This window comes from Schistocerca piceifrons, chromosome 4 (genome assembly GCF_021461385.2).
Source record: "Schistocerca piceifrons isolate TAMUIC-IGC-003096 chromosome 4, iqSchPice1.1, whole genome shotgun sequence".
Taxonomy (NCBI): Eukaryota; Metazoa; Arthropoda; class Insecta; order Orthoptera; family Acrididae; genus Schistocerca; species Schistocerca piceifrons.
Genome location: NC_060141.1, coordinates 123,612,193 through 123,827,723, shown reverse-complemented (window position 1 = coordinate 123,827,723; position 215,531 = coordinate 123,612,193). Strand labels below are relative to the sequence as shown.

The following is a 215,531-nucleotide window of genomic DNA, read 5'->3' as shown; positions in this document are numbered from 1 at the left end:
AGGTGCTCGGTGGCTGTTGGACAGTGTTATCCTTCCCACAGGCGAGCAACGATTCTTTCTGGAGCCAGCGAGTTTGCGACCACCTTGCACATTTCGTCCTCCGAGTCTCTTACAAAGAATGACTTTGGCCCCCAAATCTTTGTTTCGCCTGTCTATACCTGACGTACTTTCAACTTCTGAACCAGGGTTCACACTAATTTTGAACCCAATCGGAGAACCTGATATTGTCGTGGATTATAATCACCAGAGTATTCCTATTCCTGTATTGAGGCCTATATTTATGCAAAATGTTTCATGGAATTGCTCTGATTATGACGATTCGTCAACAATGCTGCTGTTGCAGTAGAGATAATGTCTCCATTGCCATCATTTCAATAGTCACTACGGAAATAATAGCCATAGCTCTATACCACAGAAACATACGCCGCTATAAGAAGTTGATGGTGCTGAAGAAACGAAAAAGACTCTCCCTCAGCTTTCCACGCTGTGAAAAAATTAATATCACTACTTTTATTTCCCAACTTTTTCCTCAAATATACTTGTTAATGCTTGCATATGACACGAACGCTGGATAAAGATTCCGTGTATCATTACACACTTATTCCAAATATTTGCCATTAATTTACTTCAAATAGTCGTGTAAGTGTCGCTAGTTTCCCTGATTTCCTTTGAGGATCAAAGTTAATATGGAAAGAGGAGAATAAATTACAGATCGGTAGAAGATGTAACAGACTGATTGATTAATTGACTAGTGGAGAGGAGGGGGTGTGGGACTAAACGACGAGGTCATCAATACCGGAAAATGTAACAGACAGAGATTCATCATTCACCTATTGTAACTGGGCAACAGCGTCCTATAACGAATTAATACTCGTATCTCTAATTTCCTTGTTGGTTTCTCCATTACCAGCTGTCCTCGAATGTGTCAGTCCCTTACAATCTCCCAATGCCCTCAAAGACCGTGTGACTGTCTCGTAAAAGGCATCAGCATACGCGCCGAGTATTCTATTCTACTGTCTTGCGCGCGATATAAATGTAAGGAGCATGTGCTTTGAAGGTTAGCAAACACTCGGTGAGCTGGGCTGTTAGCAGGGCACACTTCATTTAGTGACGTCCGTTTATTTGCTCGTGATGCAGCAGGTTGTGAAGAATGAAACATGAATTACTTGCTTACTATCAGTTTTCACACTGCTCACGAAAATTTCTTGCAGAAATTGCAGAAATTTGCGGAGAATATTTAGCAGTACTGAAACAAATCTACCAAATTCAGATACAGCGTTCCTAACTTCCAAAATATTACGGTGAAAATAAAAGAATAACAATAATTATTACGAGTTTATTTATTATAAAACAGTAAAACTATAAGTCATATGCATTTCACCCTGTGCTTGGGTATTAAGTCTCTCTACCAGTTCAAAACGTTTGTCATCTCCTACTGACAACGCTAATCTATGACATCACACAGTGGAAAACACAAGACACTGTGGTGAAATAACGTACTGATCAGTAGATTTGATATCTGAATTTAGTATACTTTCATGGTAATCATTAACGGATACCTTCTTATCACAATAATGCTTTAAACCTATCGCCCTCTGAATTACGCTGATTCAGCCTCCTGTACATACTTTTCAGCTCTTAGGCCAATAAATTTCACTATTGGTTTTTCTCTAAACACATCTTTCGTTAACTCTAGGTTCTTTTTACTTACAACTGGAATATTGTATTTTTCGCTTTATGGGAAACATGAAAGATTAAGCAACGTCTGTATCTCAGTCTTAATATCCTCATAAACATGATAAATTAAACTACAAACCTTTGAAAGGTTGGTTTAATTATTGATGTAGTAGCACCATATATACGCTTCCATTATATTGCGTGTCTTATGTCTACCGTTGTTTGTACATTCTGCATGGTTTTAACAAGCACACTGTTATTAGTGACTATGAACAACTTCTTCTCAGAATCGTTATTTACATTTACGTATTTCTGTGCGTTTATCTCAGTGTATGATTCCATCCGACAAACTGGTCTAAACGTTCAAATTATATGTATTTCTTGAATAATAATTTATGATGAAAACAAATGATTTAGATTTTTCTGAGCAATAAGGTACATTTTTTTGTTACACGTAGTAGGCATTTATTTCTTGTTACAAGTGTACGGTTGTGCTATTTTTTCAGGACATATGGGCAAATCAGAATTAAGATCGTGAATACTCTCAGGATCTTCAAGATCTACTTGTAAAATGTAGCCTTTTTGTTGGTCCCGCTGTGGATTGTTTGTTGTTACTAATGAATGGATGTGCCCAGCAGGTTCAACATGAAGCACCTTCAGAAAACACAACTAAAAGATCTTCCAATTCGTCACAATACAAACAATTTCTTAGCAGATATGAGCTACATCGCTTACGCTAGCCGCTGTGACTAACCATACTGGCTATTTATAGTAGCGTATCACTTACAGAGTCTATGGTAGATGCTCCCGCGATGACTCAGCGGTCTAGACTTACCATTGGCTCTTTATGGTGGGCCCAGGACATGGATGGCGTTAAGTCTGGAGTGCACTACGTGCTCAGGGATTGTGCATTCGTAAGTACAGAGCCGTGAAGTCTCGATGGCTGCTGCTGGGTAGGCGGCATTACTTAAAGTTGTCTGAGAGAGGAATAATAGGGAAACGTGGCAGTTGCACTTGACTCTTGGATGCGAGACAGTGCCGATCACCTCCTCGGTTGTGTTGCTGGCATACAGGACGGGCCGCATGTGATAGTACATTAGCTTCATTACGGCATCCCTCTTTCCCGTGGAGGAGATGGCAGAACCATCTCTCTGTAAGGTCAGTGGCTGTGATGTAGTTGATAGCTGAGGTTACCACATACTCTTCACTCACAGGGAAGAGATACCAGCACCAGTCAGAGAAGAAGTGTCCACTTGGGGAGAGGCGTCCCAGCGAGATGTCAGATTCAGGGATGGGCGCCAGCAGCGGCAGAGACCCAGAAGAAGAAGTGGGACCCGAAGATAGAGAGTTCTGTCTGTGTGGTCTTGGAGAACAAGAAACATGCAGGATTGTGGTAGAGAAGAGGTGACCAGGCAGCCAAAGGCGGACTGACTACACACGGCCAGCGAATGCGGTGAAATTTCCAAGATCAAAGGAATTCTGAGGAAGCCCAGCAGGCACCCTGTCCACTGTGCCCAGACGAGAAAAGCGGAAGTCCTCTGAGGCCACAGGAGACAACCAGGCTGGGGTGGCACATGGCATTGTCCTGCAGCAGGCGCGATATGTACTGTGAAGTTACGTGTCAGTGAAGAAAGGAAGAGCATGAAGCGAGCATGACCCACACTCTGAAAGGAAACAGAGGATGTGGGAGAGTGACAGCGATAGGAAGAAAAAAAGGCGTAGCCAACGGTAATTCGTCAGCGAGGGACAAGCCATGCCGCATGTAGTCGGAAGAGAGCGCAGGAACGCTACCATCAGACGGAGAGTCGAGAATGGTCGAGTGCTGAGGACAAAGGAAGCAAAGACGTCGGTCCAGTGAGGGGGTCATGGTGTGGACTGGTCGTATGGAGGTCGGTGGTGGGGTGCTAGTGGACCTGGAGCCTGTAGCGTGGGACCTGGTGTCGCTGGTGCTACTGACATTGGAGCTGGTGTCACTGGAGCTAGTGATGTTGCAGCTGGTGGTGCTACAGCCAGTGGTGCTGGAGCTGGTAGGGCGTTGGATCCTGAGGAGTCAGTGGAGGGTATGTAGCTGCTGGAGGTGGTGGGGACAGCAAAGACAAAGAATCAATCATGGAACACAGTGGTCGCAGGGAAGGTGGTCTCCGAATCTACGGCTGCATCAAACTATGAGGAGATGGAGGCTGCATCATCATGCTTGGGTTGGGGCCCTGTCAAGAAAAGTCGGCTGGCATCGAAGAAGCTTGGAGGTGCACTGTAAGAGCCACACGTGACGCAGGGGCTGTGCAGACATGTTGGTTACTTGTAGTCCCTCTGTCGCTCTAAATTTTACTTGAAGCGATTGAGTAATGCATTGGGGCAACTTTTGTATTTGGTGGCCCCAAACTGCAAAAGCTGAGTTAGTAACAGGTGCAACGTTGGATGAGTCTGGAGGATTGGCGACCGCAACCACACGTGAGCCCTTATTTATTCACTTCACAAAAAAAGCAGAAGACTTAAAAAGTGTCTAGGTTCCATGTAGTTTAAACAGTTACCAATGAGTCACAAGTTAAAGGAATACACTCTGAATTTTCACTGTTAATAGCACAGGCATATAAGATTTCAAAACCCCCTTACAGAAGATGGTAATTTTCACCGTACATAAGGCAGAAAAAATTAAAAAAGAAAATAATTTGATGTGTAATCACTGTACTTTTTGTAGCAAGAATCGTGCACACAAATATCATACTGACCTTGATAGCAAGAAAGAAGTAATTTGCAACCCACACAAAGCATTGTCTCCCACAGAAAATGCGTTAATAAAGAATTTGAAAGCATGAGGTATGCTATGACTATTAGCAACTCAAGAACCAGACAGTCAGTTAAAATAAACAGTATGCGCAAATCCCTAGAACGGTTGTTGTTGTTGTTGTGGTCTTCAGTCTAGAGACTGGTTTGATGCAGCTCTTCATGGTACTCTATCCTGTACAAGCTTCTTCATCTCCCAGTACCTACTGCAACCTACATCCTTTCGAATCTACTTAGTGTATTCATCTCCCGGTCTCCGTCTACGACTTTTATCCTCCACGCTGCCCTCCAGTACTAAATAGGTGATCCTTTGATGCCTCTGAACATGTCCTACCAACCTATCCCTTCTTCTAGTCAAGATGTGCCACAATTTTCTCTTCTCCCTAATTCTCTTCAATACTTCGTCATTAGTTATGTGATCTACCCATCTAATCTTCATCATTCTTCTGTAGCACCACATTTCGAAAGCTTCTATTCTCTTCTTGTCCAATGTATTTATCGTTCACGTTTCACTTCCATACATGGCCACACTCCATACAAATACTTTCAGAAACGACATCCTGACACTTAAATCTATACTCAATGTTAAGAAATTTCTACTAGAACGGTTAGTGCATTGAAAAGATCACATACACAATGTCAAATAATCTTCTGTAATCACCAAAAAGAACTGCTTGTAGTCTGTTTGTGGGGAGGAAACGCTGCTTGAGAACAAGGTCAGGAGAGATGAAATCTCTGAAGCAATAATCCTCTTCTCCTATGGATGAGATGGGATGCAAACAGTGTAGAGAAATGAGAGTTTCTAGCAGATTAAAATTGTTTGCCGGACCGAGACACGAACTCGGGACCTTCGACTTTTGCAGGCCAGTTCTTTATCAACTTTTTTTCGGTTGATCTCAGTTTGTTCTATGTTGTTCGTTGTATTTGTTCGGGGTGGATGTCCCACGACACCCTTTCAGGTGCCTCGTTGATCCGTTCGCTCAGTTTTATATTTCAGAAGGTAGCTAACCCTCTGACCGAACACACTGAGCTACCGTGCCGGCCCGACTGAGCTATCCAAACACAACTCCCGACCCGTACTCACAGCCATACTTCTGGCAGCGCCTCTTCTCCTATCTTCGAAACTTCACAGAATCTCTCCCGCGAATCTTGCAAGATTAGCACTCCTGGAAGAAACGATATTGCGGAGACATGGCTTAATCATAGCCTGGAGGATGTTTCCAGAATATTAGCGCACATACTGCTGCAGAGTATCTCACAATTGAATAAATGGCATGTACTGCATACACGTTGGTATTGACCTTCGGTGATAGTTTCACCTGTGGGTAAACTTTCAAAATTCTCAATTGGAGGTAAATGAACTCATAAAACAAACTCATTACTTATGTAGTTGTTTGGAGATATACCCTACTGATTAATTAGATTACACTCTCTTTCCTTTTGAAAATTTTTTCTTTTTAAAATGTGATCTATCCTTTTCAAGAGAAAACGAGTCTAGAAATTGAAATCTTATGTCACACTATATCTTTTGGACGATCACGGCAATTCTTTTCTATCAAAATGATTAATACTTCATGTTCGATGGTGTCAGTGAAACTTATCTAGGATCTATTTTCACTTCCTTATCGTAATCTATCATCATATCTTTACATATGTTTGTGATAAAAATGTGGATCATAATTACTCAAGTTGTGAATTACGATGGGTACTTTAAAGCTAAGTCTGTAGTTGAAGATGTAACTAGCATTTGCAGCTCCTCTATATGCCCCATAAAATGAAAGTTAATTTCACTCTTCATGGCAAACATCACAAAGCTTTGCTGCCTGAAATTCTAGTTCGTCTTCGCATGTTACGTCCATGTTTTTGTTTTAGTGTAAGAGTTCATTCACAGTCTTAGCAATTAAGTATAACCGTTCTGTGACCCATTTCATACAGTCATTATCTATTTAAATTTAAAATCTGAATATTCATGATTGTAGCTATAACGCAAGTAATGTTTACATACACTCTTTTACTAATTGTGTCTAAAGTTGATGAACTTTAAATATACAAATAATATTTTAATATTTGAAATATTCATTCTAGGCGGTTTACTGTTAACTGTTTTGGACTGTCAACAGTCAGTTAGGTGTTCAGCTAAATTCCTTTTGAATGAAAGTAACAAAAACAGCACTCACGTAGTACGACAGACTGTTGATGGGCAGTGATGCTACCATCGGAAGGTTTGTTATCTAAGAGAAATGGTAGATGTCTGTATCAGCAGTCTGCAGCATTACGAGATTTACATGTTTTTTTCGCGGTACATAATGGAACAACCATAAAGACTATTGTTCGTTCTCTTCTCAACACCCACTCCTCTTCCTCCTCCTCCACCTCCTCTTCTGTTCCTCGATTTCCTCGACAGCCGGGCACTCTTAATCGGAAAGCTGGATACCATGCACGTTAGTACAAAAACATTAGCCGGCCGGTGTGTCCGTGCGGTTCTAAGCGCTTCAGTTTGGAACCGCGTGACCGCTACGGTCGCAGGTTCGAATCTTGCCTCGGGTATGGATGTGTGTGATGTCCTTAGGTTAGTCAGGTTTAAGTAGTTCTAAGTTCTAGGGGACTGATGACCTCAGAAGTTAAGTCGCATAGTACTCAGAGCCATTTGAACCATTTTGAACAAAAACATTTATTTTGTTTTTCGGAAGTTTGCACATGCTTCAACTCAGTAGGAACCTTTTTTAGGGCTGTCTGTCACCTTTATGGAACACCGCTCAAACTAATTTGTGACTGCAATAAATTTAGGTACGTTGGAATGATGAACATTTGTTTTGCTTCACCTTACTTGAGCAGGAGGGTTTTGCAAACAAGTAAAATACATATTTTAAGCAATTTACCAATTTCTCGCAATTCTTTCTCAAAAATCGAGGAGCAGCCATTCGAGAAGTTTCTAGGTTCCTTGTACTATATCCGATCATCTATCAGACTTGTATATATTCGAGTGTTAAAAGCGTAATCGTCAGAAACCCACTCGATACTCACTCATTTTTCTGTTTTAGCAGCTTTTACAATCTATCTGTTCCAAACAATATCCCCACGAGCTTACCACGTATTAACAGATGTATCTCCATTACTTAAATTTAGCTTACAGTGAACTGAATTTTGCAGGAAAACAATGTACAAGATGAATAATGTTTCCTTAACCTATCACCACGGTTCAATGTAATAAATAAATTCATATCTATGACACCGTTTAAAGTGTTCAGGTTCTGTAAGGCAGTTTTCCTTCAGAAGCTGTGTTGTTTTCAAATTTTCTCTTAAAAAGGTGTTTAGATGAATCTGTGTGTGAACTTCCTTGCAAATTACACTCAGTACCATAACAGTCTTCCATTAGGGAGCGAACATTAATTTCTCTTTTAGTTTCACTACGTAAAACCTATGAACAGGGCTTGAAATTGTTGGTCTTATTTTATATTCTAATAATATGCGCTAACATGTACACCGTTATTACTAGACTCATGCACAGAGAGAAATACTACGTCCACAGTGTTAGTTCTTACAACTATTGTCGAACCTGACTGTGCCCATGATCTGTACTCTACCCCCGTAAATCATACATTATCTGCTAATGGCAAGAAGCTTTAGTTAGTCATCATAGATAACTGTCAACCATGTAGATAGATATACTATGGAGCTCTTCAAATAAACAAGCAGCGCTTCTCCATATTTCGTGTTGGTGCGCCTTATACGCATAAAGATAAGCTTTCCTCTCTCCCCACAATGCTGATACACTTTCAACGCGTTTTGCGCTTCCGCTTGCATCTTCTTTCATCTGCTCCAAATTGTGCAAAATGGAAACAGAAGAATCCCTGTTGTCTTGAATTACAATGAGTAACTGATAGACAAACTACGAAATACATTAGTAGTATTGTTATGTGATTCACAGTAGACATACAATACATAGCGTAATTAGAAATCTCTCAATGACGCATGCACACAGTACGGAGAATTATGCGAGCAACAACATCAGTGACTTGCTACTACTAGTGCCTGCTTGATTTTTATGTCTATCTTGCTGCATTCTCAGCACGTCATGACTTGTTCGACCCCTATCTTGCACATGCAAGGAATTGTTGAGGCAGTAGCAAAGGGCGTAGTATTTCACCAAGTCGACTTAACTACACGTATGAGAAGCGTTTGCTTCGTCAGCTCACCTTCGCGTTTAGTCAGTACGACCTCGGACAAGGCGACGCTAGTTGATGTCTGCATTCAAAAAATTGCTGACGCAATCTTAAAACGTGTCATAACTTACCGAGTCAGCCTTAATGCACGTTTGAGAAGCATTTTGCTCGTCACCTGTGAGCTGTGTAACTTCATCATACTTTGTGCTGTGTTGATGATTTAGAGCATACAGTTTACTTCAGCTGTTTTCACAGCTTGTCTTTAAACAGGGTGAAGGTATTGTCCTCCCGGCAAATATGCCATTGCCTGAACGTTGCTTGCAACAAACATCTGCTTCAAACATCTAAAAACGTCGAATGGTGACAGTTTGAACCGGCAGTGGATCATGGTTTCAGGTAGGCCTAAGATAGAAAACAGAGAAAGATACATATGAGCCACTCAATAATGTCAACTATATTTTTTTAATGGCGACCATGAAGCAATATCTTTCCCCCTACCTACCCAAAGGTGTTTGGTGAGGTGTTTTCGTAATTACCTTTGCGAACTTAAGTACTCACCTGCAAATACTGGTAGGACAGTCGATGAGAAACGTAGTTATTGCATGTAAAACATGGTAAGTGATGTGCTTTATTAATATTAATTGAGATTTCCACGATAATCCGAGAGATGGCAGCTCGACCTCTAATTTAAGATTCTCGCTAATGATATATGAAGGGCTTATTTCAGTAGTGATATAAGTCCATTTTTGTTCATTCTGAGATACAGAGTCCTAAAGTTAAAAGAGCACTGAAAAATCTGCAGTTGAGATATCAGAAATATTCAAGTATATTCTAACTTTAGGACTCTGTATCTCAGAATGAACAAAAATGGACTTGTACCACTATTGAAATAAGCCCTTCATATGCATGTAAACAGTCGTACTTGCCAGAAACATGGATCCAGCGCTATAATTGGAGTCATGAGCGATGGCGGTCGAGTTTAGGCTCGTTATACACGTCTACGTCACGCGTTCTCCGACAGCCAATGAGCGTTCACTAGCGTTCGTTGTAGTCCGCTGAGAATGTTGTATGCAAAGCGATTGTAGCGAATTATTTAGTGAATTTTTATTCCATTTGTTGCGAGTTATCATGGCTGATGGTGGTGGTGAGCCGTAAATTCTACGCAAGCAAGCCAGAGACATAATTTGCGGGATAAACGCTTTCACCAGCCGCAAAGCGCGTGTTTACGCGGAACGCAACTGTCGCTTGGAACCGGCAACGATGCAGTCCTTGTCTCCACCGGCGTGAACCACCATCGTTCGTGGGTCGCTCTATAGTAACTAACATGGCTTTAGTGACAGGAAAATGATTTTCAGAGAGGACTTATATCAGTCTGAGGATGATAAGGATAACTACGACTCAGATAAAGATTCTGAATACGTTACAGAACGGAAATACGCTTCAGTAGTCATTATAATCAGACAAACAATGTTAAGTTGATGTGACAGAAATGTTAAGGGCCATCCCTAATAACGTTTAAGGTGTTTCCTAACACTAATTGTACTGTCTGCTGAATCTTAATTTTTGAGGTTGTTATACTATATGTCAAAAATTGTTAATGCAAATCTTAATAACAACAAAAACTGAAGCAATTCCTACATTCAAAATTTGTGTGTTTGAGATGTTTCGCAATAGTGTTTCGTCAATTCATCATAAGTAGATGCATAAGTGCACTCAATTCGCTAGTAAAAGCTGTTCAGTACCTATTGGCAAAATTTTAAGAATGAAATTTTGAGAGAAATTTACCATTTTAAAAATATGTCGTTACTGTACACATATTTGAAAATAATGACTTATCTGCATAAATAGCTTGTACTTAAAATATCCCCCCATGAACCATGGACCTTGCCGTTGGTGGGGAGGCTTGCGTGCCTCAGCGATACAGATGGCCGTACCGTAGGTGCAACCACAACGGAGGGGTATCTGTTGAGAGGCCAGACAAACGTGTGGTTCCTGAAGAGGGGCAGCAGCCTTTTCAGTAGTTGCAGGGGCAACAGTCTGGATGATTGACTGATCTGATCTTGTAACATTAACCAAAACGGTCTTGCTGTGCTGGTACTGCGAACGGCTGAAAGCAAGGGGAAACTACAGCAGTAATTTTTCCCGAGGACATGCAGCTTTACTGTATGATTAAATGATGATGGCGTCCTCTTGGGTAAAATATTCCGGAGGTAAAATAGTCCCCCATTCGGATCTCCGGGCGGGGACTACTCAAGAGGACGTCCTTATCAGGAGAAAGAAAACTGGCGTTCTACGGATCGGAGCGTGGAATGTCAGATCCCTTAATCGGGCAGGTAGGTTAGAAAATTTAAAAAGGGAAATGCATAGGTTAAAGTTCGATATAGTGGGAATTAGTGAGAATTAGTGAAGTTCGGTGGCAGGAGGAAGAAGACTTTTGGTCAGGTGATTACAGGGTTATAAATACAAAAGCAAATAGGGGTAATGCAGGAGTAGGTTTAAAAATGAATAAAAAAATAGGAGTGCGGGTAAGCTACTACAAACAGCATAGTGAACGCATTATTGTGGCCAAGATAGACACAAAGCCCATGCCTACTACAGTAGTACAAGTTTATATGCCAACGAGCTCTGCAGATGATGAAGAAATTGATGAAATGTATGACGCGATAAAAGAAATTATTCAGGTAGTGAAGGGAGACGAAAATTTAATAGTCATGGGTGACTGGAATTCGTCAGTACAAAAAGGGAGAGAAGGAAACATAGTAGGTGAATATGGATTGGGGGGAAGAAATGAAAGAGGAAGCCGCCTTGTAGAATTTTGCACTGAGCATACCTGGAAGAATCCTGGAGATACTAAAAGGTATCAGATAGATTATATAATGGTAAGACAGAGATTTAGGAAGCAGGTTTTAAATTGTAAGGCATTTCCAGGGGCGGATATGGATTCTGACCACAATCTATTGGTTATGAACTGCAGATTGAAACTGAAGAAACTGCAAAAAGGTGGGAATTTAAGGAGATGGGACCTGGATAAACTGAAAGAACCAGAGGTTGTAGAGAGTTTCAGGGAGAGCATAAGGGAACAATTGACAGGAATGGGGGAAAGAAATACAGTAGAAGAAGAATGGGTAGCTCTGAGGGATGAAGTAGTGAAGCAGCAGAGGATCAAGCAGGTAAAAAGACGAGGGCTAATAGAAATCCTTGGGTGACAGAAGAAATATTGAATTTAATTGATAAAAAGAGAAAATATAAAAATGCAGTAAATGAAGCAGGCAAAAAGGAATACAAGCGTCTCAAAAATGAAATCGACAGGAAGTGCAAAATGGCTAAGCAGGGATGCCTAGAGGACAAATGTAAGGATGTAGAGGCTTGTCACACTAGGGGTAAGATAGATACTGCCTACAGGAAAATTAAAGACACCTTTGGAGAGAAGAGAACCACTTGTATGAATATCAAGAGCTCAGATGGAAACCCAGTTCTAAGCAAAGAGGGAAAGCAGAAAGGTGGAAGGAGTTATAGAGGGTCTATACAAGGGCGATGTACTTGAGGACAATATTATGGAAATGGAAGAGGATGTAGATGAAGACGAAATGGGAGATAAGATACTGCGTGAAGAGTTTGACAGAGCACTGAAAGACCTGAGTCGAAACAAGGCCCAGGGAATAGACAACATTCCATTAGAACTACTGATGGCCTTGAGAGAGCCAGTCATGAGAAAACTCTACCATCTGGTGAACAAGATGTATGAGGCAGGCGAAATACCCTCAGACTTCAAGAAGAATATAATAATTCCAATCCCAAAGAAAGCAGGTGTTGACAGATGTGAAAATTACCGAACTATCAGTTTAATAAGTCACAGCTGCAAAATACTAACGCGAATTCTTTACAGACGAATGGAAAAACTGGTAGATGCCGACCTCGGGGAAGATCAGTTTGGATTCCGTAGAAATGTTGTAACACGTGAGGCAATACTAACCTTACGACATATCTTAGAAGAAAGATTAAAAAAAGGCAAACCTACGTTACCAGCATTTGTAGACTTAGAGAAAGCTTTTGACAATGTTAACTGGAATACCCTCTTTCAAATTATGAAGGTGGCAGGGGTAAAATACAGGGAGCGAAAGGCTATTTACAATTTGTACAGAAACCAGATGGCAGTTATAAGAGTTGAGGGGCATGAAAGGGAAGCAGTGATTGGGAAAGGAGTGAGACAGGGTTGTAGCCCGTCCCCGATGTTATTAAATCTGTATATTGAGCAAGCAGTAGAGGAAACACATGAAAAATTCGGAGTAGGTATTAAAATTCATGGAGAAGAAGTAAAAACTTTGAGGTTCGCCGATGACATTGTAATTCTGTCAGAGACAGCAAAGGACTTGGAAGAACAGTTGAACGGAATGAACAGTGTCTTGAAAGGAGGATATAAGATGAACATCAACAAAGCAAAACAAGGATAATGGAATGTAGTCAAATTAAATCGGGTGATGCTGAGGGAATTAGATTGGGAAATGAGACACTTAAAGTAGTAAAGGAGTTTTGCTATTTAGGGAGTAAAATAACTGATGATGGTCGAAGTAGAGAGGATATAAAATGTAGACTGGCAATGGCAAGGAAATCGTTTCTGAAGAAGAGAAATTTGTTAACATCGAGTATAGATTTAAGTGTCAGGAAGTCGTTTCTGAAAGTATTTGTATGGAGTGTAGCCATGTAAGGAAGTGAAACATGGACGATAACTAGTTCGGACAAGAAGAGAATAGAAGCTTTCGAAATGTGTTGCTACAGAAGAATGCTGAAGATAAGGTGTGTAGATCACGTAACTAATGAGGAGGTATTGAATAGGATTGGGGAGAAGAGAAGTTTGTGGCACAACTTGACTAGAAGAAGGGATCGGTTGGTAGGACATGTTTTGAGGCATCAAGGGATCACAAATTTAGCATTAGAGGGCAGCGTGGAGGGTAAAAATCGTAGAGGGAGACCAAGAGATGAATACACTAAGCAGATTCAGTAGGATGTAGGTTGCAGTAGGTACTGGGAGATGAAGAAGCTTGCACAGGATAGAGTAGCATGGAGAGCTGCATCAAACCAGTCTCAGGACTAAGACCACAACAACAACACTTAAAATATCTTTTACGTAATTTCTCAAAACAAATAACTTGCCTCTTACCATAGTTTACAGCCAATGTGCTGAATGATGAAAATATTCAGTTTAGGTGGTGCACTGCATTTATGATCTGTCCAGTTTTGAAGATTATGGGTGATGAAATGTTTTTGTGTATGAGATGTGGAAATAACAATGTTAGACTTGATGTGTACCGTTAACTACAAAATACACCAGTAGTGCCAACAAAGCCAGCTACCTGTGTTTTCTACTGTTTTATAACAATAACAGAGACAGTTTAGACTTTAAAATGAAATAGTGAAACCTGATTTGAAGACCAACTGAGGCTTGGTGCAATTGGGGTACAAATATCGAAGTACAGTCTATGCTAAGTGTAGTTTAGTCCAGTAATTTACAGCACAACGGGGTACAACGGGAGTAGGATCCGTTCTGAACAGAAAGATAGGGGTGAGCTACTGAGAAAAGTTCAGTAAAAAGGTTGTTCTTATCAGAATCGACAGCAAACCAAAACCGACAACAGTATTTCGGGTATACATGCCGACGTCGCAAGCTGAAGATGAAGAGACAGAGAAAGTGTATGAGGGTACTGAAGGGGTGATATAGCACTTAAAGAGAGACGAAAATCTTGTAGTCATGGGGGACTGGTACGCAGCTGTAAAGGTTCAAAATGGTTCAAATAGCTCTAAGCACTATGGGACTTAATATCTGAGGCCATCAGTCCCCTAGACTTAAAACTACTTAAACCCAACTAACCTAAGGACATCACACGCATCCATGCCTGAGGCAGGAGTCGAACCTGCGACCGTAGTAGCATCGCGGTTCCTGACTGAAGCGCCTAGAACCCCTCGGCCACTGCAGCCGGTGCTGTAAGGTAGAGTGTAGAGGAAAAGGTTACGAGAATGTGCACTTGGTAGAAGGAACGAGATAAGAGAAAGACCAATTGAGTTCAACAGTAAATACCACATACTAAGAGAAAATACTCTGTTCAAGAATAACAAGAGGGAAAGATATATTTTGGAAAACCCGGGAGATAAGGAAAGATTTCAGTTAGATTACATCATGGCAGAGATTTCCAAATGAGATATTGGATTGCAAGGGGCGCCGAGGGCTATATATGGACCCAGATCACAATTTAATAGTGGTGTAGAATAGGCTGAAGTCCAAGAGACTACTCAGGAAGAATCGGAAGTACTAAGAAATGAAGGGCCAATTTTAACGTCCTCTGAGTTTATAGATACTGTGGTAATGAATAGCTGAGCAGGTAGTTCAGATGAAGACGGACCGACATTTCTAAAAATGGCAATCAGGGAAGTTGGAAAGGAAACTGTAAGTGCAAGGAAGGCAACTACGAAGAATCTATGGATAACAGATGAAATACTTCAGCTCTTCGATGAAAGAAGGAAATACAAAAATGTTCAGGAAAATTCAGCAATACAAAAATACAAGTCACTTAGGAACGAAATGAATAGGAAGTGCAGGAAAGTTAACGTAAAATACCTGGATGACAAACGTGAAAAAATAGAAAAATAGATTATTGTCGGAAACAAGCTTTCGGTGAAATTAAAAGCAAGCACATAACACTAAGATGGCAATGGTAATTCCTCTGTTAAATGAAGAAGAGAGAGAAGATTGGTGGAAAGAAGAAACTAAAGACCTCTATGACTGAGAAGACTTGTCTGATGACGTGACAGAAGAAGAAACAGGAGTCGACAGAGAAGAGATAGGGGATCAAGTATTAGAACGAGAATTTAAAAGAGCTTTGGAGGACTTAAGATCAAATATGGCAGTAGGGATTGATAACATTCCATTAGAATTTTTAAAATGAGGGGAAGTGGCAACAAAGCAACTACTCACTTTCGTGTTTAGAATGTATGAGACTGGCGATTTACAATCAGACTTTCTGAAAAACATCATCGACACCATTTCGAAGACATCTTGATCTGACCAGTGCGAGAACTATCACACAGTCAGCTTAACAGTTCATGCATCCAAGTTGCTGAGAAGAATAATATACGGAGCAATAGAAAAGAAAATTGAGAATGTGTTAGATAATGATTAGTTTGGCTTTAGAAAAGGTACTGGCACCAGAGAGGCAGTTCTGATTTTCCGGTTGATAAAAGAAGCAAGTCTGAATAAAAATCTCGACACGTTCATTGGATCTGTTGACCTGTAAAAAGCGTTTGAGTATGTAAAATTGTGCGTTCGCAATGTAAAATGTTGCAAGATGTTCGAAAATCTGAGAGAAATATGGGTAAGCTTTAGAGGAAGCCGGATAATATAAAATATGTGCCAGAACTGAGACGAAACAATAAGACAAGAGCTTGGATTAAAAAGGGATGCAGTCTTTCACCCCTACTGCTCAATCGGTACTTCAAAGAAGCAACGAGGAAATAAAAGAAACGCTTAAGATTGAGATTAAAATTCAGGATGAAAGGATATGAATGATAAGATTTACCGATGTCTTTGCTGTCCTCAACTAAGGTGAAGAAGACTTGAATGGAATGTGGATTGATAGTAAATCGAAGAAAAATGTAGGTAATGAGCAGTAGCAGAACTGAGAATGGAGAGAAAATTAACATCAGAATTTGGTGTTACAAAGTAGATGAAGTTAAGGGATTTTGATATCTAGGCAGTAAAATAACCTATGGCGGATGGAGGACATAAAATGTGGATTAACACTGGAAAAAAGGGCATTCGTGGACAAGAGAAGTCTGCTAATCTCAAACATAGATCTTCATTTGAGGAATAAAATTCTTAGAATCTACATTAGCCTTTGACATGTGGTAGTACACAAGAATGTTGAAAATTAGGTGGACTGTTAAGATAAGGAATGAGGGGGCTCTCCGCAGAATCTGTGAGGAAAAGAAAAACTGACAGGAGGAAGAGACAGGTTGATTAGACATCTGTTAAAACGTCAGGGATTGAATTACGTGGTACTGGAGGGAGGTGTAAGGGTAAAAACTGTGTAGGAAGGTTTGAATAGATCCAGGAAATAACTGAGGATGTAGGGGCTATGTTATGTTATGTTATAGTAACCGGGGGCCTAGAAACGACGGAGAGACTCCATCCCCGCTGCAACAGCAGTGGTCCGCAACCCCATGACGACTACCGCAGTCCACTTCACCCCTCCGCCGCCCCACACCGAACCCAGGGGTATTGTGCGGTTCGGCCCCCAGTGGACCCCCACAGGGAACGTCTCACACCAGACGAGTGTAACCCTTATGTTTGCGTGGTAGAGTAATGGTGGTGTACGCGTATGTGGAGAACTTGTTTGAGCAGCAATAGCCGACATAGTGTAGCTGAGGCGGAATAAGGGGAACCAGCCCACATTTGCCGAGGCAGATGGAAAACCGCCTAAAAGCCACCCACAGACTGGTCGGCTCACCGGACCTCGACACAAATCTGCCGGGCGGATTCGTGCAGGGGACCGGCGCTCCTTCCCGCCCGGAAAGCCGTGCGTTAGACCTCATGGCCAATCGGGTGGGCGGATGTAGGGGTTCTCTGAGGTGAAAAGATTGACACAGAAGAAGAATTCGTGGCGCGCCGCATCAGACCAGTCAGAAGATTGATGACTCAGAAAAAATGTGGCGATGAAGTGAGCCATATGTTTTTTACTGTCGTAGAACAATAACACAGCCTATTTAGTTGTAGAAATAATATAGTGGTAGTTACTTTGAAAGTCTACTGTCACTTGCACCAGCGTGGGAGCAAAGATGGAATTACAGTTCTGTTTGGTCTCTAAATGGAGGACACGGAGATCAAGATAACCGTTTCCAGAGTATGGGTATACATTGGCTGTTTCATTTTCTGTGGCCAGAAGAATATTTAGAACAAGATGGCTGCTCTCGGGTTCGACTGCTTGGCTGTTTCATTTTTTACGGAACTAAAATATTGGGTTATTATTGGGAGAGCTGAATTTGTGTGTGTGTGTGTGTGTGTGTGTGTGTGTGTGTGTATGTGTGTGCATGCGCGCACACGCACGAATAACTATAATGGAAAAATGCTCATGTCGGAGAATAAAAAAGAGGACAAAAGTAGGGGACCAGCTGCCTCACCCCTCATTCTGCCTTCCTCACCAAAAATTTTGGCTTGCAAACGTATTTGCGCTCTTTAATACAGAACATTCTAAATCCTTTTATGCACTCAGTCTTTGTAGTTAAGCCTTTGTACTCAGCATCCCCCTCACACTGCCACCCTCTACGGGTGTCCCTATCCCACTGTCTCCCCTTTCTCCCTTTGATTTACAACATATCCCACTACCACTAACTCCTCTCTCATTTACCATGTCTCCCTTTGTCTTTCTTTTCCACTGCTGTTGTCTCCAAAGTGCAGAAATATTTTTCTCCTACATCCACATGTTTAAAATTTCGATCCAAACTGCACCCTACTCTATACCTACGTGTTAAAGTCCCCTGGTCTGTGAGGTCATAGAGACCTCAAGCCTATATGTGGTCTCCACTCATCTATATTTTTCATTACCACTGTCTCCTCTATCTATTGCTCTCACTGCGTCTGTCTCCTTCCATCCCTCTTTGTCTTTTACTGCCACTGACTCTCACTGACCATCAAAACCTCTCTCTTTAGCTCCCAACGCTATTTTCTTCGTTCATCTCTCTTTCTTAGCCACTTTCTGCCTCCGACCATCACATTCTCCTCTTTTTCTCCCACTGCCACAGCCTCTTCTATCTTCCACCGTCACTGTCTCTCTGCTACTCTCTTTGAGCACAAAAAAATATGAATGTGTTCGCATGCCCAAAATTTTTGATGCGTAAGACGGAATGAGGACTGAGGCAGGAAGATATTCTTCTTTTTTGTGCTCCGACATGAGCATTTTACCGCTCCTATCCATCTTTTCCCTGTTACAGCAGGTTGTTCTGCATATTGTATAAAACAAATTTTATAGGTCTGTAAAGTTTGCTTCTGATTCTTTTTCTGGATACTTTGTTCACAGAACGCAATTCATGAAAAACGTCCTGTTTGTGATGTGTATCGTAAAAGCGGAAAAATGTTATTAGAAATATTTTACTGTATTTGCAGTGTTTCCAGTTGAACATTATTTTTGGCAGTAATTTGAAGTCACTTTGGGAATATTTGTATTGGTGTGAAGTTCCCATTATACAGTGACAGCACGTTAAAGTGTTTTGTTGGAGAAAAATACTGACTAAAAACATAGTTTAAGGACCTCATAACCCTTGCGATGGCCCTAGAATCCTTGCCGCGTGTTGCTGAAACTAAAGTTACACCTTATACCTGATTGAACGTGCATATTTTACGCGCGTAAGTACGACAACTTTGAACATGTCGATCTCGGTAACGGATAATGATATCCAAAAAAGTTTCAAGGTACCCGAGAACACCATCTTAGGAATATATGACAAAAATTTCGACGATTTGCCATGGACAGAAATAACAGCTGCGGGCCTATGGGGTATCGTCTCAGTTGAGCGACTGGATTCGTGATTTCCTGTCAGGAAGGTCGCAGTTCGTAGTAACAGACGGCAAATGATCGAGTAAAACTGAAGTGATATCAGGTGTTCCCAGGGAAGCGTCCTGAGACCTCTGCTGTTCCTGATCTATATAAATGACCTGGGTGATAATCTGAGCAGTTCTCTTAGGTTGTTCGCAGATGATGTTGTAATTTACCGTCTAGTACGGTCATCCGAAGACCAGTATCAGTTGCAAAGCGATTTAGAAAAGATTGCTGTACGGTGTGGCAGGTGGCAGTTGACGCTAAATAACGAAAAGTGTGAGGTGATCCACATGAGTTCAAAAAGAAATCAGTTGGAATTCGATTACTCGATAAATAGTACAATTCTCAAGGCTGTCAGTTCAACTAAGTACATGGGTGTTAAAATTACGAACAACTTCAGTTGAAAAGACCACATAGATAATATTGTGGGAAAGGCGAGCCAAAGGTTGCGTTTCATTGGCAGGACACTTACAAGATGCAACAAGTCCACTAAAGAGACAGCTTACACTACACTTGTTCGTCCTCTGTTAGAATATTGCTGCGCGGTGTGGGATCCTTACCAGGTGGGATTGACGGAGGACATCGAAAGGGTGCAAAAAAGGGCAACTCGTTTTGTATTATCACGTAGTAGGGGAGAGAGTGTGGCAGATATGATACGCGAATTGGGATGTCATTACAGCAAAGACGTTTTTCGTCGCGGCGAGATCTATTTACGAAATTTCAGTCACCAACTTTCTCTTCCGAATGCGAAAATATTTTGTTGAGCCCAACCTACATAGGTAGGAATGATCATCAGAATAAGAGAAATCAGAACTCGAACAGAAAGGTTTAGGTGTTCGTTTTTCCCGCGCGCTGTTCGGGAGTGGAATGGTAGAGAGATAGTATGACTGTGGTTCGACGAACCCTCTGCCGAGCACTTAAATGTGAATTGCAGAGTAGTCATGTAGATGTAGATGTAGATGTAGATCCCCCACTTCTTGTTTTGGTAGCCAAATACGATTTTTCCAGTGTATCCTGGTAACATATAAGGATTTTCGAAAACGGAAAAATGCCTTTTATAGCTGAATGCCAAAAGAATGTACAGTTAAAATTTGAGCCATTTACTATGGCTATTAATATAATTAATTGCAGTCGACAGTCCGAAAACGTTTTTCCCACTTTTCAGCGTAACCTCTGGATCTCGACAATGGGCAATGATATCGTAAAAGATTTCGACATTCTCAGAAAATATCTTCTTAAGAGCATATCATAAACTTTTCGCCGATCCGCCATGACTAAAAATTATGGAAGCGACCATCCCCACAACTGGTACTTTCGTAACCAAAATTCGTGGTCTGTCGGAGTTTCATGAGGAATCGACCATGAGTGAAAGGGGCTTTCATAAGTCGCTTAAGGTCCACTCTATACCAAATCTAATGTAAATGAAGCATCCGATTTTCTCAATTTTCCTGGGCTGGGGGAAGTGTGTAACGTTTATATTTTGGAGTCGAGGGGCATGAAAGGGAAGCAGTGGTTGGGAAAGGAGTGAGACAGCGTTGTTGCCTCTCCCCGATGTTATTCAATTTGTATATTGAGCAAGCAGTAAAGGAAACAAACGAAAAATTCGGAGTAGGTATTAAAATTCATGGAGAAGAGATAAAAACTTTGAGGTTCGCCGATGACATTGTAATTCTGTCAGAGACAGCAAAGGACTTGGAAGAGCAGTTGAACGGAATGGACAGTGTCTTGAAAGGAGGATATAAGATGAACATCAACAAAAGCAAAACGAGGATAATGGAATGTAGTCAAATTAAATCGGGTGATGCTGAGGGAATTAGATTAGGAAATGAGACACTTAAAGTAGTAAAGGAGTTTTGCTATTTAGGGAGTAAAATAAGTGATGATGGTCGAAGTAGAGAGGATATAAAATGTAGACTGGCAATGGCAAGGAAATCGTTTCTGAAGAAGAGAAATTTGTTAACATCGAGTACAGATTTCAGTGTCAGGAAGTCGTTTCTGAAAGTATTTGTATGGAGTGTAGCCATGTATGGAAGTGAAACATGGACGATAGTTTGGACAAGAAGAGAATAGAAGCTTTCGAAATGTGGTGCTACAGAAGAATGCTGAAGATAAGGTGGGTAGATCACGTAACTAATGAGGAGGTATTGAATAGGATTGGGGAGAAGTTTGTGGCACAACTGGACTAGAAGAAGGGATCGGTTGGTAGGACATGTTTTGAGGCATCAAGGGATCACAAATTTATCATTGGAGGGCAGCGTGGAGGGAAAAAATCGTAGAGGGAGACCAAGAGATGAATACACCAAGCAGATTCAGAAGGATGTAGGTTGCAGTAGGTACTGGGAGATGAAGAAGCTTGCACAGGATAGAGTAGCATGGAGAGCTGCATCAAACCAGTCTCAGGACTGAAGACCACAACAACAACAACAACTGTAGGACAGCTACAGATCGCCCGTCCTTCTTAAGTATAGAAATGGTTGCTGGTCCAAGGGCTACGCAAAACGTTTAACTCTTTACCTCATGAAATACAGCGTTTTCGCGGGCGGCATTTTGGAACATATTGGTAGTGTGCACTCTCGTGTACGGATATATACGCTATATGCTATGTACTTTAGTAGACATATACACTATGAAAGGCATAAATCTGAGCCCCTCACGCATAATTTATGTGGAAATGAGCTTTCTGCCGCTATTTTCGTTAAAATAATTTTGCTCATACTAAGATTTGTTACATAATTTTTCCAAAGGACTCTCAAACTACGATGAGTTAATTACATTACTCAGTATTTTAGTGACTATTAACAGTACTCCAAAAAAGATTTCATTTACACAATATTTCCCATAGAACATTTTTTTTTACTTTTTAGTCATTTACGAAATATTAGAAGTGTCCATACTGTGTCAGACGTCATACGAATATCAGATTTAAGTAACAGTGTTGTCTCGTTGCAGCTGATGAACGCATCCGTGTCTTACTTCGCGGTGCTGAGAGAGATCAACGCCAAGTGAACGACGGCACCTTCTACCAACGTCGACTTATGGCGCTGTGTAGCACTGGACATTTATTGCACGGTTCACCATTAACATGTATTTAATGTATCAAGTCAAAAAATTACAAGTCGTTATTTCTGTTTGATTCTTGCACGAATTAATTTGAATGTGACTTTTAAATAAACCTCATTCTATATTCTCGCACAAAGTAATTTGAATAAAACTTTTAAATAAATCTCCTTCTATGACATAATTGTTTACCACTACGGATTTCCAGAACGACGGATAGGAAAAGACTGGTACCAAAACGACAGTTGAGTCACTGTTGCCCGCGTGGACGACACTTCGGCACTAAAGACGCTTTGTAACAGGTGATGAAGGCATACAACAGTTTCGTAGGGGCAGATAACAATCAAGAAGTGCATTGTTATACATTTCTCGTATAACTGCGACGCAACTTCTCAGCTAAGACCAAAGTAGAATATTCTTACACACACGATCTGCACCAGATATAATGAATTTCTTAAAACTCTATTAAATGTGGTCCGAAGAATGCCGGAGTTCCTATTTTTCTTTTAACCAGGCATTGCTAATATGACACGAAATATTATAGATTAGCAGAATTGACAGTGGAATTAAATAATTTAAGTGAAAAATAAAAATGAATATTCTGAGTAATTTGATTTTAGACGTTCTATTGGTGTGACTCATAATATCACTGTGCTCAGATTTAAACAATCAACACGGCGTGCCATCAGTCCAGAGTAACAAATTGGTGTGATCCCGCAGCAATAGAACTTTGGTCGTATCTCGTGATGTTTCTAGAAACTTGCAGGCTCAAGCATCTACCGACAGAATATTGTTAAAAATAATTTGCAGATAACGCATATGCTCCTGATGCTTCAGTGCAGTCCTGCTATCGTACATAGAGGCAACCGTAGACGTAACATCGGTCATGTTGGCAAATAATGTTCCACATCCACCGGCTGTGGCAGGCCATGCAGACAGGACCAGAGTCCACCGTATCCAAATGTGTTTGTATACCTCTCCCTGACGCTCTTTGGCAGTTACCGGTCTCCTCTTACGCCCTGATTCACAGACAGACATCTCTAGCCCAAGGTGTAGGCCATGACTACAAATCAGTCGTAATAGTTGTTTCGTTGACTAGTACACTGGAGGTGCGTGGCGCAGGGTATCCTGTAACACTTCCTGCCATTTCTTTTCCTGATCCATTTGCAAATAGAGCGAGGGAAATTCGACTATCTATATGACTCCATTGTTTGTTTATTTCTTGTGATCTACAGTCCTGAGACTGGTTTGATACAGCTCTCCATGCTACTCTATCCTGTGCACGCTTCTTCATCTCCCAGTACCTACTGCAACCTACAACCTTCTGAATCTGTTTAGTGTATTCATCTCTTGGTCTCCCTCTACAATTTTTACTCTCCACGCTGCCCTCCAATACTAAATTTTTGATCACTTGATGCCTCAGAATATGCCCCACCAACCGATTCCTTCTCCTAGTCAGGTTGTGCCACAAATTTCTCTTCTCCCGAATTCTATTCAATCCCTCCTCACTAGTTATGTGATCTACCCATCTAATCTTCAGTATTCTTCTGTAGCACCACATTTCGAAAGCTTCTATTCTCTTCTTGTCCAAACTACTTATCGTCCACCTTTCACTTCCGTACATGGCTACACTCCATACCAATACTTTCAGAAACGACTTTCTGGCACTTAAATCTATACTCGATGTTAACAAATTTCTCTTCTTCAGAGACGCATTCCTTGCCATTGACATTCTACATTTTATATCCTCTCTACTTCGACCATCATCAGTCATTTTGCTCACCAAATAGCAAAACTCATTACTACTTTAAGCGTCTCATTTCCTAATCTAATTCCCGTAGCAACACCCGATTTAATTCGACTACATTCCATTATTCTCATTTTGCTTCTGTTGATGTTCATCTTATATCCTCCTTTCAAGAGACTGTCCATTGCGTTCAGCTGCTCTTCCAGGTCCTTTGCAGTCTCTGACAGAATTACAATGTCATCGACGAACCTCAAATGGTTCAAATGGCTCTGAGCACTATGGGACTTAACATCTATGGTCATCAGTCCCCTAGAACTTCGAACTACTTAAACCTAACTAACCTAAGGACATCACACAACACCCAGTCATCACGAGGCAGAGAAAATCCCTGACCCCACCGGGAATCGAACCCGGGAACCCGGGCGCGGGAAGCGAGAACGCTACCGCACGACCACGAGCTGCGGACGGCGAACCTCAAAGTTTTTATTTCTTCTTCTCCAAGGATTTTAATTCCTACTCCAATTTTTTCTTTTGTTTCCTTTACTGCTTGCTCAATATACAGATTGAACAACATCGGGGAGAGGCTACAACCCTGTCTTACTCCCTTCCCAACCACTGCTTCCCTTTCATGTCCCTCGACTCTTACAACTGCCATCTGGTTTCTGTACAAATTGTAAATAGCCTTTCCCTCCCTGCATTTTACGCCTGCCACCTTCAGAATTAGAAAGAGAGTATTCCAGTCAACATTGTCAAAAGTCTACTAATGCTAGAAACGTAGGTTTGCCTTTCCTTAATCTATTTTCTAAGATAAGCCGTAGGGTCAATATTGCCTCACGTGCTCCAACATTTCTACGGAATCCAAATTGATCTTCTCCGAGGTCGGCTTCTACCAGTTTAACCATTCGTCTGTAGAGAATTCGTGATAGTATTTTGCAGCCGTGGTTTATTAAGCTGACAGTTCGGTTATTTTCACATCTGTCAACGCCTGCTTTCTTTGCGATTGGAATTATTATATTCTTCTTGAAATCTGAGGGTATTTCGCCTGTCTCATAAATCTTGCTCACTAGATGGTAGAGTTTTGTTAGGCCTGGCTCTCCCAAGCCTGTCAGTAGTTCAAATGGAATGTTGTGATCTCCCGGGGCCTTGTTTCGACTCAGGTCTTGCAGTGCTCTGTCAAACTCTTCACGCACTATTATGTCTCCTATTTCATCCTCATCTACATTCTCTTCCGTTTCTATAATATTGTCCTCAAGAACATCGCCCTTGTATAATCCCTGTATGTACTCCTTCCACCTTTCTGCTTTCCCTTCTTTGCTTAGAACTGGGTTTCGATGTGAGCTCTTGATATTCATGCAAGTGGTTCTCTTTTCTCCAAAGGTCTCTTTAATTTTCTTGTAAGCAGTATCTATCTTATCCCTAGTGATATGCGCCTCTACATCTTACATTTGTCCACTAGCCATCCTTGCTTAGTCATTTTGCACTTCCTGTCGATCTCATTTTTGAGACGTTTGTATTCCTTTTTGCCTGCTTCATTTACTGCATTTTTATATTTTCTCCGTTCATCAATTAAATTCTATATTTCTTCTCTTACTCAAGGATTTCTACTATCCCTCTTCTGTTTACCTAGTTGATCCGCTGCTACCTTCACTATTTCATCTCTCAAAGCAACCCATTCTTCTTGTACTATATTTCTTTCCCCCATTCTTGTCAATCGTTCCCTAATGCTCTCCCTGAAGCTCTCTACAACCTCTGGTTCTTTCAGTTTATCCAGGACCCATCTCGTCAAATTCCCACCTTTTTTCAGTTTCTTCAGTTTTAATCTACAGTTCATAACCAACAGATTGTGGTCAGACTCCACATCTGCCTCTGGAAATGTCTTACAGTTAAAAACCTCGTTCCTTAATCTCTGTCTTACCATTATATACTCTATCTGAGACCTTCCAGTATCTCCAGGCTTCTTCCACGTATAAAACCTTCTTTTATGATTCTTGAACCAAGTGCTATGATTCAGTTATGCTCTGTGCAAAATTCTATCAGGCCTCTTCCCGTTTCATTACTTAATCCCTTTCCATATTCACCTACTACGCTTCCTTCTTCCTTTTCCTACGGTCGAGTTCCAGTCATCCATGACAATTAAATTTTCGTCTCCCTACACTATCTGAATAATTTCTTTTATCTCATAATACATTTCATCAATCTCTTCGTCATCTGCGGAGGTAGTTGGCATATAAACTTGTACTACTGTAGGCGTGGGTTTCTTATCTATCTTGGCCACAATAATACATTCACTATGCTGTTGGTAGTAGCTTACCCGCATTCCTATTTTCCTATTCATTATTAAACCTACTCCTACGTTACCCCTATTTGATTTTGTGTTTATAACCCTGTATTCACCTGACCAGAAGTCTTGTTCCTCCTGCCACCGAACTTCACTAATTCCCACTATATTTAACTTTAACCTATCCATTTCCCTTTTTAAATTTTCTAACCTACCTGCACGATTAAGGGATCTGACATTCCACGCTCAAATCCGTAGAACGTCAGTTTTCTTTCTCCTGATAACAACGTCCTCCTGAGTAGTCCCCTCCTGGAGATCCGAATGGGGGACTATTTTACCTCCGGAATATTTTACCCAAGAGGATGCCACCATCATTCAACTATACAGTAAAGATGCATACCCTCGGAAAAAATTACGGCTGTAGTTTCCCCTTGCTTTCAGCCGTTCGCAGTACCAGCACAGCAAGGCCGTTTTGGTTAGTGTTACAAGACTAGATCAATCAATAATCCAGACTCGAATGTTCAGATAACTTACGGGTTTGCTGCCGGGTGACGTCGTCGGATACCGCCGATATTTCGACAGGAGCACACCCTGCCATTCTCAAGGCACAAATGCAAGGAAGAAAAAATGTGCAAGCAAATTTAATACCTCGGTTCATAGAGGAGAAACAAAGAAGATACTACACACAGAACAAGTGTCAACACAACCAGAGATAACCAACATCAGAAATATCGATGGTTACTATTAATCAACAGGTGAGGTAGCACTAATTTTGTCCCTCTGTTTTTTGAGGAGAGACAGAGCCGGATTCCAAGCAGCATTTAAACAAAATCCACCCTCTCTGTTAATAAGGTTGCTTGGTAGTCTGATTTCAACGGCTTCCTTAATAACACTATCCCAATAGTTTGACGTGCAAGCCAGAATCTCCGTGTTGTTGTATTCCATAGGATGACCGGTGTCAAGGCAATGTTCTGCAATAGCGGATTTGCTCGGCTGTTGTAAGCGTGTGTGACGCTTATGTTCAATACACCGGTCTTCCACAGTCCTGATTGTCTGACCAATATATGACATGCCACAACTGCAAGGAATACGATAGACCCCAGCCTTACGCAAACCAAGATCATCTTTTACGGACGCCAACAGGGCCTTAATCTTGCAAGGTGGTCGAAAAACACATTTCACATCATATTTCCGTAAAATACGGCCAATCCTGTTGGAAATGCTTCCCGCTTAAGGCAAAAAGGCCGTAGACCTAGGTACCACTTCGTTGCTATCGTCACTCACCCGTTGCACAGAAGGCTGATGGCACAACGCACGTTTGATCTGCCTCCCACTATAACCATTCTGACGAAAGGTGACTTCGAGATGTGCTAGCTGAGCTGCCAAAGTTTCAGGGGTTGGGATAACGTGGGCCCTGTGAACCAAGGTGCGAAGTACTCCTTCACGCTGAGCTGGATGGTGACAACTATCAGCTCACAGATACAAGTCAGTGTGGGTGGGGTTCCTATAAACAGAATGTTCCAACGTACCATCAGTCTTCCTTTTGACCTACACATCAAAGAAGGGAAGGCATCCATTCTTTTCCCCCTCTATAGTGAACTGAATATTCGGGTGGATTGAATTCAGATGTTCCAAAAACCGGTTTAAATTCTCACTACCATGAGGCCACACAACAAAAGTATCATCTACATATCTGAAAAAACACGCAGGTTTCAAGGTCGCTGACTCCAATGCACGTTCCTCAAAGTCCTCCATAAACAAATTGACTACAATAGGTGACAACGGGCTTCCCATTGCAACTTCATCAGTCTGTTCGTAGTACTGACCATTGAATAAAAAGTAAGTGGAAGTCAGCACATGTCGAAACAAATTTGTTAATTCAACACCAAACTTAACCTCAATTAGCTGCAACGAATCAGAGAGAGAGGAACGCGAGTGAAAAGAGAAACCACATCAAAACTGACTAAAATATCAGTCATTCAAACGCAATCCCTGCAATCGAAGTAAGAAATCTGCAGAGTTCTTAATGTTGTGTTTACACCTACCTACTAGTGGGCTCAACAAACTAGCAGATGTTTAGCTACACGATATGTCGGAGCACCCATATTAGAAACAATAGGCCTCAACGGGACAGCCTCTTTATGGACCTTAGGCAGGCCATATAATCTAGGTGGTACAGCACAGTAAGAATTAAGACTCTTGATAGTCTCCTGTGACAAAGAACTTTTCTTCAGAAGGCTATTTGTCTTTTTCTCAACACTGTTAGTAGGGTCAGCACCGATTTTGCGATACGCCGAATCAGAAAGTAGACACTGCATCTTTTGAATGTAATCGTGCTTGTTCAACCAAACGGTGGCGTTTCCCTTGTCCGCAGGTAAAATAACAATATCAGGATCCATTCTAAGTGAACGTAAAGCAGCCGCCTCAGCTGCTGTAATGTTACACTTGGGTGGACGGGCCCCAGTCAACACACGACAAGCTTCTCTCCCTCCTAATCTCTTCCGCAGCCTCGGAAGGTAGTTTATAAACAGCCTGTTCGATAGAACTAATAAAAGCAACGACTGGCAAACTCTTAGGCGTCGGTGCGAAGTTCAAACCTTTCCCCAGCACAGACAAAGCTGCGTCGTCAAACGTTTGAACTTCGCACCGACGCCTAAGAGTTTTCACCATCCAGCTCAGCGTGAAGGAGTACTTCGCACCTTGGTTCACAGGGCCCACGTTATCTCAAACCCTGAAACTTTGGCAGCTCAGCTAGCACATCTCGAAGTCACCTTTCGTCAGAATGGTTATAGTGAGAGGCAGATCAAACGTGCGTTGTGCCATCAGCCTTCTGTGCAACGGGTGAGTGACGATAGCAACGAAATGGCACCTAAGTCTACGGCCGTTTTGCCTTATGCAGGAAGCATTTCCATCAGGATTGGCCGTATTTTACGGAAATATGATGTGAAATGTGTTTTTCGACCACCTTGCAAGATTAAGGCCCTGTTGGCGTCCGTAAAAGATGATCTTGGTTTGCGTAAGGCTGGGGTCTATCGTATTCCTTGCAGTTGTGGCATGTCATATATTGGTCAGACAATCAGGACTGTGGAAGACCGGTGTATTGAACATAAGCGTCACACACGCTTACAACAGCCGAGCAAATCCGCTATTGCAGAACATTGCCTTGACACCGGTCATCCTATGGAATACAACAACACGGAGATTCTGGCTTGCACGTCAAACTATTGGGATAGTGTTATTAAGGAAGCCGTTGAAATCAGACTACCAAGCAACCTTATTAACAGAGAGGGTGGATTTTGTTTAAATGCTGCTTGGAATCCGGCTCTGTCTCTCCTCAAAAAACAGAGGGACAAAATTAGTGCTACCTCACCTGTTGATTAATAGTAACCATCGATATTTCTGATGTTGGTTATCTTTGGTTGTGTTGACACTTGTTCTGTGTGTAGTATCTTCTTTGTTTCTCCTCTATGAACTGAGGTATTAAATTTGCTTGCACATTTTTTCTTCCTTGCATTTGTGCCTTGAGAATGGCAGGGTGTGCTCCTGTCGAAATGTCGGCGGTATCCGACGACGTCACCCGGCAGCAAACCCGTAAGTTATCTGAACATCGGTTCGCCGGGAAAAGGTAAGGTCTGAAAGCATCCAGACTGTTGCCCCTGCAACTACTGAAAAGGCTGCAGCCCCTCTCCAGGAACCACGCGTTTGTCTTGCCTCTCAAGATATACCCCTCTGTTGTGGTTGCACCTACGGTACGGCTATATCTATCGCTGAGGCACACAAGCCTCCCCACCAACGGCAAGGTCCATGGTTCATGCGGCATATGCCCTAATTTCGCTTATCTTATTTTCGTGGTCATCACGCGCAATGTACGTTGGCGGGAGTAGAATCATCCGGCAGCCAGCTTCAAATGCCGGATCTCTACATTTTATCAGTACTGCTTCCCGAAAAGAAAGTCGTCTTCCTTGCAGGGATTCCCATTTGAATTCCCGAAACATCTGTGTAACATTTACGAATTATTCGAACCTACCGGCAACAAATCTAGCATCCAACCTCTGAATTACTTCGATGTACTCCTTAAATCCAACCTGGAACGCATCCCAATCATTATAGCAGTACTCAAGAGTATGTCCCACCAGCGTCCTTTATGCGGTCACCTTTACAAGTGAACCACTCTTTCGTTTCTCCCACCAAAGTCGACCATTCGCCTTCTGTGCCGCAATTCTCACATGTTTGATTAATTTCGTACTGCTTTGCAACGTTACGTCCAGGTATTTGGACGAACTGACAGTGTCAAGCAGGACACTAGTAATACTGTATCCGAACATTAGAGGTCTGCTCTTCCTACTCACCCTCATTAACTTTCGTTTTTCTTTATTTAGAGCGATCTGCCATTAATAAATTTTGTCTGTCGTCTTGTATCTCCCAACAGTCACTCAACTTCGACACCTTACCACGGCATCATCAGCTAATAACAGCAGACTGCTGTCCACCCTGTCCACCAAATAGTTTATGTACGTATAGACTAGAACAGCGCTCCTATCACACTTCCCTGGGGCACTTCTGACGATAACCTTGCCTCTGAAGAAGACTCGTCGTCTAGGACAACATGCTAGGTTCTATGACTTAAGGAATCATCGAGCCACTGTCCGCCCCGGTAGCTGAGTGGTCAGCGTGACAGACTGTCAATCCTAAGGGCCCGGGTTCGATTCCCGGCTGGGTCGGAAATTTTCTCCGCTCAGGGACTGGGTGTTGTGTTGTCCTAATCATCATCATTTCATCCCCATCGACACGCAGGTCGCCGAAGTGGCGTCAAATCGAAAGACCTGCACCAGGCGAACGGCCTACCCGACGGGAGGCCCTAGCCACACGACATTTCCATTTATCGAGCCACTCAGATATCTGTGAACTTATTCCGTATGTTCGTACCTTCGTTAATAGCCTGCAATGGGCACTGTGTCTAATGCTTTCCGCAAATCTTTAAGTATGGAATCTGACAGTTGCCCTTCATCCATTGTTCGGAGTATATCGTGTGAGGAAATGGCAAGCTGAGTTTCGCACGAAAGATGCTTTCTAAAACCGCGCTGATTCATGGACATGAACTCACTCTTAAGGAAGTTCATTATATTCGAGCTGAGAATAAGCTCAAGAATTCTCTAACAAACAGAAGTTACGAATATCAGTATGTCATTTTGCGGGTCCGTTCTTTTACCCTTCTTATATACAGGAGACACCTGTGCATTTTTCCAGTCGCTTGGGACTTTGTGTTGGGCGAAAGATTCGCGATGAATGCAGTCTAGGTAACGGTCCAGTGCCGTAGAGTACTCTTTGTAAAATCGAACTGGGATTCCATCCAGATATGGTGACTTATTTGCTTTCAAATCTTTCAGTTGTTTCTCTATTCCAGGGAAGCTTATTACTATGTCGCCCATGCGGGAGTTTGTCGGATTGTCAAATGACGGTATGTTTGTACGATTCTCTTTTGTGAACGATTTCCTGAACGTGAAATTTAAAACTTCAGCTTTCGCGTTGAGCGACACTTGGGAAGTATCAAGTAGCTCCCGCAAGATAGCAATGAGGAAATGCTAGTATTAAGTATATATTAACGTACTAAATACAAGTAGCGATTGTCAGCGCTGTCCCAACAAGTCTACATGTACAATCTGTACTGAGAAAATGCTTGACATATTATATCCTCTTTAACAACTCAAATGCGTCCGAAGCTCTTGGTTCAGTGGCGGCTAGGACGGTTGCTCAGCGTGTTCGGTTAGAGGGCTGACTCAGCGAAGCATTCAAGAGGGCTGACTCAGTGAAGCATTCAACGGTGAATTTAAAGGTGTGTCATGTGAATTCCGCCCATACAAATTATGAGAGCAAAGACGAACAAAATGAAGGAAAAAGGTGAACAAATGACTAAGGTTGCTGCCTGTAGATCCTGCGTCCTTGGTTCTATTCTCGGCCGGCTTGGAAATCTTCTATGGCCGGCGGCTGGATGTTCGTCTTGTCCTCATTACTTAATCTCATCATCTCGTCGCAAAAGTCGGCGAAGCAGCGTCAGATTAAAAGGCTTGCCCTAGGCGGCCGAACTACACCGTAAGGTTTCTCCATGCCAACAATGTCTTACGATTATTTCGTTTCCACCCCATCGACAGTACCACAGGTCGAAACAATGAGTTTTTACGTACTTTGAGTCGCCAATTTTCTTCACAGCGTGATATTAAATTTTAAGAAAATATTATACGGCCATATTGATTAAGAAATGACAACGGCAAAAATGAATAAAATATATATTTTTCCAGATACTGATACCGAATAATTCTTGTTATACAGGTTATTCCGTTATTATTCCCTGGACTTTGAGATATATAAACGGGAAAATGCTAGAACACTAGAACAAAGTTAGTTAGGCAGGAGACATGACTCTCATACCACCTGGGTCCATCTCCAGCCTTGATAAGAGATGCAGAGAGTCTACATGCTTGTTAACGGGTGCTATACTAGGCCGTAGCCACTCATCGATGACTGGATACCGGAGACCTGCCAAATGGCGGGATGTTGTTACGTTTCACCGGCTGTTCCAAAGAGTTCCGGATGTGTCTATGGGATGAAGATCACTTGATTTATTGGGACTGTAGAGGTAGGATACTGTACCTGAAAGATAATCAAACACATAACGGCTCTTGACACCTTGAAAGACGAGAGTGAAAATGTAATAAAAAGGGCAATGCTTGGTCGCCAAGAATACTGAAATAAACATCCTGATTCATGGTCACGGTAACGTGAACTCCAAAAAAAAAATTACTGTCTGAACGACACCCTCAACGTACTGAGGATTTCGTGAAATGGGCTTTTGCGAGGTACCCGACTCCAAATGTTTACGTCCTAGTTTTGGTTCACTGACTAGATTCGCTAAAAGCAGTCGCTGAAACCCTGTAGGATTCAAAACAGATTTAAACTGACTAACTGTGTCACACCTCTCTGGTGCACCGTTGTGAATCATCCTGAATTCCTTTTGGAGACGTTGGACAGTTCGCACTGATTCACCGAAAATCGGTGAACTTCATTCGCTGTCTATTCACGGGTACGTTCAAACACGAAAGCTCTCTTTGGCCGTTCTGTCACGTCTCCAAGTGGGCACAGCTTACTGCACTGATTTCGTACAGCTAACCGGCACAGGCATGCCCTTTCACAGCCGTGATTTACGTCAGCCGTGAAACAACACATGATCGGGTGTCACCGATTCTACAACACATAGCATAACAAAGCGAACAGCGTGCTCTTTAAAAATGGTGACTTTGGCCGGCTAGTGATTTCACAACGAAGGATCCGTATTGGATTTTCCATAGCTAGGCGTAGGAACAGTTGACGTAACAACGTGCTATACGATAATAAATTAAAAATATTGCCGTGTCAGAGCAACACATTTACAAGCCAAAACCACCAAAACAGAGCACGTCACGATACAATGTAATCGGAACTAAACTACTTAAGACAATAAATAGGGGCTCTCTTCCTGATATTATGAAACAGTTATAAAACTAGGATACAAAATGCTATGATAAAGTGAGCTTCCTAGTGAGTACTAATCCTTATCATTAACGTTGAAATATCATATTTAGATGTCAACCAAATATGTGATTACCTAAGCGATAGGCAGCCCACACTATGCATGCCAATGACCTTGGAGCTACGACATTGCCACTATCCTAAAATTACTAAGGCAAGCGATCCAGTTCATATGTAATACCAGGCAAGTTCTCCTGTTCATTTATGATATGGCGGTGAATAAAGTTGTTTATCATAAAATGAATTTCACTCACAATGAAGACAGTTTTGAAAGGTGAAATAAAATAAAATGTTAGGAACTATCGTATGCAAAACACAGCTGTAATGGTGTATTTTATTACAGACTATCGATTTCGGTCAAGAAACTATCATACGGTACACTGTACCAAGCAAGAACAGAAACGCAGATAACGAAGAATGTGACATAAAATTATACAGCTGTTTCGTGAAACAACAATAAATACATCACAACTTACATCACTGTAACAAAGTGCTTACATAATCATCTCAGTTCTGCATCTGCGGAATTATAATGTCAGTTGTCAAGTGTACAATGATACATCATTAATATTAGCTGTATATGTATAACATTATAACCGTAAATTGTGTGATAAACTCGTGGACTGAACACAGTAGGTCAAAGATTATTCAACGAGACACTTAAGGCAAAGCAAAGATGCACCGACTAGAAACGTCGGTTATCAACACTTCACCGACGTTAACACAATACGCAATAAAAAAACTCAAGATGCATCCTTATGAAACATCATTAATACTTAAATTACAAATTACTCAAAATCCGCTATTATGTTACAACATTAATAATTCGATTTAAACCATTTGCATGTTATGGTTACTATGGGACATTAGTAACCAACACTGAAAGTAAAATGGGTGCTAATCATTAGCATTACTTCGTCAAATGAAACCTAATTTTTTTTTGTCCACTTCCATTGGTTACTTAAAGCTTTTGAAAGTAGAGGTCACTATAAAATAAGGTGTAGCTTAGGCAAAGACAAGGCAATTCATTTTACACTAATGAGAAATATATGCTGTATCCATGTCAACTTATGTGGTAATATAATACTCTCGTACTATAAAGAGTCCTTAATTCGGAGTGGAAGACTTCCGGCATAAGAAGTCACTCCCATTCTGACAACGGGCTTTTCAAAGAGGGCGGAGGAGCGGACAGAGGTTGAGGGCATTCTGTTGTCCATGATGTGGGAAGCTGCCCCTGAAGGAGGAAGAACCAACAATGATCAACGGCATCAGGAAGCAGAGGGCGATGGAAACCACTGCATTAAAGACACATAGGACACAGGACATGTGACTTGTAATAGAAGAAGTGTCATGGTGATTTCTCCATTGGAAAAAGATTCCGGAATAGACGCCCATTTGGATCTCTGGAAGGCGATTGCCAAGGATGAGGTGACAATGAGAAAAACACTGAGTAACCAAAGAAAGGATAAGGTTATACGAGTCGTGGTGTGGAATGCCAGAAGCTTGAATATCGTAGGAAAGTTTGAAAATTTGAAGAGGGAAAAGCAAATGCTCAATCTGGATGTAGTAGTTGTCAGTGAATTGACACAAGACAAGGATTTCTGGTCAGACGAGTATAGGGTAACACCAACAGCAGCAGAAAATGATATAACAGGTGTAGGATTCGTTATGAATAGGAAGGTAGGGCAGAGGGTGTGTTACTGTGAACAGTTCAGTGACCGGGTTGTTCTAATCAGAATCGACAGCAGACCAACACGGACAACGATAGTTCAGGTATACAAGCAGACGTCGCTAGCTGAAAATGAAGAGACAGAGAAAGTATATGAGGAGGTTGAAAGGGTGATACGTAAAGGGAGATGAAAATCTGATTGTCATGGGGGACAGGAATGCAGTTGTAGGGGAAGGAGTGGAAGAAAATGTTACAGGAGAATATGGTCTTGGGACGAGGAATGAGAGAGGAGAAAGAGTAACTGAGTTCTGTAACAAATTTCAGCTAGTAATAGCAAATACTCTGTTCAAGAATCACAAGAGGAGGCCGGGTGATACGGGAAGATTTCGGTTAGATTACATCACAGACAGAGATTCCGAAACCAGATACTGGATTGTATGGCTTACCCAGGAGCAGATAAAGACTGAGATCACAATGAAATGGTGACAAAGAGTGGGCTGGAGTGGAAGAGATCAGTCACGAAGAATCAATACACAAAGAACTGGGATACGGAAGTACTAAGGAATTACGAGATACGCTTGAAGTTCTCTAAGGCTGTAGATACTGTAATAAGGAATAGCTCATTGGGCAGTACAGCTGAAGAAGAATGCGCATCTCTGAAAAGCGCTGTCACCGAAGTTGGAAAGAAAAACATAGATACAAAGAAGGTAACTACGAAGAAACCATGGGCAACAGAAGAAATACTTCAGAAGATCGATGAAAAAAGAATGTGCGAAAATTTTCAGGGAAATTCGGAAACACGGAAGTAAAAGTCGCTGAGGATGAAATAAATAGGAAGACGAAATGGCTGCTTGGAAAATCTGAAGAAAGTGAAAAAGAAATGACAGTCGGAAGGACTGACTCTCCATATAGGAAAGTCAAAACAATCTTCGGTGGAAATAAAAGCAAGAATGGTAACATTAAGAGCGCAAAGGGAATTCTACTGTTAAATACAGAGAAGAGGCTAGATAGGTGGAAAGAGTACTTTGAAGACCTCTATGAGGGGGAGGATTTGGCTGATGTGATAGAAGAAGAATCAGGAGTCGATTTAGAAGAGATAGGAAACCCAGATTAGAATTAAAATTTAAAAGAGCTTTGAAGGACTTAAGATCAAATAAGAGGTAGATTACATTCCATCAAAATTTGTAAAATCCTTGGGGGAAGTGGCAACAAAACAACAATTGATGTTGGTGTGTAGAATGCATGAGTCGGATGATTAATTATCTGACTTTTGGAACAGTATCATCCACACATTTCCGAAGACTGCAGGACCTGAGGAGTGCGAGAATTATCGCGGAATCAGCTTAACAGCTCTGCATCCAAATTGCTTGCAGGAATAATATCCAGGCAAATGGAAAAGAAAGTTGAGGATGTGTCAGATGATTATTAGTTTGGCTTTAGGAAAGATAAAGACAACAGTGAGGCAATTCTGACGTTGCGGTTGGTAATAGAAGCAAGACTAAAGAAAAATTAAGACCCTTCCATAGGATTTGTCGGCCTAGAAAAGCATTAGACAACGTAAAATGGCGCAAGGTGTTCGAAATTTTGAGAGAAGTAGGGGTAAGCTACGCGGAAAGGCGGGTATTATACAGTATGTACAAGAGCCAAGAGGGAAGAACAAGACCGAAATGCTCGGATTGAGAAGGGTGTAAGATAGGAACGCAGTCTTACGTCCGTACTATTCAGTCTGTACATCGAAGAAGCAATGATGGAAATAAAAGAAAGGTTCAGGAGTGGAATTATAATTCAAGGTGAAATGGTATCAATGATACGATTCACTGCCGATATTGCTATCCCGAGTGAAAGTGAAAAAGAATTACACCATCTCCCTTAAGTAATGAACAGTCTAATGAGTACAGAATATGTATTGAGAGTAAATCGAAGAAAGACGAAAGTAATGAGAAGTAGCAGAAATGAGTATGCGAGAAGCTTAACATCAGGATTGATGGTCACGAAGATGAAGTTAAGGAATTCTGCTACCTAAGCAGGAAAATAACCAACGACGGACAGAGCAAGGAGGACATCAAAAGCAGACTAGCACTGGGAAAAAAGGCATTCCTAACCAAGAGAAGTCTACTAACATCAAGCTTAGGTCTTAATGTGAAGAAGCAATTTCTGACAATGTACGTTTGGAGCACAGCATTGTATGATATTGTATGACAGTGAAACGTGGGCGTCGGAAAACCAGAAGAGAAGAGAATCGAAGCATTGAAGATGTGGTGCTACAGGCAAATGTTGAAACGTAGTTGGACTGATAAAATATGGAATGAGGAGGTTCTGCACAGATTCTGAGAGGAAAGGGACACGTGAAAAACATTGACAAGGAGAAAGGACAGGAATAGGACATCTGTTAAGACATCAGGGAACGACTTCCGTGGTACTAGAGGGAGCTGTAGAGGGCAAAAACTGTAGAGGAGGACAGAGTGGAATACCTCCTGCAAATAACTGACGATCTAGAAGGTTGATTAATCCAAAAAACAAAAAAAAAAGAAAAAGACAGTCTGCCAATACACTGACCTATTATTTTATATGCACACATTTATGAAACTGAGATAACTTTTTGTAATACAGCTTATGGTAATGATTGTTACAGTTGACAACTGTTGAAATTTATTTTCTTTTTGATTTACGATTGTTAATGTATACGGATGTTGTTTCACCTTTTTGTCATTTTAACACTACAGAGAAATACAGAGTGATCCCACTCCTAATAAACAGTTTTTTATCGTATTTACGTTGTCAGCAGTCATTTTATTGTAAAATATAAACTTTCAGGGCAAGAAATGACAATTAATAAAATCTTCCGTGATATTATGCCGTGGTCGAATGGATTTCACATTTAAAAACAACGTTTCGTCCCCTTCTGCAGAGGACATTTTCAAGGCGGATCGTAGCTTCTTTGAATGACCGATTCACATTGGGCTCGCCAGGGTGTGAATAGAACATTCGAGGAAGCTACGAACCCGCTTGAAAACGTCGTTCACAGAGGGTGACACAACGTTGTGTTTAAGTGTGAAACCCGTTCGACATAATAGCCCAAAACATTTTACTAATTGTCGCTTTCTTGTTGTCTACTGGCTTTGTGATGAAAAGTTATGTATTTATTGTTAAGTAGTAAATAATTCAGGTGGTATACCATAATTATATGCCAGTTGTAGGTAACCAGTTATGATAAGTAACTGCGTTTCAAGAATCGTGAGATCTTGTGCGCAACAGGTGCCATGACTATTTCTTTCTTTTACAGTCATAGCAGTTTTATCCAGATTGACATGCTATTATCTGGTAACCACAATGATGTAATAGTAACCAATTAGGTGCTCTTAAACGAGTTTTTTATGATATATGATTCATAACCATTCATGTTTCTCTGTTAAAAGGTAACAGAACATGTTAAGCATTGGCATATAACAGAACTTTATAAATCAAGACAGTACGTAGACTAGAACTGTTGAGAAAATATTATTGTGACATTTATACTCTCTAGCTGTATTGTTGAAAGTGATGATTGTGAATACCCTGTATACATTTGGTACGGTTGCACTTTACCTTGTAATTATAAGTTAGTCGTATGTTAAACAGACAAGACTGTCACATCCAATGATGTTAACCACTTATAATGACTATTAAACAATGTATCATGTCTCGATATGTAGCCAAAAGAAAACCTCTTAAATTTAACTTGACGATGTGATCTGTATGACTAGCACCCGTTTTACTTTCAGTGTTCTTTAGACTGAAGTGTGTCAACCTGGATTTCTACTACAGTTACATAGTACCCATAACATGCAAATGGTTTACAATTGAATTATTGATGTTGTAACATAGCAGATGCATTTTGAGAAATTTGTAATTGAAGTGTTAATGTCGTTTCATAAGGATACACCTTGAATTTGTTATTATGTGTTATATTAATGCCAGTGAGGTCTTGATAATCAATGTTTCTAGTCAGTACATTTTTGCTATGTCTTAAATGTTTCACTGGATAATCTTTGACCTACTCTTTTCAGTCCAGGAGTTTATCACACGATTAATGCTATGAGGATAAATGGACATTATGTTACACGTATACAGCTAGTGGTAATGATGGGAACATTGTACACCTGATAACTGGTACTATAAGATGTGTATTTTTATGTCACACAGTTTGTTATATGTGTTTCAGTTCTTCTTTGGTACAGTGGACCTGATGGTGGTCTGATCCTAGACCGAAATTGATCGTCTGCAATAAAATATACTGTTACACCTGTGAAATGCCTAATATTATTCTTAATATTCATTAAAGCTGTCAACACCATACCCATGAAATATCAAAAATAAAATGTGTGTGTAGTTCAGAGGTTTCCAACCCACAGCTCGTTGGCTGCATGCAGTCCAAAGCTAGTTTCATTTCACCCCAAGCAATGAGCATCTATTAAACGATGGGCAAAAAAATTCAAACATTCCGTTTCTGTGAAGTTGTGATAAACTGAATATTTGTACTTTGAAACTCCAGTCACATGATGTCATTCTGTCTTTGGTCAATCCCGTTCCTTTTTTTCCAGTAGTGGTTGTTAGTTTGAAGTAAATTACGTGCTGACCAAGAACCCCTTCTTTCAATGCGGGCCAGATAAGCTATAAAGTTGGATACCCCTGTTCTAACCGTGAAATTAGAGATACTGAAAAATGTCCAAACGGGTTTCGTACAATGGTAAATAAGATGACGGCAACAGAAACTAAATAGTTTTGTTGTTTTCAGATTAAAGGCTGCGTAAAACTTGTTTCATACGACTCTACCATAGCATAAAAATTTGATAGTACTGTGTGGGATAGACAAATAACGAAAAATAGCTCTGAAATTAAGGTATAAAGTGTTGAAACATACGTGGGTGAAAGAAAAACAAATTAACTGTGTCTTACACTAGGCATAAATTTTCTTCAACTTTTTGCACTGATAGCAATCTTAAGAAATGATTATTACGTCTGAAATAAAATACTTGCTACACTGTTGCAGGTCAAAATATCATATACATTTACAGAGTTGAAATTATAAAGGAGACATTCACAATCAACATGCCCTAGCTATATCAAAATCAGTCCTGTACTCTTAGGTTTTTTTTGTTACTATATTGTGTGATGACGGACTCCATTTTTTGACCGTGTAAGCGCTTCATATTTACGGGGCATTTGCCTGTTATGCTGAATGTCAGTTTTAATCTTGTTGGACGTGCAGAGGCATTTAATTGCTCGTGACCTGCTGTAACTGTACGCTTAATATGGTAACTTTGTCATTACACTCATCACTGTAACAATGAAGGTAGGTAACTTTCATCACTTAACCAAAACAATAATATTGCCTACAATACTATTAAATAAAATAGTATACAGACTTACCAAAAGGTCGCAGTATCCAGTGTATCAGCGAATGCCTAAGACAAGAAAACTCGGTGCTGAATTTAAGGCTTAATATGCTGTCTGGGCATTGCACCAGAACCTAGGCGCCACTGCCTACCTGTCAGTCAGTGACCAGCGAGTTATCAAAATCTGGGACAATTTGCCACATGGTAGACGAGGCAAATGCAGTATGTGTAAATGATGGCCGACCAGCCACGCTACTCATCGGATCAGTGAGTCATCGAGTCGATGACTGCTACAGTGTTGATTTCCTGAGTGTAGCCTCCACTGCTCCACTGTCATCCTGACAGGACCACCCGCCCAGTATTCCAGCTGCAGCACTGGTGAACCGAAGGTCGAACTGTAACCCTCCTAGCCACTGAGTAGCTGGTTGTCCACCCGTGCCAGGAGCCGCTGGCCAGATGCAGTTCCCGGGTTCACACCCGGATGACTCCATTGCCTCACATGAGTTCACCTGCAACTGAACCTGGCCCTGTCACCTTGCAACTCAGCTGAACCAGCTTTGACGGCTGTCACCAGTGTTGGGATGTAAATAACGTCCTCTGGCGACAACGAACTGTTTCACTTCATACTTATCCACCGACCGCCACCAGGAAGCAACCACACCAGTTACCCAAACAACAGATTTTACCTTGAACAAAGAAGACCATCAGCAGTCACAAGAAGTACAGATCAGCATCGTTCAGTCACACATTCGTATCAGTATTTATTTCCAGCTTCCTCAAGTAAACTCTATAGCTCTACATCAACGGGAATAAAGTGAACAACACTTTCAGTACAGGTAACTGATGTGATTACTTCATACAGAGTGAAGAAATGAAACAGTTGCATTATATTACAAAATCTGCTTTGGCGCAGAATAAATTATTAGCTGATGCATGATGGTGTCTTAAACGTAGAAAAACTGTTACCAAATAACACAGAACAAGAAATTTATCCATTGTCAGAGAAACAGGTACACTAAAGCTGTAATTATAAACAAGTATAAGAGCATCGATATCTATTTTCCATACAGCCAGTTTATCTGAGGGGTTTGGAAAATAAAGGTGTAAGATGGACCAATCTATTTCAGCAGAGACACTGTTGCAGTATTACATGCATGGTTGAGAATATTACAAATGTCAACTGTCATCCACTGTCTGCATACGAAAGATACCAGTCATGAGACGCATCACAAATTCGTTGTTCCAGGGCTTCAAGCAGATCAGTGCATTGTTCTGCACAGCGAAGCTTCTGGTGCCTAGCAAAGGAACACTAAGTTAGAGCAATGTACATGTGTTAATTCGCAACTCTACTATTCACACAAATGATTTAATATTGTTGTTGATTTACAATAAATAATTCGTGTTTGAACCCTTCAGCCTTTGAAAGACTGAAACATTTGCGTTTGCAAAACAATTATCCATGTACAAGTTTAAACAGATGTATTCACATATTACTTGGTTTCTGTTTTTCATAGAAGAATATAAGATTTATAATGTAGACAAAGATGCTATTTGCTATTGGAGATTTACTTTATGACGCTGGCAGAAATAATATCCAAAAAGGAAACTGACATAGAGCCACTACTTTGTTTGCAGTATTTCCGCAAGTAACAAAATTTTGTTTAGATGTTGCTAATACCAAGCTGCAGGAATTTCATTCGAACTAGATGGGAACAATCGTAAAATGAAGCTACTCAGAACTGAGAAAAAATTATTACACTACAGGCCATTAAAATTGCTACACCAAGAAGAAATGCAGATGATAAGAGGGTATTCATTGCACAAATATATTAATCTAGAACTGACATGTGATTATATTTTCACGCAATTTGGGTGCATAGATCCTGAGAAATCAGTACCCAGAACGACCACCTCTGGCCGTAATAAAGGCCATGATACGCCTGGGCATTGAGTCAAACAGAGCTTGGATGGCGTGTACACGTACAGCTGTCCATGCAGCTTCAACACGATACCACAGTTCATCAAAAGTAGTGACTGTTGTTGTCTTGCAAACGTCACCATCTGTTGACTCAGGGGTCGAGACGTGGCTGCACGATCCGTTACAGCCATGCTGACAAGATGCCTGTCATCTCGACTGCTAGTGATACGAGGCCGTTGGGATCCAGCACGGCGTTCCGTATTACCCTCCTGAACCCACCGATTCAAAAAAATGGTTCAAATGGCTCTGAGCACTATGGGACTCAACTGCTGAGGTCGTAAGTCCCCTAGAACTTAGAACTACTTAAACCTAACTAACCTAAGGACAACACACACATCCATGCCCGAGGCAGGATTCGAACCTGCGACCGTAGCGGTCGCGCGGTTCCAGACTGTAGCGCCAGAACCGCTCGGCCACCAGCTGCCGGCCCCAACGATTCCATATTCTGTTAACAGTCATTCGATCTCGACCAACGCGAGCAGCAGTGTCACGATATGATAAACCGCAATCGCGACAGTCTACAATCCGACCGTTATCAAAGTCGGAAACGTGATGGCACGCATTTCTCCTCCTTAAACGGGGCATCACAACAACGTTTCACCAGGCAACGCCGGTCAACTGCTGTTTGTGTATGAGAAATCGGTTGGAAACTTTCCTCATGTCAGCACGTTGTAGGTGTCGCCACCGGCGCCAACCTTGTGTGAATGCTCTGAAAAGCTAATCATTTGCATATCATAGCATCTTCTTCCTGTCGGTTAAATTTCGCGTTTGTTGCACGTCATCTTGGTAGTGTAGCAATTTTAATGGCCAGTAGTGTACATTCTACAAACTACAAATTATCATAGCATCCTGCTCTCAGTATGGCATGGATAGTGCTCTAAACAATCAATTATGACTATGGCCTGTGCTGGTGAACTTAGTATTTCTTTGCCCCAGTATCTCAAAAGTTACCTCAGCTGATATCCCTAAGGACAATTCTCGAGTGAGAGGAATATTTCTTTATAATACTGAAAGGGTAGAGAACTTGAAAGACGGCAGGTCCTCTGGGCCCACTTTTCTTCATTTTCTCGGTCGAACTGATAAACACGTTCTTTATCGTCAATGGGATAATTAGAGAGGGTTGACAGTGATTGTTGTTGTGTCTAGACAAGACAGCCTAGACACAATGAGAGGAAGCCGAAAGGCACACGCTAAGCCAAAGCGGGGTGCGTGAGGTCTGAAACAGGATACGTAATGAATGCTATAAAGAAAAGTACGTAGCTTCTGGAATACTTAACCTTAATCCATCCTTTTGGTACATCTGGAGATTGTGGCGATACAAGTGAGACTCTTTAGATACATGCAATGTTACTAATGGCGCCTTGCAAGGTCGTAGCCATTGACTTAGCTGAAGGCTATTCTATCGGCTCGGCTAATCAGCAATTCTTCGTCCATGTAGTCGCTAGCAAAGTCGTATGTACAACTGGGGCGAGTGCTAGTCCGTATCTCGATACCTGCCTTGTGGTGGCGCTCGGTCTGGGATCCCTGACAGTGGCGACACGCGGGTCCGACATGTACTAATGGACCGCGGCCGATTTAAAACTACCACCTAGCAAGTGTGGTGTCTGGCGGTGACACCACAACTGTAATGGTGGATTCAACTGCAGCTAGATGCTCGCAGCTACTTGAGGTGGAGGAAACGAGCGCTTGCTTTAGTCTGACAGCGACGGCCGCTGCTGATAAGGCTTAATGATGTGGAAAGCAGCCGGGCCGGCGCTTTTGCACGTCACAAGCCGCCGCAGAGGACGCGGCCACAGCCACGGGGGTCGCTGGCCTCAGGGAGCGAAGAGCCAGGAGCCAGGAGCAGGGTGCCTCTGCGTATCGTCCGTATAGCCATAAAAAGAGAAAAAAAAACGTTCTCACAACTTCTTTCGCAGAGTTGTGTAGGAATTTAAAAACAGCAGTTTTTCCAGGATGAGGCAAAGCGCAGTCCACTGTTTTGGCTGGGGGCCTCATAGTGTTTCCTGCTTCCGCTAAGATCAGTATCACCTTGACGAATGAAAACATTTCACGCAAGCACTGCTAGTGGCCAGGCGCTGGGTGTTCGAGAGTGCTGTGGCATTTTTTCCGCGTCACGTAATCATACCGGACTCTTTGGTCTTCAGCGAACGCAGAATGACAGTGTGTTGAGTGTCCCGCGGCTTGTGACTACAGAAATTGTCACAGTGGACGCCTGTCGACGTATTGGGATTGTAGGAATAGTTTATTCTGTCTCATGCAGGGAGGCTGCATCGTATACGAAGTGATGCGAAATTTGTGCAGCAGCCTTACCCAGGTTTTGAATTCGGCGTTTTTGGTTTTCTTGGGGAAAATTCCACCTTACCTCGGGGATAGTGTGAAGAGCAGGAGATTCGGTGCAACTGTGGACGAGTGTCGATGAGATTCGGCCACGTCTCACGAGGAGATTCAGTTTTTTGGGCGTGGAGTCTGAGCAAAAAGGTGCATCCGAACAAGAGGAGGTGAAAAAGGTCCACCGTCCGACTCGACACCGAGAAGTTTTCTATGCATGTACGTTGAGCATTTCGCAGCACCAACACTAGGTATCTTCAGAATGAATTCTCTTACTCTAATATGAGCCCAAAGCAGCAGCAGCTGTTGTCCATTTCAAGTGCACTGAAGCAGCTCGTTTCAGGGTTCAGTACACAATCACTATTAGTAGTATTAATCAGATTTCGATCAAATTATCCAGTTAGAGTCACAAATAAAGTCGAGTCATTAACCTAGGTTCAACCCCGTCATCTGCCAATCAGATCCCTTCACTTTATGAATACAAGATAGCGTTTAATCAGTGTATTATGTTGATCCATATTCCATTTAACTCGTAACTTTATATGAATAAAGTTGTTGTGATATTTAATTATATCTGTAGTTCAAGTTCACAATATTCTGTCAGCAACTGTAGCTATTTTATTTATTTATGTGGGGGATAGTAGGAGTAGTCTTCCAATAAGAAATACAATGTGTCGTCTTCAGTTTCACTATACAGGATCATATTTTACAGTCATTTGTTTCAAAAACCGTTGCATTTAACTTTTAGAGTTGTGTCAGTGAAGTGATGGCTTTGTGTCTTATAGTTATTGAGTGACAGAAATTCATTAGAGGTATCCACATGCTTGCCCACCTTTTCTAGAGACACATTTCTAACTCATGAAAGTAATTTTTAAGCAAGCGTAGTCTACCACAGCTCTATGGGAGGGGGGGCGGGGACAATGTGTATTTCAGCCTTAGGTCACAAAAACCGTATGATTGCTTGGTAAGCCATCATCAAATGATAGGTTACGTAATAAATCTTCAGAGTGAAACTGAATAGGTCAGAAAACGCGCTCACAATACAAGGAGGACTTACGAAACAGTCTAGGACAGACAAAGACTGCATACCTCGCTACTAGTACCGAATATCGGTCTTTGTCTGGGAAAAAAAATTCTGTATATATACGTCAGCATGATAGTATTATATGGAAGTGGACCACGTACTGTGGAAATACTGCAAAAGCAAGATAAGAAATAATATTCTCTGCAGAATCCCCGAGGAACAGAATACACGGAAAGAACTGGCTAGAAGAACAGACGAATGATAAGGACATGTGTTACGACACCACGAAACCAATGGTAGAGAGTGAGAGCCACAGAGGACAAGAACTGTGGGGAGTGACAGAGACTAGAATACATTAAGAAATAAGTGAGAATGTAGAGCGCAAGTGCAGTTCTGGGATAAAGGTGTTGTACAGGGGTGGTGGTTGTCAGGAGATTGACGACCCAAACAACTGTGGGCCACAGTACCGGTTCCTCTTCATACATAAATGAAATTTACCGATCTGTCTTGCTGGGAAAGGTCGGTATAGGGAATCTTTCTGCCGTGATACATTGCTGCATCTAAATGTGCGGACACTATAAGATGTCCCCTACATAAGGCTACATGTGGAGGGCATCGCTGGATAAGCTGCGGGAGTAAATACTAGCAGTGCACCCTCGGTATTTCCTTAGTTGTTTCAGCAGAGGCCTGCTTATCTCTTATCTTCTACAGTTCTCTCGTTCCCCATGGGATTCTTCTCCGTTGGTCGCGGCTTATAGCATGCTGTTTAATCAGCGAAATTCTATGTTGTTTTGGGATTGCTGATACGATGCCACTACGATGTTTGAAGTCTTTAATGACCTCTGGGAAAATCATATTATTTATTGCTCTAAGTTAAATAAAGAAAACTATCTCAACATAACAAAGTCAGTGGTATGCGAGAGCCAGTCTAAACTCATAAATCACTGTAGCAGACACTGACCATAATAGAACAGTTCACGGGTGTACTGCCGGTCCAAAGTGTCCAACGGGCACAGTATGGCGATATGTCTGAACCGGCAGTACACCCGTGGACTGTTCGAGCAAGAAATACGACAGGAGAAGCTGAAGAATCACAACTGATCAGAGTATTTGGAGCACAAAAATATTAAGTAATAGTTCACCCTATTTACTTCCATGACTCTTAACTTCGAACTAATGATTCCTGAGACAAAATTATGCTTCAAATCTTTCTTAAATGAAAATATCCACTCATAATTGATAAGTGTTCTTGTCTTGCAAGCTAATTGGTAAGTCTTCCAAGGCTAGTCGAAGACTGTCAAGTATTTCTCGCCTGCTTGTACAGAGTGAACTTCCGGGATAGTGCGGTCATCTCCCTGTATGTTTTATAGTGATCAAAATTTTTGTGAAGTTTTGTTGCTGAATTTTTAATTCATTAGATTACAACGTGTTTTAAAAGACGCCTGAATATGGTCATTACTGACTCAAACTATTAGTCTAGGGACAAATCAACTTTGCGATCATAGATGGAAATAAAAAAGAAATATTCAGATTTTTGATATAAGAAATTGCAGTTACATAGACATCAGCTTGGGCAAAGGTTTCGTCATTGTTGGACAGAATTCAATCCGTCAGAAACAAATTATTAATAATCGACACCAAATCATATACAGGAATTCATTCGATCTGTCGGCAGTCAAGCAACATAGCCGTATATCAGAACTTTCCCACACTCCAGGTTCGTGTGACTTGACAATCCGTCGTTTGTCGAACTGATAATGTGTCATTGTACCGGCACTGTAAATATAAATACAGATTGAGACCTCGTGCTTTTACAAAAATAAGCCATCAAAAAATTGCTTACTCCTTCCAGCACTGTTTAGATGGTTTCGAAATACAGTATGAGTAGTCATATTTATGTAAATAAATACTCTTTCTGTCCTAGCACATTTATGAACACAATACAAAACCATTCACTGAATATCAAAACGTAATGATGCTACCGTTCTACATATACACAGGTACTATTTCAAAGAAGATGAAAAGATGTTACATAATGAACTGCACATAAATGCTATTTGTATAACAATTATTTGTGTAAACATCAGATGTCACTATATGCTATAAAATGGTTGCACTAGCAAATACTTGTTTCTTTAGAAAAAAAATAACCTTTCGAAATTCCAGAACAAACTGTAGCTGTTAGACTATGTTCATTTAACATATTTTCAGAAGATTTTTCTTTGTGTAATATTATTTCTAATTGTTCTAGTAGATCACGGTTTATACCATGATTTTCTTTGTGGGCTACAGTTAGCCAGTTGTGGATGTCACTTAGACTGTGTCAATTAAGATACATTTGATTACCTAATTCAGATATGTCGAAGTGGCTGAGTCTGAAAACATGAGTGTATTTTTCCAAATGTACATGGAAAGTTCTTCCCATTTTTCTTTTGTAAAATACAGGGCAACTCTTCTACCATAAATAATACATTGTATTGTGCTCCGTTACTGGCGTGTTTATTGTATGAGGCAAGTGGTGTCAATGTTTGTTGTTTGAGGAGAAAGATTTTTTTTTTAGTATTGAAACTGAATATGTTTGCAATTTTTTGTGATACTGTGCCTGTATAGGTAATGTTTGTCATGTCAGTTGTTTTTCCTGCAATTTTTTATTCCTGATGTTGGCCTGTATTTTTTGGATAGTTTGTCAAATGATTATACTGAATAATCGTTGTTTCTTGTCATACTGATATAGATTTTTATGGAAAATCATGAGTCCTATTTAACATGAGTAAAAATGGGGCATACTTGCATGTGTTTGGATGATGTGTGGGTTGTGATGTCAGTGTAGGTTGGTTTCCTGTAAATGTAAAAGTATATTCTTGCTATTAATTAGCAATTGTGAGTTCAATGACATTCATGGACTGGCTTGCTTCATGTTCTATTATGTTATTTTATTGGAGTGAACTGCATGCTGAATGAAGATCACCAAGGTAAGTTTTTGTGTCATTAAATAGAAACAATGTATCATCCACACACCATCCAAAAGAAATAATCTGCAAGCTTATTTTTTCCTTCAAAAATTTATTTTCTATGTAGTTGATGAATATATCAGATTGGACGCTTGATATTTTGTTATCCACAGCCTAGCCTTCTTTCTACTAATAGGGTCTAACATTAAATGAGAAATAGTTGTGGGACAGAACTAGTTCAAATAGCCTGCCCAACTCTGAAATCTCTTGTGCGGTGTTTTTGTGTTTGATAAGGCTTTTTATAATAATGTCAATTGTCTCTTTTATGGGTGCATTTGTGAAAATGTTGACAATGTCAGAGGAGGCAAATCTAAATCCTATAGGGATTTTTATATTTTTAATGAGAGAATGTTGTTAATTCATGTGTTTTTTAATGGAATATGTGGTTTCAAAAGTGTAAAATTCCCGAAGGGTGTTATTCAATAGCTGGGAATGTTTGTATACAGTTGCATTCTTGGAGTTAATAAGTGGGATAACTGGAAAGTTCCTTTTGTCGATTTTTTTGTTGTGATCTGAGTTTCATAGGGGAGGGGGGGGGGGTGCAGGGGAGTTTACTAATGTGCCACATTTTATTTATTTATCAGATAGGATGAAGTTACATAGCTTAATCATGTTCTTTATTTTTTCCTAGAATATAGTAGTTGGATCATTGTTCAGTTCAGTAATGCTGTTTTTTGAGAAAGAAAATAAGTCTTAAGCAATTTAATCTTTTTGTAAAGAACATCAGTGAAGTTGTTTTTATGTCATATGCATTGTCAAACCTGTTTGCACACCCACAAATAACCATCGTTAAACCCAAAGCAGGAGCGCTTATGTATAAGCTGCTTCAAACACAAATAAAGTTGTTTTCACTGCTCTGTTGTTGTTTCACAGTTGTGAGCCCATACCAATTCCTTCATTATTGCGTAAGTGAATATAGTGATAAATTGTGTTGTCATATGTCCAAGTGAGCAGCAATATATAAAATACACAGCGAACTAAGTCAGAAAAAATTTACCCTCTCTGAAAGGAAATGTCCCAGATTACGAGCTAGCAGCACAATCCCACAATGAGGTATTTGTCTACGAAATAATGAGCAATCAAATAAGCTGTTCGCTGGGATCAGATGCAACTGCGCTGCTTAAGGCTTTGACTGGGTCATGGGGGGGGGGGGGGGGGGGGAGGGAGATAACATCTGTCTGTGGCAGCAGAGTGACATAATGAAAGTTTATTTCAATAGTATTTTATTAAAAGTGCTTTTGGCATCAACTATGTTTACCTTATCATTGTTTAATTACAATCTTACCACTCAGGTCCTCCTGGGGTGTGGGGTTATCCACAGCTGGTTGGCCTCTCTCTGGCTGACAAGCCCTTCCGCAGCCGTGGTCCCGTGGTCACGGGCCGTGTTTACTGCCGCAGTTCCCTCCGTTGGCTCTGCACAGCGGCACGGTGAGTAAGTGGGATGGATTTGATGGTCTGTAGACCACTTTTGCGGGGTTTAGCTGTCAGTTCAATATGGCGATCTGCATAAAATACACTCCTGGAAATTGAAATAAGAACACCGTGAATTCATTGTCCCAGGAAGGGGAAACTTTATTGACACATTCCTGGGGTCAGATACATCACATGATCACACTGACAGAACCACAGGCACATAGACACAGGCAACAGAGCATGCACAATGTCGGCACTAGTACAGTGTATATCCACCTTTCGCAGCAATGCAGGCTGCTATTCTCCCATGGAGACGATGGTAGAGATGCTGGATGTAGTCCTGTGGAACGGCTTGCCATGCCATTTCCACCTGGCGCCTCAGTTGGACCAGCGTTCGTGCTGGACGTGCAGACCGCGTGAGACGACGCTTCATCCAGCCCCAAACATGCTCAATGGGGGACAGATCCGGAGATTTTGCTGGCCAGGATAGTTGACTTACACCTTCTAGAGCACGTTGGGTGGCACGGGATACATGCGGACGTGCATTGTCCTGTTGGAACAGCAAGTTCCCTTGCCGGTCTAGGAATGGTAGAACGATGAGTTCGATGACGGTTTGGATGTACCGTGCACTATTCAGTGTCCCCTCGACGATCACCAGTGGTGTACGGCCAGTGTAGGAGATCGCTCCCCACACCTTGATGCCGGGTGTTGGCCCTGTGTGCCTCGGTCGTATGCAGTCCTGATTGTGGCGCTCACCTGCACGGCGCCAAACACGCATACGACCATCATTGGCACCAAGGCAGAAGCGACTCTCATCGCTGAAGACGACACGTCTCCATTCGTCCCTCCATTCACGCCTGTCGCAACACCACTGGAGGCGGGCTGCACGATGTTGGGGCGTGAGCGGAAGACGGCCTAACGGTGTGCGGGACCGTAGCCCAGCTTCATGGAGACGGTTGCGAATGGTCCTCGCCGATACCCGGGAGCAACAGTGTCCCTAATTTGCTGGGAAGTGGCGGTGCGGTCCCCTACGGCACTGCGTAGGATCCTACGGTCTTGGCGTGCATCCGTGCGTCGCTGCGGTCCGGCCCCAGGTCGACGGGCACGTGCACCTCCCGCCAACCACTGGCGACAACATCGATGTACTGTGGAGACCTCACGCCCCACGTGTTGAGCAATTCGGCGGTACGTCCACCCGGCCTCCCGCATGCCCACTATACGCCCTCGCTCAAAGTCCGTCAACTGCACATACGGTTCACGTCCACGCTGTCGCGGCATGCTACCAGTGTTAAAGACTGCGATGGAGCTCCGTATGCCACGGCAAACTGGCTGACACTGACGGCGGCGGTGCACAAATGCTGCGCAGCTGGCGCCATTCGACGGCCAACACCGCGGTTCCTGGTGTGTCCGCTGTGCCGTGCGTGTGATCATTGCTTGTACAGCCCTCTCGCAGTGTCCGGAGCAAGTATGGTGGGTCTGACACACCGGTGTCAATGCGTTCTTTTTTCCATTTCCAGGAGTGTAGTTTTATCGCTGAAAGTCTCGTCTGCTGAAAACAGTGGCAGACAGCGCTCCCACACTGGCATCATCAGTAATCTGGTGGGTAAATATAGTAAGAGCCAATCATAATGCTCCATTCATTCACAAGACATCCCTTGTGCTGGGACATAGGAGCCTCTACAGACCGTTTCGAACACGATGGGGGCAAAGTATCTACAGAAAGTTCTGAGAAAGACAAGTTGAAGCAGACCACCCATCTCTGGTGGGGATGCTGTCACTCTTCCGCCACTGTGGCATTAGGACATCTCCAGCTGTAGTACATGGAAATCACATCATACTGAATTCCAGCATTACCGATAGAGGGTGTCACGAACTTGTAAGTCATTTTCAGCCAGATGTCTGGATACTTTTGATCACATAGAGTACATTCGACGTGTGCTTCTTGACTGTATTCCTTGCACGATTGGAATAAAAACAAAGGCGATCGATTTAATTATGACTTACAAGATTCGCATCTTTCCAAACAGTAGAGAATGATAAGCAAGAGTAATCCAACCACGTCAAACTGATTTTCTTTTTATAAATAGACAATATGGCCTTGAATGTCCTGTTATCAGATCCTTCTTCGCCACTGCAGAGCCGCCAATTTCCAGGTAGAGGAGGGGAGGAGGAGATTGGAGGGGCGAGGGGGGGTGGGATCGATTTCCTGAAAAATTCTTTAAATAAATTATATTCCATACACCGCCTTGAATCTCATAAAGTGTTTAAATAAACAATATTCCACACATTGTCTAAATTGTTTAAACAATGTTCCATACACTGCAATCGATTTCCCGACAAATTCTTTAACTAACTAAGTAAATTATATTGCTTACACCGCCATAAATAACTAAATAATATTCTATACATTGTCTAAATTGTTTAAACAATATTCCATGCACTTCAATCGAATTCCTTCCAAATGACCAATCAGCTGATAGTTTTTCCCGCCAATTTCTGTGAGGAAGGATGGGAGAGTAGGGGGTGTACCAGAGGGGGAGAGGTTAATTAATTGATCAAAGTAGTCAATCAAACTGATAAGAGTGAGAGGGGCTATTCCAGTAACTCATAATTGAAATTGTACCTGTCGCAGCGAGAGGGAGGGGGTCGATTGGTGGTTTCCTGAGGGGGCAGGGGATAGGGAGGGGGTGGGGGAACAACAGTTTAAGAACCTGCGTCATTCGCGCCAATAGCGACCGTTCCCTCCAATTTCGAGAAGGCCTTTATTACGTCAGCTAGCCTCAGCTTAAGTTGACCAATCATGCCTCTGCTATTCAGTTGAGGGCACTGAACTTGCAGTTTGACCGGCTAGACTACTGGCCATGCGGCGCCAGACAGTCGTACACAGCAGGGCACAGTCCACAAGTATTCTCAGAATCAAGAGGTCAATGCAGTCATTCGGTGCCAGGAATCTTCGTTCCGGACGAGCCGGAACGGTAAACACATAAACTGCAGCGACTCTCAGATGTCTCGCAGGTCGTTTCGCCCTGTATACAATAGGCGAAACTCGATCGACGTCAGTCGTTCCGCCAGGCGCTTAAGCCTAATGTATGACCCTCTCAGTGTTCGCAGAAGTGCAGCCCCCAACCGGAAACGCAGTTTGCCGCGTCCTCAAATGCTCGCCTCGCACAGGCCATCCAGGGAAGTAAAACAACATGTTTAGGAATCAAGTGAAAAGTATTGTTTTGAGCTCTCAGTACAAATTCATTAAAATAACCTTATTCAGTCTGTTACTACCGTGCAATGACATAGAACATTAATAAAATTGATGAAAATGAGAGGAGACATGCGAAAGAGGGCATGGAACCTCTCAATCTTTCGTTGTCACTGAAAGTAAAATATTCTGTGTTCTTGGGCCACGTCATACTTCTCCTATACGATCGACTTTTCGGTTCCTCTCCTAGAATCCTTTTTTTCCCCTCGTGCTGTTGGTAACGGCGTTCCGCTAACATACAGGATCTTCCTTTCATGATGCATCCTGTCATCTGCACCCTTGCAGCTTATTTTTATCGGCAAAGTGTTAGATTAGCATTAATTTGTCTGTACTTACAAATTTGTTGATTTTATTCAGTGCAATGCTACCTACTTTACACCATATTTTACTTCAGAAGCGGAACCAAGTGGGATCAATCAGGTCGGTGTTTTATGTTGCAAAATTACTTTCGCTATTTGGATTTTGTCCTCCTTTCTGACTTCCTCGGACACATACGAAGCACTGATGGTGTACTTTCACTCTTCAGCAAATGCAAATATTATTTCGCAACGATCTACCTAATTTAAATGCACATCTACATTTTGCGTAGCTTTGTGACTTAATACCGTCCACCGATTTTAATGGCTTTGAATGTGTATTATCAGTATTAGCTGTATAGCTGCGCTCATTACTTTAATTAACTTTAGAAACTTTGTCTCATGCTCTGTAGTAGGGGCTACATCGGATACAACACTCCTACTCTCTCGGCCAACTTCCAAGAGAACATTTTACTAACAGCATTTATATTTTCATGTACATCGATTTCAAAATTTTTCAGCATAAGACAGAAAGTAGAACTGTCAGTTTCTTGCCTGAGGGCTTGCGTACGTGGCTAGTATTGTGGGCAGACCGACGACAGAAAACTCTTCACCCAGAAGACGCGCTTACCTGCTCTCATTAAGGAAACACGCTTCGTGGGTACACGAATAGAACCAGAAAACCCCAAGAAGTTGAATAAGGCAATACAGAAAGACTTCCCACTAACCGAAAGATCGACTTTCAGAAAAGTAGGCAGAAACGACTGAAAGAGAACAGACCATTCTCTCCGTCCTTCCAATCACCATTTGCAGGCTACAATCTGCAGAGCTGTGTTAACAATCGTATCATTATGTGAAATACTGATTACGATAAGTCCTCATTTCGTTTTAATGCACCTCTCCATAATGATAATGGTGTGTATTTTACTGAATTGCAGTTTCTTAAAAGCTACGTTAAAGCAATGTTACAAGCAATGGTTACATCAAGACATTTTATCACTAATAAAATCCTAGGCAACTGTTGTACGTTGAAGTTAAGGTGCCCACAAGCTGTATTTGGTGGAGTAGGGGGGAGGGGAGGAAGAGAGAGAGGAGTGAGACAGTAACGGATCTCCCCCACTATACCTCCCCCTCCACCCCCAAAAAGTAGCCACTTCATTCGGGCCTTTAATTCTCTTTTTACAATTCATGCTGAGACTCGTGTAAATTCGTTTCAGCTACTTATACTACAGTAATACAAATTATCTTCACTATTAATTGATAAGAAAGCTCTTTTACAGATTAACACCTTCCGATCCAGTTCTGTGAAATTGCAAGCGCTTATTTACGCTGAAACATTTGTTAAGGAACTCTACTTTCCTCTTTCAATAGCGGCTGTAATTTAGCTCTGAAGATGGGATGTGCGGAGTTTCTAATTAGCCACACAGCACTTAAAACATTTAAAAATCTCTCTTAGAGATCTCTGTTGGTCGAATTTTCCGACAAAGCGAATTTAAAGCAACGACGAAGGCCTAGTTCAAACAATTTATTTGCACCACGGACACATTTCCAGTGACAGATTTCGTGCTTATTGGAGTCAATGTTTCATATCTTTTTCGACGGTGGGAAGTGGAGATTCGTCTCGCGCAATAATTCATGCATTGGTAGCGGGGCGCAGAAGAGAGAGAATATCAGAGCTGACTGGATTCTTGCCAGACTCGTCTCAGACGTTCTTAAGACGACGCTGCTGTTAGAACGCTGTGCTGGATCATGGAGAAGATTCAGAGAGTCGGTGAGTAACAGCAGAGTACGGCTGTTGCATTCTAGTACACCAGTAATTGCTTGATCTAATTATTTTGCATATTTTCTTTAGGTTTTTCTTAATGTAGAGCAACTGATTTTCTATCGGTAACTAAAGACTAAAGAGAAATTCAAAAAGAGGTTGGTTGTAAGCCACTAAATTTTGTGGGTCAGAAAATTGTCGCTTTGGGTTTCAATGACAACGTAAAATATATTTCAAAGCCTTTAGACTTGTTAATTATAATAAGATAAACGTAATTCTGCTCAAGTTTTTTGAACGTTGCTGACAATTTCTGAGAAGTGCGGTATTATTTAACAATTAGATGTGATGTAGCAATGCTTTCCATAATTGAATCCTGTGCGCTACCTAAGCCAATATTTTGTTTGGACTGTAATAGCAGATTATGGAGAGCATATACGTTATTTTTGTGTTTCTGATTTAACATTACATGTAACATACAATTCCATCAACACAGAAAAAAGAAATACCAAACTTTGTGTTCACTGTAGGTTTCTACAGTAGTAACATAGAGAAATCGTTGCGTACTGATCAGATAAACAAATTGTAAGAAAACGATACTGACGGCCTTCGAGGAGTTGTAGAGGCTGTCTTGAAGAAGAAATTGTGGACAGGGTATCATCTCTGGATACGTCATCCGACGACACTACATGGCGTAGAAATTGTGGGATTCCAGCACCTGCTGCTAGGCTTTTCATCGGCAGCAAACATAAATTATGGCGCTGAACAATCTGAATCTCAGTTCCTCGCATTGGGCTTTATAGCTTTCAAGGCGTTAGATGGTATTACAACAGTGTAAACAGACCGACTAGCGTAGGACGTCAGCGCACAAGCTCTTGTACACTGCCAGAGGGGTAGCCTAGCGCCAGGCGTTGACCCCTCAAACTTCGACGCTATGTGGCGATCCTGGATTATGTTTCTGTACGTAAGTTTCCATCCTCAGGTGTTCCTCTACATACTTTCTGTTACCCCTAGAAGACTTTCGGTATCAAATCGTTACACCTTGCACATTCTTCCGAAAAGCATTCGATGTTTCTCAACATAGGTACGGTGAGAAGTGTTACATTTGGCTGCATGTTCCATAGTATCTGTTCGTTAAACAAATAAAGAAACTGATTTACTGGGCTGCAAACTGTACTCTGATAGATCTATCTAACATTTGTCCTACATTCTTCTAATTTTCTGCTAGTAGTTGAACATAAGTTGTGGACATGATGCTCTTTTATCTGTTGTCACTGTATGTTTATTTCCGTCACTACTCCTTCATTCGCTTTTACTACTTCTTCCGCAGGGAAATAACACAATGACTATGACTGCAGCGCTGTCCTACTTGCTGTTTAACATAAGCTTGTGTTTTTACACTTCCCACGTTAATATTGTAAGCAATTGATTCTTCTGTTGCTTCTTAGTAGTGTAACTTCACAACAATTGTGGAATTTGCACTACGTGATCCGGCGGCAAACCCGTGAAGACTATTTACAACACATTCACCGGGAAAGCGTGAAGAGTCATACTCTCACAATCCGGAAGTTGTTCTACATTATCAATTTAGTTCGCTAACCGATTTTTCGGCTAACAAACCATCATCAGACTTTAACAGACTATTGCGGTCAAAGATGGTACAACGCTTGAGAACAGCTCTGAAAGAGACGGTACACATCGAGAGTGTAGTAAAAATACTCAGTAAATATTTGTGACCGTGAAGTTGTCACATTACTGAAAATTTTTAATGTTAAACTTTAAATATAAAGGGAATAAACGAAGAAAACAAACACTACATGCAGGAAAAGCACTCTTGAGTGTAATATTTTGCTAACGTTGTCCTTCTTCTATCCACCCCATCTTCAAGGTACTTTCCTTGTACCTACATTCTTGTGTTCAACTTCTGTGATTGTCTTTTAAAAGGTCTACTCTTTTCAACTGAGCTGTCATCTGTCGTAAACATTATTGCAATATCTACAGCATTAGAGAATGTCAAAGGCATCTCATTCGGTGTTACACTTATACCCACAGTCATTCCTCTGGTCGACTGTATTAAACTGCAGTCTACTCTCCAGCATTACCAAATTATAATTTAAGGCGGCACCTGTTCCTCGGTACCCTTAGAAACCAACATCTGAATCTCTCTCGGAGAATACTTTTATTCAGCTGTAAGTTTTCCGAATCTCCAGTCGTTTTCCAAATTACCTTCTCCTCTAGTGATTTCTGAACAGTGTATTCACAATTACTAGCTGAAATTTATTGTAGAACTCGGCTATCCTTTCTCCCCTCTCAGTGCTACTGCGGAGTCCATACTCTACTGTAACTCTGCCTTTTATTTCTTCCTCTACTGCAGCTTTCAGATTTCCAGTTTCCCTTTGAGTAATAGCTAATCATCTCCCTATGCACGCTGCATTAGCCGTTCAATATCCTCATATACTTTCTCAATGTTTTCATCTTCTGCTTGTGACGTCGGTTTGTGTACATGAAATATTGCTGCTGGTGTTGATTTGCTGCCGCCTCAGATCAGAACAATTCTTTTGCTGAACCGCTGAATGTAGCTCACTCACTTCCTACCTCTCCATCCATAACTAATTCTACTTCCACTATATCATCTTTTATTGCTTTTGGTATTACCCTATATTTGTCTGACCAGAAGTGCTTGTCATCTTTCAATTTCACTTCACTGTCTCTCGCTACATCTAGGCTCAGACATTACATTTCCCTTTTCCGGTTTTTTAGCTTCCTTTAGAGTCTCAGACTTTCAACATTCCACTCTCCGATTCGTAGAATATTACAATTTCACTGGTTGTTCAATCTTTACATCAACATCTACGTATATACTCTTCAACGCACAGTAAGGTGTGTCGCGGAGCATACCCTGTATCAGTAGTAGTCATTTAATTTCCTGTTCCACTTGCAAATAGAGCTTGGGAAAACCCACTATCTGTATGCCTCCGCTTGAGCCCCAATACTAGTATCTAGCCTTTGTGATCCTTACGGGAAATGTACACTGGCGGCAGTAGAATCTTTCTGCAGTCAGCTCCAAATGCCGGTTCTCTAAATTTCTCAATAGCGTTCCTCGAAACGAGCGTCGCCTTACCTCCAGGGGTCCTCGAAGCCCCTCGCGTAATACTTCCGTATTGTTCGAAACTACCGGTAATAAGTCTAGCAGCTCACTCTGAATTGCTTCGATATCTTCCTTCCCAGACATTGAAGTAGTAGTCAAAATTAGGTCGTTTTAGCGTCGTATATGTGGTTGAAATTGGATCGCTATTATTTTTAAGACTGGTGTACATTCGTAATTAGTGTCTGTTCTGCTGAAAGGCGTTCGTAAATATGTGACGTTGCATCTCTGATAATAACATAATTCTGACTGACAACAAAAAGAAACAGAAATTATTAAGTCTTCATACAAATCATAAATGACTGCTAGTTTTAAAATACTCTCTAACAAATCCTAACAACTGTTCTGTAATGCTCCTGAACGCAACAGACAACTTACCTGGTCTTGCCGGTGCTAGTGCGTGATCAGCAACATGCTAAAAATATTTCAAAAGCAATATTGCGATCCATGCAGAGTGCAACGCATGGGCATAATAATTGCAACAACTACTGCCATGTTTATAGGGAAATTGAATGATCAGAAGGGGTTTGGTCAACTAGCCTTAAAAGGTGTAAAAAATGAACGGAATTAATAAAGACTTCATTTACTATAGTCGCAAAAAAGTTTATTTAAACACTAACAAACTTTCCACAGATTTTAATTACTCCGCAATGTCTACACTCAATAAATACATCTCTTGCCACAACAAAGATACGAATATTATTCTTAGTGTATGCAGACACAAACCTGACAAAATCCCTCGAGTACGCAAGCAAGCAACAACTACGTTCAACAAAAAGGCAAATTGCAAAAAATCCTCAGTTAATAAGCAAGTCTCCTCAGGCGCTACTAGCACAATCACGGCAAGCTGGGACCTCACATGTCGAGCGGCTTCTCTCCACCAGAGGCCGCGTCCGACCACTTTCGACTCCTCTCAACAACTGTTCACTCGCTACTACTCGCTATAATAATGCCTCAGACTCAGAGTTTGTGCACGCACATCACAGCGGAGTCATTGCTCAACTTCGCAAAGAAGTAGGTCTATTAACGTCTAACTTTCACGGTTTTCTTTACAGATCACCCACACCTTCCCAAAATTCTACCAAAAAATGTAAAAACCAATCGCCTTCCGTACCACTTTCCTCAAATGCTCGTTCCACTTCAAACATCACGCCCACATATTTAAACAACGTTACTGTGTCAAGCAGGACACAAGAAACGCTGTATCCGAACATTGCTTTTCCTGTGCATCTGCATTAACTTACATTCAGAGCTAGCTGCCATTCATCATACCAACCACAAATCTTGTCTAAGTCTTCTTGTATCCTCGAACAGTCCCTCAAATACGACATCGTCTTGTACATCAAAGGAACATCAGCAAGCAACCACAGATTGCCGCCCACTGTACACCACTGGCCATTAAAATTGCTACACCACGAAGATGACGTCTTACAGACGCGAAATTTAACCGACAGGAAGACGATGCTGTGATATGCAAATGATTAGCTTTTCAGAGGATTCACACAAGGCTGACGCCGGTGGCGACACCTACAACGTGCTTACATGAGGAAAGCGTCCAACCGATTTCTGATACACAAACAGCAGTTGACCGCCATTGCTTGGTGAAACGTTGTTATGATGCCTCGTGTAAGGAGTAGAAATGCGTACAGTCACGTTTCCGACTTTGATAAAGGTCGGATTGTAGCCTATCGCGAACGCGCTTTTTCCTATCGCGACATTGCTGCTCGCGTTGGTCGAGATCCAATGACTGTTAGCAGAATATGGAATCGGTGGGTTCAGGAGGGTAATACAGAAGGCCGTGCTGGATCCCAACGGCCCAGTATCACTAGCAGTCGACATGACAGGCATCTTATCCGCATGGCTGTAACGGATCGTGCAGACACGTCTCGATCCCTGAGTCAGCAGATAGGGACGTTTGCAAGACAACAACCATCTGCACGAATAGTTCGCCGACGTTTGCAGCAGCATGGACTATCAGCTCGGAGACCATAGCTGCGGTTACCCTTGACGCTGCATCACAGACAGGAGGGCCTGCGATGGTGTTCTCAACCTGGGTACACGAATGGCAAAACGTCATTTTTTCGGATGAATCTAGGTTCTGTTTACAGCATCATGAAGGTCGCATTCGTGTTTGGCGACATCACGATGAACGCACATTGGAAGCGTGTATTCGTCATCGCCATACTGCCGTATCACCGGGTGTGATGGTACGGGGTGCCATTGGTTACACGTCTCGATCACCTCTTGTTCGCATTGACGGTACTTTGAACAGTGGACGTTACATTTGAGATGTGTTACGACCCGTGGCTCTACCCTTCATTCACTCCTTGCGAAACCATACATTTGAACAGGATAATTCACGACCGTATGTTGCAGGTCCTGTACAGGCCTTTCTGGATACAGAAAATGTTCGATTGCTACCCTGGCCAGCGCGTGCTCCAGATCTATCACCAATTGAAAACGTCTGGTTAATGGTGGCCGAGCAACTGGCTCATCACAATACGCCAGTCAGTACTCTTGATGAACTGTGGTACCGTGTTGAAACTGCATGGGCAGCTGTACCTGTACAGGCCATCCAAGTTCTGTTTGACTCAATGCCCAGGCGTATCAAGGCCGTTATTACGGCCTGAGGTGGTTGTTCTGGGTACTGATTTCTCAGGATCTATGCACCCATATTGCGTAAAAATGTAATCACATGTCAGTTCTAGTATAATATATTTGTCTAAAGAATACCCGTTTATCATCTGCATTTCTTCTGGGTGTAGCAATTTTAATGGCCGTTAGTGTAGGGAAGCACTGGTTGGGAAGGGAGTGAGACAGGGTTGTAGCCTCTCCCCGATGTTATTCAATCTGTATATTGAGCAAGCAGTAAAGGAAACAAAAGAAAAATTCGGAGTAGGTATTAAAATTCATGGAGAAGAAGCACAAACTGTGAGGTTCACCGATGACATTGCAATTCTGTCAGAGACAGCAAAGGACTTGGAAGAGCAGTTGAATGGAATGGACAGTGTCTTAAAAGGAGGATATAAGATGAACATCAACAAAAGCAAAACAAGGATAATGGAATGTAGTCAAATTAAATCGGGTGATGCTGAGGGAATTAGATTAGGAAATGAGACACTTAAAGTAGTAAAGGAATTTTGCTATTTAGGGAGTAAAATAACTGATGATGGTAGAAGTAGAGAGGATATAAAATGTAGACTGGCAATGGCAAGGAAATCGTTTTTGAAGAAGAGAAATTTGTTAACATCGAGTATAGATTTAAGTGTCAGGAAGTCGTTTCTGAAAATATTTGTATGGAGTGTAGCCATGTATGGAAGTGGAACATGGACGATAACTAGTTTGGACAAGAAGAGAATAGAAGCTTTCGAAATGTGATGCTACAGAAGAATGTTGAAGATTAGGTGGGTAGATCACATAACTAATGAGGAGGTATTGAACAGCATTAGGGAGAAGAGAAGTTTGTGGCACAACTTGACTAGATGAAGGGATCGGTTGGTAGGACATGTTTTGAGGCATCAAGGGATCACAAATTTAGCATTGGAGGGCAGCGTGGAGGGTAAAAATCGTAGAGGGAGACCAAGAGATGAATACACTAAGCAGATTCAGAAAGATGTAGGTTGCAGTAGGTACTGGGAGATGAAGAAGCTTGCACAGGATAGAGTAGCATGGAGAGCTGCATCAAACCAGTCTCAGGACTGAAGACCACAACAACAACACAGTGTATTTCAGAGATTTCTACTTCGGATTTCAGCCAAATCTCGTTCCAGAGGGTAGTAAATTCGTGATATTTGCTACGAGCGCTTCGAAAATTTGCTGATAAAATTGTGGCAGTCGAAGTATCATTATTCTGAATGTTTTGTGCTTTCGCTACCTTCTATCAACTGGCGAGTATTCAAAACAGAATCGCAGGGTACTGCCTAACCTAAAAAAACACCCTTGTGCACTCCACAAGTACTTCTTAGTGTAGTGCAGCCCTGACCTATCAGTGGGAGTCCGAAATTCCCCACGCGACAAATTGCAGCCAAGACGGTCACAGAGTCGATGAAGCCTGGGGCTGAGACGCTCCACTGGGCTCAAAACCAAAGGAGCCCGAGCAACGGTGCGACAATGGTCACAACCGCGAGGCCTGCTTGCAGCGCTCACGCGAGGTCAGCAGCCTTCACTTCCTCCACTAGCCGCTTGAAGGAACTGAGGATGACTTCAGAACCCATGCTATGGGCGTCGTTGGTGCCGACGTGACCCACAACTTGCAAACGAAAGCACCCTGCACACTCGATAGCTGCAGGCAAGGCTGCCTCCACATCTCGGATGAGGCACCCCCGGCGGGACAAAACGACACCTGAGGTTTCCCAGGCGACGCGCCTGCGTGGCACCGACCGCTACATCCAGATGCAGCTGCCTGAAGACGGCCTACCGTAGCCAAAAGAGCATTCCGCTGTCCACGAACTGCGCCCAGCATCTCCTGTGTCCGCGCACAGCATTCACACATCCTGGCCATACTAGCAAGATTAACTGAAGAAGTAAACTATCGAAGCAGACATAAACCTAGTGATGCAAGTGACTGCCCTCCTGACCTATCACCAATGGATGCTGATGCCTTCCTGACCTGGTCAGAAGAAATGAAAACTGCGCTAGAGATTGTCTGAATTCACACTTACACTTAAAAACGCGATATCAAACCTCCTAAACAGAGAAACACCCACGAAACTTACGAAATATACTACTAGTAAAACACAGGGAAAGCTAAATACCTAACTTTCCGGTCCGGAGAGGTGATTAGGTATCAACAGAGAGGCTGGCTGACTTCCCTCAAAACAAAGCAAGTGAGTCCTGCACACTGAATTTACAATTTACAGTGACAGTCACAAAACGCGAGATTAAACATTTTGAAATAATAATAATAACAAGAAGAAGAAGAAGAAGAAGAAATAGAAGAAGAAATATACTGTTAGGGAAACAAAGGTGACAGCCGAAGACCTTTTTCTTATGATGAACCACCTCTTCTCATTGCCTTCCCAGGGCCAATGAAGAAATCATCGTAACCCTTTTTACTGTTAAAGGCCTCATATCCAGTGGATACACATTATGTGTCTTTAATGCAGTGGTTTCCATTGTCTTCTGCATTCACATGTAGTTCAGAATTGTTCATTATTCTGCACTATGTGATCAAAAGTATCCGGACACCCAACTGAAAATAAGTTCGTGGCACCCTCCATCGGTAATGCTGGAATTCACTATGGTGTTGGCCCACCCTTAGCCTTGACGACAGCTTCCGCTATCGCAGGCATAAGTTCAATCAGGTGCTGGAAGGTTTCTTGGGGAATGGCAGTTCATCCTTCGCGGAGTGCTGCACTGAGGGGAGATATCGATGTCGCTCGGTGAGACCTGGCCCGAAGTCGGCGTTCCTAAACATACCAAAGGCATTCTGTAGGATTCAGGTCAGAACTCTGTGCAGGCCAGTCCATTACAGGGATGTTATTGTCGTGTAACCACTCTACCACAGGCCGTGCATTCTGAACAGGTGCTCGATCGTGTTGAAAGATGCAATCGACATCCCCGAAATTCTCTTCAACAGTGGGAAGCAAGAAGTTGCTTAAAACATCAATGTAGGCCTGTGCTGTGATAGTGCCACGCAAAACAGCAAGGGGCGCAAGCCCCCTCCATGAAAAACACACGCACTTGTGACAGTAGAATCTCTAACTAGTAAGCGAAATGCCCTAGGTCTCGGATCCGATCCCAACCAATGCTTAAAATTTAATTAAGTTTGCAGCAATGACGGCGATTGGCTTGCGGTTCTACCAATGGTCTTGTCAATGAGAATAGAGGTTGGGGCACTCTCTTGCACATAGGGTTTGAAATAGTCCCTAAAAGGACACTACGTGATAAAAAGTATCCTGACACCATCAAAAACATATTAGGAGCATTGTGCTGCCACCTACTGCCAGGTACTCCATATGAGCGACCTTAGTAGTCATTAGACCTCGTGAGAGAGCAAAATGGGGCACTCCGCGGAAGTCACGGACTTTGAACGCGGTCAGGTGATTGGGTGTCACTTGTGTATAGGTCTGTACGCGAGATTTTCGCACTCCTAAACATCTGTTGTTCCACTGTTTCCGATGTGATAGTGAAGTGGAAACGTGAAGGGACACGTACAGCACAAAAGCGTACAGACCGATCTCGTCCGTTGACCAACAGAGACCGCCGACAGCTGAAGAGGGTCGTAATATGGAATAGGCAGACACCTATCCCGACCGTCACACAGGAATTCCAAACTGCATCAAGATCCACTGCAAGTACTATGACAGTTAAGCGGGAGGTGAGAAAACTTGGATTTCATGGTCGAGGGCTGCTCATAAGCCACACATCACGCCAGTAAATGCCAAACGACGCCTCGCTTGGTGTAAGGAGCCTAAACATTGGACGATTGAACAGTGGAGAAACGTTGTATGAAGTGACGAATGATGGTACACAATGTAACGATCCGATGGCAGGTTGTGTGTATGGCGAATGCCCGGTGAACGTCATCTGCCAGCGTGTTTAGTGCCAACACTAAATGGTTCAAATGGCTCTAAGCACTATGGGACTTTTCCAGACTGAAGCGCCTAGAACCGCTCGGACACAGCGGCCGGCGGTGGTGTTATGGTTTGTTTCTGTGCTACACTGAGGGAAGAAATCGCAACACCAAAAACTAATTGATATAGAGTAATGAAATTTCTGGAATAGATTTTTGTAGGTATCTTATGTTAGCGATTAACACTGCAAGATCACAGGTGAATTTAAGAGTGAGATAAGCCATTGCAATTGTGAAATGCAATTAATAACCGGTGTAACCACGAGAACGTTGAATGGTAGCATATAAACGAGTATTGTGCAGTACAGACGCGCGTTGTCAGTTTGTGAGATGGAGTTCCATATGAGTTGCACTATATTGCTCAATACTGGGACAGTTAATGCTGTCTGCTCATGACGCTGAAGTTGCCGTTAAATGATGTCCCATATGTGCTCGATTGGAGACATATACGGTAATCTGCCCTCCACCCTGCTCTCCAATTGGCTCTTGATGCACACCATTAAAGTCGTAAATGGGAGTGTTTTGTGGCCAGCGGAATGGACACTACAGGGCGTCTGGCTCGGAGCTATCCTTTAAATAACAGGTGTGTAACAGTTAGTTGTGTCACTGTGGTGCAAACTGCTGCTCAGATTGCTGCCGCAGATGCAGTACGATGCGCCAGAGCCATACTCCGGTCAAGATGATCTTCTCTCTTGGTAGGGCCACTTGGCGTCCAGAACATGGTTTCGTGGGACCGTACATTCTCGTGACCACCGCTGCCAGAAATCATATACAGTGGCTAGATTCCTGCAAAGTCTTTCTGCATTGTCACAGAAGGAACATATAGCTTCTCGTTGCGCTATTACCTGACCCCGTTCAAACTCAGTGATGGGTTGAGAATAACGTTTTTGTCGCCCTAAAGACATTCTTGACTAATGTCAACTCACCACGTCCAACCGCAAAGGTACTTAACGTTCACGACCGTTACTGCCTACTTTTTTTTAAAATTCTTTCAAAATGCTCCGTTACAATATCTGTAATAATACATGCATGCATTGTGTGTGTGTGTGTTTGTGTGTGTGTATTTGTGTGAGCGCGCGCGAGCGCGCGTATGTGTGTAGTGTGCTGTAATGTTTGCTTTCTATGATGGTGATCATGAGAGAACGAAGAGGGTGAAACCCGGTTCCGGCACATTGTCTACTCCTTATGAATAGCACCAACGGGACCACCAAACCTAACCAGGACACCGGCGCAAAATCTGGTGATCAGAAGTCTTACGTCACCACCTCTCCTCCCCTTGCCGGCCAAATACTGGCAGTGAAAATGTTTTGCACCCCAATGATTCTAACCGGCTTACCCCTGGGGCGAGCGCCACCGCACAAGCGTGAGTTAGTGACCTTGGTCACAGAGGCATGTATTTAAAGCAAAGCTGATTTGCATCCTGATATTGGTGCTACTAGCGATACTATTATGAGACTGGAGCGAAATTTCGATAGACGTAATCTCTTAGATCCAGAAACGCACCTACAAACTTCCGTTTATGACGCTCAGGTTCTTCTTGGTCACGCGGTCTTTTTTCCGTCAGTGTATATTCCACTGTTCCTCCCTCTCCATTTGTTATATTCGATTTTTCCCCCCTTTCTTGAGATTATCTTGTTTTGCAAGGCTCCGATACTGCTGTTTGTAGCATATTAGCGTTATTCAGTCTCGGTTTGATAACTTTCTTCTGTATCCACGTCATCTGGTGGTGAGTTTTTCCGTAGTTTATCTCTAAAATGGGCGTCTGTAATATATATAACACACTCGTTTTCTCTCTCTCTCTTTACTTCCGAACAACCTCGGAAGGCCCAACTGAACCGACTCACCGCCGTGTCATCCTCGTCCAATAGGCCACATTGGATGCGGATATGGAGGGGCATGTGATCAGCACACCACTCTCCCGACCTTTATCAGTTTTCGTGACCGAAGCTGCTACTTTTGGGTCCGGTAGCTCCTTAATTGTTCTCACAAGGGTTGAGTGCACTCCGCTTGGCCACAACACTCAGCAGATCCGCACGTCACCGATCCAAGTGCTAACCAAGTGCGACAGCGCTGAACTTAGGTGGTCTGACGGGAACTGGTGTTACCACTGCGGCAGGGCCGCTGGCTAACATACTTTTCTGGGGAGGAGATTTTATGCATGTTGTTGTCGTTGTTGTTGTTGTTGTTGTTGTGGTCTTCAGTCCTGAGACTGGTTTGATGCAGCTCTCCGTGCTACTCTATCCTGTGCAAGCTTCTTCATCTCCTAGTACCTACTGCAGCCTACATCCTTCTGAATCTGCTTAGTGTATTCATCTCTTGGTCTCCCTCTACGATTTTTACTCTCCACGCTGCCCTCCACTACGAAATTGGTGATCCGTTGATGCCTCAGAACATGTCCCACCAACCGATCCCTCCTTCTAGTCAAGTTGTGACACAAACTCCTCTTCTCCCCAATTCTATTCAACACCTCCTCATTAGTTATGTAATCTACCCATCTATTCTTCAGCATTCTTCTGTAGCACCACATTTCGAAAGCTTCTATTCTATTCTTGTGCAAACTATTTATCGTCCATGTTCCACTTCCATTTATGGCGACACTCCATACAAATACTTTCAGAAACGACTTCCTGACACTTAAATCTATACTAGATCTTAAAAAATTTCTCTTCTTCAGAAATACTTTCCTTGCCATTGCCACTATACATTTTATATCCTCTCTACTTCGACCATCATCAGTTATTTTGCTCCCCAAATAGCAAAACTCCTTTACTACCGCACTTTTTTTCGTCTGTTTTCCCATTTCGCTAACAACGAAGTACTAAAAATCCCCTTTAAGGATATTATCACTCTTCATTAGCGAGTATATTCGGAAACTGTTTATTTCCTTCCATTAACTCATTAGGACGCCACTGATGTGATAGTAACACTTTTGGTTTGCAGTAAGCCAAACTGTTTGAAAATTATTTTACTGTTTGACGCGCTCGACAGGCATACGAAAGACACTGCCCAACGCATCTGTACAAAGCTTCATTTTCACTGTCGTTTCCATTTAGCGCCGTATCGGACCCTACTTTCCGAATAGCCCTCGTAGCTTCAACTTATTCGTGGATTTTCACCAGTAAATATTTCGGCCCACTGTTCATAACTTCAGTTCTCTTCTCTCCCTTCCTTTTATATAGCCACAGTCCCTGTATGCTTTAAATAACAGATTGTTCAACATATTCATTAAAAAACTTCTATGCATCGCTGTTATACCACGGTGTAAGAATAACGTTCGTCGCGACCGCTACGGTCGCAGGTTCGAATCCTGCCTCGGGTATGGATGTGTGTGACGTCCTTAGGTTAGTTAGGTTTATATAGTTCCAAGTTCTACGGGACTGATGACCTCAGACGTTAAATCCCATAGTGCCCAGAGCCATTTGAACCAGTTTTTGAACAACGTTCGTCACTCTACTGTGTCTTCCAGATACGACTTCACTTTACCTGGGCTGGGCGGTTTTTTAGGTTAGATGGCCTTGGGCAAGTACAGAAAGGGCAACAGCCTCAACGGGTGCGGGGCAAAGTCAGGACATGCGGGGACCATGCAGCAATCGGTATTGTAATTGTCAACTGTTGAAGCTGCGTTGGTAAAGTACCGGAACTTCAAGCGCTGATAGAAAGCACCGAAGCTGAAATCGTTATAGGTACAGAAAGCTGGCTTAAGCCAGAGATAAATTCTGCCGAAATTTTTACAAAGGTACAGACGGTGTTTAGAAAGGATAGATTGCATGCAACCGGTGGTGGAGTGTTCGTCGCTGTTAGGAGTAGTTTATCCTGTAGTGACGTAGAAGTGGATAGTTCCTGTGAATTATTATGGGTGGAGGTTACACTAAACAACCGAACTAGGTTAATAATTGGCTCCTTTTACCGACCTCCCGACTCAGCAGCATTAGTGGCAGAACAACTGAGAGAAAATTTGGAATACATTTCACATAAATTTTCCCAGCATGTTATAGTCTTAGGTGGAGATTTCAATTTACCAGATATAGACTGGGACACTCAGATGTTTAGGACGGGTGGTAGGGACAGAGCATCGAGTGACATTATACTGAGTGCACTATCCGAAAATTACCTCGAGCAATTAAACAGAGAACCGACTCGTGGAGATAACATCTTGGACGTACTGATAACAAACAGACCCGAACTTTTCGACTCTGTATGTACAGAACAGGGAATCAGTGATCATAAGGCCGTTGCAGCATCCCTGAATATGGAAGTTAATAGGAATATAAAAAAAGGGAGGAAGGTTTATCTGTTTAGCAAGAGTAATAGAAGGCAGATTTCAGACTACCTAACAGATCAAAACGAAAATTTCTGTTCCGACACTGACAATGTTGAGTGTTTATGGAAAAAGTTCAAGGCAATCGTAAAATGCGTTTTAGACAGGTACGTGCCGAGTAAAACTGTGAGGGACGGGAAAAACCCACCGTGGTACAACAACAATGTTAGGAAACTACTGCGAAAGCAAAGAGAGCTCCACTCCAAGTTTAAACGCAGCCAAAACCTCTCAGACAAACTGAAGCTAAACGATGTCAAAGTTAGCGTAAGGATGGCTATGCGTGAAGCGTTCATTGAATTCGAAAGTAAAATTCTATGTACCGACTTGACAGAAAATCCTAGGAAGTTCTGGTCTTACGTTAAATCAGTAAGTGGCTCGAAACAGCATATCCAGACGCTACGGGATGATGATGGCATTGAAACAGAGGATGACACGCGTAAAGCTGAAATACTAAACACCTTTTTCCAAAGCTGTTTCACAGAGGAAGACCGCACTGCAGTTCCTTCTCTAAATCCTCGCACAAACGAAAAAATGGCTGACATCGAAATAAGTGTCCAAGGAATAGAAAAGCAACTGGAATCACTCAATAGAGGAAAGTCCACTGGACCTGACGGGATACCAATTCGATTCTACACAGAGTACGCGAAAGAACTTGCCCCCCTTCTAACAGCCGTGTACCGCAAGTCTCTAGAGGAATGGAGAGTTCCAAATGATTGGAAAAGAGCACAGATAGTCCCAGTCTTCAAGAAGGGTCGTCGAGCAGATGCGCAAAACTATAGCCCTATATCTATGACGTCGATCTCTTGTAGAATTTTAGAACATGTTTTTTGCTCGCGTATCATGTCATTTCTGGAAACCCAGAATCTACTATGTAGGAATCAACATGGATTCCGGAAACAGCGATCGTGTGAGACCCAACTCGCCTTATTTGTTCATGAGACCCAGAAAATATTAGATACAGGCTCCCAGGTAGATGCTATTTTTCTTGACTTCCGGAAGGCGTTCGATACAGTTCCGCACTGTCGCCTGATAAACCAAGTAAGAGCCTACGGAATATCAGACCAGCTGTGTGGCTGGATTGAAGAGTTTTTAGCAAACAGAACACAGCATGTTGTTATCAATGGAGAGACGTCTACAGACGTTAGAGTAACCTCTGGCGTGCCACAGGGGAGTGTTATGGGACCATTGCTTTTCACAATATATATAAATGACTTAGTAGATAGTGTCGGAAGTTCCATGCGGCTTTTCGCGGATGATGCTGTAGTATACAGAGAAGTTGCAGCATTAGAAAATTGTAGCGAAATGCAGGAAGATCTGCAGCGGATAGGCACTTGGTGCAGGGAGTGGCAACTGACCCTTAACATAGACAAATGTAATGTATTGCGAATACATAGAAAGAAGGATCCTTTATTGTATGATTATATGATAGCGGAACAAACACTGGTAGCAGTTACTTCTGTAAAATATCTGGGAGTATGCGTGCGGAACGATTTGAAGTGGAATGATCATATAAAATTAATTGTTGGTAAGGCGGGTACCAGGTTGAGATTCATTGGGAGAGTGCTTAGAAAATGTAGTCCATCAACAAAGGAGGTGGCTTACAAAACACTCGTTCGATCTATACTTGAGTATTGCTCATCAGTGTGGGATCCGTACCAGATCGGTCTGACGGAGGAGATAGAGAAGATCCAAAGAAGAGCGGCGCGTTTCGTCACAGGGTTATTTGGTAACCGTGATAGCGTTACGGAGATGTTTAATAAACTCAAGTGGCAGACTCTGCAAGAGAGGCGCTCTGCATCGCGGTGTAGCTTGCTCGCCAGGTTTCGAGAGGGTGCGTTTCTGGATGAGGTATCGAATATATTGCTTCCCCCTACTTATACCTCCCGAGGAGATCACGAATGTAAAATTAGAGAGATTAGAGCGCGCACGGAGGCTTTCAGACAGTCGTTCTTCCCGCGAACCATACGCGACTGGAACAGGAAAGGGAGGTAATGACAGTGGCACGTAAAGTGCCCTCCGCCACACACCGTTGGGTGGCTTGCGGAGTATCAATGTAGATGTAGATGTACTCAGTATAGTTAAAGTACTTCTTTTGACTCTATTTTTCACAAGTCATAATCCAAATATGACTACACAACACTTCTTTTACTGAATTTTGTACCAGTTCACATCAGCTTACCTCAATTCCAGTCACCCACTGCCAACTATCATTGCTCACTTCACTTAAAAGCACGGCTTTCATTTATTCCTAACTGGACATAGCACGAGAGTTGATTTACGAGTACAATGTCTTACATCATGCGCATTTTACATAAAAGAACAATTCATATATGTGTGAAAAGAAATAGCCCAACAAACAAAAGTAATATACGCCAGAAAGAAAATAAACAGAGACAGACAATAACATTCAAACAGAACAGAGAAGTACGTAACAAAAATATCCGTTTCACAACAAATCACCGTATATGCCATCAATTCATTTATAACTCATGATTGGTTTGGGCATTTCCATACACATTACGAAAGGTGAACGTCTAGATTAGTTTATTAAATAAATACCCGGTTCAGCATTTGTTTACAACGCTCGCATTTTCATATTTCTTTTAATAATCCTCCAGACACGTCTTCGGCCTGGAATCTCATTGACAGGAGTGAACGATGCCTCGGACAGGGAGTCAATGATGCCTCGGACAGCGGTGGGATAGGATCCTGAATATCGACCATCACGCAGTCCGACAGCCAGGAGTGACGGTCTGGGGTGCCGTTTTATTTCATGGCTGGACTCCTTTGGCTGTTACCTGTGTCACTCTTACACCAAAAGCGGTACGTCGGCGATGTTCTAAGTTCCGTTTTGTTTCCCTTCAGGGCAAGACATCCTGAGGTTGCATTTCATAATCATAATTACCCGCATATTGTACGTGTTAATGCTTCGGGATTTTCATATGAGACATATCACATGATGCACCTAATGTGACATATGGTTTACCCTGTTTCATGTGTTTTGTAACTGAATCATTTAGTAACTTGTTGCATCAACTCTTCCGTTGATGTTCACTAATTAGTATGGTCTTTATATTAAAGTGTACAATTCATTTATACAGTGGTCAGTGCTTGGATGATAAGTACAGTATTAGATTATTGGCTAAATGTGCAACAACAGAAGGGGTAGAAGGACATTCGCAATAAATGTATACGCTAGGTGTTTCTAAAATAACTTTACAGTGTTTGGGGGCACGTTCCATACACCACATCAATAAAAAAGGTCGTGTAAAAGAATGTGCGAAAATCCTTCTTTTGAAGTTATTAGTGAAAGTTGACAACCCAACACATCACTGATCTATACGCCCTTTTGACTCACTGTATCCTAGATGGCGTTGTGTTGCCAAGGAGACTAGTGTACAGTTGTCATTCGTCTGGCTCCAAAGTGTCCATTGCGTACGTGTATTACAGGTAGTGAGCTAACTGAAAACATGGCAGGATACTCATTTCGTAAGCTGTCAGGAATGATTTTCATCTCCAGTCGCGTGAATGTTAATGTACACGAGGCTACACACTTGAATAAAGGCGTTTCGACACCGAACACAGCCGAGTCATCCACCGTTTGCTGTTACGTATCGTCGCGTTGCCGTGACAGAATCCGTAGCACCACAGACTTCTGACCAAGGAAGACCACGGGTTACTCGTACGCCTCACCAGGAAGAACACGTTCTACGGGCTGTCAAAGAAGAGCCAGGTATTTGCGCAAGACAAGTGGCCCTGGCATGCGGTACTTTTCGAGTTCAACATGGAGGTTACTTCACGGGCCACTCATGCATCGGTATCGTCTTCAATCACTCACAACGGGAGAACATTTATCGATGGTTTGTTGCACAAATTGCTAAACCGTTGTTTGTCACTTCGGTTTTGTATACAGACGAGGGAACCTCCGAAAGAAATGGTATAACAATTTAGACAACCAACTCTTAAAGACCGATCACAGTCCTCATGTTACAGTACAAGCTAGACATCAGCATCAGTTTAAGATTTATGTGTAGATACTGTCTGGTAGGGTCATACGTTATCCCAGCACGTCTTATTGGTGCTGTCTACAGGGAATTTTTTCAGAATACCCTCCAAGACATTCTGGAAAACGTGCCCTTCAAGCAAGAAGAAACTCGTGATTTATGCGTGATGGAGACCAAGTAGGTCTCAGTGTTCGCGATGCGCTACCATGACAGATGGACAGGTAGAACAGGTATAGTTCCATGGCCTGCAGGTTCTCCCGACCTCAGTTGTCTGGACCCTGGGTGCGAAAACTATCGACCTCACATGGAAGCCTGCGAAACCATTCGAAACAGTTAGTGAGTACTTGAAAGCATGCGACAGTCCATGATTCGACGAGTGCATGCGTGTTTAGAAGTAACAGGAGGACAATCCAGCATTTATTATGAGTTAATATGTTAATAAGCTCTAATAACCCTAATTTCCATTAGTGGCTCGAAAATAATGGACTTTACGATATATGAGATTTTTCATGCTGTTTGGTCCCCAAAGTATGTAAAAGTATTTCTGAAACAATAAGTACACAACATTTAATATTATTTAAAATTTATTTTATCATTTTCCCCGTCACTAGGCTGTGGTGAAATATGGCATCAAGTAACCTCTTTAAGACCTTGCAGTTAACGATTGCAAGTTGTCTCTTATGAGGTGTAAAAAGTAACTGCCCATACGTTGGCTGTGTAGATACGAGGGCGGTATTAAATTCAATTTCTGACTGAGTAGTTCAGCTCAGCAGCCACTACTACCGATAGGAAAGTAAACAGAGGTATAAGCAAGAGGTGGCAGCTGCAGGTTCCCGAAATACACCTAGATCCTTTTCTGGTCCATCATTTTCAAAGTATGCCTTTGGGACCGAACACACAGTTGTCAACGTTTCTGTCATTGTTGATATGTACGACACTGCAGTGCCCGTATTCTGCATGCAGCATGCTCAGGTAGCCCAATGGTAATGCGACCGCTCGCGGTAAGTGGGAAACCGGGTACAACTCCCGATCCGGCAGTAATTTTCACTGTCGTCGTTCCACTATCCAGCTGATGGTTATCCATAGCCGCAGCTGCGAATACATCTCATGGATTTCTTCGTTAGGCTGTTTAGTAGCCTTAACGATTCCACTTGAATCTCTTCCACTGTACCAAATCTTTGCCCCTTCAACTTTATTTTCTTCAAAGAAGAAGTCACACAGAGGTAAGTACGCCGGATGGCGAACAACTGTCAAAAATTAAAAAATCCTGAATCATGTACACCGTATTTGATCGCGCTCCATCAAGATGCTATAGCCTGTTGTTGGTATGCCACTTCCCAAGTATTCTTCTCATCGCCTGTATCAGTCGGTATAGATCTTTTCAGTGGTCGTCTTGCCGGGAGGGAAGAACTCTTCATAAACTTTATACGTACTTAATGTCAATTTTGGTGCACTTTACGATTGCAGTGACTGCTTTTTAATTTCAGTATCACAACCAGAAAGCACAATTTTAGCACAAATGACAACCTTTGAGAGAACGTTGTTTACGTTCACTACAGAAATCTTTGTAATGTTGCTTATGATCGTCTTGGAGCAGTAGTGGCACAAACTTTACCACTGGCCATGAAAACTGCTACACCAAGAAGAAATGCAGACGATAAACGGGTATTCTTTGGACAAATATATTATACTACAACTGACATTTGATTACATTTTCACGCAATTTGGGTGCATAGATCCTGAGAAATCAGTACCCAGAACAACCACCTATGGCCGTAATAGTGGCCTTGATACCCCTGGGCATTGAGTCAGACAGAGCTTGGATGGCGTGTACACGTACAGCTGCCCACGCAGCTTCAACACGATACCACAGTTTATCAAGAGTAGTGACTGGCATATTGTGAGCCAGTTGCTCGGCCACTATTGACCAGACATTTTCAGTTGGTGAGAAATCTGGAGAATGTGCTGGCCAGGGCAGCAGTCGAACATTTTCTGTATCCAGAAAGGCCCGTAAAGGACCTGCAACATGCGGTCGTCTATTGTCCTGCTGAAATGTAGGGTTTCACAGGGATCGAATGAAGGGTAGAGCCACGGGTCGTAACACATCTGAAATGTAACGTGCACTGTTCAAAGTGCCGCCAATGCAAACAAGAGGTGACGAAGACGTGTAACCAATGGCAACCCCATACCATTACGCCGGGTGATACACCAGTATGGCGATGACGAGTACTCGCTTCCAATGTGTGTTCACCGCGATGTCGCCAAACACGGATGCGACAATCATGACGCTGTAAACAGAACCTGGATTCATCCAAAAAATGACGTTTTGCCATTCGTGCAGCCAGGTTAGTCGTTGAGTACACTATCGCAGGGGCTCCTGTCTGTGATGCAGCACCAAGGCCAACCGCAGTCATAGTCTCCGAGCTGATAGTCCATGCTGTTGCAAACGTCGTCGAACTGTTCGTGCAAATGTTTGTTGTGTTGCAAACGTCCCCATCTGTTGACCCAGAGTTCGAGACGTGGCTGCACGATCCGTTACAGCCATACGGATAAGATGCCTGTCATCTCGACTGCTAGTGATACTGGGCCGTTGGGATCCAGCACGACGTTCCGTATTACTTTACTGAACCCACCGATTCCATATCTGCAAACAGTCATTGGATCTCGACCAACTCGAGCAGCTATGTCGCGCTACGATAAACTGCAATCGCAATAGGCTACAATCCGACCTTTATCAAAGTCGGAAACGTGATGGTACGCATTTATCCTCCTTACACGAGGCATCACGACAACATTTCACCAGGCAACGCCGGTCAACTGCTGTTTGTGCATGAGAAATCGGTTGGAAACTTTCCTCATGTCAGCACGTTGTAGGTGTCACCACCAGCGCCAACCTTGTGTGAATGCTCTGAAAAGGTAATCATTTGCATATCACAGAATCTTCTTGCTGTCGGTTAAATTGCGCGTTTGTAGCACGTCATCTTCGTGGTGTACCAATTTTAATGGCCAGGAGTGTATAACACTAAACGCAGGTAACGCAATCCCTAGGTTTTGCAGACGTTTTGAATGATCTGTATACGAGATTACGGAGTCAAATTGATAAGTTTCTGTGCATTTTCTGGCGTGCTGCCAGTTGCTGGGCGTCCGGAACGGTCGTTTACATCAGTAGATGTTCGTCTGTTTCTGATATGCTTATGCCACTATGTGACCTGAAACGCAGTTTCCAAGAGCTTGGTGCAGCATTTGCTACGTTTATGCAGCGGTTTCCCCAGCTTAACACAAAACTGCATTCAGACGTGCTGCTCCTTTACTTCAGACATCGCAAAATTGCAAACTCACAGACACACGAACATGGAAATGTACTCACCAACAACTATCCAAACCACTCAACTCGAGTCACTTGTCACACTGATGCAAGAAGGATGTGTGCGGAGGCACTCAGCGGTATTTCAGCGCACTCATAACCATCTGCACATACAAGTCAAATTTCGGGCTCATTTGGACAGTGCCTCGTATTTGCGCAGGTGAGTTTGGCGCTCGGCTGCGCACGGACCTGCGCTTGCAACTGTGGCTGCTGTGTCTGGCCGGCGCGTGGGCGCCGCGCCGAGGGGCGTCGTCGACGTCGGCGTCGTCGCAGCTGTACAGCACCTACTCCGGCTGCGTCGTGGTGATCCTGCTGCTGTTCGTGGCCAGCCTGCTGCTCGCCATGGTCCACTACTGGGGGCACATGCTGGGCGTCACCATGAACGCCTGCCTCATGTTCGTCTACCTCATGAACGTCGTCAAGATCATCGCACTCCTAAAGATGCAGCCCTCTGCTGAGAAGCTCATCACAGAGCTCGACAGATGCATGCAGGTAGGAGATCTGTCAAATCTGACCGCTACTAACATGAGCCGTATCATTCGACGTTACAGTGGCACTAGTCCACGTGAGTACGTACCTCACAGACGCTGCGAACATACGACCAGAGCTTTTCACCAACGCTAAAACAGAGCTTTGAGAGCCAGTCCTGACAAAACTCTACCATCTGTTGAGCATGATGTATGAGACAGACGAAATTCCCTCAGACTTCAAGAAGAATATAATAATTCCAATCCCAAAGAAACCGGGTGTTGACAGATGAGAAAATTACCGAACTATCGGTTTAATAAGTCACAGCTGCAAAAGATTGACGCGAATTCTTTACAGACGAATGGAAAAACTGCTAGAAGCGGACCTCGGGGAAGATCAGTTTGGATTCCGTAGAAATGTTGGAACACGTGAGGCTATACTGACCGTACGACTTATCTTAGAACAAAGATTAAGGAAAGGCAAACCTACGTTTCTAGCATTTGTAGACTTTGACAATGCTTTTGACAATGTTCACTGGAATACTCTCTTTCAAATTCTGAAGGTACAAGGGGTAAATTACATGGAGCGAAAGGCTATTTACAATTTGTACAGAAACAGATGGCATTTATAAGAGTCGAGGGGCATGAAAGGGAAGCAGTGGTTAGGAAGGGACTGAGACAGGGTTGTAACCTCTCCCCAATGCTATTCAATCTGTATATTGAGCAAGCAGTAAAGGAAACAAAAGGAAAGTTCGGAGTAGGTATTAAAATCCATGGAGAAGAAATAGAAACTTGGAGGTTCGCCGATGAGATTGTAATTCTGTCAGAGGCAGCAAAGTACTTCGAAGAGCAGTTGAACGGAATGGACAGTGTCCTGAAAGGAGGATAAAAGATGAACATCAACGAAAGCAAAACGAGGATAATGGAATGTAGTCTAATTAAGTCGGGTGATGCTGAGCGAATTAGATTAGGAAATGAGACACTTAAAGTAGTAAAGGAGTTTTGCTATTTGGGGAGCAAAATAACTGATGATGGTCGAAGTAGAGAGGATATAAAATGTAGACTGGCAATGGCAAGGAAAGCGTTTCTGAAGAAGAGAAATTTGTTAACATCCAGTATTGATTTAAGCGTCAGGAAGTCGTTTCGGAAAGTATTTGTATGGAGTGTAGCCATGTATGGAACTGAAACATGGACTATAAATAGTTTAGACAAGAAGAGAATAGAAGCTATCGAAATGTGGTGCTACAGAAGAATGCTGAAGATTAGATGGGTAGATCACATAACTAATGAGAGGTATTGAGTAGGATTGGGGAGAAGAGGAGTTTGTGGCACAACTTGATTAGAAGAAGGGATCGGTTGGTATTACACGTTCTGAGGCATCAAGGGATCACCAATTTAGTACTGGAGGGCAGGGTGCAGGGTAAAAATCGCAGAGGAAGACCAAGATATTAATACACTAAGCAGATTCAGAAGGATGTAGGTTGCAGTAGGTACTGGGAGATGAAGTAGCTTGCACAGGATAGAGTAGCATAGAGAGCTGCATCAAACCAGTCTCATGACTGAAGACTACAACATCAACAGCAACAACAACAAACTACATTCATGCTGCTAAAAATTTTATATGAAAACGAGTAACCAGCAAAATGCCTGTTGTTACTCATAGTTGTGTAAGTAGGACTCAAAAATAATAAAATCTTATGTTCATTACTGACAAAAGTAAATATCTGTATATATTCTGTAAACCGACTCGATCCACATCATTTCGATGAAAAATAGTCGTTCAGTTGGTCTATGGCAGATGAAGTGTAAATAACTAACACCTTACTGCTCAGGGGTTAAATCGCTTAGTGAATGACTGTAAATCGAGTCACTCAAAAATAAGTGTGTGGTGTCACCGCCAGACACCACACTTGCTAGGTGGTAGCCTTTAAATCGGCCGCGGTCCGTTAGTATACGTCGGACCTGCGTGTCGCCACTGTCAGTGATAGCAGACCGAGCGCCGCCACACGGCAGGTCTAGTCTAGAGAGACTCCCTAGCATTCGCCCCAGTTGTACAGCCGATTTTGCTAGCGATGGTTCACTGACTACATACGCTCTCATTTGCAGAGACGATAGTTTAGCATAACCTTCAGCTACGTCATTTTCTACGACCTAGCTAGGCGCCATATTCAGTAATTAGAATGAATTCTGAACAGACAATATTGTGAATCATGTACCTTCAAGAGCGGCGTTCATCATTAATGGATTAAAATTAAGTATCAACTAATTACGTCCGCTTTCTGAATTCTAATTCCTTGTCATATTCCAGACCTCACGTCAGTATAATTCTTCCCTCCTCACGCCAGCCTGCGTGAGCTAAAACGCGTGCATTTCGGCCTCCTATAGTAACACGGTGTTAGCTCTTCTGCCAACACAACAAAGTGCCCACATGGTCATACCATTTTTTTCTGTCACTTTTAACTTGCAATGAGTTCTTAATGCGATAATTCCCAATTTTGTTATTCGAACTCCAAGTTAAACATTATGTTTTTATACGACTGTCCTAGTAAGCCCGTTCAAAATTCAGAGGAAGGCAAGCGCACGTCAAATCCAATCGGATTTTGTCTAGTAAAGCACTATGGTGTTCAACCCAATCTTAAGAGTTCATAGCAGTTTTGTAAGGGACGATCAAAAACTTGCGTTCCATATATGTGCCTTGAATGTATGTCAGTGCTAATGCACTCGCAACGGAGGCGCGCTGGTTTGCATACAAACTGCGACAACGCCCTCAAACGAATACTTTTTGATCGGTCCTTATACATGTACTTTATACAGTATGGGTGTCTTTGTCTGATATGGCAATAGACTTTTGCCAGAATGCTATCTTTCAGCATCTGACTACCTATGACAAAAGAAAATTGAGTCTGACATGATCTTATTCAAGCTGTGGGCAACTCTTCATTTATCTGCTTCATTATGAATCACCCGTCTCCACACCCAAATAAGGTAGCCGAATGTAACGTGCGTTGTGGAGCACATTTTCACCAGTATTTCGTCGATAACCAGAGTGAAAGTAGTGCCGTATTGTTCCTATTTTCTGATTTGAAATCGAAGACAACCTCCACGGTCTCCCACGTAGTGGAAATATGTGACATTGTTGATTGTGTTGTTCTGTGCCACTCATGGGGCTATAGAGATCCCCATTGTATTGGAGTTAGCCGTGGATTTCATGTTTTCACCACATCTACATCTACATCCATTCAGTGCTCTACAGATACCTTAACGGTGTTTAATTTTCTCTTTAGCGTTAGTTCGCCAGGTGTGCGAGTAGGAGGAAATATGTCTACACATCCGTAAAGAAATTCAAATCTGTAAACTCAGCGTCTATGTGTAGATTGTGTTTCTCTTGCACTAAGTCTCCTCTTTAGTACTTTAGTACCACCTCCACACGCGAGGGACGTTCAACAAGTAATGAAACACATTTTTTCTGAAAGCAGGTAGGTTTTATTTAGGATTCCAATTACCCACTCCTTTAGCTACAAAACCGTACTTCTGAACATAATCTTCATTCGATGCAATGGCTTACTAGGAGGGCCTGTATGAACACGTGGTACCACTCTACTGGTCGACGTTGGAGGCAACGTCTTGCTACATAAATAACATCCCCACCCACGTGCTGCTACCCGCATCCTTCATTGGGCCAAACAGAAGGAAGTCCGAAGTTGCGAGTTTCGGGCAGTAGGGTGGATGAAGAACCCATTGGTCACATAGCTTTTAAGAGTCCAACTAGTGGACGAATGTGTCAGCATTGCCACAGAGACGTCCAGCTGAGCAGCCAAGCTTCTGTTGGTGTCCGTCGATCACCTCGAATAAGAGTCCGCAAGTTCCAACACTGCAGGAGTCCCAGCTGTATGCGGCCGGTCGGCACGCGGAAGATCAGACGGCTATGCACGACCTTGTTGCAATGATGACAGGCTCCATGATTTTGTTCGCTGCTAGTCTTCGTAGACATTCTGCAAGCGCCCATGAATATCTGCAATGCTCTGGTTTTCTGCCAGAAGAAACTCAATTACAGTCCTCTGCTTGGAACGCAACTCCATTACAGACGCCATTCTGAAGGTTACGTGAGGCACCGCCACCCTTCGGAACCTTATTAAGCTGTAGCAGGTGAAACGATAATATCCCACGATATCTAAAAAAATTTTAGTCTAAAATTGGCTGAGAAAATAAAATGTGTTGCGTTACTTATTGAAAACCCCAAGTATCTTTTCAGTCAAGAAATATGGATTATCAAATTGCCTGTACTTCACGTCAGACAATAAAATTCCATGATTGTTCGCTACTCCATAAGCTGAGAGATCGCAGCAATGAAAAAGAAACAGAAATGGTATGATTTTGAAGTACTCCGACACAGTGAAGTCAAATTATCACAAAAATCTGACGTCACTGTTTAGTGTTTACAAAGATTTGATAATTGTAATGGGAGAATGTTGAGAAAATGAATTAAGAACTGGCAATGCGTTGCTCAAAACTGAAGCTGTGTTTGTATCATTTTACAAACCTTTGCAGCTGTAGACATTTATCCTATATTCAACTAACTGCTCCGAGACATTTGTATCTGAGCAAGCACTGTACTCTGTCGCCTGATCGCCGCATATCCTGCCTCACTGAGCAAGCAAGCCTCCTACGTACGCGTTCTGAGGCGTGACGTCCGACATCTTTATGCCCACCTGTGTTTTCGCAGTCCTTCAACCACTTTTCATAGATGATTACGACAGTAGCACGGGAGCAGCCGACCAGCTTCGCTGTTTCCGGCATGCACTCGCTTACGTATGTTTTGAATTCGTCTCTGTTGCGCTCATATACTCTCACTTATCACGTAGGACACCACCCGACCCCGACACTGAGTCTTATGGTGGCCAATGATCGTTATGAACATAGTGCAGGGGTTGGACATAATACGGAAACACTGTGAGAAATGTATGATTGAATATAAATACAAGTGTTATGCAAGCCATCAAGTTGTGCTTGTTGTATTTGACCACGAACGGCGCCTGTGTATTGTCCTCTAAGTTGCAGTTGTCAGTCGTGGTGAGAACAGAGTGCATTATGGTGGAGCCAAGTGATTTCGAATACAGGCAGATTGTTGATGCTTCCGTAACCAAAGTAGCCATAGCGTTTGGTGTTTCAAGAGGCGGTCATAAACCTGGAGTATGGAGCAGTGGAAGAATATCATGCTGTCGGATGAGTCATGTTGCACACTGTTCGCAATGTCTGACCGAGTTATCGTCCCAAATGTAAAACGTGGCAGGGTTTCGGTAATGATTTGGACAGCCACGTAGTGGTATTCCTTTGGCACCACGATTACTCTACAGGGCAACGTCACTACCAAAAATTATATTACCATTTTTGCTGATTAGATCCGCCTGGTAGTCGTTTCCTCTGCACACCAGGCATACTGTGCAGGCAGCTGCCCCTCCAGGAGGACGTGTTCTACAAAACAGATCCCTGCCTCGTATGACCTGGCCTCTTTACCACGGAGGTACTCGTCATTTCCACAGCGTCTGGGGACGCCATCCTCGCCGATAGGCAGTGTGCCTGTCGCAGCAAAAGAGCGGTGTCGGCAAGGCACTATTTTGCTATACCAGGTCACGTACACTCGCAGAGCCACATGTATATCCACTCGCTGCCGACTATTTAGGTCACCGCCAGACTGAACGGACTTACACCCGAGGCCTCAAGTCGCCAACATCCGCAGTTCAGTTCCAGTGCTGTAAGTTGGCAGTACCAGACATTTTGTCACCGCACTCCATGCTGGCTTACCTGGCCCAGTTCAGTGTGCTTTTCACCAGCTGTACTCCGCCGCCACACGCTGGCCCAGTAACGTCCCAGGTCTCTACGTCGCCGCCTACCATGACTCTAGGGTTCATGGTGTATGCACATCACAGACAACGCCACAGGAGAGAGATTTCTATTGTATATACACTACTGGCCATTAAAATTGCTACACCAAGAAGAAATGCAGATGATAAAAGGGAATTCATTAGACAAATATATTATACTAGAACTGACATGAGACTACATTTTCAAGAATAGTGACGGGCGTATTGTGATGAGCCAGTTACTCGGCCACCATTGACTAGAGGATTTCAATTGGTGAGAGATCTGGAGAATTTGCCGGCCAGGGCAGCAGTCGAACATTTTCTGAATCCAGAAAGGCCCGTACAGGACCTGCAACATGCGGTCGTGCATTATCCTGCTGTGTAGGGTTTTGTAGGGATCGAATGTTCAAAGTGCCGTCAATGACACAAAAGAGGTGACCGAGACGTGTAACCAATGGCACCTCATACTGTCACGCCGGGTGATACGCCAGTATGGCGATGATGAATACACGCTTCCAATGTGCGTTCACTGCGATGTCGCCAAACACGGATGCGACCATCATGTTGCTGTAAACAGAACCTGGATTCATCCGATAAAATGACGATTTGCCATTCGTGCACCCAGGTTCTTCGTTGAGTACCCCATCGCAGGCGCTCCTGTCTGTGATGCAGCGTCAAGGGTAACCGCAGCCATGGTCTCGGAGCTGATAGTCCATGCTGCTGCAAACGTTGTCGAACTGTTCGTGCAGATGGTTGTTGTCTTGAAAACGTTCCCTTCTGTTGAGTCAGGGATCGAGACGTGGCTGCACGATCCGTTACAGCCATGCGGATAAGATGCCTGTCATCTGGACTGCTAGTGACACGAGGCCATTGGGATCCAGCACGGCGTTCCGTATTACCCTCCTGAACCCACCGATTCCATATTCTGCTAACAGTCATTGGATCTCGACCAACGCGAGCAGCAATGTCGCTATACGATAAACCGCAATAGCGATAGGCTACACTCCGACCTTTATCAATGTCGGAAACATGATGGTACGCATTTGTCCTCCTTACACGAGCCATCAGAACAACGTTTCACCAGACAACGCCGGTCAACTGCTGTTTGTGTATGAGAAATCGGTTGGAAACTTTCCTCATGTCAGCACGTTGTAGGTGTCACCACTGGCGTCAACCTTGTGTGAGTGCTCTGAAAAGCTAATCATTTGCATATCACAACATCTTCTTTCTGTCGGTTGAATTTCGCGTCTGTAGCACGTCATATTCGTGGTGTAGCAATTTTAATGCCCAGTAGTGTAGTTGGTGGATGTTCATCTAAGGACATTTTAGTTGAGGATTGTTTTGTTAACCAACTTATTGTTTTAAAAGTGTCTTCGATCACTCCTGAGGACGAGGATACCTTACTCATTGTACAATATTCGTTCCCTAATGTAGACGCCTTGCTTCAAGAAGACAAGCCCCTGCCCACACAACTCGTATCGTCTAAGAGTGGTTTGGTGAGTAACAGGATGAATTGTCACAGCGCCCTTGGTCACCTTAGTCGCCAGACCTCGGTGTTATGGAGGTTCTGTGAACTACAGGGTGATTATAATTAAGTTAAACGTTCAAACCTCTGTAGAAATAACGCCATTGGTCATAATGACGTCAAAATGCAACGGAATATTATCGGAGAAGGGGAAAAAGTGTGACAGAAGAAAAATAAATAGTAAAAAATGTAGCAATAGATGGCACTGTAAGCATCGTAATTTAATGGTGGTCGACTGCAAATTACAAATGCATCATTCAACAATGCCTAAGGTGTACGTCTGACGTTAAGCAAACTGTACTACTCAGTGTGCGTGGGTGTACAGCTGTGATACTGCTAGTTACGTAAGTCCATCCACCGTGGCAAGGTCATATCACATCGGATGGAAAAAATCGGTTTTTAATTGTCCTGAGGCCAAAAACCGCATAAAAGGCATGAATCAAAATCAAATCGGATTATTTATTTCCGTGTGACTGGCGCAATACGTGTTCTTTCTGCAACAAGTTGAAATCGAGAAACAGCATGCTCCGTAACTGATAGAAGTGTTTCCAGGGTCATGTTCAGAATGTGTTGCGCCATGCGTGCCTTCAGTGCAACTAAGTTTGCAGTCGGGACACTGAACACAACATCTTCCAGATGGCCCCACAGCCAGAAGTCACACGGATTAAGATCAGCTAAGTTTGCAATCGGGACACTGAACACAAAATCTTCCAGATGGCCCCACAGCCAGAAGTCACACGGATTAAGATCAGGTGACCGGTACGGCCAGGCTGTAGGGAAATGGCGGCTGATAAGTCTAGCACGTCCAAAACGGCGCTTCAGCAGCTGCTTAACTGGACTTTCAATGTGCGCAGGCGCGCCATCTTGCATAAAAATCATCCCGTCCACACATCCACGCTGTTGGAGAGCTGGAATGACGTGGTAGCGCAACGGACACTCATAGGGCTTACCAGTGACGTTGCAGGTAACAGGACCGGAAGCACCTGTCTTTTCGGAAAAGTATGGTCCTATGAGAAGTGACACCGTAAAATCGCACCACACAGTGACCTTTTCAGGATGAAGTGGTACTAATTGATTTGCGTGTGGATTTTCCGTTTCCCATATTCGGCAATTCTGTTTATTGACATACCCTGTCAGATGGAAGTGGGCTTCATCTGTGCACAAAATCTTCCACGGCTAATCATTGTCCACTTCCACGTGAGCAAGAAATTCTAAAGCAAAGGTCTCTCTTGCTGGCAGGTCAACAGGAAGCAACTCGTGCACATGGGTAGTTTAGAATGGATAGCAAAGAAGGATATACCGTAGGATTTTACGCATCGTGCGCACGGGTGTGTCCAATGTTCGAGCAATTCTCCGTGCACCACACGTCTGCACACCACCACTCGTCTCCTCCTGCACTGCTGTGGCCACTGCTTCCTTTGACCCCGAATCAATTTGTTTCCTCCCTCTACCAGGTGGCACACAAAAAGAGCCCGTCTTTTCGAATTTCCGAATCATTTTCTCAAGACCCACGGCAGTCATCGGAAAACGCCTTGTTTCAAACCCTTCAGTGTCCGGAACTTCTGCAGAGCGACGTGTGCACAGTCATCATTCTTGTGATACAGCTCCAGTCTGGAACCGCGCGACCGCTACGGTCGCAGGTTCCAATCCTGCCTCGGGCATGGATGTGTGTGATGTCCTTAGGTTAGTCAGGTTTAAGTAGTTGTAAGCTCTAGGAGTCTGGTGACCTCAGAAGTTAAGTCCCACAGTGCTCAGAGCCATTTGAACCATTTGTAATACAGCTTTACAAGCAGAGCGCGATCCTGCATTGAGACAGTCATGGCGAACGTCGCAGACGCGAAACGAGGAAAAGCCGTGTACCCGGCATTTTTACACCGTCTTCAATGGGTCATGCCCATGGCAGGTGTTTTCTTTTACGTTCAAAAATGGCTCTGAGCACTATGGGACTTAACTTCAGAGGTCATCAGTCCCCTAGAACTTATAACTACTTAAACTTAACAAACCTAAGAACATCACACAAATCCATGCCCGAGGCAGGATTCCAACCGTTCCAGACTGTAGCGCCTAGAACCGCTCGGCCACCCCGGCCGGCTTTCTTTTACGTATTCTGACACATAAAGCGCCATTGATCAATCTTCAGTTTATTTTTTTCTTCTGCCATACGTTTCCCCCCTTCTCCGACAATATTCCGTTGAAGTTTTACGTCATTATGACCAATGGTGTTATTTCTACAGCGTTTTGAAAGTTTAACTTTAATTATAATCACCCTATACTGTGGAGAGTAGAGTGCGGGTTCGCTATCTACCTCCGTCGTCGTTATCTGAACTACTTCGCAATTTTGTAGGGAGAATGGTATAAGAGTCCCAGGACATGTATTTATCCTTTCCGAGAAGACTGGAAACAATTTTGGATGCAAATGTTTTTGCTACACCATATCCGGCACGGTAATGTATGGTGTTTCTGATGTTTACATATTGCTGTCCATCATCTGTACAATCGTGTAGCAGTAGTCGAGACTCGAAGTCGAAGCACAGCCCGCAATACAAAACGTGTTGTCCACAGGAGTACGGTCGAGCTCTGGGGGCGGATAAGGCGGCCGTGTTCCAGTGGACGGCGCTGAAGAGCCGCATCGTGTCGGTGGCGCGCATCCTGGTGGCGCTGAGCGGCTGCCTCTACTGGGCGGTCGTGCCCGCCGCGCGCACGCACGCTTGCGGGGGCACTGTGCAGTGCCGCGACAGCGTGGGGCTGCCCGCGCACGTCTGGTACCCCTTCTCCTTCACGCAGACTCCCGTATACGAGGTAGCTTCCAGCATTCGTACACTGACCGTGATAATTGTTGTTGTTGTTGTGGTCTTCAGTCCTGAGACTGGTTTGATGCAGCTCTCCATGCTACTCTATCCTGTGCAAGCTTTTTCATCTCCCAGTACCTACTGCCACCTACATCCTTCTGAATCTGCTTAGTGTATTCATCTCTTGGTCTCCCTCTACGATTTTTACCCTCCACGCTGCCCTCCAATACTAAATTGGTGACCCCTTGATGCCTCAGAACATGTCCTACCAACCGATCCCTTCTTCTGGTCAGGTTATGCCACAAACTTCTCTTCTCCCCAATCCTATTCAATACTTCCTCATTAGTTATGTGATCTACCCATCTAATCTTCAGCATTCTTCTGTAGCACCACATTTCGAAAGCTTCTATTCTCTTCTTGTCCAAACTATTTATCGTCCATGTTTCACTTCCATACATGGCTACACTCCATACGAATACTTTCAGAAATGACTTCCTGACACTTAAATCAATACTGGATGTTAACAAATTTCTCTTCTTCAGAAACGCTTTCCTTGCCATTGCCAGCCTACATTTTATATCCTCTCTACTTCGACCATCATCAGTTATTTTGCTCCCCAAATAGCAAAACTCCTTTACTACTTTAAGTGCCTCATTTCCTAATCTAATTCCCTCAGCATCACCCGACTTAATTAGACTACATTCCATTATCCTTGTTTTGCTTTTGTTGATGTTCATCTTATATCCTCCTTTCAAGACACTGTCCATCCCATTCAACTGCTCTTCCAAGTCCTTTGCTGTCTCTGACAGAATTACAATGTCATCGGCGAACCTCAAAGTTTTTATTTCTTCTCCATGAATTTTAATACCTACTCCGAATTTTTCTTTTGTTTCCTTTACTGCTTGCTCAATATACAGATTGAACAACATCGGGGAGAGGCTACAACCCTGTCTTACTCCCTTCCCAACCACTGCTTCCCTTTCATGTCCCTCGACTCGTATAACTGCCATCTGGTTTCTGTACAAATTGTAAATAGCCTTTCGCTCCCTGTATTTTACCCCTGCCACCTTTAGAATTTGAAAGAGAGTATTCCAGTCAACATTGTCAAAAGCTTTCTCTAAGTCCACAAATGCTAGAAACGTAGGTTTGCCTTTCCTTAATCTTTCTTCTAAGATAAGTCGTAAGGTCAGTATTGCCTCACGTGTTCCAGTGTTTCTACGGAATCCAAACTGATCTTCCCCGAGTTTGGCTTCTACTAGTTTTTCCATTCGTCTGTAAAGAATTCGTGTTAGTATTTTGCAGCTGTGACTTATTAAGCTGATAGTTCGGTAATTTCCACATCTGTCAACACCTGCTTTCTTTGGGATTGGAATTATTATATTCTTCTTGAAGTGTGAGGGTATTTCGCCTCTTTCATACATCTTGCTCACCAGATGGTAGAGTTTTGTCAGCACTGGCTCTCCCACGGCCGTCAGTAGTTCCAATGGAATATTGTCTACTCCGGGGGCCTTGTTTCGACTCAGGTCTTTCAGTGCTCTGTCAAACTCTTCACGCAGTATCATATCTCCCATTTCATCTTCATCTACATCCTCTTCCATTTCCATAATATTGTCCTCAAGTACATCGCCCTTGTATAGACCCTCTATATACTCCTTCCACCTTTCTGCTTTCCCTTCTTTGCTTAGAACTGGGTTTCCATCTGAGCTCTTGATATTCATACAAGTGGTTCTCTTATATCCAAAGGTCTCTTTAATTTTCCTGTAGGCGGAATCTATCTTACCCCTAGTGAGATAGGCCTCTACATCCTTACATTTGTCCTCTAGCCATCCCTGCTTAGCCATTTTGCACTTCCTGTCGATCTCATTTTTGAGACGTTTGTATTCCTTTTCGCCTGTTTCACTTACTGCATTTTTATATTTTCTCCTTTCATCAATTAAATTCAATATTTCTTCTGTTACCCAAGGATTTCTGCAAGCCCTCGTCTTTTTACCTACTTGATCCTCTGCTGCCTTCACTACTTCATCCCTCAAAGCTACCCATTCTTCTTCTACTGTATCTATTTCCCCCATTCCTGTCAATTGCTCCCTTATGCTCTCCCTGAATCTCTGTACAACCTCTGGTTCTTTTAGTTTATCCAGGTCCCATCTCCTTAAATTCCCACCTTTTTGCAGTTTCTTCAGTTTTAATCTACAGGTCATAACCAATAGATTGTGGTCAGAGTCCACATCTGCCCCTGGAAATGTCTAACAATTTAAAACCTGGTTCCTAAATCTCTGTCTTACCATTATATAATCTATCTGATACCTTTTAGTATCTCCAGGGTTCTTCCATGTATACAACCTTCTTTCATGATTCTTAAACCAAGTGTTAGTTATGATTATGTTGTGCTCTGTGCAAAATTCGACCAGGCGGCTTCCTCTTTCATTTCTGTCCCCCAATCCATATTCACCTACTATGTTTCCGTCTCTCCCTTTTCCTACACTCGAATTCCAGTCACCCATGACTATTAAATTTTCGTCTCCCTTCACAATCTGAATAATTTCTTTTATTTCATCATACATTTCTTCAATTTCTTCGTCATCTGCAGAGCTAGTTGGCATATAAACTTGTAGTACTGTAGTAGGCGTGGGCTTCGTATCTATCTTGGCCACAATAATGCGTTCACTATGCTGTTTGTAGTAGCTTACCCGCATTCCTATTTTCCTATTCATTATTAAACCTACTCCTGCATTACCCCTATTTGATTTTGTGTTTATAACCCTGTAGTCACCTGACCAGAAGTCTTGTTCCTCCTGCCACCGAACTTCACTAATTCCCACTATATCTAACTTCAACCTATCCATTTCCCTTTTTAAATTTTCTAACCTACCTGCCCGATTAAGGGATCTGACATTCCACGCTCCGATCCGTAGAACGCCAGTTTTCTTTCTCCTGATAACCACATCCTCTTGAGTAGTCCCCGCTCGGAGATCCGAATGGGGGACTATTTTACCTCCGGAATATTTTACCCAAGAGGACGCCGTCATCATGTAATCATACAGTAAAGCTGCATGCCCTCGGGAAAAATTACGGCTGTAGTTTCCCCTTGCTTTCAGCCGTTCGCAGTACCAGCACAGCAAGGCCGTTTTGGTTATTGTTACAAGGCCAGATCAGTCAATCATCCAGACTGTTGCCCTTGCAACTACTGAAAAGGCTGCTGCCCCTCTTCAGGAACCACACGTTTGTCTGGCCTCTCAACAGATACCCCTCCGTTGTGGTTGCACCTACGGAACGGCTATCTGTATCGCTGAGGCACGCAAGCCTCCCCACCAACGGCAAGGTCCATGGTTCATGGGGGGGCGACCGTGATAATACTGAGATGAAAAAACTACAGGTGGTACACAATTTAATTCACTATTGCAGGTTTCGCTCATCAGACGGAAGCGTTATCTCACGAAACACTGGTCTCTTGGCAACTTATTATGGGGTTAAAAACATCACTCGGTACATCACTCAGTTACAGACTGCTTTGAGTAGGATCAGCTATGTGCACTACTGACCATTAAAAGTGCTACACCAAGAAGAAATGCAGATGATAAACGGGTATTCTTTGGACTAATATGTTACACTACAACTGACATTTGATTACATTTTCACGCAATTTGGGTGCATAGATCCTGAGAAATCAGTACCCAGAACAACCACCTCTGGCCGAAATAACGGCCTTGATACGCCTGGGTATTGAGTCAAACAGAGCTTGGATGGCGTGTACAGGTACAGCTGCCCATGCACCTTCAACACGATACCATACTTCATCAAGAGTAGTGATTGGCGTATTGTGACGAGCCAGTTGCTCGGCCACCATTGACCAGACGTTTTCAATTGGTGGGAGATCTGGAGAATGTGCTGGCCAGGGCACCAGTCAAACATTTTCTGTATCGAGAAAGGCCAGTACAAGACCTGCAACATGCGGTCGTGTATTATCCTGCTGAAATGTAGGGTTTCGCAGAGCTCGAATGAAGGGTAGAGCCACGGTCGTAACACATCTGAAATGTAACGTCCACTGTTCAAAGTGCCGTCAATGCGAACAAGAGGTGACCGAGACGTCTAACCAATGGCACCCCATACCATCACGCCGGGTGATACACCAGTGTGGCGATGACGAATACACGCTTCCAATGTGCGTTCACCGCGATGTCGCCAAACACGGATGCGACCATCATGATGCTGTAAACAGAACCTGGATTCATCCGAAAAAATGACGTTTTGCCATTCGTGCACCCAGGTTCGTCGTTGAGTACACCATCGCATGCGCTCCTGTCTGTGATGCAGCGTCAAGGGTAACTGTAGCTGTGGTCTCGGAGCTGACGGTCAATGCTGCTGCAAACGTCGTCGAACTGTTCGTGCAGATGGTTGTTGTCTTGCAAACGTCCCCATCTGTTACTCAGGCATCGAGACGTTGCTGCACGATCCGTTACAGCCATGCGGATAAGATGCCTTTCATCTCGACTGCTAGTGATACTAGGCCGTTGGGATCCAGCACGGCGTTCCGTATTACCCTCCTGAACCCACCGAATCCATATTCTGCTAACAGTCATTGGATCTCGACCAACGCGAGCAGCAGTGTCGCGATACGATAAACCGCAATCGCGATAGGCTAACAGCCTACCTTTATCAAAGTCGGCAACGTGATGGTACGCATTTCCCCTCCTTACATGAGGCATCACAACAACGTTTCACCAGGCAACGCCGGTCAACTGCTGTTTGTGTATGAGAAATCGGTTGGAAACTTTCTTAATGTCAGCACGTTGTAGGTGTCGCCACCGGCGCCAACCTTGTGTGAATGCTCTGAAAAGCTAATCATTTGCATATCACAGCATCTTCTTCCTGTCGGTTAAATTTCGCGTCTGTAGCACGTCATCTTCGTGGTGTAGCAATTTTGATGGCCAGCAGTGTATTTCTTCCGTTACCCATGGTTTCTTCATAGTTGCCTTCTTTGTAATTATGTAATACTTTCTAACATGTGTGATTGCCATTTTTAGGTATGTCAGTTTCTCTTCAACCGAGCTTCCTAGTGAGCTATTGCGTATCGCAGCACCAGAGAACTTCAAGAGTATCTCTTCATTACGTAATATTTCTCCATCTCACTTCTTTGCGCATAGATTCTACCTGACTACTCCGTTAAGCTTCCGTCTACTCTTCATTACTACTAAATTGTGATATGATTCTATATTTGCTTCTGGGTGCGCCCTAATCCAGTAACTGATTTCGAAATATCTGCCTGACCATGATGTAATCTTACTGAAATCTTTCCGTACTTCCCAGTCATTTCCAAGTACACCTCCTCTTCTTGTGATTGTTGAACACAATATTTGATATTACCAGCTGTAATTTATTGCAGAACGCAGTTAGTCCCTCTTTTCTCTCTTTCCTAGTACCAACCCCATGCTCTCACGTTTACCTTTCTTCTTCTCCTTTCCCTACAATAGCATTCCAATCCTCCGTGACTAACAGATTTTCACCTCGGTTTACGTAATGAATTACCCGTTCAATATCCTCATATACTTTTCTACCTCTTCATCTTCTACTTGTGACGTCAGCACGTATACCATGACTGTCGTTGATTTGGTGAGAATAACCCTGTCACGGACTGTTTACATGGTGGTAAGTGATTGTCTTCGACTATCGTGTGGTCTTTATGATGATAATACACTGATGCCCCAAAACATTATGACGACCTGTTTGATAGCTTGTTTTTCCTTCTTTGCAACGAAATACATAACTGATTCTGCGTATCAGGGACCACACAGTTTGTTGGTAGGTTAGTGGAGGTATGGGGCATTCTACCCACAGTTCGTGTAATTCGCGTAAATGACTTGCTGCTGATTCGCGAACCCTATTATGCGGCCCGATAGCGACCCAGATGGTTTCGATAGGATATATTTTAGGCAAATTTCGTCTTCTAGGCATTAACATGAGTTCACTATAATGTTCCTCAAACCACTGTGGCTTCGGGACGTGAGCAATTAGACTGCTCGGGGAGAACAGGCATGAAGAGATGCTGGTGTTTCGCAGCTGTTAGCGTGTCTTTGATTAATACTACAGGTTCCATGCAAGCGTAGCAGAATGTCTCCCATAGCATAATACTGCTCCCACCAACCTGCGTCCTTGGCTCGCTGCACGTTTCGACTCGCCATTCGCCTGGATTTCGGCGTTTGTGGAGACGACCATAGAACTACCGCAGCAAGAAAGTGATTCACTCAAAGAGCCGACACGTTTCCGTTGATCGACCTCGAAACAAGACATTCCCGTGTCCACCGCAATCATAACTGACGATGTCGTTGAACCGACATGTGAACACATGGGGGTCGTCTGCTGCAGAGCTCCATGTTCAACAATGTTCGAAGTACGGTCTGCTCCGTAATACTTGTGCGTCCTCCAGCACTGCGGTCTTAAGCCACAGATCGCCATCTGTTCCACTTCACAGAGTAGACAAACCTCCGAACTCCACGTTCTATGAAGAGTCTCCTACTCCTATAAGACGAATCCCTTTAAAATAACCAGGATATACTTTGTTTAAAATGTTCGAGTTTGTTAGCTCGTACTAGAATAGCCCTCTTTAAAGATTAAAAATAATGTGCACCCGTGTATTCATCAACACAAGAAAAGCTATCAGGAAAAGAGCGTTGGCAGTACGACGACGGGGCATAAAAGATATTGACCATATGTCGGAACCGAGCTCTGACAAATGACGACCAAACCTTGAGCAATTTACACAGCAGCACTAACAGCGCCTTCGAAGGGCATCTAGCGCTGCCGTTCAAATCACTACATACCGTATTTCCCGATCGCTGTGGACATCCTATACTTCTCTGTGTAATGTTTGGTATTAATTTCGACTATTGTGCGTAGTTCATCTCGTATGTAAGGTAATATGTTGCCGCTATATCCCAATGTGGGTATTTACTGAGCGAAAATCTTGCCACAACTTGTGGGGTGCCTGTTGTAAGGGATCCGTGATCCCATAAACATTGATGCTAGTATGCGACACCCATGTCGATAGCAAACAGGAGTCGACTGTCGAGCACTGCAGGAGGCAGTGAGACTAGTGTTGAGTGAGCTGCACTACTGGAGAGACGGGCAAGAATGGTGGTCGAGTGAGTAGTAAACGGTAAATTCACCGGAGTATGACAAATGAGCGCGTCCCCCTGATCGTTGTGGGGTTGACCCTCATCGAAACCGATTCGCGAGTGATATGAAACCAAAAGTGACAAGTGCCGAGTTAAGTGTTTCGCGTCAACCGCGTCGGCCAGCAACAACCATGGAATGCAGTGAGGATTGTTTTGAATGTTAACCATCATCTTTGCCTGTGACGAAGTACTTAAAAATCAGCAGCCAATAAAAGATATAACCGTAATTAAACGTGGAAGGCGAAGGCAGCAACTTCCTCAGAATTTGTGTGTTAGTAGAAAATACATATCAGTTTGTATATCGCAACCTTTATGGTTCTTAATAATAGATAAACTTTCAATCATTAACTATTCCGTCTCAGAACAGCCGCACTCGGTTGAAATACCGCCGAGACCACAGCAAAAAACCGATAGCCTTCCATCCATTAAGCACACGGTCATACAATCATAATAATTAAGTGTTTGGTGGCTTCGGTAAATCACGCAAAATCCAAAAATGACATAACGGGGGTGTTTCACTGTACATGCCGAGAATGCCTGGTTTTAGACCTACCCATTTTCCGTGGCAACAGCTTTATTTTGTCGACTGTACCTGCAAACAAACAAAAAATATCTGTAATAACATTGCTTTTTCGAGATGATAAACAAAAGATTCACTATCCTTTGAAACGATTCGTTAAGGAGCTTTGATAGAAAATTATGTTTTGTATTAAAACCTATGAGCAGATTCAAAGCAGTACCAAATCCAGTCGGATATAGGGCTGACGGAGCGGTGTCCATGTGCAGGTGGTGTACACGCTGGTGGCTGGTGGCCTATTGTGTGGAGCGCTCATCTCGTGCATCGTGGACGCTTTCTTCGTGTCGCTCATCATCTACCAGGCGGCGCACCTGCAGCTGCTCAACCTCATGCTGGTCAACGTGTGCGGCTCTCAGGGCGAAGCAGAGCCCGGGCTGGCGGCCAGCCACGACCAGAAGCGAAGAGAAGCGGCCGAGTCTGCAGACGTGGAGGGCGGAATGAGGCGCCGGCTGGCCGAGTGCGTCTGCTACCACTGCGACATCGACAGGTGAAGCGCGCTGCCGCGGGGCACTTGCAGGCATGCAGTCAGGATCAACTATCTGTTAATCGCTTTCTTGGTCTGTCATATAGTCCGTAGCAATGACGGAATTCTTGATTCATACAATAAAGAAAGGTAGAAGAAGAAATTAACCTAAAACGCCTAATTTCCACTAGCAATTCTATGTATGAATACTGAATGAGAGAAAGGAATCATACAATTTAGAACGTCCGTTTCCTTTTATAGAATGACCTCACTAACAAACTTCGAGGCGTGATTGGTCCCGCACAGTGAGTTATAGAGTGTAACAAAAATATGTTCGGCACAAATTGCAGGACACATTCATCTGTAGACAAAGAAATTATGTTGTATGAACGTGGGCCGGAAAACGCTTTGTTTCTATGTTACAACTCGTTTTCCCCAAATGACTGTCTGTCGAGTGTTACAAGTGGACCAGCTGTATCCATGCCATTTACAGCACGCGAATTCATTATTCACCTATTGTAATAGGGTAACAGCTTCCTACAACGAATGAATACTCGTATCTCTAATTTCCTAGTTCGTTTTTATTTTTATTTTATTTTTATTTACACGTCAAAATCCGTAGGACCAAATTGAGGAGCAAATCTCCAAGGTCATGGAACGTGTCAGTACATGAAATTACAACATAAAAGTAATAACAGTGAAAGGGTACAGTACCGCCCGACATTGAAAGTAGGTACAACTTACTTCATTATTCTTGTCAGAACAACACATTTTTTGTGTAAAAATAACTCAATTTCAATTAATACAGCGAAGCCGGATACCAGTGTGGGAAAGAATGACAATTTATTTATTTACTTGATCACATGTGCACTCCCACAAAGTAAATCCCTACATCCAGTTTGGTGAGATCTGTGAAATGAATGAATGTATGGTCGTCTGCTAACCGCAGATAGTGAATGTGAATATATGATCATCTTTGAGACGATCCTTTGGCCACCTTTGGTGGGACCAAAGAGATGAAATTTGCCTGAGCTTTGGGCGCCTGAAATGTGGCTGACCAATACGGTAAGAAGGTGCTCCCCCACTTCGACAGAGGTGTGAGAGGACCTAGAGAACGGCCATGTTTCAGCACTCTGCCGCTGGATCTTGTGCTGTTAAGACCTGTTTTAGTTGTGCTCCGTAATGACGAAAGAGTGGAGACATGGTATGCATGTGGAATATTTAAGAGTAGTTTGAAATATTAATTCTCTATTTCAGGAACTTTTGTGGGGAGAATTAAATGTCAGGCAGGTAATATTAATGGGATTGTAGGAATCTTCGGAAGTGACCAACGGTCACAATGAAACCACGTGTAGCATTAAGTTGAAATACTTCCGTGTGCTTAAGTTAAGCTGAATTACTAGCGTGTGTACAATAAGTTGAAATATTTAAGAAATAGCGTGTGTACCATAAGTTGAAATATTTAAGAAATGGCGTGTGCAGGACTTGAAATTAGAGACGAGTACTTCCACGTGGTGAGTACTGTGTGAGTCTCAAACTGTGTATGAGACAACAGATAAAGAGAAGTACTCGTCCATGGTATCAGTTGAGGACTCGCGTGTGTGATGAATACGTTCTTAATATTACTTTGCGTGATATGATTCCGTGTGACGCTAGATTCAAACTCTGAGAGAGAAGCAAGGTGAGTCGGCCGTCTATCCCGCAACGCCACTTGGCTTGCATTGCACAGGAAGACGTGCAAATATCTCTAGAGTTCATAGTAGGAAAGTAGAATTATGAAGTGGGGCAGTGTCGTGTGAAACTGGGATAAATATTAATTGAAGTGGGAAAGCTGAAAGTGATAATGTTGTGACTATTTTGTGTTTTGTATTCCATGTCGTAGTGTGGTGTATGTCATGTAATTTGGGTATGTGTGGTTTGCATGGGAGAGTAGCGAGGTAGTTTCAAAAGATTAGTGGGTTATGCTTGTTCCTTCGGCACCGCTCGGTCTGGAGGAAAGTTTAGTGATGATGATTGTGAGAGTCGAAGTGTGAGGTATAATAAAAGATCCACCATCCTATCCAGAAAGTGCACTGTAGCGTTAAAATAATTACGAGACCATAATATAGAGATTCACCATTGTAAGGCCATGCCCACTGGGCGGAATTTCTCATATGTTATTGTTGTAGGTTGTAGAATTTGTGTGTTTAGGTTAGAGAATTTATCGGAATAAATAAGATAGTGAAAAGAAAAAGATTGGTGGACTTTTCCTTCGAATTGTAGGTTGTCATAATGTCCCGAATTTATAATGTGTGCGCCATTCATATTCAGTGCGGTGGCCACGTGTTGACAAAAGCCGTTAAATAAAAGACAAAAAGAAAATGTGGTATTGCCAGTGCGTAGTGTACAGTCAGAGTTCTGTAAATTACTGATAGTCAGATGCGTGTTTCCGTTGCGTATTAATCATATAGGAGGATAACTTGTAACTTAAGTGTGAGTACTAGAGTTCATGTTACTCGATAAGTAAGAATGAATCCACTCGCTTGGCAGACCACTCGTCTTGCAGGCCTGACTGCTTGATGCCACAGTATGAGCAAGGCATGTGGGTGCCTCTCAACAGATAAAAATAAATGTTCATGAAGCTAAAAAAAGTCAGTCCATAAGTTTAAGTAAACGCTATCAGCAATACAATAAGCATCAGCTTAATTTTTCAAGGAACTCCTCGACAAAATAGAAGGAGTGACCCATGAGGAAACTCTTAAGTTTCGATTTGAAAGCGCGTGGATTACTGCTAAGATTTTTGAATTAGAGTGGCAGCTTATTGAAAGTGGATGCAGCAGTATACTGCACACCTTTTTGCACTAGACTTAAGGAAGTCCGATCCAAATGCAGGTTTGATTTCTGCCGAGTATTAACCGAGTGAAAGCTCCTTTTTCTTGGGGATAAACTAATACTGGTAACAAGAAACGACAGTAAGGAATATACATATTGAGAGGTCAATGTCATACCCAGACTCGTGAACAGAGGTCGACAACAGGTTCGTGAACTCACACCACTTATTGCCCGAACCGCCCGGTTCTGAGCTAAAAATATGCTTGAAGAATGGGAAGAGTTACCCGAAAATATAATACCATACGACATAAGAGAATGAAAATAAGCAAAGTGGACTAATTTTCGTGTCGAAGTATCATTCACTTCTGATGCCGTTCGAATAGTAAAAATGGCAGTATTAAGTCTTTGAACAAGATCCTGAAAGTGGGCTTTCCACGACAGCTTACTATCTATCAGAACACCTAGAAATTTGAACTGTTCAGTTTCACTAATCATACGCCCGTTCTGTGAAATTAAAACGTCAGGTTTTGTTGAATTGCGTGTTAGAAACTGTAAAAACTGAGTCTTACTGTGATTTAAAGTTAGTTTATTTTCTACAAGCCATGAACTGAGGTCATGTACTGCACTACTTAAACCGAGTCAATGTTACACATAACATCCTTTACTACCAAGCTAATGTCATCAGCAAACAGAAATATTTTAGAGTTACCCGTAATACTAGAGGGCATATCATTTATATAAATAAGCCAGCTGATTTATGTGCACCAGTACTCTTCTGCGAATGATTTATTCAAGAAAGTGTCAACCGTGCTTTCAGTGCAAGGCTTTTCTTCACAGATGAAGCGTCGTTTCAACGAGATCACATTCCAAATTTTCACAATCGGATGTACAGGCAGAAGTCAATCCTCACGCAATTGTTGAAGCAGGTCACCAAAGATTTTTTTGTTAATGTTTGGCCAGGCATTGTTGGTGACTGTTTTGGTAGATCCTCACTTTCTTCCACCCAAGCATTATAGTAATTTCGTAGAAAATGTTAACAAATGTGTCTGTAGCAGTGAGGCAAAACATGCATTTCATGCACGGTGGAGGCTGGTTCAAATGGCTCTAAGCACTATGGGACTGAACATCTGAGGTCATCAGTCCTCTAGACTTAGATCTACTTAAACCTAACTAACCTTAGGACATCACACACATCCATGCCCGAGGCAGGATTCGAACCTGTGACCGTAGCAGCAGCGCGGTTCCGGACTGAAGTGCCTAATACCGCTCGGTAACAGCAGCCGGCTACCGTGGAGGACCTCCTCATTCTAGTGCTAATGTCCGACGGCTTCAAAATAATAGATTCGGTGGCAGATGGATAGATAGAGATGGACCAACTGCCTGGCCTCCACGCTCCCCGGACCTAAACTCATAATATGTGGGGGCATTTGGAAGATCTTGTGTATGGAACCCCAATACAAGATATTCGGAGTCTCCGTGCACGTGTTGTGGAAGGCTGCGGAAATGTACGAAGTACTCCAGGGACGCATCAGCGCATTCGATATTCACTACGACGGCGGGTTGATGCACGTATCAATGCTCATGGAGGGTATATTGAACCTCTACTCTGATAAAGAGTTGCGTGTGGTATTTTGGTGCATTCTGCTGGTGTTGTGGTTCCCATCATACATGATTGTAGAAAATGAATTGTGATATGAAAAAAGCTTTTTCAGACTCATGTTCATACAACACAATTTCCTCACACAAGGAATGTCTCCTGTAATTTGTGCCGTTCATTTTTGCTACACCCTGTATTACGTCAAGCAGTATCTTATTCAGTGAATCTTTCACTCTAGAGTGGTGTTAGAGCTGTTTTGAATTTCTTGGCAGATTATTACTGTCAGTGGGGAAGGAACTCAATCGAACCCAATACCTGCGCCTCGTGGCAATGATGCTACTGACTGACCTATCCAGTACCTGGGAAGGTCAGTCAGTAAGAGCTTTGTCACTGAAGGGGTATACCAGGTCAGAGGTCCTGACCCGCTGAGAGTTTTAATCTGCCAGGAAGTTTCCAAACATCCGCTTTTCGCGGATGATGCTGTAGTACACAGAGAAGTTGCAGCATTAGAAAATTGTAGCGAAATGCAGGAAGATCTGCAGCGGATAGGCACTTGGTGCAGGGAGTGGCAACTGACCCTTAACATAGACAAATGTAATGTATTGCGAATACATAGAAAGAAGGATCCTTTGTTGTATGATTATATGATATCGGAATAAACACTGGTAGCAGTTGCTTCTATAAAATATCTGGGAGTATGCGTGCGGAACGATTTGAAGTGGAATGATCATATAAAATTAATTGTTGGTAAGGCGGGTACCAGGTTGAGATTCATTGGGAGAGTCCTTAGAAAATGTAGTCCATCAACAAAGGAGGTGGCTTACAAAACACTCGTTCGACCTATACTTGAGTATTGCTCATCAGTGTGGATCGGTACCAGGTCGGGTTGACGGAGGAGATGGAGAAGATCCAAGGAAGAGCGGCGCGTTTCGTCACAGGGTTATTTGGTAAGCGTGATAGTGTTACGGAGATGTTTAACAAACTCAAGTGCCAGACTCTGCAAGAGAGGCGCTCTGCATCGCGATGTAGCTTGCTCGTCAGGTTTCGTGAGGGTGCGTTTCTGGATGAGGTATCAAATATATTGCTTCCCCCTACTTATACCTCCCGAGGAGATCACGAATGTAAAATTAGAGAGATTCGAGCGCGCACGGAGGCTTTCAGACAGTCGTTCTTCCCGCGAACCATACGCGACTGGAACAGGAAAGGGACGTAATGACAGTGGCACGTAAAGTGCCCTCCGCCACACACCGTTGGGTGGCTTGCGGAGTACAAATGTAGATGTAGATGTAGATATTTTTAACCCGTTGTTTATGAGTCAAGTGCACAAGACATCCGAGAGATACGGAGAACAAATAACAAAAACATTTATCATTGACGTTCTATTAAATTTGCAGTTTCAAACAGCCTGCCCTGAATCTCACTGCGTGCTTGATACGTTCAGGGTAATGGCTTACCAACTCTGTTCAAAGTTACAGATCTCTGTGTCCTGATGTGAAACGCATGATCGATTCAGGCAATCAGCACGCTACTAGAGGTGATTGGAGTAAATTACACAGTACTCCTGACACACAACAGAAGATAAAATCGGACGAGTGTTCCCCAAACTCGGCACCTCAACACTGAAACGCTCTGGAATTCTGTGTGTCTGGTACCAGAAGGCAGTACGCATCAGCGCGAGCAGTGCTGGACCAATAATATTAATAAGATCCACCGCAGCTATACTCATTCAAATTTATAATGTCGCGACCGATTTAGTTCAAAAGAACGTCATCATGTGCACAGCCAACAGTATTCAAAAGAAATACAGAGTTACGCCAGTATCATGACTTCAGAACAGTTATCTTACGTGAGATAACTAGGCTTTTTAATTGATGATGTTGGCATAACTCTGTGCAAATTTCCAATGAAGATTGTTGGAAGTGTGGCCAGATGATGTTCCGTTGAATGAAACAGGTCGTGAAAAAACAAAAGAGTATAAGTACATCTGTGCAGGTTTCTTACTAATGTCAACAAGAATCAGCTGTGAATCGCATCAAGATTAGCACTGTTCCATCACTTCTGTAATATGCAGGAACTAACGATAAATTGCGCAAGTTAGTCGTGTCGCCAGAAGTGAGGGTTATGAGATATTACACTTTTAAAGTTTGCGGAAGAGCTTTGTTCTTGAGATCTAATTCCAAACACATGTTGCTTTAGTAACGTAGGGCATAATTCATAAACAACAGATTAAAAGAAAAATATGCTCATTGACAAAAAAATGTTTTGTATGTTACTCATCTTTTTTCAAAGTTTTCCAAGGAGCTTGGCATTAGGACGTATCGTAATCTATTGAAGTATAATACCTCTGCCTGCAACAGGCTTATTTCTCCAGTAGCTGAAACAGTTATTTTTAAACGTCTGTTCAAATGGCTCTGAGCACTATGGGACTTAACTGCTCAGGTCACCAGTCCCCTAGAACTTAGAACTATTTAAACCTAACTAACCTAAGGACATCACACACACCCATGCCCGAGGCAGGATTCGAACCTGCGACCGTAGCGGTCGCGCGGTTCCGGACTGTAGCGCGTAGAACCGCTCGGCCACCCCAACCGGCTAAATGTCTGTAAAACTTTTCTGGGTCGTAGACCAAGTCATGAAAAATCATATATGTTTAGACTACGGTTCAAGTAGCTTACATCAGTGTGTAATACTACCATGGCAACTTAACGGAAATTCTATACCTTGTTGAAACGACTACTCCTGTATTTCACTGAGATGAGAGTAGCTAAAATGACGCAATTGATTAAATGGCGGCACAGGAAAGGATAACTAGGGAGCGTCAACACCAAGAAAGATATAAAAACCTTTGAAGTTTTACGGAACATAAAACATTAAAAAGTCGAACCATGAAACAAGTTATCCCGTTTACACGGACGTTGGTCACACTATTCGAATGTTTCAAGGATCTGTTAGACACACAAATAAAGGGAGAATACGGAAGCGAAAGAGGAAACGTCACAGATTGAGATGATATTGAAAGTTAAAGCTAATGGGGACTGTTTAACTGTTTGATTGTGTTGGCATATTTTTAGTGTTCAAACAACATTTACTTTTCGAAAGAAAAAACAGACATAAATTATGTTAAACAATTTATATATAGAATACTGCAAACAACTAACAGGTGCTGTAAGACTACAGTGGACAAGGATCCTGGGTTGGCAAAGACGGTTTAATTATGGCCCTAAAACGGTGGATAACACAATTTGAATTGATATACCGCTGAGCAGACTTTTGACTTATCAAATCTACTGAACTTTCTCTGTACAGGTGCAGCTGAGAGCAAGTGGCGACTGAGATCTGTACACCCTGACAATACCGTAGCGGCAGTACGTTACCCTGTTTGCTTTGTGCGGCGATGTAAATTGCAGCTGGCGAGATGAGTGAGGCAGAGGTGAGACGTTGAGGCGGTACCTGTGAATCGATCGCGGCCATGAAAGAAATGCAAAAATCTCGCGGTCTAGCGATTGGGCAGATGGATCGCAATTTACTCTCTACCAGAGCCCCAGAATCACGGTAGATTTCAGCGTGTGACACACCCGTTCGCTGGTCGTACCAAGGACCAATTTGGCTCATTTATACTCCAGAGAACACAAGGATACCAAAAAGAATAAAATAAGTGTGCCCTCGGTAAACGAGCACTCAGAGACGTTTGAAGTCACACTGTTGGTACTGTAAGAACTTCACCACAGGCTCCCCAGTCTAAACTACTCGCAACTAAAGTCAGTCTCAGGACAGGTCCCAACTACCAACCACACATGCGAGAGCCTCGACTAGAAGTGTTTGCAGAGAAAAGTCGCACACTCGAGTGCTATGCACCACTCCAGAAAAAAAAATCCGTTTTCCCCCAAAGTGCACGAAAGACACCGCCTTCACCCCATCTTGAGCCTATCATAGGGCCCCAGAGACGCTAAATCTTCCTTCCCACACGCCAGCAGAGATTCATGTCGAACAAGGGCAAGAGTTAAGAAACCTGCATCTCTGGACAAAAAAGAAACGACCGATTACTGGCTTTTTTAAGTTTTCACAGAGGGGGAAGATGAATTTCTCCAAAGTCGTGTCAGTTCCCACGGCAACAAGCGAACAGATACAATCTTAAAGATCTTTATCTAAATCACCTGTGCCTTGCAGCTTGTTAGTCCTAGCTATGAGTTGTAATAAGGATTCTATCCCTAAACGTTTCTCAAATGCTGGAGTTTCTTATACAACTGAGGCAGCCGATGGAAGTGGTACACAGGCCTTTATGCGGTATCGGCAGACACGAAAACTTGTAAACTTTTATTACATGTGGCTCTGCACACAATGCCTGGTTTGTGGTTCCACCGTGTAGATGTATCCCATCAGACCGTCGTCCCCCAGCCCAGTCTTTGGCTGGCGTTATAGCAGGTAACACGGCATTGTTCTGTTAGAGACCTGTCTTGATAAGGGGCTACCATGCGTGTCCTGTACGGATGTGGGCCTGTTCGGCAAGATTTACTGAGGGATCGACTCGCCACCAACTGCTATCAGCTCCCAACATACCGTTTCTACGAGCTAAGAATTGTAAAAATACCTCGTGTTTTTAGCGCTCTACCAGGCTCCATTAAAGTCTTCTCAGGCCATTAACTTTCTAGATTCCCTTTCAAGGTGCATCAGGTTGCTACAAAATCTTCAATTATTTTCCGTATACGAAAAATAGTTGAGAGAGTAACTTGTCCTCTCTCACTGCCCTCTACCTGCTGTTGATTTCTGCTTGGGTAGTGTCTCACTGCAATATTGTTTAGTGTGACACGAACCATGTTTAGTGTGACACGAACCAGAAGAGATGTTTGAAAATAGTTGTAGAATCTCATCCTTATAACCGATATATATGTGAAAAATGTAGCTTTGCCGATCAGGATTGCCCACAGCTAAAACGCATCTTAGCTTGGCCTCATTTATTCCTAGGGTCATTCACTCACATGAAGCTGCAAGCCAGCAAGAGTACATGAAAACTTTGCTGTGAGTAGTATGAATTATGTTTGGCCCAGAGGTCATTGCAACATCACTGACTTCCGTTAAACATTTGATAGGCGATTGAAAGACCTTGCAGCAAAGCAATATACCCATTCATCCCACATCCTGAGGTCAGAGATGTCTAATGTCCCCAATCATTTATTATGTTCTGGAGTATGAACTGTTCTGTGCTCATTGATTTACCCCTGCTCTATCACTCATTTGGTCTCAATAATCAAACACATACATTCCCAAATTCTCAGTGAACAAGGAAATCACATGAGTAATCTGTTTATCTTATTATCTAACTTGTGTAAATTTGTGTATTATTTTCTACGACATTAAAACAAATACAGGCACATAATCAGTGTCGAGAGCAGTAGTAAATGTGCAGAACAAACATATCCCTCACGATCAAGGCAGTTCAATTGATACATACAAAAACACAAAAAGATATTACATAATGATTTTACAGAAGGGTATCTTATCGGTCGCTCCACAAGGGTATCTGGGGAGACAAATTTTTACAATTGAAAATGTCACACAAATTGAGAACATGGCACTTATGCACATGCACAAACTGTGACTGGTAGGACTGAAGAACAGCAATTCGCACCTGAGTGGAATGACCTCTGACGCAGTTCATGACATGGTAGAAGTGGCGGCAGACGTCTCTGGTGTTCCATCTCGTCTTGTAGCATCTGGTGTCTTGGGAAGCTTATGGACCGCAGCACGACCCTTGGCTTCATCCTGTTCAGGAACTGGCATGACAGTGTTGCATTTGACGTGCAACCCACCCCTTGGCGTAGAAATCCATTCAGCATTAGCGGGACGTGGGACATCCTTGCTCTTCCTGTTTACCTCTGCATCAGAAATCGTATGCTGGTGTGGGACATCGGATTAGCTCACCTGTTGTCAACAGGACAACTCACTCTCGGCACCCTGCTGAGTCAGTTAGGCTCAGCACGCATGTCGACAGTGGTGCCACACGACTTACTTGTCCCTCGATTAATGGCCTGGCAGGTTATTGGCCACTGGGGGATTGCTGTCAGCATGCAGTGGCGTCCTGCTGTCTATGCTGGCTTGTGACGTATTGCCTCCACTGGGGCTGCGCGACATAGGCGCATCAGCTGGCAGGCCGGTTCAGTCACAGTGGGTGGTCCCCAACATCTGGGCTGCTACAGCTGAGTCATTAACGCTGCCCACTCTGCTCGACTTTCGCTGGCTGGGATGGGCCATGACATCCAGTATGCCATGTTGTTTCCAGAGTCTGCACAATCCTCAAGTTTGGTCAAGTACCATATTCCCTCAAAAATGTCATTACATCGATGTAATCAATTTACAGAAAAGAAAATAATGATGAATACATTTTTTATATTTATTTATTTATATTTCTTTTATTACTAAAGATGCAAATTCAAAAATAAAGTCATTGACTGCAGGACCCTGTTTACGTTGTATGGATGTAAATTATGTGGTATGAGGTGTCTTTGTTTATGTGTCTACGTGTTTTCGTTAGTTTCTGGTTAGTTCTACTCCTGCCATGTACTCTAATTTTACGCTGGCGCTAGCTCTATCCTCCAACAAATGTGCAGATTTCTCCCAATACTACTTAATAACTTATTTTACCAGCCTATGCCTTTGATACCAAAGCGAAATTCCACGCATTTCATTCCTTGTATACTCCTCTCTTATTTTTCGGTGTCTGGCGGTGTTGTCTGCTGTGCTGAAATGGTGAAGAAGTGCGTTTACTCACTCAGGTGCTGGTGATTTGCCTGAAATCTTTGTAGTGGCATTTATGATTGTGTACACGTAATTTTACACAGTACAAGGATGCCCCCTGTCTCCTCTGTCAGGATTGCTGCTGCTGAAATGAAACAGAAGTATACTGCATATATAAGTAAGTCTCTTCCATGGTCCATCATTTCGTTTCTGCTCCCTATTTACGGGTCTGTGGTTCGTCACTCAACCGCGGCTTGCACTTGTCCGTACTAATTCCCTATGCACGATGTTCCGCCGACCGCGCCACATGGCGCTGGCAAAATTCCACCACGAGACAGGCTACATCGCACGACAGGTGATGGCTCCTAACACACAGAGTCTTTGTGTCGAAACGCGGCCAAAGTGAGGACGGATAACACCATACGAAACACATCCCAAAATCGAGACGCACATGCTCTATAACACGATTTAACGTCTTGACACCACGAAAAACAAAAGTGACGTACATCCGTCCCTTGGGCAGTGTACAAGAAACCACGGGAAGTAAACAGAAACAATTCCATTGGTCATAGTGGTACTTGTGAAGGCTCTTCTACGAGAATGCTACGACAGAGTACGATGCTCAATTGCGGTCAAATGATGACAGATCTCCTTACTTTTCTAGGAATGGAAATCGGACAAAAATTGTGAGTTCCAAAGAAACAATAGCAGTACTCAGTTGTTTGGTGTACTCACTATTGCAACGTGCCTGGTTTGGCATGCCACGAAAAGTGCCAATGGTTGATGAGGTATAACTTGCAATTTTAATGCAATCTGTTACCTGCCATTGAATGTTGGCGTGAAGATGTCACAAATACACAACTCATTTGACCACGTTCAACAAGGACTCATGCTGGAAACTAATGGAAATTGACAACAACAAAAAAGAAAAGAAAAAAAACACCGAAATAGAACAAATGGAAAATTATGCTAAGCAACACAATATCAACATTAAATTACGTTAAACAGTTCATTCGTGGAGACTATCTGCATACTGCACCTTCTCTTCCCGTTGCGGTTCTCTTCTATATTAGTACTATAACAGGTTAATATCGCTCGTTCCGATAGTTTCTGCGGCATTGCTTTGACCTGAGTCCGCAGCGCCTGTGTGTTAATTCCTGTTTGAATTTTCTTTGCGCAATCCCTGTAATGGGTTGGGTGGCCTTGCCTTTGGTCCCAAGAATCTTGTTGGCCCTGGTTCGAGTTCTGTTGCTCTCTCCACTTACCGTTTCGTCGGTAGTTGTTGTTGTTATGATTATAATTTCCTCGTCTTCTTCTATTTTCCCATGATGCCTGGTTATTCCCATTGAAGTCTGAATTTTGGTTTCGATTCGATCGATGTTTTCCCCCATTTCGTCCATCGTCATTCCTCTCTGGCCAATTTGACCAGTTACGGTCATTATTTCTACTTCTTTCCCGCGAGCTGTGAATTTCATTCACGTACTCGAGTTCGCACAATGCACTCTTCAAACCTTCGACTAAATCACTGCATCTACCGATGAGTAGTTGCCGTAAGGATAATTTAATTTACCAGTGCCTTGTAATTTCCTTGGGACTGTACGGTTGATCCAAGAACCGGTTCTTTTTGACCAGGGATTCGAAGAATTTGACAGGACTTCGGAATCCTGACGCTTCAAAGTCCTTTCCTAATATGATCTCCTGTTTTATCCTCTCCTGTGTGTCTTGCGACCAATATGTGCTAAGGAATGCGTCCTTAAATACTTGGTAGGAGCGAGAACTCTCCGCAACTCCGCGCATATGTTCTGCAATCGACCGTTCTAAGAAATCGCAGATAAACTGAAGCTTGTACTTCAGTGGCCAAGATTCTGGTAGCACGGGATCGTGCTTTGCATCCAGGTCTTTGGATGTAATACGTTGTTTGCCTCCTTGTAGACTTGAAAATTCTGGATGCTCAAGAAAAGTTTGTGGTCGAGAGATTCGACGTATCCGCCGTATGGATTTTCCCTCTCGTCTGCAGCGGGTGATTCCATGTGTCCGTGCCCCAACAATCCTCCTGCACTGTTACGGTATCCCCTCGTTTTGTCAAATTCACGTAATAACGTTTCTGACCTCGGTAGAGGTGTACAATTGCTTTCCGGCTCTGTCTCTGACATGCTGCGTGTTACCGTCGGAGCATTTTCTATTATGCGTTCCTCAGCGGCAGTACCATATTCCTGCTGCATTCGCCCATGTGAAGGGGGTTCGTTCTCATATAGCGGTTCAGAAAGTCACAAAACACTTCTACACGGGAATGAGGTTTTCACTCTGCAGCGGAGTGTGCGCTGATATGAAACTTCCTGGCAGATTAAAACTGTGTGCCCGACCGAGACTCGAACTCGGGACCGTTCGAGTTTCGGTCGGTCACACAGTTTTAATCTGCCAGGAAGTTTCATTTCTACACTTCTGCTATACTCTCGATGGCGCACTACAGGACGAGATTGTGTTTGCAACTGCGCGAGCCTCTCTTGTGCCTGCCGTGCGTCATAAAATGGTTCAAATGGCTCTGAGCACTATGGGACTCAACATCTTAGGTCATAAGTCCCCTACAACTTAGAACTACTTAAACCTAACTAACCTAAGGACATCAAACACACCCATGCCCGAGGCAGGATTCGAACCTGCGACCGTAACAGTCCCGCGGTTCCGGACTGCAGCGACAGAACCGCACGGCCACCGCGGCCGGCCCGTACGTCATAGCAAAAGCGTTTGCGCGGTGACTCGGGTCTGCTAATATTTAATTTGAGAGATTTAGGCCTGTTTGATTTCTATCTGTTCGATTTGCTTCGCAGCCTCACTCATTTTTTCCTGCGTTTCTTGAACTTTTTTTTTTTTTTGCCTATCTTTTGGAGAGTTGCAAGTGCCTTTTTTGGCTCACACACCTCAGTTCTTGCGAGTTTAATTTGTTCTTTGGCCACTGATGCGTCCTTTCGTGCTACTTGTGCTACCGATAGCGCTGTTTTGGCATCGCGCTTCGCCTGCTCCGTGACCTCACGCGTTTCTGCTGTCGTTTCCTTGACATTCTTTAAGTCTTCTTGGATTCTTGCGACGTCCATTTATACCGTCTGCGACCGTTCTTATGAGTAATTTGTGTCTTTCCTCCTATTCCTCCCGTCTCTTTTTCTCTACCTCTTGTCTCTTCCTTTCTGCGTCTTGCATTAATTACATGAGAGCCTTAAACTGGGATCCACCGCTAACACCTCCAGGACTAGATGAACGCGATTCCATCATTCTGTGTCGTTTAGTTCGTGATTGTGGCCTGCCAGTCTCACTGGTGGTGCTTCTTGTGCCAGCAGCGCCTACATTTCCTTCTGCTGCGGTGTCCCATTCATTTTAATCGCCCGACTGAGACATGTCGTTACACTCTGCAGGTTCTATGTTCGACATAACTGCCCGATATGCAACCGCATTTACCTGAGAACGCCATGTAATATTTGCCTGGTCACTGCTAATAATCTGACGTGGATCCATGGTCAAAGAAACACAATTACTTCCGCTAGTCTGTAGCAAATGTGCCTTGCTTCTTGTAAGCATACAGTCTAATTCCAACCCAAACGAATTTAAACACTACGCATTACTATGACGCTCATATTCTGCTCTAAATTACGCTCCCGTGATCTACTGATTCCTAGTTCCTGACAATGAATTCAAATAACAGCACGCTTGTCTATGCTCACAAACGAAAATCTCACTCTATCCTAACGGACCAGCACAATGCCGTTCGCCATCAGGAACAAAAACTCGTTTGACACTTAAGTCACAAACATAACACGAAAATACACTCATGAAATAATTAAGTATTAGTACTTTATCTAGGCATCAGCAACGCGAATATACTCTACCCAGTGCACCACATTAAACATGGAGAACAGAAACTTCACTATGCATCACTATCTACGCTCTGACGGTCATACAAGGTGCCATCAATTCAAAGTTCTACACAAGTGACATCAAATTGAATGACTATGCTAGGCAATACGATCTGACAGCCACAGCTAAGGCCACCAATCCGATATCCTGGCAGGGTTGCCACAATGAAAGTTAACGCTGGTGTGGACTGTTTAAAGATTGATTGTGTTGGCATATTTTTAGTGTGCAAACAACATTTATTTTTCAAAAGAAAAAACAGACATAAATTATGCGAAACAGGTTATTTATTGTTGTTATTGTGGTCTTCAGTCCTGAGACTGGTTTGATGCAGCTCTCCATGCTAATCTATGCTGTGCAAGCTCCTTCATCTCCAGCACCTACTGCAACCTACATCCTTCTGAATCTGCTTAGTGTATTCGTCTCTTGGTCTCCCTCTACGATTTTTACCCTCCACGCTGCCCTCCAATGCTAAATTTGTGATCCCTTGATGCCTCAGGACATGTCCTACCAACCGATCCCTTCTTCTAGTCAAGTTGTGCCACAAACTTCTTTTCTCCCCAATCCTATTCAATACCTCCTCATTAGTTATGTGATCTACCCACCTAATCTTCAACATTCTAATGTAGCACCACATTTCGATAGCTTCTATTCTCTTCTTGTCCAAACTAGTTATCGTCCATGTTTCACTTCCATACATGGCTACACTCCACATAAATACTTTCAGAAACGACTTCCTGACACTTAAATCTATACTCGATGTTAACAAATTTCTCTTCTTCACAAACGCTTTCCTTGCCATTGCCAGTCTACATTTTATATCCTCTCTACTTCGACCATCATCAGTTATTTTGCTCCCCAAATAGCAAAACTCCTTTACTACTTTAAGTGTCTCATTTCCTAATCTAATTCCCTCAGCATCACCCAACTTAATTCGACTACATTCCATTATCCTCGTTTTGCTTTTGTTGATGTTCATCTTATATCCTGCTTTCAAGACACTGTCCATTTCGTTCAACTGCTCTTCCAAGTCCTTTGCTGTCTCTGACAGAATTACAATGTCATCGGCGAACCTCAAAGTTTTTATTTCTTCTCCATGGATTTTAATAACTACTCCAAATTTTTCTTTTGTTTCCTTTACTGCTTGCTCAATATACAGATTGAATAACATCGGGGAGAGGCTACAACCCTGTCTCACTCCATTCCCAACCACTGCTTCCCTTTCATGCCCCTCGACTCTTAGAACTGCTATCTGGTTTCTGTACAAATTGTAAATAGCCTTACGCTCCCTGTATTTTACCCCTGCCACCTTCAGAATTTGAAGAGAGTATTCCAGTCAACATTGTCAAAAGCTTTCTCTAAGTCTACAAATGCTAGAAATGTAGGTTTGCCTTTCCTTAATCTTCATTCTAAGATAAGTCGTAAGGTCAGTATTGCCTCACGTGTTCCAACATTTCTACGGAATCCAAACTGATCTTCCCCGAGGTCGGCTTCTACCAGTTTTTCCATTCGGCTGTAAATAAGTCGCGTTAGTATTTTGCAGCTGTGACTCATTAAACTGATACTTCGGTAATTTTCACATCTGTCAACACCTGCTTTCTTTGGGGTTGGAATTATTATATACATCTTGAAGTCTGAGGGCATTTCGCCTGTACATCCTGCTCAGCAGATGGTAGAATTTTGTCAGGACTGGCTCTGCCAAGGTCGTCAGTAGTTCTAATGGAATGTTGTCTACTCCCGGGGCCTTGTTTCGACTCAAGTCTTTCAGTGCTCTGTCAAACTCTTCACGCAGTATCATATCTCCCATTTCGTCTTCATCTACATCCTCTTCCATTTCCATAATATTGTCCTCAAGTACATCGCCCTTGTATAGACCCTCTATATCCTTCTTCCACCATTCTGCTTTCCCTTCTTTGCTTAGAACTGGGTTTCCATCTGAGCTCTTGATATTCATACAAGTGGCTCTCTCTTCTCCAAAGGTCTCTTTGATTTTCTTGTAGGCAGTATCTATCTTACCCCTAGTGAGATAAGCCTCTACATCCTTACATTTGTCCTCTAGCCATGCCTGCTAAGCCATTTTGCACTTCCTGTCGATATCATTTTTGAGACGTTTGTATTACTTTGGCCTGCTTCATTTACTGTATTTTTATATTTTCTCCTTTCATCAATTAAATTCAATATTTCTTCTGTTACCCAAGGATTTCTACTAGCCCTCGTCTTTTTAACTATTTGATCCTCTGCTGCCTTCACTACTTCATCCCTCAGAGCTACCCATTCGTCTTCCACTGTATTTCTTTCCAACCATTCCTGTCAGTTGTTCCCTTATGCCTTCCCTGAAACTCTGTACAACCTCTGGTTTAGTCAGTTTATTGGTTATTGGTAGAATTCCATAAACAACTAACAGATACTTTAAGACTACAATGGAAAAGGATCCTCGGTTGTCAAAACGGTTTAACTCTGGCCCTAAATAAATGGATAACGCAATCTGTATTGATCTGGCACTGAGTAGACTTTCAATGAACAATTTATATATAGAATACTGCAAACAACTAACAGGTGCTGTAAGACTACAGTGGACAAGGATCCTGGGTTGGCAAAGACGGTTTAACTCTGGCCCTAAAACGGTGGATAACGCAATTTGAATTGATATAACGCTGAGCAGACTTTTGACTGATCAAATCTACTGAAGCTTCTCTATATAGGTGCATCTGAGAGCAAGTGGAGATTGAGATCTGTACGCCCTGACAATGCCAGAGAGGCAGTATGCTACCCTGTTTGCTTCATGCGGTGATGTAAATTGCCGCCAACGAGATGTGTGAGGCAGAGGTGAGAAGCAGAGGTGGCATCTGTGAATCGATTGTGGCCATGAAAGAAATGCAAAAATCTCACGGTCTAGCGATTGGGCAGACGGATCGCAATTTACTGTCTACCAGAGCCCCAAAATCATGGTAGATTTCAGTGTGTGGCACACCCATTCGCTGGTCATACCAAGGACCAGTTTGGTTCACTTATACGCCAGAGCACACAAGGATAGCAAACGTCAAGAGTTGTAATCCAAAAAGGAATAAGTGTGCCATTGGCAAACGAGCAGTCCAACACGTTTGAAGTCACACTGTCGGTACGGTAAGAACTTCACCACAGGTGAAGTCAGTCTCAACACGAGTCCCAACAACACATGTGAGAGCCTCGACTAGAAGTGATTCCGGATCAAAGCCCCACACCTGAGTTCTATGCACCTCTCCAGAAATAAAATCCATTTTCCCACAAAGTGCATGAACGACACTACCTTCATCCTGTCTTGAGGCAATCATAGGGCTCCAGAGGCCCTAAATCTCCCCTCCCACACGACAGCAGAAACTCATGTCGAACCAGGACAAGAGTTAAGGAACCTGTGTCTCTGGAAAAAAAAAAAGAAACCGCCAATTACTGTCTTTTTCTTAAGTTTTCACAGAGGGGGAAGGTTATTTTCCCAAAGTTGTGTCACTTCCCATGGCAACAAGCGAACAGGTGCAAACTTAAAGAGCTTTATCTAAATCGCTTGTGCCTTGAAGATTGTTTGTCCTAGCTATGAGGTGTAGTAAAGATTCTATTTTTAAAGTTTTTCATTTGCAGAGGCAGCCGATGGAAGTGGTCCACAAGCCTATTTCCAGGTTCAGTGAACATGAAAACTTGTGATTTTTTATTACACATGGCTCTGCATACAATGCCTGGTTTATGACTCCTCTGTATAGACACATTCCTTCAGACCATTGCCCCCAGCCCATACTTTGCCTGGCACCATGGCAGGTATTGTGGCATTGTTCTGCTGGAGACCTGTCTAGGTGAGGGGCTGCCCTGTCTGCCCTGTACAGCTGTCAGCCTGTCCGGCAAGATTTACTGAGGGATGGGTTCGCCGCCTTTTGCTTCCAACTCCCAACATGCCGTTTCTGTGGGCTAAGAACCTTAAAAAATCTCATGCTTTTGGAGCCCTACCAGGCTCCATTAACGTCTGCTCAGGTCATTAACTTTCTAGAGTCTCACTTAAGGTATATCAGGTTGTAACAAAATCTTTAATGATTTCCCATATATGATAAATAGGTGAGAGAGTAACTTGTCCTCTCTCAATATGTGATGTTATTTCGATGATTAGAAGTTGAGTTAGATTTACAAGCAACCAGACAATATAAACCATTTATCTGTGTGACGGTGAGTCCCATCCTACAACATGAATACATGCACTGATTTGGTTTTGAAGGGTGTCATAAAGCCATTGTAATCTTGCCTGAGGCAAACTGGCCCACAAGTGTTGCAATATCCCACATATTGGCACTGTCACGGAGTTGATGACCGACCTGGTCCCACACATGCTTTGTCTGAGACAAATATAGGTTCCTGGCTTGCTATGTTAGAGTGTCAGCATCAAGCAGACACTTCGTAGGAACACTTTTCATGCGTAGATGAGCATTGTTTGTTGAACAGTTGTTGCGTGAGAAGTAGCACATGACGACGCAGGATGTCTGTGCTGTACTGTTGTGCCATTGGAGTTCCCTCAATCACTATCAGTCATGACCTGATGATGTACCCCATGCCACCCCACCCATTGACGCTAGGAATAACACCCCCATGTCTCTACAAAACATGAGATGAATGGTACTTTTCGACAGGTTTGTGCCCTAGTCACCGAGTACAGTCTTCTGGAATAGTACAGAATCGAGATTCATCGCTCAACAAAATGCGTCTCTAAACATCAGCAGTCCATACTTCACAGTCACGGCTGTGCTACAAATGCAGCCGTTCGAGCTGTGCTAACAGCAGTGTACGCGTGGGATGGTAATTCCGTAATATGTCTGCTGTTAGTCTCCGACCAGTGGTACGGGAAGACGTAACACATCGCAGGGAGTCCACTACCTGTTCTCGGATGGCTATGAAAACATATGCAATACTCCAGGGATACATCAACGCGTCGGAGATTCACTTCGACAGCGGGTTGATGCGTGTATCAATGCTCACAGAGGGCATATTGAACATCTCCTGTGAGAAGGTACATTCTCTTCGTGGCAGATTCGAATGTGAAAGAGTTGCATGTACTGAAATGTACAATATGGAGATCTTACTTTCTGGTAGTCACACGTGGTCAACTGGAAACTTGACGACGTCTATGCCTGTCTTCACGTTCGCATGCAGTCCAGCATCTGGCCACTGTCACATCCGAATACCAAACAATCTGGATATTGGACGATTTGACCAACCGACCAAATGGTGGTCCTCAACGAGGCCGCTAAAATGTTGATAACGCTGTCTGACAGGTATATGTAATGTCTCTATGTGGTGACCATCCATTATATACTCTACCAGGCTTGGGAACAAAACTGAAGAATAACAACAGTATTGCACACTGGTTGACGTTCTACTTGTCACAGAGAACTGCAACTCGAATCATTTACATACCTGCAGATGTGTAAACGTGTATGGCGTTACATTGGCCTCCCACTACTTCTTCTAGAAGCTTCACTTTTCTTGTCAGGCAGTGTAAGGCATTCCACTAATGGTATTATAAACTTTCATGGGTGTCAGATAACCATTTTCAGATGGCAAACCCTAGTCTCGAAACGACTGAGTCGACAGTTATAAGGAAGAAAGAGAATTATCGTATTTTTCTCTTGGCCTCTTGGAGTTGATAATAACTGCCGTACACGTGCTTTTTAATAATTATCTTTATCTGTGGGAGGACCTCCGTGCAACCGAAATCGTCATTTACATGTGCTGATTGTTCATGCTTATCTATCCTGCAATTTTCAAACCTACTGATGTAATAATTGAAGCTGTTTAACCGCTCTATCAACAAACTCATTCCACTGAGAGAGTTATTCCGCAACTCGTTTTGGATCGTAGCTTTGAACACTGTTTTTCCAGAACAGGGATCCTAATCTCAGTCTCATAAAATTGCACAGCAACCCTGGCAGTCAGTTTCGTAACATGCCACAGAATTCAGACATCTCACGAGATCAGGGAGCGTAACGCGGAATTATTCGTAAAATTCTCACCAAAAACTATTACAAGTTACTGAAAGTATTGATTTATACTTTTATTACAATAAAGGTTCTAACGTGCAATTATTCAATCCAGTATATTCCTACATCTATTGAAGTCCAAGCTTTGGTGTCAAAGAGCAAAGATTGTTTCGTTGGCCCAAAGACACCTTAGAGTGCTATCAGAAACACATAGTGTTCTATAGTCACAAAATGTCTTGAATAAAGTTACAGCCATAGGCGGAAGCAACCATTTCAAAATATGATGGCATATATGTACCTAAATTTGAAGCTTGTGAAGATTGTTGGTGGATGATGCTATTCTATACAGGGTGTTACAAAAAGGTACGGCCAAACTTTCAGGAAACATTCCTCACACACAAAGAAAGAAAATATGTTACGTGGAAATGCGTCCGGAAACCCTTACTTTCCATGTTAGAGCTCATTTTATTACTTCTCTTCAAATCACATTAATCATTGAATGGAAACACACAGCAACAGAACGTACCAGCGTGACTTCAAACACTTTGTTACAGCAAATGCTCAAAATGTCCTCCGTTAGCGAGGATACATGCATCCAACCTCCGTCGCATGGAATCCCTGATGCGCTGATGCTGCCCTGGAGAATGGCGTATTGTATCACAGCCGTCCACAATCCGAGCACGAAAAGTCTCTACATTTGGCACCGGGGTTGCGTAGACAAGAGCTTTCAAATGCCCCCATAAATGAAAGTCAAAAGGGTTGAGGTCAGGAGAGCGTGGAGGCCATGGAATTGGTCCGCCTCTACCAATCCATCGGTCACCGAATCTGTTGTTGAGAAGCGTACGAACACTTCGACTGAAATGTGCAGGAGCTCCATCGTGCATGAACCACATGTTGTATCGTACTTGTAAAGGCACATGTTCTAGCAGCAAAGGTAGAGTATACCGTATGAAATCATGATAACGTGCTCCATTGAGCGTAGGTGGAAGAACATGGGGCCCAATCAAGACATCACCAACAATGCCTGCCCAAACGTTGACAGAAAATCTTGATGACGTGATCGCACAATTGCGTGCGGATTCTCGTCAGCCCACACATGTTGACTGTGAAAATTTACAATTTGATCACATTGGAATGAAGTCTCATCCGTAAAGAGAACATTTGCACTGAAATGAGGATTGACACATTGTTGGATGAACCATTCGCAGAAGTGTAACCGTGGAGGCCAATCAGCTGCTGATAGTGTCTGCACACGCTGTACATGATACGGAAACATCTGGTTCTACCGTAGCACTCTCCACACAGTGACGTGGTCAACGTTACCTTGTACAGCAGCAACTTCTCTGACGCTGACATTACGGTTATCGTCAACTGCACGAAGAATTGCCTCGTCCATTGCAGGTGTCCTCGTCGTTCTAGGTCTTCCCCAGTCGCGAGTCATAGGCTGGAATGTTCCGTGCTCCCTAAGACACCGACCAATTGCTTCGAACTCTTCCTGTCGGGACACCTTCGTTCTAGAAATCTGTCTCGATACAAACGGACCGCGCCACGGCTATTGCCGCGGCTAATCCATACATCAAATGGGCATCTGCCAACTCCGCATTTGTAAGCATTGCACTGACTGCAAAACCACGTTCGTGATGAACACTTACCTGTTGGTGCTACGTACTGATGTGCTTGATGCTAGTACTGTAGAGCAATGAGTCGCATGTCAACACAAGCACCGAAGTCAACATTACCTTCCATCAATTGGGCCAACTGGCGGTGAATCGAGGAAGTACAGTACATACTGACGAAACTAAAATGAGCTCTAACATGGAAATTTAGCGTTTCCGGACACATGTCCACATAACATCTTTCCTTTATTTGTGTGTGAGGAATTTTTCCTGAAAGTTTGGCCGTACCTTTTAGTAACACCCTGTATAGAGAAGACCTTCACGCGGTAGACGCTTTGTTGATCAAGTGGGAATAACGCACAACACAAACAAATATTATATAGTGGGCATAAACAGCTATTATTGTTTGATTACGCGACTGCAAAGAAAAAAAAAAGAAAAAAATCACTGTCAGTCCATCAAATAGCTGGGAGTATGCTTAGGGGTGATTTAGAACAAAACGACCACATAAAACTAATCGAAGGAAAGGTAGGTGCCGTACTGAGATTCATTGGATAAATCCTCAGGAACCGTAATCCATTTAAGACACTTCATTATCGCTTGTCAATCTAGAGTTATTACCAGGTAGTGTTAATAGAGGCAACACAGAATATCCGAAAAAACAGTATGTTTTGCCACTAGTTAGTTTAGTAAGTTCGAAGTCGCGAAAATGCTCATATAATTCCTGCGGCAAAATTCTGCTAAAATTCCTGGGACGTTCGTTTATCAGTCAGCACGTTGCACCCTTCTACACATATCTCGTCGGAAAACCACTAAGATGAAATTAAGGAGATTAGAGCTCGTATGATGGCTTAAAAAAGTCGTTCTGTCTCGGCTTCGATCTCTCACGACTGTAAATCGAGTTATTTATCACTTTAGGCATTAAGTAGGATACATTTCTTCAACCTCTGAAGATTTAAAAGAGGTGTCTTGCCCATTAAAAGGGATTGGGAATGGCAGGGCTTACCCTTTCACCGCATAACGTGGATTTTGCTTACAACTGCCCTATCAGTGCGACTTTCCCTTACCTAGAACGGAGGACTGGGGTTGAATTTCATACGGATCACCACATACAAGAGTCGTCGGCGCATCAGAAAGGATCAGGTACTGGCGCAAGGATCGTCTATCTGACTGCTTAAAAAAATACCCACCACGATCAAACAAAAACTACCCATTGGATTTACAATCAATTTTATCATCTTAAAAGGAGCACTTACAGTAGGGAGCCTTGCAATGCTAGCATTTCCTTGATCTCTCTATAAATGGGGTTAACACTTTTCATTGAATGTCGGAACCGAGCGAGGTGGCCAAGCGGTTCTAGGCGCTACAGGCTGGAGCCGCGCGACCGCTACGGTCGCAGTTTCGAATCCTGTCTCGGTCATGGATGTGTGTGACGTCCTTAGGTTAGTTAGGTTTAAGTAGTGCTAAGTTCTAGGCGACTGATGACCTAGAAGGTAAGTCCCATAGTGCTCAGAGCCATTTGAACCTTTTTTTTTAATGTCGGATGAAAAGCTCCACAATATACTAGAAATCGAAATTACACTTGTGCAAACGAAGTATAATTATTGAGTATACATACCTTTATCTATGGACGTTAATACAAGAGTGAGGGGCGTAGGGGGATATGACCTAAATTCAGAAGTCACCCACAACACTAGCGTTCGAAATGAATAAGGAAAGGTGGGAGCTGACCATTCAGAAAAGAATTTACTCTAATAATTAGTGACAGGTAAGAGTCGGGATCCAACAGCTAATACGTAAATACAGGGTGATTCAAAAAGAATACCACAACTTTAGGAATTTAAAACTCTGCAACGACAAAAGGCAGAGCTAAGCACTATCTGTCGGAGAATTAAGGGAGCTATAAAGTTTCATTTAGTTGTACATTTGTTCGCTTGAGGCGCTGTTGACTAGGCGTCAGCGTCAGTTGATGCTAAGATGGCGACCGCTCAACAGAAAGCTTTCTGTGTTATTGAGTACGGCAGAAGTGAATCGACGACAGTTGTTCAGCGTGCATTTCGAACGAAGTATGGTGTTAAACCTCCTGATAGGTGGTGTATTAAACGTTGGTATAAACAGTTTACAGAGAATGGGTGTTTGTGCAAAGGGAAAAGTTCTGGACGGCCGAGAACGAGTGATGAAAATGTAGCACGCATCCAGCAAGCATTTGTTCGCAGCCCAGGAAAATCGACTCGCAGAGCTAGCAGAGAGCTGCAAATTCCACAATCAACTGTATGGAGAGTCCTACGAAAAAGGTTAGTTATGAAACCTTATCGTCTGAAATTGGTTCAAGGCAGGCAGCCCGTGACAGAGCACTTCATCACTGGCCTCCAAGAAGCCCTGATCTTACCCCCTGCGATTTTTTCTTATGGGGGTATGTTAAGGATATGGTGTTTCGGCCACCTTTCCCAGCCACCATTGATGATTTTAAACGAGAAATAACAGCAGCTATCCAAACTGTTACGCCTGATATGCTACAGAGAGTGTGGAACGAGTTGGAGTATCGGGTTGATATTGCTCGCGTGTCTGGAGGGGGCCATATTGAACATCTCTGAACTTGTTTTTGAGTGAAAAAAAACTTTTTAAATACTGTTTGTAATGATGTATAACAGAAGGTTATATTATGTTTCTTTCATTAAATGCACATTTTTAAAGTTGTGGTATTCTTTTTGAATCACCCTGTATATTGAAAGGGCAAACTATGAACTACTTGTGGATGCACGTTATTAAAGCGGCCTTCCGTTCGTAAACTAATAAAATTCATAAAACTCATTCTGCAACACCTTGATTTACGAATATGAATAACAAGAAACGCGGGCCATGCTACTTCTGATTCAATTTAGATATCGTGTGCAGAACTACTCGCCACGTGTTCACACGTGGGCGACAAAGAAGACAAAAACCTAACACGCAAAGGGCGTTATGAAATGTTCACTAATATCACGGAGTGTTGGAGAAGGAAAGACATTCTCTGAAGGCGAAGTAGGTACGAGGGTGGTTGAATCATACCGATAGTGGTGACTGAGAGTCCCACATATGTTTTGCATACTGCAACCGACCAGGCCTCTGGCGCCAAATCCAAAAACAAAATAGCAAAATGAGGACGAAATAAAAGCAATGAGGCGCAAATCCTCCCGAAATTAAAGATCACCCAACACTTTAATATGCATTCGCGACTCAATCCACTTCTGAACCTAGGAAGAGCGCGCATGCTTACCAGCTTGCAATCGTCTTCTTCTGGATCTGGCCACCGACTCCTCACGACTGCTAACCGCCTACCGGCCGTTGCTCCAGCGGAGCCGGGCCTTGTGGGGGTGAGGATTGGCGCATTTTTCGCCGGCCAATCAGGGGGTACGGATCTGTCGCCGACCTAGCTGCCGTTCAAGCAGACATTCCTGACTTTGCGGAATGATTCGTGATTGGATAGCATTTAGTCAGGGAGGCCTCTCTACAGAGCCAAACGTGCAGGGGAAACTGAGTTTCAGGTTGGTACTACTACTTAGAATAATAAGAAGAAGGACTACTTCGGCTTCTCCAAGTCGTTCAAACTACCGGCACATGCTTCCAAGTCAAAAGTTCAGCGCAGGAAAAGGAAAGCCAACAAGGCTAACTGATGGAGACTGCTCAATAGGAAATAAAATAAAAGTAGCTTGCTCCAATCCTCTCTACAGTTTCATTATGCTGTCATACTGAAAAAAATCAGCAGAACAGCAGGCCATTGCCGTATTAGTAATGATAATAATATGACTACAATATCATAAATCGTAAATAAGTGAAAGAAGTGCACGGTAGATGCACGTCTTTCAGATTCTTTCGTTTTTATGGAAAGCAGTTCATCCACATTCATAATTTCAATATTTGAAATGGGCAAGGGTAACATGAATTGCATTCGTTTGCTAATATTTCACGGATCCTTTGCAGGAAGAAGGCAAAGAAGCCATTTAAAGAACTAATTTCTTTAATATTTGAGAGCCGCAAGATGAGACGCACTGAAAATGTTTATACTATGGAATGACTCATCATCGCGAAATATTATTGTATTACGGTACATCTACATCTACATTTGTACTCCGCAAGCCACCCAACAGTGTGTGGCGGAGGGCACTTTAAGTGCCACTGTCCTTACCACCCTTTCCTGTTCCAATCGCGTATGGTTCGCGGGAAGAACGACTGCCGGAAGGCCTCCGTGCGCGCTCGAATCTCTCTAATTTTACATTCGTGTTCTCCTAGGGAGGTATAAGTAGGAGGAAGTAATATATTCCATACCTCATCCAGAAACGCACCCTCACGAAACCTGGACAGCAAGCTACATCGCGATGCAGCTTGCAGAGTCTGCCACTTGAGTTTGCTAAACATCTCCGTAACGCTATCACGCTTACCAAATAGCCCTGTGACGAAACGCGCCGCTCTTCCTTGGATCTTCTCCATCTCCTCCGTCAACCCGACCTGGTACCGATCCACATTGATGAGCAATATAGGTCGAACGAGTGTTTTGTAAGCCACCTGCTTTGTTGATGGACTACATTTTCTAAGGACTCGCCCAATGAATCTCAACCTGGCACCCGCCTTACCAACAATTAATTTTACATGATCAAGCCACTTCAAATCGTTCCGTACGCATACTCCCAGATATTTTACAGAAGTAACTGCTGTCAGTGTTTCTTCCGCTATCATATGATCATACAATAAAGGATCCTTCTTTCTATGTATTTGCAATACATTACATTTGTCTATGATAAGGGTCAGTTGCCATTCCCTGCACCAAGTGCCTAACCACTGCAGATTTTCTTGCATTTCGCTGCAATATTCTAATGCTGCAACTTCTCTGTATGCTACAGCATCATCCGCGAAAAGCCGCATGGAACTTCTGACACTATCTACTAAGTCATTTATATATATTGTGAAAAGCAATGGTCCCATAACACTCCCCTGTGGCACGTCAGAGGTTACTTTAACGTCTGTAGACGTCTCCCCATTAAGAACAACATGTTGTGTTCTGTTTGCTAAAAACTCTTTAATCAAGCCACACAGCTGGTCTGATATTCCTTAGGCTCTTACTTTGTTTAACAGGCGACAGTGCGGAACTGTATCAAACGCCTTCCGGAAGTCAAGAAAAATGGCATCTACCTGGGAGCCTGTATCTAATATTGTCTGGGTCTCATGAACAAATAAAGCGAGTTGGGTCTCACACGATCATTGTTCCCGGAATCCATGTTGATTCCTGCAGAGTAAATTTTGGGTTTCCAGAAATGACATGATACACGAGCAAAAAACATCTTCTATAATTCTACAACAGTATTAACACTGATTATAAAACAATTTAAAACACTAGAATTTTATCAAGATGCTCTTCAACGGATTGAAAGGAGGAGCCCAACAGACATTCTCTGATTCAGACTTACAGCCTATCATACCGCTTATCAAATATTTAATATGTTCTGGTAGATTCTGTAAGACATTTGTACCCGTGAAACTACACTGAGTTGTGAAACGTCGTGGGTATCTCCTGCTGTAGTGCCAGACCTCCTTTCGCCCGGATTAGTGCAGCAACTCGACGTAGCGTGGACTAAACAAGTCGTTGAAACACCAGTGCTGAAATATTCAGGACTTTGTGCACGAACTGATATCTCATTATGTCCCGTTAATGTTGTATGGGAATCACGTCGGCCGATCAGGGTGGCCAAATTGTTCGTTCAAATTATCCAGAATGTTTTTCCAACCACTCATGAAGAATTGTGGCCAGATGACATGGCTCATTGTCATCAATAAAAGTTCAGTCTTCGTTCGGCTGCAAATAATTTTCAAGCAGCGGAAGATAATCCTTTCCAGTCAATGATCGTTTCAGTTAGACCAGAGTGCTCATCCATTGTATGTAAACACAGCTCACACCATTATAGAACCACCACCAGCTTGCACGGTTCCTTGTTGATCACTTAGACCCATGGCTTCGTGGGGTCTACGCCATCAGCCCTTGCCAACAGAAATCGGGACTCAGTTGATCATCCCACGGTTTTCCAGTAATCTGGGATCCAACAAAAATTGTCACAAGCCGATGAGAGGCGCTGCAGGCGATGTCGTGGTGTTAGCAAAGGCACTGTGTCAGTGGTCTGCTGTCATAGCCCATTAAAGCCAAATATCGCTGCACTGTACTAACGCATACGTTCGTCTAAAGTCCCACACTGATTTCTGCGGTTAATTCACGCAGTGTTATTTGTTCGTCAGCACCGAAAACTCTACGCAGGACTCGGTTTGATGCACTAGGTGTCGGAGCCTGGGTGCCAGTTCTTTCGCTAGGTAGTAGGTCGGCGAATTTATACTGTTTACTATGGGCCTTAAGGGGAAGTCGGTTTTGTGTACCTTCGGTACACCATACATCCTTGGTGCCTGTGTCACTTGCAGGATGAATCTTCTGGCCTAATCAAAACGACGCAGGCATTGCTCAAGCACTCTAGAATCAACTTCGACAAGGCCAGAAGATTCATCCCGCAAGTGACACAGGCACCAAGGATATATGGTGTACCGAAGGTACACAAAACCGACTTCCCCTTAAGGCCCATAGTAAACAGTATAAATTCGCCGACCTACTACCTAGCGAAAGAACTGGCACCCAGGCTCCGACACCTAGTGCATCAAACCGAGTCCTACGTTAAGGATTCCACTCACTTCGTGTCTCTCCTAAAGGAAATGCGTGTTACGGACCAAGATCTGATGGTTAGTTTCGAAGTCAAATCCCTATTCACGAATGTCCCAGTGTCAGATACTGTGAACATCCTAGAAGAACGCGTGGCACCTGATATATGTGAGCTTGTGCGCCACTGTCTGACGACCACCTATTTCAAGTGGAGAGATCAATTTTATGAACAAACTGATGGTGTAGCTATGGGCTCACCCCTATCGCCTATCGCAGCAGAAATTTGCATGGAGGCATTTGAGGAAACAGCCCTCCAGTCCGCACCATTACGTCCAAATTGTTGGCTTCACTATGTCGATGATACTTTCGTCATCTGGCCCCACGGAGAAGAGGAGTTACAGAACTTCCACAAGCACCTTAACCAACAGCATAGGAAAATTCAGTTTACAATGGAAACAGAGAAAAATGGGGTGCTGCCTTTTCTCGACGTGGAAGTTTATCGAAAACCTGATGGTAAACTTGGCCACAAAGTGTACAGGAAACCAACCAGTACGGACAGGTACCTTCATGCCTCCTCTCACCATCACCCCACGCAGAAGAAGTCCGCCCTGCACACGCTAACGAAGAGAGCGTACAGGATAAGCGACGAAGAACATCTGAAGACAGAACTTGAACGCCTCAGGTCCATCTTCGGAACTAATGACTATGGGAAGCAGATGATAGACAGCACCATGTCGACAAGGGAGAAGACTAATAGGGAAGAGGATAAGGAGGCACAGAGCATTGCTATGTTACCATATGTACAAGGGGTCACCGAACGTATTGGCAAAATTCTACGAAAAGCCGACATCAAACCAATTTTCCGAAGCAGAAACAAAATATCAGACATGCTCGGTTCTACCAAGGATGCAGTTGACAAACTACACACAGCTGGCGTGTATGACATTGGTTGTGCGTGTGGATTAGTCTACATAGGTGAGACGGGACGTCCGATTAGCACAAGGCTCTCGGAACATGAAAGATATATCCGCCTGAAACAACACACTAAGTCAGCAGTGGCGGAACACCGAGACGAGTGCGGGAAACCAATATTTTTTCAAGAAGCCCGCGTCCTGGCGAAACAGCCTCTCACTTTCAAAAGAAAGATTAGAGAGGCGATAGAAATAGCCAAAAGACCCGCCAACATTAATAGAGAGGACGGGTACAAGCTTCCGAGGTCTTGGCTGCCTGCAATAGCAGGGCTACGGAGCGGCGGCAGAGCCGTGGCGGCCCATGCAGACACACGGAGAGCCGCAGTAGTGGTCGCGGGCACACAAAACAATGGCACGCCGCAGCCGGCTTCTGGACAGCATGGAAACAGTGTGACGTCACAGCCATCACCTGTTCGCTATTCGTCCGTCTCCTCCAATGGGGTGGATTAATATAAAGACCAATAGAAAACAGCTATTTCAGCCAATGACAGATAATAAAGGAAACACCAATAAAGCATACCTTTCACCCCTCCTCCTCCTCCTTTTACAGCCAATCAAGTAACGACACGGTTTTCTCGTGCAGCTATTTAAGGAACCAAGTGTGTCCATTTAGCAGTTAACGTAAGGCCCTGATGAAGGCTAGCTGCAACGCTGGCCGAAACGTTGGCGCATTTTAAATTATGACGATGCGGTCTGATACCCTGAAGAATTTTATTGAAGGAGTCACAAATCGGTTACTTCAAAGACATCTCCAAGTCAGACGCTCTGTAGCGTGCCTTTCAATGATCTCACCTGGCCGCCAGTCACGACTTCAGTGGTACCCAGCTAGAGCTTACTAGAGAGAAGCCGGTCCTACCTAGAGGCTAGTGGTGGCCATGTGTTGGTTAGGAGGAGGCCAGTTGCTGCAACCAACCTGTCTGGGTGCTGCACCTACACTTGGAGTTATGGTATGCGGTGCGATTTCGTTTGACAGTGGGAGCACTCTCGTGGCTATCCAACGCCCCCTGACTGCAAATTTGTACGTGAATATGGTGATTCGACCTGTTGTGTTGTCATTCAGGAACAGCATAGCAGGGGGTGTTTTCAAACTGGATAATTCTCGCCTCACATAGCTGTTGTAACTTAACAATCTCCACAGTGTCGACATGTTGCCTTAGCATAATACGCGCTGTACCATGCAGCCACAGTTACAGAAGGTGTTGTAAATGGTTTCCATGTGCGTCAACGCATGCGTGTAGGGGCCGTAGCGTGTTTTGTCTCACATGTCCAGTCGGCCAAGCTGCTACCGAACAGCGTCAAAGGGAGCATGAATATGCGGCACGAGTGTCTCCATGTCTGGAATGAGCTCTGCATTCACGATACTTTTGAGATGGCCCCATAACGAGAAATGGCACGGGTTGAGATCCGGTGAACGAGCAGGCCTGGCAATTGGATCCTCTCGTCCGATCCATCAACAAGGGAAGACACGGTTGTGATTCGTCCGGGACGTCCGGGGTGGCCGACCGGTTCTAGGCGCTACAGTCTGGAACCGCGCGACCGCTACGGTTGCAGGTTCGAATCCTGACTCGGGCATGGATGTGTGTGATGTCCTTAGGTTAGTTAGGTTTAATTAGTTCTAAGTTATAGGGGACTGATGACCTCAGAAGTTAAGTCCCATAGTGCTCAGATCCATTAGAACCTTTTTTTATGCGTCCGGACGTTAACGACGGACTGGGCTGGAGCACCATCATGTATCTGCCACATAACAGCTCATGCATCGAAGCTGCTTACGAGAATAATATACAGAAGAATGGAAAAGAAAATTGAGAATGCGCTAGGTGACGATCAGTTTGGCTTTAGGAAAAGTAAAGGGACGAAAGAGGCAATTCTGACATTACGGCTAATAATGGAAGCAAGGCTAAAGAAAAATCAAGACACTTTCATAGGATTTGTCGACCTGGAAAAAGCGTTCGACAATATAAAATGGTGCAAACTGTTCGAGATTCTGAAAAAATAGGGGTAAGCTGTAGGGAGAGACGGGTCATATACAATATGTACAACAACCAAGAGGGAATAATAAGAGTGGACGATCAAGAACGAAGTGCTCGTATTAAGAAGGGTGTAAGACAAGGCTGTAGCCTTTCGCCCCTACTCTTCAATCTGTACATCGAGGAAGCAATGATGGAAATAAAAGAAAGGTTCAGGAGTAGAATTAAAATACAAGGTGAAAGGATATCAATGATACGATTCGCTGATGAAATTGCTATCCTGAGTGAAAGTGAAGAAGAATTAAATGATCTGCTGAACGGAATGAACAGTCTAATGAGTACACAGTATGGTTTGAGAGTAAATCAGAGAAAGACGAAGGTAATGAGAAGTAGTAGAAATGAGAACAACGAGAAACTTAACATCAGGATTGATGGTCATGAAGTCAATGAAGTTAAGGAATTCTGCTACCTAGGCAGTAAAATAACCAATGACGGACGGAGCAAGGAGGACATCAAAAGCAGACTCGCTATGGCAAAAAAGGCATTTCTGGCCAAGAGAAGTCTACTAATATCAAATACTGGCCTTAATTTGAGGAAGAAATTTCTGAGGATGTACGTCTGGAGTACAGCATTGTATGGTAGTGAAACATGGACTGTGGGAAAACCGGAACAGAAGAGTATCGAAGCATTTGAGATGTGGTGCTATAGACGAATGTTGAAAATTAGGTGGACTGATAAGGTAAGGAATGAGGAGGTTCTACGCAGAATCGGAGAGGAAAGGAATATGTGGAAAACACTGATAAGGAGAAGGGACAGGATGATAGGACATCTGCTAAGACATGAGGGAATGACTTCCATGGTACTAGAGGGAGCTGTAGAGGGAAAAAACTGTAGAGGAAGACAGATATTGGAATACGTCAAGCGAATAATTGAGGACGTAGGTTGCAAGTGCTACTCTGAGATGAAGAGGTTAGCACAGGAAGGGAATTCGTGGCGGGCCACATCAAATCGGTCAGTAGACTGATGAAGAAAAAAAAAAAAAACCTTCGAATCATCAATGGCACTTCTTCTAGCAGGGAGGCAATGTCACCAACAAGAAACGCTGATAGTTCTGGCTGTTAGGCGACGTAGCATGAAGACTGGTCCTAAAACAAGGTTGCCGTTTATCCCGGCCAACGTATTCTGGTTGCATCGAAGCTGATGATTACATGAGGGTTCTGCATAATATCACATACATGACCGTTATGAAAGTTGAAGATATCACTCTGTGTTAAGGGTTCTTCATCTTTGAATAGGATGGATGACACAGATCCCAGAATCGTGGTTGCCTGGTGAAGAATACCAGTGACAAAACTGCTCCCTATGTGGAAATTCTGTCGCTAGTAAGCCCTGCATATGCTGTAAGTGGGAAGGATAGTAACAGTTGTCACGGTCGTCTGGCTTACCCTGTACCGGCGGGCCAACTGCCTGGTACTGACACGGCGCTCGCCTACCACAGTGTTAATCACATTTCAGTCCGAGTCTGGTGTCCGAACATTCCTGGTACATCCTAAATGTTTTCCTGCTTCCTGAAACGACCGTGTTTCAGACAAACGGCGCAACACTGTTGCAAACTTGGAACGCTGCGGTTGCTGTCGGGGGGGACAGGTGTCCTATACAACTTTGCTGCTCCTCGCCTGTTGCCATTTGTCTTTACGTAAGTAAACATCATGTACGCAAGCTCTCGATTCGAATACGGAACCATTGTGTACAACACTGTATCACACCCACTACAACGTAACTACAAAAAATAACCAATTAGAATGGCAGCAGAGAGCGCTAGGACACGACGTATGAGGAAAAGTACCACCCTCTAGGAGGAAACCATGCATACTGTAACTGTGGCTGCATGGTATAACGGGTATCAGACCGCAGTCTCTGTTACAAAGTATGATTGAATAAATATTCTCTAGCATGGAAACCTATTTCCGCACATAAGTTTATTAGACCGATCAATCCCTAGAGTTTGTACACGGTGGAAAAAATCACCCGTCTTCTCTCTCTCTGTTTTCCGTCTTAGCTCTTTAATTTCGGCTGTCGATTTTAAGTAAATTGACGACTAATTTCTTATGAAACAGCTGGAAAACAACGATAATTTAATATTGTAAATCGATACTGCGAATGCGTTAATGAAGGCTAGTGAAGATGTAGGTCTAAGAATAAGTAAAGACAATACTAAATGCCTGGTTACTAGTAGAATGCCAACAGCAGTAGATCAGGAAATGTTAAGAGTTGGAGACATGCAGTTTGAAAAAGTGAACGCATTTAAGTATCTAGGCGTGGACATCACTTCGAGAAATGAGATCGAATTCGAACTGAAGAAGAGATTACGGGCGGGAAATGCGTGCTACATCTCACTGAATAGATTACTTTCATCACGGAGCCGGCCGCGGTGGTCTAGCGGTTCTAGGCGCGCAGTCCGGAACCGCGCGACTGCTACGGTCGCAGGTTCGAATTCTGCCTCGGGCATGGATGTTTGTGCTGTACTTAGGTTAGTTAGGTTTAAGTAGTTCTAAGTTCTAGAGGACTGATGACCACAGATGTTAAGTCCCATAGTGCTCAGAGCCATTTGAACCATTTGCCATTCATCACGGATATTGTCTAGGAATTTGAAGATTCTACTATACAAAACTATTATTCTGACAGTTATGCTGTACGGGTGTGAGACTTGGTCTCTCACTGTGCAAAATGAATGGCCATTTCGAGTACTAGAGAACAAAATTTTGAGGAATATTTTCGGAGCAAAAAGGGATGACATTAGCGGAGAGTGGCGGAAATTGCATAACGAAGAGGTTCACGAACTCTATTCAAGCCCTAACATAATCAGTATTATTAAATCACGTAGGCAGCGATGGGCTGGTCACGTAGCTCGAATGGATGAGGGCAGGACAGCGCGCAGAGTACTGGTAGGGCACTTAGAGGGAAAACGTCCTGTGGGGAGACCGAGGCGTAGATGGGGGGACAAGGTGAAGGCTGATTTGAGGAGCCTAGGTATTGAAGGTGAATGGAAGGAAATAGCCCAAGACAGGGACAGATGGCAAAAATACGTTGCTGTGGTAACGGATTCTCGAGTCCGGTATGACCAGTGAGTGTGAGTGTGAGTGAAATCAACACTGAGGGCCGCTTTGTGAAAAAAAAATATCTTCTCCTAACTATGGGATGAAGCATTAGGAGTCAATAAATTTTATTTCTCAGTATGTTAATCCTTCCGCATCAATTTTATTCTCACTAATTCTACCGTATTACTAGAAACGAGACGTTAACATAGACAATGCTATCGACACAGGTCTAAAGGCCGTGTTACTCTGAGAGTGTCAACTTGTTGCTGGAACAGTTTTGGGGTAACTCCTGGCTGTCAGAATCGGTAATGGGGGCGGAGGGATCGTGAGCAGGTGATGTGACCAACAGCGATTATCAGCGCCGGCAATGTCTCGTTTGCTCATCCCTGATTTAGACAGGCTGTTGTAGAATGTCAAAACCCCATTAAAAACGTCGCAAAGTCTTATTCTCTCTAATCTCAAAGCATGTACGAAGATCCTTCTGTGCACCAATAAAGTTTAGTTTGTGATGGAATGTCACCATTATTACAGGAACATTTTTGATTCCTTTTCATCGGCCGCGGTGGCCGAGCGGTTCTACCCGCTTCAGTCCGGAAACGCGCGACTGCTACGGTCACAGGTTCGAATCCTGCCTCGGGCATGGATGTGTGTGATGTACTTAGGTTACTTAGGTTTAATTAGTTCTAAGTTCTAGGGCACTGATAACTTCAGATGTTAAGTCCCACAGTGACCAGAGCCATCTGAACCATTTTGATTCCTTTTCCGTTCAAAACCTAACTCATCACTTCAACAGAAATTCCTCAACGCCGACATATGTTCTTGCAGTTGCGTGCAGCACCTGAGCTCCCTGCTGGGGCCAATCATTCTGGGACAGTTCCTCATGGACATGGTCACCATCAGTGCCACCGCATTCGTCGCCATAGCCAATGTAAGTAGTCTATTGGTTTTCATTCTAATGAAAGTAGCTGCAGTAATGTCTAACGAGTCTGAAAGTGATACTACAGGTACGGAAAAAATTGTGTGTCATTTGTTCTTTCAACTGTGTTTGGGCTGCTAGTGACCCCTGCGTGAAGAAATTTTTATAAATCTAAGACAATATGAGTTACAATACGATTACTTGAAATTTATGTGTTAACAAAAATGGTGGACTGTTCTTAATAACAATTATCCAATCGATATTGCAACCTTATTGGCTGTTGTTTGGTTTCTGTTCATTCTGGTGCTACTTACAGTGTCCAGTCACAGTATCGGGACCACCTGTCAAAAGCCTGCTGAGAGACGTGCAGGAAAAGAGTCAATAAGGTTCTAGAAAGTGCCGACGGGGATGTGGAGGCAATCAGAATCCAGCGCCAGGGACAGCACATACCGCGAGCTGTGTCTGACGTTGCGTTGTCCTGCAGATAGATGCCATCTTGTCGAGAAAAAACAATCTGCATGTAGAGGTGGACGTCATCGCCAAGGATAGATGCAACTTGTGTTGACCCACTGCGTCTTCCAGAATGAGGAGATCACTAAGGGAACGCCACAAGAACAGTGCCTAGACCACAACGCTCCCTCCTTTGGCCCTTACCCTGCTGACGATTGTTAAAAGGTGCTTGCTTTCAGAAGTTTTACGTCCGATGGAGCATAAAAACATGGTGCGTCGGAAAAGGCCACCTATCGCCGCTCAGTGGAAGTCTGCCTACGGTACTGGCGTGCAAATTCCACCCTTCGTCGCGTATGAACAACAGTCAGCATGGGTGCATGAAAAGGTACCTGCAGCAGAGGCCCTCATACGCAGTAACTTCCGCTGAACGGTCGTTGAGAAGATTCTGATGGTAACCCCTTTGTTCATATAGGTGATCAGCTGATCAACAGTTGCACTTCTGTTCGCCCATACAGATCTCCGCAGTCTTCGTTCATCCCTGACTCCTATGGCCCGTATTGGACGACAGTTCTGTCGGCGTCAATTTTGGATAGCGCCGTTTTGCTATCCTTGGCATACTTTAACCACGACGGCACGCGAACAGTTTAGAGAATTAGCCGTTTCCCAAATGCTTCTACCCTTGGCCAGAATCCAATGGTCATGTCCATTTAGACAGATAAATCGATCCGTTTCCGCATTACAACAACACTTTTTCCCGCTTCGAGCCGACATGCTTTATAGAGGGTGGTCCATTGATAGTGACCGGGCCAAATATTCTACGAAATAAGCATCAAACGAAAAAACTACAAAGAACGAAATTCGTCTAGTTTGAAGGGGGAAAGCAGATGGCGCTATGGTTGGCCCGCTAGATGGCGCTGTCATAGGTCAAACGGATATCAACTGCGGTTTTTTTAAGACAGGAACCCCCATTTTTATTACATATTCGTGTAGTACGTAAAGAAATATGAATTAGTTGGACCACTTTTTTCGCTTTGTGATAGATGGCGCTCAAACGAATAAGTACGTGGTATCACGTAACATTCCACCTGTGCGGACGGCATTTGCTTCGTAATACATTACCCGTGTTAAAATGGACCGTTTACCAATTGCGGAAAAGGTCGATATCGTGTTGATGTACGGCTAATGTGATCAAAATACTCAACGGGCGTGTGCTATATATGCTGCTCGGTATCCCAGGCGACATCATCCAAGTATCCGGATCGTTCGCCGGATAGTTACGTTATTTAAGGAAACAGGAAGTGTTCAGCCACATGTGAAACGTCGGCTACGACCTGTAACAAATGATGATGCCCAAGTAGGTGTTTTAGCTGCTGTAGCGGTTAATCCGCACATCAGTAGCAGACAAATTGCGTGAGAATCGGGAATCAGAAAAAAAAAATGGTTCAAATGGCTCTCAGCACTATGGGACTCAACTGCTGTGGTCATAAGTCCCCTAGAACTTAGAACTACTTAAACCTAACTAACCTAAAGACATCACACACATCCATGCCCGAGGCAGGATTCGAACCTGCGGCCGTAGCGGTCGCGCGGTTCCAGACTGTAGCGCCCAGAACCGCTCGGCCACTCCCGCCGGCCGGGAATCAGAAAAACGTCGGTGTTGCGAACGCTACAAAAAACATCGATTGCACTCGTACCATATTTCTATGCACCAGAAATTGCATGGAGACGACTTTGAACGTCGTGTACAGTTCTGCCACTGGGCACAAGAGAAATTACGGGACGATGGCAAATTTTTGGCACGATTTCTATTTAGCGACGAAGCGTCATTCACCAACAGCGGTAACGTAAACCGGCACAATATGCACTGTTGGGCAACGCAAAATCCAAGATGGCTGCGACAAGTGGAACATCAGCGACCTTGGCGGGTTAATGTATGGTGCGGCATTATGGGAGGAAGGATAATTGGCCCCCCCTTTTATCGATAGCAATATAAATGGTGCAATGTATGCTGAATTCCTACGTAATGTTCTACCGATGTTACTACATGATGTTTCACTGCATGACAGAATGGCAATGTACTTCCAACATGATGGATGTCCGGCACATAGCTCGCGTGCGGTTAAATAGCATATTTCATGACAGGTAGATTGGTCGTAGAAGCACCATACCATGGCCCGAACGTTCACCGGATCTGACGTCCCCGGATTTCTTTCTGTGTGGAATGTTGAAGAATTTTTGCTATCGTTATCCAATGACAACGCCTGACAACATGCGTCAGCGCATTGTCAGTGCATGTGAGAACATTACGGAAGGCGAACTACTCGCTGTTGAGAGGAATGTCGTTACACGTATTGCCAAATGCATTGAGGTTGACAGACATAATTTTGATCGTTTATTGCAATAATGTGGTTTTTACAGGTAATCACGCAGTAATAGCATGCGTTCTCAGAAATGATAAGTTCACAAAGGTACATGTATCACGTTGGAACAGCCGAAATAAAATGTTCAAACGTACCTACGCTCTGTATTTTAATTTAAAAAATCTACCTGTTACCTACTCTTCGTCTAAAATTGTGAGCCATATGTTTGTGACTATTACAGCGCCATCTATCACAAAGCGAAAAAAGTGGTCCGACTAAAAGATTCATATTTCTTTACGTACTACACGAATATGTAAAAAAATGGGGGTTCCTATTTCAAAAAACGTAGTTGATATCAGTTTGACCTATGATAGCGCCATCTAGTGGGCCAACCATAGCGCCATCTGGTTTCCCCCTTCAAGCTAGACAAGATTCATTCTTTGTAGGTTTTTCGTTTGACGCTTATTTCGTGAGGCATTTGGCCCGGTCACGGTCAATGGACCAGCCTGTGTACCCTCCATTGGTAGTGTTGCCACCGGCCTTCTGTGAGTCGTTATTGCATGTTGACGTTGAACGTAGACAGTGGTCACATTAATGTGATATGGATACCGTTTATGACCGCTAGTGATATCAGTCGAAGAAAAACTGGTCGGGAAACTGCACTAGAACTGTGACCATAGAAAGTAACAACTATCCTTATGATGGATGTTGGAAATGACGTAACATATTGGAAGAAAATAGGCTGAGATGGTTATACCTTTGTAGGAACTAATTTATAGAGTGGAGAAGAAGTTGTGGCGCAAGAATTCTAGCAGGATTGCTCAATAGGCTTGATGTTTAAGAAGTGTAGCAAAATGGGTCTACATAAGCCTACGCTCGCATATATATATATATATAGTGGACACATGACTATGAAAGTATACTGTGGTGGCATAGCAACGGGATGCAGAGCGTACTTGTGTGTAAGGTTGGTTGAAAGTTGTGAAGTAGATTCGGAATACTGAGGCAAATTTAATGATTCGACAGAAAATTAGTGTGAAGGACAGAAGACGTAAGCGACAAGCAAGCTGGTGAACATCCCTTTGCAGAATTTGAGGCATTGATAATTTTTTTTCTTTCTGATTGGTTTGATAGAGCCAACCATCAATTTCTCTGCTGTGACAGTCTATTCATCTCAGAGTAGCTCTTGCACTCAACATTCTTAATTTTTTTAATGTATTCCCATCTATTTTCCTCCGTAGATTTTACTCTTTGCAGCTCCCTCTAGTTGCGTGGAAGTTATTTCCTAATGTCTTAACAGATGCCCTATCATCCTGTCCCTTCTTCTTGTCACTGTTTTCCATATGTTGCTTTCCTGGTCGATTCTGCGGATAACATCCTCATTCCTCACTTTTCAGTCCACCCAATTTTCTACATTCTTCTGTAGCATTACATCTGAAATATTTCGATACTCTTCTGTTCCGGTTTTCCCATTGTCCATGATTCACTGTAGTACAATGATGTCCTACAAACGAACAATTTCAGAATTTTCTTTCTCGAATTAAGGCCTAGTAGAATTCTTTTGGTCAGAATGACCTATTTGCTGTGCTAGTCTGCTTTTTATGTCCTTCTCGCAAAATCTGTAATATGTTACTTTACTTAAAAAGTAGCAGAAGTCCTTAACTTCATCTATTTCGTGATCATGAGTTTTGTTAAGTTTCTCGCTATTCTCATTTCTACTACTTGTGATTACTTTAATCTTTCTTCGTTTACTATCAAACTTAAAGGGAGAAAAGATTTACGAGACATTACAGTAGGTGAGGATAGGTCAGATAAAAAATTTGTAAATATGGTGGACGATGGTGGAATGCAATTCCCAGATTCGGCTTTAGAGATCTTTCATATTGCTGCCGTTCTCTTGGAAGGGTCATAGTAGTGTTCACGTTAGCTTTTATCTGAGGGTTTTACATGTGCGGAGATGGAAATTTTTGTTGTTTTCTTATGTAATATGATCTTGGCTTCTAGGAGGATTCATTTTATGTCTTCATTGGTCACAATAAACTATACACCATACATGAGATAGCGTGTGATGTACTATACTGAAAACAACACCTCTATTAACTGATAGGTGGAAACCTTCGCTAGCTGTTTATTGAGTATATGTTAATTTTTGTTTACTGTGTTATAACCAGACTTTTCATTGTTTAGCAACGTTTGCACGAAACAATACGGGAAACGAAATTTCACAGTTTGTTGCTTTAACAGTATCAAAATGCTTATAATATTTTCTTCAAGATCAAGCTACTGAATTATATGCTGAAGCTACAGAACGCAGGTGTGAATGGCCTCCATTTTAGAACACTTCATTTTGTATGAAAGTCACAAATTTATCGTAAAGACCATTACATATCGGTCACGTAAAAGTAGATGTGGCATTTTATTAAATATTAATTACATCTTTCTTTTTGTTCCTTGATAAAAATTTCATAACTCATTTTTACGTAATTATCAGTACTGGTAAGACTTTTCGCTAAGATGAGGTATGAAAAATGTTTCGAACCTCGACTTGGAAGAAAAAGATAAACGAGCACACAAAGACAAGCAGTAAGGGTTTTTTTTTTTTTTTTTGATTAGACGATTTGACACTGATCTTTGGCCTCGTACAAAAACGAAAGCCAGATGATGTATGGTCAATTTTTATATTTTTACGTCATTTACTCCTAAACTGTTCATGAACATCTTTAAACATTCTAATCCACTTACTTGTGATTTCATTGCTCATAATGTGGAGAGTGTGGGATCCCTTAATTTGGTTGGTAAGTTTCAGAATTTAAGAAAGGATGTGGAAAAGTTGCAGTTACATGTAATGGTATTTGGTAAAGTGGCATAGCCGAAGTTACAGGACTTCTGATTAGCTACGTAGAAAGATATAGATACAAAATCAAATAGGATAACGCAGGATTTGGTACAAAAACGAGGAAGAGGACAGTAATGTAAGTGAGGTTTTACCAAAATCAGTATCGTAGCCAAAGTCAAACACTGGAAAATCTAGAATGGAATGACAATATTATACGGACAGATTGCCATTCGCCTTACAAAGGAGATATTGAGTTGCAGAGAGGTACCACAAGAAGACTGGTAAACATGTGAGCTTTCAGGCAAAAGGCGTCTTTCTAAAGTGGACAACACTCACACATTTCGCAAGCATAACTCATACACACATGTGACGACTGTTTCTCAAACGACGGTAAAACACGGGAAAGAAGAGTAACAAAAGAATGTACACTCAGTACAGTAATGCGTTGGAGAATAGTACCAAAGCAAAACAACACTGGGTTGCGAGATGGAAGAAGAGCCGCTAGGCAAAAATCAGACAATTGAAAATACAGGGTGGAGTAGTGACAATATTACGAAACGGATAGATTGCACCCATAGTCTAATGGTAGCGTCTTTGACTAGTAATCAAAATGGACTCAGTCCCGTGTTCGAACCCCGGCACTGCGTACACTTTCAATAAAAATCATCAGCAACTGCGGACAGACTTCCTGCATAAGAGGTCATACTCATTCTATCAACGGCGTTATCAAAGAGGGCGGAGGAGCGGGCAAAGGCACAGGCCACTCCCGTAGCTTTGGGATGGGAAATTGCACTTAAATATCGGAAGAATCGACAACGATCAACCACATGATGATACAGAAGGTAATCAAAACCATTGCATTAAAGAAACATAACATGTATCCACAGGACATGGAGCCTGTAATTGAAAAAGTTTCATTATCTTTCCACCAGGAAAAAAATCCGGACTAGTCCCCCCCTCCCCTCCATTCGCATTTCGGGAAGGGGTCTGTCAAAGGTGCGGTGATCATGAGAAAAGGATTGAATAATCGACGGTAGGACAATGTTTTACCGGTCGGGGCGTGGAATGTCAGAGGTTTACGCATTATAGGGTAGCTAGAAAATCTGAGTAGGGCTCAATCTAAATATAGTGGGGATCAGTGAAGTAACATGCAAAGGAAACAAGGATCTCTGGTCAGATGAGTGTAGGGTAATATCAACAGCAGAGAATGGTATAATGGAAGTAGGATTCGTTCGGAATAGGTCGGTAGGACAGAGAGTGTGTTACTGTGAACAGTTCTCGGATAGGGTTGTCCTCATCAAAATCGACAGTTTACCAACACCGACTACGACTACAAGGCGACGTCGCAAGCAGAAGCGAAGGTTGACGGAAGTATATGAGGATGTGGAACGTAAGGAGTAATTAAAATTTAGTAGTCATAATGGACTGGAATGGGGTTGTAGGGAAAGAAGTGGGAGAAAGGGTTACGGAAGAAAGTGGGCTTGGTACTAGGAATGAGAGAGGAGAAAGACTAACTGAGATCTGCAGGAAATTTCAGATGTTAACAGCGAATAGCAGGAGGAAGATGTATATTTGGGAAAAGCACGAAGATACGGGAAGATTTCAGTTAGATTACGTCATGGTCAGGCAGAGATTCCGCAATCAGATATTGGACTGTAACGCGTACCCAGGAACATATATAGACTAAGTTCACTTTTTAGTAGTAGTGAAGAGTAGGCTGAAGTGTTTAAGAAACTAGTCAGGAAGAATCAGAGTGCAAAGAAGTAGGATAAGGAAGTGCTAAGGAATTAAGAGATGCGCTTGAGTTTTTCTGATGCCACAGATACTGCGATGATAAATAACGTAGTAGGCAGATCTCTTAAAATGAAATGGATATCTCTAAAATGGACAGTCACAGAAGTTGGCGAGAAAAACCAAGGTACAAAGAAGGAACTGCAACGAAACAATATGAAACAGAAGAGATATTTCAGTTGATAGATGAAAGAAGTAACTACAAAAATGTTCAGGGTAATTCAGGAATACAGAAAACAAGTCACTTAGGAATGAAATGAATAGGACGTACGGGGATGCTAAGGTGAAATCACTGTATGAAAAACGCCAAGAAATCAAAAAAGAATTGATTGTCGGAAGAGTTGATTCAACGAATAGAAAAGTAAGAACAACCGTCAGTGAAATTAAAAGCAAGGGAGATAATTTTATGAGTTCAAGGGGAATTCCACAGTTAAATGCAGAGTAGAGATCGGAAATGAGGAAAGACTACGTTGAGGGCCTTTATGAAGGATAGGAGTTATTTTATGACGTAATAGAAGCAGAAACAGGATAGGGAAGAGATAGGTGATCCAGCATTAGAATCACTATTTAGAAGAGCTTTCGAGGACTTAATTTAAATAAAGCAAGGGATGGACAATTTTCCTTCGGAGTTTCTAAAATTATTGAGAGGAGTGGCAACAAATGTAGAATGTATGAGACAGGTGAGATAACATCAGGCTTTCGGAAAAACATTATCCACATAATTCCGAAGACAGTAAGAGTCGACTAAAGTGGGAATTATCGCTCAATCAACTTAACAACTCATGCATCTAAGCTGCTGGCAAGAATAATATACACAAGAATGAAAAAGAGGACTGAGGATGTGTTATATAACGGTTAGTTTATCTTTAGGAAATGTAGAATCATGAGAGGCTGTACTGACGTTACTGTTGAAAGAAAAAAAAAAAAAAAAAAAAAAACAAGATGGAAAAATCAGGACACGTTCATAGAATTTGTCAAACTGGTAAAAGCGTGAGAGAAAGTAAAATGATGCAAGATGTTCTATAACCTGAGAATAATTGGGGTAGTCTGTAGGGAAGGGTGGGTAATATAAAATATGTACAAGAAGCAAGAGGGAACAATAAGAGAGGATGACCAAAACGAAGTGCACATATCTTATCATCCTGTTCCTTCTTCTTGGCAGTGTCTTCCGTATATTCCTTTTTATCATCCTGTCCATTCTTCTAGCCAATGTCTTCCATATATTCTTTTTATCACCCTGTCCATTCTTTTTTGCAGTGTCTTCCATATATTCCATTCCTCGCCTATTCTGCGGAGAATCTGTTTATTGCTTACGTTGTCAATCTACCTAATTCTCAACATTCTTCCGTAGCATCACATCTGAGATGCTTCTATTCTCTTCTGTTCCGACTTTCCCACAGTTCATGTCTCACTGTTACACAATGCTGTGCTCCAAAAGGAAATTTTAAAAAATTTCTTCCTCAGACTAAGGTCTATGTGTGATAACAATAGACTTCTCTTGGTCAAGAACGCCCTTTTTGCCAGTACTGGTCTGCTTTTTACTCCCTCCATACTCTGTCCGATATGGGTTATTTTGCTGCCTCGATAGCAAAACTTCTTGACTTCGTCTGCTTCGTGGTCCCCGATTTTGATGTTAAGTTTCACACTGTTCATACCCTTGAACAGATCCTGTAATTCATCTTCAATTACATTGAGGATAGCAATGCCGTCATCTAATCGTATCCTTTCAAACCTGTACTTGAGCCTTTCTTGCTTCTTCGACGAATAGACTGACCAGTATCAGTGAAAGACTACATCCCTGTCTTACACCCTTTTTCGTCCGAGTACTTCGTTCTTGGTGGTCCCACTCCATCTTCGTTCTTGCACATAATGTATTTTACCCGTCTTTCCCTATAGCTTATTGTCACTATTCTCAGAATTTCAGACGTCTTGAATCTTGTTACATCGACGAACGCTTTTTCCAGGTCGACAAACGCTATGAAAGTGTCTCGATTTGTCTACAGTCTTGCTTCCATTATCAACCGCAACTTCAGAACTGCCTGTATGGTGTCTTTAAATTTTCTAAAACCAAACTGATAGTCATACAATAGATTTTCAGTTTTCTTTTGGAGTCTTCTGTATATTATTACCCTTGTCAGCAACTTGTCGGCACTTACTGTTCTCCGAATTGTGTGGATGACGATTTTCGAAAGTCTGATGGTATATCGCCAGACTCATACATTCTACACACCATCGTGAATACTCATTTTCGTACCACTTCCCACAATACTTCTAGAAATGCCGATGGAATGTTACCTAGTCCTTGTGGCTCATTTGATTTTAAGTCCGCCAAAAGTTTTTTGAAATTATGACTAATACTGGATCCGTTATCTCTTCCCTATAGTCTCTTGATTCTTCCACTATCATGCCATAAGCCCAGTCCTCCCCTCAAGTAGGCATTCAGTGTACTCTTTCCTCCTATCCGCTCTCTCCTCTGCATTTAATATTGGAATTCCGACTGCATTCTTAATGTTGCCGCTCTTGGTTTTAATTTCACCGAAGGTCATTTTGACTTTCCTGTATGCTGACTCAATCCTTCCGACAATCATTTCTTTTCAGATTTCTTCACATTTTTAATACAGCCATTTTGCCTTAGCTTCCCTGCACTTCCTATTTATTCCATACCTCAATGATTTATGTCTCCGTATTCCTGAATTTTTCTGAACATTTTTGTAGTTCCTTCCTCCGTCGATCAGCAGAAGTATTTCCTCGCAGTTACCTTCTGTGTGCTTTATTTTTCTTTCTAATTTCTGTGGTCGCAATTTTTAGAAATGTTCATTCCTCATCATTATCACAGTATCTAAGCACTCAGAGAAGTTCAAGTTTAGCTCTTCATTCCATAGCATTCCCATATCTCACTTCGTGGCACAATATTTCTCCCCTACTAAGACTCGGAAACTTCAGTCGACTCTTCATCATTACTAAATAGTGATCTGAATCTATATCTTGGTAAGCCTTACAGTCCACCACCTGATTTTCGAATCTCAGCCTGACCGTGAGGTAATGCAACTGAAATCTTCTCCTATCTCAAGACGTTTTCCAAGTATAAATCCTCCTCTTGCGATTATTAAACAGAGCATTCGTTTTTAGTAGCTGAAATTTATTGCAGAACTCATGTAATCTTCCTCCTCTCTCATTCCTACTACGAAGCCTATATTCTCTCGTAACCCTTTCTTCTACTCCTTCCACTTCAACCGCATTCCAGTCCCCATGACTACTTGGTTCTCATCTCCCTTCACGAACTGAATTACCCATTCAGTATCCTGACACACTGAGGTGACAAAAGCCATGGGATACCTCCTAATAAGGTGTCGGATACCTTTTCGCCCCGCGAAGTGCAGTGACTCGACGCGGCATGGACTCAGCAATTCGCTGTAATTCCCCTTCAGTAATACTGAGCCATGGTGCCCCTATAGCCATCCATGATTGGGAAATTGTTTCCAATGCATGATTTTGTGCACGAACTGCCCTCTCGGTTATGTTACACAAAATTTTCCATGGGATTGATGTTGGGCGATCTGGTTGGCGAAATCATTCGTTCGAATTATCCAGAATGATTTTCAAACCAATAGTAAATAGTTGTGGCCAGGTAACATAGTTTCATCCATAATTTTTTTTTATCCCTAAAAAGTCCATCAGTGTTTGGGAACATGGAGTTCATGAATATCTGTGAATGGTTTCCAAGTAACCGAAGATATTGCTAATCAATGATCTGAGCTGGAACAGAGGCCCAGTCCACTGCATGTAAACACAGTCCACACCATTATGGAGCCAACACCAGCCTACACATTGCTCTGTGAGTCCATGAGTTCGTGGGTTCTGTGCCGCACTCGAAGCCTACTATCAGCTCTTAACAACTGAAATCTGGACTCATCTGACCAGGCCACGGTTTTCCAGTCGACTAGGGTCCAACCGACGTGGTCACGAGCCCAGTAGAGACGCTGCAGGAGATGTAGTGCTGTTAGCAAAGGCACTCGCATTGGTCATCTGTTGCCAAATCCCACCAAAGCCAACTTTCTCCCCACTGTCTTAACGGATACGTCCGCCTAACTACCCAAACTAATTTCTGCTGTTATTTCACCCAGTGTTGATTGCCTGTCAGCACTGACAACTCCACGCAAACGCCGCTGCTCTCGATCATGAAGTGAAGGCTGTCGGCCAAGCTTTGTCCGTGGTGACATGAAATGTCTGAAACTTAATAGTCTAGCCACTCACTTGGCACTGTGGATCTCGGAATATTAAATTCCATAACGATTTCCAAAATGGAATATCTCATGAATCTGTCTCCAACTACAATTCCACGTTCAAAGTCTGATTCCCATCGTGCGACCATAATAACGTTGGACACATTTTCACATGAGTCACGTTGAGTACAATTTAGAGCTCCGCCAACGAACTGCTCTTTTATACCTTTTGTAGGCGATACTACAGCCACCTATTGGCAAATAGTTATTCCGGCTTTTGTCTTCTAAGTGTGTCCGTTTTCAATCTATTCACCTCCTGCTTGCGAAGTCGGCATGTACACCTGAACTATTGTAGTCAGTGTCGGTTTGCTGTCAATTCTGATGAGAACAACTCTATCACCGAACTGTTTACAGCCGGCCGCGGTGGTCTAGCGGTTCTAGGCGCTCAGTCCGGAGCCGCGCGACTGCTACGGTCGCAGGTTCGAATCCTGCCTCGGGCATGGATGTGTGTGATGTCCTTAGGTTAGTTAGGTTTAAGTAGTTCTAAGTTCTAGGGGACTGATAACCATAGATGTTAAGTCCCATAGTGCTCAGAGCCATTTGAACCATTTGAACTGTTTACAGTAATTCACTCTCTGCCCTATCTTCCTATTCCTACGAATTCTACTCCAGTTATACCATTTTCTGCTGCTGTTACTCTATACTCTGTACTCTATACTCACCTGACAAGCAATATTTGTCTTGTTTCCACTTCACTTCACTGGCCCCAACTAAATCTACATTGGCCTTTGCATTTCCATATTTTCTAGCTTCCCTAACACATTCAAACTTCTAACATTCCATGCCTCGACCAGTAGACCGTTATCCTTTCGTTTGTTATTCAATCATTTTTCTGATGGTCACCTTCCCTTAGGCAGTCCCCTCCCAGGGATGCGAACAGGGGCTCGTGCGAAACTTTTTGCCAGTGGAGGGACACTTTTTCAGTCATAGGCCGCACGTTTGGTCAAACAAACAAACAAAAAAACTGAGAAATTTGGCATCTAATGACACTCTAGAAACAGGAAATGGTGGTTACAGTGCTTTGTTTCTAAAACATAATGACCACATGCATGATTTCAATCAGTTTGCGTGAGAGGAAGCTGTTTGACTTACAAACAATGAATTCTTTACCGAACTGTACATACCTTTCCATTTTATTATAAAAACTTCAGTTAACTGTTTTAATTTTTTAACTTATATGTACAAACGATAACCTACATGTGCAAGCGAAAACGTAATATTGCAGGACATCCACTGAAGATGCCATGCAAATGAGTAGTAACGCGTCTAGGTGTAGAAGTTAATTTAACAACTTGATGTGCAAAGGAGTTTTTCTTTTACACTACAACATTATGCAAACAGCTACCCACTACAAGAAACTTGTTCACACAAAACTCCTCCTTCGAAGGAAAAAACCAAAATTTTAATTTGGGCTCATCAAACCACTTCTTAGGTTTCCAAGCAAAATAAATTTTTTTCTAGAATGAGATTTTCACTCTGCAGCGGAGTGTGCGCTGATATGAAACTACCTGGCAGATTAAAACTGTGTGCCCGACCGAGACTCGAACTCGGGACCTTTGCCTTCCGCGGGCAAGTGCTCTACCATCCGCTGCAGAGTGAAAATATCATTCTGGAAACATCCCCCAGGCTGTGGCTAAGCCATGTCTCCGCAGTATCCTTTCTTTCAGGAGTGCTAGTTCTGCAAGGTTCGCAGGAGAGCTTCTGTAAAGTTTGGAAGGTAAGAGACGAGATACTGGCAGAAGTAAAGCTGTGAGGACCGGGCGTGAGTCGTGCTTCGGTAGCTCAAGTGGTAGAGCACTTGCCCGCGAAAGGCAAAGGTCCCGAGTTCGAGTCTCGGTCGAGCACACAGACTAAAATTTTTCTGTTTTCCACCTCTACAACTGTGCAAGTCTATGTATTTTGTTGATATTTTCAACAATCAGTTTATTTGCAGAGGAAGTGATTTTTGATGACATTCTGCTGTTACTTATCTTACATACTTTCAGTGAGTTAGTTCAGATCTCTGCTGTTCACGTCGAGACTCGGAAATGCCTAAAGAATTACGTGTATCATCATTAGAAGGAGACCTGAATGAAACGTTCTTAACGTTATAACTCTGGGAGTGAAAGTGGAGATGAAAGTGGTGTTATGATCATGATTCAGATCGGGAAAGTGATGTGGACGCTAGAGACGATAAAGATGATGTGGCTTTAGGAAGTGACCAACAGGATGTAACTGTGACCAAATCTGGAAGAAAGTGTGACATCACTGAGCCCAAAACACCTTGAAGGTCTCTTCTAAATCTAGTAAGAGAAGAAGCAGGAGTATTTACCATTCTTTAGGAGAAGTCTTGATGTTACTTTTTACACTTGACATAATGGGTAACAGTAAATAATGCAAATGAAGAAGCTCATAAGCTTCTCGCCACAGTGTCACAGACCCTCAGCCACGATTCTTAACGCAGCAAGGACCTGCGATTTCCCACTGTCCTCGTGAGACTCGTTGACACTGGAGTGCCGTGCCACAGTTCTACAGCGACTAAGGAGGACGTTCTAAGAAAGTTAACAGGCGGAACGTTCATTGTGTCAGAGTCCAGTGGTACCCAGTCAATTCTACCTGGTTCTCCTTTTTGTAATCACTGATTATCTCATGGTCTAATGTTTATTTATTTTATTTGTTTATTAATTTTTTGCTTCTTCCAAAAACTTTATCGAATGTCGACTAATACAAAACAATAGCATTTCGATGGTCTTGGTAGCATACGTCAGCTTTCTTCTGAACTATCAACACCTCCCCTATAAATCTCTCACCACCTGGCCACACAGACTCGGAACTACTGTGTTAGACAGACACAGAATAAGGCGGCGTATTGCAGCTGGGACAATTTCAAGATACTAATCGTTTAATTTGGTTAGGAATTTGCTTCATTTAATGTCAGATGAATGACGCCGTCATATTAAGAAAGGAAAAAAATGGAATCTATAATGTAAAATGAATTTCAATAACGGATTTATAAAATGGTCATTTCTTTCTTCTTGAGATCTAAGTTCGAAAAATTTGCTTTATTATTTTGTAGTGGTAAGAGAATGCAGTAGGTATCTGTATTCGACAGAACAAATTTTTATTAATACTACTTGAGATAGTGACAGAAAGCGATACTAATTGTCCTGTCACATTCAGTGCCGAAGAAAGGCACACGAAGTAACACTCATATGTCACATCTCAAAGAACATTCAGTGAAAAGTCGTGAAATAACTTCAGATATTGAGTGTGATCATACTGGGAAAAAATTCTGCTTATACACACATGCTCAACATATGAAAAGTGTGGCTAACTCCTGATAGTACGATGATTGTAAGCAAGAAAAAGATGAAAATTCAAAGAGCAAAATATTATGATGGCAAAAAAATGTATTCGTTACACGAGTACTTGTCTTACGCGCAGTTTCCTATGGGAAAAAAGGAAAGAAAATGAAACTAGATACAGCTTTACTCCTGAGACTAATACACAACAAATCCTTGGAGACCACATTATCTGAATTATCTGGTATATTGAGCTGAATGCTCGAAGGAGCTGTCTAATGCGTTGCCTGAAAGTGATTGCGGTAGCTGGGACTGTGCTGTGCTGAGGGTCTGCTGATATCAAGATTGCAGCTACCAGAGTTCCGTACCACGCCCCCAAACACTATAGCTACTTTCCACCTGTGGCAAGTTTCTGCCTTCCTCTCACTAAGAACCAATCCAGCATCTCTTCTACCATCCCCCCCGCCCCGCCCCCACCCACCGAGTAACTTTCTTGTTGCTAGTTTCATCCTGCGTCCTGCTTTGTTTACGCTTTGATTAGAAACTGTTGTGGTTAAGATTATTACAAGTAGTGACAGGTAGCCTCTACCTAAGAAATGTCGTTACAGCGTTCTTTGTTTATAATTTTGAGCAGTCTAAAAGGTGGACAGAGTACACTTCACGCCTCTACAGGGGAGAGAATTTGTCTGATGACGAAAGGAAGAAAAGGGAGTTGATGTAGACGACATAGGAGATCCAGTATTAAAGTCGTATTTTAATAAAAGTTTGGAAGACTTACGATCAGATAAGGAAGAAGGGTCAGATAACTTGTCTTAGAGATTCCTGAAATCATTGGCAGGATTGTGGGATTGGTAACCAAGCGAATACACAGTTTGGTGCTAGAATCTATTACCCAGAAGACTTACCATCAGACTTCGACAATTATCATCCACACAACCCCATACGCAGCAAGGGCACGTAGTGCGATGACTATCGCACAATAAACTTAATTCATTTTGCATCGAAGTTCTGACAAGAGTAATATACAGAAGAATGGAAAAGAAAACAAAATCTGTCACATGACGATCAGTTAGGCTTTCGAAGGTAAGGCCATCAGAGACGCAGTTCTAACCTTAGAGTCGATAATGGAAGAAATACTTGAGGAAGGCAAGGCAGTTTATAACATTTTTGACTTGAGAAAAACGTTCCAAATTGCATAATAATGCAAGACACTCGAAGTTCTGAGAAAAATAGGACTGAGCTATAGGGAAAGACGGATGATAGATGTATTTATGTGTGTCCAGCATCTCCTAAATACCTGATTCGATTTCCACCGAATTTGGCCCACTTACACCTTAAGAAAGGGATATCAGCGTTGTGGGTGTTAGAAGTTCCTAGTTCCCATAGTAGTCGAGATGCAGGCAAGAATATATTTCCTCAGACCTTGACATTCAAGTTGCCCTGCAAGACATGTGGTATGAGTGGGAGTACTGTCAGCCTGCCTTATCGACCTGCTTTTCAGGGAAGACTACACATCCGTGGCAAGAAACTGTTTTCCAGCCCACAATAGGTTGACTGCCCTGCGTGACAGGTGTATTGTGTGGGAGTAGTATCAGGATACCTTATCGACTAGCTTTTAGGACAGACACGCCTTAGAGGCCAAAAACGGGTTTCAAGCCCCTAGAATATCGATTACCAAGCACAAAAGATGTGTTGTGGAAGAAGTATTAGGTTGCCTCATCGACCTGCAGATGAACTGGGCCAAGAGAGGTATCGGGGAGATAGATGCAGAGAGTGAAGGACAGGGGGATAGGTTGGGGCAGGAGGAGATGGATAGGGAGATAGATGAAGGAGGAGATGGAAGATATGTGTGGAAGGGTGTGAATGTACGAGATGTCCAAAGACAGGAAGGCGGAGGAGATGGAGAGGCAGAGAGATTGAGAGATTGGAGTGGAGCAGATGGATATATAGGAGCTGTGAAAATAAATGGACAAAGAGCTGGGAGGAGGAACTGATGGACACAGAGAAGGCAAGGAGAAGATGTGTGCAAAACATTTATTAGAGCTGTGGGGTTTATAGCCTCCTACCTTGAAATGGAGTGGATGTATGGGCGTATAGGGTGCATGAAAAGTATGTTGTGGGGAAACAGAAATGGTCAGCCAAATCAATCAGCTTGGGAAGGCAGTCTAGACCTCAGTGCCAAAACACGGTTTTCTAGGCCCTTACATGTAGGTTGCACCGCGTAACAGGTGTGTAGTGTGGAGTATTACTGTCCTGCTATATCAACTAGCTTTGCATGGCAAATTGCGCATCAGAGACAAGTAAATGAGTTTCAAACCCCTGATAAGTTGAATACCCAAAATGACAGGTGTAACATAGGAGTTGTATCGGTCTGCTTTATTCAGAAATATTGCACACAGACTGTAGTCTAGGCGCACCGTCTTTGGTTGGTAATCAAAACGTCCTTGGTACTGGGTTTGAATCCCACCACCACATAGATGATGAATAAAAATTATCAGCTTTGGCCGCCGAAGACTTCTGGCAAAAAAATCATCTTCATTCAGCCAATGCCCTTGTCAAAGAGGGAGGCCGAGCGGACAGTGATTTAGGGTACCCTAATGCCCTTGGGGTAGGAAACTCTCCCTAAAGGCTGAAAAATTAGCACTGATCATTGCCTGAGGCTGCAGAAGACAATTGGCATCAGTGTGATAAAGACACATAATGTACATGAAAAAGTGTCATCTTTTTCTTCATATTGGCAAAAAATCCCAGAATAGCCCCTCATTCGGATCTCTGGCATGGGCTGACAAGTGGGAGGTGACCATGAGAAGAAAGTTGAATAAACGACAAATGGACAACGATCTACGAGTTGGGGCGGGGAATGTCAGAAGTTTGAACGCGGTAGGGAAGCTAGAAAACCTGAGAAAACCTGAAAAGGGAAATGCTGAGGCTCAATCTAGATATATTTGGCGCCAGCGACATGAAATGATAAGAAGACAAGTACTTCTGGCCAGGCGAATATAGGGTAAAATCAACGGCAACAGAAAATAGTATAACAGAAGTAGGATTTGGTAGGAATTGGAAGGTAGGACAGAGAGTGTGTTACCATGAACACTTTAGTGAAAGGGTTGTTCTCATCAGAATCGACAGTAAACCAACAACGACAAAATTGTTCAGGTATACATGCCGACTCCGCAGGCTGAAGATGAAGAGACGAAAAGTATACGTAGATACTGAACACGTAATTCTGTATGTAAGGGGAGATGACAATCTAGTCGTCACGGGGGATTGGAATGCGATTGTAGGGAAAGGAATAGAAGAAAGGTTTACTGAAAAATGTAGGCTTGGTAGCAGGAATGTGAGAGAAGAAAGACTGATTGAGTTCTACAATAACTTTCAGATGGTAACAGCAAATACTCTGTTCTAGAGTCGCTAGCGGAACAGGTACACTTGAAAAAGCCCGGGAGATACCGGAAGATTACAGTTAGATTACATCATGGTCAAGCAGAGATTCTGAAATGAGATACTGGATTGTAAGACATACTCAGGAGCAAATATGAACTCAAATTACAATTTAGTAGTGACGAAGAAAAGCTTAATTTTAAGAGAATAATCAGTAAGTATCAATACGCAAAGAAGTGGGATTTGGAAGTACTAAGGAATGAAAAAGTACCTTTCAAGTTCTCTAAGGCCATAGATAAGGAATAGCTCAGAAGGCAGTTCAGTTGAAAGGGAATGGCCATTCCTAAAAGGGCAATCACAGAAGCTGAAAAGATAAACGTAGGTACAAAGAAGGAAACTGAAGCATGTTAGGCTCTCATTGGAGCTGTTGGTAGGTTGGTATCATGTAATAGGGATAGTGGCATCTCGTTTTCTTCTCGTGTTTACTGGTGTCACTACGTTTGCTAGCATTGTCTGTCCACGAGTGGCAGCAGTAGCAGCGGTTATCGATATCTAGTATGGTGGTACTATCTTTGGAGGAACGTCAAGTGTTTTCTGGAATGGGAGTGTGTCGGGTGGTTCGGTTGGGACAGAGCAGCAGTGAGGTCCGGCAGTGCGGAACCATGCCGGGACCACTGGCGGCATGCAGGCACTGCCAGATATATGGGCTGTAGTTGTGAGGGCCACAACCTCGGTGAAGGACCCAGGACGTTTGAGTTGAGTGAACATTAACCCAGTAGCGAAACCTCCACTATTTTGAGGTCATGCTGTTTGTTTGTGTGTTGCTGCTTGCAGGTTCATTGACATGAAGAGTGAGTCATCCTCCACTTATTATTAATAAATGAATTCCTTGTGTTTACTGATGAAGTTCAACCAGCGGTATTTTTCTGCCTAGTGGCCGGTAACGCCCCAGTTACCTGCCCTGAAGGTTAGCGTATTTTCGCGGCAGTGTACCTTTCCTCGCTTTGCCACTGCTGTCCGGTAAGGCGTGTAGTTCGAAACCTTCCTTGATTGTGGTTCAGATATTTTGCTCTTTGGGACTACCTTGGTTGTAGTGGTTCCTTCTGCTTCTGGATGTGAAGACACAGTGCTGTCTGCCGGTTCCACCTTGCCTGGGTTATTCCATCATTGTGTTGGTTACCAGAAATTAGGTAGATTTGGCAAGAGTGTTGGTCTGTACTTAAACTGTTACTAGTTTGAGTTGCCATCCAGTTAAGTGAATACAACTATTGGCTGCCTGTCTCATCGGCTACGAAGTTGAGCGAATTTCCCAGGTCGATCCTTGGAGCACTGTCTGAGGCCCACTTCTCTCTTAGTTGATTGTCTTTAAAAAAATATTTTAATATCTCTTGAAGAAGTTAACTGTTTTTTAAGAATTTACTATCCAGGCCTTCAGCCGTTAAAATGGTTTTGAGTTATTAGTATTGGGGCCTTCAGCCGACAAACAACTTGAATTTCTGGTCAATAAGGCCTTCAGCTGTGCATGCAACTTGCGTAGGAATTTTTATTAGACATTGTGTCTTAACAGTCAAATTTGATAATTGTTCCTTATTGTCAATCTCATTTGCAACTGGTTCCAAATAAAGTGAATGGCTTTTAAAAAAAAAAAAAAAACTTTATGACCAATGGTAACTTAGTACAGCCCCGTCCACACCAAATCCTGCCTTTTCCTAAGTCCCATGTCTCAGTAACTGTGAATAAACCATGGGTAACAGAAGAAATACTTCAGCTGATAGATGAAAGAAGGAAGCACAAATGTGTTCAATAAAATTCGGGGATACAGAAATACAAGCCGCTTAGAAACGAAATGAATGCGAAGTGCATGGAAGCTAAGGCGAAATGGCTGCATGAAAAATGTGAAGAAATCGAAAAGGTAATGATTGTCGGAAGGACTGTCTCAGCATACACAGAAGTCTACACAACCTTCGGTGACATTAAAAAAGCATGGGTGGTAATGGGAATTCCGCTGTTATATACAGAGGAGAGAACCAATAAATAGTAAGAGTGCACTGAATGCCTCGATGAGGAGGAAGACTTGTCTGATGTGATTGAAGGAAAAACAGGAGTCGATAGGGAAGTGATACGGATCCAGAATCAGAATTTGAGAGAGCATTGGAAGCCTTAAGATCAAAAAAGGCAGTAGGGATAGATAACGTTCCATCACAATTTCTAAACTCATTAGGGAAGTGTAAAATTACGACTATTCACGTTGTTGTGTATAAAGTCACAAGAAAGTCAGATCTTACGTTAAGGTTGATAATGTAACCCAGACTAAAGAAAATTCAAGACATGTTTATAGGACCTGTCGATATTGAAAAATTTTTCAATGTGCAATAGTGGAAGATCCCTAAATTCTGAGGAAAATAATGGTAAGATTTAGGGAGAAGAGTGTAATATACAACATGTACAAGAGCCAAGAGTGAATAAATAACAAGAACAGAAGATCAAGAAATAAGTGACCAGATTAAAAAGGATGTAGGACAGGGATGTAGTCCTTCTCCCCTTCTGTTCGATTTACACATCGAAGAAGCAGTGATAGAAATAAAAGAAAGGTTCAGGAATAGAATTAAAAATCAAAGTGAAAGAATGTTAATGTTATGATTAGCTGATTACATTGCTATCCTTAGTGAAGGTGAAGAAGAATTACTGAATGGAATAAACAGTCTACTGAGTATAGAATATGGATTGAGAGCAAATCGAGAAAAGACGGAAGTAATGATAAGTAGAAAAATGAGAACAAGAAACTTAACATCAGGATTGATGATCACGAAGTAGATCAAGTTAAGTAATTCTGCTACCTAAGCAGCAAAGTAACCCATCTTAGCCAAGAGCAGTCTGCTGGTACAAACATAGGCCTTAACATGAGGAAGAAATCTCTGAGAATGTACATCTGGAGCTGAGCATTACATGGTAGTGGAATGTGGACTGTGGGAAAATCGGAACAGAAGAGACTGGAAGCAATTGAGATACAGTGCTACAGACGACTTTTGAAAATTAGATGTGTTGATAAGGTAAAGAACGAGGAGGTTCTGCACTGAATAGGAGAAAAAATGGTTCAAATGGCTCTGAGCACTATGGGACTTAACATCTGTGGTCACCAGTCCCCTAGAACTTAGAACTACTTAAACCTAACTAACCTAAGGACATCACACACATCCATGCCCGAGGCAGGATTCGAACCTGCGACCGTAGCAGTCGCGCGGTTCCGGACTGAGCGCCTAGAACCGCAAGACCACCGCGGCCGGCCTGAATAGGAGAGGTAATGAGTATGTGGAAAACATGGACAAGAAGAAGGGACAGGATGATGGGATGTCTATTAAGACTTCAGGGAATGACTTCCATGGTACTAGAGACAGTCATGTAGGGTAAAAACTGTAGACGAAGACAAAGATTGGAATACATCCAGCAAATAATTGAGATCATTGGTTGCAAGTGCTACTCTGTGATGAAGAGGATGACACAAGTGATCAGGAAAGAAATTCATGGCAGGATGCATAATCAAACCAGTCAGAAGGCTGCTGACAAAAAAAATCCTAATTACACAGGCTATACATGCAGGTGAATATGGCTTGAGACAGGTTGCGATGGATAAAAGGAGGGATGAGCAGAGTGAAGGGGAGGAGGAGATGCATGAGTCAGGTGGGGATGTAGCGGGACGGTCAGCAGTGGGAAAGCCAAGGGCCCCAATGGTAGTTATCTAACACAGTAAAATTGGGTGACATCTGTGACCAAAGAACTGACTTCATGGTGACCATCCAGTTCCCAGGATACTTTGAGTGGAGTATTGTGTCACTGGCCATACAGAATGCGCGGAAGCTCCGTTGCCCTGAAAGAAGGACGTGTGACTGACACCTATGATTTTCAAGTGATTTGAAATGAATATGGTTAGGAAAGGGAATATGTTCTTTTGACATTTTTTGTTCAAAATCACCAACAATATAACCCTTTAAAGTAGGTATTTTTCCTCCTGGCTCAACCTGTATCTAAAGCAAGATAAATGTATATACACTCCTGGAAATGGAAAAAAGAACACATTGACACCGGTGTGTCAGACCCACCATACTTGCTCCGGACACTGCGAGAGGGCTGTACAAGCAATGATCACACGCACGCCACAGCGGACACACCAGGAACCGCGGTGTTGGCCGTCGAATGGCGCTAGCTGCGCAGCATTTGTGCACCGCCGCCGTCAGTGTCAGCCAATTTGCCGTGGAATACGGAGCTCCATCGCAGTCTTTAACACTGGTAGCATGCCGCGACAGCGTGGACGTGAACCGTATGTGCAGTTGACGGACTTTGAGCGAGGGCGTATAGTGGGCATGCGGGAGGCCGGGTGGACGTACCGCCGTATTGCTCAACACGTGGGGCGTGAGGTCTCCACAGTACATCGATGTTGTCGCCAATGGTCGGCGGAAGGTGCACGTGCCCGTCGACCTGGGACCGGACCGCAGCGACGCACGGATGCACGCCAAGACCGTAGGATCCTACGCAGTGCCGTAGGGGACCGCAACGCCACTTCCCAGCAAATTAGGGACACTGTTGCTCCTGGGGTATTGGCGAGGACCATTCGCAACCGTCTCCATGAAGCTGGGCTACGGTCCCGCACACCGTTAGGCCGTCTTCCGCTCACGCCCCAACATCGTGCAGCCCGCCTCCAGTGGTGTCGCGACAGGCGTGAATGGAGGGACGAATGGAGACGTGTCGTCTTCAGCGATGAGAGTCGCTTCTGCCTTGGTGCCAATGATGGTCGTATGCGCGTTTGGCGCCGTGCAGGTGAGCGCCACAATCAGGACTGCATACCACCGAGGCACACAGGGCCAACACCCGGCATCATGGTGTGGGGAGCGATCTCCTACACTGGCCGTACACCACTGGTGATCGTCGAGGGGACACTGAATAGTGCACGGTACATCCAAACCGTCATCGAACCCATCGTTCTACCATTCCTAGACCGGCAAGGGAACTTGCTGTTCCAACAGGACAATGCACGTCCGCATGTATCCCGTGCCACCCAACGTGCTCTAGAAGGTGTAAGTCAACTACCCTGGCCAGCAAGATCTCCGGATCTGTCCCCCATTGAGCATGTTTGGGACTGGATGAAGCGTCGTCTCACGCGGTCTGCACGTCCAGCACGAACGCTGGTCCAACTGAGGCGCCAGGTGGAAATGGCATGGCAAGCCGTTCCACGGGACTACATCCAGCATCTCTACGATCGTCTCCATGGGAGAATAGCAGCCTGCATTGCTGCGAAAGGTGGATATACACTGTACTAGTGCCGACATTGTGCATGCTCTGTTGCCTGTGTCTATGTGCCTGTGGTTCTGTCAGTGTGATCATGTGATGTATCTGACCCCAGGAATGTGTCAATAAAGTTTCCCCTTCCTGGGACAATCAATTCACGGTGTTCTTATTTCAATTTCCAGGAGTGTATGTTCACCACCTCCCTCAAAATCCTTATGTCGATTTATGAAAATTTGGCACAGATATAAAACATTTCACAAATATCAGCCTGTGTGGGTTAGATACACCTAGATTCTATAGGGGCCACTGCCCTGTACGTCAGAAGTTTTGTGTGGGGATACTATCCACCGGCCTTATCGACCTGCTTTGCAGTGTAGCCTGAAGCAAGAAGTGGTTTCCCATTCTTCAACACGTAGGCTGTCCTGAACAACATGCGTTTTGGGTTGTAGTAGTTCAGCCTTCATTATCGCCCCTCTTTCCTTGTCAGCCTATACTCTTAGAGGCAAGAAAGGATTTTCTAGCCCCTGATGTGTTGGCTGTCCTACACAACAGGCGACTTGTGGGAACAGTATCACCCTGCTGTATCGATCTGCTTTTATGGCGTGCATGGCTGAGAAGAGAGAGGGGGAAGGAAATAATGAGAGAGGGGGCCTAAGAGGTAAAGAGACAAAGAGCAGAGTAGGAGGTTTGAAGAAATGGGAGAAAGAGGTGGTGGATGGAGAGATGGGGTGAAGGAGATTGGCATAGAGATGGACAAGGAAGAGAACAGTGGAGAGAGGAGGAGAAAGGTTCCACAAAGAGAAGGGAAAGTGGAGATGGTCAGAGAGAGGGAAAGAGAAAGATGAGGAAAGAGGAGATTGGCAGGAAAATGGGCTGGATAAAGATGAACAGAGAGAGGGGGAAGGAGAATGTGTGTGGAATATATGTATCAAATAGGTACGTGGATGATGGCACCGGGAAAAGGCTAATATACAATGTGTACAAAAATCATCAGGAGACAATAAGAACAGAAAACAAAGATTGAAAAGGGTGTCAGGAACAAACGCACTCTGTTTTCCCCACAGTTCAATCTAAACGTCGAAGAACCAATGGCGGAAAGAAAAGGAAACTTCAACTGTGGAATTAAACTTCAGTGTGAAAGGTTATCACTGATAAGATTAGCTGAAGGTGAAAAAAATTACAAAAGTTTTCATTGGTGTAAGTATTCTAATGAGGACAGAATGTGGGCTGAAGTTACACAAAAGAGATACGAATGTGATGAAGAGTACGAGAAATGACATTAACTAAAAATTTGACATCAATGCTAGATGAAGTGGAGGACTTTCGCTACTAAGTGATGCATGATAGTTGAACCAAGGAGGAAATAAAAAGAAGACAAACACGGACGAAGTGGGCATTCCTCGTCAAAAGGAATTTATTAATATCAAACATTGACCTTAATTAGAGGATGAAATTTCTGAGGATGTACGTTTGGACCACCGTATTGTATGGAAGTAAATTATGCATAGTGAAAAAATCGGAAAATATCACAACGAAGCGTTTGAGATGTGGTGCTATAGAAGGATACTGAAAATTAGGTGAACGGATAGAAGTGAGATGGTTGACCATAGAATCGGCGACGAAAGGAAAATGAGGAGAAAGCTGACAAAGAGAAGGGACTTGTTGATGGGACATGTGTTAAGACATCAGGTAGCAACTTCCATGCTAGTGGAGGAAGCAGACGAGGGTAAAAACTGTAGGGGATGACAGAGATTGGAATACTGCTAACAAATAACTGAGGACGTAGGGCGCAAGTGCTACTGTGCCAGCTACAGGCTTCTTATTATTTTCGAGTGAAGTCCCCCTCTCTCCCACCATTCGTTTGTGGGTTGCGTTAGAGACTCGAAAGCGTACATGTTTGCACCTGAGAACGCTATTGCACGATGCTGATTAATGAAAGTTTTCAAAAAGACAAATGGAGCGAAGAATGGCAGATCCCTTATTCGTTCTACGGGGAATTTCTGAAACTTAGAAGGTTAGACTGGATAAGTAAAGAGTAGGAACGGTGGAACTGGGGAGAAAAGGTCATTTCATAACATGGCTATAAGAAATATGTAGGGGGAGGGGCGGGGGCGGGAGTTAAAATTGTAGAAGGAGATCAAGTTTAAAATGGATGTAAATAGAAGAAGTTATGCAGAGATGATGAGTCTTGTACATGGCAAACTACTGTGGAAAACTGTATCAAACCAGTGTTCTGATTGACAACTAAGAGAACACAGGTTTCTTTACAAAATTCACTAATATCTCTTTTTAATTTTGACCACTTTCATGTCTTTTGAATAATAAAACGAATAACTGTACGTACTTTCATTTTATTTTCAATTAACTGCCACATTTTAAATAAGCACAACAGAGTACAGTCATGTACGTCTTCTTCTGCAGTAACATCTGTAGGCAGCTAATAAATAAATGTAGAGAAAATGGTCAGTGAGGAAGCTGGAGCAGGAGAAAGATGCTACAATCGGATTCGGTCGGAGGGTGTTTCAGATCCCTGTGCAGCCGTCCAGATTTAGAGCTTCAGTGGATTCTTTCTTAAAACCAAAGTCGGAATGGTTTCTTCTAAAGGACACGGCCTATTTCCCTCCCAGTCCTTCGCCAATCTGTGTTTGGGCTGTTTCAGTAATGACCCCATTACTGACAGACCGTTAGATCCTAATCTTCCTTCCTTGTTCAGAGCTCATACCTGGATCGCAGAACGCAACTCTGCAGTTACCGTGTTTAGGAAAGATTCTTTCTTAAAACGTCTGTTTCGTATGTATTTATATACTGAAATCAGTTGCGGTGGTAGTCGTATAAACAGCCCCTTATCTTATAAAGGGCAGGCGCGCCCGCAAAATCGTAATTTACTTCTTAAATGCTACACACCATTTGTCCATGATGTACGTAACATGTAATTTTCTTTCATATTATGTTAACGTGTTACAGAACGCAGACTCCAACTGGCTGGTGAAGTACATGTCCTACCTATCTTCCGTAATTCAGCAACTGCTGCTGTACTGCTGGTTTGGAACAGACATCATAACACAGGTACACTCTGTTTTGACACCTGTAGACTGATCTGCTGGCTGCAAGAGTTGCGAGATCTCAGTGTTAGGATGAATGTAGGCTGTAACACGTTCAAAAAACTTTGCGTCACATATCACTAGTAAAATATCACAATATGTAATTTTCTCCTACTTTTGATACCTTTAATTGTTAGATAAGAGCATTTTTTCATGCCTCTAGCGTTATCGCTCTGACGTGGAAGATCTAGCTTTTACAATTATAGCGTCCGATCCAATGAGGGCAATCGCGCTAGTTTACTCTGGTTGAATCCTGTGGGGAGCATTTTTTATGCTTTTTAATTCCTCATTTTTTGCCGCTTATTTAGCGTTACACATCGTTGCACCAGTAGAAAAACATTAATCACACATCTACAAGAGCTACGTCTAAAATGTAATTGCCTATTCGTAATTGTCATCCGCCGAAGACGTTATATATTCAAACAATATTTCTTGTGTCACAGAAATATTTCTGTACTTTCGCGTATTCAGGTGTAGATTTGAAACAAAAATTACATGTAGACCAGCACTTCAGTTTTAAAATGCGAACTACGGAGACTCCACGAGAGACTAAGCATACGAATTTCTCTATACATTTTTCCTGTCATTCGAATTAATTAACTAAATGTAGAAGAATAACATATATTGGCTGGTAATTATTAAGCCATCACGTTAATTACATCAAGGAATCAGACTTCTTATTTGATTAACAAATGTGCGTAGTGATAAAAAGAATACTCAAATAGTTAATAGTTTAATTATTCACCTTACCAGACGCCATGAGATGTGGTGAATTAATTAGTTCAGTCTGACACAGGATATATCATTGCTGACAGTACCTGTCCAAATATATCCGGACTTTCCTACATAACGCCGAACTTTGAAAAATGACATTTCGTTTGCGGAGACAGTGACTTACTTATCGTAAGGTATTATTTTTAATTATTGACACAATCTCTTTTACGTTAAAGTCGTGACCGGTTTCAATACGACCTTCAAAGGCCTTCTTTAAATGCTGAGTGGGATTTCACAACGCATGAACACTTGTTCATCAGCTGCCACCCATAGCATCTGAAGATGACCTTTGAAGGCCGAAACAGGCTATGATTGTAGCGTGAAAAAGTGATAATGTCAAAAATAAAACGTAATACCTTATGTAACACCTCGGTTCAGTTTACAGTGATAAAAGCTATAGAAAGAATAATTTAAAATTAAGAATAGAATTTTTAGAGGGGACAATAGTGTAGAATCAGAGTTCAGTAATTGCAGATCAAAATTATAGTATATCAGCAAGTAGTTTAACGTCTAAGTACAGCAAAGCCACGGAAGCTCCGTCATGGAGAAGGCAGTGACGTTAAACTCTTGCGAAGAAAAACCTATTAAAAGTCCTGATCGTCATTATTGCCGCCTTTTTTCCTTGACTGTTTCGTTAAAGGGCGGGGAACCCATGTCAGTCAGCGAGACAATAATTAGATCGGACTTTATCGTGTTAAGATTCACGATAAACTGTTAGAATATTACGGAGATTAAAAATGATGTAGTGTGCGATTTCTGACTGTTGGTAGCAACGGAGTATTAAGGGGATTTTAGGACTTTAGGGCTAGATTGGAACTTTACGGACGTATAGACGACAGAAACTCAATTATCTGCTGATACGAGTGAATTCAGAGGTACCGGTATTCAGATGTTAACGTGTGGACTTTTGAAAGTGTCGTGTGCCGTTAGTTACAAATCTGGAGGTAGAGCGCGTGCATATCGGAATTTGCGGACTATTTAGATTCCTCCAGGCTAGGAACCTTTTAAATAGGCCATCATCCATCTTAATCCTTGAATATAGAGTGAAAGTAAAATACAAGAGTGTTGTACTTATTTCATTTACCTAGTACTAATCAGTGAAGGTTCTCCGGAACCAAAGCTATTCCGCAGTAAGTCAGCACCATCTAGCGGAAAGCGTAGGCATTAACTAAGACGCTAACTGAAGTGAACGTTTACGTGTTTTACGGACTGCTTAATATGAACTTGTGTGACTCTTTGACGTCCCCGCTCCCTCCGAAAGGTGGCGCAGGCTGTCTTAATCATAAAAGGGGAGAGTTTTAGCCGGGCAAATTACTAAATAAAAGCGATATTTACAAGACTCGCAGTAACAGCAAAACACAATGCTCGAACCTCATCGGAGAGTCGTCGCTGTCACGTCGGGAAGTAAAGCCGGAAACCCTACAGACGATACGTATCTACGAGCAGACGTCGACGTGGAGTACCTAAAAAGGGAACCACAAGAGATTTGGGGATGCTTCACTTATAATGCGGAAATGACCACTGGAAACCACGAGAGACGGACCCTCCAGTGTAAAAGGAGGTGGCGTTATTGTGTTGTCGGTAGAGAATCAGTAACAGGAGAATGAGTCGACTAGGAAGACACAATGACTTGTGTCGTAGGCTGGTCATTGTATGTCAGCTGAGTAGTAAATCCAGCCGGGATGTTTCAACATTTCTTAAGTTTTATCAAAACTAGACGTATTCGTCTCCATGCTGCCCAAGTCGAAGGTGGAATGAATGTGAAACGGAAAAGCGAAGGAACAACCAAGACCAGGCAGACGTCACTAGTGAATTCCAAAGTTCTACCAACAGTCTAGCTAGCATAATGTGCTTAGGTAGTCAGAAAGAATGGGTTACAATGTTCGAGCAGCTTCTCATAAGCAACACGTATCTGTATTAAATGCTAAGCGATGCTTGAGGTGGTGTAAAGAGTAACATCACCAGACAGGGGAAGACTGAAAACGAGATTTGTATTGATTTGTTACGCTGTATCCTCTGGCAATTGGACGGAAGAAGTTGGCTTGGTGAATGCCGGAGAATTTTACCTTCCGCGTGTAGAGCCATCAGTCAAGAAAGGAGAGGGAGGTGGTACGGTGCGGGGGAGTCTCTCGTGATTACGGTGCGGTCCACTCGTTACGCTTAAGCAAATGTTAAGTATGGAAGTATATGAACACATTTTGCAGAATTGTGTGATGTGTACAGTAGCAGAATAGTATGGAGACGATGATGTTTTACCTATTAGAACAACGGTTTTTGGACGATAACATTCCTAAGAAGGACTGGCCTTCTCATTAACCGGACATGAACCCACTCGAGCACTCTTGGGATCAGTTAGAATGTCGACTTCGCTCTGGACCTAGCACCCAACACCACCGTCTTGTCTGGCTTCAGCTCTTGCGGACGAATAGGTTATCGTTCCTCCATAGACAACTCACTGAAGTGTCCTCAGCAATATTCAAGCCAGATGTGTATAAATAGTCAAGCCGTTTTTCGCTGGCTCTCTTTGCTTTTTTATTGCTCGCGTAACAACTAATATGTGATATGAAATATGTTGCTACGAAAAGCGCCCTGAAATACTTTTTAGAAATGCTGTGCTGTGACTTTCTTCGGATCATTACTTTTCCACAAAACAAAATATATTATGTTCCTATTATTCTGGATCTGGCTTTCTATTAAAGGAACATTGTTTCATTGCTGTAACTCGCTATAAAGTTTAACATATCTTCCTTACTTTACAGTTATTGAAAAGGTTACTGAAAATTATATCGTTATCAATACTGATGTTAGAGTACGCAATGTTTGTTCAGCATCAAAATTTTGCAGTGGGTTTTTGTTAACAGTAAAACACCAATCAGTACCACGACTAACACGAGAACATGAGAATATTGTCAGAGAAAAATATGTTTTTACTATAATGTTTGCCAGACCAGAACTACGCATAGCAAGATTTATGTTATGAAGGTAAATTATCTTTTTGCACTGTTAATAATATATCATCCGCAGCCCGCTCCCACCTGTAAAACACATCATTAAATCTGCTGCGCTGCCCTGCAACTCCGAAAGCTGAAAGATATAATTTTAGTTCACTATTACATGTCCGCTTCTTTGCGATATGATTGGTTTCATTTAATGGAGTTTGAATGCGCCGCGGCAGCGGCTCGTTCGTTCGTAGCGCAGCTCTGCACCACGAATAATATTTGAATAGCTGAAAATGTCTTAAAAGGAAGGGATAAAATACCAGGCAAGCTTAATACAAATCATAATGCAGGTTTTCACTAAGTAACTCTATTCAAAACATTTAGACTGATTAAATGATTACACACCTTTACAAATCAGTACCTAATGGCGTCCTTTTCTCAATCTTTACAAAAGAATGCTACACAAGCATCCAATATAACGTCACAGGCTCTTCCTTCTCACGTAACTCCAAGAAGACGACAGAGAAATAAATGCTCGGTCACTACTATTTACACTCGTTGTGACATATTCTCATCTTTGTTTGATATTTAATAAGTATCGCCTGTGGCGGTTTCAGTACTCGCCGACACAGATATTATCTTTAAAAAAAATCGATACATAATTCTATACAAGGATAAAACATGGCACATAATGGTTTCTCTTCATTACATAAAGTTCACACAATCGTTGTCCACGCAGTTACAATCATCCAGTTCAATTATTCTTTTCTCCTTTTTTATCACATATAATATGTGTTTTGTTAGGAGACGTTACACGTTGTGAAGGTGTAAAGTGGAGATATCCCGTATTAACGCCCATTTATTAAGTGGATGCTTTTCAGCAGATACTTTACTGGCAACAAGAAGAGCACTATCTGCAGGCTCCGGTTCACTCCCTGATGGGTGCTCGTTCCATCCAGGATTGTCCCACATCGACTCAGCTTGCTGTCGCACTGTGTGGTGGGATTCTCTCCCACGGGTAAAAGGCGGCTGGTGCGAGGGACCCGCGACCCCTCCCCTGCTAGTGCCACGGCAGGTAGAAGGGCTGCACTGTGCCTGCAATCAGATTGATAGTCTGGTCACGGGCTTGTGCCATAGACTTTACGTAGAGTTTATTATACATTTTATTCCCAGGTTCAAAATTTTAGTGAAACTGTTTACAAAAGCAGCATTCCCTCTTAACTTACGTAAGTAAAATGAAGCGATCCGCTCGTTCTTTGTTCCGATAATATGTCATAATGGAGATAACACAAGGCAGAATTCAGCGGTATGTATGACTCTTCATATTCTGCGGTGCATCGGTTTACCGAAGCGATTTATGTATTAGAGGGTATTGCACATGATCAGCATTTTGATTTGCGAGTTCATTCGGTACACTTCGAGTGTATTTATTTCGTATGTCATCTGACGGGAGAACTCCAAGACAAGATTTAAGCGAATATTACGATGGACAATGAGTCCAGGTTGAATATATAGTTACGCTCTCTAGCGTAACTGAGCAAACGTTAAGACATAGGGAATTGCGAGCAACATTTTTTGTGCTACTTTTCAAGTAGTTCAGCATAAGCGACCCCCGCCCCGCGTCAATTTCGAAAGAGCTCTAGCTCTACAGTGATATCTAGGTTGGCCAGCCGTTGTGGCCGAGCGGTTCTAGGCGCTTCAGTCCGGAACCGCGCCACCGCTACGATCCCAGGTTCGAATCCTGCCTCGGGTATGGTTGTGTGTGATGTCCTTAGGTTAGTTAGGTTTAAGTAGCTCTATGTTCTAGGAGACTGATGACCTCAGATCTTAAATCCCATAGTGCTCAGAGCCATTTGAACCATTTATCCAAGTTGAATGTACAATTATGCCGTCTAGCGCGAGCAGACAAAAGTTGAGACGTACGGAACTGTAGTGGAGGTCACTGGGTGTCTTGGACGCAGCGTGAAATGCATGGAGGTAAAATGTTTACTAACATCTATACACATCAACAAAAGCAAAACGAGGATAATGTAATGTAGTCGAATTAAGTCGGGTGATGCAGAGGAAATTAGATTAGGAAATGAGACACTTAAAGTAGTAAAGGAGTTTTGCTATTTGCGGAGCAAAATAACTGATGATGGTCGAAGTAGAGAGGATATAAAATGTTGACTGGCAATGGCAAGGAAAGCGTTTCTGAAGAAGAGAAATTTATTAACATCGAGTATAGATTTAAGTGTCAGGAAGTCGTTTCTGAAAGTATTTGTATGGAGTGTAGCCATGTATGGAAGTGAAACATGGACGATAAATAGTTTGGACAAGAAGAGAATAGAAGCTTTCGAAATGTGGTGCTACAGAAGAATGCTTAAGATTAGATAGGTAGATCGCATAACTAATGAGGAGTTTGTGGCACAACTTGACAAGAGGAAGGGACCAGTTGGTGGTACATGTTTTGAGGCACCAAGGAATCACAAATTTAGCATTGAAGGCAGCGTGGAGGATAAAAACCGTAGAGGGAGACCAAGAGATGAATACACTAAGCAGATTCAGAAGGATGTAAGTAGCAGTAAGTACTCGGAGATCAAAAAGCTTGCACAGCATGGTGTAGCATGGAGAGCTGCATCAAACCAGTCTCAGGACTCAAAACCACAACAACAACAATACACAGTTACGAACTGTAGAATACTTTCAAAGAATGCTGTAAATAAAGGGGCAGCATGTGATCAAGAGACTAGCGTTTATTAGTGTTCACTGTTTGTTGAGTGTATTTTCCTAGGACATCTTTAGGTGGGTGTAAATTTCTATTTCTTCATGTAGGTCCTTAAGCTATCCCTTCTTCATTGTATGGAGAATTACGTGGTTATTTTCAATAATGTGCACCGCGTGTCTGTCTTTATGAGTTGAGCTGCGAACATGAATGTACTTCCTTTTCTTTCTTTGATTCTGTTGATTCTGTGTATCACGTTTGGAAATCCCTTTCTATTTGTCAGTAGCGGCTAGCTTTACAGTCCGAGTAGTAAATTTTGTGTTTCCCGCAGTTTAGGAACAAGTATTACGGAGCATTAATGACAAAAAATGGTTCAAATGGCTCTGAGCACTATGGGACTTAACTTCTACGGTCATCAGTCCCCTAGAACTTAGAACTACTTAAACCTAACTAACTCAGGACATCACACACATCCATGCCCGAGTCAGGATTCGAATCTGCGACCGTAGCAGTCGCGCGGTGCCAGACTGTAGCTCCTAGAACAGCTCGGTCACCTCGTCCGGCATTAATGTCATGTGCTAATAGATTTAACAGTGAACGTTGAGTTTATATGTGACGTGTTAAATGAAGATTGCTGAGTCTATGCTGTGCATTAACGGTAACCAGATCCTCATAAAAATGGCCTAGGTGTGAAGGCTCAAAGCTGTCTTGAACATAACCCTTAATCGATGTGCTCAATCCGACCTTTATCAAAGTCGGAAACGTGATGGTACGCATTTCTCCTCCTTACACGGGGCATCACAACAACGTTTCACCAGGCAACACCGGTCAACTGCTGTTTGTGTATTAGAAATCGGTTGGAAACTTTCCTCATGTCAGCACGTTGTAGGTGTCACCACCGGCGCCAACCTTGTGTGAATGCTCTGAAAAGTTAATCATTTGCATATCACAGCATCTTCTTCCTGTCGGTTAAATTTCGCGTCTGTAGCACGTCATCTTCCTGGCGTAGCAATTTTAGTGCCTAGTAGAGTACATTAGCAACTGGGACGATCTTTAATTAACTGAATTTACAGTTGCAGAACAACAACAGATTCTGAACACGGCGAAACTAATAAGAGAAACAATTTCACGTGTATGATTAAATTCGTTAAGTGTTCTCAAGCTGCAGTCGTTGAATGGAGAGACCTGGTTGCTCCTTTCTCTTGTACTACTTTTTCTAAAACTTTTACTCGGCTTGATCAGCTCATGGTCTCCCTGACTACAGAGCGAGCGCCTGCAGATGTCTGCGTACAGCAGTGACTGGGTGGTGGCGACTCCGCGCTTTGGCAGGGAGCTGCGGATCTTCCTGTGCCGCGCCCACCGCCCCCTGCGACTCACCGCTAGCAAGTTCTACACCATCTCCAGGGACACCTTCCTTCTGGTAAGTCACCCGAAACTGGGCACTCATGGATTACAGCTTTCTGTGAATAAATACATTTCGCAAGGATTCTTTTCCACACACGATGATGTGTTCCGGTGATGTTTCATCATCAGTGGGTTCTCTTTATTTTATGAAATGTCTCGTGACTTCTCCATTACATTTGGAGGTAGTTCACGAATATTTTCTGAGTATTTATGTTAAAAGGGACCCTTGGTACTTATGTGCCTGGTTACAGAGTAAAAACGTAATTGCAATTTATTTAGTTTGTTGCACTAATTAGATTCGACACTATGAAAATACCTTCACAACAGTGTAAAAGGCTGTTCAGTCACAAAAACGAGTAACAGAATAAAGAGGGTAGATCAAGAACCACCGAATGAAATACACTACTGGCCATTAAAATTGCTACACCACGAAAATGACGTGCTACAGACGCGATATTTAACCGACATTAAGAAGATGCTGTGATGTGCAAATCATTAGCTTTTCAGAGCATTCACACAAGGGTGGGGCGGTTGCGACACGTACAACGTGCTGACATGAGGAAAGTTTCCAACCGATTTCTCATACACAAACAGCAGTTGACCGGCGCTGCCTGGTGAAACGTTGTTATGATGCCTCCTGTAAGGAGGAGAAATGCGTACCGTCACGTTTCCGACTTTGATAAAGGTCGGATTGTAGCCTATCGCGAATGCGCTTTTTCCTATCGCGACATTGCTGCTCGCGTTGGTCGAGATCCAATGACTGTTAGCAGAATATGGAATCGATTGCTTCAGGAGGGTAATACGGAACGTCGGGCTGGATCCCAACGGCCTCGTATCACTAGCGATCGAGATGACACTCATCTTATCCGCATGGCTGTGACGAATCGTGCAGCCACGTCTCGATGCCTGAGTCAACAGATGGGGACGTTTGGAAGACAACAACCATCTTCACGAACAGTTCGACGAGGTTTGCAGCAGCATGGACTATCAGCTCGGTGACCACAGCTACGGTTACCCTTGGCGCTGCATCACAGACAGGAGCGCCTGCGATGGTGTACTCAACGCCGATCTATGGTGCACGAATGGCAAAACGTCATTTTTTCGGATGAATCCAGGTTCTGTTTATAGCATCATGATGATCGCATCCGAGTCTGGTGAACGTACATTGGAATCGTGCATTCGTCATCGCCATACTGGCGTATCACCTGGCGTGATGGTATGGGGTACCATTGTTTACACGTCTCGGTCACCTCTTGTTCGCACTGGCGGTACTTTTAACAGTGGACGTTACATTTCAGATGTGTTTCGACCCGTGGCTCTACCCTTCATTCGATCCCTGCGAAACTCTACATTTCAGCAGGATAGTACACGACCGCATGTTGCATGTCCTGTACGGGCCTTTCTGGATACAGAAAACGTTCGACTGCTGCCCTGGTCAGCACATTCTCCAGATCTCTCACCAACTGAAAACGTCTGGTCAATGGTGGCCGAACAACTGGCTCGTCACCATACGCCAGTCACTACTCTTGATGAACTGTGGTATCGTGTTGAAGTTGCTTGGGCAGCTGTACCTGTACACGCCATCCAAGCTCTGACTCAATGCCCAGGCGTATCAAGACCGTTATTGCGGCCTCAGGGTACTGATTTCTCAGGATCTATGCACCCAAATTGCCTGAAAATGTAATCACATGCCAGTTCTAGTATAATACATTTGTCCAATGAATACTCGTTTATCATCTGCATTTCTTCTTGGTGTAGCAATTTTAATGGCCAGTAGTGTACATACAGTTCTGTAACATTCTGTTCAATCTGTTCTGTCTGTGTGAAGTTTAGTACGAACAAATGCGGAGCAGTTTACTTGTAAGTATTGATCAAAATTTCGAACATCATGGTCACGTAAAGTGCACAGCAACGGACGATCGACTGTTTTACACGATGAAGAATCGCCATAATTTGGCGGACAGCTTCCGCGGCTGCGACAATCGCAGCAGCGAAGTTCGTCTGAGCCGGCCGCGGTGGCCGTGCGGTTCTGGCGCTGCAGTCCGGAACCGCGGGACTGCTACGGTCGCAGGTTCGAATCCTGCCTCGGGCATGGGTGTGTGTGATGTTCTTAGGTTAGTTAGGTTTAAGTAGTTCTTAGTTCTAGGGACTTACGACCTAAGATGTTGAGTCCCATAGTACTCAGAGCCATTTGAAGTTCGTCTGAGTGTCGACCGCAGTCTAACAAAACAAGGCTCTTCACATGACCCCAGAAAACGAGGCCATTTTGCGTCGTGCCCGGTGACTGGGCTGTCAGTGCAACAGAACCATCGCAACCAGTCCATTGTAAGAACAACATGAAATCAGTCTTCTTACTTGTCTGATGCAGCCACTACTGTGAAGGTACAACTGGAGGGTGTAAACAGGTCTATATCATCGGCAGAAATCTACCAAAATCACCATAGATGAGGAGAGGACGACGCAGTTGCGCAATAAGATTAGTGAGTCTCTTTGTCAACACACTGGGTGGCTCGGGGAGGGGATATTTTTTGTTATGGTTTTCGGGCGCAAAACTGCTACTGTCATTAGCGCCCAGTCTGTGGCTTAGGAACAGGTAAGGAAACCAAACTGGAAACCAGCAGCAATGAGAGCGGATCTCAAAAAAAGTGGGGAAACTAAAAAACAGAAGGAAAGCTTAAAGAACTACTATAGAAGGGGTGGGGGGGGGTTGTTTGTCCCCAAAAACATCTTCAAATGACTGACGTCATCTCACGCACACTAATAAATTCAAGAACGCGATCGGCTGAGCGCATGTCATCTGCTAACATGGAAGATATATAAAGCGACAGCTGTAGACGGGCACGTAACGGAGTAAAACAGGGGCACTCAAGTAAAAGGTGTCTCACCGTCCACAGTTGAGAGCAGTGGGGACAAAGCGGGGGAGGATCGCCACTTAAAAGATGTCTATGACTAAAAAGACAGTGCCCTATCCGGAGTCTAGTTAAAATTACCTCCTCCCGACGACGAGTTCGGGAGGAAGAGGCCCAAGCACAGGGAAGAGCTTCACGTCTCGCAATTTATTATTGCAAGTGTAGACCAATGTGCGTGCCATAAAAGAGCAACACGACGACATAAAACACTCCGTAGATCGGCGAAGGGAACCATGCGAACAGCAGGCTGAAGAAGAGAAGAGAGACTGCAGCCTTGGCCGCTATATCGGCCGCCTCGTTTCCACGGATACCAACGTGTCCTGGGATCCAGAGGAACGCCACAGAGACGCCCTGCAAGTGGAGGAAGTGGAGGCAGTCCTGCCTCCGGTGGACCATAGGCTAGACGGGGTAGAGAGCTTGGAGATTGACTAGAGAGCTGAGCGAATCTCAGCAGATAACATACTGTATCCGCTGATGGCGAAGGATGTATTGGACAGCCTGGAGAACAGCGTAAAGCTCCGCAGTAAAAACCGAACACTGGTCGGGAAGCCGAAATCGATTAGGAGTGTCGCCAACAATATAGGCACTCCCAACATCAAATGCTGTTTTTGAGCCGTCATTGCAAACAAATGTGGCATCCTTCATTTGTGCGCATTGAACAGCAAATGCCCGATGATAAACGAGAGAAGGGGTACCATCCTTGGGAAACTGACAAAGGTCACGGAGCAGGCAGGTCCGGGACGGAGCCAAGGCGGTGTAGTAGCTCAAGTTGTCAAGAAAGTCTTAGGAAAGTGGAAGGAAAGAGAACGTGGCAGATGACGGAAGCAGACTCCCGGTGATAGTAGGGAGGGAGGGCGGCCTGCATACCCTAAATCCAAAGAGGCGTCGCAAAAATGGTCATGGGCCAGATTAGCAGGCATGGAAGACAGATAGCTAGCATAGCGACTCAGAAGGACAGCTCGCCGATTGGACAGCGGAGGTTCAGCAGTCTCAGCATAAAGGCTTTCCACAGGGCTGGTGTAAAAAGCTCCAGACGCTAAACGCAATCCACGATGGTGGACAGAGACGCCGAAGAATAGACGGCCGGGCAGAGGAGTAAACTATGCTTCCATAGACTATTTCGAGCGCACTAAGGTGCGATATAGGCGGAGAAGGACCACTCGGTCCGCTCCCCAGGAGGTACCATTCAGGACACGGAGGGTGTTGAGGGATCGCAGACAACGAGCCGAAAGGTAGGAATTTAGTGATGTCCGCGAACAGAAGGTTGACGGGGCTTAGATGTAGGGAAGGCGGGAGAAACTCCGTACGACGCCAAAAATTGACACAAAGTGTCGGTGAGGGGAGTGAGAAGAGGGAGTTCGGGGTTGGGAAGGTGTAGGTAACATACAGTAACTCTGTTCTGTTCACGTACTGTAACAGCCACCTTAGGTTGAAAGGGAGAGGCAAGGAGTGAAACGCTTCACCTAGAAGATAGATAACCCTTCTTCGATCGTATTTTCTGTGAAGACTACAGCCTTAGTGCATGGTTCTCAGGTGCACTAAAAAAAAAGGCGCACCAGGAAGGAATTATCCGAATGGGACAGAAGTCAGTAAATGTGATGTACGTGAGCAGACAACCAAATGATTACAAGTTTAGAAACACTGGATGATTTATTCAAGAGAAATAGCTTCACAAATTGTTGAAGTCATTTATGCGATGGACCACTTCTGACCTTGCAGTTCTTTGGCATGATATAGATTTATGGAATTGTCTGAGTTCCTCCTGAGGAATATCGTGAAAATTCAGTCCAGTCGGCACGTTAGCTGGAATCCTGAGCTGTTGGAGGGCCCTGCCCACAAGGCTCCAGACTTTCTCAGTTGGGAAGCGATCCGGTGACCCTGCTTCCAAAGGAAGGGTTCTGGCAAGCACGAAGAAAAGCAGTAAAAACTCTCGCCGTGTGCGCACGGAATTATTTTGCTGAAAAGAAAGCCCATGATAGCTCCATTCAGTGAGATTCGTGGTCGAAGACAGCATTTGGTACGATATCTCTCAGGAGGACATCCAACAATTCTGCCAGTCAATGCCAAGCCGAACAACTGCCAGAGGTGCACCAACGCGTTTTGGATTTGTTCAGTTTGCAAAAATTTTCTCTTGAATAAATTATTCAATGTTTCTGAAACTGTAATCATTGCTCGTCTCTGCATGTACATCCTATGTACCGATTTCCAAAGGATTCGGATAATTTCTCCGTGGGGGGCGTTTTCCTGGTTTATAAGGTAGTTTTTTTTAAAAAAAAATGCTGTAAACAGAAACGCAATTGTTTGCAATGTGTTAAAACTCTATCTTGTGCCCTGAACACATTTGTACAGCACTATAGAACAGGAACCATTTAATCTGTGGGGTTACATATATTTTTGCTACTATTTTTCTGTCGGAGAGAAGATATTTCGTCAAACGGGGAGCTTTTAGAGCGGCTTGTTGATTACTTCTGGCAGACATCTGTATCGTAGGACACTTCCATCAGATTCGCTACACGAGACTAGAGCAACACCTTTTGATGCCTCTTGGCTGTTTAGTTTAGCTCTCGGCCTCCTCAGAATGCCTTTCCCTTCCTTGGAGACAGAAGTGACTTTGTCGCAGGGAACACACTGCTGATATTAAATCAGCCAGCCTGTAGGGATGTATCTGCAGCCTGTGAAATACGTTGATATATAAATTTTCTGGAGTGGTGGAGACAACTGCGTTTAGGGTAACTCCACCATTGAAAGTATCCTTGCACTTCAGTTGACAGTTTGCATTGAGAAACCCTGATTTCTTTTTTCGGCGATGTGTTAGCTACTGACGAAAATTATGTTACAAATCTAGGTACTCTCTGAAGAATACACAACTATTTGGCTTCTAAGAAGAGATTCACCTTGTGATTTTAATATCCAGAGTTTTACTTTCATCTATAAAAACATGGCAGTCACTGCTCTAAGTACCACGGTTACCTTTGTAGGTCAGCCAAAGCAGAGGAGTTGAATAAAGGGTACTGCATGTGCACCATGCCCAAAATTTTCGCAGGTGCCACGTCCAGCTCATGCTACAGTGATTTGTCTATAGTGGCGGTACTTGAAACGTCGCATTCGACATATGAGCTCACTCTCAGGTGGATGAATCCATTTATTATACGCTGAAACGAGGCTGAAGAACACAAGGTTAGGACAAATGCAGTTGCCTTCTCGTGGTCGCTGTTCATTGTCTTCAATATGTTATTAATGTCCATCTTTCCAACGTCTTCCCGCTCTCTTCAATCATTAGGGCTTGTACAGTACCTTTGCTAGAATTATGGGCGTTGCGTGTTTCTGTCACAATTCGCTTTCTGTAGTAGCTCTGTTTGATGTAGTTGTTTCTAATAGTAGTGTGATATTTATAAAGAGCCTGAAAGTTTTTAGTGTATTTGCTGCATATTGTAATTATTTACGTATATAAAAAGATGACATCTTTCCAAAAGCAATTTCCTGTCCCTCTCTTAATCATCACACTGTGTGTCCTGTTGTAAGCGACACTGTTATCTGAGCTAAACGTGCGGTGAACTACTTAAGCCACGTATGTGAGTAGGTGTTATTGCTCTCGAAGGTATACATTGTACATCATGGTGGAACGTTTTAGCTGAAGAATACTTTATGGTGTTCCCAAGAGCAGCTAGAGGAACCTTAAGCAAGGCAAGGACCAACGAAGAACTAAGTTCCTGTGGTACTCGCGCTCCCGCACAGACCAGGTGGCACGTACTGTTATTCGAATGCCACTGTAGCGATATACATTACCCTCCTGCGTGTTCACTAGTTTTCACAATCATTTAGCCGTGCTTTGCTCCGCTTGCATGGAGACTTGGTGGTAAGTCTCCTATTTTTCAGCCTTTTGCCATGAGCTGGCATAACATTTTAAACGGTTCCGTCTAACGAGGTGTGTTAACTGGTATTAACTGTGTGAGGACAGATCACTCTGAGTTTTGTCCGAATCTGAGCTGATCATTGGATCACTTGTTTCATCCAACCAACCCCATCCTCCTCCTCCACTTTCTACTCTACAATCACAATTCTTCTCCGCTGTACGTTAAACAATGAACTTATTTCGCCATCCTGTAGTTTCTCCTGCACTTCATGTAAGCCCCACATTTATAGTCTTCAGTCCAACACTTACATTTTTTATTCTCCGAAACAACGTTTAACTTATTTGTATGTAAATGTTTCCTGCGATTACTGTTATTTCTGCACAGTCCATAAGAATTTTAGTCAGCTTTTAATGTCTTCAAAATTTTCTATGGAACCTCTCGTTATTTCGTGCGTGAACTACATTTTTACCATTCCATTTATAGTACAAGCGATGATAAACTTAACACTTGCAGCAGAATTAAAGAGAAGTACAAGGCTAAAGTAAGGGGCTGTTTTGCCGCATAGGACAGAAATGATCTTCTTTCCATTCACATGCAAAAGACATTCCTGTTATTCCCTTATGCTTACGTCTCCTTTCCGTTCCTCTTTCGTTATTCATTTTCCTGTATCTCATAGTTTTGTTCTACGCCTTATACGCTCTCACGTCCAACAGGTTCTACTCTGTTTTATATGTGGCGACATAATTCTTAGTTTAGCATCAAGCAGCAGTATGTAAAGATCACTTTTCTAGTGTTGTTTCATTCACTGTCTTATTTATTTTTCTATTATGGTCTCTAAAAATAAATTTTGTGGCTATTTTTTCCTTATGACTTTCAATATTTTATTTTCACATTTTAAAAATCCAGCTTATAAAGAGCCTTACATCTCAACTTTGAAAGCAGTTGAGAAATTTTACTAGAAAACACCGACACAAGAATATTAAAGGTGGGATAATTACGAAAATTGATCAAGAGACAATGGTTCATGTCCGTTGTCGCAAATCCAAATGATAAATATTGCTGTCTTTTACTGCTAAGTCAAGAATTTGCAAAATTAAATTTAAAATTCTCAGGTGAAATTTCTCAGTACTGTCAGCTTGGATTGGATTTATAAACAAAAACAAGAAACATGATTTGTGCCTAGTTTACAGACTTTTTTGAATTATTAGACACACTGTTTATCAGATTACTTATACCGTACCCTGAAACAATTGGTAAATTATTAAACGTAACTTTTCAATGCATTGTGTGATGTAGGTGTTTAAAGGTCGAATTAAAATATGTACTGCACCTGAATTTCGTAATGTGACAAAATTTGGTTTAAGTTCAAACTGCACCCCACATATGTAAATGATGGTTGATTATGGTGTGTTTTGGTTTCAGCTGATGAACGCCTCATTGTCATACTTCGCGGTACTGAGGGAGATCAGCAACAAGTGAACGGCGTCAGCACCCACATCGACACATAACTTTATGTAACATAGTACGTAGTTAACACCAGATGTCAGAAGCTGTTAGTGAATAACAGAATTCATCAATTAAGAACCATCTATTCCTAAAGTCACAAAAAAGGACTTAATATGGGAAATTAATGCTATGTAAAACCTTCCACAAGTTTTAGAGGAAAGGCAATCAAAGAACACAGAAAACAACCATTTCGTGCTCGCTCATATTTACTCTTTTAGCCAAGAAGATGATACAACTGAGGATATGTTAAATTAAAATCTCTCTCCAGCATGCTTTGTATTCCTTGTGTTAACACCAAATAAGTAACAGAATCCAAATTCATTAAATTAAAGTTATAGCCCTGTGTTATAACATTAACTACTGAAGGAACTGCAACAGTATGCATCACGATAGTTTGGTAATCACCGCCCACAATAAAATAATACAATACAAGTGTTATTAGAATATTACTGTTCTTGAGGAATCATTAAGTTTCCCTCGAACTTCACTGATTTCAGAAGCACTCGAACCACTTCCATCATAGTATTTAAATGCCTTCTTAGTACAAAAAATCCACCAATTCAGAAGGCTCCATCACCGTGAAACTTGACGTGCACGGCATTTGCAGATAACTTGGAGTGTAAGACGAGTCTGTACACTCACCACTGTCACTCTTTCCTCCACCCTCCACTCACATCGTCCTTTGAAGAGTCCATGCGTTAGGCAGAACTTTTAAATCTTCATGTTCTGTATTGGGTAGTACCTTGACAACTCCCTAAGTAGTGTAAAGTTTCACATAATGTCCACACATTAATAACGTAATGAACAGAAATATGTGCAAGTATCACACAATCATTGAGTAGTACTGCTTTTATTGCTGCGTTGGAGAATATACATGTGTTAACCACCCTGCTTTCCATAGAACCCCATCTTATACTTGACGTTACACTAGAATATAAGAAGCACTCTATGATCAAACGGATGTCCATAAGATAAGCCTTGCTATGAACAGTGTTTATCTGGATAGTACGGTTTATTATCAGTTTTCCTTTTCGATAGTTTTACTGCCTTCAACTGTATCACACCTGTTTTAACCTTGTAATGAACTATATTTGTATGCTTGTTTCATGACGCATCTATTTTTAATGAGAACTACATTTTTAACATTTATTGGTATAATTGTCCTATTAAGTATTACTAAAATATGGTAGTATAATTTTGTTCTAATGTAAATTATCAAAATTTGTATCTTTATTCTCAGCTACACTTTTCATGTACTGTTTTTAAACAGGAGTCAGAAAGGGGACGTCTGCCCCTTTAATAGGAGTACAAAAATAAAATTAAATAAAGAGATAAATGAATTACAGACATTGGCTGCGAGCGAGCATTGATTAAAATCAGGGGGGAAAGTTGAAAATTTGGGCCGGACTGGGATTCGAATCCGGATCTCCCACATCCTAGGCAGATACTCTGACCACAGTTCTTTTTAATCTGATTTTGTTAGTTAGTGGTCGTTGTATTTGTTCGGGGCTGACGTCCCATGAGGCTTGTTCACGTTCGTCGTTGATCCAGTCACTCAGCTGTTTATTACAGAGGGCAACGAAGCCTCTGACCGAACACGATCAGCTACCTCTGAGACACGTTGGTCATTACAGCTGCGCGGACTACCATAGTACGCCTCCCGTCAGACCCAAATTCTCAACTTATCTATACACTACCTTTACTAATATAGTGTCTCTTGTCGTTTATCCTCATTACTCGCGGCATCTCGCCGATTCCCCTAAGAGGTCGAGACTGGTAGGCATATGCACCGAAGAGATCGTTGGTCGTTTCGCCTTAATTATTTGTTATTGTTATTTACAGGGAAACAAGATAGATTATATCCCTGGCACATAGCGATGTCTCTCTTGTCAGAGAACTAATTCACTTCTCTGAGTTGTAATCAGTGCGAATCAGTATTCTACTTAACAGACATACTACAAGAATTTTCTAAACTCATTTAGTTTCAATTGAAGAACCCTCCATACAGCTACGGGTGCAGTGGCACGAGTGACGTTATTAAGTGACCGTGGGAGTGAACGGAATAAGAGACTGTTATTTGAAACACCACGTTCGAGACGTTCACCGAAGATCACATGAGCAGATGGCAAAAAAGCAGCAGGATATGCCTAAATTAAAAGCGCAATAAAATTAGAACACATAATATCAGGCAGCGTCAAAAGTTGCCAAAGAGTAATTTAGTATACAGTATGGTCACCAGCGTAATTAGGAAATTTGTAGACCGTAGCAACTTGACAACACAAAGCTACTATTTACCTAAGGTCCAGTAACTACGGCGCAAGATACACACACCACAGAAAAAAGTAGTTTTGAACTATATAGCAATTAAAAAACTTGGTTAAATTACTCTGAAAGTCATACACAACATGATATCTGCTTCAGATGGTGTAATTAAGATCGCAGACAAACATGACAATGCACTGGTAGGGATTGTGCATGCACAATAATTTACAATTTTTCTCTCATGTCTGACTTAATATGGACATAAAACTATTACCTGTTCTAAATCTTTGGTAACACTCCAAACACCATACAGGTGAGTAATGATGAAAACAGCAAGAAGCAAAATTTGGCTTTTGTTGTTTAAAGAATTTTTTTAAGAAAAAAATTTATCATCTCAAAGTATTTGCCTCCTAAATCTTACTTTGGGGTATTTTCTTTAACATATAACAAAAACTTCAATATTGGAACATCATTTGCAATTAATTATAAATGAAACTTTTTACTACAGGTAAGATACTCATATTTATTACACATGCCTATGAAACATTTAGGGGTAATTCGACTCACAAAAACACTCATGTTTTTTGGTGATAACTACTATGGCTGACGAAAAGCGCCTGTCAACTGTAGCAGGAGCGACAAAGACAGCTCTAACATACACTGAGGAGCCAAAACTTTATGAACGTTATACAGGGTGATCCAATGATAGCGACCAGGCCAAATATCTGACGAAATAAGCGTCAAACGAAAAAATTACAAAGAAGGAAACTGGTCTAGCTTGAAGAGGGAAACCAGATGGCGCTATGGTTGGCCCACTAGATGGCGCTTCCATAGGCCACACGGATATCAACTACGTTTCTTTTAAATAGGAACCCGCATTTTTATTACATATTCGTGAAGTACGTAAAGAAATATGAATGTTTTAATGTTTTAGTTGGAGCACTTTTTTCGCTTTGTGATAGATGGCGCTGTAATAGTCACAAACGTATAAGTACGTGGCATCTCGTAACATTCCGTCAGTGCGGACGGTATTTGCTTTGTGATACAGCACCCGTCTTAAAATGGATCGTTTATCAATAGAGGAAAAGGTCGAAATCGTGTTGATGTATTCTGATCTAAATGCCCAATGGGCGTGTGCTATGTGTGCTGCTCGGTATCCTGGACGACATCATCCAAGCGTCCAGACCGTTCGCCGGATAGTTACGTCATTTAAGGAAACAGGAAGTGTTCAGCCACATGTGATGTAAGATGGCAAGAACTATGCCCCTTACATGAAGTCATTAAAGGTCACCGAACTACGTTGAGCGAACAGTAGGGCTGAACAAAAATGACTGACAAGGCACAATGCATCTTTTAGAGGGTATAGTATGGACGTATTGGAATAATTAATGTTGGGTGATGGTTTTAAAGTAATTCACGCGCCATGAAAACTTTGTGGAAACGCGTCGACTTACTGGAGGCTAGTTTATCCCAGGGAAGTATTCAGAGTTCACCGTGGCCGGGTGGCAACGGTCGGCTGGTGTGCGCCGAAGGGAAGCGACAATAGGCAGCTTAGGGCGGCTCAAACTCTGAGAAAGCGGTAACGGGGCGCGGCCTCCAGCTGCCTTAAGATGAGTGACAGTGAGGGGATGGTTGACCCCATGCTGCCGGCCGGAGTGGCTGAGCGGTTCTAGGAGCTACAGTCTGGAACCGCGCGATCGCTACGGTTGCAGGTTCGAATCCTGCCTTGGGCATGGATGTATGTGGTGTTTAAGTAGTTATAAGTTCTAGGGGACTGCTGAACTCAGAAGTTAAGTCCCATAGTGCTCAGAGCCATTTTTATGACCCCATGCTGGTGTAACGGGAAGCAGACGGAGAACTTGTATGCCTCTTGATAAATGTCCGTCATCCCGTTTTCAGTGAAACATGCGAGAAAGCCGCGCAAAGCTACGGTGGATTGTGTGCTGTCCTTAGGTTAGTTAGGTTTAAGTAGTTCTAAGTTCTAGGGGACTGATGACCATAGATGTTAAGTCCCATAGTGCTCAGAGCCATTTTTTGCTATGGTGGAGCGGTCAACAGAGGCTGAAATATGCGTGTTCATGACTATAGCAACTTCACGCTGAATTCACGGTCTGCAGAGTCTGAAGTAAATCAGGTGAAAAGCGACAGAATGAAACACGCAGGCCTCTGATGGGAACGTAGGACCAAGGAATTTGAAGTATTCTCCTGGGAGTCAGAATTTCGGAAAAATTGGTGTTTTATGCATATGCTAACCTATATGGCTGGCCTGGGAGGAGCTAAATAGCAGAAGTTGAGAGGAAGGGATATTTTGTGGGAATTTGTTCACCTCCCAGAACAGGCATTGGTCGGCACTGGGAAGCGACGCATAATTAACGCAATTTGCGCTGCAATTGGCATAAGTGATTTTGCTGGAGGGGAAACCGAGACGAAGAGCGGACTAGAAGAAGTCTCCGTAGAGGTCTTCCGTTCCCAGCTTGCCTAGAGTATGGACGTGGCATTCTTTACTCAGCTTGCCTGAGAGAGAGTTAGGCATCTCTGCAGTTTATGGCTTAGGAAACGGAACGATTGAGCTTGAAGAGAGAAAGTTTTCGTTCAGCTATGTACTGAGCAAGATAGCTAGGAGTGAATATACGAGCGCAGCCTTGGAGCACCACGATGCTGGCCGACGTCCGCACAATGACGCCGCCCCGCCACGCTGAATTCGGTGATATTGCGCCCGCTCCGGCTTGAGTTAGGGCACTGATTAATTTGTTGGATCACGCCGGTAAAGTTTCCACGAGGGTTTCATGGCCCGTGTATTGTAGAATTCTTCTCACACTTCGCATTATGCCTGGGTTAGTCGATAAAAATTAATTTTGATTTATAGCGCTTTACTCCATGTAAACGCAATTTATTCCCACTGCCTGTTAGGAGAGTCATGTAATGTGATGATTGAAGGTCGTGAGTTAAAATAAATTTGTGGTAATCGACTGCATCTGTTCTCAATCAAGTAGCTGAAATCCCAAGTCATTTTCTTAATTAATTTTATGTTTAACATTTGCATCTGGTGTTCAACAGCTGAATATAACATCAATGTGCACCCCTTTTAATTAAAAGGGATCAATTCTGAATGAGTTAATGTCAACACTGCCACAACAGTTCAATCATGAGTCACTGGGCCTTATTACTTTCTTTGGGTAACCCGATATTGCAGGAGTTTTTGCACTCTCTGTTGATCTCTTAGTCGATTAGCTGTGGTGAACACGCGCCAAAACCAGATAAGTGACGGGTGGAGTGTTACAGTGAAACGTCAGCCACGACCTGCAACAAATAATAATTCCCAAGTATGTGTTTCACCTGCTGTCGCCCGCACATCAGTAGCAGAAAAACTGCGCGAGAATTGGTAATGTCAAAACCGTCGGTGTTGAGAATGCTACATCAACATCGATTGCACCTGTACCATATTTCTACGCACTAGAAATTGCATGGCGACGACTTTGAACGTCGTGTACAGTTCTGCCACTGGGCACAAGAGAAATTACGGAACGATGACAGATTTTTTGCACGCGTTCTATTTAGCGACGAAGCGTCATTCACCAACAGCGATAACGTAAACCGGCATAATATGCACTATTGGGCAACGGAAAATCCACGATGGCTGCGACAAGTGGAACATCAGCGACCTTAGACTGAAATTTCATCAGCGACCCTGGCAGGTTAATGTATGGTGCGGCATTATGTAAGGAAGGATAATTGGCCCCCATTTTATCGATGGAAATCTAAATGGTGCAATGTATGCTGATTCCCTATGTAATGTTCTACCGATGTTACTACAAGATATTTCACAGCATGACAGAATGGCGATGTACTTCCAACATGATGGATGTCCGGCACATAGCTCATTTGCGGTTGAAGCGGTATTGAATAGCATATTTCATGACAGGTGGATTGGTCGTCGAAGCACCATACCATGGCCCGCACGTTCACCAGATCTGTCGTCCACGGATTTCTTTCTGTGGGGAAAGTTGAAAGATATTTGCTGTCGTGATCTTCTGACAACGCCTGACAACATGCGTCAGCGCATTGTCAATGCATGTGCGAACATTACCGACGGCGAACTACTCGCTGTTGAGAGGAATGTCGTTACACGTATTGCCAAATGCATTGGGGTTGACAGACATCATTTTGAGCATTTATTGCATTAATGTGGTATTTACAGGTAATCACGCTGTAACAGCATGCGTTCTCGGAAACGATAAGTTCACAAAGGTACATGTATCACATTGGAACAACCGAAACGAAATTTTCAAACGACCTACGTTCTGTATTTCAATTTAAAAAACGTACTTGTTACCAACACCTCGTCTAAAATTGTGAGCCATATGTTTGTGACTATTACAGCGTCATCTATTACAAAGCGAAAAAACTGGTCCAAATAAAACATTCATATTTCTTTACGTACTACACGAATATGTAATAAAAAATGGAGCTTCTTATTTAAAAGAAACGCAGTTGATATCCGTTTGACCTATGGCAGCGCCATCTAGAGGGACAACCATAGTGTCATCTGGTTTCCCCGTTCAAGCCAGAGAAGTTTCGTTCTTTGTAGTTTTTTCGTGTGACGCTTATCTCGTGAGATATTTGGCCCGATCACTATCAATGGATCACCCTGTACACCGCGATCCTGAATACCGCTTGGAGGCGCTACGGGCATGTGCCGCCGCTAGGAAAGACCGTACGAGTAAGCAGAGACGAATAGAGAATCATTCTAGCAATTATACGGGCAGCGAATAAGAAAATATACTGACGTTAAGGCTTTGAGAAAGGACAGCTTGCTATGGCCAGGCGCCTGAGAACGAGGATCTCGGTAAACAGCGAACCTGGTCGGCCTACGTATGCTACCGTCGTGAGTATCTATGGCAAATTGTTGTAGAGTGCTGAAACAACGAGCAGGTGACAAGATACAGGACGTCCACGCTCTCTAAACCAGGATACCTCGAGACCTGCCGCAGGTACGAGGACACAGTGCAATACAGATGCAGGCACAAGTGTTCTAGAGCACAGTGTCAGCGCCCGTTGTTGAACACACGGCTCTGCAACAGATGACTCCTACGTGTTCCCATGTTCACCTGACGACCTCATCAGTTTCGATTACAGTGAGCAAGGACATCGAGTTCCGACATTTATCAATGAAATCGTATCACCTGGTCAAGTGATTCGTGTTCCTTGAGAGACGATGTCGATGGCCGTGTCTGGGTAGACCCTTGATACTCGTACAGGCGAAACGCTACTCGAAACATAAACCTCGACACTGACATTCATCTCACATTCCAAGGGATGTGTATTATGGTTCAAATGGCTCTGAGCACTATGGGACTTGACATCTGAGGTCATCAGTCCCCTAGAACTTAGAACTAATTAAACCTAACTAACCTAAGGACAGCACACACATCCATGCCCGAAGCAGGATTCGAACCTGCGACCGTTCGGTCGCGCGGTTCCAGACTGAAGCGCCTAGAACCGCTAGGCCACACCGGCTGGCGATGTGTAGTAGTAATGATGTTCACCATAACAGCTGTGAACTACGTGTACGTTATTTGGGACCATATATATATACACTACTGGCAATTAAAATTGTCACACCACGAAGATGACGTGCTACAGTCGCGAAATTTAATCGACAGGAAGAAGATACTGTGATATGCAAATGATTACCTTTTCAGAGCATTCACACAAGGTTGGCATCGATGGCGACACCTACAACGTGCTGACATCAGGAAAGTTTCCAACCGATTTCTCATACACAAACAGCAGTTGTCCGGCGTTGCCTCGTGTAAGTAGGAGAAAGTGTAATCACATGTCATAACGTTTCCGGCTTTGATAAAGGTCGGATTGTAGCCTACCGCGATTGCGGTTTATCGTATCGCGACATTGCTGCTCGCGTTGGTCGAGATCCAATGACTGTTAGCAGAATATGTAATCAGTTGGCTTCAGGAGGGTAATACGGAACGCGGTTCTGGATCCCAACGGCCTCGTATCACTAACAGTCGAGATGACAGGTATGGCTGTAACGGATCGTGCAGCCACGTTCCGATCCCTGAGTCAATAGATGGGGACGTTTGCAAGACAACAACCATCTGTACGAACAGTTCGACGACGTTTGCAGCAGCATGGACTATCAGCTCGGAGACCATGGCTGCGGTTACCCTTGACGCTGCATCACATACAGGAGCGCCTGCGATGGTGTACTCGACGCCGAACTATGGTGCACGAATGGCAAAACGTCATTTTTTCGGATGAATCCAGGTTCTCTTTACAGCATCATGATGGTCGCAACCGTGTTTGGCGACATCGCGTTGAACGCACATTGGAAGCGTGTATTCTTCATCGCCATACTGGCATATCACCTGGCGTCATTGTATGGGGTGCCATTGGTTACACGTCTCGGTCACTTCTTGTTCACATTGGCGGCACTTTGAAAAGTGCACATTAAATTTCAGTGGTGTTACGACCCGTGGCTCTACCCTTCATTCGATCCCAGCGAAACCCTACATTTCAGCAGGATAATGCACGACCGCATGTTGCAGGTCCTGTACGGGCCTTTCTGGATACAGAAAATGTTCGACTGCTGCCCTGGCCAGCACATTCTCCAGATCTCTCACCAACTGAAAACGTTGGTCAATGGTGGCCGAGCAACTGGCTCGTCACAATACGCCAGTCAGTATTCTTGATGAACTGTGGTATCGTGTTGAAGCTGCATGGGCAGCTGTACCTGTACACGTCATCCAAGCTCTCTTTGACTCAATTCCCAGGCGTATCAATGCCGTTATTACGGCCAGAGGTGGTTGTTCTGGGTACTGATTTCTCAGGATCTATGCATCCACATTGCGAGAAAGTGTAATCACATGTCAGTTCTAGTATAATATATTTGTCCAATGAATACCCTTTTATCATCTGCGTATCTTCGTGGTGTATCAATTGAAATGGTCAGTAGTGTATATCTCTTCATAGTTTAGATCTTCCAGCAGGAAGGCCATGTCACAAGACCAGTATCGTGGTACAGTTGTTTGAGAAGCCTGTTAGTAAACTCACGCTGATGTCTAGCCCTACGTATTCTCATGAGCTGAAACCGTTAGAACACATTTGGGATGCTACAGACCGCCTGCTCCGCGCCTACAAACCATCGACCCATAATCTGCAGGAACTGCGTGGCCTGTACGCAGATATCTGGTGCCACCTATCTCTGTATATCTAACACGGTCTTGACGAACCCACGGGATGCAAAATTGCTGCTTTATTGCGTGCATAGTCGGACCATAACTCTAATAAACAGATGTTCGTAACGATTTGCCCTATCAGTGTATGCAGACGAGTGAGATCTGTTGTATATTCCTGGTAGTAGAGACCAAGGGATCGTGGAACAGCATCAAGAGAGATGTCTCAGCCGTAGCCTTATGAACCCACAACATGCCAGGCTGGTGTGACCACGTGACCATTCCCTTGAATCCCGTACCTCCATTAATTCCCACTGCCAGCTCCAGCTGCCTCTGCCACAGGCAATACCAGGCAAAACAATGTTAGGTCTGAGTTGATTTTTTCCATCTATCCCGCCTTTCTTCCATGTTCTTGCCAATACTTCTTACAAAATCAGTTGCAATCTGTTTAATACATTTTAATCAATAACAAAGCTGCGATGCATAATTGCTACATTACAAGGTCGCTCATGTACAAAGGGAGTTAGTAAAAGTCATAATATTTCGAAAATAAATAACAACGAAGTCGCTCAGTACGGAGGACTAAATGAAAACTAGCAGTAGTAACTATAGCTGAACAACGAAATGGAGGATTAACGAAAATGTGTTGGCTTCAAAATTTTAATAATTGCAAATCTATTTACCCTTGGATCCTTTTAGGAAGATACTGAACATGTCAAGATACAGAGACATTTACAACAATATTTCAGACATTTTACACTGTAGTTATATGTCAAAACTGTTCTGATTTATTCTCAGGAGACAGACAGATATATTTGTATACAATATACTGATATCCCTTCGCACACACTTATTTCGCGGCAGTCACGTCTCTTCTTCAGTTATGTTTATACGAGCTGTTTGGCCAGTATTTGAAGGTAACTGAAATAAAACGCAAAACCAGTAACAGAAACATTCTTACATAAAAACACACCGAAGAATGTATTGGCACGTAGAAAGCTGAGAACTTCTTCTGACTAGCAGAGTGAACACCACTCAACAGATGTCTGGTCATGACAGACGAGGGAAAAGGCTAATATTATGAGAACAGACTGGAAGATAACACATTTAAGGAAAACTTTTGCCTGCAAGGAAAGAGTGGAACATAACAAGACTCAAACAATAAACTTTGCCTGCAGAAACGTCATAAAACATAGAGAGAATTATGATTCTTCTCATAGAACCCGCTAACTGTAAGATCATACACCACAATCATCGGAATATATCGATATCAATGACTAAGTGTACTGTTGCAGAACAGAGTGATTGCAGTGTTAATCATTTATCCCCCAGTTCTGATAGCATCCCAGTCTATTTCCCGAAACATAAGTCACTGTGCGATTTCCTCTAGAAGTGCCGTTTTGCATATTTGCTACTGTCTGCAGGGACGGAAGAAGCAGCAGCACAAGTAAGTTTCCTGGCAAGAACTTCAGTAGATGGTCCAAATGGCTCTGAGCACTATGGGACTTAACTTCTGAGGTCATCAGTCCCCTAGAACTTAGAACTACTTAAACCTAACTAACCTAAGGACAGAACACACATCCATGCCCGAGGCAGGATTCGAACCTGCGACCGTAGCGGTCGCGTGGTTCCAGACTGTAGGGCCTAGAACCGCTCGGCCATCCCGGCTGGCAATTTCAGTAGAATACGCTTTGACACAGAATGGCACATCCACTGGGTATTAACCAAGGCAGGCCTCAAACAATTCAACATGAGGTACCGTCAAAGGTAAGCCCTGCTGTGAATGTGGATGATGCTTATTTAAGGACGAAATTTTAGAGTACCGAGACTACTATAAAGCACATTTCTTTCTAAATTGTAATAAGATGAATTTGAAAAAGATTTTTGTCCAACTTTTTTAAAAAAATATTTATTTATTATTAATATACATGTGTCAAAAGAAGTATTGTCGAGTTAAAAACTACTTCATGCTGAAGGCACTAGAGTTGTATAGGTGAAATGAAAAGAGATAGTAGTTCCCATCTCAGACGGAACGGAAAGGCGGGAAGACGAAAAGTTGGAATGATGTGGCTCGCTACAGCTAATTAGAACATAAGAGTGAAGTTAGTCTGTAGGCAGCAGTAATAGAGGCAACATCTTAGGCTCTGCCCAAGAGTGGCTTACGTATCAATCACTGCTTAAATAGCCACTTATGGAGATTGCTGTTTTATTGTAGCATAGCATTTACAGTTGGGCTATATTATATACATAAATCGGCCCCAAGAAGAAATTATGAAGGCCAAAACATCAAGAGCCATGGCTGCTAATATATGCGTTGTGTAGCCGCCACGTTCAAACGTCACCCCGTCGCCTATAGAAAAGGTTAATAACTTTATTGAGAACTGTAATAACAGCTTGAACCAGTGAATTTTAAAAAATAATAATTTGTTACTGTCATACACTGGTTCCAAGCTCTCGATTTTCCTAAGACAAATACCTAGATAAGATCTTATCCTAGTGAAAATGATTCGAAGTATTCTAAATTTAAAAAAATACTACAATTTTCAAACTGAATCTAGTAAAATATTTTGAAAGTGTGTTTTTATACAATCAGAAAATGTTGTTTGTGCCGAATTCAGTTTAAAGTATTCTGGAAATTAAAGTTTGTCTGAACTCCACCTCTTAGTTATGAACAAAAATAAGAAAGAAAAGTAATTATTTAAAAACGAAAGATCTTTCTATTTTGACAAATAACTTTGAGTGTAGCCTATTCTGATCGCATAAAATAAAGTGGTATACTGGAAGTGGTTATAGTAAAAGATATTATACTGTTTCATAAAAGATTTAACAGCTTAAATCCAGTATTGTAATCAAAATAGAAGTTACTCAGTTAGACTTGTCTTAGTTTTTGAACTGTGTTTAGTGAAGATTTCACAGGAGTTGAAAGTTTTTACCATTTTCTCACAAAGTACAGTTTAAGGACCTCCGTTTTGTAAGTTTTTGAGATGGTCCACGAATGAAAGAATGATAATATCAGAATGTATGTTAATATTGTATCAGTTGCATCACGTATTGATTTTGCTAAACTAACTTTCAATATTAACAGATTCTTCAAATCTCAATTATGAAAGCACGTAATGGCCGATTTTACTTTACCTACACTTGAATTGTATTATCTACACAAAGAACAGAGAAAGTGTTAATGTATCTGGCTGCTGTAGTATAATTCCTCTGAAGTTGACAAAGTAAGAATGAAAGTTAGCTGTTGCGGTCTACATGAGAAACAACTTCTGCTTTGCTAAGTACAGTAAGGTATAAATAAGATAGTATAGCAAAATTAAACTTCAGAACAATCCAATGAAGGTAACTTCGTGCCTAGTTAGACTGGCGACCGTTTAAAAATAGTGTTGAACACATAAAAGGTCTGGAACCAAAAGGTTGTTGGCTCAGTCCCTGATTACATGTAATATTGCTCCACATTGGAATTCCTTTAGGATACGAAATAATAGTCTCATACTTACATCCATTAAACATACAATAAATACACAATCAAACATATTCTTATAATTTCTGTCAAAGGGGTAACGTCAACGTAAGATTTAGTATCTACTTTGGGAGTAACTTTTATAGGAAATCCTAGAGAAGTACTGATTCGAACGTTCCGTCAGGAGGCCACGTTTGAGGAGAGAATGAACGCAAGAGTAGGATTATCCTTGTCTCAGTGTGACAGGAAGTTTTAATGTTGAATATAGTTTTTTTTTCCTGTGACTCCACAAATAACACAGTGAAAGAGTCAAATGTTATAAACCGAAAATGCTGTCGCTTTATGACGATGAAACTGCGATTAATAATGGAATTTAGTAACGAATTAGTTGTGGATTATTCTTCAGTATTTACTTTTAATTACAGTAATCAGATTAATTATTATGACATGAGTGTAAAACTCATCTTTACCGCTGCACAGTTAATAACAACACAGAACTTCCACGTTCGTAGAAATGGAGTTGATAGCGTCCATTAACGATACATTCAGCTTGGTTGTACACTACATCCTAACTCTTGCAGCAATCAAGTGCAGTTGCGAGCAATGAGGATAATGGACATTGGAAGCTACGTGTGTAGTGTTCTACGAGTTGAGAATTTCTGTTGGTGCTTGTATAGCCGAAGAGGTTAAGCTGACCGCTCGAGTAAAGCGGGAAATCCGATTCGAGTCCTGGCCCGGCACAGATTTTCGGTTCTCGTTATTGGATTTAATTCAATGACCGTTTGCGGCTGAGGTTTCAGTTCGTCTTAGGTCATATACGTACGTCTTTAGCTTCCTTTTTCTGTAATGAGAGCTGTTAGATATACAGCATGGTCCACTGTTCGCGACCAAACCAAATATCTCACGAAATAAGCGACAAAAGAAAAAACTACAAAGAACGAATCTTGTCTAGCTCGAAGCAGGAAACCAGATGGCGCTATGGTTGGCCCGCTACATGGCGCTGCCATAGGTCAAACGGATATCAACTGCGCTTTTTTTTTAAAAAGGAACTCCCAATTTTTAATTACATATTCGTGTAGTACGTAAAGAAATATGAATGTTTTAGTTGGACCACTTTTTTCGCTATGTGACAGATGGCGCTGTAGTAATCACAAACATATAGCTCACAATTTTAGACGAACAGTTGGTGACAGGTTTTTTAATTTAAAACACAGAACGTAGGAGCGTTTGATCATTTTATTTCGTTTGTTCCAATGTGATACATGTACCTTTGTGAACTTATCATTTCCGAGAACGCATGCTATTACAGCGTGATTACATGTAAATACCACATTAATGGAATAAATGCTCAAAATTATATCCGTCAATCTCAGTGCATTTGGCAATACGTGTAACGACATTCCTCTCAACAGCGAGTAGTTCGCTCTCCGTAATGTTCACACATGCATTGACAATGCGCTGACGCATGTTGTCAGGCGTTGTCGGTGGATCACGATAGCAAATATCCTTCAACTTTCCCCACAGAAAGAAATCCGTGGACGTCAGATCCGGTGAACGTGCGGGCCATGGTATGGTGCTTCGACGTCCAATCCACCTGTCATGAAATATGCTATTCAGTACCGCTTCAATCGCACGCGATCTATGTGCCGGACATCCATCATGTTGGAAGTACATCGCCATTCTGTCTTGCAGTGAAACATCTTGTAGTACCTTCGGTAAAAATTACGTAGGAAATCAGCATACATTGCACCATTTAGATTGCCATCGATAAAATGGGGATCAATTATCCTTCCTCCTACAATGCCGCAGCCGCGCGTGGTTTGCCGAGCGGTCTCAGGGCGCTGAAGTCATAGACTGTGTGGCTGGTCCCGGCGGAGATTCGAGTCCTCCCTCGGGCATGGGTGTGTGTGTTTGTCTTTAGGATAATTTACGTTAAGTAGTGTGTAAGCTTAGGGACTGATGACCTTAGCAGTTAAGTCCCATACGATTTCACACACATACACACACACACACACACACATAATGCTGCACCATACATTAACCCGCCAAGGTCGCTATGTTCCACTTGTCGCAGCCATCGTGGATTTTCGTATGCCCAATAGTGCACATTATGCCGGCTTACGTTACCGCTGTTGATGAATGACGCTTCGTCGCTAAATAGAACGCGTAATTTTTCTTGTGCCCAGTGGCGGAACTGTACACGACGTTCAAAGTCGTAGCGATGCAATTACTGGTGCATAGAAATATGGTACGGGTGCAACCGACGTTTTTGAGATTCCAGATTCTCGCGCAATTGGACTGCTACTGATGTGCCGATTATCCGCGACAGCAGCTAAAACACCTACTTGGGCATCATCATTTGTTGCAGGTCGTGGTTGACGTTTCACATGTGGCTGAACACTTCCTATTTCCTTAAATAACTTAACTATCCGGCGAACGGTCCGCACACTTGGATGACGTCGTTCAGCATACGGAGCAGCATACCTAGCAAACGCCCGTTGGGCATTTTGATCACAATAGCCATACATCAATACGATATCGACCTTTTCCGCAATTGGTAAAGGTCCATTTTAACACGGGTAATGTATCACGTAGCAAATACCGTCCGCACTGGAGGAATGTTACGTGATACCACTGATCTGGCCTTGTAACAATAACCAAAACGGCCTTGCTGTGCTGGTACTGCGAACGGCTGAAAGCAAGGGGAAACTACAGCCGTAATTTTTCCCGAGGGCATGCAGCTTTACTGTATGATTAAATGCTGATGGCGTCCTCTAGGGGAAAATATTCCGGAGGTAAAATAGTCCCCCATTCGGATCTCCGGGCGGGGACTACTCAAGAGGATGTCGTTATCAGGAGAAAGAAAACTGGCGTTCTACGGATCGGAGCGTGGAATGTCAGATCCCTTAATCGGGCAGGTTGGTTAGAAAATTTAAAAAGGGAAATGGATAGGTTGAAGTTAGATATAGTGGGAATTAGTGAAGTTCGGTGGCAGGAGGAACAAGACTTCTGGTCAGGTGACTACAGGGTTATAAACACAAAATCAAATAGGGGTAATGCAGGACTAGGTTTAATAATGAATAGGAAAATAGGAATGCGGGTAAGCTACTACAAACAGCATAGTGAACGCATTATTGTGGCCAAGATAGATACGAAGCCCACACCTACTACAGTAGTACAAGTTTATATGCCAACTAGCTCTGCAGATGACGAAGAAATTGAGGAAATGTATGATGAAATAAAAGAAATTATTCAGATTGTGAAGGGAGACGAAAATTTAATAGTCATGGGTGACTGGTATTCGACAGTAGGAAAAGGGAGAGAAGGAAACATAGTAGGTGAATATGGATTGGGGCTAAGAAATGAAAGAGGAAGCCGCCTGGTAGAATTTTGCACAGAGCACAACATAATCATAGCTAACACGTGGTTTAAGAATCATGAAAGAAGGTTGTATACATGGAAGAACCCTGGAGATACTAAAAGGTATCAGATAGATTACGTAATGGTAAGACAGAGATTTAGGAACCAGGTTTTAAATTGTAAGACATTTCCAGGGGCAGATGTGGACTCTGACCACAATCTATTGGTTATGACCTGTAGATTAAAACTGAAGAAACTGCAAAAAGGTGGGAATTTAAGGAGATGGGACCTAAATAAACTGAAAGAACCAGAGGTTGTACAGAGTTTCAGGGAGAGCATAAGGGAACAATTAACAGGAATGGGGGAAAGAAATACAATACAAGAAGAATGGGTAGCTTTGAGGGATGAAGTAGCGAAGGCAGCAGAGAATCAAGTAGGTAAAAAGACGAGGGCTAGTAGAAATCCTTGGGTAACAGAAGAAATATTGAGTTTAATTGATGAAAGGAGAAAATATAATAATGCAGTAAATGAAGCAGGCAAAACGGAATACAAACGTCTCAAAAATAATATCGACAGGAAGTGCAAAATGGCTAAGCAGGGATGGCTAAAGGACAAATGTAAGGATGTAGAGGCCTATCTCACTAGGGGTAAGATAGATACTGCCTACAGGAAAATCAAAGAGACCTTTGGAGATAAGAGAACGACTTGTATGAATATCAAAAGCTCCGATGAAAACCCAGTTCTAAGCAAAGAAGGGAAAGCAGAAAGGTGGAAGGAGTATATAGAGGGTCTATACAAGGGCGATGTACATGAGGACAGTACTATGGAAACGGAAGAGGATGTAGATGAAGATGAAATGGGAGATATGATACTGTGTGAAGAGTTTGACAGAGCACTGAAAGACCTGAGTCGAAACAAGGCCCCCGGAGTAGACAACATTCCATTGGAACTACTGACAGCCTTGGGAGAGCCAGTCCTGACAAAACTCTACCATCTGGTGAGCAAGATGTATGAAACAGGCGAAATACCCTCAGACTTCAAGAAGAATATAATAATTCCAATCCCAAAGGAAGCAGGTGTTGACAGATCTGAAAATTACCGAACTATCAGTTTAATAAGTCATAGCTGCAAAATACTAACACGAATTCTTTACAGACGAATGGAAAAACTAGTAGAAGCCAACCTCGGGGAAGATCAGTTCGGATTCCGTAGAAACACTGGAACACGTGAGGCAATACTGACCTTACGACTTATCTTAGAAGAAAGATTATGGAAAGGCAAACCTACGTTTCTAGCATTTGTAGACTTAGAGAAAGCTTTTGACAATGTTGACTGGAATACTCTCTTTCAAATTCTAAAGGTGGCAGGGGTAAAATACAGGGAGCGAAAGGCTATTTACAATTTGTACAGAAACCAGATGGCAGTTATAAGAGTCGAGGGACATGAAAGGGAAGCAGTGGTTGGGAAGGGAGTAAGACAGGGTTGTAGCCTCTCCCCGATGTTGTTCAATCTGTATATTGAGCAAGCAGTAAAGGAAACAAAAGAAAAATTCGGAGTAGGTATTAAAATTCATGGGGAAGAAATAAAAACTTTGAGGTTCGCCGATGACATTGTAATTCTGTCAGAGACAGCAAAGGACTTGGAAGAGCAGTTGAATGGAATGGACAGTGTCTTGAAAGGAGGATATAAGATGAACATCAACAAAAGCAAAACAAGGATAATGGAATGTAGTCGAATTAAGTCAGGTGATGCTGAGGGAATTAGATTAGGAAATGAGACACTTAAAGTACTAAAGGAGTTTTGCTATTTGGAGAGCAAATTAACTGATGATGGTCGAAGTAGAGAGGATATAAAATGTAGACTGGCAATGGCAAGGAAAGCGTTTCTGAAGAAGAGAAATTTGTTAACATCGAGTATAGATTTAAGTGTCAGGAAGTCATTTCTGAAAGTATTTGCATGGAGTGTAGCCATGTATGGAAGTGAAAAATGGACGATAAATAGTTTGGACAAGAAGAGAATAGAAACTTTTGAAATGTGGTGCTACAGAAGGATGCTGAAGATTAGACGGGTAGATCACATAACTAATGAGGAAGTATTGAATAGGATTGGGGAGAAGAGAAGTTTGTGGCACAACTTGACTAGAAGAAGGGATCGGTTGGTAGGACATGTGTTGAGGCATCAAGGGATCACCAATTTAGTATTGGAGGGCAGTGTGGAGGGTAAAAATCGTAGAGGGAGACCAAGAGATGAATACACTAAGCAAATTCAGAAGGATGTAGGTTGCAGTAGGTATTGGGAGATGAAGAAGCTTGCACAGGATAGAGTAGCATGGAGAGCTGTCTCAGGACTGATGACCACAACAACTACTATTTTGGAATTAGTTGCCAGAATTGTAGCTGCCTGTGATGTGATTCGAAACACACCAGGGACACCTGTCAGGGTGCGTAAGAATCTTGGTCGACGATGTCATGCTGTCGTTGATGTTGATGGATGTCAGTTTCAGCATATTTTGTAAGGTACATTACAAATGACACGTTCATTGTGTCAGTGATGGAATTTGCAGTTAACTGTGGCTAATGTAAATAAAAAATGTATACAGTACTGTGATTTTATTCCTATTACCTCCTTAAGCGGGCTTCTCCGACCCCAGGTTCCCTGTCTCAAAATGTCTCAGTGGAGCATCCTCTATGACCTGCTGAATTTTTGCACGCTCTTACGGAAATACCCTGCATATTTTACATTGTCATCATTGGTCATTGACATTAACCACGGATTTTATGCACTCTTCTTTTTCTGTATCAATTTCTCAATCTTCTCGCTACACAATACATTTCTTGTTTGAATTCCTGAGTTTCCCTGCTCATAGAGCTTCCTTAGCTGTGCTGCATCTGGGAATATCATAGCAGGCTGTCATTAAAAATTTGTTGAAATCCTTCATTGGTACACTAGAATTCAAGCCGCCTAAGTGAGTGACCGGCAATCTGGCAGCTAGGACGAAATACTGAGCAGACCGAAGCGAACACAGAAGCGATTACGACACGCGGGACTGGCCAGGCGCCCCAATCAGCAAGCTGATTTTGGTGACAGAAAGATATCGCCATACTGGTGACAGAGCTGAGTGACACAAGAAAGCTCAGTTATAATGCAAATGTAATTGTTCAGCTACTGATTCAGCAGAAAAGGGGGTCTGAAAGACGAAGTTATGAAAGTCTGAAGCCACTAGCAGAGCTGACCACACAAGGAAACTATACTCTGCACGGCGTAGGAATAGGTATGTCAGTTGAAGTTGCGTTGGCGCACGTGTCACCCAATCACATCATGAGATTTTGCTTTTACCGCGGCAACGCCCCAGTGTTGCTTTGGTGCTAGGCGAGCCCTGCTTTCAGTCAGCGATGATGCGTGTTTCGTTCATATTTGTGTGCATACGTGTGCAGTCCACTAATTAGGTGAGTTTCTTGCCGTGTGTGTGGAAAATGGCTTCCTGCAGTGCAGAGAAGAGGACTTTTGGAAAAGAAACTACTCTGAAATTTCAAGCACGAGAATTTATTTACAGACTACGTGTTTACTTTGAAAGGTAAAGGGACAATGATGGACATTTGATACCAGTGAGTAAAGTGATTCGCAGGGTGGAAAAAGCATTCGACATCTCTACAGTGGCGCTGAATAGTGTCGCAAACGATAAAGAGGCTGCCAATCCAGATGGGAACACTGTTACGTGGCACTTTGAAAGTCAAAGTAGAGATCGTGTCGTGTGACTGAAACAGATAACTTTGACAGAAGTGCTATGAAACACCATATATAATTGTAGGGCCTCCTACAGCAGGAAAGACACCTAGCTTCCGGTGGAAAAAGTTATCAGGAAGAAATGTACTAATTGGGATGGGGAGACATTTTTGTATGGATGACTTTCCGGTAGGATGATGGTATACCGCCAGTGTCATAATTTCTACACGCCAAAGTCACTCCCCTCCTCCCCCCCCCCCAATCCCCCATCCCCACCCCCAACGATTTTAGAAATTCCGATACAATGTTATGCATCCCTTCTTCCTTCTTTGATTGCAAGTCTTCCACATTTTTTCTAAATTCTGATTCTAATACTGAGTCACCTATCTCTTCCTTATCCACCCCTGTTTCTTCTTCTAACAAGTCATCAGACAAACCTTCCCTTTTACAGAGGCCCTCGATGTACTCTTTCTAGTCATTCGATCGCACAAAAAAAAAGAAGGGTCAAATGGCTCTGAGCACCATGGGACTTGACATCTGTGGTCATCAGTACCCTATAACTTAGAGCTACCTAAACCTAACTAACCTAAGGACATCACACACATCAATGCCCGAGGCAGGATTCGAACCTGCGACTATAGCAGTCGCGCGGTTCCGGACTGAGCGCCTAGAACCACTCGGCCACCGCGGTCGGCATCGATCTCTCCTTTGCATTTAACAGTGGAATTCCCATTACACTCTTAATGTTCTCAGCCTTCCTTTTAACTTTACCAAAGATTGTTTTGTGTTTTCTGTACGCTGTGTCAGTCCTTCCGACAGTCATTTCTATTTCTTCACATTTTTAATGCAGCAGTTTCGCCTTAGTTTCCTTCCACTCGTTATTTATTTCATTCCTAAGTGACCTTTATTTATGTATTCCTGAATTTCCCTAAACATTTTTGTTCTTCTTTCGTTGATCAGCTGAAGTATTTCTTGAGCTACTCACGTTTTCTTTGCAATTTGCGTCCTCATAGGAATGTTTTCTCTCCAATTTCTGTGATTGCCCCTACTGAGATATGCCCATTCCTCTTCAACTGAACTACCTGTTGAGATATTCATTATCGCAGTATCCATAGTTTCAGAGAACGTCGAGCGTATCTCATCATTCCATAGTGCTTGCGTATCCCACTTCTTTGTAAATTTATTTTTCCTAACTAGTCTCTTACATTTCAGCCTAGTCTTCAACATTACCGAATTGTGGTCTGAGTCCGTACCAGCCGCTGGGTAAGCGTTGCAATCCAATACCTGCTTTCCGAGTTTCTGTCTGACAGTGATGTGCGCCCGGAGTGTCCGCGCGGTCTCGGGCGCCATGTCACGGATTGCGTGGCTCCTTTGAGAACTATGGGACTTAACATCTGAGGTCATCAGTCCCCTAGACTTAGAACTACTTAAACCTAACTAACCTAAGGAAATCACACACATCCAAGCCCGAGGCAGGATTCGAAGCGACCGTAGCGAGCGTAGCGGTCGCGCGGTTCCGGACTGAAGCGCATAGAACCGCTCGGCCACAACGGCCGGCTCGTGGTCCCTCCCGCCAGAGGTTGGAGTCCTCCATCGGGCGTGGGTGTTGTTCTTAGCATAGGTTAGTTTAAGTTAGTTTAAGTAGTGTGTAAGTCTAGGGACCGATGACCTCAGCAGTTTCGTCCCTTAGGAATTCACACACATTTGAACATTTTTGATAGTGATGTAACCTCACCGAAATCTTCTTGTATCTCCCCTCCTCTTCCACGTACAATTTCTCGTCTTGTGATTCTTGAACAATCTCTCCCCTTCGTCACTCGTACTAGTAAATACATTCTTCTACTCCTTCCCCTACAACCGCATTCGAATGCCATTTACGTACTGAATTACCCGTTCAGTATCTTCATATACTTTATTTATTCACCTTTGGCTTGTGACGTCGGCATGTATAGCTGAACTATTGTTGTCGGTGTTGGTTTGCTGTCGATTCCGATGAGAACAACCCTATCACTGAACTGTTCAGCCGGCCGGTGTGGCCCAGCGGTTCTAGGCGCTTCAGTCTGGTTCGAATCCTGCCTCGGGCATGGATGTGTGTGATGCACTTAGGTTAGTTAGGGTGAAGTAGTTTTAAGTTCTAGCGGACTGATGGCTCCGATGTTAAGTCCCATAGTGCTCAGAGCCATTTTTTTTTAATTGTTCACAGTAATTCTCTCTCTGTCCTATGTTCTTATTCGTAACGGATCACACTCCCGTTATACCATTGTCTGCCGCTATTGATGTTACCCTATACTCTCCTGACTAGAAATCCTTGCCTTCTTTCCATTTCACTTCACTGACTCTCGATATATCTAGACTGAGCGTTAGCATTTCCCTTTCCAGATTTTCTAGCTTCCCCGCCACGTTCAAACTCATGATATTCCCCGCCCCATTTCATAGAACGTTATCCTATCGCTGGTTATTAAATCTTTTTCTCATGGTTACTTCCCTTCTTGGTAGTCCGCCTCTGGCGATCCGAATGAGAGCTAGTCCGGACTCTTTTGCCAATGGAGAGATAATCATGAAACTATTTCAATTACAGGGCACATGTTCCGTGGATACATATTCAGCATCCTCATGCCTTTGATCACCGCTGATTGTTCCCCCTTTCAACAGTGATTCCCCACCCCAAGGGAAAGAGAGTGCCCTGTACCTCCATCCGCTCCTCCGACCTCTTTGACAAGGCCGTTGGCAGAATGGGGGTGACTTATGTCAGAAGTCTGTGGCTGTCATTTCTGATGATTTTTATTCAAAATCCACATAGTGGCGGCATTCGAACCTAGGACTGAGGACGCTTTGATTAGGAATGAAAGACTCTACCCCTAGAGCATGGGACTGGGTCGTGGATAATTTCACTCCCAGTTGTAGCAGTAGTCCGCCACCGGTAGCTGAGTGGTCGCCGGTACGGTAGCTCAGCGTGTTCGGTCACAGAGCTGGCTGGCCTCTGTAATAAAAAAAAAAAAAGAGTGAAAAGATCTACAACGAACTTCAAGGGATGTCATGTGACGTCCGCTACGACGAAATACAACGAACCATAACGAACAAATAGAAAAAAAAAGTGGAAAAGTGGTCAGCGTGACAGAATTTGAATCCTAACGGCACGGGTTCGATTCCCGGCTGGATCGGAGATTGTCTCCTCTCATCATCATTTTATCCCCATCGTCGCGCAAGTCGCCGAAGTGGCGTCAAATCGAAAGACTTGCACCCGGCGAACGGTCTACCCGACGGGAGGCCCTAGCCACAAGACTTTTTTTTTTTTCGTTGCAACAGTCCTGTGGTACGAGGGAGGCTATGGCAGTGCCAACTTCCGAGTCATTACTCACGGGGTACAGAGACCGCCATCAATCTGCTGCCCTACTGGTGTCTTGACCAGCAGGGACAGGAAGCTGCACGCCATCCGCCATCGATAGGGGGAGCCCGTTGTTGCAGCCGGCACTGATGATGCGTGCCTCTTCCTCCTAACTAGAGTATGCGGGTAAGGCTCTGAACGGGAACGAGTACTTTAGGCTGAGCGAGATCGGCCCGCAGAGGCTGCTGTCCACGGCGATCCAGAGAGTGCCGCACTCTGCAGCGTCAGACGTCCATCGACCGAACTGTGACGCAACAGCCTCCACACGAACCTTCAGAGACGCATGAGAACTGCCGACGACGCGCGTTCGCTTCTGCTGGTCGAATTCGCATTCAGCTGTCCCGACATAGGTGCCAGCACCTGAGGGAGACAATCCTGTACTTCTGATTTGCAAATGTTTTGTTGTGAATAATGTTCTGATGACGCTCACGAGCATCAATGGTTCTTCCTCACCGCACCCTGCTCGGATCGATCCTGACAACCTTAGGGCTGCTTTCCCTTAAGCAGGTTCATTTTCAATATTTTCAGAGCAGGAAAAATACACTACTGGCCATTAAAATTGCTACACCGAGAAGAAATGCAGATGATAAACGGATATTCATTGGACAAATATATTATACTAATACTGACATGTGATTACATTTTCACGCACGCCTTGATACGCCTGGTCATTGAGTCAAACAGAACTTGGATGGCGTGTACAGGTACAGCTGCCCATGCAGCTTCAACACGATACCACAGTTCATCAAGAGTAGTGTCTGGCGTATTGTGACGAGCCAGTTGCTCGGCCACCATTGACCAGACGTTTTCAGTTGGTGAGAGATCTGGAGAATGTGCTGGCCAGGAAAGCAGTCGAACATTGTCTGTATCCAGAAAGGCCCTACAGGACCTGCAATATGCGGTCATGCATTATCCTGCTGAAATGTAGGGTTTCGCAGGGATCGAATGATGGGTAGAGCCACGGGTCGTAACACATCTGAAATGTAACGTCTTCTGTTCAAAGTGCCGTCAATGCGAACAAGAGGTGACCGAGACGTGTAACCAATGGCACCCCATACCATCACGCGGGGTCATACGCCAGTATGGCGATGACGAATACACGCTTCCAATGTGCGTTCACTGCGATGTCGCCAAACACGGATGTGACCATCGTGATGCTGTAAACAGAACCTGGATTCATCCGAAAAAATGACGTTTTGCCATTCGTGCAGCCAGGTTCGTTGTTGAGTACACCATCGCAGCCGCTACTGTCTGTGATGCAGCGTTAAGGGTAACCGCAGCCATGGTCTCCGAGCTGAAAATCCGTGCTGCTGCAAACGTCGTCGAACTGTTCGTGCAGATGGTTGTTGTCTTGCAAACGTCCCCATCTGTCGACTCAGGGATCGAAACGTGGCTGCACGATCCGTTACAGCCATGCGGATAAGATGCCTGTCATCTCGACTGCTAGTGATATGAGGCCGTGGCCACCCAGCACGGCGTTCCGTATTGCCCTCCTGAACCCACCGATTCCATATTATGCTAACAGTCATTGGATCTCGACCAACGCGAGCAGCACTGTTGCGAGACGATAAACCGCAATCGCGATAGGCTACAATCCGACCTTTATCAAAGTCGGAAACGTGATGGTAGGCATTTCTCCTCCTTACACGAGGCATCACAACAACGTTTCACGAGGCAACGCCGGTCAGCTGCTGTTTGTGTATGAGAAATCGGTTGGTAACTTTCCTCATGTCAGTACGTTGCAGGTGTCGCCACCTGCGCCAACCTTGTATGAATGCTCTGAAAAGCTAATCATTTGCATATCGCAGCATCTTCTTCCTGTCGGTTAAATATCGTGTCTGTAGCACGTCATCTTCGTTGTGTAGCAATTTTAATGGTCAGTAGTGTATAACCCTGTGGACGAAGAAAAGCATACTGCTTGATAAATATTGGGTGTCGATGGAAATTTTTGGGTGGGGATCACAACACAGCATTTACATAGGAGATCAAATGATTGACATTAAGGACGTGAGATATCATATCAAAGTATCATAGAAAGAGGGTTGCAATAAAATGATTGCAGAAGTGATAATGAAATTTCCTAGGAAAGAAGAGAAATTTCCTGACAAGAAGATTAGGCGTGGATCCCTCGAGAAGGTCTACGCATCGAAAAAGCCGAAGATTTGCTCGACTGGCTATAATAGATTGACGAAGGACAACTGCTGAAACACGTTCAAAGGTTACGCCCGAGTGACACCATGAACTGCCTCGAACAGATTGGTAGAAGCTGGTTTGATAATCTCGAAATGCCATGCTCCGTTTACCGTTGACACTAAACTACAGGCAACATGCACTTCCATGGTATAAAGCGAGATTCAGTTGGGACATTAGGTGACACTCTGTTGTGTTTAACGATGAGCCACGGTGCTGTTTGTGGCGGATAGAACGAGAGAGAGAGGAGAAGGAGGAGGAGGAGGAGGGGGTCATTAGGGACGGAGCAAAAGCTCGGATTACGGAAGGATGGGAAAGGAAATCGACCGTGTCCTTTCAGTGGAACCATCCCGGCACTTGCCGCAAGCGATTCAGGCAAATCACAGAAAACCTAATCAGGATGGCTGGATGCAGGTTTCAACCGACATCCTCCCTTACGCGACCAGGACGTCATATCCGTAGACGAGTAGACGATCTGCTGAAAGGTCACAGGAAGAATAATTTTTCAAGAGGAAATTTCTCCACCTACTGCAATCGTAGTGCTTAGAGCTAGTGTGACAAAAGTCATGTGATATCACCTAATATCGTGTCGGACCTCCTTTTGTCAGCGGTAGTGCAGCAGATCGACGTGGTATGGACTCAACAAGTCGCTGGAAGTCCACTGCAGATACCGGGTGATCAAAAAGTCAGTATAAATTTGAAAACGTAATGAACCACGGAATAACGTAGATAGAGAGATAAAAATTGACATACATGCTTGGAATGGGGTTTTAATAGAACAAAAAAAAACAAAGTTCACAAAATGGCCGACAGACGGCGCTGGACAGCAAAACGTCAGTGACTGCGCATGACAATCGTGTATAATGAGAGAGAGAATCAGATGCCCCAGCATTCGCAGCATATTGACGTTACCTGAAAATGAGCTTTTAGTAAGCTGTATTATCAGAATGGGGAATGTGCTAGTTCAGCGTTACGATCATAACGCCATAGGAAGGGGATTCGAACGGGTAAAGGTCCGTTGACAAATGCAGCTGTGGCGAGAATGATTTTGAAGTTCGAAGCCACGGGTTGTTTAGACGATAGACTCCATAGTGGCCGACCGAGCACAAGGCGTAATGCTGCTGAGAAAGTTCAGGAAGAAATGGAGACTGTAGCGGGTTCGTCTATGCACGGGGAAGACAGCGCTCGTGCAGTCGCTTGACGCACTGGCATTCCATACACTACTGTTCGGTTGGCACTGAGGCGTACCCTCCGATGCTATCCGTACAAAATCTATCGGCATCATGAGCTGTTACCTGGAGATTTAGTGAAGCGGAGACAATTTGCGGTGTGGGCGTTTCAAAAGATGGCGGAAGATGATGTTTGGTTGAGTAACGTGTTGTGGACCGACGAAGCTCATTTCACGCTCCAAGGGTCAGTCAAAGCCCACAACTGCAGAATTTGGGCTACCAAAAACCCTAGAACTGTCGTGGGAACTCCATTGCACGACGAGAAAGTCACGGTATGGGTTGGATTTACCACATCTACCGTTATAGTGTAGGGAAGCAGCCCACTCACGCTGTAGTAAATTCACATCAGTTTCCATTATGTGCCAGCCAGTCTGCTGTAACTAGCTCTGACGTCATAAATGTTGCGCAATACCTTAAAAATCAAGCAAATGACCTAAAACTTTTATTGCATGTCAGAAGTAATACTAAATTAATGTGTGTTAAATATCAGTTCGATAACTTTAGCCGTTTCCGAGATTTGGACGTTTTTCTGAAAAAATCATTGGCGCAACAGAAAAGAGCTAGAGACTTCAAAATTTATATTTAGATTCATCTTTCATAATGATTTAATAAAAACGGTACTTTGGATGTCACAAATTAAGACTTTAGTGGAAATTCATGATTTTCTGGTTTTCATCTCAAAACTGAAGGAAGCAAGATAGATTAAGTAGGCTAGTAAATAAGGCTAGGATGTTTAGATTTAAATAGGTTGGAGGTCCGCTATGATTATGAAGATGTGTAAAGTTTCTTTTTAATACCTATAAAATTATAGCGATAGCGGATCTCAAAAGGGACAGTTCAGAGCTCATCTGCTGCGTGCTGTGTAATTTAATTAATTCTCTCGCCTAAAGTATTTAACTTAGTCACGTCAAAATTTTATTATCAATACTTACCTGCGTGCTGAATGCACGTTTAAATTAAGAACTTCTTCGGCCATCAGCCAAAGAAGCTATAAATTATTATGTAACTTGAAGTGGTGCGTTACTAGCCCAGCGGCTAGTCGGGAGAGCGGATTTGATCAGGCGTTCCCTCAGCCGTCCGCACCGCGGCTTTATATATAAAAACACTGCGCGAGGAAGCAAGGCCCCAGTTCTCTCCAGACACTGAATGACATGCCATCTGTGTCGGTAGTCGCGTCGCATCAGTGTATCTGCTACAAACAGCCTCGGGTGCCGTATTAAGTTACTAGAGATACGCGGAACCATGAGAACATTTCATGTGAAGTGTTAATTCTGGAATGATTTTCATTAACTAGCTTCAGTTTGCGTATTGTCGTATTTTCACGTGCCGTCGCGGGACAGACATTCTACCAAATATTTAGCGTGGCGTTTGATGAAATACTCTCATCAAATTATGGCGAGCATTCTTTTTAACATTTGATTCGGACATTTATAGTTGCATCAGCGCTTTAGACTCTGAACTGTTCTGTTAGTTAGGTTGTAGGGATACTTGTGGTTTTTATTAGTGAATTTCAGAATATACTCAACTATTTTGGAAAACCGTTTTTGATTAGAAATCCCGGACAATCTCCTAATTCTTCAGAGCTATAAGCTGCAGCTATAAGAACATTCTCAGGTAAAGTGGGCACTAGGATATCTATTTACTGGCTCCAAGTTTTATTAAATCACGTTCTGGGGGTCACGGAGTAAATAGAGAGCGAGTGTTGAGAACGGCAAAAGACAGCAATAACAACATTCTAAAAGCTAGAAACTGATTCAACACGCAAGCATATATCCAGCAATCAGATTTAGTTTACTTTTTACAAACACATCCGCCACCCCACATATGGTGCATCGGCCGGGAAATCAACTAAGTGAAAGTGATTTTAACTATTCGGATTCGCCAGTGAAATGCGACATGCAACTGAGAATAGAACAGTGAATGTGTTACGTGTGTATGTGGACGACGCAATTGGATTAACAACGCATCTGGATTGACGGAGCTGGCACTGAGTCTAGCGGTGCTGCCGGCATCGCGAGAAACCAGTTTTCGCCGTACCGCAGTCGTCCGCTGGAGCAGCCGGCGCAGAGCCTGCAATTGCGGGCCACGCAAACACACAACAGCCGTCGGAGAGCCGTCTGCAGTTCAACGTGCCACGTCGCATCAGGAATCCTGGTACGCCGCGCCGGCAACGCCATACGTCGTGCAGAAGGAACTAAGTTAAGTGAAAAGCTGTTAAAAATTTTACTAACCTGCACTAAAAGACTGTCGGCGATGGAACCGTCAAAAGAAACTGAGGTTAAACTTAAATCAGAACCTATGTCTGTTGAGGGAACTGTAAATTCAGACAACGGTTCAAGTGTAAATATGCATGAAAGTAGTAATGTTAAGGTGAAACATGAAGTATTGTCTCCTGACAGTAGTGTGCGAAGGGGCAATGATTCAATAATAGAAACCCCTGTAGTAAAGCAGAAGGTAGAAATTGTAAATTTATTGGATGATAGTTTCTCTGATGAATTAAAAATGAAACAGTCATCAGAGATGGTAGAGTTTAAGAAGGAGCAGTTAGATATGACTAATCAATCAGAAGTTTCATTTGGTTTTGATGATTCTGGTATTGGAGCTAGTTTTTCGTCACCTGAGTGTGATAAAAAGCCAGCTAGTGAGCAACCCAAAGATGCTGGGGCTGTTGATCTAAATGTTATATTACAAGCAATAGCTGCCAGTCAAACAAATTTTAATATGCGGTTTGAGGCAATGAACAATAAATTAGAATCCAATAATGCTGAAATGTCAGCCAGTAATGCTAGTATGACAGCTGAGTTAAAATCTGATATAATTGAGGTAAATAACAGAATTGTGGCCAGCCAAACCAATTTTAATAAACGATTTGAGGCAATGGACAATAAATTAGAATCCAATAAAGCTGAATTAGAAAATTCTTTCAAGGCTAGTTGCAATAAGTTGAAAGAGGATCTGGACAGTTTGAATTATAAAATTGATTACAACCATGAGGATATTAAGAAAAAGGTTGCTCAACAGTTTTCTGAAATGTATAAAACAGTTAAATCCGAAGTTGCTGAGGTTCGCAAAGACTTCCAAATGGAAGATGCGAAGCTGGAGCACAAGTTAACAGAAAAGATCGAAGCGGAATCTGAACTGTGCTCAGATAGATTTAAAGATGTTAATATAAAAGTAAACATATGTCAAGCAGACATAGATGTAATCAAAACTGATACTACCCATATTGTACAAAGAGTAGATAATGTGGAAATGAAAGTGGAAAATATTAGTACTAACATTGCTAACATTGAGAGTAAAGTAGCTTCAGTAACTTCTGGTAATGGTAATATACAACAAGTTGTAGCTGCAAACGCCGCTTTTATCGGGTGTCGGCAGTTCTTGCGGTTCGATCCAGACAAAAATATCCACCCGCTAGATTTCTGGAACGATTTTGAAGATGTGATTCCACCAACTTGGTCTGAACGAGAGAAAATCTCGTTTGTTAGAAGTCATTTAGCGGGTGACGCCATGCGTTGGTCAGCTGATGTTATGTTAAAATGTAAAACATTAGCGGAATTTAAAACAGCTTTTATTAATGAGTATTGGTCTAGCAATAAGCAAAATGAAGTGTTGAGAGAATTTTGGAGTGGGAAACGCTTCAATGCAGGCAAGGAATCTATTAAAGAGTTTGCTAGGTCATGGATTTCACGTTTGTCACATTTGGCGGAAAAGCTAAAACCAGAAATGATTATACTAGGTCTGGAAGCTAAACTGCCATGGTACTGGCAAACTAGAATTATATCAGCCCCTAGAGACAATCTGGATCGTTTCATTGAGTATTTGGAACGTGTAGAACGTGTTGCTGCCAATGAGGAGCAAGCACGTAATAACAGAAATGCCAATAACAATAATAGTAGTAATTTTAGGAACGAGCAAAATGGCAATGTAAACATCAGAACAGTAGGTGTTCGTAATCCTAAGAGAGGTAGGAATTGGGGAAATAATTATCAGAACCAACAATGGCGCCTAAGGGATAATAATTTTGTTCCAAACAGAAATATGCATGTAAACAACAGTACGGAAAGTAAGGCTATGCCAGCTAACTATAATGAAACTAAAGGAAACAGTAGTATGCCGAGGCAGGAAAACTAGTTCCCGTCTATGAGGACACTGGCGCTCACCAGGCGGTTACTTTTCCTAAGCCAGTAGTTAAGGGAATTGGTAAGACAGATCAGAATACTCAAACTGAACATGTGGATGAAGAGTCGGTAGCACCTAAGGATACAACAGAAATATTAGATCACTCACAGTATTTGATAGATACCGTGTTAGAGACGCTTTCTAAGTGGGAAGAGAAAGAGAAGGCGCAGCAGTGTAACAGTAGGGATGAGCTACAAAATACTGAATTGACAGGTGAAGAAGCAGAAGAAATTCATGCTTATATTTACGATGAGGATGATGTGCTCTTATCTAAAGTGCCTGTGCAGGATGTTGATAATGTACTAATAGATTTAGGACAGGAGATAAGTGGGAATGTAGAGGGTAGGCTGTTTGGGGTCGATGAACCCAGTAGCTGTGACCAGTTGTCACTTGAGAAGGAAACCGACGATAATGGTGAAAGTGGTTTAGCTGTAACTAATGTTATGCCTGGTCTGGAGGCGCAGAATCGCTCAGACTACAGTAATTTGGGTCATGTTCAGCAAACTAAATGTAATGAAGTCGTGCGGTGTTTCAATTTAAAATTAATAGACCGACTGGAAAAGGCAGCTGAAAATGTAATTCAGGAAACCCCTACACACTGTGACCTAAATGTAATGAAGACAGATGTCGATCACTTTAGTTGGAAACAAATCCAAAAGAAACTACTAGATGAATGTGAGGAACCACCTGTACAACCTAGAATAAGCCACCCTATAATAATAATGAATATGTTGGGTATCAATGTACGTTGTCTGTTAGACAGTGGAAGTGAGGTGAGTGCAATATCTCAGTCCTTCTTTGATGCATTACCTGGTAAAGACAAGCTTACTGTAATGAGGGTATCGGGACTAAGAATAATTGGTGCTACTGGCAAAGTGTCAAAAACGGTAAAGCAAGAAGCTTTGCTGCCCTTTAACATTAATGGTAATTTAATTGATCATCCATGTTTAATTGTAAACAATCTCAGTATTGAGGTTTTAATTGGCATAGATTTCTTGTCAAAATATCAGAGTGTTGTTGACTTTGAAAGAAGCCAGTTAAAAATGGTCTTGCCAATAACCGGAGTAGTTATAGTACCTTTTAGTGATAAACATGTAGTAACTGATCATGAAACTTGGGAGCTGCCTATACGAGTTCTGAAAAACAGGAGGTATTGGGACGAGGATGTTAATCTTAATAACATTAAGTTGAACACAGAAGAAAAAGAAGAAGCAATTATTTTAGACAAAATAGAAACTAAATTGCAGGAAATCGATAAGATTTCAGACAATCAAAAGGAAGAACTGAGACAGGTTCTAAAAAGGCATCACAAAGTATTTTCAGATCGACGTGGCGTGGTCAAAGGTTATGAATGAATGCTGTAGGGAGGAGGTTGTTCTGTAACCTCTACACAGTGTGGCAGCTGTGCAGTCCCAGCTGTGTGAGATCTTCTTTCCATTTCAGGTCTCACTCACTCTTCGTCTTTTCTATCCACCTAAAATTTCTAACTCTTCTTTACAGCATTAAACTAATGAATGCTGTAGGGAGGAGGTTGTTCTGTAACCTCTACACAGTGTGGCAGCTGTGCAGTCCCAGCTGTGTGAGATCTTCTTTCCTTTTCAGGTCTCACTCACTCTTCATCTTTTCTATCCACCTAAAATTTCTAACTCTTCTTTACAGCATTAAACCAATGAATGCTGTAGGGAGGAGGTTGTTCTTTAACCTCTACACAGTGTGGCAGCTGTGCAGTCCCAGCTGTGTGAGATCTTCTTTCCCTTTCAGGTCTCACTCATTCCTCCTCTTTCCTGTCCTCAAAAATTTCGACCTCTTCTTTCCAGACATGAAAATTTTCTGTCATGGCTATCAAGCCATGAGTTATGTAACCATTCTATCTACCGATTAGTGACAAAAAAATACCTAATGTGACAAACCTAATAGTGACAAACAATAGAGAAGTATGACGTAATTAAGATATAAAATGTATTTGAGTAACAAGTATGTATAGTACCCTGGTAATATAATAAGTACAAAGTGTTGTTTTATTGGAAATGGTCCACCAACAGTAATTTAAAAAGATATATGAATTCATGTACAAGCAGGATCTGAAGTGGTAGTGAAACCTAGTGTATGCATTAGAGCTAACTAAGAAATAGTAAAAGAGATTGCTTAGTGGTATGAAAAATATGCAGATAAGTTGTAAGATTAAACTCACCTGGTGTAGCAAGGAAAGGCAGTGTAATAGAATTGAGCAGTGTTAGTGGTTGAGACGTGAAGGACACGTCCCTGAAGTATTTATACGGTTGAAGTTGGCCATTATTTTAGTGTAGTGTGTGACAGGATACACCTACACGTATTGAGGTTATGAGTTGGAGGCGTGAATGCGACCATAGGTACCCTTATATTAGATGAGACAGAGCAGCTCATGGTGTCCTATAGGTTTAAGGAATTTTGCATTACGCTCGTCCATAATTAATTGATGCACTTTAGTGGTAGGTCTGAGAGAGACTACCTGAGGTTTCAGCGTCCGATCGAGTGGAAATGGATTGCCACGTGAGCAAACTAATCAGCTGCAATACACTATGAATATGAGGTAAATGTGGTTTCCTATGCTTTAAATTTAAATGAAGTGAGTATTACTTAATTTCATACACTAGCAAAGTAAGTAAGTACGTAATTGCAGATGTGGAACTGACAACAGTAGAGGACCAATAAGTGGATTTAGTAGTCAACTAAACGTAGTGTGTTTTGAACACTCAAAACTGTACTATTACCAAAAGTTACTCACATGTACATGGAAGCTGAGAAAACAACCACTAATCATACTTATACTATCTCTAAGAATAAAGTAATCAAAGATGAGTCAGTTATGTAAATAGGATGCAGATTTGTTAGGAATATACCGAGCATTGGTTCAGTGTTCCGGCCCAGAAATAAGAAATTCAGATTAAATATGATTTATGATTGTATGCCTTAGGAGCATAAATTTTCTACAGTACGTGACTAACGGCGTTTTGAGCCAATTGTTGACTGATTTTATGACAGTTAAGTAACCGCGAGAGTAATACTGAAAAAGTTCTGTTAACTTTGTTCCAGTAACATATTGGAAGATAAAATGTATATATCCCCATTTCATTGTGACCCACCCTTAGATATTAAGTGAACAGAGTCTGAGGCACTCTTTTTGTTTGTTCTACAGGACAAACCAGATAATGGCAGCCTGGTAGCTGCGTGAAAGCGTGGAGTGACTTGGACACAACTCACAGTGACCCCTCCCCTTTCCCCCATGTAATTTAGAGTGAACGTGAAGGACGCACACCATAGCAACTTCCCCTCCTCTACCCTTGTGAATGGAAGTGTAGGACGCCAGCCAAAGCGGCTACAACCACGTGTGTAAAAATTATTTGTGAACTTTTTCTTTCAGGTTCAGAAAAGACTGCTAAGAGATAATCATCTGTTTATGTATCATGTTATTTTCTTTGAATTTGTGTATGTAAAAATGTATTTAATGGATCTAAGATTTTCATAAATTTTTTAATTTATATGTGTTTGTTTGTCTAAGGCAATATGTATGCGAAAATATTTTGTTGACTTTGCTTAAAATTTTGAGTAATGACATTGTTTAAAAAGGCAGTTAACATGCCTACAATTTAAATAATTAATGTAGGTAATCAGTTTTCTTTAATGTTTCTACCGGTTTATATTTCAATTTTGATTTTTCATAGGGAGTTAAACTGTACTCTTGCTTCCCTTTTTGTAATTAAATTTTTTTTTCATTCATTAACATTCATAAACAAAAAATTTAAGTAGAGGGTGATGTAGGGAAGCAGCCCACTCACGCTGTAGTAAATTCACATCAGTTTCCATTATGTGCCAGCCAGTCTGCTGTAACTAGCTCTGACGTCATAAATGTTGCGCAATACCTTAAAAATCAAGCAAATGACCTAAAACTTTTATTGCATGTCAGAAGTAATACTAAATTAATGTGTGTTAAATATCAGTTCGATAACTTTAGCCGTTTCCGAGATTTGGACGTTTTTCTGAAAAAATCATTGGCGCAACAGAAAAGAGCTAGAGACTTCAAAATTTATATTTAGATTCATCTTTCATAATGATTTAATAAAAACGGTACTTTGGATGTCACAAATTAAGACTTTAGTGGAAATTCATGATTTTCTGGTTTTCATCTCAAAACTGAAGGAAGCAAGATAGATTAAGTAGGCTAGTAAATAAGGCTAGGATGTTTAGATTTAAATAGGTTGGAGGTCCGCTATGATTATGAAGATGTGTAAAGTTTCTTTTTAATACCTATAAAATTATAGCGATAGCGGATCTCAAAAGGGACAGTTCAGAGCTCATCTGCTGCGTGCTGTGTAATTTAATTAATTCTCTCGCCTAAAGTATTTAACTTAGTCACGTCAAAATTTTATTATCAATACTTACCTGCGTGCTGAATGCACGTTTAAATTAAGAACTTCTTCGGCCATCAGCCAAAGAAGCTATAAATTATTATGTAACTTGAAGTGGTGCGTTACTAGCCCAGCGGCTAGTCGGGAGAGCGGATTTGATCAGGCGTTCCCTCAGCCGTCCGCACCGCGGCTTTATATATAAAAACACTGCGCGAGGAAGCAAGGCCCCAGTTCTCTCCAGACACTGAATGACATGCCATCTGTGTCGGTAGTCGCGTCGCATCAGTGTATCTGCTACAAACAGCCTCGGGTGCCGTATTAAGTTACTAGAGATACGCGGAACCATGAGAACATTTCATGTGAAGTGTTAATTCTGGAATGATTTTCATTAACTAGCTTCAGTTTGCGTATTGTCGTATTTTCACGTGCCGTCGCGGGACAGACATTCTACCAAATATTTAGCGTGGCGTTTGATGAAATACTCTCATCAAATTATGGCGAGCATTCTTTTTAACATTTGATTCGGACATTTATAGTTGCATCAGCGCTTTAGACTCTGAACTGTTCTGTTAGTTAGGTTGTAGGGATACTTGTGGTTTTTATTAGTGAATTTCAGAATATACTCAACTATTTTGGAAAACCGTTTTTGATTAGAAATCCCGGACAATCTCCTAATTCTTCAGAGCTATAAGCTGCAGCTATAAGAACATTCTCAGGTAAAGTGGGCACTAGGATATCTATTTACTGGCTCCAAGTTTTATTAAATCACTTTCTGGGGGTCACGGAGTAAATAGAGAGCGAGTGTTGAGAACGGCAAAAGACAGCAATAACAACATTCTAAAAGCTAGAAACTGATTCAACACGCAAGCATATATCCAGCAATCAGATTTAGTTTACTTTTTACAAACACATCCGCCGCCCCACAATAGGGCCTTTTTACTTCGAGGAAGTGCGTGATTCTGGTTTTGTAACTGCTACCGTGACGGGTGAGAGGTACGCCGATATGTTCCAGAATCGCATCATCCCCAGCCTGGTTGATAAACACCTGCTGGAACGTACGATGTTTATGCAGGATGCCGCTCCACTCCATATTGCTAGACGCGTGAAAGATATCTTGCGCGCGTCGTTTGGTGATGATCGTGTGCTCAGCCGCCACTTTCGTTATGCTTGGCCTCCCAGGTCCCCAGACCTCAGTCCGTGCGATTATTGGCTTTGGGGTTACCTGAAGTCGCAAGTGTATCGACCGACATCTCTAGCTATGCTGAAAGACAACATCCGACGCCAATACCTCACCATAACTCCGGACATGCTTTATAGTGCTGTTCACAACATTATTCCTCGACTACAGCTGTTGTTGAGGAATGATGGTGGACATATTGAGCATATCTTGTAAAGAACATCATCTTTGCTTTGTCTTACTTTGTTAGGCTAATTACTGGTATTCTGATCAGATGAAGCGCCATCTGAAGGACATTTTTTGAACTTTTGTATTTTTCGGTTCTAATAAAACTCCATGTCATTCCAAGCATGTGTGTCAATTTGTACCTCTCTGTCAACATTATTGTGTGATTTATTCAGTTTTCAAATTTATACTGAGTTTTTGATCACCCAGTATATTGAGCCGTCGATAACTGCGAAAGTACTGCTGATCCGGATTTTGTACTCGAACTGACCCATCTGTTATGTCCAATAAGTGTTCGGCGTTGGTGTTGGACAATCTGGTTGGCCAAATTATTTGACTGAATTTAATGCAATGTTCTTCAAACCAATCGCGAACAGTTGTGCCCCGGTGACATGGCGTATTACTATCCATAAAAATTCCACCGTTGTTTGTGAACATGAAGTCCATGAATGGCTGCAAATTGTCACTAAGTAGCCGAACATGGCCACGACTCAGTCCATTCAATAAACTTATAGCCCAGACCATTATGGAGCTACCACCAGCTTGCATAGTGTCCTGCTGGTAACTTGGGTCCCTGGCATCATGGCGATTGCGTCACATTCTAACCCTATCAGCAGCTCCTACCAACTGAAATCGGTTCATCTGACCAGGCGACAGTTTAGCAATTGTCTAGGAAAAATCGATACGGTCACGAGGCCAGGAGAGACGCTGCAGGCGATTTCGTGCTGTTAGAAAAGGCACTCGCGTCTGTCGTCTGCTGTCAGACTTCGCCGCACTGTGCTATCGGATACGTTAGACGTACGTCCCACGTGGGTTTCTGCGGCTGTTTCACACAGTATTGCTTGCCTGTTAGCACTGCTAACTCTACGCAAACGCCGTTGCTCTCGGTCGTTGAGTGATGGCCGACGGCGACTGCGTTGACCGTGGTGAGAGGTATTGCCTGACATTTGGTATTCATGGCGCACTCGTGATATTTTGGCTCGAAATATTTAATATCCTGACAATTTCCGAAATGAAATGTCCTTATGCGTCTAGCTCCATCTAAGATTTCACGTTCAGAGTCTATTAATTCCCTTCGTGCGGCCATAATCACGTCGGAACCTTTTCACCGGATCACTTGAGTACAAATGCCAAGTCCGCCAATGCACTGCCCTTTTATATCATGAGTACGGGATACCACCGCCATCTCTATATGTGCATATCGCTATCCCATGACCCTTGTCATCGGAGTGTATTGGACTAACATCAGGACGAATTTGACAATTCTTGAAGGAAGACTGAATGCTTGTCGTATGTGGCACGACCAGGGTACTAAAGGGGGCACATTCCACCAGGATAATGTAAGATCCCACATTGTAGTTCATATAAAATACGCCTTAATGGATGTTCACATCCTTGACTGGCCTTCGAGTCCCTTAATTTGCACTCTCAGAGCGCGTCTGGAATGCAACGGGAGGGCGAAACCTTTCACACCAGCCAGCACCAACGTCTTCATGAACTGATAACCATCATGACGGTTGAAGCGATCGTTGTATCAAGCAAGACAACAATATTTGAATGCTGGCCCCTATTTTTACCGGAACCTATGTTGGGATCTTCCTGTACGTCGGTCATGGGGCCTGAAGAGGGCGTAGTAAATTGCCGAAACAGTTTGGAAATTAGACGGCTGAAAGGTGTTTGATTTGACAACCTGTACTCAATAGCTGAGTCCCGCAACCATCTCTGGAAAGATGGACATGCACAGCCTTATATCATTCTTCCTGCAAAACAGTGCGAAGTTCAGGTGTATAGCAATCACACACCTTCCTCTACGAAGTACACAACAAAGGCTCCATAATACGGAACCCTGGTGACTATGGTGCCCAGGGGACGTACAGTTCATCCTCGTGCTCACAAAACCAGCCCTGGACTATGCGTTGTGTTTGTGCAGGGGCCGTGTCATCTCGAAACACAGTATCACACCTGGGAAACAAACATTACACCATGGGTTGGTCCTGAACAGCCAAACTGGCCACATAATGGTTCAAATGGCTCTGAACACTGTGGGACTTAACTTCTGAGGTCATCAGTTCCCTAGAACGTAGAACTACTGAAACCTAACTAACCTAAGGACATCATACACATCCATGGCCGAGGTAGGATTAGAACCTGCGACCGTAGCGGTCACGCGGTTCCAGACTGTAGCGCCTAGAACCGCTCGGACACTCCAGCCAGCGGCCACATAATCCCTGGCATTAAAGAAACCTTGTAAAGTAGTATATCGTCACCAAACTTCCTCCATGTTCCAGTCAGATGACGTTAACTCGCCCAGAAGTTGGGTATAGTCTGCAACAAGACTCATCCGAACAAATGAAATTATTCCATTGCCCCACAGTCCAGTTTTTATGGCTTCGGCAACACATTTCCTAATTATGGGTATTTGCATCACTCATGAGTGGTTTCGGAGTTGCAGCTCGCCCTGCAATCCTCTGCTTTTGGTGCTCCCTTCCTGCTGACATTCAGTCCTGCAGTAATTTTTGCAGCTGTCGTCCTCTTATTTATCATTACCATCTCCTTAACGTCCGTCCATTACGATCACTCAATAAAAAGTTTCGTCTGCTTAGTGGCTTATATGTTAGCGTTTTTCCTCTTTCCCTTTATGCGCTACAAATCTTCGATAAAGTGTCACTTGAAACTTTTAACAATTCGGCTGCCTTGGTTCCGGAGCACCTATCATATGAGAACTACAATTTTCCACGTTCTAATTCACTTAGCTCCGACATAATGGACTCACAACTACACAAAACAGTGTTCTGACCATGACTGACACTTGCAACGTGTTGAATCAATGCACAGCTCCCGTTAATTGTCGGAATACAAAAGCGCTATGTGCAGGCTCGGCTAGCGTCTATATTTATATTCAAGCGTGAATTTACATATGTTTGTCCAATCCCTGTATGTATAAATGCGGAAGAACTACAAGCAGAAGTAAGTCATTGATATTCCTGTTATCATCTGGATTTGCTTCATCGAACTAGTTGGAAAATGAGTCTAACACATGCTACTGCTACTAATAATACTTGTACTTCGCTAACCAGTTACACGCAATAATTTAAGAAAGCAGCTCTTTTTCTGGCTTATCCCCCATGCCCAATTGTTTATGGAATATTTTGAGGACACGGCACTAAAGACAACGTTTTTAAAATAAACTTTTTTTTTCTTGAGATACATCGACGATACGTTTATGGTATGGCCATATGGGAGGGATGCTCTAGATCGTTTCCTACATCATTTTAATTGTCTGCATGCCAATATTAAGTTCACGATGGAATTTTAAAAGCATGGAAAATTTCTGATTTGAGATGTTTCGGTCTACAGGAGAAACAATGGGACATTAGGACACAGTGTTTATTGTAGGCCCATGCATACGGACCGATATC

General features: G+C 42.8%; 1 protein-coding gene across 1 annotated transcript; it reads left to right on the top strand.

Moving 5' to 3' along the window:
* The first annotated feature begins 3,542 nt into the window (after window positions 1-3,542).
* On the top strand, window positions 3,543-175,311 carry LOC124795656 (odorant receptor 82a-like). Its single transcript, XM_047259730.1, has 8 exons — window positions 3,543-3,726; window positions 77,524-77,855; window positions 87,779-88,015; window positions 95,961-96,238; window positions 132,395-132,497; window positions 159,112-159,213; window positions 166,930-167,085; window positions 175,255-175,311. Exons 1-8 carry the CDS (start codon window positions 3,543-3,545, stop codon window positions 175,309-175,311), a joined length of 1,449 nt encoding a protein of 482 aa, XP_047115686.1.
* The last annotated feature ends 40,220 nt before the right edge of the window (window positions 175,312-215,531 follow it).

Coding starts and splice junctions, on each gene's coding strand:
- LOC124795656 (XM_047259730.1), top strand. CDS start 3,543: ATGGTGTGGACTGGTCGTATGGAGGTCGGTGGTGGGGTGCTAGTGGAC. Junction 88,016..95,960: donor CGCAGACTCCCGTATACGAG/GTAGCTTCCAGC, acceptor GTCCATGTGCAG/GTGGTGTACACGCTGGTGGC. Junction 132,498..159,111: donor CATTCGTCGCCATAGCCAAT/GTAAGTAGTCTA, acceptor AACGTGTTACAG/AACGCAGACTCCAACTGGCT.